The sequence below is a fragment of the Ambystoma mexicanum genome, chromosome 12 (assembly GCF_040938575.1).
Source record: "Ambystoma mexicanum isolate Mex_15411 chromosome 12, UKY_AmexF1_1, whole genome shotgun sequence".
NCBI classification, from domain to species: domain Eukaryota; kingdom Metazoa; phylum Chordata; class Amphibia; order Caudata; family Ambystomatidae; genus Ambystoma; species Ambystoma mexicanum.
The window spans coordinates 616,840,930-617,129,287 of record NC_090936.1 but is presented as its reverse complement, the minus strand read 5'-3'; the positions used below and the strand labels follow the sequence as shown (position 1 = coordinate 617,129,287).

The 288,358-nt window shown below is 46.0% G+C and overlaps 1 protein-coding gene and 1 long non-coding RNA gene across 3 annotated transcripts; one reads left to right on the top strand and one right to left on the bottom strand.

The window, feature by feature from the left end:
* The first annotated feature begins 68,774 nt into the window (after positions 1-68,774).
* LOC138513907 (arylsulfatase A-like) lies at positions 68,775-253,009 on the top strand. 2 transcript variants are annotated; one of them, XM_069629049.1, is made up of 8 exons: positions 68,775-69,216; positions 105,523-105,763; positions 106,993-107,211; positions 107,299-107,468; positions 112,334-112,458; positions 155,813-155,940; positions 162,558-162,660; positions 248,114-253,009. In XM_069629049.1, the coding sequence occupies exons 1-8, from the start codon at positions 69,131-69,133 to the stop codon at positions 248,413-248,415; spliced, it is 1,374 nt and encodes a 457-aa protein (XP_069485150.1). In that variant the 5' UTR covers positions 68,775-69,130; the 3' UTR covers positions 248,416-253,009. The 2 variants fall into 2 exon arrangements, with proteins under 2 accessions (XP_069485150.1, XP_069485149.1); XM_069629048.1 differs by having other exon boundaries at positions 68,776-69,705.
* Positions 183,077-183,558, bottom strand: LOC138513033 (uncharacterized). The gene is made up of 3 exons (XR_011281661.1): positions 183,456-183,558; positions 183,270-183,347; positions 183,077-183,164 (listed from the first exon to the last, which is right to left on the bottom strand). It is a non-coding gene; the product is annotated as an uncharacterized lncRNA (long non-coding RNA).
* Positions 253,010-288,358: the final 35,349 nt, after the last annotated feature.

Here is a 288,358-nt window from a genome sequence, read left to right as displayed (position 1 = left end):
CCCCAAGGAATGCAGGAGCACCTATCCTAAAGGCAGCTGCTTATCAGTAGATGGACTGTGCCTAAGAGGCAGCTGATATGATCCTCTCTAGCGGGACGCCGGAGCCAGAGTTCTCTCCATCCCCAGGAGTTTCCTTTTAGGGTATGTTTACCCGCCCGTAGGGCACCCGAAGACCATGTACGGTCCAACGGGACTGTCATAACGAGGGTAACCTCGCTGGACCTGTTCTATGTTTGGGGAGTTTGCAGTTAAAGGGGGGGGAGAGAAACGGGGCGTTAGCACCAATGTTGGGATCTTTGACCGAGAGACACCGAGACCACAGGAAAACTCCACATTTGACATTACTGGCAGAACCTCGTACGAGGCTGGGAATGAGCGACGGACGGCACAACACCCATGGCTGACAGAATAAAGGTTATGATGTGGAACATCAGAGGCATGAACAGCTTTGTTAAACAACGGCGAATATACGCATGCCTGCGTAGATGTAAGGTCGGAATTGCTATGCTTCAGGAGACACCTCACAGCGAAAAAACTGGAAGCGTTGGACAAGACATGGCGAGGGACCCTGATTGGATCCTCCTACTCCTCCTACTCTAGAGAGGTCCTGATCTGGATTGACCCAACCATCTCCTTCACGGTAGTGAGCATCAAGACAGATGATGAGGGCAGGATGGCACTTGTGTATGGTACTATTGAAGGGAGGGAGCTATGCTTGGTTAGCACCTATGCACCTAACAATAACGCCACTGTTTTCTTCCACTCTCTATATTCTCGATTTAGCCCTCATGGAGACAGCATTATGATTTGGGGGGGGAGACCACAAGTGCACCCTAGACCCCCTCAAAGACAGGTCAGACACCAAGCATTGCCGCCCATCCCCCCAGCCAAAATATTGTCTAAATTAGTACGTCAGCTGTTACTCTGCGACCTGTGGAGGGAACAGAACCCTGATCAACGCGAATACTCCTTCTCCCCGCCACACAATGTCCACACTAGGTTGGATTACATCTTTGTTAGTCAGGGGCAACAAGCCATGTTTAGTGACGCACACTTTTTGCCTAGAGTGCTGTCAGACCACTCCCCCATGTTGGCCACCTGGGAAGTATACCCGCCTAGACCCCCGGTACCTACGTGGAGACTTAGGGCTGATGCCCTGCTTGATACAGACTTTCGCGAACATATAAGGGACAGTACTGAAGAATATTGGCAGAACAACCTAAACAGCGTAGAACATATCAGCACAGCATGGGAGGTGTACAAGGTAGTTATGAGAGGAGAGATGATTGCTGCGGTGGGGGGTGCCCAAAAATCCATCATAACTTCCTTAGAGGGTGCGGAAAAAGAGCTAGAAGAGCTTGAGAGCAGAGCTGACTCGGCCCCAGAACATATACAAAAAATAACCAAACTGCGACAATCCTGTCTATCACACTGGGAATCCTTGGGGAAATGGAGTTATGCTAAGCACATTGAAAGAACCCACGCTCTGGGTGATAAACCCAGCAGGCTTTTAGCTTGGCTCTATAAGAGGGAAACCCCCAGGAGACCCATTTGCCACATACTTAAACCTGATGGCACCACCGCACATACCCAAGCAGAGATCAACTCGGTCTTCTCCGAGTTCTATCGTGGCCTCTATTCCAAGACCCCGTCCTCCACGGACACCGAGACTGAAGATGTCCTGGACATCATAGAGCTACCCAAATTAGATGCAGTTGGCCAAAGCCCTAGACGACCCAATTACCCCTCACGAAGTAAAGGCAATAATTAGATCCTTACCATCTGGTAAAGAGCTGGGCACGGATGGCCTACGCGGGGAATTCTATAAGTCATATGAGGAAACCCTTGCCCCACTGCTAGCAAATGTATTCAACAAGGCTTATGAGCATGGTACCCTTCCAGACTCCATGAGAGAAGCCAAAATAATTCCCTCACTGAAGCCTGGGAAGGATGGGGCGGACTGTGGGTCATATAGGCCACTTTCCATGTTAAACGTAGATAGCAAGATATTAACTGCCCTCCTTGCAAATAGATTGCGCAGAGTAATCCCACTGCTGATCCACCAAGATCAGACCGGCTATGTGCCGGGGCGCTCCATCACTGAGAACCTGCGCAGGTTACATCACGTCATATACAGCACGGAGCGAGGGCCTCAGAAATATGCAGTCGTGTCACTAGACGCCACCAAGGCCTTTGATTCGGTGAGATGTGAATGGTTATATGCCACCATGGTCAAGATGGGGATTGGACCCGCCTTCCTAAAATGGACCCAACTGATCTATACAAACCCCACCGCTAGGGTGCGCACTAACAAAACATATTCTGATAAGTGGTATCTCCATAGAGGCGCCCGGCAGGGATGCCCACTGTCCCCAATGTTATATATTATCACCACAGAGCCCGTAGCCACATATCTCCGACAGGAATACGGAGAACGGGGCATTGAAATAGACAGGGTGACTCACCTCGTTTCCATGTATGCAGATGACACGCTGCTGCACCTGAACAATACCGAACACCTTTTGACCTAGATTTTAGAGACTTTAGATGGCTTCCATAGACATACAGGGATCCTGATTAACAAAGACAAGTCTTGCCTCTACCCCCTAGCTGCATTGTACAGTGATGAACACGGATCCCTACCCCCCTTAGAACTTAAATGGCAGGCAATATCCTTTGGATACTTGGGTATCACCATACACCGAAATCCTAGCACTAAACACATTCTCAACACGGTCAGGGCCAAAGACTCCCTTGTTAAATCTATGGAATTTTGGGGTAAGCTTCCTCTCTCAGTGGCTGGGCAAGCGGGTTTCCTCAAAATGGTAGCACACCCCGATTACTGCACTACTTTACCAACTTCCCCTTTAACACCCCCCCCCCCCTCATTCTTCAGAGACTTAAACAAACTCTGTAGGGGATTCCTATGGCAGGGAGATAGGCATAGGGTGGCACTAGAAATTCTCCAAAGACCCTACGAGAGGGGTGGATTGAAAGTCCCTAACTGGCAAGTCAGCTGAGACATGTGATGCAATGGATGGCCGATGAGACCACCACAGACACCTGACTTCTCCAACCAGCCTTGCCCCGACTGTTACTCTGAGACTTACTATGGGTCGAGAAGGGGGCTCTGCGACACTTCCCATTCCCGGTTAAGCTTGGGACCCAGCTCTGGAAGCGGGCCTGCAGAACGGTGGGGTCGACAGATCCATTCTCTCCACAGATTCCCATCGTGGCAATTATGGCAAATCTTTCATGGGGCCAAATAGAAACACGTACGCAGTGAGAACCCTGCGGTGTGGCAGTACTGTGAGACCTTACTCAGGAACAGGAGCTTATGTCATTCACTAAACTCAGCGAGGCCACAGGCCTACCCACGGGCCCGTTTCTCCTCCACAGAGCAGTAATACAGGCCATAAAGATTAGATGGCCGAAGGCTGCCGACCAGGTCATAAAGAACGAGATCATTGAGACAATGCTAGAAACTGCTGAGGGAGGCCACGAAACCTCCCGACTATACAAAGCCGTGATGCTAGGTACGACCAGGAACAAACTCATCTGAAAGGGGAGGTGGGAGATTGAACTAGGCCTTGAATTCGAAGACAAAGCATGGGAGGAGATAACCCATTATCACAAGAAAATGTCCAGAAATGCCCGCCTACAACTCATCCAGCTATATATCACCAACAGGGCTTACCTAATGCCAGAAGCCATATCAAGGTTCAAGGGCGCTGCGATCCAGACTTGCCCCAAATGCAACAGCTGAAGGTGGGAATGACCCACATGTTTTGGGGCTGTCCGGTGATTCGAGGGTTTTGGGCCCAGTTGAAGGAAAGGGTGGCAAACGCGGAGATTGAAGTGGAAGTTCACAAACCAGCTGCCTGCATATTGTGGAGATACAAGCGAAGCAGCAAGAACAAGCCCCTAAAGAAACTTAAAGACTTGATATACATAACGGTGAAAAGACGCATAGCCATGGGATGGAAAAGCGCCAGAGGCCTGAGCGAGGCCCTTTGGTGGGGAGACCTCAAAAGATGGATAGCCGCTGAGACTGCATGGGAAACAGCAATTCAGGTGCAGAGACTGGACTCCAGTGAGAAACTACTCCGTTAGGTAGCGTTAACTGTACCTTTGCTCCACCCAGCAGCGCCAGACAACGCCTCGGACAGTACAGATAGTCCCGGCCCAGCACATGGTCCAAAGAGGACTGAGGATTCAACTGTGGTCTCGGAGGGAGGGGGGGGATGTTCTTTGGAAGTAAGCATATTGCAATGATAAACCGATGATTATTTGTTATACTTTGTTAAAAAACCAATAAAGAATATTTTTATATTATAACGCCGCCGTCACAGAGCCAAGGCCGGGATGCTCAACATGAAATGGGCACCTCAAAAACGGGTGCCAAAAACACGTGGCCTACAGAGATTGCGACCCCTGGCACAGGGTTCCTTACACAGATGGCAGAGAAAGCACTGGCAAGCACTACCACAGCACAGTACAGTAAGTGCTTACAAAATGTCTTTAAAACAACAGGTTTAAACCACATAGAATTAATAACAGTAAAATAGATAGAAATGTTTTTAAAGTAGGCTCATGAGCAAGGCTACAAGAGGGACTGGGCAAAAAGACACCTAGTAGCAATATCATATTACTCCAAACTCCGAGGGGACACAGACCCCACCCAGAGCGCCCTTATGGCGTACGCCATGAAGGGCAGGGGAAAAGTAGAGGGACCTCAGGTAGACACCCGCCGCCCGCTTGATTTTGGCAAATTAATAAAAATAACAAGCCATTTAGGAAATCTATGCTACCACCCAAATGAGGGCTTATTATTCAAAACGGCATTTTTTCTGGCATACTTCGGGGCATTTCGTATCGGAGAACTCATAGCTTCCACCAACAAAGCCAGTAATGGTTTAGGGATTATGGAAACCAGAGTTAGATGGGACAGTGCCACCATTGACAAACACCAGTCCAAAACAGGGGCCAAAAGAACCATAATCATTTGCTGCATCGATGATGCAACAAACTGCCCAGTGTGCATCACCAACCTGTACTATGCACAAAGGCCCAAGGTAGGGGGGAGGTTCCTAATTCACAGGAATGCCTCGGCATTAAGCCGCTATCAGTTTAAATGGGTGCTGACCAAAGCCATCAGCAAAGCAGGCTGGGATCCCAAACAGTTCGGCACCCACTCGTTCAGAATTGGGGTCGCAACCTCAGCATGGCAAGGGGGACTTGGCCACCAGAAAGTAAAAAACATAGGGGGATGGAAGTCACATTGTTAAAAAAGATACATCAGACCAACATCAGACCAACATTAATATAGTTTATCACGCCTCCCCCCCGTTTTTGGAATGCCCCCCTCCGATCAGCATGCATAGTCAGCCACTCATTTGTTTTTAGGACAGGGCGATGGGCGGAAGAAACCAAGGAGAGCCCACCATTCAGGAACACCATTGCATCCTGGTGGGATTACAGAGGCCTCCTTTGGCCCAACATCCACGACAAACTAGTGGACCTGGTTGCATACAGGGACCCACCAGAATTCCCGATTATACATCTAGGTGGCAGCGATTTGGTGTCAACAGGAAGACGAAGCTTAGTCAAAGAAATGTGCGCCTCATTAGCAGGCATCTACCACAACTGGAGAGATACTGAAATCTATTTTTCAGCCATCCTGCCCAGAAGAAGATGGCAAGGGACCTCCTGTTACAAACCTGTAGACATCTCCAGGAGGAAACTCAACAGAGGGATAGAAAAAGTATGCATAACCAGAGGCCTGGGTTTCATAAAACACCCGGCTATTACAGTAGGAGATCCCGACCTTGTTCTCAAAGATGGCACACATCTATCAGGACCCGGCATGGAACATTTCTTCAGGGAAATCTCCAACACCTTAGCCCCTAGGGGCTGCAAATAACCACTTTTGGGGGAACACGCCAGCCATCAACCTGCCCTTGTGTGGCGGCACGGGCCAGAGGGTTTTACCTCTGGACCCGGTGCCATAAAATATGATATTGGATGGATATGTGATTATTGTTATTGTTTTCATAACCATATCTGCAAAATAAAACCCTACGGCCTTTTATTGCCAACACTTGTAACCTGTGTGGTCTAACTCTTCTTGCTACAGGGAGGGTGGGCGGACACAGAAGTTGCATGCATATGGGTCCAGCAGTTACTGACCAACAAGAGAAGGTCCGGTGGGTGAAAGGGCAGCCGGTATATAATCTGGGTACCTGTCACGGGTAGTGGAACACACGACACGAAACTTCAAAACAAATATCCTCTGAAAAAGCATGTCACAAAGTGCTTCTCTATCCCTCCTTTCACATGGTTCTCCCTCCCCTTCCTACCTTCCTGGTACCCGAAATATACCAGAGTGGAACACGGTCTGGGACAGTGGAGGCACACGAGAGAGTGGGCTACTCGTCCTCATAGGCCATGGAATATAAAACAACTGCGCACTTTGCCGGAGCGCACAACCTCAGGGGCTTCACTGAGCGGAGACACTTACACAGCAGATTACACTCCTTAACAAGAGAGTAATGCTGGGGCCCGCAACACTGGCCGGAATTGCCAGAGGACTCGCTCCCTGAGTGGAAAATAACCCTGAAACAAGACGGGTTGGCCTGTAAGAACCAGAATGGCCCTCAGAAGCTGAAAGGTTCCCCTCTCTCTCCTTCACAGACGCAATCCCCCACCTCTCTCTTCTCTCCCGTCCACAGCTCGCCTTACCCTCTCGCCGAAATTTCCACTCCTCCTCCTGATGGGGGAGCTCACTGGCCTACTGAAGCAAAATCACCTCACCAACACACCTGCTCCTCCCGTCCATGGCGGGGTCAAACCATTCCCCACCATGCAGAGGCCACAGCACCCCAGATGGTGGCATAGAAGAAGAGCATGAGAGACATAGAAAGGGGACAGCTTTCTCTGAAGGTGTTGACATAAAACGGAATACACGACGGACAACCCATTCTTTTTTCTTGTAATTGTTAGTAAATACCTATAAATCAATAAACTTTATAATTATTCTCTACCAACAATCTCTGACAGGCCATTACAATAGGAGGGCACTTGCCTAACCCCCAGCAGTATGCAGAGTTACACATGATGATTGTTTTGACACGTTTATGGGAATGGGCAAGTTTACTACAATGTATGCATTTTCCTATGTGTGTCTATATTATTTATTTTTTTTCAGTCCTGTGTTTGCTTTTTATTTTTACTTTTAAAAATTAGTATATTCCCCATTGAGCTTTTATGATAAGTCGGATTTATGAATGAAAATGACATTGGAGTTGGAGTTGAAGAAACACCTTAAAGTAATATGACCCTTCTAAAGTCTGTAACGTAGTGCATGATATGTATCCCACTTGATTAGATGTCAATACTTAAAACGTTTAATAGGTAACTTGAGAATGTGTCTATATGTCCCTTTCTCATCTTCAGATGCCAGTCTAATAATGAAATACATTGTGACTTGCTAAGATCCAAGACTGTGAATATTAGATTTGCAACAAGGGCATAATCAGGGGAGGTTTACATACATGCCAGCCCTCCTTACTTTGGAGGGTGTTGCCTGTTTTTTTGATAGGTCATTACTCTATCCCCCCTAAAATGTCCTTCACCCCAATGCAAGTTAATGGGCAAACTAAATTCTCACAATTTCCATGTAAACACGTACCCGTTAGGAGATCTAAAATGTTGGCATATATGGGTCTATGGCAGAAGACTAAGGTAGAGAAGTATTACACCCTTCTATCCTCTTACCAGTCACTTAACAGTGGACCATATTAATATAGCCTGCCCAGGTGTTATAAACACTCTTTGTTTTCATTTTGTAGGTTAGTGTGCCTACTTCCCCATTGTGCCTGCATGCTACCAGAAGAAGTTGAAAGTGTACCAGCCAGAAACAAAACATGCCAGGCTCGAATACAACAGAGACACGTGACAGGACCATTAAACAACATATAAGTCTAAAGGAATAAGCATCTTGTGGTATTCTAAGAGTCAGATCTGTTAGATGCCTCTGGCAGAGATATTATTTTGAAATAAAAATAATTAAGTTTGGAATGGAAATAGGCAGGGGAGACGTGTGTGTGTGTGTTTTAACACAGTGAAAATCATTCTTTGATTAATTTCTTTTAACTTTTTTCCAATGTCCAAATTCATTTTTTGTGTTACATTTTCATATTTTCTTTTTTTAGAGCATTTATCTTTATTCCGGGGCTAAGAGTACTTCTTGCAAGACCTGAGGATATCAAACATGTTATGCTAAGGTTGTGAGGGAGTTGTGAAAGAATATTTGGATAACGGAGTGGAGTGGGCCAATCAGGAACATTCTGTGTTATATTCTGTCTGCTACATCCACATTATGAGGAATTAAATATTTGTATCCTTCACAGAAACATACATTGAAGAACCTTTATCATCTTTGGCAATCCTTAGTGAAGGTAGGGCACTTGGGGCAAGCCTCACAAAATGGGATGAGATAATGAAAATCAAAAACAGATTAATTAGAACAGAATTGCATGGTACATTGATGTCTGGATATTTGAGTAGGAAAATATTAACACAAGGTATGGTTGTCAAATGCCAAGAATATTGCTAGATTGCAAGGAATTAATTGACAAATTGAGCCACATTTTAAATAAGTGTGGCAGAGACTGGTTTGCCCTTATCATTAAAACTGCTAGTGAAGTTGCTATAACATTGGGAGAAGATATGGAGAAATTGGAAGGCAGTTTAATGTGTCTGAATACATATAAAAAATACACTCAAGAAATTCAGGATTTTAAGGACTTTAGATGTGCAGAATGGGTGACAAAGCTCAGAAAAGATATCAACAATTCTGAGCATTAAGGGCAATGTCAAGACAGACAGCATTTTTGGATACAAGGTAGAGGGGGTGACCAGAACTGGGGAGATCAGAGATTTAAATCAACATACATTGGAGTGTAATGGTGATTACTATTTCAATCCATCCATTAGATCCAACAGAAGAAACAGTTTTGAATGTAGGTCCAAGGTTTGTTTTGGCCAGCCATCATAAGCCTTTTAAGTTCTATGTAGAATCCAATGCATTAATGAGGAAAATCAGATGACATGCATATTTTGGAGAAAGAAAATCAAATATAGGGGAAGAGACAATGTGACAGGCATTTGAATGCCATCTACTTTTGAACACCTACATCGACTGTGTTTAGTTTAGTTTAGTTTATTATTTATGTATAGTGCTGCCTGGCCCTGGGGCATCCAGGTGCTTGGCATGGTTACAGCGTAGCCAATATATTACAAGAATGGTCAGTAGGTAAACAATACAGGTAGTCTAGACATTATAAAACCGTTACAGCTGATGTACATAATATGACATAATTTACAAGAATTGGGATTGTACAGGTTGTGCAGGTAGTAGGTACATTTGTGAAGTAATAATTGGCGTTTTAGGCTTCTTTGGCCAGTAGCCAAGTTTTGGCACTGTGTCTGAATCGGTCAAAGTATGGTTCGGATCTAAGATCGACTGGTAGTGAGTTCCAGAGTTTAGCGGCAAGCACAGGGAAGCTTGAATCTCCTGCATTTTGGAGTTTGAATCTGCGGATATTTAGGCAATGTGTTTGGGCTGATCTAGTTGGGCGAGATGGGGTGTGGTGTGTGACGTTGTCTGAGAGGTATCTAGGTGCTTGGTTGGATAAACATTTGTGAGTGAGAGAGAGTGTTTTGTATTTGATTCTCTGAGGTATGGATAGCCATTAACAGGATCGTCTGGTGTCAGAGATGTGTTCGTGTTTGGGTATGTTCAACGCTGCTCTTAGTGCGTTATTTTGGATAACTTGCAGCTTGTTGATATTCTTTTGGCTGGTGCCCAAGTAGAAGGTGTTGCAATAGTCGACTTATGAGAGAACTAGTGCTCTGGCTAAGGTGGTGCAGTTGGAGGATGAGAGGAAAGGTCTGCTGGCATTGATGATCTTACATGTGTAAGCAGAGGCGTTAGAGATGGCGTTGGTTTGTCTTGTCAGTGTAAGGGAGGAGTCAAGGTAAATCCCAAGAGTTTTGATGCTGTTGGAGACGGAAATGTTGTTGCCGTCAATGGTGAATGTCTGGTAAATTTTGGCGAGTTTATTGAGTCTGGATTGGGAGACTAGGAGAAGAAGCTCGGTCTTGTCATCGTTGAGGCAGAGGCCGTGTTTGGCCATCCATTCTTGGATAATGGAATAAATGTTGTTGAGTACTGTGTTATCGGTGGAATAGTCGCCTGTTAGTGGGATGAGTATTTGAGTGTCATCTGCGTAGTTCGTGTAGATAACACCCAAGTGGGTCCAGTATGTCGAAGAGGGTTTTGTAAACACATTGTATAGTGTGTGGGAAACGCAGGAACCCTGAGGGACGCCGCATGTGAGAGGGGTCGGTTTGGCAGAGGCTGTGGGAGCAAAGACCCTCATGGATCTGTTGTTCAGGAAGGACTGAATCCAGGCATTAGCCTTGTCAGAGAATTTAGCTGCTGAGATTAGATGTTTGCAGAGGATGTCATGATTAACCAAGTCAAAGGCGGCCGACAAGTTAAGGAGGAGAACAAGGGCTAGTTTGCCGTTGTCTTTGATGTTGTCCATTTGTGTCTTGAGGTCTATCAAGGCTGTCTTGGTGCCATGTTTGGGGCGGAAGCCTGATTGTCTTAGTCCTAGTAAGTTATTTTTCTCAAGGTGGTTCTGAATCTGCAGGTGGGCAGCTTTGTCAAGGATTTTTGGGAGGAAGGGCACAGTCGTAATAGGTCTGTAATTCGTGGGAACACTAGGGTCTACGGAGGGTTTCTTGAGTAGGGGTAAAACCCAGGAATCCTTTAGGTTGTTTGGTACTATGCTGGATGTGAAATATGAGTTTATAAGGGATGTGATGAAAGGAGCAAGATGTCTGGCCGCGTCTTTGATGACTTGCGCCGGGCAGAAGTCACCTTGGCATTTGGAGGGTTTCGGAGAGTTAATTATGTCTTCAACCTCTTTGGTAGTGATAGTGGAGAAATAGAATAGGTTGTTGACGTCCATTCGTGAGGTGTGGGTGGAACGGATAGGAATGTCTGTGAAGGAGAGACTTTCTTTCTTGGACTCAATTTTGGCTTGTAACATAGCAATTTTGCCAAGGAGTGCTTCTTGTATGTTGGTACACCAAGAGATGTCTTTGGTACATGTGTCTGGGATGGGTGAATGGGGACTCGAGGTCTCTCAGGATATTGAAGAGCTCTTTGGTGTTGGATTTGGCATTGCAGATTCTCTTTGTACGTGTTTTTTTTTTGTTTGGATGATTGCTGACTTGTACGTATTGGAGGATAGTGTGTACGATGTTTTATTGTTAGTGGAGGGAGATTGTTTACATGCTAATTCAGCTTGTCTTTTGTTTTTGCAGAGAGTTTTTAGTTCAGGAGTGAACCAGGAGTTGAGATGCGTGTGTGGTTTGGCTTTCTGTAGTTCGAGTCGTGCTACAGTATTTATGGCCTTGAGAATGGTGGTGTTATAGAGTTCTACTAATTCAGTGGGGCTGGTAATGGTGGGTGAGAAGTCGATGATAGGTTGGAGTAGAGGGAGGAGTTTCTCAACTGTGATATTTTTGCTGTTTCTTGGGAGTGTGGGTGGAGTGTTGGGAAGGGGAGCAGGTGTTTGGGTGTCTTTATTGATGGAGAAAGTGATGAGGTGGTGGTCATTCCAGGCGCATGGTGTGTTGAAGAGGATGGTGGTATTGCAGTTGAGGTCAGCTATCCAGTCGAGGATGCAGCCTTTGTTATGTGTGGGTTGAGAGATGTGGTGGGTGAGTCCTAATTCTGAGATAGTGTTAGCGATGGTGCTTGCTTTGTCATCTTTCTCGTCATTGAGCCTGAGGTTGAAGTCACCTAGAATAAGTAATCGTGAATTGGGTTTGGTGTTGTTAGAGAGCAGGAGAGCTATATCGCCGTTGAATGAGGATATGGGGCCTGGCAGTCTATGGATAAGATGGGTGGTGATTGTGCTTGTGTTGGTTGTGGATAGTTTGATGGTAAGTAATTCCGCAAATGGGAGTGATTGGTTTTGTATGCGTCTTATGTTGAGGGAGCTTCTTGCAATAATGGCTACACCGCCACCTTTGGCTGTTTGTCTGTCTGTGCGGTAGATGTTGTAGTCATTAGGTATGGCTAGCGCTAAGGCGGGGCCTGATGCTGCATGGAGCCAGGTCTCTGTAATAGCTATGAAGTCTAGATCAAAACAAAGTTGGAAAACAAAGTCCTAAAACATCAGGAAATGGAGTAAAAACAAGCCAACAAATGGTTTCCCAACTGCAGCAAAGCAGAAAGAAAAGCTTTAGAGGAACACAAGGCTAACACTCAGATTCCAATAAGAAGAAATGCTGACAAGTTGTGTGCCATAGTTATTATGGATAGGCCCAAATATAATCGATGGATATTTAATATTACTGGGTGACAGGAACAGCTTTGAACCTATTCAGCGATATCCTGCACCTTGTTTAAAGAAGGCATATAGGGAAAGAATAGGGCATGCCACAGATGAGGGTCGGACTGGTAAAATGGAGAGTGAATCCCTTACACCAAACAAACCATGCAGTCTGTTTTGTTTTAAATTCAGCAAAGAATCATAAAAGCCGGGAATATCGCTCTGGTAGGCATTTTAATATTACTAAATACGTCTGTCATAGAACTCCTAACTAAATATGCACATTTCTCATCTATCTTTTTAAAAGGTATGCACCCATTATGAGTTCTCATGTGGAATATAGCTCAGACATGATCAGAGCAGTGGCACCGACATAATACAGGAACACTGCTCAACATTATGGACATTGAATCCTTATAAATGAAATTCCACAAGCTCAGACACTTGCAATGTTAGCTAATGTCCTCCATGAAAATCCCCCATCCGATGCTTTCAATGAACCCATCTATTTGTGCACTCATATGACCTTACGATATTTTTATTTAAATTTTATGGGCAGCTATTTCATCAAATTGGGGGAATGGCCAGGAGCTCCCTAAGGCAAATGTATATGTGGAAGCCATTGTATTGTAGAGGTCATGTATATATTGCCTTTTACCAGTATTATAGTCACAATGCGCTAGCGGTGGGAGCGCCCTTGGGGACTGAAGTCCAAAATTTGGGAAATCACAGAGTAGGAATAGAATGCGTGTGCGCATTTGGCCACGATAAGGCTTAGGATGGCTGGCCAGGCTCCGGTAAATGCAACGCACGAGTTCAGGCATGTGAATGGGTGATGAAAGAGGGCAGCCGAAAGCGTGAGTGCAAGAGACTCGTTATGTGTTCAGCTGGCCCGAATTTGTCATAGGTCTTTGCTGCATACTGATGGCAAAGGTGCTGAGGCGTAGTCTGGTGTAAGTAGGCAGAGCAATTATGTGACCAGCGAGGCAGGATTTTTCATTGTCGTTGCTTTATTCTAATGTGCAATGGTTGCCATGCCTGAGGCCACTTCCACTGGAGTGATGCAGGGGAGTTGCTAGGTCTGGAAAAGACCCGGGGCTAAGCTGATGTCGGAACTGTTGGAACTGGGGCTAGCTAGTCTTTTGGCTGTAGCTCCTGAGATTCTACCCGGGGCTACAACCAAAAGATCAGGGGCTATAGCCCCCTCAGCCCCCCCCTAGCAACGCCCCTGGAGTGATGCATTTATACTTACCTAGAAACTCTGATGGATATTTGTTGTGGATGCACCCATTTGATCAGTTAGTTTCATCCTCTGTCGATTCCCAGTGTGATTCATTTCTACCCCCAAAATCTATCTGGGTGTGATACAATCCTACCTCCAACAATCTATTTATGTGTAATACCTTTGATGTCCCCAAAAATCTAAGTGCAATACATTTCAGGATCACATGCTTGCAATCTGGTGTTGGAGCGAAGTGCTTGTCGGGCAAAGGAGCACCTGCTCGAGTTTATTGAGCGCTCCGGTGCACACACTATTTTCAAATATTGCTCTCGCGGTGGACCAGCAAACCAATGGAGTGCTGGGAGGGAGGGGAAGTCGGAAACAGGAAGCAAAACAAACGTGGGTTACAGCACACAAAAACAAACGAAAAACGGGCCAAACAGAACGAAATTCAGGATCATCAGCTTGCAATCTGGCCCCACTAGAGCCTAGTGGGGCAGATGAGCTGCTGCTTGAGTTTATTAAGCGCTCCGGTACGCACATTATTTTCAAATATTGGTCACGTGATGGGATCGGAGGAGGGAAACAGGAAGCAAAACGAACGGGAAAAACAGCACATGAAAAACGACAAAGGGCCGTTGAGAAACATACATTTAAAATAATGCCACCAATCGGAACAGACAGCATTCTTTAACATGGAAAAGATGCATTGATTCCCAGTTTGTGATTTGGGGAGCCAATGAGGGAACAAAAATATTTATTTAATAGGTTCATTTATTGTATGCTTTTATGAAGCAATGTATTACTGTTTTTATGGATATTTTCTTTTATCCGAAAAAAATATATAATTGGTTTATTGAAAAAAAACTATAAAATTCACTATTTGGAAGGATCAATTACATCGCCATTTAAAATTCATGCCTGTAATGAGTAAAGAGGATGGCATCACAATATTAAATGCCGATGACACCCCAAGGGTAAAGCCTTTTAACAAACCAACAGGTGCGATATTTCTGCTAAGCTACACACCATTTCTCCCTAGGTCCCTTAGAATCAATTTGCCAAATGGACAGTATCTCAGACTGTATAGTACCAGTACCAATAAAGCTAATTTTGAGAAAGAAGCTAAGAGTTTAAGTATGAAAATGAAATCGAATGGCTATCCTAGTAAAGTGGTAAAATTAGGGAAACAGAGAATCAGCAACAACCACAAGTAAGCCGTCTCGGAAAAAAGAACACAATGAAAAAAGAGAATAGTGTCTGTTGATACATCTTTTATATTTTGAATTAAAATACAGTACTTCAATGTGTGGCACCATTATTATAAGTAATATCAAACTGTGAGAGCATATACGGTTGCTCGCAATGTGATCATGTGACTGGGTGGCCCTCTGGAAATCATTGGGCAACACCCATTAGTACATGTGTTGCATGAAGAAACACCAAGAAGCCAAATTCTGCAGCCCTTAGTCTGCCCAAGGCATGGACACAGAAAGAGTCTATCAATTGCAATGGTATCATTGTAAATTACCGAATTTGGTATCCATGTAATCAGCTATGCACTCTGCTGGTTATAGGTTATAGTATCGACTCAAAAAGGTTGAATGACAAAAGGGTCGAGTCAATTTGACCGAAAAAAAGGATCGACTTTTTTTCTTTGGGCCCTCTCCCCCCCCAAACCACCGTTTTTGGTGTAAAAACACCTTTTTTAAGCTAAACTAGAGCACAAAAAAAAAAAGATACATTTTTAAAAAAATGTCGATCCTTTTGTTTTCGGTCGAATGCACTCTCACCTTTGGCATTCGATCCTTTTGTTTTCGAAGCTTTAACTGGCCACCCACTCTGCTGACTGGTGAGATGACATGAAATATAAAAGTAAATTTGCCCTGTTTGCTAGCAGATAGGTGTCAGCTTAATATTAAGAATGTTCCTTTCAATACATGTTCACTCGAAAAGATATCGGGCTCCATCACGAGGTCGGCGGTATTCCGGCTGTAATTGCGCCGGGATACCGCCAATACAAATAGCATTACCACTACTTGGTCCAGCACTATTAGCACCGGATCACAAGTAGCGGCAAGGTGCTAAATCCCCATTCCCCATTGGGTTCATTGGCCGAAACCAGGCTGAAAGGGGAGATTTTTACCTCCAGCAAAAAGCAGGAGGTAAAACTCCAACTTTCAGCCAATACAGCAGTTATAGCGTTACCTCTGCATTTAAGGGCTACTGCCCAACTTGTGATGAGGCCCATTGGCTTCTTTTAAAATGCATGGATAACTATGAAGCCCCATTTAAAAATACATCTTTTCCATTCTTCCTTTGATGCATAAGTATTGGATATGCCTATATTTTTTTTACAAAGATAGATCAGCAGAAAACAACTGTGTTCAATGATGACCCACGTTTTATGCGATGAGATCACAGAAAAGTTTCATGTGGCCCATATTACATGTGGACTCTGAGCCTAATGACCAAATCATGTTGACCGGATGCAATACCTGTTATCAAGGGACTATGAAATTACATTTTCTAAGGAGGTGAGGTAAATATAGCACTTGCATACAGGTTTTCAAAATACTTCAGTACGTTATCACCATTTTTTAAAAGAGCAGTCCAATCTGTTTATTTAGCTCCTTCAGTTTACTGCAAAATACTTCCAAAAACAGATATCTCACCTTAGTCTGGCAATACGCGGATGTGGGCCTTCATTTTAAATAGCTATTATTTAATTTCTGTCATCCTGCAATGACTTTGTGCAGTTTTTCTAATTTAAATCATGATTGTATGTTTTATTATTTAACATTTCAAATGGTGTTTCTGCATTCATTTTGCCATATCTCTAAATTGGTCTCAGCCACAACAATGCATTTGTAAGATCGCTGTTTTGTTCTCCCCTGTTCCCCTCCCTTGCCTTGTCGCGCTCTGAAACACTTGTGTACGAGCGCGATAGAAATACAATCATTTGATACACCTTAGGCAATGTATGTCTACTTGTCGGTATTTATTTTGTTTGTTTTGAATTGTGTCCTTGTTAGGGAAAAGGGGGTTTGACATTATTTTGTCCTCCTCTGGGTGTATGAGTTGTCTGAGCGTGTATTGGGAGGTTGCTAGCAGGCCTAGAATTGTATTATTTTCAGGGCTGGAGGTGTGTTTGGGGGGTCATTATACAATTCTATTTGGCAGGATGACATGTGTGTCTGCTGTTGTGTTAAGGGGATTTGATGAGTCCACTCTTCCCCAACGGTACAGGTATACCGAGAATACAAACATTGGAGGCATTTGTGTGAGAATGAGAATGAGAGAATGAGAGAGGGAGAGGGAGAAGTGTGTGTGTGTGTGTGTTCGTTGGAACGTCCAAGGCTAGATAATTGTGTGTGCTGCAAGCACTCTGAGGCATATATGACAATGGATGTGAAAGGCGATATTCGCATGGTAGAACGTTTCATTCTGTTTATTTGTACAATGTTATTGTGCTTTAAATACCAAAGTAGCTTTTTGAATTTTGCGTGTGTGATTTTTCTGTAAGTTCTTTTACAAGAGTAAAGTATTTGTTTTGAACACTCACATTCGCAATCACATTTAGTTACTTGCTTTACTATTTCTGTGGTGTGTGAGTCAGGAAGTTGTCTCTAAAGATTACCAGTAATCGAATCGCCTGTGTGGTTTTTTTTAATGTCAAATTTGGTTAATAAGTATAATGTTTTGCTGTATTTTTAATACACTGTGAAGCTGTGATGTGTGTTATTTGAAATGGCACGTTAGGTAATGTGTGTGGGATGTGTTGCTGTGTTGTTTAATACACTGCAAATAAAACATGTAATTAAAAATTGCATATATGAAAATTAAATCTAGCTACACAATAATGTGTTAGGCTGGCGGGGTGAGTGAGTGCTGGGAGGGATGAGTTTGAGGATTTTCTGTGTTTTGGCCTTTTGTGTTTTGGTGTATTCTCCAATGAAGTTCGGGGAAGGGTTTGGGTGCAGTGTGAAAGGGTGCTGGGGTAGATAGCAGGATTCCCGGTCATCTGGTATAGAATTTTGGAAAGTTTCTGGCTGTACCTCTCTGTACAGTATGGTGTAGTTTTCTTTATTTTTGAACTGCAGTTTAAAATCCAGTCTGGCTGTGCAAACCTGTGTTGATGTTTGTCTTTTGAAATTGCAAGAAGGACATGTGATGCGTCGGTATATTTTTTTAATACGCTGCACATATGTGGCCTATGTCTTTTAAAGTTGCACATTAGCAAATCCAGTTTTGTAATGAGATGATGGGCCTCAGTACGAGTGTGACGGTCCGGAAACAAGGGTGGCGGTAAGCTTACCGGCACCTTTGATTCCGGACCGCCACACTACAAGTCTGCCTGCCGGGGCTGCCGTGCCCGGTAGTGCTGACCCTGCTGGGTGCAATGGGCCCAGTAGGCAGAGTTGCCATGGAAGCACTGGCACCTTTAGCAAGGGTGCCGTTGCTTCCAAGTCCCCATGGGACTCCACAGGAACTTACCGAATCCCCAGCCTGACTTCCCGCTCCACCGCGACTTGTAATGGGAATGAAGGGGAAATGGCAGCAGAAAGGATAGAGAAGGGAGAACAATTTTTATTTAGTGTTTTATTGAATTTTTATAGCACTTGACTCCTAAGTGCTGAACAGAATAAACAAAAATACAATAAAATAAGCATGTCAAAAAAACAACTAATAGATCAGTGAGAGAGAAGATGAGTTTTAAGGCAGGTCTTAAACAAGGAAAAAGAGGATATGGAACGTAAATAGAGGGGGAGAGAGTTCCAAATGTGGGCGCAAGTAAAGCAAAGGAACAGTAATGGGATGGTTTACATGTGGAATGGGGACAGCTAAGAGAATTGGTAATGGAGCAAAAGAGCTGGAGAATAGAAGGAGATAATAGATAAGAGCAAGACCATAGAGGCACTTGAAAAGAATACAAAAGGACATTGAAGAGCAAACGACTTTCAAAGGAGAGCCCAGAAGCTTTGAGAGAAAGAGGGGAAAAGAAATGGGGCGCAAATTAGACAGTAAGAAGAGCACGCTTTTTCAAAATAGGGAGAATAAAGGCCTGCTAGAATCGGAAGGGAAGAGGAAAGTGAGGTGTTTAAGAGGGTAGTGACATAGGAAAGAAGTGTCAAATAAACCGGCAGGATTACAGAGGAAGGAAGAGGATCGTCAGGGGAGGAGGTAAAATGAGCCCTACCCATGACAGAGGAATTATCTGCATCAGTGAGGGGTTGAAATATATACCCCAGAGAGTAAGAAGAAATATAACAGCTTTAAGGAGAAGAGGGAGCAGAAGAGATGGGGAATAGAAGAACGAAGAAGGGAGATTTTAGAAGGAACGAAGAAGGGAGATTTTAGAAGTAAAGTAGTTGGCAAAGTCAGATGCAGAGAGGAGAGAAGATGATGCAGGATCAGGAGGAGCAGGGAAAAGACTAAGGTTTAAATTCTGGAAAAGGTGAGAGGCAAGTGAGCTAATGAAAGAACGGACATATTGTTGCTTAGCGGAGAGGAGGAGAAAGTCATAGGTAGAGTGGAGAGGGGAAAGAAGGGACAAGTCAGTTGCTGCCTCAGACTTATGCCAATGCTGCTCAGCCTGTCACAGCAGGCGACGAGTGGAATGAAGTGCATGTGACATCCAAGGCTGAGAAGACCTATGGTATGTGAAAAATGAGGAGAAGGGCAAAGAAAAGAGGGAAAATGAAGGTAAAGGGAAGGGAGCAATTCATTCTATGACAAAACTGGAGGCGAGCATTGTGCATTATGCTTCATCTTCATTTATTTCTACTCTTCAGCAGTTCAACAAAACATATATAAAACCATGAAAAGTGTAGAACAGAACTTTTCTCTTTTCAAAACTACAATATCCATGAGTCTCTGTAGTCCATGCCCTTTCCACCAGTCACAACCCACTTCCTGTGCCTGGGCTCCTCCTCTTCTTTTACTGCTCTTCAAGCAGATAAGTACCATTTCTTCCCTCTCCGCATGTCAAGGTTAGAATGACTGGGTTTGAGTGGAAGATTAAGATTATGCCTAGCACAGTATGTGTGTGAAAGAGAAGATTTGTTTATGTAGCATATAAAAAAAAAATTAAAACAAAATAATAATTTCTGTAATAATTTATCCAGAGTGTTATAGGCGCGTAGTCTAGAAACATGGATGTGTGCTCTTGCAAGATTAAGTGTTTTATCATAGCTACGCGTCGGAGTAGATTCTGTGAAGTTTTCGTGAGGCAGAGATTTTGTTCGCGAGGCTGACGGCCCGTGTCGTAAGACCGGCACTCCAGGGGTTTAGTCGGCCTCGCGAAGACACACAGCGCCGGCTGCGCTGGCATCCGCGAGCCGGCCCCCACCCTTGGGAGGCGGAGCCAGCACCCGCGCAGCTCAGAGCGTGGCCGGAGAGCTCGCGAGCTGGCAGCCCCCACCCGCGGGTGGGCGGAGCTACCGCGAGCCATGTGTAGGCTCTACGCTCTGAAGCGTTAGCTCCCACCTGCGGGTGGGAGGAGTTAGGCGCGTTACTCGCGCATCAGGACGCGGCATTTGTGCGACGTGAGAGTTTTCCTTACACACTAGCAGCAGAGCGCTTGGAAGAGTGAATAGCTTACATTGGCTTGATCAAGGCCCTGATACCAGCGATCATACAATCGTGAGCGCCGTTGCTCCAGGAGAGCATATTAGGAGACTGCAGGTCCACGTGGAGAGAGCTGCTGAGCTAAGACACTGCAGATCCCCTATACTGTTACTCAACAGAAGATTGGCGCCTTAGAGACAAAGGCTTACTAGAGCCTCAGAGCTAAGGACATCGGTGCAGCCACTGAAAGAAAAAAAAAAATAAATAAAAAAAAAAAAGAGAACAGAGTTAAGAAGTAAAAAGGACTTTTACTGACTCTGATTTATCAATCAGGAGCAGTGGGCGTGCTAAGAGACCCGTCTCAGGCATATTAGGCACACAGCACTTCAGAAAATGTCAGAGTTCCAGTGGAGCGAGGAGGAGCAGTCGCAGGACCTCGCTGCCAGCTTTAAGCAAGTGCAGGGGAGCCCTCTGGTTGATGCAGTGGCAGAGGGCGTCAGGCCCCTACATGAGAGGCCGGAGACACTGGAGGTTCTGTTTTCGCAGCCTAGTAGCAGCACCAAGGACTGGAAGCGCACGCCCGCAGACCCCTTAAAATGGGAACTCAAGGGGAGTAAAACAGCCCTCAAGAGGAAAGCCTCGGACGACCCCCAGGGTGCTTTGGAAGGGGCAGCGAATAGGGCCCCAGAGGTGCCTAACGCGTTTGCTAAGCTGAAGGAAGCTTATATGCAACGGCAGGCGGTGCAGAACCTCATGACCCACTCTCCAGGGGATGAAAATACAGGAGATGACCCCGGCTCGGAAGATGAGCAGGCTAACGATCAAAATTTGCAGGAAGACGAAGAGGTCGAGGAAGACGAGTGGGCGAAACCCAGTGGGGGCAAGAGCGCACGGAAGGAGAAGCACCTTCTGGAACCTCAGGATGATATATGTTTGACCCGGAGAGCATCCGGAACACGAGGTCCACCGAATGGCAGCCAAGCCCCCCCCCCCCGTGTGGCACAGTATATGACAGCAAGACTACGAGGTGAGACAACGACTCCGAGCAGAATGCCCGCGTCCAGATCTCCCGGGGAAAGTAGCGGAAGCCCCAGAGCTCAATCCGAAGATGCTGACCTTCGTGTCAAAAACCAATAAAGACCCCCGTAAGGGTATTGATAGGTCCTGGAAAAGTTGCCAGGAAAAGGTTTTAGATTCGGCAGGCCCTCTCGCGAAAATCATGGACCTCGCAAAGAGAGAGCTAGGGACACAGGAGAAGAAGTGGACCCCGAAGCTCTCGCGGGATGGGCCCAGAGAGCAGTAGGTCTCCTTGGGAACGCCAATTGCGCCATCGCTTCGGAGAGGAGGAAGGGCCTTTTGCTCAAGATAGATTCAAAACTTATGGAAAGAAAAAATATGTATACCAACATTTTTTCTTGATTTTGTAATAAATAGATATCTTTTATTCAAACATATTGTTATGTTTGTTGAATTGCCCCCTATGATAACACGTGTTTCGGCGAAACCATCGCCTTTTTCAAATCAGGGCTAATGTTCGAGAGGTGTTAGTATACCAAATGAGATACCATTCCAGCACAGAGATGAGACTTTCTGGGGTTCGTACTAGACACAAAGAAAGCGACTCTGGCGCTGACAGCCCGAAAGCTCAAAGATATAAAGAGGGAGATCAGGTTATGTTTAGAGAAACAACAAATATCCCTCAGGACATTAGCGAGGATAGTTGGGCTGTTAGCAGCATCTATTCAAGCCATATTCCCAGGGCCCCTGCACTACCGGGCTTTACAGAGGTTGAAGATAAAACATCTATAACAGAGTCTGAAGTATCACCAACAGGTGCCTCTAGATCAGGACTCCATTACAGAACTAGAGTGGTGGTTAAAGAATATGGAAGCTTGGAATGGGCGAGCCATATTCGGAGACAAGCCGGATCTGATAATAGAATCCGATGCCAGCCGGAAGGGCTGGGGAGCCAGATGTGGGATCCTACAGACCGGAGGCAAGTGGAGCGAAGAGGAGCTCCGTCTCCACATAAACTGTCTAGAGCTCCTGGCAGGATCATTCGCGATCAAAGCCTTCACAAGAGGAACGGTGAAATCTTGTGTACTGCTGAAGATGGACAACATATCAGCAGTAAGGTACATAAACCACCTAGACGGTAAAAGGTCCAAGATGCTAGCAGAGCTAGCGAAGGACTTCTGGCACTTTTGCCTACGGACAGAAATGTCAGTGACTGCAGAGTACCTACCAGGCTCGCTGAATGTGGTAGCAGACTGGAACTCTCGTTACCTGACAGACTCCAGCGATTGGAAGCTGGATCCAGCAGTGTTTCAGAAGCTGGACAGGAGATGGGGACCATTACATATGGATCTCTTCGCCTCTCGGCTCAACACATAGACAAGCCTCCATTTCAGCTGGAGGCTGACCCGGGAGCGCAAGGAATGGATGCTTTCCTGCAGGAACGGGAAGGAGGCCCGCATTACGCTTTCCCTCCCTTCGCGAGGTTGAGCAGAGCGCTAGCGAAGTGTCGGAGGGAGAAAGCGAAACTCTTATTAGTAGCACCTTTGTGGAAGTCACAAGTGTGGTTTCCAACACTAATGGAGCTAGTAGTGGACGTTCCCAGAGTCCTCCCCGAAGGAGAGCGACTGCTCACAGACCCAGTTGGGTCGTGTCATCCTCTGAGAGTGAGAGGGACACTCCCGCTAGTCGCGTGCAGGATATCAGGAGACGCTGGGCACTGCCAGGAATTTCGGCGCAGGCTGCTCAGCTTATCGCGGAGTCCTGGGCTCCATCCACTAGGAGGAGCTACGCTGGTGCAAGAACAGAAGTGTTCATCCCGTTTCAGCACCTGTAGTGGAAATACTGAATTTCCTGGCGCACTTATTGCAGAACAGGAAAGCTTTCCGGACAATAGGAGTATACAGATCAGCCATATCAGCAGGGCATATGCAAATAGAAGGGGTACCGGCAGGGGAGCATTCCGCGGTAGAGAGGAGAGGAGAGGAGAGGAGCGAGATTCAGAGTGCCGCCAGGGCCCAAATATAGTACAACATGAGACGTGACAACGGTATTGCGATTATTATCAGATTGGCCATCAGATAAATACCTTTCTCTTAAACAGCTATCAGGTAAACTAGCTATGTTATTATGTCTGATTTCATGCAAACGAGTGTCAGATGTTAGAGCGCTAGAAATTAACAGATGGACCTTCGGTCCGGAGGGAGTCACATTCTCCATAGCCAGGAGGACCAAGATAGGCACCTCCACAGTGTATTATCCGTATTTTCCGAACAATTCAAAATGGTGCGTTGCACGGTGTATTAGAGAGAATAGAGCAGTAAATACTACTCAGTTATTAATAGCGCGCAGGAAACCTTACCACGCAGTGGCATCTGCTACCATAGCTATATGGGTCAAAGAGGTCATGCAGGCAGCAGGTGTGAATGTGGACATGTATGGAGCTCATTCAGTGAGAGGAGCAATGGCATCGTCAGCCGCAAGAGCGGGAGTGCCTTTGAGTGAAATAATGCTAGCAGCAGACTGGTCAAGCGATCATACTTTTAAAGATTTTTACTTTAAGCCAGCAGAGGGTTTGGCTGGTGCGGTGCTGGGGAAGCTTTCAACAAGCATAATGCTCGCCTCCAGTTTTGTCATAGAATGAAGATTAACTCTGCTAGCTGCGCAGGGAGTATTAATTTTATTAAAGACTAAGGAGGCGAGCATTCGATTCCCACCCGAGTACTGTAATGTATATAAATGTTGATGCATTATATGAGTGAGGACATTATATACACACCACCCTAAGATCTCTTATTATGTTTTCATAGGGGAAGATCAGAAGAATAGCTGAAGGCAGTGTCGTAGCTGAAGGTATCAAGAGTCCGGGAGAGCATCGGCAGTTGAGTTTAAAGTTCAGAAGACACTCTGCACCGTTGGCGAGGATCAGTTAAAGAACATGAGTGACTGTCAGAGCGAGTAAAAGCAGAGGAGGAGCCCAAGCACAGGAAATGGGATGTGACTGGTGGAAAGGGCATGGACTACAGAGACTCATGGATATTGTAGTTTTGAAAAGAGAAAAGTTCTGTTCTACACTTTTCATGGTTTTATATATGTTTTGTTGAACTGCTGAAGAGTAGAAATAAATGAAGATGAAGCATAATGCATAATGCTCGCCTCCTTAGTCTTTAGTAGAATTAATACTCCCTGCGCAGCTAGCAGGGGTAATCTTCATTGGTGGTGTTGGGTGTGATTTTGGTGCTACTGGCAATCCTGTTGCTGATGTTGCTCCTTCTGCTCCTACTGCATCTGTCTGGCTCCTCTCCCCAACTGAAGAGGTGTTGTGGAGAATGGAGGTAACAATTACTTGTATAATCAGCGCCATGCACAAGCTATCCATTTGCTTCATTTCACATTTCGCGTTCGCTGACTGTAATCAGACAAAGTAAGGTGCACACAAGAGAATTGACTGCTTCACTTCACCTGAGATGAAGCATGCGCACGCAAGACAAATGTATGCTTCACTTCACCCGAATCAGCGAGTGGCTGAAGCACAAGCCTACGAAAGAGAAATGCGCACTTTGCTTCACCCAAAACACATCGTAGTTTACGTTGCATTTGTACAAAGGAGAAGTGGAGGCTTTGATTCCCTCCATGTGAATCATGGTATAATGCGCATGTGCACAAAAGAGCAATACATCTTCACTTCACCTGAAGTCAAGCCTGTGTAAGACTTTGGTTCATGCGTAAGAATAAGAAAGGTGCTCTTTGCTTCAGCCAAAGCAAAGCATTGTATGAAGTGCGTAGGTAAAAAATAAGAAATTTGTGCATGCACTTATGCAGTAAAATGTATCGTGCTGCATTTCGTCCCTGCAAGTGTAATCAAGGATGTCATTTGCCTCCCCTCTGCTACCCCTAGACCTGTGCTTGCTACCCCTGGGCCTCTGAACAAAGAGGCAGTGCAAAGGACAGATATCTGTGTTGCACCGGAAAAAGGTGGTTGTAAATGCAGCTACACGTGTCACAGCTTTTTTCACCTGGAATCTTTATATTAGCTGAAGAAATAACAGGGATGCAGGAAAATCCATGAAGCTGCCGTCACTAACAGGTTGGCAGTCCATTAGTGAAGAATGCCTGAACGGTTGGGTTCAGAGGCTGGACTGTCTGTGCAGCTCATACTCAGTACAGGAAGGTTATGGGGGGGTAGGTCTAGCTAGTTGGAAATGGGCAAGAGCAGCCTTTAGTACTCAGTGACAGCACACCATGAATGCAAATCTCATCAGTAATAAAATCGGTCATTTCTAGGGATGATATTGTAGAGAAGGTCCCAGATATGGTCTGCACTCCAGCCAACCATTTTGAGGTACCAGAACACACTCGCCAAAATATGTGACATATGAGGAACAAATAAACCAACAGATAGCGGCACTAGGACTCTGCCCAGTGCCCATCAGACGAGCAATACCTGTTGAAGTGCATATAACCAGACAACCATGGGCAGCTCGGTACCCGCTCAGACAACCGTACCAGCAGCTGACACAAATGAAGACTACCTACAGACTGTCCCCGAAGAGACCCAAAGAGCCTTAATGGGAGGTGAATGGTAACGACATAAGAGCCCGGACAGACGTACAGATAAACATAAACGACAATCGAAAGATGACACACAAGGACGAAATGTAAAGAATAATGATGTAATGGACTTGTAAGAAGAAACAATGTTGATATATAAAGAAACGTAACCATGAAGTAAGATGAAAATATGCAACTAACAAATACCTGTAAATAGGCTTGGAACGCAAGAAGCTAAGGAAACAATACTGCTTGCAATGCTTAGTAGAAGGATAGAGCGGCAAGAACCAACTATATATCTACCTCAAACGCACATTATACAAGTGCGACTCCATTTTACAAAAGCAGAATCAAGCCGAGGCTGCAAGGGACCAACCAGGCCGAGATTCATATTCCAGCTAAAGCCAGAAGGAAGGTGCGGAATCGAAACTGAGCACAAAGCAGCTCATGCCTGAGAATTCGAGGTCAAATCCAAGAAGGGAGGAGAGCGGCAACCTCGAAGAAACGAAACTTAAGAGCCTAGCAGCCAGCCCGTGAAGGTCGAGATAAGGAGGCCCCAGGCAGGTGGCAAGGCGAAGGAAGAATCAAATACACGAAGAGAAGGAAAAATGAAGCAGATTCACAGTGAATAGACACGTGACCAGCCAAGTGCGAAGAGGTACCAATGTCTGATGTCACCCAAAACCCTAGGACGCCATAACTTTTCCTGATAAGAAACTACAGTTTCGAGGCCATCCTCAGCCAACTGATTGACACATAGCCCTAAAGTACTGATTGATGGAAGGGAGGCAGGGTGAATCTTGGGGCACACCGCATCTGGGTGTCCATTCTGCATGCTTCTAATTAAAGTGGAGATTTATGCCTAGGGGTGTAAACCACCCAATCACAATGGACCAAATAATCTAGGGTCCTATAGCTAGTAGAACCAATAAGACGTCGTACTTGTAGTGACGTCTATCACGAGTGATGTAGAGGGATGGGCGTAGACGCCCACCCAATAAGTGTTATCCAATCCTCACACTCTGTTACCATATACAGATATAGCACCTATACTTAAGTTACCTTTCCCGACCAATAGAATTGCATGACAAACTTTGAGTGTTACACGTCAATAATGACGAGTTTTGCCTATAAGAATTGCTGTCTGAATGAAGCGAGACAGACAATCGCATCACTGTTGATTTCCATTTGTTTCCCCGTTTTTTGTACTTGTTATTAAACAAGGTGCCTCTAGATCAGGACTTGTTATTAAAACGGACTTCCCTTTGCCAAACCATTGACTTGTCCTTATTGATTGGTGTTGGAGTAGGAGAATCCTGCACCCTATCCTCCCGATCCCATGGGCCCGTCAGAGATCGCTCTGCCCTCCTGTACACTTGGTAGCAGAGGACAGTTTTGACCATAAATTTTCATTATTGATAATACACCTATTGACCGTCGACACGAAGTAACTCTAGGTCTTCGGCAATATCACGAGACCTTCGCCATTCGGCTGAGTAGACTCAGAAGCTTCCCGTGGACAATGATAGTGTAAGTCCATCAAGAAAAAACTGCACTGGGTCTGAAGGAACCTGCGTTACAAAGCATAACCCTTCTCATTCCTACAGGCAGCCGATCGGACGAAAAGACTGAAGGAGGCGGTAAAGGAGGCAGTGATCCCAAAGGTTCAGAGAGGAACGATGCGACCGGTGAGTGAAACAAAAATTGATGCTTTGGCAAATGTCCTTCGGCATTAGAACAAGTAAGGGAAAGGTAACGGAGGGAGGTGGAGAAAAACAAAATAGTCAGAAGTAGAGAAGAATATATATATATATATATATATATATATATATATAAAAAGGGGTAATGACTCTAGAATAACTGAATATACAAAGAGTATACCGGGGTAAACCCCTGAGATAAAGGGAGAGTATACCGGGGTAGACACCGAGAGAGAGGATACTGGGGCGGAAACATGAGAAGAGAGGATACGCCTTGTTCCTGCGCTTTAATATAGCGGTCAGAAGAAACGTGAACTCAGTCCCACATAGTAGGGAAAAATTAGGCTACTACGACGATTAAAGACGTCGTAAAAGGAGTTTGTTTAAACTCTATGTCGGGGTATTGATTAGAAGGCAGAGATATCTGTGTGCAGCTGGTGTCTGCCTAGTCTGTTTAACATTTGTCATACATGTCTTATTTATGTGTCATATGTACGGAAATTTGCCTCCTTGATGTTTGAAATTGATTAGGGGTTTTAAGCGATTCTATAGTTGAGAGGGAATCGCACCTGAATTGATGTTCTTGAGTAGATTGGTGATATAACATTTTGGCGGGAAAAGATTGGATTGGAGCTTGCGGTATTTTGTGCTCACTCATATTGTGAGGAGTGGTAAAATTGCATGAAAATATTGTTAGAAACAGAATTCAAGCATGGAAGGTATTACTCCACTAGCTCACTTAACATGCACCCAAGCTTAAGAAATACAGAACAGAGTGGGTTAAGGGTACCGCCCACAAGATGTTTATGCCGTGGCCACAGAACGGGTCCTTATCTAAAGCCGTTTTACAACATATGACGACTTATTTGCATGCCACAGATACAGGCAAAAAACTAGAGAAACGCCTCGCTGTTCTAGAACTTTGGAAAATGTTCGAACAGTCGAAAGGGGAAGAGCCACCTACAGACTGGATATTAAATTTATGCACGGAGGGGGGTGAGACGCCTACCGCGCCACCAGCCCCGCCTGAAATACAAACCGAGGGAAGTAAGTCAGAGGGACTCTACCCATTAAGAGAGCTCAGGGCAGCTACAGGGTGTAGCAACCCCGCATATGAGTCACCTACGTACAGTAGTGATGAAATTAAGGGAAAGGATCAGGACAAAAATCTTGCCTCTACAGTCCCAAGAGACAAGGAGAGACGAGATGATGAGAGGAAGGATCAGACACAGACAAGTGCACCTCTCAATAAAGAGAGAGAGGGGACAAAACGGAAAGGAAGTGAAGACAGAACTGATGGGATAGCATTCGCGAAAGACAAATGGATGGGAGGACAGATATTGTTGAAACTCGATGGAAAAGGAAGTGATGATGTGAGACCAAGAGAGAAGTCTGATGAGACACAGAGAAAGGAGAAGGAGAAGGATAAAGAAATAAGGGACGAGAGAATAAAAAGGAAGGATAGACTGAGGCGAGAACAGCTATATTGCGAAGAGCAAGGAAAGCAGCTCAGTAGCAAACAGAGTGCAGCCTATGATCAGTACAAGCAGAACCTGCAAAGGTTGGAAGAAGAGCAAAGAGCACGTGAAAAAAGAGTAAAGAGATGAGAAGATGAGGAAGTTGAACGTAGAAATGAAAGGAGAAGAGAAGAAGATAAGGTCAGAGAAGAGGCCAGGAAGCGTAAGGAATTCGATGAGGATACTGAACGTAAGCGTAGACAGAGAGCACACGATCTCGAATATTTGGAGCGGGAAGTTAAAAAACCCAATCCTGTTGTAGAATTGGAAGACTTGGAAGAATGTTTCCCTGCGTACGATTCAGTACCAAGCACGAGTGGGGCAAATATTGAAGATGACTTCCATACCAGAAGCATCGGGGGAACAATCAATAAAATATATGATGAAATAGGGTTGGAACCAATCTCCCAAAGGGAAAGGGAAGACGAGCGCTTGGAAAGCACTCAGCTATATGACAATGAGGATGTCACCCGAAGTAGTGGGAGCAGGAGACTGTCCCTGGGCAGCCTAGAAATTAGTAAGAGTGATAATGACGTGAGGAGTTGCGCAAATTGGGAACAATCAATGTCTGACTCCGGAGAGGGGACTGAGCGCGAAGCAAATGAAGAAGGGAGACGGCACGAACAGCAGCTCCCAAGGGGCAAAGAGGTGTTAGGCAGAATCCTGTGCAGTTCCCTTGCGGAACACTGCAAAAAGATTAAGACTACAGGAGTAAGCAGTAAACCCAATTGATAGCAGTCTGTACCACCCAGATTTACCTGGTAGTTGTGGCTGAGCAGTCAGACCTCTCTCAAGAAGAGTAGGGCAGTATACAGAGGATACACAATAGGGCTAAAAACACAGTAGAGCAAGCAAACACTGACCAGAGCTTGTTATCAAAAGAATATAATTATTTATTTAACACACACTTAGAATATACACTACCACTATCAAAAGCAAGTTCAAACGCAATCAGAAAAGTATACACACCTCCCTTAAGAATTATTAGACAAGTCTAAGTCAAAACACCACTTTTTTTTCAAAACAGATGTGAGCGTGTAACTTAGATGGCACTCCAATAATTAAGTAGAAGGGAGAGAAAAGGGCAGGTCATGAAAATAAAACAGTTCCCAACACTTTTATAAGACCAAAACAAGTTAATGAAGACAGAGTCTACTGTAGAGCCAAAGTTCATAGGCCAGGCCCACTTTAAAAGGAGCAAGGTGAAATGTGCCCAAGATCACACAGTTGAGAAATGCATTCAAGTCTTTGTAGAAATGTTCAAAAGAGGTTGGGTTGATTCAGAAGGTAAAGTTAGAAGGTCTGGGGGCTAACCCAGTTGGAAATCCAAGGATTTAAGGGTCACCTTTAGCAAACCGTAGAAAGGGAGGCCAGGTGGAACACGGTACCTTTAAAGTTGAGGAAGCTCCAGCCGTGGCAGTTGTTGCTGGCACCGCGTGCAGTTTGTGGTTTCGACCAGGGGAAGAGAGGATCTCATCGAGGAGGAAACTTGGAGTCGTTGCACCGCCCAGGGAAGAAACCAGCCGCGGAGTTCGTCGGTTAAAAGGTGCGTTCTTGGTATTCGCGGTCACAGCGGTGAAGATGGGTATCCAGCCGCCGGGGTGCTTGGCACGGGCGACCAAGAGACATCCTGGAAGGCAAAATGGCGAACTGGTTGATCCCACCAGCTCAGAGGAAGAAGACTCTTCCAGCAGATGATCTTCTCTTGTCGTTGGGAAAGTGGTGAGGTCATTGCAGCAGGGCTCCACCGGTGGTGTCGTTGTTGCGGATGGCTCAGCTTCTCCCCTCTTCGGATTTCTAAGGTGAGTGGTGACTTCTGAAGTTCCAGTCCCAAAAGCCCTGCTTTTATGCAGAACCCCCCCCCCCATTCAACAGCCTAGCTGTCACTCATACATGCCAAGTGGTGAGCCGGGCGGCTCACCACTGGGCCAATCAGAACAGAGTGTGACTTGAGTTGCTAAGGCAATGCAGTCCAGGGTGCCAATTCCCCCACCCACACATCCTGTGGAACCCACCAGTTGGAGGGCTTCTGTGGAGAATCCCGCCAAAAAGTGGAACAAAGGGCCCAACCTTGGTTGGAGTTACAGAGACAGACACGAACGCCATTTTAGAAAAGAGTTCTGGCAAAAAGACCCAACCGGTGATTTTATATTAAATAAATAAACCAGCGGTATCTTTAACATTGCACCAAAAAGTGGTGCGTTTAAAATAAATGGGAAAATCCCATCGGAAATATTCCAGTGGAATATTTTGCGTGGTAACCACTACCACCAGCCAGAAACTCGACAAGGGGGCACGGGACAGTGCCCCCTTGAAAACAGACCCAGGCGGCAATCTAATTAACCCCTTCCAGTACTTCCACAATATGATGGTTTGTACTGGTTTGGTTCACAATTTTGGACTAGTAAAGCCAATGGTGACTTTACATGCCCTGGGAGACAGTCAGTCCCAGGGTATGGAGTCTATGTTTGGGGGTCACTATGACACCCCTGTGTTACTGCACTGAGGGTGCTGTGTAACACATACACTAAAACAGATGATACCCTATGGAGTAAAAGACCCCACAATAAGTCAAAGACATACCTCAAATCATGCCTAAGAGGGGGAGAAAAAGAGTCCCACTCTTAGCAGGAGACAAAAACAAACCCCAAAAAGCCAGCAAAGCTGTTGGGGGACTCACTAGGTTTGGGAAATTAGCCTTATAAGAGAATTCTCCCTAACACTGGGTACGATGGTCAGATGCTACCGAGTCCGCACCAAGGACATCAGAGTCTACCGCACAGTCTGACCGACACGAAGGAACATCCCAGGGTCAGATGGTGGTGTCAGCATCCGCCTATGCAGACAGGCTGACGACATTGCCAGGCAGACGTCGATACAGGAATATTACCCCAGCGATAGACAGGAGAGGTATGGGGAAAGAGAAGGAAGATTGTGCATTTCAATTTCCGCTGCTAGAAAAGGGGGGAGTAAGACCACAATATATACCATTGCCACACATGGATCGAGCAAACTTGAAAAACAACCTTCCAATGCTGACATCGGGAGCCGGGAAATGGATACATGAGTTAGAAAAAATGACAGGGGGTGTCACATTATCTATAGGGGACATCAAAGGTCTCCTGATTGCCATACTCGGTGGGAGAGCAGATGATGTATGGGCACAGGCTGGGTACCAGAGTGTTACCATAATTAAACCTGCCAACGATGGAGCGCCATTTAATAATTGCAGAGCAGCAGTATGGAAAGTGCTACGAGTGCTTTACCCATACACTTCCATTATGGGAGCTATGACTCGAAAAATGAAGGAGTCAGAAGATCCGTTGATTTATATCCAGAATTTCCAAGATGCTTGGGTGCTCGAAACGCATGAATCTTGGACGAAATCTATACCTGTATTCTACTACATATTGGGCCAAGGGGTGCCAGAACCAGTGCAGAAGCAACTCAAGAAATTGGTAGGAGTTGAGGCCAAACCTTGGGCTGAAATACAGCTGACTATCGCACACTACTGTAGATTGGTGCAAGAAAAGAATCGAAAAAAGGTGGCAACCGTAAGGGTGAATAAGCGAAGCTGGTGCAAAAGAAATTATCCAAGTTTGTTCTCGAAGGAGCCATGCTGACAATCCCAGCTGAAACGAACATACAACAGGTGGCTAACCCGCAACAGAACAACCAGGGTAACGCAGGATTGCACCTGAGGGGAAGGGGATTTAGAGGAGGAGGATGGCAGATTAATCAGGGAGGTTATCAGAGAAAACAAGGAGGCTTTCAAAACATGCAGTTGGGCAATGCAGATATGTCAAATGGACAAATAGCCTGACCACCTCCAGTGTGTTGGCTGTGTGGAATGACAGGGCATTTGGCGCGCTCATGCAGAAGCCAAGGCGCGTTGCAAAATGGTCAAGGAATGGGAGCAGGCACAGTGAATCTGCCTGCTAACTCCAAACAGGGCGGTGGACAGAATCACACAGTGCAGCAGCAAGCACCAGGCATGCAGCAGGGTGCGCAGAAGGGGGGGGGGTCAACCCCCGAGCATGGGGAACTTGCCACAAGGGCAATTCCAACAGGCACCACAGCAAATATCTTAGGGCACAAACTCTGGAAGGGGAGGCAACCCTGGGAATGGAGAAACTCCACATGTGTACAGTGGACCAAACTTATATATGAACTAGGACAGCTCACTGGGAACCCAGACGTGCTCTATCCCATCAGTGACACCAGACCCTAACAGGGAACCAAGGGTGAATGTCGTCATAGGGGGAAAATAATATTCCTTCCTTGTTGACACGGGTACAACGCGCTCATGCATACGGGAGGGCAAGTTTACCTTGTCCGGCGAGGCCATAGATACTCTGAGTTTTACAGGAGCTCACAGTCGAGTTCCCTTTACAGACGCACTCCCAGTCTCCAAAGGAGAGTGCAAAATGAATGTACCTTTATTGTATTCGCGTCAGACCCCAGTAAACATTTTGGGTCGAGACTTAATGACACAATTGAACATGACAATCTCGTTCACGGAGGAGGGCATAGTATGCTCCACTCCAGGAATGCATTATTCAATGGTATGCGAAATGATCAGAGCATACTCAGGACGCATAGCCATGAGAGCCCTACCATTAGAACCAGACGTCACCACATATGGTATGCGTGTGCTTATGGCGGGATTGCCAGTCCTTGCAGATAGGACCATGAGAACCCCTGACGAGTATCTATTCAGACCAAGAATACCTCTGTATGAAGAAGAGGGACAAGTATTTCCCTTGAAGGTACAAACTGCAGCAGTGCGAGGGAAAGTAGCATTGGTCGAAGGGTACGAATATGAAGGCAGACAATGGTGTGCGATTATCGCCATTGAAGAAGGATAGAGTGACTGACGTCACTGATGATGATCTGTTTGAAGAACAACCTGACTCAGAAGAGAAGAGGGTGGAAGTGAGTCTCATATTTTGGATAAAAATGATTAAAAGAGAAGTGCCTCAGAGAATGATGTTGGCACCGATAGGTCCAGAATACTTTGATGATGACATGGCCCAGGTGCCTGTCTCAGTATGGACTACAGGACCTTATGACGTAGGCCTCCTGAAGGGGGTGGGAGAAGTGAAAATTAAACTGAAACCAGGAGCAATTTTACCAAGAGCGCGACAATATCCCCATGTCCAGAGAGGCGGATGAAGGGATTGTGAAGACAATTTCCGCCATGATGGATCAGGGAATCCTAGTGACGTCAAAATCACCCTGTAATACGGTGATTTACCCCATCAAGAAATCAAAGGGAGGGTCTTGGAGTTTAATACAAGATTTAAGAACATTAAACGATATTGTTGAAGCTGAGTTCCCTCTAGTCCCTAATCCATCTACAATTTTGTGTAATATACCTGTCGAAGCAAAATACTTCACGATGATTGACTTGAAAAATGCCTTTTTCTCAATCCTGTTGCACCGTGATTCACAAGATCTGACGTCATTCACATTCAGACAAATGCGTCTGAAAAGCACAGGGTTGCCACACGGGTACTGTGAGTCCCCGTCCATCTTTAATAGAGTGCTTCAGATGGACCTGAGCAATATTGCAGTAGAAAGTGTTGTCTTGCAGTATGTGGATGACATTCTGATCTGTAGCACCACAGAAGAGCAATGCAGGCGAGATTCTGTGCAGCTACTGAATATAATGGCTGAGAAAGGCTAAAAGGTTGACAAGGAAAAACTGCAATATTGTCAATAGGAGGTGCTGTACTTGCCTATGCAAGTTAATTTCACATGAGGGTAAGAAAGGTAACCCCAGAAAGGGCTGAAGCTATCGTGAACACGGCGAAGTAACTCATGGTAAAGCAAATGCAGAGCTTTCTGGGCCTGTGCAATTATGTTAGAGCATGGGTCTTTGATTTCAGCTCGTATACCAAGCCCTTGTTCCAAGCCCAGGCAACAAAGGAAAAGATTGAATGTGCTGAGACAATGGAAAAAGGATTTACAGAACTCAAGAGAGCAATTTGTACAGCTCCAGTTCTCGGGATTCCTAATTATGCAGAGGAATTCTACCTGTTCTCGCACACGAATGGCAGCGTTATGACAGCAGTGCTTGCCCAAAGAACCTCGTTGGGGTACAAGCCCCTGGCGTATTACAGTGGGAATCTGGACCCAGTAATGAGAGGCCACTTCCCATGCAAATAAAGTTTAGCTACCGCAGCCTTCACCATAGAGAAAGCGACAACCATTTTGATGGGATATTCCATGACATTATACGTCGAGCACTCATTTGCCATCTTAGAGAAACCAAAGGGTACGTTGACATCTCAAAGAGCCTCTGCCTATAAGGTGATCATATCTAATCCATCGATCAAAATAGTTCAATGTAAAACAGTAAGCCCAGCTACGTTCATAGCTGAGCCAGTCACTGAAGGAGAGCCGATACATGACTGTGCAAACTATGAAGAGTTCAATGATGAAATCCCCAGGGTGAAAGAAAATGCCCTGGCGGGAGGGGAGATTGTTTTCATTGATGGTTCTTCGAGAATCGACCAAGAAGACGGACAAAGATATACAGGCGGTGCCGTAATGAAACACATAGCAAACGGAGAATTTCAAGTACTTGTCCGTGCACGAATACCATCTCATTATTCAGCACAGGCTGCAGAATTACTGCCACTGATACTCGCCATTGAGAATCACGCAGACCAGGAAGTAACGGTGTACAGTGACTCCGCCTATGTGACATCCAGAGTGCACGCAGGCCTAGCGCGCTGGAAAAGGAGGGGCTACCTCCAAGCGGACGGCACGCCAGTGCAACATGCAGCCTTATTGGGCAGGCTGATTAAGGCACTACAGCTCCCAGTGGGCATAGCGGTCGTGAAATGCGCCGCCCTCACCAAAGGGACAGATTTCGTGTCATGCGGAAACCATGCAGCAGACACGGAAGCCAAGCGTATGGCATCCAAGAGTGAAACGATAATGGAAGTAGAAGTGGCGTGCACCCATGAACGAATGATGATAGTACAAGCCACACCAGAAGACTATAGTAATGCGGGGCAGACCCAACTGATGGAGATCCAAGGGGAGGCCCCTCAGGACGAAAAGAACCTATGGAAACGTCGAGGGTGTTCTTTAAACCCATCTGACGGATTGTGGCGGCAAGACAGTGGCGGCAAGACAGCACTGGTAAACCAGTAATGCCTGTAGCCCTACTAAAAATAGCATTGGAACAGTTGCATTACCCATTTCACATGTCAAAAGAGAATCTAGCAGCAACGCTCGCAGAAGACTGGTTTATACCGAATTTAGCTGAGCATGTTGCATTCTTTATGGTGAACTGCTTAATCTGCCAGCAATTCGCCACTGGGAACACATTAAAAGTAGTGAGAGGAGTCATCCCCCGGCCAAATGGGCCTTTTTAGCACTTACGCAGACTATGTCGACATGATTCAAGTGTGTAACGGGTACAGGTACTTAATTGTAGTGATATGTCCATTCTCCAGATGGATAGAAGCAGGTCCCGGTACACACCCAGACTCAATCTGTGCAGCCAAATTCCTGGTGAGGGAAGTGTTCCCTATGTCACAGGTTTCCTTTTTTCTCATCCGTTTATGCTGCCTTGCGGGATCCTTCGCCAGGGTTTTCTTCCGTGCTGTTCGGGTCTTATATAAGCCCGCTCGGCCGTCGTCGGATTCCAGGATTCGTTCAGCTTCTTTGTCAGGGATCAAGGAAACTCCAGAAGACCAGGAAGGAAGGCCACACACGGGGGTGGTCTGCGCGTAACGCGGAAGGATACAGGTACAAAGGAAAGGGAAGGAGGAGTGGGTCCAGGAATTCGAGCAGCAACTCAGTTCCAGGAGCATGACGCGACGCACGTCTAGCCTCAGCTAACGATAGCGTTGAGACGCGCGGAGCCGCAGGGGCGTGGTTAATTTATGGAACGTGCTGCATGGACGTAAAGGTCGATAGACCGCGTTCTGTGAATACGGCCATGTTGGGTGTACTACAGCGAGTAACCCCCCAACGTGCTAGGGACCAGGAGGACCAAAAGGGGCGTGATCGATGGATCATGACAGCATGTCCCCTTCTAAAACTCATTCCACCGGGTTTGCCTGGATGTATTAGATGGAACTTTCTGAGTAATCTGGCAGAGTTTAGGTTTGAGACTGGTTCCCAGGTACGTTCACTGGGTGGATAGCCCTTCCATTCCACCAGGTATTGAAGTTGTCCTCGTCTATATCTGGAGTCACATATTTGAGACACTTCATATTCTAGCTGGTCATTGACAACCACAGGACTGGGTCTAAGATTAGTCCGGGTGGTTTGGATGTAAGGCTTCAATAGAGATTTGTGAAAAACTGGATGGATTCTCTTCCAGGAGTCTGGTAGTTTAAGTCGAAAGGCCACAGGGTTAATGACTTCTTTTATAGGAAAAGGCCCATAATATCGAGGAGCCAACTTATTCGGTCTGAGATGTCGGGGCAGTAGCTTCGGGGATAGCCATACTTTATCCCCAATGGTGTAAGAAGGCCCTGATCTTCTCCTGGAATCTGTATAGTGCTTAGTTTGGACCTGTGCTCTTTCTAGATGTTCGTTGGCTTCTCTCTGTACATTGATGAGTGATTCAATCCAGGAATCGACTGTTGGAACTGGTGTAGGGTGCGGAAGGACTGAAGGTAATACCGCAGGGTGGAATCCATGGCTGCAAAAAAAAGGGGCTGGTTTTAACAGCCGAATGGTCCGAATTGTTGTAGGTGAATTCGGCCACTGGTATCAGAAGCGACCAATCTCCTGCACCTTAGTAGAGAAACAACGAAGGTATTGTTCAAGGGTTTGATTCACTCGTTCTGCGACTCCATTGGTTTGGGGATGATATCCTGAGGAGAGGGCTTGTTGGATTCCTAGTATCCTGCAGAGGTATTTCCAAAATTGAGAGATATACTGTGGTCCTCTGTCCGATATAATCTTGGAAGGAAGTCCATGCAGTCGGAAGATGTGTTCCAGGAAGATTCCAGCAAGTTCTGACGAGGATGGTAACTTATACAGAGGTGTAAAATGGGCCATATGAGTGAACAAGTCAATGGTGACCATGATAGTGGTGTACCCTCTGGATGGCGGTAATTCTACAATAAAGTCTGTAGCGATGACTTCCCATGGTCTTGTTGGTGGTGTAGGCTGTAATAAGAGTCCTGCTTGTTTCTGGTTGTCATGTTTGTTTTGATTACAGACAGAAGAAGATTGAACGTACAGTTGAACGTCAGCCTTCATTCTGGACCACCAGAATTGTCTTTGTATTAGACGGAGGGTGTTGGAAATGGCACGATGACCGGAGTGAAGGGTATCATAGAAGAGGTTTTTTATCTTTTGTTGTAGTTTCTGTGTGGGAATGACCAGGTTATTTTTAAACAGATACCCGTCCTGGGTTCTCAGATCCCATTGTGTCCTTTTCGAAAGATCCTTCCAGAGTTCCGAAGTCTGAGTTTGCATACGAATGTCTTCCAGGAGATTGTTTGCTTGAGCTGCAAATATTGTATGGGGAAACATCTTGGGATAAGCCCGATCTCCGGAGGTTCGTAGTGTGGACATCGAGAGAGGGCGTTAGCTATTAGATTTTGTGTTCCGGGAACGTGGTGAATCTGGAACTGGTATTGGGCAAAGAAGAAGGCCCACCGAGCTTGACGGCTGTTCCTACATTCCAAGGCCTGCAGTACTTGTAGGTTTCGATGGTCCGTGCGGACCTGGACAGGATGTTTTCGCTCCGAGGAGTATATGATGCCACTTGGTGAAGGCTTGACGGATGGCCAGCAGTTCCTTTCCCAAGAATGAGTAATGGGTTTCACTGGGAGTTAACGTCCGAGAAAGGTAAGCGATGATGTGTTCCATCCTGTCCCCGAACAGCGGTTTGAGGACGGTTCCAATAGCGTAGCTGGAGGCATCTGTCTCCACTATGAATGGTCGGTTGACACCAGGTTGAGCCAGGATAGGAGCTTGTGTAAACTCAGTCTTCAACCGTTGGAAGGCTTCCTCTTGAGCTGTGGTCCAAAGGAAGGGAACGTCTTCCTTTAACAGGGCTACGATCGGTTTGACTATCTCGGAAAAGGAAGTTATGAATTTCCTGTAGAAATTAGCTAAGCCCAGGAAAGACTGGATTTGTTTCACAGAGGTGGGGCTTGGCCAGGATAATATAGCCTTAACCTTGGATTGATCCATTCCGATGCCTTCTGGACTAAGGACAAATCCTAGGTAATGTATAGTAGAAGCATGGAAGATGCATTTCTCGGGCTTTGCAGGAGCTTGTTTTCGCGTAGTCGTTGTAACACTGCCTTTACATGTTCTTCGTGCTTGGAAATGTCCTTCGAGAATATTAGGATATCGTCCAGATAGTCAATCACGAAAAGGAATAGCATGTCTGAGAACACCCTATCCGTGAAGCGTTGGAAGACCGCCGGGGCATTAGCAAGTCCAAAGGGCATGAAAAAGTATTCATAATGACCAAAGGGTGTTCTAAAGGCCGTTTTCCACTGGTCTCCTGCCCTAATGCGAATCAGATGGTAGGCACCCCTGAGATCCAACTTGGTGAAAACAACTGCGCCCCTTACTGCCTCAGAATGTCCGAGATCAAGGGTAACGGATAGCGATCCTTAAGGGTGCATTGATTTAAACCTCGATAGTCCAGACACGGTCTGAGTTCTTTGGTGTCTTTCTTGGGAGCAAAAAACAGTGAGGCCCCTGCTGGGGATTTAGAGGGTCGTATGGTTCCATTTGCAAGATTAGTATCCAGGTATTCTCGAAGGGCTTTCTTTTCAGGTTCGGATAAGATTCCAAAGGGAATTACAGCGGAAGGGTCTGTTTCTATAGCATAGTCTTCTGGTCTATGGGGAGGTAACGCCTGGACAATGGCAGAGGAGAAGACATCAGAATATTCCTGGTATATCTCCGGAACCCAAATAATGTTTGAGACAGAGCTTGTCCCTTGGTGATTCGTAGGAGGTCCTTCTGATGGTGTCGGAGCAAGGTCTGACAATAAACAGTGGGACATACAAAATTCTGAGCCCAGGAACAAGGAACCCGCTGCCCAATTGATGTATGGATTGTATTTTTGAAGCCAGGGCATTCCCAAAACCATTGGGTAGTGGGCCGACTTGATGATGTCAAATTTTATCATTTCTCGATGGTGGTTTATGGCAAGTTCGGCGTCCTTGGTCTGAAGGGTTATGGGTCCTGAAGAAAGGGGTCTTCCATCAATAGCTTCTACAGGTTGCATGATAGTCCGAGATTCACAAGGAATATGGTGTTTGAGAACCCATTCTTGGTCTATGAAAATCCCCATAGCTCCACAGTCCACCAGTGCTAGGATGGGATGAGTTTCCTTCTTGGATGGTGATAAGGCCTGTAAAATCGCCAAAGAATTTTGTCCAGGAGAGTTCAAGGATGGAATTGATGTGGAGCAGGCATCTCTCACCCGAACCTGTGCTCCATTTAGGATCGGGAGCTGGCGTTTCCCGAGCGCCGTGGGGGGGGCTATTGGGCACTCTCTCACTAAATGTTTGTCTGATGCACAATACATACACAACCCGGTATGGATCCTACGCATTCTTTCTTGGGAGGATATGGTTCCACGGAATGCCCCTAGCTGCATAGGTTCAGGCTCGTTACTTGAAGTGGAAATACCTTCGGGGTTCGAGAGTATCCCAATGGGGTTCTTCTGGAGTGGCGACTTGCTTTTCTTTTTCTCTGCCTTTCTCTCCTGAATGTGAAAGTCAATCTGCAGGGCAAGATCCATCAGGGCCTGATAAGAACTTGGGCGCGCCACTCTGGCTAGTTCATCCTTGATGTCTTCGTTTAGCCCTCTTCGAAATAGGGTAAAACAAGCTTCAGAGGACCAATCCGCTTCTTTAGACAGCTGTTTGAAGCATGTGACATACGTAAGCCTATCCTGGGTCGAGTAGACGTTCCTGGGCACTGTAGACCTGCTCTGGGCGGTCAAACATGGTCTTAAGGGCCTGTATGAAGCCATCGTAATCATCCAGGAGAGAATCCCCAGAGTTAACCGGTGGGGTGGCCCAGATCAAGGCATTGCCGGAAAGATGCGAAATAATAAAGCCCACCTTAGCCCTGGGCGTAGAAAAATAAGGCTTGAAAGTAAAGTGGACCAAACATGAGTCAAGGAATCCACGAAGGCTCTTTACGGAACCATCATATTTATCAACAACGCCGCCCAGTATTACACTCTCGTTCGTAGCGGATTCACGGGACAACGCCAATTGCTGTAAGGCGGCGTTCTCTGCCTTTAAATTTTGCACTTCGGTCATCAGCTCTTGCATGCCACGCATAAGGTCCTGGATGGCCGCTTCCAGGTCTGTGTCGAATTCAATCAGGTGGCGTCTCAATCTGTCACAGGTTTCCTTTTTTCTCAACTGTTTATGCTGCCTTGTGGGATCCTTCGCCAGGGTTTTCTTCCGTGCTGTTTGGGTCTTGTATAAGCCCGCTCGGCCATCGTTGGATTCCAAGATTCGTTCAGCTTCCTCACCCGGGATCAAGGAAACTCCAGGAAGACCAGGAAGGAAGGCCGCACACGGGGGCGGTCTGCGCGGAACGCGGACAGATACAGGTACAAAGGAAAGGGAAGGAGAAGAAGCGGGTCCGGGAATTCGAGCAGCAACTCAGTTCCAGGAGCACGACGCGACGCACGTCTAGCCTCAGCTAATGATAGCATTGAGACGCACGGAGCCGCAGGGTGTGGTTAATTTATGGAATGTGCTGCATGGACGTAAAGGTCAATAGACCGTGTTCTGCGAATACGGCCATGTTGGGTGTACTACAGTGAGTAACCCCCGACGTGCCAGGGACCAGGAGGACCAAAAGGGGCATGCTCGATGGATCATGACACCCTAGATGGGGGTTTGTGAGGTGATGAGGTCAGACAACGGGGCTCATTTTGTTAATGCAGTTTTTGAGCAGATCAGCTTGCTGCTTGGTATAAAGCACAAGTTCTCGTCGGCGTATCATCCGGAAGGTAATGGTATCTGTGAGAGGCTCAACGGCTTGTTAAAGGAAAGGATAGCCAAGTTGAAGCTTACTCTGAAGAGGGGACGGTTGCACTGCCTTTCACTGGCATTGTATGCTCTTCAGAACCAACCAGGCTTCGACCATCATCTTACGCCGCACGAGATAGTCACAGGAAGGAGAATGAACACCCCCTTTACCCCGGAGACAGAGCTAGATGTGATGCCCAGGCAACCTGAGAGGTCCTAGGATCCGAAATGAAAGAGTACTTGAACTACATGACATCCAGCCTTACTGTAACTTCAGACCAACTGCAGCGATGACGAAAAGGGTGGAGCGCAGCACAAAACACAGCAGGAGATGCTGAAACAGATGCAGTTCAAAGTCTACGTACGCCACTCATCTTCCCTGGTGACACTGTGTTGGTAAAAAACCACACGAGGAAAAGGTGGGACGAGCCAAGATTCAATGGCCCTTTCATCGTAGAGGACTGCATTCCGACAGCTGTTAAACTGCAGAGCAGGAGAGCATGGATTTTTCTAAATGACATTAAGCCCTATATCGGAGAAAGCCCTCAAGCTGCACACCACCGTGAAGAAATTACAGGCAACGGGGAAGAGCCTCAGCACATGCAGACGAGATCCATGACAAGGAAGAAGGATGCATGAGCAGCAAAGCCAAGACAAAGAACAAGGTTGGAAGTTGTGGCTTGAACTAAACATTTCCTCTAAGCAAAAAAGGGGATAAGGACAATAACAGACACTGTGTGCATCCCAGTTGCAGGGTGAAGAAGAAAATTGCGCATTTAAGCCACAACACAGTTGTTGATACAAACTTTTGAACCAAGCCTCACTTAAGCATTGTTGAACAACAAAACTCAAACAGACTGTGATCAAGGACTTTTGCCCAAAGGAGCTAACACAGTATCCTGAAGCAACCAACACTAAGACTTTGTTTTGCAGAACTTATGGTATCCCCCAGCAGAAATTTCACAAGGGATGTGCAGTCCTGTTTTCAATTAGTACTAGAGACAGAGTAGGGAGAGTCACCGGTGTCACAGACTTTATTCAAGATCCTGCCAACAAGAAAGTAATCTGGCAACTGCTGACTGTCATCTCGGAAGCCTTCGCTCTGGTGCCAGAATACAGTGATAAGGACACAAATGCTTCCACCACAAGCGATAGTAGATGAACTCACAAATACGCTTTTCTTTTGTATCATAGAGGAGTGCCCAGCACTCGTCGGGAGGACCACTGACACTCTTACGTACATTAGAGATCCAAGAAATACTGAACATTTGCACCAGCTGTGAGCTAAGCTCAGCTACCTGGTCGCAATCCACGCAGCAGGAAAGTGTAGAGACCGTTCACGTCAAAAGAAAGGCCTGTGATCCAGAACCCAAAGCAGGACAAATATCCCTGTCTCCCGATGACAGCCGACTGGCGCACAACGTCCTGTTTCGTCTAGTCACTGACTTCCAGAAATGGTGGGGAGACCTGCCAAGGTTGACATCATCACCTTCATCAGAAATCCAGCTAATGTTGCGCATATGGGAACGCTCCTACATGGCATTATGCTCCAAGTGGAACTGTTCAACTTGCAAAGAGAGTATCTGAGAAGATTCCAGTGAAACCTTCCGCCGAGGGACAGATCGAGGAAGCCAAGGCAGCTCTTCACCTTTCCACCGAGGGACAGATCCAGAAGACAGAGACAAAGCTCTTCATCTTTCCGCCATGGGACAGCTCGTGGGAGTAGAGACGAGAACTTCACCATTTTATTTGATTTTATTTTTTAACTTTGATTGATTGCTATTTTTTCCATTTCCTCGCATTTAACAGGTTCCAGCATGTTCTCAGGACTGAAGCAAATTTGGGGGGTGGACTGGGAACTGACCTATTTTGAATATGCACAATGACCGTGCCTCACCAAAGGTGTTAGTCTAACCTTTTTCCATAGTCTAGCAAGGGAACTTTATCCCATAACCAGAGACAATCACCACCTGCAAGAGGAGGGGGGGGGACACTTGCGAAGCACAAGACATTTTATGATACAAACTTTCTGCGAAACAATAATGGAGTAAGTGAAAAAAAATTGAACCTTAATAGTTGCTATGATTGAAATGGGGGCCCAAAACAGTAACCTGGTCCTCCCACAAACAGAGGGGCGTCCCCGCTTTCCTGGAAGGAAATGCTGCCAATTGTCATACCGAACGATTATGTGTATATGTATAGTGATTATCATTGTCTTTCTGTCATTAACAATCAGAACTGCATTCTTTATTGGTGCATGAAGCGTTCCAATTTCAGTGCACCCACCAGATAATGTATGCATGAGTCCCACGAAAGAACCCAGCCCCTATATAGTTATTCCAGTTACAAGAAAATCTGATGGTAAGGTAAACAAACTAAAATTGAATGTAATTAGTAGTGATGCATATACACTTGAGGTAACAAATGAAGAAAAAATCTGGAGACAGGGTCAGCGCGGAATGAATGAAAACGTAGCACTGACCACTACACGCCCACACACACTGAATGCACACAAACCAGGGCAAGTGTCGATGGCTACAGAACCTCGAACGAAGGCAACAAAAAGTACGAGACTGCCTACCGAACAAACAGTCCCAGAAAATCATAAAAGTGATCAAAAAGAATCCAGTGAAAGACCAACTAAAGCAGACATGGCAAAAGCCCTCAAGAAGACAGAAGCGGCTACAGGAGAATTCACTGCAAAGACACAAAAGTTGATAGAACATTTATTCCCATTTATAGCCAGAGCGAAGAAACTACATGAGGAACTGAAAATTAGAACCACAGAGACTTTAGTGACAAGCACACCAGTTCCAACACAAGGAACAAGCACCAGGCCCACGATGCACCCTTACATTGGGCCGAGGACAGACGAATGGTGGATAAAGACACTCATCGAAAGAATACAAGAGGAGAGGAAGAGAATCGCAACATCTCCTCCTATCACATTGATGCAGATAATGAAAACCGCTTCACCGACCAGAATGCCCGAGAGACCCCCAGCAAGGAAAAGTCACACAGACGCATTTAGAGATATAGTTATAGCTATTGATCATATAGCTATGATATTACCGTACAGCATGGGAAAATCCAAAATCTTTGTGGCAGTAGAAATTGATGTCCCTACAGCACACCGCCTTTCACACGTAGCAATGTGCAACACCAGAGGACAATTTATGTGGAGAGACGCCTCATTAATATGGGCGACTGAAACAGAGTATCCCGATGAAAACTGTTACGTCCAGGACATCAATACAAGAAACAGAGTGCATACTAAGAATCATGTGATCAGGTATGAGAAGCCTGAAGTTAAAGGAGCAGGAACAAGATGGGAAATAAACCTGAGGCTGCACGTCCAAGGCAAGACTCCAGAAGAGGCTTACATTTTGAAGAACAGAGACCAAATGCAGATTTGGGGGACAGTGGTTTCCCCAAATGGATGGGAAGGAGTGGTGATCTGCCGAGCTTGGATGGTCCTTGGAGCCTGCAAAGAAGCGATAGAAAACTCACAACAACTGTGCAAACCTCTATGGTTGAAGTTGGTAAAGTTACTAACCTGGGTCAAAGACAGAGGAGGACCCTTGCAGATAGTGCCACTGGAAAGCCCAAAATTGTACTTCAGGAACAACGGCACAAGGAAGATGGGAGAGAATCAGAACTGCGGACGAATCTTCGAGGCCCCAGGAATGAGGCACGGAATCGCAGTGATTATGGATCATTATTGGGTGTGTGGATCCAGAGCATACATCAGACTGCCAAGAGACTGGGGAGGCATATGCACAATAGTGAACGTCAACATTCCTGCACTAGTGATCCGGAAAAGTGACCTGAATATTAACAGTTTCCAAAAAGCAGATGCTCACCTGAGGAAGAGGAGATCGGTGGAACTGGTAACCCGAATGAAGAGAGAGAATTACTTTTCTGCCAAATCAGAAGAAGAATTTCATGCAATCCTGTATGAACACAGGCTCTTTAGCCTCACTTCATCAGTATTCACAACAATCTTCATGCCAAGAATCCAAGTTGGAGTAAATACCAAATGGTTATAGATAACCAGATGGGAGTTAATGCAGACCATCAACACAACCAAAGAGGGATTCAACACTATTAAAGAAGAACTAAGAGCAATCCAATTGATGACCCTCCAGAACAGATATGTACTTGACATGATCACAGCAATGGATGGAGGTGTTTGCGCAAAAATCGGAGAATGATGTTGCACATTTATAGCCTGGCATGATGAAGAAAATGGAACCCTAACAGAAGCCATAAGTATGCTGACAAACCTACAGAACCAGATGATTGATGAAACTGACGAAGTGGATGATGACAGCTGGTTTGGAACTATATTCTCATGGGTCCCAAAATGGATGGCAGATATATTCAAGTTTCTGGGAGCCCTGCTATTGATGATACTACTAGGATTTTGTGGTATCAAGACAATCATCACACAATGTCAGAAAACTGCGAAGAAAGCCATTGGGATGAAGATCATGATCAACGTCAAACCAGGATGGAAGCTGAGAGACCTGACAGATGAAGAAATAAGAGACTTTGTGAAGGCCAGTGAATTTGTGCCAGAAGGAACAAAGTTTGTGTATCCCAGGAAACGAAGAAAGTATGAAGGAAAATCGATCTATTGCAGCCCATATGGACAATGTCAGCTGATGGCCTGGAACAAAGACGAACATGTAAAAACAGCAGGAAGTCTGAAAGGAGTGATAAAGATATGGACTCCACAGAAACACACATTCACACCATCATGTACGAACCTAGAAGACGATGAACAAGATATAGAAGAACCAAGTAAGATGAATCCAAAGGAGGAAGCAGAAGTGGTCGATGAACCGACCAGAGGGGGGGAGTGTAGAGGAGGTCCCAGATATGGCCTGCATTCCAGCCAACCATTTTGAGGTACTAGGAACATACTCGTCAAGAAATGTGACATATGAGGAACAAATAAAACAGAGAGCAGCACTAGGACTCTGCCCAGTGCCCATCAGAAGAGTAATACCTGTTGAAGTGCCTATAACCAGACAACCATGGGCAGCTCGGTACCTGCTGAGACAACCGTACCAGCAGCTGACACAAAATGAAGAGTACCTACAGACTGTCCCCGAAGAGACCCAAAGAGCCTTAATGGAAGGTGAATGGTGATGGCATAAGAGCCTGGACAGACATACAGATAAACATAAACGACAATCGAAAGATGACACACAAGGACAAAATGTAAAGAATAATGATGTAACGGACTTTAAGAAGAAACAATGTTGATATATAAAGAAACGTAAGCATGAAGTGAGATGAAAATATGCAACTAACAAATGCCTGTAAATAGGCTTGGAACGCAACAAGCTAAGGAAACGATACTGCTTGCAATGCTTAGTAGAAGGATAGAGCGGCAAGCGCCAACTATATATCTACCTCAAACGCACATTATACAAGTGTGACTCCATTTTACAAAAGCAGACTCAAGCCCAGACTGTAAGGGGCAAACCAGGCCGAGATTTATATTCCAGCTAAAGCCAGAAGGAAGGAGCGGAATCGAAACTGGGCACAAAGCAGCTCATGCCTGAGAATTCGAGGTCAAATCCGGGAAGGGAGGAGAGCGGCAACTTTGAAGAAATGAAACTTAAGAGCATAGCAGCCAGCCCGTGAAGGTCGAGATAAGGAGGCCCCAGGCAGGTGGCAAGGCGAAGGAAGAATCAAATACATGAAAAGAAGGAAAAATGAAGCATATTCACAATGAACGGACACGTGACCAGCCAATCGCAAAGAGGTACCAACGTCTGATGTCACCCAGAACCCGAGGACGCCATAACTTTTCCTGATAAGAAGCTACAGATTCAAGGCCACCCTTAGCCAACTAATTGACTCATAGCCCTAAAGTACTGATTGATGGAAGGGAGGCAGGGTGAATCTTGGGGCACACCGCATCTGGGTGTCCATTCTGCATGCTTCTAATTAAATTGGAGATTTATGCCTAGGGGTGTAACCCACCTAATCACAATGGACCAAATAATCTAGGGTCCTATAGCTAGTAGAACCAATAAGACGTTGTACTTGTAGTGACGTCTATCATGAGTCATGTAGAGGGATGGGCGTAGACGCCCACCCAATAAGAGTTATCCAATCCTCACACTCTGTTGCCATATACAGATATAGCACCTATACTTAAGTTACCTTTCCCGACCAATAGAATTGCATGACAAACTTTGAGTGTTACATGTCAATGACAACGAGTTTTGCCTATAAGAATTGCTGTCTGAATGAAGAAGGAAGTTGAAGCGAGACAGGCGATCGCATCAGTGTTCCTTTCCATTTGTTTCCCCGTTTTTTGTACTTGTCATTAAACGGACTTCCCTTTGCCAAACCATTGACTTGTCCTTATTGATTGGTGTTGGAGTAAGAGAATCCTGCACCCCATCCTCCTCAAGGTGCAGCTATCTCGTCTTAAAAGTACTTGAGGGCGAGCTCTAATCCCATGGGCCCGTCAGAGTTCGCTCTGCCCTCCTGTACAATATCATGGACCTACTGCTGCTGTTGACATTTTAAAATTAAAAAAAAACTGCAATTACTCTGACCTGCAACACTTCTTTCCCCTGTATCTCCCATCTAACAAAAAAACGATGAGTTGCTTACCAGATAAGCAAAACAGAAAGGTGATGGCTGGAAGATTTCAAATAATTCATAACCGCTGGCACAGCTATGGGCAACCCACCAGACCATCATTTTTCTGGTTGGACTTGTGTTGGTCAGTTGCTGTTTCCAGTCTGTGACCAGACACTTAGCAGGCACTGGATGTCTGTGCTTTGGGGTTTAGGCCTCTTAGAGATTCTCTGTCCGTTTACAGTTTAGCCTGAGTGATGTACAATAGTCCAAGGTTTTGTGTTGGACGTCTGCCTACATGCACAGTCATTTGGTAATGTGGGCCTATACACACTGATATTAACGCTGTATATTGTGATCCATTCTTTTATGAATGTATATGATATTATAGTGATATCGTAACCATATTTTTCTTATAGTACTGAGGAACAATGCTATGTGATGCTGCTTCCTGTTTTGTCAAGGGGTGAAAGGTTGTGTGCCATTACTTCCTGTGATGGCACTTGAGGGTGGGGTCAAATATCACTACCTGCGATGTCATCAGCGGTCAAGGGTTGGGTGATGTCACTTCCGCTACCCCTGGCATTTTGGTGAAATGACGTCCCTGAGTGTAATGATGGAGCACAGCAAAATGTTGCTGATTTCGCACTTTAACGCCACAGGGTGAAATGTAGCAGAGTCACACACCACTATATGTGACTGTTATGAAAGTACTCTGACTGCTTCACAAAGTCTCAATTCCTCAAAAGGACTACGTGCCACAAAATGTCCATTGTATCACTAAGAATATATTCCTCCATTAGACTGCCTGTCCAAAATACACTGCCTTATGCAGTTCAGAGCCTTCATCAAAAGGGCCACCTATCCTTGAATGAATCCTGTGTCACTCAGTACAGGTTCCAAGCCTAGAAGAACTTCATATAGCAAAATAAACATGTTACCCAACTAAATGGCACTCACATGTATCAGACTTGTTAAGGAGAAAATGCAAAGCCTAGCCTTTTGTCCTTTTGACATCCAAAATTGCGACACTGGCTGTGCGTGCACACTCACACATATAATTCCTCACATTTCCCTCCAAATCTCAGGTGTATGCACTAAATGTGCCTAAAGAGCTTTACCTAGTATCCCCGATGTGCTTTGAAATTCTCCCTATTATTCTCTAAAATATTTTGTGTTAATCTCCCAAATATGGTAGCCAAATCTTCTCTACATATCTCCCTGGTGGTTCTTTTAATTATTCTTAGTGAATGCAAATATGTGGGTACAGCCCTGTGCCAGATTTTTGAGTGAAAAATCTTGATGGTTTGCTGCAGAAAGCATATGTGGGAAAAGAGTGGAGTATCTGTATTGATTGCAGGCGCGTCATGATAATGTGCATAGGTAGCTACACGAATACACTCCTCATTTCATTCAAAAACCTATTCATAGACACACTAGAAGGAAACCTCATCATCTTGGCCTCCTCACCCGACCCCTCTGCGAAAAGTCAATGACCTTCTCAGTGTACTCAACCACACCTGTGTACCACTGAAATTGTACCTCAATAGGCATAAGCCCTCCCCACCTTGGAACACACAATAAAACATTGACAACAAGCACACAGTCTGCATACAAGAATATTTCTGGAAGAAATCCCACAAACCAGAATACCTCCTAACACTATCAACCCACATTATTCCTCATCACCCGAGCCAAAATAAGCTATTACACAACAGCCATCATGAAAGTTAGCAAAGTGATCTTCCAAGCCAGAAAGCGCTCAACAACCCACTCCTGGCCCTACAATTCTGAAATCTACAAACAAATGCAATGGCTTAAACAATTTCCTCACAGAGAAGATAGACAAGATAAGGAAACATGACTCCAAACACACCATAGGCATTTTGCCTATAACAGCCCGAAACATACCAAGATGGTCCGAATTCATGACAGTTACTCTGGAAGAACTGATGAACACAGTTTCAGCCCTCAAACTCACCACCAACAAAGATGACATCTTCCCCTCCTCCATTGTGACGGTCATAACAGAAGAAACATTCACACTCCTCCTCAACATCAACACTGCATGCTTCATGCAAAGAACCTTCCCAGATGCACTGAAAACAGGACAGATCCTCCTGCTCCTGCAGAAAGCCAAACTCAACATGGATGACCTGGACAACTATCGCCCCATCTTGCGTCTACTCTCATTATCCAGTAGCATAAAAGGAACATCCAAATCAACCCACTACAGGACTAACAATCCAGATTCGGAACAAAGCTGCAGCAGAGAGACCGCCACCATTTAATTTATCAGAGATGCTCCCCACTTTTGGGACAACAGGGACTTGCGCCTGCTAATCCCACTTAACCTTCCTGCCACTTTCCATGTTGTTCTGCCTCAGACATGACACTCTGCGCATTGCAGACCCAGACCATTATTTTGTGAATCATCAGCTCACCATCTCTCTTGAACGGGCCAGCACCATAGCATTTTCATGGCCATCACAGACAAAGCAACGTTATGAGCCTTGTGTTTCACCCGACAGTGCGGTGAGCAACATATCATATGTGGCATTTTCAATTAGCAGTCCCACGCTCACCTTGAGCCTTGCCACTATTGCGATTTCGCGATTGCACAGCATGTTTTCCTTGTATTGCAGCTCAGAATCATAGACCTTCCCAGAATCTTCCATCAACCAAGAGAAATCGCCCCAATGATGGAAAGTGTTCTGAAATGCATCAGCGACGTGGGCCTTTATACTCTTCATTAGAGCAAAAGAAGATTAAAAGGAAGATTTGTTTTATCTTAAATATTTGTTTTCTGGAAATTCATTGTTTTACACTCAAAATGTAGATCAATTATGAGATAGCATACATTTCGGATCGTAGTATATTCTGGCCCATTTGGCATCACCAGGTCTGGTGACTGTTTCACCAGATAAACCTTTTTTTACCATGAAGCCCTCCTCAACATTCTCTCCTCCCGCATGGGCTTTGACAAAACACAATGGTTTGACTCCTACTTCACCCAAAGACACCAACTTTTCCAGATGTACCCCAATTAATCGCAACACCACAAAACGTCACCCTGTCCCCTGTCGCCTTCAACCTCTACACTTCACCTCTGGGGGTATTCCTCATCAAAATAGACATCAAAATACACAACTATATGCAGATAACACGTATCTTTACTGAAAGAGCAATTGAATCAATTACATTCTTGGACTCAAGCACTGTCTGTACCTTATCCAGGAATGGTATAAGGTTCCTACCTGAGGCTCAGCCTGACAAATATGAAATGTGTTTACCTAGGAAACCCCACTAAACAAGCCCAGATTAAGAATTGACAGAAATAAATTAAGATTGGCGGATTCACATCTCAACAGTTCACCCAGTGCAACATATTCTGGCTTTACCAGCCACTGTGACCTTAGTCAAAACACATCATCAAGAAAACCCAAACAACATTGGTTACAGTCTTAGCTTCTCCACAAATCAGGCACTTAATTCTTGCCCCAATTTTCAAAACAGTCTATTAAGGCCAAGCATGTGTCTTTTTCCACATACATGTTGGCTATACTCTACTTGCTGGAATCCCAGATGCCACTGTGGTCCCTTTGAAAACTGTCCAGCATACTACAGCACACTCCATCACAGGTCTAGAAAAACTGGATCACGTCACTCGATCCACAAACAGCATCACTGGCTACCCTTCAAAGGATTCATCATGTTCAAGATTGCCTGCATCACCATCAATGCAATATCACAACCAAACACCAATCTACATGACCAAAAAATACACCAGAGGCCAAAACACCACCAGAAGCCAATATATTACTAGACTTGAAATACCTCCACGAGGGAAAAGAAATAGGAAACATTATTTTCCTAATGTTCACCTTGTCTCTGGAACAAGTTATCAATGCATATCATACTGGCCCCCTCTACCCTAGACTTCAGGAAGGAACTAAAAACCGTATCCTTTAAAGAACATCTCACCAACTATTGATTGTTCCACTCAAAACCTACGTCCCCCCCTCCAGACCATTAGATGCCCCCCTTATCTTTTCCAGCAACCTCTGCAACATCTGCACCCTACGTGTTACCTCAAAGGTATACCCCTTATGGACACTGATTGTTGCTTATGAGCTGGGATTGTGCTTTATAAATCCCATGGATACATAGATTAATGGGAATGGAGAAAAGCACAAGTGAAATAAATGGATGTGAATTAAAAGTATGGAGACTCCCACCATTAGGCTGTACCTGTGCCTGAAGGCGTTCTGCCTAACTCAGTACAGAGACCCTTCCACAGCACTGTATGTCCCAAATCTATGCATTGATTGCTATATATTTAATTTCTGTTTACTCCGAGATGTTCTCTTCAGATGTTGCCTTTTCAATCCACCAAAGGTTCCCAATCAATATTACTGACATTTTCAGGAAATTGTCCTGCCATTTTGCAAATGCCCTACAAGTATCCCTAATGTTCTTTCCAATTTTTGCTACTACTCCCTGTAAATACCCCTGGTGTCTTATGAAAATCTCTCGGATGATGATTTTTTAAAAGTGATCTGTTTTAGTGATGCATTTACAGCACACTTTTAAAATAAATTGGGTACAAAAAGCAATACAATTTTCAATTGCTTCTGTAAGGGAACGAATAATAAACTCCAATAGACACCAGGCTACCAAACAAACAGTACATGGGGGGGGTTCATTTTTTTCTTAAACAATTTTTATTAATTTTCCACAACAAACTATAAACATTCAACAAACCAGCAATATACATTATGAGTCTTCAACATCTGATACTTAACGTTTAGGCTCTGCTGTTTACTTTTAACCCCCCCTCCCCCAACTCAAGCCCACCCCACCTCGCTCTCTGCCATTGCTTCATTTTGAGGTATTCCTGCATCCTCTGCCTCAGCAGGGTCATTCTCGCGAAGGCTATTCTGGGTGGGTTCATATAATGTTGCTATCAGTTGTCTCCATGCCATCAGAGATCCTACTTCCTCCTCCCCTCCCCCGTTACTCGCCTCTTGCCATACTGCTGTTTAGGCTTCTGTCCATTTCTGTAGGTCCCTCCACCATGCCTCTACACTGGGTCTGTGGTTTGCTTTCCATCCCATGGCAATTCTTCGTTTGGCTGGTATGCATACCAAGTCCTTCATTTTACTTATATGTCTCGATTGGCGTGGTCTAGGGAACCCCCCTATCATGCATACCCATACAGATTCCATATTTATCTTTATCCCTTTCTCCGTTAGCCGATGAGCTATCTCTTCCCAGAACTTCCCAATTTCTGGGCATGCTCAAAACGTATGTGTCATTCCGGCATTAACTTCTCTGCATCTAGGGCATGTTTGCCGTTCAGCATTCTCAAATCTAGCTATCCTTTGGGGGGTCAAGTATGCCATATGGGTTACATACAGCTGTATCTGCTGCAGTCTCATGTTTCTGGACGCCTTTTTGTGGTACCCTTGGGCTCTTTCCCATTGACCGTCATTCATAGGTTCCCCAGCTTTTTCTTCTCAGTCTAGTCTTAATTGGATCACTTCTTCCCCAATCTTGGATATTAAGAGCTCATAGATTCTGGAGATCTCATGTCTCCCATCTGCCATATCTTGCATCATTTCTATGGCTTCATCAGGTTGTTCTTCTAGCGTTATTTCTAGCCATGTCTTTTTAATCCGCCTTACCATTCTAGTGTAAGTGATGTATTGTCCCACTTGTAACCCAGTTTCCTCCACCAGCATCTCAAATTCTTTTATCTTCCCCTCTTGCCATATGTCTCCCAATGTTGCTATCCTGCGGGGATCGGCGGGGGTCATTCTTTTAACACCTTTCAAGCTGGTTGTTTTTATAGAAAAGTCAACAATATTCCTGCATTTCCCTTTGACACACATTTTTATCCTGTATCCTGTCAGTGGCATACATGGTACCCAGCATTGTCACTGAAAGAACACATTTTGACGTTGGTTGCAACCAATATATATCAGTGTGCCACTGCAAGAACCCATTTTCTTCCTGGGGTGCCCAGAATATCCCAGCATGTCCCTGTTAGAACACAGTCATGCAGGCTGTGCCCAATACATGCTAGAATGTCAATGTAATTAAAAGTAATGCTGGCTGTGCCCAATGTATGTCAGTATGCCACTTTAAGGAAACATTCCTGCTGGATGTGTCTAAAATATGCAGTATGCCTCTGTAAGAACATGTTAAAGCTGTACGTGTCCAGGATTTGCCAGCATTCCCCTGCAATAACCGATATGTATTCTGATTGTGCCCAATGCATGTCAGCATGCCACCTTGTGGACACATTCCTGTTGGCTGTGTCTAAAATATGCAGCATGCCTCTGTAAGAATACATTAAAGCTGGATGTGCCCAACAAATGCTAGAGTTACCCTGCATGAACAGATATGCAAGCTGATTGTTCACAATGTATGCAGCATGCCACTTTAAGATCACATGTTCATGTTGAATGTGCCCTCAATATAAAGAAGCTGATTAAAAACCAGGTTTTGCTTTTCTTTTTAACCACAAGGAATCGTGTCTTACTTAGCAAATTGTGAACGATATAAACACTATACTTACATGAACATACATTAAGGAAGGTTCTCTAGTCATTAGACTAGATAAAGGGAGTGCAGCCCTCACTGTTGGCTTACTTACCTAGGTCTCGTTGTTACATATATGCAAGTGCCCAGTGCAGAGGCACTTTTTTGAGAGGGTCTGCACCCCATACATCCTCGACTTTATCATTACTTGAAAAATAGAATGGGAGATAGTGTACTTAAGCAGTGCCAGCTCACCCTTTCACTTGCCCACAATAAATGCCAACATTCCCAAGGAAATACATTGTCATGTTGCCTCACTCACCTGCCCACCCACAATATGTATGCCAGCATTGCCTTGTGATAATCATGCATTCCTCCTCCACATATTCTCACACAGACACCTTCACTGAAACATGCACACACATGTGCACACATGCACTCACATATACTAGCACACCTGCTCTCTTACTTTCACATGCTTTGATGTACATTTGATGTTTCACCTTCTAAACAGTCACTCATTCATTTTACAAACAAACAATCTCCACTCCTCTGATTGCACCTTTCCCTCCGTCATTCATCACCAAATGGACATTCAAGCCCAACTCCATGGCCTTCTACTCTGGACAAGTTACAACCTCCTACCAAACTCTCTCTCTACTAGTCCATCAAACTTGCCTATGTGAAATTAAACAAGAGTCAAAGGGTTGGGAAGGTGACTTGCACTCTTAATCACCCCCGCGGATTGTTGAAAGTCCACTGGAATAAAAGACTTGTTGTGTATCACTTTGGTTTTTCAATATTAGAGTTGGTTTTATTTTTCATTGGTTTGTGATCAGGCTGATCAGAAACCAAAGAAAAATAAAACAAACTCTAATCACTGAGGGGGGGCGTGGCTTGGACGGCCATGTAAAGGGTCGCACTCTGGAGGAGCTCCGTTGATCCTGTCTTGATCCTGGTGGAAAGGTGCGTCCACGGGGGCCGGCCGACGCTGGAAATCGATGCCCAGGAGTGGGAATGCCACCACCACACCCGCTGAAAGTTTGGGATGTCTGGGAGGCCCGGAAACCGAAATAAATGCGATCGACCGGGATGAGCCCTGCGTAGGCGGACAAGACAAAATGGCGGCGACACTTTAAGAACTTCGAAGGCCGAGAAGACATCGTCGCGATCACGGGCGCAGGACCTATGGGTACCAGTACACGACGAGCACCGCCTGAGACGCACGGTGGTCCGGCGAGCTGGAGGGCCGATCAGATGCAGCTGTGACGACGAGACCGTGGGCCCGAGAGCTGGTGTGTTTTGGGAGAGTTGGGTGCCCCATGGTATGGTGAGCCAGGCTCCGCGCCCGCACTGAGTGGCGTGATCCCCCTTCGGCGCCTGGCGGGACGGGCCCCTGCCCGAGTCATACAACAGTATGACCACGAGAGGGGTGAGACCCAAGGCCAAACAGCCCACGATGGAGGCTTACGCCAAATCCCCCTCTGGGGCGGAAGGAGGCAAGAACAAAGAGACCCCCGTGGCGGTCGCAGAGTCGCCGGGCACAATACAGGAGGTGCTGGAGGCGATTGCAGACTTAAAAGTGACATGGGAGACCAAGTTGGGCCTTGCCATGAAAGAACTGCAGGAAGGCCTAGACCTCAAGATCGGTGCCGTCCAGGAGGAGGTAAACCTGCTAAGACAGGATGTGAGGGCGATCTCGGAGCGCACGGGGACCACTGAGAAGGAGATGGCCACGAACACGGCAGACTGCGCTGCCCATAAGAGGGAGCTCCACGCCCTTGTGCAGCGGGTGGGCAACCTGGAGGACAGAGCGGAGCAGGCGAGGGATGCGCCAGACGCAACAATATTCGTATTGTGGGCCTACCTGAAGGAACGGAAGGATCAGACCCCACGGAATTTGTGGAATCCATGCTTCTGCAGGAGATCGCCGGCGGGGTGCTGACCCAGGGGTTTGCAGTCGAGAGGGCGCATAGGGACCTAACCAGGAGGCCGCCTCCTGGGGTCCCCCCGAGGCCGGTGATCGCAAAAATTCTGAACTACCGAGATCGCGAAAAGATTCTTGAATTCTTTCGAAAAGGGGGAACGATTGACAGGATCGGCCAGGATCACGGCCTACCCCGACTACACATTACAAGTACAGCGGAGTCGGATGAACTTCGGGTCGGTCAAAAGGATACTGAGAGAAGCTGGCCATCGCTATATGCTGCTCTACCCGGCCAAACTGAAAGTTTTTTACAGAAACAGATCCCTGTTCTTCGAAACACCGACTGAAGCAATGGACTGGCTGGACACGCTGGGCAGTCCTCAGGAACCGGGCATCCAGACGGAGACTACGGAAGATAAGTAGCTTACGGCTGTGTCGCCTAGAGCAATAGGGCCGAGTCATTGGGACTTGAATATAGTCATTTATACGGCACGTGGTGCGTGTGATGTGGTTTTGACTGGCTGGCCCATTGGGCGTGCCTACCTTTGGTTACATGATTAGGAGCTCCGGGAGGCTTCCTCTGACCCCAGTAGTAGCATATCTAGTTAGTTAGGTCGCTGTTAGATCAGCGACGCCCTGCGGGGTCCTACTCCTGGTATAAGGGATAAGACCAGACGCGGGTGGGCCTGGGGTCCAGGGATGGAGCTGGGCTTTGGTTGTGGTGGGAGGGGTTGTTTGCTGTGGTGTGTAGTTGGGAAACAGGGAAGGGGGTTGGGGATTAAGGAGGGGAGAGCCGGCGGAGTGTTGGACATAGGGAGCATTGTAAGGAGGGAGGGGTTGAGTACAGACCGAACTGATGGCATTGGATAATCTTCGCATAGCTACCTGGAATGTCCGAGGCCTCAATAGCTACCTCAAGCGGAACAAGGTAATGCTATACCTGAAAAGGATGCGGATAGATATAGCCCTGCTACAAGAGACCCACCTCACTAGGGAGAAATTGGAGGTGGTCAAGAGAAAGTGGAAGGGCAAGGTGGTGGGCGCCACGTACTCTGCGTACGCTAGGGGGGTTATCACCTGGGTGGCACCGCACGTGCCGTTCCGGGTGCTTGACTCGATAGTGGACCCGGAGGGCAGAATGGTGGCGGTGACAGGGCTCCTGGAAAACAGGGAAGTGCACATCCTCAATCTGTATGCCCCCAATCATGACACACTAGCCTACTTTAGATCCCTCTATGGTAAACTTGGCCCCCTGGTAGGGAGTGCGATGGTGTGGGGGGGGGGGACTTCAACTGTGTCTTGGATCCCAGAATTGACCGGTCCGCTGATACAAAAGGCAAAATGTCACCGGCGGCCAAGGCGCTCGGGACATTGCTGGGAGACCTGGGACTGGTAGATGTGTGGAGGAAACTCCACCCCACAGATAGACAGTATTCGCACTATGCGGCACCATATGACTCATACACGAGATTGGATTACGTGTTTGGGACTGCCAAGATAGCGGGAGAAATAGTGGGGGCAGAATACAAAGCCCGAGTATTATCAGACCATTCGCCCCTGGTGGTAGAGTGGCGGCACCAACCCCCTAGGCCTCGGGTGCCTACATGGAGGCTTCGGTCGGAGGCACTGCAGGATGAGGGATTCCGGGAGGACTTGAGGGTTGCCATCGGGGAATACTTTGAGATAAACACGGGTAGCGTGCGCTCTGTGGGAACCCTGTGGGAGGCCTTTAAGGTAGTGGTGCGTGGAGAGGCTATCTCTAAGTCCAAAGGGCTTCAGGGGGGTATCGAGAGGGAGCTCCAGGACACCGAAAGGGAACTGGAGGGCCTAGCTCGTCTCGAAAACACCACTCATGAGGACAAGACTAAGGCGAGGGACCTTCAGGTGGCGTGCAGTGCTCTATGGGATCGATTATGCAGATTGAACCATAAGAAATATACCGAGAGGATGCACGCTGGGGGCGACAAGCCAGGCAGACTGTTGGCTTGGCTGTACAAGAGCGAGACCCCCCGGGTGGTTATTCATGAGATCTGTGGTGAGGACAGTCGTCTTCGCAACACCCATGACGGTGTGAACGAGGAATTCCTCAGGTTCTACAAACGTTTGTATGAAGACACTGGGGAAGACAGGAGTCAGGACATCCTGAACACACTAGAAGATATTGGTCTGCCCACCCTAGACGACCTGGAGCGGGAAGAATTGGACGCCCCTATCACTTCAGACGAGCTGGAGGTGGTGATTCGGGGCCTCCCCACATGTAAAGCGCCTGGATCGGACGGATTGCCTAGTGAGTTTTACAAGGTATACGTGCAGGAGCTGCTCCAGCCACTGCTGGCCATGTTTAACGAGGCATACGAGCAGGGAGAACTTCCGTTGTCCCTCCGTGAGGCCATGATTGTCCCATTACTGAAACCAGGTAAGCCGGCTGCTGAGTGTGGATCTTATAGACCTCTGTCCATGCTTAAACAGGACAGCAAAATACTCACAGCGGTGCTGGCCAATAGGTTGAAGGTGATCGGCAAGCTGATCCACCCGGACCAAACGGGATATGTCCCAGGCAGGAATATCACTGACAACCATAGGAGGCTGCAACATGTTATCGACCATACTAAGGAAGACATGGGCGAGATGGTGATAGTGTCGCTGGATGCGGTCAAGGCCTTCGATTCAGTGAGATGGCCTTGGCTAAAAGCGGCCCTGCAGGGATACGGCATGGGTCCTGGGTATATCAGATGGGTCCAGTTGTTATATAGCAGCCCGGTGGCGAGGGTCAAGACAGGAGCCACAGTCTCGGATGCCTGGCAACTGAGCAGGGGGACCAGGCAGGGATGCCCTTGGTCACCCATGTTATATATACTCGCGCTGGAGCCGCTGGCGATATGCCTGCGGCAACAATACGAAGAGGTGGGCATTAGCACTACCAGCGGCAGTCACTTAATATCCCTGTATGCGGATGACATGTTGCTTTACTTGCGTTATCCGGAGGAGAACCTGCAGTATGTACTGGAGGTACTGGATCATTACGCTGTCCTCTCGGGCATATCAGTGAACCCCAAGAAGTCTGGCTTGTTCCCTCTGGGCGGGTACAGGGATGTTCCGCTGGAGAGGCTGCCTGCGTTGTCAATACCATGGCGGACCGACACGTTCGGGTACTTGGGGGTAAATATCTACCACCAGATTGAGGCGGTACACAAGCACAACACAGGGAGAGCCATAGAGGGGGTCAGGAACAGCATGGCATTCTGGTCTAGATTGCCCCTGTCCATGATGGGGAGGGCGGCCTTGCTTAAAATGGTGGTCCTTCTCAGACTCTTGCACTTCTTCGTGAACGTCCCGTATTTGATCCCCAAGAGCCTATTTGTGCGACTTCATAGTATGTGTAGGGGCTTCGTGTGGGGTAACTCCAGGAATAGGGTGGCCCTGTGGAAGCTCCAGAACCCGTGCGAGCAGGGGGGTATAGGCCTGCCCAACTTCGAACTATATTATCTGGCGGGGCAGCTGTTGTATGTGGCCAGGTGGTTGTCTGATGAAGATTCGGCAGACTCTAGGTTGCTGCGAGAGGACATGGCCCCATACTTCCTAAAAGAGGTGGTGTGGCTACAACGGAACAAACTGACGGGAAGAGGGCGGCTTTTGAGGTTGGGATGGGAGGTCTGGCACAGAACGTGGAAATTGATGGGGGTTTCGGAACCGCTCTCACAGCAGGCCCCGTTGGTGGCACTGTGCGGAAACGACCCCCAACTGTTTCAGTCTGTCCGTAGATATTGGGAGCCGGTGGGCCTGGCCACGCTCGGGGACATATGGCAGGAAGGGGAGGCATTGGATTTCCAAAAGTTGCAGGATGAGACGGGGGTGCACAGAGGCCAATATATCACCTATGCCAGGCTTGTGAAACGAGTAAGAGAGAGATGGCCGGAGACGGCACTGGCAGATGACCCCGATGCCTCCCTTGAAACTATGTATGATGTCTCAGAGGGCGGGCATGAAATATCACGGATAAACGAACTCCTTAGAGCGAAGGCTGGGAAAGAGTTGCTCCAACTGAGGCATGAATGGGAGGAGGAGATGGGAGGACTTATGACAGAGGGTCAGTGGAAGTGGGTCCTGAGGTATCATTAAAAGGTGTCCCGAAATGCACGGCTCCAACAACTCCAGCTGTACATCACTCACAGGGCCTACTTGACTCCCCAGAAGATCGCAAAATTTGGAGGCTCGATCATTCAAAAAAGCCCCAGGTGTGGAGAGGTGGATGCAGGGTTGCTACATATGTTTTGGGCCTGCCCGGAAGTGTGCAGATTTTGGGAGGAGGTTAAGATGAAGCTCGCAGGTGGGGGAGTGGTGTTGGACGTGGGATCGGCTTGGTCGTGTATGCTTGGGATCTTCCCCAGGCCCAGACACTCTAGGCACTTGAGCAAGATGAGGGACCTGGCCTATGTTCTGGCCAAACGCAGGATTGCCATGAACTGGAAAGCGGCCAGCAGGCTGAGAGTGGAACTATGGTGGGCGGACCTCGTGAGGTGGGCGGAGGCGGAATCCGTGGTGTGGTTTGAAGCGGTCACTAGAGGGGGCGAGAAGGAGATAGGGCCCTTGCTGGCCTGGCGACAATTGGTGGCCTCTATGACCAACCCACAACAGGGTTTGGATGCATCTGAGAATTCGGATGATGGGCATACGGACAATGCTCCACCCGACGGTGCCCCGACTGATGATACAAGGGAGCCGGCTCTGGCTTGATGGGGGGTGGGGGGAGTTTTTTGTATTTTCGTATTTTCTGTGTTTTTGTTATGTAACATGCGTATTGTGTTGTGTGCGGTTTGGTTTTTTGGAAAATATAAAATCAATAAAAATATTTATAAAAAAAAAAACTCTAATCACTGAAAACGCACCTATTACGGCAGACTGTGGGTGTTCTGCAAGTAAAACAAGAAAGTGTTGTGTGAAAAAAAGCCTACCTATCATTAAAAAAGGAAAATCAGCATTTTAATTCACAAGTGTCAGAGGAAATTCAAGGGTCCCTTTCACATGAATAACAGGAGTTTTAATACATTGGGCCTCATTCCGGGTTTGGAGCCAACCATGGAGTAATTAGCTCCATAGTTGCCTCCGAAACCGTCCCAAATCCGGCATGCTGAATGGAGTAATTACCGGTCCATTCCAGGGTTGGAGGGACCGGTAATTCCCCATTCACCTTTTGCCCTTACCCATTCCCATTTCTGCCCCATAGGGCTCAATGGGAATGGGGAAGGAGGTAATTACGGCACCGTAAATTACAGTACCGTAATTACCTCTGAGGTACCTTTGCGGGTCCCGTACTTAACTCCTGCTAAAAGCAGGAGGTAAGGAAGGACCCACAAAGGGAACTCAGAATACGGAGGTAAGAGATTAGCGGCATCGGCACCCTTACCGGTAATCCCTTACCTCCAACCTCTTAATGACCCCCATTGACATCAAAACGGCTTTGCATGTTTGTTTGCAGATTAAAGCAAGACATGAGAAAAAATGTTTCCCTGCTAAAATATAGATGACAGGGAAAAGACATAGGGCCTCATTACAAGGAGAGCGGTAAGGGGTTAACGGCACCGGTAAAGGTGCCGGAGCCCTTAACCCCTTACTACCCTATTACGAGGTCCACTAGCGGGACCCGCTCAGGACGCCTGGTTTTACCAGACGTCCTTAGCAGGACCCGCGAGCAGCCCAGCATGCTAACAACGGGCCCGTCATTAACGGGCCCATTGTTAGCATGCTCCCCATTCCCATTGAGCCCTATGGGGGCTGGAATGGGGATGGACCGGGTCCGGGTTTCCTGAATGGGGAATACTGGGCCCTCCAATGTCAGAATGGCCCAGTATTTCCCCATTCAGGGAACCCAGACCCAAGTTTGGGGGTAGCCATGCCCTCCTCCAAACTCGTAATGATACCCATAGTGTGTGTTGACAAGATTAATGTACATTATGCTACACGTGCAAAACACTGGCAAACATTTGAAAAGAAAAGCTCACTTTGTTTCCATGAAAGATATCTGTAGGTCTCAGACAGACCCATTTTCTTGTTGTGGGGCAAATGTCACAAAGGACTCCACCACTGAAAGCCGGGCTTGCATCTCAGCTGTTTACAACTGCAATACATTGTGTCCATTAAGGGTGTTGAAAACAAACTTCCCCCAGACTAAGAGTCTATGAAATCTCATTTCTGTTAAGGGCAGATGACCTAGCCAGTGCATGACTGGAATGTAGGGGGGAGAAGTGAAAGCAGAAGCTGCAATCAAGGCTGAACTCGGGGAAAAATAATACAGGAAATAGAAGCTTTCTAGATCGAAATGATGGTCCCCTTCAGATTAGAGGGCAGTATGCCAGATGTCTGCAGTGGGGGGGGGATCTCTGTGTGGGCAGTGCATTCCAGGTATTTGCAATCTGCAGCCTACACTTCATACAACAAAGAGACTAATATTTTTTTTAAAAAAACTCTGATCACAGCATGGGCCAGAGTGGCAAATGGCCTGGATACCAGAGAGCTACAATTTGAAAAACAGATTTGCTATTAGTTTAAAAGGACTATTATCATTAAGGCATTTTTCTCAGCAATCATAAGCCATACTGCCTTCATTTTCATGTCATTTTTTAGATAATTTCCAGGGGATTTTGTTGAAATAAAATTCATTCTCATGTGACTTAGAGAATTGTAATGATCAGCTTAAAGGTGTTCCTGGCTGCTCTGAACATGTTCCAAATTTGAGAGTTGGCGAACTGGTGGAGGGTAAAATTAGGAATCTGGGGAAAATTGCATGTTCTAATGATTATGCTTTTTGTAAAAATGGGGTAAATTGCCAAACAGCTGCGCAAAATGGTGCAGACCCAGCTGTTGTTTTTATTAAATGCCCCATGATTAGCTAAAGCAGAATATTTATATATTATGGCAGTTACTAGTAAATCACAACGTTTTTGACACATATCTAGATTTTGTCAAAAGATGAAATGAAAACAAAAAGGGGATTCCAAATGGGAATTGCCATATGCCGGCTCCAGCCTCCTAAACCAATCCTTAGAAAGAGGCTGGACTTGTGAAGGCACACCTCTGCATGCTCACGCCAGAAAGAATACAACCCACTCTGGACAAAGGCGGAAGACACTGCTTGCATCAAGTTCTATTCATGCACAAAAGAAGTGCATCAGCAAAGAACTCTGCTGCCGCTGAATGTTCTGCCAAAACCCGCATGAGCAGAACCTTATGAAGGTACAAGTCATCATCAGTGATGCCATAACATACAGTGAAAACCCACGTGGCTGGGTGGTAGGATAAGCAATTAGTTACTTCAAAAATAATGCTACTCTAGCACTGTAAGGATGCACCTGGCAGATACAGACCTGGGCCCAGGGGGAGAGCTGAGGTCATCCTAACTCACATACTTCACTCATTCCCAGATGCGCCATCAACCTCCCATGGTCTTCCACCCTCATTTTAGGCTATATTTTCATCCCTCCCCGGAACCTTGCAGTACTAATCACGTGACCCAAATGTGAAGGCAAGATAGCCTTGCTTTCTGATCTTTTTGATCACTATGGAGTCTTACAGCTTTATGATCGGGGGTCTGGGTCTGGCTGGCTCCATGATATGTGGGGGTCTTGGGATAAAAGCATAGGAGACTGTAGTATTGATGCAGAGGGGGTGTTGGGGCTGAGGGGCTATGCTATCTGCATCGTGGGATGGTAACTGCCAAGAGGTGCTCTGCCCCCTTCTCATGGCTTTGCAAAGCACATTCCTCTCACTCGTGGTGTAGATTATGTCTGTGCCAATAATACAAGACTAATACTAAAATGTTTGGTGCTTTTGCAGTGCTTGGGGCTACGTTCCAAAATGGCTGCGAATAACTAAGATGGCGTTTACACTTGTCTCTACTATGTAGGTCCTAATGCATGCACTCCGAAATTGTGCACTCTCATGCTCTCTCGAAGTGTGGTTTGTTTGTTTCTCATTTGGAATCATCTAGGGAGTGGGACGTCCCTCTCTCCTTCCCAACACTTGGCAGGAGAGAAAAGGGTAACTGTCCAATCCTGGCTGTGAGAACTCTTGCAGGGTAGTGCCCAAAATTGAAATCTTGATGGTGTCATCACTGGTATATAAAGTGGATGCACTATGACTGAAGGACAAAGCTGCTGAAATGTACCATCTAACAGCTGCAAGGAAACAGTAAAAGGAGATTTGGCTGTAATTGCATCTGGGCGGAGTCTATTGTTGGGAAGGCCTAAAAGCTGATTGGAACCTATGGGGAAGAGCTGGGGATCATCCTTGAGAGTGGAGTGACCAGATCTCTGCCCTGTCCTCCCAGAGGGTCCTGCAATGCAGCTGGCTTTCTTTGATTTTAAACTGAGATTTTAAATGTAAATGAAGTTGACCACTTTGAAAACAAAAGGTGGGGGAATCTACTGCACTTAAATCCTTTGCCTTTATAGTGGGTGAGGGGGACACACAACTGTGTAGATCCTTCACCGATTTAGCAAAAAATAACAATTTAATTCATTCACCTTGGCAGAACACCACGGATGAGTTTTGTTAAAATACAAAATCAACAAAGCTCATTTCCAGTGTGCACTCAAAACTATAGACTAATTTAATTGGGTAATCCTCTGCTACCAGCTTCCCCAACACAGGCCTTTTTTACGTGGAAGAGGGCTGAAAATGAAAAATTCTTAAAATCATCCCGATTTTTACTGTCCAACTCCCTAACACAGGCCTTAAAAGTTGATGGGGGCTGAAAAATCAAAATTTCTTAAATCATCCCGATTGTTACTGTCCAACTTCCACAACACAGACCTTTAAGTGAGGGGGTATGAAAACAAACAGCTAAATCACTGTGTGTTTATTTTAAAGCAAAAGTGTGAGTGAAATCATAATTGCATTCTGCATTTGTACCAATCTATAAACCAAACTGCTAGCCTTTTAAGCCGCAGTCAAATCAAAATTGTACAGCACTATAGATGTAAATGGATTGTGTTCATTGACCAGTTTGATTATTACTTGAAGTGTAATATGTTTAAAACAAAGAATTGTGATTTGTGTTTTTCCCAAACAATTTCTTTGATTTATTTCTGTAACAAGAAGTCTAATTGTGAGCCACAAAGAAGGTGGCTACTGTAGTGTGATCTCCATTGGTTATCATTCAAAGAAATACACATATTTCCTATACCCCGGCCTGGATCTTGGTTCACTAGGTGCATGGGGGGGTGGGGGAGTTTGTGCGACTACAAGAGACTTCAGTATGGCCAGTGCTAAAAAACTTAAGCGAGTATTGCAGGGCTCCTTGGTTGGGGGTGCGAAGGAACTCCCCAGGTTAAGGGTGGTCTCAATAATGCGACAAAGGATCTCTACTACTGGCCAGGCCTACTGCTCCTAATGTGTATATCTGACACCTGAGAAAATGACTCAATGGGTTGGCTTTAGTTGCCGCTCTATTCTGAAAGGTATGACAGTAGACATAATGGTTTAAGCAAAGGTGAACAAAATTCCAGTTCTCCAGCCCATACAACTCTTTCAGGCTCAACTGTTAACTGCTGATAGCAAAGTAAAGTGCTATACAAGCAACCAACATAACATAACATAACATAACATACCAAGATAGATATGATTGTGTAGGGTTTCCGCAGCAGGACATCTGAAAGCATTTTTTCCCCACTGGACAGATACAAAATGGCATGACATCAAGGGACTGGCTGTCTAATGGTGCCAAGAGTCAGACAGACTCTGCACTATTCAAGACGACTTCACATTACAGTACATGAGGCCACAAAAAACAGAATGGTGTCTTGGTACTTGGACAATAGGTCCAACTACTACCTAACTGGTGCTCATTGTATAGAGACTAGAAGGAAGAAACCTGAAAAAATGTCTGGGATGTAAACGTATGAACAGACTTACACTCACACACTCTAGGTGGGTCATATTACAGTACACACCAAACCCTGGCCTCTGTGTTACGAGCTGATCTCTGCTGCAGGAGCTCAAACCACTGAGCCATGGCTTATTTCTGTAAATAAATGCATAGGCCAACAAACATGCCTTAAATACAGGAGAGTTCCTTTTGCAGGGTCCATTGCATTTTCTTATATTTTAAATAAGATTGGGAGCTCAGAGCTTGCATTATACCTAAGCAAACTGGGTTTTGTGTCAGCCAAAACAACCTGAATCATGCTGTACAATCAAGGTTGTTGTATGGACATATGCATGTTTTTTTCTTAACAGTTTGCATACTACCCAACCAATAAAAAAGAGCTGGAGGGGCAAGATTCAAAGAACGTGTACAAACAAGAAGTCCCTTTGGGCTGAGTTTTCCGGGGATCCTGGCTGGCTCAGCCTCCAACACGATTGATATTCCCCAGCAGTATGTGGGAATCTGACAGGTGTTCGGGAGTGGCTCATCTAATGTATTCGAGTTAAAAACCTGGTCACTGGTCATGGGGTGGTGAGGCCCTGGACCTGCACCAGAAAAAGGCAGGCGTGATTGGGTGTGGGACTCACAGGCTATTTCATTCTGTCTATAGCAGGGGGACAAGTAGAGTAACACTTTGGTGAGGGGGATAACTATGTTCGGCGAGTGACTAACTTCAGAGATTGTGGGGGTTGGGCAAGAGTACGTTTGTGGGAGTGTTCCTTGGCAAGGCATTTTTGAGGGACCTAGCGTCAAGTTAGAAGCAAATTGTATAATTCTATGCACATCAGGCCATTGACACTGCCACTAAACGTGACAGGATTGGAGCACTTACCAGAATGCTAATGCTGTGGTTGGGATGGATCAAAATATTTGCTCAGGATAACCCACTTTAGTGAAGCTGTGATGCTAGGATTTGAACCCAGCAATGTTTGCAACTTATCACATACCTTAACAGCTCTAGTTAGTACAAATATTTGTATGGGCTTTGAAGAACCACACTAATACAGTATTATAGAGTAGAGTTTACTTGCAAAGTACACAAATCAACCAACACTATCTTACAATATGTAAAGCCTAATATTATGTCTTTATGAGATCTGACCGTCCCTGCCGCTACCTCGTGCGAGTGTGAAAGTGGACATTTGATGGTGTGACTGTGTATGAATGATGGAAGAGTTATTTTGTTGTGTTTCTTTGGTAATGAATTTCAATTGCCTATAGGATATGATGTATTTTAGAATAATCAGTGTATGGAATAAATATATTTTTTGATAATTAGTACACGAGTTAAGTGGTTATCCAGCCTCACTATCACGGTTCAATTGTTCTGATTCATATAAGCCTAATATTAAGCCAATAGAGTATCTTTGTAGTTGCTTTTGCTGCACCCTGAAAAGTGGACTACAAGTCCCATAATGCAAAGCTACTTTTCTTCTTAAACTAGTAACCCTCATGGACATAAACAAACAACTTTAAAAAAAGTACCTTTATTTTGTTAGACACTTTCTTTCTGAGGGCATTCTTGACCAAATGTGGTGCTTAGAGAATGTAACTTCTATACACATTTTAGTTAGGCTCTTCTCTTGAAGCTTCAATTTTAAAAGCAGCCATATTTCTTCGCTTCACATCTGAAATACGCAAACTCCCTCCTGAAGCCTATGAGACAGTCCCCGTGTATAGCTGGATTGATTTGGCCAATACAACGACGCTGGATTTACAAAAACGAAACCAGTCGTAGTGCTTCTACAGTACCCGAGAGCACTCATTAGAGCAGGCAGGAAGTACCTTCGAGGAAGTCTTCCGTAGCTGCAGCCCGAGGGGCTGACTGCAGACACCCCAGAGACAGCCACAATCACACCACACTTTCCTGTTATCCAGCATTAATAATGCCCACCTCATACGCGCCGGTGGTGCAGACGGTTTTCGAGGAAGTGGTAAAAATGACAGCAGTTCCTTTATTTATCTTAAATGCGTAGAAGGAACTAGCAGGGTGGGGGCACACACACACTGGAATTGCGGAGACTTGGGGCGCAGAGAGCAGGGGAATTCCAAGGAATAGAAGCAGGACAAGAGAGCAAAACAAAACAGGATTAACGGGTGCGGACAGCGGTGCCTATAACGAACTACAGGATATGGGGAGGGATTACGAGAGAGAGAGAGAGAGACAGAGAAGCGGTGGACATCTACCTGAACAGAGAGACGCACACAAGACCGAGAGGTGAGGGGGAGGGGTATCCTTCACGGAGCGGCCCACGGGAGATGGGAAAATGAAAGAGAAAGCGGGGTTGAGCAGGGAGAAAGAATGCGAACGGGAGAGCGAGAGGATCAAGTCACCGGGTGGAGAGGGCACCCCTTTAGCTGCTCACACTTACTAAGGCTATTGATCCAGTAGGGGGCAGTGTGGGTGACTCCGCGTGGTGCAGCATCTGCGTGGTACAGTACAGAGAGCAAGAGAGAACAGGGGGGCAAGACACTCAGCAATGACTTTCCTGCCAGCCACTTTGGGGCTCCTTCTGGCTCCCTTAGCGCTTTGCGTGCGCAGCGGACCCCCGAACATCCTGCTAATCTTCGCAGATGATTTGGGGTACGGGGACCTGGGGTGCTACGGCCACCCAACATCACTGACGCCGACCTTGGACAAGCTGGCCAGAGGAGGCCTCCGCTTCACAGACTTCTATTCCAGCTGCCCCGCGTGCAGCCCCTCCAGGTAAGCGCCACCAGCCAAGGAGGCAGGTTCCCATGGCCAAGTCCAGGCAGTGCATTGGGCCCAGAATCCGCCCTTAAACCCAATCACGTGTTGCCAATTAGTTACACCGTCTATTAATACTGTTTAATTGTTGTAGTGAACCCAGGTGTTTATGTTTTAAATACGATGGTGATTATTGCATCTAGGAACCCGGATCCACGACTCGCCCTACCGAAGAGCATGTTTTGTTCAATTATTTGCCCAGGACAATAATGTCATAATCGAGCAATGACCCATGTCATCGATACGCCATGGGGTACTCAATCAAGGGAGAGCCTGAGAGGGGTGTAAGGAGGAAGGAAAGCAAAGAAACGAACAGCTACCGTCAGAACAAAAGGGACATTACTTCACATCTAAGCACATGACAACATGAGGCATGCACCTGCCAATAGTGTGTGTTACTTGCGTTCCTTTGGTCGTGCCCTCATTTTTTTCTCTTGTTATAGGCCGCTAAGGTTTTAAGCGCCATGACTCTTTTTTAAGGTGAACAATGTGCGCTATAAAGGGCTGCTTACTACACCATACCATTCCACTTAGATGAACACGCCACATGCCAGGCTCAGCTTAGTTGTCATGTATGGAAATACTAGATTCTCTATTTTTCATTTAATTCTGGAAATCACACACAATTAAGTTTCATGCTAATGTAATCATCCCCACAAATGATTTCCTATTATTTTAATTTTAGGACATTTTCCTTTGCCTATTATTGCTATTTTTGTTGTTTAGAATATTAGTCCTATACACAATCTCCAGAGGTGCTCAGAAATCTTTAGAATCAAGTGATTAGTGTACGGTACAGTAATCCTGGACTACCTAGAAACTCCCAGCAAGCACCCAATCTTAAAACCTGACACACAGATTCGGGTCAGGTGCTGGTAGTCTAAGGGAATTGGTTTGCTGCAATAGAACGCCATCATTGACTTGAATTTGGAGATTGACCCACTGTGATGCCTTTGTAACTGCCAATGTTCTTGGAGGAACTGGTGAAGGTTCTTGTACTCCCTCACTCTGTCAGATATCACTCCCCCGAAGGTGACCATCGTTGACATAAAGATTTACCCTCTGTTACAAAGTGGGCAGGAGAGAATAGCCTTGCACGACCCAACAAAGGAGTCAGTCAACAAAATGTCTGCCAGCCAAAGTATTGATCAGAATGTATTCCCCTATATCCTGGCACAATCCGAACTTGTGTCTCTAAGTTATGACCTGGTGCAAAGTATGATCCCATTGCAAAGGGTATGTTTCTCCTTCGAGCAGAATGGGCAGTTATTAGCACAGTTCTGTTGCTGTGCCAATAAGCATCCGCCACGCCCTGCCTGCTTCTGGTAGTTGCCCGGGTGTAGAATGACCAGATGCTGTTCTTCAGCCCAGCCCGCTTTCTCCACAATCCTCCCTAACTCCAGTTACTCAATGTTGGCTACTGCCGGTTGCCCCTCATCTGTCCTCCGTGCACTGTGAATGAGCGCATGAAGAAGCATGGTGCACGTTGCTGTCCTCCTCTGAAGTCTTTCCATCAATGCCGTTTTGTGAGTCGGTGTCCTGTGTTGCTTCATTCGACTACCTAGCAATACATGGACGTCACTCAGTCAGGTGGCAGCATTGATCCACAGGATACGCTCTGTGATCAGTAACGGTACAATCCCAGCTGGATATAAAGAGCACGGGCGTCCTGTTCATTATTTCGTATTACTTTTTATTTGTAAATGTTACTGTTACTTTCGTGAAAGCGAGCCACCAGTGGGAGAGCCCTCTAGTAAGAACCTGTAAGAACTTGTAGACCGTCAATAACGTGTCTGCTGAGCTGCAGCTTTCCCGCACACCTATCCATGGTGCCACTGCTTGCAGCCACCAGTGCCCTATTTTCTGTACTGCTTACCAAAGAGCACATTGCAATACCCTCTGTGAAGATCACCTTGGTGACATTTAAAATAGAAGGTGCGATTCCACCGTGCAAGGTGCACAATTGTGTTGATTCAATGTGCTGCCCTGCCATTTCCAGGTGGCTAATCGTTGAGTCCATATAAGGGGAGGAAGGGGTTTCTGGGAGGGTTTAACCCAAAATATTGGGGACAAAAGACTGAATGCACAATTTGTGTGCACCTTGCGGACATGTGTGTCGATCATTACCAGGCAGGACGGCGTGTGGAAACTTAGGAGGCATCTCCCTTTGGTTGGACTTCTTATCACATGGAGGATTTGGGTAGTGGACAGCCCTTTGTGCATGAGCCGTCGTCCAAAATGCCCTATGGACTGGAGGGGAAGGTCTGCTCCCCACTGGAACATTTTGGAGACAGTCTGGGTCAGTCTTGGTCTGTCGGGTATCTGGAGAAATTCCTTTTTGCCTATGATATTGACGGTGGCTCCCAAATCGACTAGGAACCAGAGTTGCTTGCCACAGATATTGACGGGAATCCTGGATGTTTCTCTTGCTTCTTTGTCATCCTGGATGAGGTTGACGTAGTCATATTGGTCGTAGTATTCTCCTTCATATGTGTGTCCTTGTGAGGCAGTGGCATACGGGTGAGCCCGTGTTTGCGGTGGTCTGTCATATTCATCTCTCAGGGGAGTATTGTGGTCGTATATTTCAAAGTCGTGTGGGTCGTTTTCAGGATAGTGGTCTTCAATTGCCCTCACATATCACCTGGGTCCTGGCTGGTATGGGCGCATCTGGTATGCTGGAGTTTGGGGGGTCCGGCTGAATGTCCTGTATTGTGGTGGAGGCGGTGGTCTCGGAGAGGGGAAGGGCCTGCCTTCCCTGCAGACTGCCTGAAGTGTCCTTTGCTGCCGCAGTTGCTGCATCTTTGTGAGAGGGCGGGCATGTTCCTGAGTGGGGCAACACCATCCTGCAGCAGTAGCACTGCCGCTGCATCCTGAGAGTTGACTGGTAACCTCCAGTGGTGCCCCTGTCACTGGTTCTGTTGCTAGTTGGCTATATTGCTGTGATCAATTCACACTTGTCTGCTTTGGTGGGGGTGCCCCCTGACATTTGGGTGGCTAGCGCATCTACCCTCTCAAAGATGTGGGCCATTTCACTGACCTCGTCGATGGAGAGTGGCTTCTTGAGAAGATGCTTTTTTAGTGTCTGGGATAGGCAGCCCTCAATTACCCGTAGCCTGATGGCTTCTTCAAGTGAGAATGCATGGAACTGGCAGTGTGCACCCTTGATTCATAGCCGGGTGATGAACTCGTCAACCGTCTCATCCCCCTGACAAGCCTTTTGTTGAGGGTGACTATGAGCGGTCAAAATGTGTTTGCTCTGCAGGTGGAATGGTTTTAATGAGTGTCTTCACCTTGCTGCCGGCGATGTTGAGGAACATATTGTGCAGATTTGGTGACTTTTCTTCCCCTGCGGCTTTGATGAAATTGTGGAAATCGTCCATCCATTCCACCCATCGTGGGCCCTTATCCAATTGCGGGGCCATTGAGAACAGAGGTAGCATGCGCCATGCTGTGGCAGTGGATTTATGGGTTGGTCTGGCATGGCAGGAGGCAGAACCGCAGGAGGCGGAGGTATGGGAGCGCCATTCGCGCTCATGGTGGGGACTGCGTGGGGTGATGTTGCACAGCGATGTCTCTTACAGTTTCGTTGAGTTCATGCACTGTGTGTGGTGTACACTGTCCGTGGTGATGGACTGTCCCTTTGGGTGGGGCATGAGGACTGTGGTCAGTGGCCTTGCACTGGGTATGTGAGTATCTCTGTGCCTCTGGGGGAGGCAGGAATCCTTTTGGTGTTTTGCCACTGTTATGCTTCTTATCAGTGTTTTCTGTCCCCCACTTTATTTTTTTGTTTTGTTTCAGTCTTTGCTGTTACGTATGGGTGTGCCCCCAGCTGCTTCTGTGGTGTGAGGCAGCGAGGATTCTCACTGGGCAGCCTCTGAACGGCTAGCCCAGCGGGTGCACCTACCTGTTGGGTGCTCTGGTGGACGTGCTCCAGCACGTGTAGGGCAGGGAGTCGCTGGCGGACTACTGCACTGTGGGGAAACTGGAGGTTTCCCTTTTCGATCCACTCGCCGTCACGAGGAGCTGGAGGGCAGTGTTGGCAGGGAGGAGGAGGAGGAGGAGGAGGCCTGGGATTAGGCACGTCACTGTTGTCAGGATCACCGTCTCTGTCAGAGTCTCGAGCGGGAGCAGGCAGGAGCGGATTGCAGCCACGGGGCGCAGCGCGGTGGGATCACCGGCTCACAGGAAGCACGAGGACCCGGTGCACGAGAGGACTAGCCTCGTCTCCAGTTGTTGCGCCGGAGTGGCTTCACTACAAGAAAGGACACCGGGGTCGTTATACGTCTCACTTTATTCACCTTCCATTACATACTAACTATCTGCTTTCACTTTCTCCCCCTTCACTCCTCCCCTCCCCTCGTTATCTCCGGCAATGGCTACTGACTCTGTCTTAAAGCGCCAGTGCCTTGTAACTGTACAAAAGATTGAATCCTATGATATCGAAAAAGGGGAGCAGGGTTTGTGGGGGTGTCCCCCGCTCCTCTACTCCTCTAGTTTGGTATTATGCGCCGTGGGGGTGGCGTGGGTGTCCCCCGCATACATTAGATGCCCAGCGGGGGACAAACAACCAAAATCGGAAAAGCTTGAATTACAAAATGCGAACAAGTGGGCTTCCCAATTTTGTAATTCGACTTTTTGTGCTCGTTTATTTAATGTAGATCCGTCTGGGATACAATATAATGAGAGAAATACATCACTGCAAAGATACCCACCCCCGAGAAAACACGCACTAACCAATCATGCATGACATGGTGTCCTACCTAATTAATATAACTTAATTTGAGGGTATCTGTAATGTTCTTTATCACTGATGCTTTCGGTTAGTTTTAGCATTCAGAAACATTCAGACAGTGCATTAGTAGCCTTGGGGAACTAGATTTGGCAGTAAAAGGTCAACATGAGCCTAAATAAAAAAATGTAGCAAGTTCAGTTCCTCCTTGAAGCCCTCCCAAAAGTTACCCATGAGTATCTGTGGGAAGCAAAACCTCTGGCTCTTTGTCCCATCAATATTTGGACTTTGGAGAAGCTCATTCAGACTTGGGCCTCATTACAAGTCCAGCGCTGTGGTAAAGAATGGCACTAATTCAGTGGTAACATAATGCTGCCGCATTACCTCACTGCAGTACTACAAGTTTTGAGGTGAGGCGGAGGAATAAATCTGCTGACTTAGTGACAAAAACCAGCCAAATCAATGGAATTACCACCGTTGGTAATTCCACTGAAATCCCCATGCAATCCTATAAATGGAGACTAATATGGCCATACCACCACTTGTAATCCGGCAGTAATTCCGCCAGACCAAGTAGCAGTAATAGTAACCGAATATGGCCAAACTCATAATGAGTGCCATATAAAAACTCAAACATCACTTTTGGTCACTATCGACTGAGCGGCCAATCCTCTTTTCCTCACCCAATCGACCCAAATATTCATTGTGCATTTCAGTCATCCAGCATGTCTTAAGTGAGGGCCATTGTACGTCTTGACAGTTTACATTTGAAAATAAAAATAAATGGCAGAACACTGCCAGATAGGTTTACAACCCTGTTCACAAGCGTGCTGCATTTTTTCAAAGTCGAATGTTTGATCCTTTACACTATTAATGCTCTGATTAAGTAGTGCGTGCACGGGTATTTAAGCTTGAACACAGCAGGACATGCCACTATGAGTTGGACACCATTTTGGGAATGTGAATTTCTACCTGCACTGGAGGATAGTAGATATGTAGCATATTGGGTATGGCTAAACCTAGAATATGACAGCGCTGTTTGTATCTAGTGCCACATGGGGGAATTGAGGTTAGTTTTCTTTTTGGTGTATTGACGATTGGGTGCTGAGGATGTAAATAAATGTGTGGGAGGTGGTCCCGTGAGAAGCAGGATATTGCATTGTGGCAAAGGGCACATTGCATTTTGGGAGATTTCGGTTGTAGATGAAAAGTACTGGATGCCTTGTTGTGGCCCCCAGCTGCGCCCACATACTGGTTGCATACTCACTGGGGCATGGATTCGCTCCATTACCCTCCTAAAGAGGATTTGCAAATGTTACCAGAGAGGACTTTATCAAACTCAAAAAGTGCCTTTTTGATCATATAAAAGCCCAAGTAGGTAGTGAATGTATAGAATGGTGATGTTGATAGGATAACCTTGAAACCACCCTTGAAACCAGCTAACCTATAATGGATCTGCCTGTCTCTTCCCGCATGCTTGTACACACTACGGACTCTCTGTAACTAAGCAATTGTATCTAACTGGGGACGCTCGCCTGTAACCCCGAAGCAAGCCTACTTTCATCTTCTTACAGCGCCTCATTGCCCATGGGTTGTAGTGCGCTATACAAATCCAAAAATAAATAAATAATGTCATGTAGTACTTCCTGTTAATTTAAAGTGCCAATGTTGTAAATATTATATTTTTATGTACTTTTTGTAACCTGCAACTATATCATGTGCAAATGTAACTGGAATAATGCGCCCAGAAACCTGAGGGTTTGGCGCCCTATACAAATAAACAATGCAATACAATACAATATCACAAGGCCTGCTTGGCTGCACGAGACACCTCCAATAGCAACCATATTGAGTATGATTTAATCAATGGCTCTGTCTAACAATAACCCTTGCCTAACTTAAAATAGAAATGGTAAAATCTGAAATTGGACATTTTGTACAATTTCTATGGTCTTCAATTCTCTCAAGGCCACTCTGTGCATCACCCGTTCCAGATAAAGTCAATTTATTTCGAGCTATTAGTCTGATTAAAGAAGGATTAATACATTGGGATTTAGGGAAGACCACGGTCTCTACCTGAATTTCTGCATGCATTAATTGCCGCTAACACACATCGGAACCACTGGGTCTTTGCAGAATTATGAGTTTGCATTTTGGGAATGGCATTCATTTCTTACACTTGAGCACAGTCGATAGATGCTGTGGCATGCTGGGTAAGCTAGGCGCATGGCAGTGCAGTTTTCATCAATGGTACACTGCGGCATGAGTGGAGAGGCCTAGCGTGGGTTCTACTTGGCATGTTGTAGATGGGGAAAATTAGATAAACATGTTAGAGGTTGATTGCTAAGATGTAGCATAGCATATCATATCAGAGCAAAGGGCACTTTGTGTGTCAGCCGAGATTACAAATGTAGATATGTATTGTATGCCTCACCTTACGAACCAGAGAAGACTTTATCACACTCCAAAAGGGCTTCTTTGGTCATCCAAAAGCCCCGGGGGGCTTGTTAGGCTATCTCAAGGACTGATGGGTGCATGGGACTTCTCCAGTAGCAGCCACTTAATATGTGGCTCTGTCAACCAATAGACCCTGCCTGGTTGATAAAGCGCCGTGGTACACCCTGACGTGGATTGAAATGGGTTAGGTAAAGTAGCATATTGTGTCATTACTTCACCATTCATAGTAATATAAGGTAGGGTTGGAATGACCCTCCTGTACGTTCAGTTAGAAAGTAGTTGATAAGGCAGCTAAGATGACCGATTTGTCACCCTGCAACATATGTTCTTCACCTATGTGCAGGGATACGCTTACCCAACCTTTAGCATAAGCGAAAACACGTTTTTGAAATGTTAGGGAGCTTTTTCAATGTTTTCTTCCACCTGTTTGATGTGGCTAAAATTGTGCAGATTGTTTTAAAGCTGTTCAAACTCAAAATCAGGTGCTACCATGTGCAGTATACACAAGGAATGCTGTATGAAGTAAATACGTGCAGCTCCATAACATGGCGGACAATTTGAAATGCTACCCATTCTTACCATTACCCTCAGACGCTTGATGAGGACATAAGAGTACGGTATATGTGAAGAGCTTGGAACTGCTAAATGGCCTATAATGGCAAACATCTTTAGGTTGCTGACACCAGACCTCAAAGACAATTTGAGTTTGAGGGGATCAACAACAGCACACCCAGGTATTGATGTTCTCCCTGCAACACTGAAGCTCTGACTCCCTTAACATATCTGGTGTGCAAAGGGTATAAAGCCGGAAGACGTCAGTCTTTCACCAAACCCTGCAGTGTCACAAAGTTGATAAAATGTGTAATATATTATCTTTATAATTTATTTCAAATTTGTGTACCCGTTGAAAACATATTGGGCCTCATTACGATATTGGCGGTAGCCATGTTGGCGGCATGACAGCCGCCAAAATCGGGTCCGGGTTCCCAGAATGGGGAATTACCGGGACATTCCGAGTTCGGAGGGCCCGATAATTCCTCCTCCCAGGAACCCGGGCCCGGACCTTCCCCATTTCAGGCCCTATAGGGCTCAATGGGGATGGGGGAGGGAGCAAACAACGGGCCGATTACGAGCGGCCCGTTGTTTGCTCCCTCTTTCCCTCGCGGGACCCGGTAAGCATGCCTGGTTTGACCAGACATTACTTACCGGGTCCCGCGAGGGGAGCTTGTAATTAGACGGAACGGGTTGAATGGGTCCGTCTCCTTTAGCGTGTCCCATTAACCCGTTCCGGCTCACTTGTAATGAGGCCCATTGATTTGTTCAAATGTCCTATCAAATTCAAAAGTTTGTTTAGTACTCTCCCTCAATAGGTTTTGATGCTCCATTGGATCATCATCAGAAGGACAATCAACTACAAAAAGAAACAAGGCAGGAAAACAAAAATCCTCAATGGGCACACCAGCTCGATGAGCGGCTTGAGAAATTGTTAAAGAAACATGTAGGGGTTTCAAGCATTTTATTGGACACGTTGGCCCTCATTGGGAGTTTGCCGGAATCCCACAGTTAAACCCAGTGGGATACCGGCAAACTGCACTTACCGTCTCTACTGCCCGAAATCCTGGTATCACTGGGATATTACAGTTGGCAGAGAACCGGTAAGGTCCCATCCCATGGAGTTCCAGAGGACTCCATGGGATGGGATTGCCGGAATCGCCATCACCGGTAGTACCGGTGCCAGTGATTCCGGCCTTTATTTGCCAGCAGGGGCCAGATCTACCGACAGGTCAGGGCTGCTGGTAGATCACAGCCCCCACCAGCAAACTTGTATTTTGCTGGTCTGGAATAAATGCTGGTGCAGGAATTACCAGTTGTTTTTCTGGCATTTATTCCAGACCAGCAAAACTTTAATGAGCTCCTTTGTCTAGGATGGGATCTACGACAAAATTAAATTTCTACCCAACACTGCTGAGTGGTTTGGAAAGAGTTTCAAGCACTTTAGTTGTCATCTCGGCCCATAATGTTGATTATTTAACTTTCCAGCAATGCAGACATATAAAATGAATGGTAGACCCTCTGACTACAAGTGTAGCCCATGTCCCTTGCCTTTACTGCATGGCAGGACCTTCACATAATGTTTTAAAATAGAATGTATAGCTATCCCTACGTTTCTGACCAAGGGATTGGCTTTTCACAACTAGATCAATACACTTCTTTTTAGTCTACTAAACTGACTTGTCTTTGCATGTGTTTCTTGGATCATAATCACTCTGCTATTTTCCCTTTAAAATGAATCTGAATATTTCCTCCCTTGCCTGGAAGCCTGAGGCCATTGGTATTTTGTGAGAGTGTTTGGAGGCTATCTGACCCTGCCATTTTCAGTGTCTGAAACATAAATGGTACTCCACCACCATGCACCTACCCTGTTCCATCTCTACCCAAACCCATCACCTCTCTTCTGAAGTACATCTGATGAGAGGACAATTCCTGTGACACTGAAAAAGAGAAAAACACACAACAGTCTCCCCACATGGGAAGCAACATCAAAGTGAGTTGAAAGGCACCCAGGCAGCATAGGCACCGGAAGAATGCCTCATTACATGCTTAAAAGATGTACTTAGACAAAACATGAGCCTTACTAATAGGACGACAAGTCAAAAGCAGATCCCAACCCTGTTTGGAGATGGATGCACAATCTAAGAGTCAATAAGCATACACATGAACAGTACAGCAACGTTGAGAGGGTTTATCCCACGTACAGCTCCATGAATATCTGGTCATCAGCTGGAATAGGTAATCTTGAATACCGCCTGGACTTATCTGAATGACCCAAACCTTTTCATGTTGGCATTTTCATAGCATCCAGGTTATTAGGGGCCGGACAGTGGCAGAGACTTTCCAGATCTATAAAAGGATTTGCAGATGCCTTAGAGGCAGGTGCTCGTTGTAGATGGTTCTTGTAGGGGCTGTTTCAATTAATCGCACGTCCTACAAGCATGATCTGAACTCTAAAAAAGTTTTCTGGATTGCCACTGTTTCCATAGAAACGTGTCAGTGGATACATGTTTTTAAAACTCCAACCACCATCTTTGGGGTCTTTCTAATGGCCTTCCTAATCTGAAGTTGGTGAGTGGGTGATTAGGGCGCAGCAGTATCCAATAGATGAGTTGTCAGTTTCGTGTGAGCGGGCCGTGGCTTGGATGGGATCCTTTAGACCTAAGTGACTAGGGCACATCTGACCTTTAAGTGGTATGGCGATGGTCCAGGACCCAACAGCTTCTAGTAGCCTTCAACCCAAAAGAGCTGGGCAGTGTACTGAGTGGGCCAGGCAGTCTTGTAGCAATGAAAAACTTTGAAAAGAGCTGGCCATCCCCCAAAATACAACCCCACATGCCTTGTCACCGGAGCTGAACATGCTCAGTGTTCGTATCTTATTATGCAGCAGGTGCACTGCAAGGAGTCTCAGAAGATGCCCTGGACCTTTCCCAATCTTCCATTAGCAAAGCAGTATGGGGCAGTCAAAGTCATGGGAAGTCAAGAGAGGCGCTACCCACTCTCCCCACATGAGATCCACGCTGTCAAGGACACCTTCTATGACAATTCCAAGATCTGCATGCTCATCCATGATGTTGAGATCACACATGCCGATCAAAAAGCATGTCACCAGGGCATTCACCTACTGCACCAGGAAAGGCTACACCAGCCCCAATATAGAGCTGAGTAAGGCTCATTGACTACTCAAAATGATTTCCAGAATCATAGCTTAACACATGAATCTTGAAAGCAATTAAAATGTCAAGGCACAGATGACATTATTAAAACATGTCCTGCGTCCAATTAGGTAAGCCAATCTACAAATGTGGGTAGAGTTCACCAACCTCTGTCACCAGGTACCTACCTACTCCATTTTGGGGATGCGAATCACTACCGACACTATACCAAGGGCATAACAAAACAAACAAACAAATATTACTCTCAATGGTCAAATTTTACCAGCCAATGGCTAGTGGCGAGTGCAAATTTTGCATGCTGAAATATATATATATATATATATATATATACACATATATATATATATATATATATATATATATATATATATCACACACGGCCCGCGGTACCGGGCGTGTAGTTATGGTTAAGTTGCTAAATCCATAGGAAGAGCAGTTTTTCGGTGGCTTATAAACTCCCTCCGCCTGGAGGAATCCTCACCAAACTTTGCAAATAAAAGTATATGGCCGGGAGTTCATTTTCTTGCCAAGTTGGGTGAGGTTTCGTGCATGGGAGGGCAAAGTTATAGGGGGACGGTGCCCCATTTTTTTTTTGTTCCATAGACTGAATGGGGGAAAAACTTTGCGCACAGCTACAGGCTGAACAGTTGGACGGATGTTCACCAAATCTGCGGCAGGAGCGGGGGTTTGGGTCAGAAAGCGTGCTTTTGTGTGTTTGGTGGACTTCAGACCAACACTTTTGTTGAAAAGAACGGAAATGCACGTCCCAAAAAATTAGGACCCATTTCCCTGTTCGCTCCGTGGACCGAAGTCTCATTGGCCTGCGGTATGCCGTGCTGTCGGCGAACATTGGACACGACCGGTGGTTGGCTAGAGGGAAACGTGCTGTGCATCAAAGGTTTTTGGGAAACACGGCCATGGTGTATCGAAGGACAGTGCGGCGCCGAAAGGGACTGACAAACATACTTTACGTCATGTGGTGGTGGGAAGAAGGGAAGGAGAGGGTGGGGGAATGAAAAGTGGTTCATGTGAACTATGTCAGTAGGTGGAAGTAGACGGTTGTGTGTCTGCAGTATCCGTGCTTATTGCGCCAATTCACGGCTGCCTCCACAGGCAACTACATTGTGTGGGAACTGCAGGCAGTCTGCGTGACAGCACAGTAGCTGGTGAGGTGTCCTGTTTCTGTGGTCACTGATGGCACAGCAATGTATACAATGTTGGTTCCATGGGTGTGGGGATTGGTAGCACATCATACAGTGTTTTACTGCATGCCTGGTCCTCATGGACCCGTCATGTAGTGTGTCCACTGGGTGCAGTGGTGAAGTACTGGGTGCTTAGAAGTGGTAGGGTTGCACGGTACATACCTGGCCATTTGTTCACCTGCATGACTCTGTTATGTTCTGCTGGGTGTGGGCAAGACCTACACTGGTGGGTGCATGGCGAAAGGCTGTAGGCCAGGCACAGAAGAGCCGAGGCCTTTACCATAGCCACAGCACCATAATGCAGGCATGCAGTTTAAAGTATGCATGTCTCTGAGGGAGGTGACGTTTAAAGAATGGTAGGGCAGAAAATTGTAAACGTGGTTGAAGAGCACAAGTAAACTGATATGCATACAGTACCATATGCTGTACATTATTGCACATATTGCACAGTAAGGAACCACATGTCATTTGCCTTTGGTATGGGTTGCCCTTTATACCACCCATCATATGGTATATTTGTGGATTGCGGCACACAGCAAATGTTCCCATTCCTGGCGCCAATATGTTCTGCGGGGTCTGGGCAACGCGTACACTTTTGGGTACATGACCCAAGGCCGTAGGCCGTTGGCCATGCACCCAAGAGAGTAGGCCTTGGGCACACCCAGCACCACATAAAGCCGCAATACAGGGTTAACTCTGCATCTCTCTGAGGATGGTGACCTTTGAAGAGTGGTTGTTGAGAACATTTTACACTTGGTGGAGAAAGCAAAGGGGGGTAATATGCATTCATTAGCACATGGTATAGGTCAGTGAACACGTTGTACATTAGGGACCAATTTCTTAATATTTCCGTTTGCTATGGGTTGCCCTGTACAGGACACTTGCTTGAAGAAATGTCTTAACACATTGCACCTTGAGAAGAACTCGTCAGCATCACTAACTACACGTATACTGTGAGTGTGTAACGGGACGTCTGGAGTGCTGTACGGAAATGATAGTGTTCATTGCAGTGGTCTTGCATATGATTGCTACATGCTTGTGTGCCTATTTCATACTACCTAATGAGGGAGTGTTGCAAATGTAATAGGGGAAACGGAAGAAGGACTGTCTGCTTTTCTGTGGTGCGGCCCTCGCTTTAGCTGGGAAGAAGCACATGGTACATTCTGCCCTTCTGAGCATGTTGGCCTTGCTAATGGAACTGTGGGGATTATGCAATCAGGTGTGGAGGGTGTGGTTCACAGGAAGGGCGGTAACATTTTCACCCAAAACCCAATGCAGTGCCGTTGGCAGAGATGGTGAGACACAGAATGCTAATCATGGTTGATACCTTTGTGCAAGATCTACACATGTATGTCGTGGAAAGAGGCTTTGCTGCTAACTTTCAGTTGGAAGGAGTGGAGGCTTTTTGGTGCACAGCCTATGAGTGGGGTTTCGGGTGAATGGGTCTCCTTTGCACATGTGTGGCCTCTGTCGGTACTGTTGATGTGTTGGTTGTGCATTTTGGAGCACTACATTTGGGGTACATGTTGTGCTCGCGTTTGCTCGCTCGCCTAAAGAAGTTGATGACATCAGTAATGCAGATGTTTCCAACTGCCAAGGTGATTTTCTCATCGATAACACCAAGAGGAGCATGGGACCATGCCCGTGTAATTGGTTCACAGCCAGAGGTCAGGAGGTGTTGGATAAATCGAAGCATGTGTGACTTTGTGTGCAGTGCTGGGGTGTTCTGCACTGCCTATGAAAACATTAATAACCAGCAAGATTTCCTGTGGTTACAAGGAAATGGCATTTTTTTACCTCCATTGGCAATGTTGTTTTGTTTGCCACTCTGCATGAAGCGTTGCAGAGAATCCTGTAGAAATGTCAGAGAAGCGTTGACCTTCAGTCGATAGAAATGTCAGGGGGAGAAGCAAACAGACAGTCAGCGAAAGAGAGAAAACACAAAAAAAAGTATGCACGCATGCACGTACATAATAAAAACATGAAAAAATGTATTTTCAGAGACAGTACTAAAGACACAATCCCCAACCCTGTTTAACATCCAACCCCTCCATCCCTTACCCCTCCTGTTCCTAGCACGGTAACTCTGCAGGTTCCGTGGTACTTTGAGGATTAGACATGCCACATATGGCTCTTTTCAGGATGGCAGCTATGGTATTGGCACTGTGGAGGCTAAGGCATTGCGCAATACGGTTGCTGGTTGTGGTGTGCACACAAACACTGTGGCAGAAGATATGTTTGTACTGAGAATGTAGGAGGCTATGGTGAAAGTGTGCAAGGGAAGTGGCAGGCATCCTGTTTGTATGCATGCACTGCACGCATTTGCTTAACATTGCTAATATACATTCCGTGCTGCTTTTGCTGGAGCACTTTTTCAACATTTGTAGTACATGCATTACAATGGAAAGACCATTCTGTGAAGTCTACAAGGTATGTGGCAGGCATCCTGTTGTGTTGAATGCAGTGTGTGTATCATATTATATGCTGTGACATGGTATGCTGTGGCATTTGTACCGTGCCTACACACAAGTGAGTGAAGGCGCGGCGAGGAAAGGGAGACGGAACAGACGCCACACAGAGACATTGATCCCACTAGGCCAGGTGACACTGAGAGTGTGCAAGTGAATGGGAAGGGGGAGGGCAAAGTGGAGTACATGGGAACAACAAAAAATAGCAATAAGTGCCACTACGGCGGGTGCTAGCAAGTGCAAGGATAAGTGTAGACATCAAGTGGTGGTTGGACTGTTAGGGTTACAGAAAATAGTCCCCAAGTGCGGGGGTTGGCAGAAAGCACTATCTGGAGGGAGGTGACCTGGGGCACAGATTAGAGGGTGGGTAGGAAACTGGTGCACAATCAGTTTTAGGCAGGAAGTGAGCAGGGGAGAGGAGGGGAAAAAGAAGATGCAAATGGAAAGGTTTTGAGGTGCTTCCAGACCCTAAAATAGTTCTCCGCAAGTTCCAGGAAGGCAGAGAGCCTGTTCCAGAGGGAGGCCCCAGCAGAAGAAAGACATCTACCTTCAACTGCTTGCGTGCAGAAGCAACTGACCCTGAGGGAGTAGGAGGCGGATGAGGCAAGAGCTCGAGCAAGCAGATATTTAGGAAGTGAGAGTGGAATGTATTGAGGTCCCAGGGACCAGAAGGCCTTTTGCAATATGCACAGGATTTTCATTTTATTCTTCGCAGCCACTGGGAGCTATTACAGACAATTTAGTCCAGTAGAGATACAATCCCTGGCCTTCAAATGCATGAGTTCTTGAGGGCGGAGAGTAGAAGCTGGCAGATTTAAAAAAGAGTCTGTGGCAATAGTGCAGCGTACAAAGAACCACAGCCGTGCATACACTGATCTTTTGGGAACTGCCTAGTGGTGGCTTTGGTGCCATATTTTTATGATTTATGCAGGAGATGGGTTAGTGGCAACATAATTCGTAGCATTGTCAGAAGGAAAGAAGAGAGTTTCTATTTCGCTAATACACTGTATGACAGGGCTAAATGAAAATGTTGCAAGCAGATACCATAGAAGTGCCACTTCATGGTAGGAGATGGGGGGAAAAACCACTATGCTTTTTAGAAACATAATGGACACTTAGTGGCAGATATCATGCGCAGAAGCACTTATAACAGAGTTGTGAACATACTACCAAAAAAATCTCCCTACCTTTATTTTGTGGTGGTGGGTGCTCATGTGGATGAATGTGCATGCACAAATCCTGCAATGTTTCACTGAACTTTCCACTGGACATGCTTTCCAATAACAGCACACTTGCAGGCTGAATTTATAACGGTACATATGACGTCTTGTGGAGAACTGACAGTGTTAGATGCTGACATCTTGGATGGCATTGGTGGATACGTGTGTGACTGCTTAACAATACCCAATTAGGGTGTGGTGGGAAGCGGACAGTGGAAAGGGCAGAAGGACTCTTCGTGCTTTACTGGGGCATGGGGAAGCGCACGTGTCACATTCTGTGCTTCTTACCATGCTGGCCAATGGAAATGGCACTGTGGGGATTATCCAATCAGGTACTGAGGGTGTGGGTCACAGGAAGGGGCGGTAATACTGGTATTCATTACTGTGCGTAGTGACGCTGGCGGACATGGAGAAACGCATTGTGTTCACTTTGGGTGATGCCATTGTGATAGATCTGCACAAGTATGCCCAGGAAAGACACTTTCATGTCAATTTCGGTTTGGAAGCAGTGGATGCATTGTGGTGTACTATTGATGATCTATCGATGACCTTAGCCGATATGCATGCACTTTGCAGTGACCTGGCCAGTTCCGCTACTGTGCATGTTGTCGTCATGCACTATGGCGGCTTGCATTTGGGTTACGTGTCTTGTTTACATTTGCTCCGTCGACTCAAGAGGCCGATGAATGCAGTGAAGAGGCTTTTTCCCACTGGCGGTGTGGTTTTCTCCACCATACCACCAAGAAGAGTATGGACCACTTATATTGTCTGTTGTACCCAACCAGAGGCTGGAAGGTGTCTGAATAACAGAAGCATGTCTGAATTTCTGTGCGCTCGTGGCATGTTTTTCTGTAACAATTACATCATTAGTTCTGCAAATGAGGATGTCTTCCAATCGAATGGCATTTCGTTGTCGTCCATTGGTAATGGTGTTTTGTTTGCTCATCTCCAAGATGCACTCAGAAGGTTCCTGTAAGAATCTGAGGACGAAAAGAAAACTCACAACTCGATGAAACTGAAAATGAGCCCTTTGTGTGGAAGCAGATAATAAAAAAAAAAATTTAAAAAACACAACCGCTCTTTTCAGAGCCAACCCTACTGTCACAAGCCCTTACCATAGTTGATATTTTTCCCCCCACGCACGCACGCAGCACGAAAGCTGCATCCGGGGATTTTCAGAACGGTCGGCATGGAAATGGGACTGTGGAGGCTGAGGAATTGCGCAACAACGTTTCTGGGTGTGGTGTGTATGTAGGGGACTGTTACATGGAGAGGACACATGCCACAATCTGCGCTTCTCACCATGCTGGCCAATGGAAATGCGACTCTGGAAATTGTCCAATCAGGGTGTGTGTCACAGGAAAGGGTGGCCATAGTTTGTTTCATTACTCTGTTTAGTGAGGCTGTTAGAGATGGCGAGACGCACAATTTTCATAGAGGGTGATCGCTTTGTGCTAGATCTGCTCCAGCTGTGGGAAGAGGCTTTAATGGCAATTTGAATTTGGAGGAAGTGGAGGCTTTTTGTTGCGGTGTCGATGTGCATAGTTTCGGACACTTGCTTGCAGAATGTCGACGAGTGGCCACATGCGCTAGTGTACAGGTTGTGGTCGTACACTATGGAGCCTTGCTTTTGGGTTCTATGGCTTGTTCACGTGTGTACCCTCAACTCAAAAAGATGATGAAAGCAGTGAAGAGCATTTTTCCCACTGCAAAGGCGCTTTTCTGATGTATACCACAAGTCCAATATATAACTATTCCAATGAATGTTGTCGTCAGTCAGAAGGCGTCTTATCAACAGAAGCCTGTGTAACTTCTTGCATGCTGCTGGGATGTACTCCTGTGAGAATGACAACATTGGTTATCTATATGTGCACCTTCTTAATGGAAATGGCATTTATTTGTCGCCCAGTGGCAATTACATTTTGTTTTCCAATCTACAGGCAGCTCTGAAGACGCTATTGTAAGAACGTGAGGCGAAGTACAACAAACAAAAAAACCTGAAAGAAAAAATTGTTTCTATGGAAGCAGCTTTAAAAAAAAAACATACAAAACAGCTTTTTTAAGAGCCACCACTGCAAACAAAATCCCCTACTCTGGATGACCTTCTTCCCCCCCAATCCGGCGCGCACAGCAAGATAAGTCCACGGACATCGCCATAGAGGCAAGGTTGCATGTGCCACATCCGGCCCTTATGCAGATGGCGGCCATAGCCATGTCCCTGTGCACGCTACGGCATTGCTGAATAACATTTCTGGGTGTGGTTTTTACACACAAACTGTGATACACTGTGTATTGTCGTTACAAATGCAGAAGTTGCGGTTATGGCTGTGTACTTCACGAGCCACAGTGTACGGTTTTTGGTGGAGTTTGGAATATATTGATTGAAAGTGAATGGAACACACTGTGCGTTGGTTGCTCATTTTGGATTCTACTATGTGGATTTGAACTGGTATGGAGTACCTGCAATGCAGTGACTGCTTTTGGTTTGTGTTTGTGAGACTTTGGTGACGCGTGATCACGCCGCCATTATTGTTCTTTGTGGAAGGAAAAGTGCACAATATGTTACCAGAGTTCCCATACTGTTTGCTATGAAGGAGGCACTTGCGTAGGTCATGTGCATGTTCCCAATCTAATGCATAATTATTTATCACATTACGCAGACACAGATGTGGCTGCGTTACTTTTCATTTCGTCTGGGAATGGAGAAAGCACGGTACATTGTGAAGACGTCTATTTGTGCCTTTCCAACTCTGAAAGCAGCTTTTTTCATTGAACTTTTTTCCTCTTTCAGTTGCTTTCCATTTATTTTGATCTTGTAACGCATGACACAGAAGGAAAGGAAAGCAAGGCCCATACGGAAGGGGCACCACCTACACGGATAGCATAGGGGAAGTGCACAAAGAGAGGGAAATGTTGGGTGGTTCTCACTTAATTAGCCGTCAGTCATTGTCATGCTCCCGGACCGACCTTTCCCAAGCACTTCCAAGTACTTTCCCTTTGTAGAGTCGCGCATCGCAATACATGCGCAATACAATGCCCTTTACCAGATAAGGGTCTGCAGCGCATCCTATGGTGTGCAAGGATGTTTTAAGGATCCGCTGCTATACACGACCTGTTGGTGATCGGAGCAGCTGAGCAGATTGCTGTACATGAAATTATCCTAGTGCACTGTTGGAAGGGCAGTACCTTGCCCATAGGTGCCTTGTGCTTCGATTTCAGTTCTCGTCACATGCAGTACAGACACTTCCTGATATGCCATTAGCCCTAGCACTAGTATTCACGAACATGAATACATTCTGAAATAAAAGAATGCTTACAACAAGATGAAATGCAACTTCTTTACGTGGAGCCGGAAGAGAAGTATTCAGTGAGACCCATGCAGCTACACTACTTTTCTTACCACCACTAATATTCTTTGCACTCCGAAGAATGTGCTGTTTGTTTACTTCTCTTTACCTACACTTGTATGTGAGTGAACAAGGCGCACCAGCTTTGCCATTTTGCAGACTCACTGCTGACTGTTACACCTGTAATTAAATGTTTAGTCCAACTTTATGACCCGCCCGGTGACCCCTTGACACTTTCCGTCACAGTGCTCACTGCAGAGACGGTGTGTCTGTTTCATGGGTCATGGAAAGGCAAGCAGCACATAAATCAAATTAATGCAACATTTAACCCGCCCACCGTACATTGTAGGTTGCTATTCCTTGTTTTCCAGTGAGACTCAAAGAGCCAGGTGTGCTGCAGCCTTGCATTGATAGGTCTGCACAGCAACCCATGTGGTCCCCATGACTGCTTGAAATGCCGTAGCCTACCGTGTGAATCCATAGGAACGGCGACAGGGGCGGTGTTACCAGTACACAGAGGATGCCCTAGGCATGTGAATAGCTGTGCAACAGACAGACGTGCGCTCCCACAACTACTGAAACGTGCATTGGAAGATGCGGTCAGTACTGGAGTCCTACGGAAAGTTGCATTGTGATTGCACATACGCCAGCCAGGTGCGGTCTCCATAGGAAACCTCCATATTACTCCCCTGCAGCCATCTGATACAGTATTACACGCAACAGACTCACCATGCATTGTCAACAGAAAAAGAAAAACCACTCACACGCTCCCCAACATTTAACATGTACACCTTCAATTTCTAAAATACACAGACACAATTAGCAAAGGGAAGGGGTAGCACAATTGGAAACATACACAGGGGAATTTGCCATTTCAACGAGTTTGTCATGAGTGCAGCCAAGGATTCCATGCACAAATGTTGTTCACGACACGTTATGGTTCAGTTGCTCTAAAACAAACATTTCCCCTTCACAGAAAACACTATGCTAAAGCAACATTCTGGTTACAGTGCCCTACTAAAGACCTATCAGATTCACTAACAAAAAACACTGCTAACTGGGCATTATGGTTCCATTGCGCTACTCAAAACATATCCCCTTCACTGAAAAAAAACTATGCTACAGGAACTTTCTGGATCCACTGCCCTACTAAAATTCTAAAAACCTATGAAATAAACCAACAAAAGACATTGTTAAATGGACGTTTTGGTTAAGTTGCACTACTAAAAACCTACCACCTTCACTTCAAAATTATACTGAAGGAACCTTCTAGTTCCACTGCCCTACTAAAAACCTATGAAATAAACCAACAAAAAACATTGTTAAAGAGAAGTTATGGTCAAAACCTTTGAATTTCAATGGAAAAACTTTGTTACAGGAACGTTATGGTTACAGGTAAAATCGCAAAACCCCCCAAAAAAATATTAAAAATATATGTAGACAGGTGACTTACAAAGGTAACATTAACCTAAGGGGCAAGTGCTTCAAAGTTAAGAGAAGTACTACTTAAATAAATACAATTACGTTATCAACCATCCAGGGTGGCACAGTCAGATAGCACAGTGAGCTAAGTGCTTGGCCTTGATATCTGTGCGCAGCCTGCTGTGGCAGGTTTGATTCCCGACAGGGTCAACTCAGCCTTTCATCCTTCTGAAGTCGATACATTGAGTACCACAATAATGACTTCTGTTTTTTCAGCGCTCTGAGACCTATGAGTGTGTGTGGCGCTATATAAGAAATACATTAAATTGTTACATTTCAGGAGGGACATGTAAGCGAGGATGGCCACTGAAGACATGGTTCATGAGACTATAAAACAAGCCTACAAGAAGAGAAATAGTGGGCCACCTATTATTTCCACTCGTGGCCCAGTATTGTGAGAATGACCTCGAGCTTTTAGTCCCTTGGCTAATATAAATGAAATGGTGGCATGGGCAAGACCGCTTGTTGTAACCGCTGTGGAATCCTTTGCTACAGATGGAGGTCCCCATAGGATTAGATTGGCATGTAGGAACCCGTAACTCAGCCCCCTGGTGTCTGCGCCACATGCAATAAGCTCTTCTCATCTTGCTACACAGACAGACTTTCCCTCTGTACAGACAAGATGTGGGACACGACCAGCGTGTTGGTAGCTATGGTCTGCCTTGTCTGGGTGAGCGTTTCCCTGATTTCCCAATGGGACCTTTCTGCTTCTCCCATGTCCCACTGTTACCCATCTCTTGAACACTGCCTGTCGCACAAGTTCTGTAGGCAAAAGGTCCCCACCTCACTCAACATCCATCTCCCGCCCTCTACAAGAACATTACCCCTCATGGCATCACCATCATTGCCTCTCGCCTTAGGTGCTATGTCATCAAAAGATGGGGCTCCTTGCCTTTGCTGGTCCGCAATGGTGCTTGGCCTATCAGTAGAGGACTGCAACACTTCACTATCGAGGAGTTCTTTCGGTGAGACATCAGTGGCATTGTAGCACTTCCTGGACAGCATGTACCCTTCCTGTAAGATGCATGTCAGAGGCAACATGTAAGGTGATGGTTGGAAAGACTATGGGCACTTCTCAGGACATGTCCCTCAGTGCCAGTACCTGTTGATTTATTAGGCGAATTCCCGGATACATGCACCACGCTGACCACACTGTATTGTGAAATGACACATAATGGCATAGATGTGCAAGGATGGATTTGGCTCAGCATTGCATGTAGTCAGGGGGCAAAAAACTAAAGTTGCAAGCTACTAGGCAGCCATAAAAAGTTACTTGCCATCGCAATTCTATACATACACACAGCACACCATTTCTTACTCGCCAAGATATAAATATCACCAGCCAATGGCTCGTTGGCTCGTGAGGAGTGCACATTTTGTGTCCTGCATGTGGTGCATAGCAAACTATGTGCCTGATTACACCCCGTTCACCCTTTCCTCTGTACAATCCACCCTCACCCTGGTTCTTTTACAGTGACATACATTTCCCCATTCAGGGCTTCAAAAAAGTGTGTGATGAAACTTACCCTTTTCATCCCTTCCTTCTTGTGCCACTCATGAGGCCTGTTCATTGGTGAGTCCAATGATGACAATGTCTTTCCATTCCTTTCTTTCGCATGATGTCTGTTACGCCACCTGTAGTGAACATGTGTTTGCTCCTCACCTCCATGCAATGCTTGATGGCTAGGCGCATCTAGCAGTATTTCGTTTTGAGTTGTGCAAGACCCCTGGGAGCCACGGTCTGTGTGGAAAAGTGCAGAGGCTGTTTTACCTCATACCTTTCTATAGGTGCTGGTTTCTCTTGTCTGAGGTAAAGCAACGCACCGTGAGATTGTACTTCTCTGCCCTGTATTTACATTTCCGCTTTGCGGAAGTCTGCCATTTGCTGGCCCCTCTGCACGTTGGGGCCCTAACTGTGCTGCTATGCCTCTACGGGTATTTCTCTGGGGTTTGGTATCTGTGCTGGTGTTTTTGGACAGTCATGGACATGGCATGCTCTGCAATAGCTGCTGGTTTACTCCGAGTGCCTGTCGGTCCGGTTGGCAGCATGTCTTAAGCAGTGTTGCAGGCGTTTACAGAGGGGTCCTCTGTGGATGTCAAGTCCACACAGAGCCTCCATGGCTCAGCTTCCGCAGAGAGGGTAGTCGCATGGTTTCCAGTTCTTTGTGCCCCAGAAATCTGATGAAAATATTACCTTACTTTACAATGATCTGGAATATCATAAAATTGGCTAGGAGTCATCAACAAGGCTGTTTGATGTCTCGCCTTGCTTCATGATATATGGTTCAAGGTGGACAGTGTCTACTCTGCCCAGTGTCATTTTATTTGCTCTGGGCAAGTTCTTTCAGTGTGGGATGCTTCATTTCAGTAGTCTGTGCAATCATGTCTTTGGTAGCTCAGTGTTATCAGTCTGATCATATGTCTCTCAAAGAGGGGGTTCTTTTTATGGAAAAGACCATTGGGAGCACCGCAATGTTCCTCTTTCTGCAGATGGTAGAAAGCTGTGTGCCATGCAATGAATGTAACTGCAGTTTTGCTTGTGTTGCAGAGCTCAGCTCTGCAGAATTTGTGCCCCGATTTGTTCTGATGAGTATAGTGCATATTGTATGGCATGTTGCATGCAAGCAATCATTTACACGATTCCACACCGGACAGTGCTCTCCCTAAACAGTGTGTGCCTTATCGGCAGTTGCCACTTCACTTTATCTCCTCAAGATGGCAGCAGCACTTTTGTTCACTTAAGCATTATTTTTGGTGTAGGCGCTTTGGTGGCGTAAGCCACCTAATAGCTGAACCATTGGTACTGTAAATGTAAAAGAAAAGGAGAAAGGGCAGTTCGGAGCACTGTATGTCGTTGGCCTGGTAACTTGCTGATGCTTGGCTATGAAATGGCGGAAGCACCAGCTGGGCCTTCACCCTTTCGCCCACATCTGCTGGCCTGCTGCTGTTGCTGGGAAACTGAACAGGCTGCCAAAGTAGGAGCAAAATGACTTCACCAAAGTAGATGCACGTTAGATTTTCATTTGTATGCACCAATACTTTTTGTTAGATGAACTCCTGTCGGACTATGTTTAAAGTCCAAATGAGTGATCTCTGGTCTGCTTTGCGTAGACATTGGGTTCGGCCACACGGTGGAGGAGCAGGCTGATGGGAGTTACCAGGGAGGGAGATGTGATAACAGGGTTAGGTATTCTGGCAGCTGAAAGGAGTGGTGATTGGGCACAGAGCCCCCACCTGCCGAGGGTCTGTGCAACTCTGCCAGCTCTGTAAAGGGTGTTGGGTGCTGCCTGCTGTTGTCTTTTGGCATGTGCTCCATATTAACTGCCCCCAGCAGCACGTCCCCTTTCCCTGCCTGCTGGATGTTAGTTCTTGCGCGGGCCTATATTAAATTACACAGAGAGACGGACGTACTTCTTACTTCTTTTATTCTCTAACTCTTACTGACTTGTTCTTGTGCCTTCCTTCTCCTCCCCTCACCTTCCCTCCCCAGGTCCGTCCCCCCAGTCCTCTGTTCGTTCCCCATAAGGGGACCATGTCCCTTTTAGCTTGTAACACTGGATTCCACCTTCCACTCCCTCCCGCTATGCCTTGGGGCCGGTAGCTCTTCTGCTAACCCTCCCCGAAAGCCCTCACCCCCCCACCCCCCGCTGCTGTGCCGAGATTGCACCATGGACTGCGGGTATCGCATTAGGGGGTGAGTGCAGGGCGTATCAAAGGCGCGAGTAATGATACAATGTTGCCATCGAGCGCAAGTTGACTGTTTCTAACTCCGAAATGCGGAGTCTCCCAGTTATGGGTGGGTGGGGTGTCAGGGGGGAGAGGGTTAAGGGGGCTGAGGTGCCGCGTCCCTGTACAGTGTCACAAAGGCGACACCAACATAAATTAGAATGGTGCAATTTGGGTACAAGGGCACACTCATAGGCTTGCACAGTGATTTAAAATAAGCGGGCAGCGGCCACCCCTTCGTTTCATCGCTTTCTCACCAGCCCCCTCCCCATTCGTAGTGGTGTCTTGGGATTACTTTCGCGTTTTAACTGGTAGTTGAAGTACTTTGAGGTTGCCCGTCACTGCACCCAACATCCCGCTTTGTGAATCTTCATTGGTCCTTATTCCTGATCCAGTTGATTCCCAAAAATGTATCTGCTACACATGTGGCTTGCTTTAGAAAGGAGTTTTTCTGTTTTGAGTCGGCCGGCCAGCTGAATGGGTGGTGCAGGGGTGTGGATGGGGGCAGTTAGGTTTCAGAAAGTTGGCCCATCAAAGCGCCCCTTTTTCTGCAGAGCTGTGAGAGCAGCAGGCATCCTTACCAGGACAACACCGGGCGGAGGATTACGCCCTGTCTGCAGCAGAGATGGGACAATGGCCCACAGGTGGGTGGCACAGGCCCATTGTGCGTGTGCGTCTGTCTGCACCATGGCGCAGAGAGGGTCCTTGTCCCGTTCCAGGGACATTACGCTAGAAACGGCAGTATTGCACTGGGGATAGCAAGAACATACCAGGCCCCATATGACTGGAAAAGGCCCATGTACATGCAAGGAGCTTAGCAGCAGTGTTTTCTGAGAAGGCTCATTTCTGCTTAGAATAGTGCACACACCGTTCTCTCTCTGTATTTTCGCAGCCAAAATAAAGCCATAAACAACCTACTACCCACTTAACATGACACCCCTGCTAGTGCTATACCAACCTTAACAACCCACAGACTCCACTCCCAAGATACTGTCCTTAACAACAGGGGCACGGCTAATATACCTAGCTTTCGGCTGAACACATGCTGTTGAAATACCAACGTGAACAGTTTGTCAAATGCTAAAGTAATCCTCTTGAATGAGCGCTGGTCATTGGGCCGGCTCAGGCCGGATCCGCGAACGGCACCAGATGTGGAGATAGATCTCGGTATCCGGCCAGAGTCAGCCGCCCCCAGCCCATGCTCTGCGCTGGAATGCTTAAAAAAAAAAAAAAGAAAAAAAAAAAAAAAGCTAGCGCGACGGCAAGGAGTAGGGGGGTGGAGCAGCACATTGCCGCCATGAGCGCTTTCTGGCTCTGCCCCCCTACGTGTACACAGCAGGACAGCACGGTATCGGGAAGAAGTAAACAAAATCACGGTCCCTCAAACGTAACCAAAAAAAGAAAATACATGAAAAACTCCCCTGTTTTGTACTCCGTAAAGAACGCAGACCTCCATTTCTCACATCCTGTGTCCGCAGTACACGGTTGCTCTTATTATTTTTCGCTGCATTGCCTTTTACCGCCGGCTTTGGCACTGGTGTGGAATGCACAATGCTCACTACATGTACAACTGAAAGGAATATACAATGAATAATCTCGCAGTGGCTTGATTCGGATGCTGGATGCAAAGGCTATTTCTGTCACACTGCTTTGCATTTTTCAGGTTCTAAGCTAACATTTTGAGTCGTGTGCCAAATCTTAGAAGAGAACAAAAGAAGTGACTGGTAGAAAACAAAACTAATCACAACTCTTCCTGTTCTTTGCGTCGCTGGCTGACACAGTAAGCTTTGCTAGGTCTCTGCAACTGTTTTTAAATATTGAGGTCTGTTTTTGTTTTGTCTACTTAGATTTTTTTTTGTTGGGTACTTAAGACTCCATTCAGAGATCTGTCCTTCCTCACAGACAGAGGGTCCTGGCCATGGCTGATGAACAACTCTTCATCAGAACAGTTATAAACCAAATAAATGGCCCGATTCACAGAAGCGTTTTATAATGAAAATCCCTGTGGGACACCCTCTGTGAATTAGGCCCAAAGATTAATTTGATCGGAGGTCAACTGCCAGCTCTGCCCCCTCAAAATCCCACCCCGGCCCTGTGGGATCCCTCAGCAATTTCTTTCCATTTCCACCACTGTCTTGAACAGTATACCGATTGCTAATAGACATCTAGTGCTGAGCCAACCGTTAAAAAAAAAAACTGTAATGTACGATATTCCAAAGTATAAATCCTAAATTCCTTTGTATTTCCCTTGCATCGTACCCCGCTGCAGTGCGCAATTTATCAGAGAGGCCATCCACTAGTAGTTCAGTAGCCAAGGGAGTGGGGGATGGCACCCCTTTTGCTGTCAACAGAGCCGAGCGCCCTCTGCCCTCACTACAGTCTCGTGCTGGACTGCTATGATTTATCATAATGTCGCTGTCGGTTTGTGCCTCCTCCGCCTGAATGTTAACACCCCAGTGCCAATACCCCATACATAGTGCAATTGTTCATCTTAATCCCCGCAGCTGCAGGACAACGATTGTGGCACGGTCTCGTGGCGTTTAGAGAGGATGGCGCTTTATGCAGAGGGCCTGCTTGGTATATCCGCTAGCCTCGCCAATTCACCATACCACCCTGCCAGCGATATCTAGCCTTTGCGGTATGTCGCCTCCATTGCCACTGTTGTTGCATGGCACCCCTGTGAGGGGGCATGGTATCTCCCAGTGTGTCTGGTGTGGTCACATGGTTCCCCATGTGACCAAGTTAATAAAATACACGAGCTGCTTCCGGCTTGTCAGTCAGACCATCTACGACTCCGGTGTGTGTTTGTGTTCTCACCATGCTGGTGCCATACCGCATGTGCTGGGCCCAATGACGGGGCCCAGCTTGAGGACGGCGCCCCTGCAGGGCAACGCCGTTCTAGGGTGATCCCTCAGCCATGTGATCATGGCTGCTGTGGCGACCCTGTCCTGGGTGCCCCCAGAGCCGGGGCCACTGTGCGCCGGGTGGCCCCGGCCACGTGTGTAGCTCGGTGATCCGGAGCGGGTGGGGTGACACCCACCCATGAGTCTGGTGTGATCCCCGCACGACTGATGCCCGTCTGGTGATCCCGACATGAGTATGGGGGCTGCCCGGTGATCCGGAGCAGCCCCCCAACAACTGTGATCAATGCTGAGATCTCGTTGCCAGACAGTGTGTTAACATACTGTACTTGAAAGTGACATTTCGACATATTGCTCTATTTGGTCACCCAAAATGGCGATTGCAGCAACAAATATAATCACTATTGTTCCCTCAAAAAATCCCTGCATTTGCAGGTGATGTGGGAATATCAACGACCGTGAGCGAGGTACAAAAACATGCATCATTGCCAAAGTGCTGGTGGGACACCGTCTAGGTCCCTTGCCTGGGAACCTCCAGGAGTTGTGGGTTCAGTACGTTGTTTCATGCAAGTATAAATACTACTGTACATATGTGTGAAGTATTTGTATGTATTTATTGTCATTTTAAGTAGTTATTGAATTCACTTAACTCTGTTATGTTGTGTTATTTGGCATTTATATAGCGCTCTATATATCATTGGTTTGACCTCAAAGCGCTGGTGGGTTGAATGCCCTCGTGGACCGTAGTCCAGATCAGTTGAAGTAGAAGGGTGTCGAAGGGTGCTTGGGTGCACCAGTTAGTGTGCAGGTGATGTAATTGCTTGATGTTAGCTGAATTCTAGCGTTAGATGTGGTGGTATCGATTCAATGTGTGCAGTCAGGCGGGTTGACTGCAAGGCTGGGTTCTGGCTGCGTTAGGCGGTGGGACTCTTATGTGTGCTGCTAGGTCGGTTTTTCATGGGGTATAGCTGCGTTTTATTAGAATTATGAGTTGTTCATGGGTTAGTGTGCGTATGAGAGCATCTAGGCTGAATTTATCGAGGGGTATAGCTGTACTCTATTGAGTTATAGTGTAGAGTAGAGAGTAAGCGTAGTGATATGATATGATGGTTCATCCATAAAGCGCTTAAGCATATTGCTCTTCGAAAGCGCGCAATGACAAGGGAGGCAACGTGGGATGACGCAGAGACACTCCCACAGGCCATGAGCAGCGCGAATGTGAAGAATAGCTACTGCACTCGTTCTAGACACACCCAGACTGTGCAAGTGGTGAGGTACAGCCAGGAGGCATTCCAGGGAGCGGTACATGAGGGCCGGAAGGGCTGGGTACACAGTGACCACACGGGGGACTGGGGTAGGGGCAAACAGCAAGCATGCACGGGCCAGAGAGTCATTACAGGACCAGAGGGGCTGGGGTATACAGCAACATCAAGGGGAACCGGAGGGGGCTGGGCACACAGTCTCTACGTGGGACACGAGAGGGGCATGGGTGTACTGCAATATCTTAGGGGACCAGGTGAGAAGCTGCAGGCGCATAGCGTTACCGCGGGGAAGCAAGGGGCTGTGCACACATCAGCGTCAAATTGGACCAGCGGATTGCCGTAGTGCCGAGATGGTCTGGGCAACAGTGAAACGTGGGGATCTAGGGGGTAGTGTGTACACAGTGACTTCGAGGGGAATGAGGGGCTGGGTAACAGTGACATCACGGGGACCAGGGGCAGGGTATGCATCGACAGCACAGGGGCTGGAGTGGTAGGGCACAATAGGGACATTACCGGGACTAGCGGACTGGGTATACAGCGACAGGGGCCAGAGGGGTATGGGCAGGGGGCCAGAGGGGCAGGTGTACGCAGCGACAACACGGAAGCTGGAGGGAGCAGGGGCACTAGAATGCTGGGCATACAGCGACAGGACGGGGTGCCAGAGGGATACATAGCAACTAGAGGGATGGGCTTATAGCGAAGGACGGAGGGCCAGAGGCATACATAGCAATGTCATGGGGAAAAAGAAGACGGGGGTACAATCGACACACAAGCACAGTGGGGCAGGGGGCGACTTCACAGGGACTAGAGGGGAGGGCAATACAGAGGGATTCATAGAGACATCATGGGAACAGGAGGGCAGGGGTACACAGCGACACACAAGCACAAAGGGAGACACAGTGACAGAGGGCTGGGCTTACAGTGTCAGGATGGGGCAGAGGGATACATAGTGACATCATGGGGAACAAGAAGGCAGGGTACACAGCGACACACGGGAACAATGGGGCACACAGCAACATCACAGGGACTAGAGGGGAGGGCAATACGGAGCGATACATAGTGACAACACGGGAACAGGACGGCTTGGGTACACAGACACATAGGGCACAAAGGGGCACACAGAGACAGAGGGCTGGCTTACATCGGCAGGACGGGGTGGACTAGAGGTCGTGCGTGCATGGTCGTCCGTACACACCTGTACCAAACACTATAAATCGCGACATCATGGGGAACAGTTAGGCCCTTTGTTCCTTCATTATTGCAGAGTGAGTCTGTGTGAAGCATTATGGAGTTTTTCACAGGGGCTCCGGTTCACATTGTTCTGTTCACAATGTACACTGGTGCACACAGGCAAACCATTCTCAGGCACTTAAGTGTTCTTGTGCACGTTCTAGCCAGAGGTCGTGTGGTTTACAAGTTGGTAAGGGGACAGTTACAAAATGACGGTGGTTATTTAGACACATGCACTTTATGAAGTAATGGAAGAAATGCTGCGATGTGCTGGGATGTTAGCTGGGCACTGGCTTGATTTATTATTCTACTCTGTGTGCTTGCTGTTTGATCAGTTTCTGTTATTGCGTATCATGTATACCAGGGGTCTGCAACCTTTGGCCCTCCAGATGTTTCAACTACAACTCCCATCAGCCCTAGCCATCATACACAATGGATAGAGATCATGGAATTCATAGTTCAAAACACCTGGCGAGCCACAGGCTGAAGACCCCTGATCTATACTGTATCATTTTTGTCTAATAATTATTGGATGTATAATCTTGATGAAATGCATATAATGCATGGAGACTTCCCTGTTGTGGAGTTTATACTTTGTGCAATAAAAAAAAATAAACCGGTGTCTAGGTGCCTGAAAGTGTATCCCCTTTCCACAGTGCACACAGGTGCATCGTTCCTAGGAACATATTGTAAACCCTGTTAGGGAGAATTCTTTGTTAAGGCTAATTTCCCAAACCTAGGGAGTCTCCCAGCAGCTTTGCTGGATTTTTGGGGTTTATTTTTTTCTCCTGATAAGAGTGAGACTCTTTTTCTCCCACTCTTAGGCATGATTTGAGTATGTCCTTTGACTTTGTAATGTTTTTTATGGGCTATGGGGTCTTTTACTCTATAGGGCTTCATGTGTTTTTGGTATGTGTCTTACACAGCACCCTCAGTGCAGTAACACAGGGGTGTCATAGTTACCCCCGAACATAGGCTCCATACCCTGGGACTGACTACTGTCTCCCAGGGCATGTAAAGTCACCATTGGCTTTATTAGTCTCAAATTGTGAACAGAACCAGTACAAACCATCATATTGTGGAAGTACTGGTAGGGGTAATCCGATTACCCCTGGGTCTGTTTTCCAGTGGGCACTGTCCAGTCCCCCCCCCCCCCCCCTTGTCGAATTTCTGGCTGGTGGCAGTGGATACCACGCGAAATATTCCACGGGAATATTTCCTATGGGATTTTCCCATTCATTTTAAACGCACCACTTTTTGGTGCAATGTTAAAGATACCGCCGGGTTATTTATTTAATATTTATTCCCCGGTTGGGTCTTTTTGCCAGGACTCGGTTTTAAAATGGCGTTTGTGTTCGCCTCTGAAACCCTAACCCAAGTCGAGCCCTTTGTTCCACTTTTGGCGGGCTTCTGCACAGAAGCCTCCAAAAGTGGTGCCACTCTGTCTGGGTCTACATGATGTGTGGGAGGGGGGAATAGGCACCCTGGACTGAGTTGCCTTGGCAACTCAAGTCGCACTCTTGTGTCATTGGCCCAGTGGTGAGCCGCCCGGCTCACCACTTAGCATGTTTGATTGACAGCTAGGCTGATGAATGGGGGTTTTCTGCATAAAAGCAGGGCTTTGGGGACTGGAACTTCAGAAGTCGCCACAGGACCTAAATAATCCAAAGAGGGGAGAAGCTGAGCCATCTACAACGACAACACCACAGGTGGAGCCCTGCTGTACGAAACTCACCACTTTCCCGACGACAGAGAAGATCTTCTTCCAGGAGAGTCTTCTTCCCTTTGAGCTGGTGGGACCAACCAGTTGGCCTTTTTCGTCTTCCTGGATCGTCTTGTGGTCAAATCGCCCGTGCCAAGCACCCCGGCGGCCGGATAGCCATGCTTCACAACTACTGTGAATAAAATGGTAGTACCTTTTAACTGGGAAACACTGCGGCTGGTTTCTTCCCTGGCAGTGCAACTACCTCCAGCTTTCCTCCATGTCGAGATCTTCTCTTCCCCTGGACGAAGCCCCGACTTGCATCTGCTGCCAGGAACAACTGCCCCCGCTGGAGCTTTCTCACCATTTCAGGTACTGTGTGCCGCCTGGTCTCCCTTGCAACAGACTGTCCAAGGTGTTCCGTAAATCCTTGACTCTCTATCCTGGGGTGACCTCGGACCTGTTAACATTACCTTTCTAACTTGATCCAACCTCTTTTTGACTTAGCTGCAAAGACTTTGAGTGCATTTCCACTGTGTGATCTTGGGCACATTCCACCTTGCTCTCTCCAAGAGTGGGCCTGGCCTTTTGCTCTACAGTAGACCCTGCCTTTCTTGACTTGCTGTGGTTTCTTAAAAGTGTTGGTACTGTGTGATTTTCCTATTCTGCCTTTCTCTCCCTTTTCTAACAAATTATTGGAGTGCCATCTATGGTTACGTGCTCACCTCTGTTTTGCTAAATAAGTGGTGTCTTAACCTAGACTTGTCAAATAACTAATTAGGGAGGTGTATATACTTCTAGTGACTGTGTTTGAACTTGCTTGACATATTAGTGCCAGTGTATTTTTACAAGTGTGTTTTTAAATAAATAATTAAATACATTTATACCAAAGCTCTGGTCAGTGTCTGCTTGTGCTACTGTATTTTTAGCCCTATTGTGTATACCCTATATACTGTCTGACTGCTCAGCCACAGCTACCAGGTAAATCTGGGTGGTGCAGACTGCTACCAATTGGGTTTACTGCTAACACCTGTAGTCTTAAACTTTTTTCAGTGGTCCCTAAGGGAACTGCACAGGTTTCTGCCCAACAAGCCCTCACGTGCCACTGCATTTGTGAATTAAAGATTAGAATCATTCCCAGGTGAGAAGCTGGCAGCCAAGAATGCTGGGTTCTTCGTCTTTTATTTCTTAAAGATTATGTAAGCCATTTACCAATTGCATTTAGACAGGGATTTGTTTACTCTGCTGATTATTCGTTAATAATTGACCTGATTAAGGGGTATTTGAAATGCACTTTCCCAAGATAAAACTCAACATCAGTGATGCTCTTTATGAATGACTATTTTAGTCTGGTTAATTAATTGGTTCAGCCCATTTAAAGTTATCATCAATGAACCGCAAATGTACAGGCGAAAGTTAAGGGCATACTTGGATAGGGTTGTCCAACTCCAGGCTTCGAGGGCCAGATCCATGTCGGGTTTTCAGGATACCCCTCATGAACATTAATGAGGTAAATTTGCATACAATGATTCTAATTGTATGGACATTTTTCCTCATGAATATTGATGAGGGATATCCTAAAAACCCACCAAGAGCCCGGCCCTCGAGGCCTGGTGTTGGACAACCCTGGAGAGGAACTGGTGTAGTCAGAGAAGGTCATCAGTGATCTACATTCAAATAATGTCCCGGTTCCATCCTGCCTAGATGACCACTACTCGCATGGGACTTGCACTGCATTAGTGGAGGAATTCTTATATTACTCTTCATTTTGGGCAACTAATGATCTTTGATCATCCGACAACAGTGGCCAGTTGAGTGTGGATGGACTAAATATTTGTTTTTCACAGACTTATCCAGCAGGTGTTGGCTTTATTTTATGGTTCTCTGAACTCCTGTAATGTTCTCAAGTATACACTGTCTTCCTAAATAGTGTTTATTGTTGTTGCGCAACTCTGCCACAGCACTTTACCTAAATAGACGATTAAGGCGATGGCAGCAACAGAAACAAGTTGCACATAGTGGGAGATGTGGACGTGAATGCCGTGTATTGCAGTGCACTCGTTTTCTAGTGTTTGCACACTCTATTCAAGGGCTGTGCTCCAGTCCAGGAGTGAAAGTCTGGATGCATTAGTCCAATCAGAACCCTCTTGTGGTTAGTTGCTCTGCTGATTAACAATAGAGTGAGCACATTTTTTTGTTTATTTATTTTACATATACATTACTTATTTATAATACACGTGAGATTGGAAAGGGGACCCATCCATTGACGTGCTTAAAAAAAACCCACAGAACTAGATGTATGGAACTGGCTGTGTCGGACTCTGCACTGTGCTTCTGTATCGCAGTGCTGAGGCACAGCCAGACTCTTTGCAAAGCAAAGGGAAACACAGTGAACCTCAAAGATTTGCACAATGCCCACATAATGAATATTCATGAAACATGTTTTGACTCTTTCCTTCATTGTGCTTACCAGCTGAACCAGAGATGGCAGCCATTATATGGACCCGTGTCTCCACGTTCAACTTTGCAATGCACTCGCATTTCGAACCCTGTCCTGAAAAGGAGCTACTGTCACAATACTACAGTGATTGGCTCATTGTGAAGTAGGCAATCTAAGAGCAGAAATTGTTTTTTGGGCGTGCAATGCGAGGCACTTTGTGCACAGCTGCCTTTATAAATACAAGTAAATTCATATATCTGGCCCCAGCTTTTAATTGTTCTGATGCAAATGAAGTCAAAACGGGCACACTTATGCTGACACATTTTACTCAGATCACCAACAGATATTTCTAGAAATTCAAGGAGGCAGGACATTTTTATGAACTTTACTTTTAAGTGAAAAAGCTACACCGCGGGACACAACTTGTACACACATGCATCACGAATTGCATATACAGTTAGGCAACAGAAGATGTATGCAGCAATGAACTGCTGTGATTCATGCACACAATGGGCCTCATTACACGGTAGGCGGTAAACCATGGCGCTATTAGCGCCATGGTTCATGCCGGTAAATTACCGGTACCGCCTTGGAGGAAAGGGGAATTATCGCCCTATTCCAAGGTTGGGAAGGCAGTAATTCCTCCTTCCTCCATTGCCCGTCCCCATTCCCATTTTTGCCCCATAGGACATAATGGGAATGGGGAAGGCGCTAATTACGGTACCGCAAATTGGCTCCCTGGTCCCTTTGCGGGTTGGATTTTTAACGCCTGCAAAAAGCAGGCGTTAAATTCCCCAAACCGCAAAGGGACCTCGTAGTAAGGCGGTAAGGATTTACCGGTACTGAGAAAATACCGGTACCGGTAAACCCTTACCGCCTACCGTGTAATGAGGCCCAATGTTCGCAGAGCAATGATAAGAGCATGTTGGGCGAGCTGTTCATCACACCATGCAGTCCTTTTCATCGGCCAAGCAGGCGTTCTAATTCAGTAAGGAGGGGAAGAACTAGTAGGTGCCAGCGCCCATGGGAGGGATCATTACTACATTAAGGATGGCACCGAGGAGAATATAATGCTGCCAAATGGCCAAAAGCATATAAGCGATGAAACCACTGTGTATATTACCATTCCTTCGGTGTTTGCCAGCAAGTGAAAAGCATAGTCCAAAAACAGATGGGGTGCTTGTGATGTATGTGTGTGGCGTGACTGATGTTCGTATTTTATGCTCTTGGTTTTGTTTAATAACAAGGTATGGGCTCGGTAGTTTACGATAGCCATAAAACAAGCAATTTTGTGAGTATGGCCAGGACAAGTTCACGTTACTCCCTTAATGAGATGATGACTAGATTAATTGTAATTCCTATTGTTTCTGAGTCTGTTTATGTTCTGTTTAATGTTGTACTATGCAAATGATAAATAACGATTTTTTAAAAAAAAAATAGAAACGTATCAACTTGATAATGGAACCGACAGTAAAACAAACACATGCTACTAACTACTAACCTCCCCCTGCTCCTCTCTCCTTTCCCGCATACCTCCCATGTACCACACGCACCCAAATGGGCTAGCCTTGCTACACACAAAATACCCAAGGCGCACATCCAACAAACTACCACAAATAACAAACAACCCAGACTGTGTACGCCGCCCCTCCGGAAACAATAACCCCAGCGTACACAGTCAAATCATACTGCTCAGGAAGCTGACCCGCACAGACGCCAGTTTCTCCTGGTTCTGCAAGCACTAACGGAAGAGCACAACCTCGATCCTATCCCTCTTCCCCCACTAATCGACCCCACCCACTTTCTTACAGAGCCACGCGAGCACCTGGAGACCCTGCAAGTGGTTTCGGCGCATAGTATAAATCAACATAGCATAGCATAACATAATGACAAACATGAAATATGTTGTTCTTTCTTTCAGGGCAGCCCTATTAACCGGCCGGTATCAGATGCGCTCTGGGGTCTACCCCAGTGTGTTTGACCCTGGCTCCATCGGCGGTCTGCCACTTACTGAGATTACTATTGCCGAGCTGCTGAAGACCCGTGGCTATGTGACTGCAATGGTGGGGAAATGGCACCTTGGCCTCGGTGCCAATGGAACATTCCTTCCCATACATCAGGGCTTTGATGAGTTCCTTGGAGTTCCTTACTCCCATGATCAGGTAAGGCCGAGGGAGTTCATGTGTGAAGGGGATGGGTGGAGTGGGATGGACTAATAGCACCGGGGGCTGGGGGGTCATGTTGTTTTGGCATATAGTGGGCAAATAATGTGATTTTCCAACCTGCGACTATTGAAAAGTCCTGTGTTGGAAGCTCGTGCCTGAGTAAGTCGGTCTGGCATGTCTTGCTGCCGAGCAAGCGCTAGACGTGTGGGGTGGGGTACATTGCCAAATTCACAGGGAAGATGCCTCATGCAAAGCGAGAAACTAGGAGCAATGCTACTCACTACAAGGAGGCAAGACCTTGAATGAAATTGAGGCAGGTGTGACAGAACTAGGATCTTAGAAGCATTGATGGGAGGTCTCTTTTAAGGACACACATCGGAATCATTAAGGGTCATTTCTGATGGAAGTAGCATTAAAGTAGAGGATATTGACTGCTGAATATAGATAACCAGGACTGTATACTAGTGGCACTGGCTCTTGGGGTTAAGACAGAGATGGGAAAACAAAGAGATCAGAAGTGAGACATGAGCAGAGCAAGGAAAAAAGTAATTTGTGAGCATCCTTTAAATCATGGATCAGCAATAGTTAATTCCTTTGGTTAAGGTAACAATTGTTAGGATATCATTCATTTTATAAGAAAGATGGGCATTATGATCCTGAACTCGACCAATGGCTGCCCAAGTCCTTCCATGCACACTTGCAGAATCCAGGGAATCTCTATGATGTGAGAGCAGTCCGCATACCGACTCCTGCATGCCTCCTCGCTGCACATCACAGCGGCCTCTGAGGAATCTTGCACCATTGTGTGAATCTAGAACACACTATCAGGAAAGCTTAGCCTGAAAAACTATTCTAAAATAGACGTGCAAGTTTCTGAATGTGTTCTTTTCTTGGCCCTTGCTCAATCTGCATTGTTCTCTTTGCACAATGCTTTGAATTCACCAAAATGCCTGGGGCCTCATGAAAGAGCATACTCTACCCCAGAAGAAAATACGTGCAAATCAACTACCAATGTATTCAATTCGCCGTGTGTATCACAACGAATACTTGTAATAATTCCTGCTAAAAGAAAACAAAACAAATGCGAAGATGTTGCAAGATGGCTGAACATTTTGCCATCCTGCTGGTGCTACCAAGAATTAAAGAAAGACCCTTCACTGTGCAGAGCTCACTATTTCTATTTCCCTGGCCTATCTTTTAATCTCATTGTTTGTTATTATTCCAAGGGGCCTTGCCAGAATCTCACCTGCTTCCCACCAGATACAAAGTGTTTTGGTACTTGTGACCAGGACGTGGTCCTTCTCCCAGTATTCCTGAACGGGGAGATCATCGAGCAGCCGGTGGACTTCCCAGGGCTGGTGCCACGCTACAATGCCTTTTCCAAGAACTTCATAGCGAATGCAGTCAAGCAGAAGCAACCTTTCTTCCTCTACTACGCTTCACATGTAGGTGTGACATTGAGCCATGGCCTAGCTTTTTCTGTTGTATGTTGCGCTAGTTAACCATATGTTCTGAACTGCATCCCTTTCCAGCACACACACTACCCACAGTTTGCAAGCAAGGAGTACACTGGAAAGTCCCTGCGAGGCCCCTTCGGAGATGCCCTGATGGAATTTGATGGCTCTATTGGTGGAATAATGGCCACCATCCAGGACCTTGGAGTTGCAAATGACACACTTGTTTTCTTCACTTCTGATAATGGGTGAGTCTTATGGGCGATGAACAGAAGAACGTGTCTCATTTTCATCCCTAAATGTATTGCTGAATAATGGCCTTGCAGGTCGTATGATTGTTACACACTAGACACATGCAGATTCGGCAGAAGAGTAGTCAATGACGTAACATTAGGATACAAATCCTCATTGAAATGCCAGCAAGCACATGGAATAGCTTCAATTAAATCGGTTGGAGAGATTAAAATCTATCAAAAGATATACAATAATAATATCATGAGAGCATTGTGAAAGCGGAGGAAAGCTAGAGTCTTTGGAGAAAGACCAGACAGGTGCAAATGATCAGCCTTCATGACAAGAGGATAGCAGCCCTTGAACACCAGCACACATGGAGAGGATTCTGCAGGCACGTGGGACTTGCAAGGGGAAGATGGCTCCTGTTTTTAAGTCTAAGAGGGAGATGCTGAATTTAATTAAGCCATTTTCTGGTGACTATGCCTTTTGTGTCTGGCTAGGTGAGGATCGGGCGTTGCTGGTTTAGTGAAACTATGAGAGAGAAATAATATTTGCTGGATTGCAAATATCTAGACAAGACAAGGGTGATATCCAGTATTACCTTTGGGAAGGTCCAGACATGTGTGCAAGCAGGAGGCCAATGATGGGTCAGAAGGCCGGTTCCATGAAGATCACCAAGAGAGGGGAGGATGCATTGACCCAGTGGACCCTAGAACTATAAGGCTGCATAGCTTTGAGGGAAACCATCCACTTGTACATGATATACACAAAATGGGCGTGTAAACAGAAAAGAAACTAACACACTTTCCCTGGGGAAGGAAGGACAGTAAGAGGCAGATTGCTAATCAAAAAAGCCCAGAAAAGGCACTTTTTCAATTTCCAGCTATTCTCAGAGCTGGCCTGTGGGGCTGGACAGCAGTGTAAAATATGCACGGGCCAGCCCCCTTACATGAATTAGTGTCTGGAGCTTCCTCCCAACACCAATGTATTATAGGGTCCCGATGACGACGTGGAATCTGGGAGTACATTTCACAGTGGCAAGCCCAAAAAATGGGCTGCCACTGTGAAATGCTAAAAAAGTAAGATTAAACATGTCTATCCCTGTATCAGGGATAGAAATGCAAGTAAAACAGGAGCAGCTCATACCACACTTTCACGCTTGCAAAATGCACGACAGCGTATGAAATTACCCTGTCTTGGAATGTTTTTTTCTATACACCTGTTCCAAACAGGCATAGGGGACCTTTTTGAATAAGTGAAGCACTTTAAAATGTGTCGAAATGCCCCATATAGTAAAAAGGGGACATGAGGGCATTTGATTGCGCATCTCTATGATGCCCCATTCAAACAGAGCATCTTTTGGGTGCAAATGGCGAGATGCTCAGGCATAGCTCATCAATTGCACCCCAAAACGTTTGTCCCTAACTGTACGGAAACTAAAACAGGGCCACTCACATGGCCTCAAAAGAGGTTGGTGAGACCCAACACATATAGGGAGCATGCCCATGGGTAGGGCACCGAGGGGTCTTTAAGACCGAAGACTAAGCCTGGAATCGATTCGTTTGCCCCACATGTACCAGAGACCTGGAGACTTATTGCGCAATATAGCCAGTCTGCCAATTGATGGGTACGGCTGGGCAATAGAAGTCTCCGGTGGTATCTCTCCCCTTACATAGAATGAGTTTTGGTATTGCCAACCCTGTGAACCTCGCCAGGGTGGTGGCAGGGTACATCACCAGTTATGCAGAGGCTCCAAGTGAGTTGGTGAGTTCCCATTGCACATTTTGTGTCGGGTGGTGTCAGGAGAGCAGATTCCTGATCTATGCTAGCACTTTGCATTGCATCAGATCATTACCTGAGTGTTATTAACAACAATCACTGGACAACAGCAGATACATATAAGGGAGGGGGAGGTGCACTTTGAAAAGCGTGGATTGGGCCTCTGGCCAGAAGCAACTATAGTTAAAGGAGAAGCATCGACTGTACCGTATTTTGGCATGGGGAGAAAAAGCTAGCAGTATGCCCGGATTGTAGCAGTATGCCGGGATTGTAGCAGTATGCCGGGATTGTAGCAGTATGCCGGGATTGCCCCCTTGAGATCCTGTATCTCCGGAGCATACGTCACCCCTGCAGCTCATTTGGGCAGGGAAACACAGCGAAAGGAATCAACCGAATGCACCACACACCCGATCAGGCTGCTAAGATAGCTCAGTGAGTAAAGCCTTTGCCTCCGAGATCTGTGAATAGCCTTCAGTCGCAGGTTTGAAACCCAGTAGCACCCATTTAGCTCTTGATCATTCCTAGATGGAGAGCGGGAGTGCCAACATTTTGGGAGAGGAACCCACACAATCCCAACTCCAAAACGTGGCTGTCATTCCATATTTTAGGAAGTCATGCTTAACATTTTGTGAGTAAACCAACTCCATGACAAAACTAGTAAAATTGTTTGTCAAAAAAGAGAGGTAGATTCGCCTTCATGTTCTTATGTCTCAGAGCAAAACGACAAAGTGCGAGCTGGATTTCTAAAAGTCCCAATGAATCCCCACCCTTCCTCACCTCACTCTACCCGCCACCCTTATGCACCCATCTCTACTCTGAATGCACTCTTCCCCATCACACTCCAAACATCCACTATACCCCACTTCTCCCTATATGTCACCCCTCTCTACACACTCTCCCTCTCCCCTCAATCTCTCTCTACCACACCACCCAGCCTAACCACACCCACCCTCTCTATCCCACCCCACTCCATTCTATCCCTAACATCCCTACCTCACAGGTGCCCACCTATCCTATGCCCACCCTACCTGTCCTCCTCCATCCCCCATACCGCACCACTTCCCACGCACACCCGCTCACCTGAGCGATTTCCCCCACCTTTCCCCCAATCTACACATCCTACATCAGCCCTCCCTACCCCCGCTCACCCTGGCTCACCCATTGCTACCATTCCCACTCTTACCTACTGCCTTCCAAATGAGCTCACCCCTTCTTTCTTCCACCCTAGCTTACCTCTATCCCCACGCCCTAGCTCACCTGTGAAGTCACCGTGTTTAATGTACAAGTTCCAAACATGTCTGCAAATTAGTGTTTGATGGCACACATTAATAATGCATTCTACCAGAGCGGCAGCCATATATATGCAAATCAGTCTGACAACCGCCCTAAAGAAGCAGCCCAGCTCAACGGGCGAGCCCACTTATATGGGAGCATCATAACGTGAAAATAATGTGTCGGGTGCAGCTCAGAGGGGGGTCGCCTAGTAGTTTAAAATACTTGATGGATGCAACTCAGATGAGGGTATCTCCCAAACGGTTTACGAAGTACAATTGCACGAATTCCTATGCATCGCTAGGGGACAGCTGGGTGGGGGTGGGGCGTTGGCCCCGGATGTTTTGGTTGTAGTCTTTGATAGGAGCTCAGGGGCTACAACCAAACGGCTAGCTAGCCCCGAGTCCTGACAGTCCTGACATTAGCATAGCCCCAGATCTTTTCCAGACCTGAATTGCCCTGATGATTCCCTTTATGACGATTGCCCAATTGTATGGCCGCCCCCCGGGACACGCAGCTGCCCAGCAGCATCTGACCATGCGTTTAGGCAATGTGGCCGACTGGCAATAGAGCTGGCCATGAACCCTGCAGACTTGGGTTTTCAGGCGGACTTTGCACTTAACCAAGGAAATCCTGTGTTTCTTGTCAGTCCAGTTTGTCTTCCTGTGCTTCACATTGTAAATATTTGACTTATAATCAGTTTTGTGTAACTAAGTCTACTGTTGCCGTGGCATGTTTCACGCCACTCCCTGTCGCCTCCTGGTTTCTGTAAACCCTACACACTCTTTTTCTCAGAGAAGCTCGTGCTGGTGAAGCCTTGTTCCAGTAAATGCTCAGTGTCAATCACTCCAGTGCTTTTAGGGATGGGTCTGAAATTATTGCACATCTAAAATATCTGAGAAGTGACCCTGGCAATTCTCCGTCCAATACTTTATCCACCTGCCTCGTTTTTATCCAGTTTATCTTCAGTCCTTTCCTGTAGTGTACTGGCTTCCTTCTACCTATCGTCAATTCATTGCACTGCACTCCTGCAACCCCCATTCCCCTCTACTCCCAATCTCCTCTAATTCCCTCCTCTTCACATTGGAGATAATGGGCCTCATTACAACTTTGCAGGTCTAGAGAAAATGCTGATATTCCGGCACCAGCATTTCTTCGGGACCGGCAAAGCACAAGTCTGCCGGTGGAGGCCACAGATCTCCCGGCAGGCCTGACCTACCGATAGATCAGGCCCCTTCAGGCAGATAGTTGCCTGAATCACTGGCACCGGTAATACCAATGTCTTTCTTTCCCCTGCCCTTGGATTGACTCCTCCATCCCGCTTCTTCTTTTAGCTTCTTTTACTCTATGCCCTAACATTTCCTCATACTTCTTGAGCCTTCACTCTTATCTCCATCTCCATTAACTTCAGTGATTCGCCCCCTCGGCTCTGTCATTCACTGTCTCTTACAGGATCAGTTCTGGCAGTAATTCTGCGGGATACATTATATGCAATGAGAGGGGTGGCATCTAACAAGACAAGCTCTCACCTTGTTCGGCCTGATTCATACCTTCAACCTTCTGATGTCGGTATATTGAGTACCATTAAATTGGGTGATAATAACACTTGTTATTACAGTGCTTAGAAGAAGGAGAAATCTGGCACGACAAACATGAAATAGCAAGCTGAAAACTATAAGGGATCCATTTCAAGCATCATTTGAGGATATTGGTTCATAGATGCCTTTTTTTCATAGTCACATCAGTTAGTCAAATAATAGGCAAGGTATTAGTGCATAAAAATGTGTGCATTGTTGTCACTCCCTCTTTCTCTGTTTCTTCCATCCAGGCCAGAGACCATGCGCAAGTCCCGTGGGGGCAACTCAGGACTTTTGAAATGTGGGAAAGCCACGACCTATGAGGGTGGTGTGAGAGAGCCCGCCATAGCCTACTGGCCGGGTCGAATCAAACCTGGTATGTACATCATTGCTAATGCATATATCTGCTCTGAATGGTGTTGATATGCTGGCAAATGTGCTCGTGGAATGCTTCTGAGTTCACACTCTGAGAGGGCTTACTCAGTCTTTCATCATTCTGATGCTAAATAAGTCACATTAATATTTCACTATTTATATGATATGACATTTATAACACGCCTATACACAAGTGTTTCAAGGCGCGATGAGACAAGGGAGGGGGAACAGAGGGAAGACAGAGACAACGATCTTACTAGGCCAGGTGAAATTGAGATTGCACAAGTTCAGGGGAAGGGGGAAGGGGAAAGTGCGGGGAACAAGGGGGAGGGACAGTGCAGTACATGGGATCGACAGTAAGAAAAATAAATAGAATAAATAAAGCAATAAGTAAAAAGTGCGGCCAGCTGTGCAAAGTGCAAGGGTAAGTACAGACATCAGGTGTCAAGTGCTGATAGGGGACTGTAGGGATACAGAATACAGTACCCAAGTGCGGAGGTCTCCAGGGAGGCAGTGCAGGGGTGCAACTGGCGGGGGAGGGGACCTGGGCCTGAGACCAAGAGGTGGCCAGGAGACCAATGCAGATTCAGTTTCAGCCAGGAGTTCAGCAGGGGAGAGGAGAAGAGAAAGCAGAAGCAAAAAGCAAGGTTTTAAGGTGCTTCCAGAACCGGAGATGATTCTCCTCCAGTTTCAGGGAGGATGGAAGGCTGTTCCAGAGGGAGGCCCCAGCCGAAGAAAGAGATCTACCACCAACTTGTTGCTTGGAGAAGCGACTGACCCTAAGGGAGTTGGAGGCAGATGAGCGAAGAGCTTGAGAAGGAAGATATTTAGGAAGAGAGAGTTGGAGGTATTGAGCACCCAGGCCCCAGAAGGTCTTGTGGACAATGCAGAGGGTCTTGAACTTAATCCTCGCAGCCACAGGAAGCCAGTGCAGAGATTTCAGTCCTGGAGGGATACGATCCCTGGGCTTGAGGCCAAGGACAAGTCTTGCGGTACTGTTCTAGATGAGTTGCAGAGGGCGGAGAGTAGAAGCAGGCAGATCTAGAAAGAGGCTGTTGCAGTAATCCAGCCTAGAGAGAACCATAGCTCTGGAGACAGTGAGCTTCTGGAGGAAGGAGAGGAAACGAAGAATACCTCTGAGGAGGTGCAGCTCGTAGTGCGACTTGAGGAGAGAAGGAGAGTGTGGAGTCGAAGATGACCCCGAGGTTTTTAGCCTCAAAGGTGGGAGCAGGAAGAGGGCCAAGAGAGGCCGGCCAGAGAGTGACAGGAATGTAATGGTTTTGTGTCTGTTGTTTAGTTTCTTGCAATTGTAATTTTCAGTCCTTGGCTCCTATGTTTTCTCTTTTATTTTCTTCCTTTTCTCCTCTTCATCCACCTTATTCTTTTTCTTATTTATAATATTTAGAATTGGTTTGTGTTGAATTGGTTACTATGTTTTGACTTTGATTGAATATGGGTGAGTTTAATTGTATTTGTATTGTGAAAATAAAAACTTAACATCCAAAAAATGAAAGGAGGGAGTAGGTGTGCCGATGAGGAGAATCTCAGTCTTACTGGCATTAAGGCAGAGATCATTGGCGGCACACCACTCCTGAATAGCAGACAGACAGTCGGAGATGAGAGAAGGAGAAGAAGTGGCGGAAGGGAGCCTGAAAATGAATTGTGTCATCCGCATAACACTGAAAGTCGGGGCAGAGAGCGGCAATGTGGTCGGCAAGAAGTGCCAGGTATTGGTTGAACAGCCAGGGAGAGAGGTTAGACCTGTGGGGAACACCACAGGTAGAGCTAGAGATAGAGGAGAGGAAGGAATGTTGACAACTCAGTGCACCCCACACTCTTGAGGCTGGCTGTACCTAATTCACAAGTGAAAGGTGGAGCAGACGCACTGGAATTCATGCCAGTGAACTGCACTGTACATGATCTCTGCACCTGGTAGTCATTGCTAGATGGGGTTGCCAGGGGGGGTGTTAGACCCAGGAATTTTAGTAGTAGCCCCTGATAGAAGCTCAGGGGCTACAACCAAAAGGCTAGCTAGCCCCGAGTCCCGACAATACAGGCATTAGTGTAGCCCTGGATCTTTTCCAGACCTAGCAACACCCGTGGCTGGGACTTTTCTGAGCTCATGGTACCACCTTGAGCAACAGTAATGGCTGTATCCAGTGCCTTGAGACTACAGTCTGTTTCTCTTCCCAGAAGTCAAGATAGTCTTCTAGTCACTGGTTGGCCTTGACATTTGTAATATTTTTTTAAATATCAGGCCATATTTCCCAAACAAATGCCTATTTCCCAAGCAAATATTGGGTACATTGAAATACATATTTATAGGCAGCAATGGCATAACTTAGATTCAAACACAGAAACTGATCTCCGCACAGTTCTCCCCACACACATTCTATCTGGACTGGATTGTGACCACTTGATACTGCCTGGCACAGAGTAAGTCAGCTGTTAGCAATGAATGCTATTGAGCATGCCAATGCATGATGTGTTTTAATTGCACTCCATCATAACCACATTACTCCACCCTAATCTGTAACCACCCATCTCGTTGTGGCCGTTTCACCCTGTATTTTTCACAGCATTTTTTAATGGAGGCGGGCTAACGGAAAATATATTATTGGTCTTTAGAGGCGAGTAGATTGGGGTGTGGGAGGAGGTTATGGCAGGGATGTCATTTGGGACTTGACAGGGGTTGCAGCTGTGACCCCTGAGGTCTCGCATGCTACCCCTGTGGTCTCCCTTGCAATCCCTAAAAAAAGAATTGGCGCTTTGTTTCTGGAGTGGCTGGCTTTCTTGTTCAGGCAAATAAAATTAAAAAAAAACAGGGGGTTCCACAAGTGTAACACTTAGAGCAGTGATGCTAAATAGGAATAACTTTCTGGAATTCTATGTAATAATTGCTAGACTCATGAAAGGTTTATTTCAGGCACACTTCAGGGGTGAGTCACTGATTTAGTCTTTAAACACCTCAACTCAGCCCTTCATCATTCTGAGGTTGATAAAAGGATACTGTGATGCTCGAAATGCATTGGAGGGACAGGGCCTCCGTATCCTTGTGCTTTACTGCTTTTTATCGTGTGTTCTGTCGTGTTTTCCACGCAGGAGTTCATGTGGGACTCCTGGCGGTGCAGCTCTCTTTTGGTTTGGTGAACGGACCCGTGGGATACCCGTATGGCACCCATCGGTGGGGGGTACAACCCTGTGCCCCTAGTGTATGTTTTTGGGCACCTGTGGGTGGCCCGCAGGGTATGGGCTGGTGGCTGCTCCATGCTGAATTTGACAGGTGTGCGGAGAATCCTCCATTTTGGGATACCCCGGCCCTGCCATTGGACTCAGTTGATTCCTGATGGAAAACAAAATGGCCCCTGTGGCCTCTTGCTTTCTATTACCTATTACCTTGTTTCCCAAAGTCCTGGGAAGCCCTGACTCTGTCCCTTCCCCCTTGACTGGCTGTTGGGTGGAAGTGCCATATATGGTGTTGTTGTGAAGGCCCGGCCAGACTAGCTGGAGCCTTCCCAGTGATGTATGTTGTGGGTACCTCCTGTGGGTGGGACCTGGGTGAATGGAGTGTGTGACCAATATGCACTTCTTGTTGTGGTTGTCTGGTTTCTGGCATGAGAGACAAAGATTGAGACAGCCCTGCCCGAAACTGGCCTGTGTGTAGTGTTGAATGGCTGGGTACTTGTCCCAATCCACATTCCTTGTTGTGAGTGTCTGAGAGGGAGGAGGATGGCCTGAATGCACTGCGTGTCTGATTGGCTGACTGACTGCATGAATGCCCTTCTGGATGATTGGCTACTGAGTGTGACCTAGCAGTGTGGATGAGAGACAGAATAGTATATCTGGGGACCTCTCACCACTGGAAATTGTTAAGAAGCTGAAGTCCACTACGACGAGTAACTGGAGTAACTGAAGCCTGACCTTGAAGCCCCGCTGGACGAGAAGAAGTGCTGTTGCTCTCCTTCACAATCTGAAAGCTGCTGTGTCTCCAAGGACTGACCCAGAGAGGACCTGGTAAGGCGCCCTCTTCCCGAGCTACGAGGGACCATCGTGCACCAGCTGATCTTTGCCTAAGCTCCCTTGGAGACAGACCTACGACAGGCTGCCGACCCGAGATGGGGACTGCCGCGGAATCCCAAAGGGAAGCACCCGGACTGTTGTCTGCCACTTCACCACCGTAGTTCAACCTGTTCTCCGTCGGACGTTCGACGACCCGTGACTCCTGCCTTAAAGGGAGGGCACTCAAGAAGGGCCGTCTATTCCCCGACACCGAACGCCGAGTTCCTCGACGCCTCTCGACGATCCCTGGCTCCTGCTTTAAAGGGAGTCACTCAAGAAGGATCAGTCGATGCATCTTCGGAGATCTCTACTCCACCAGGTACATTGGGGGGGGTAAAACCTTAATAGGAGGAAATAAGACTATTGAACAATATATGGACTGGGCTTGTGCTATATATCTTTATTTACAGGTTGCCCAGGTGTGGGGATCTCCACACAGAATTGTGCCTAAGGGTAGGGGTCAGAAATCTGCCTATTGTTTCTACCATCTTGCGTTCCTTCCTATCTCTATTGCTGGTTTCCTCGTTACTGATCTATGTGACATTTTAACCATACAGTTGATGCACTTTAATGAGATTTGATAACATTGGTGGTACCACTTTAGAATTGTATATATTCATCATTGTGGATTTCCGAGTACAAAGAGCGTTATTGTGATTGTGTACATACCTTTGAATATTAATTATATAAAGACTGTGTTTTCAGTAATACAGTGTGTGGACATTCCTTTGTGGGGGTTCAGGGACTACACTGTACTTAAGACCCAGCCTGCATCACCTCCCGAAAAGCTACGCCTTGATTGCTTGTCCATTGCTACCAATTGAGAATCTTGGCTGGGGTCCTCTGTGCCTCTCCTCTACCATAGAGAGAGCGGAAGTACAGGCACCCCCCCACCAGTATCTTTACACTGGTGGCAGCGGTGGGATGCTTATGGTTTTAAGAATCAGTGTATAACCGTGCCACTTACAAAATATCTGCACTTTATTAAATTAAGGTTTGGTTGTGTACAAAATAACTGCATTACAAGCAATGGAGTCTATTGCAAATGGTAAATTGACTCGGATGAGCTTAGAGGCTCTCCAGAGTGCTTGTGAAGCCAGGGAGGTAGACTTTGTGGATAAGTCTAGGGCGGAGCTGATAGCTGCCCTGGCGGACTAGCAGACCAATGGTGAAACTCTTGATGAGGGGGGGAATGCAACCAAGGAGGACTCTGCCCCTGGGGTTTCTACTGAATCTGTTTCTGGGAATGCCACCATACCTGCTGCCTCTGTTCCGAACCCCAGCACTGTGCTTCAGCGGAAAGCCCTGAAGATTGAACTTTTAAAATTGGAGCTACAACGGGAACAGTTAGCCTTTCAATACAAAAAGTTGGCAACCGAAGCTGAGTTGAAGAAAGAGGAGTTGTCACAGCAAGTGATACTCAAAGATAGGGACACTGAGCACCAAAGAATCCAGCTAGAGAAAGTTAGAGTGGAGACTTCAGCTAAACCAGTTGAGAGTGGCAGGTCCCCAGCCACCAAATTTATGAAGGATTTGGTTGGTGTGTTTGTGGAGGGTTCTGACATCCTCCAATGGATTGAAGCGTTTGAAATGGTTTGTGCAATTCATGATGTTGACAAAGAGATTGGGCTAAGTGTTTGCTAAGCAGAGTGCCTCAGACTGGGTATGACTGTATTCTGGAACTGAGTGTGGAAGACAGGGGTCAGTATGAGTGTATGAAATCTGCTTTGATTGCCAAGTTTGGCATGATACCTACCCAATACCTTAAAAGGTTCAGGGATTTTAAGAAAAGAGAGAATGTGTCTTGGGTTGACTGGGTGAGTGCTGCGCACATGAATATGATGGGGTGGATTGATGGTTACAAGGTGAAAACCTTTGTTGAATTGTCCCACCTGTTGTTTTTTGAGCATTTTTCTGAAGCCTGTTCACCGGAGCTGCGTCAGTATGTTGCTGACCAGAACATTTTGGATCCCTTTAAGCTGGCTAGGCTGGCTGACAAGTGGGTCTCCCACCGGGTGTCCCCTAAGGACTCCAGTGGGAAGGACAAGGACAAAGAAAAGGGGGCCTCTCAGAAAGCTGAGGAGTCCCAAAAGCAGTCACAGTCGAATAAACCTAAACCCTCCTCTCCTAAGACCCAAAAATCTAGTGGGGATAAGTCATCTGTGGGTGGGAATAAGAGTAGTGGTCCACCTGCTGCAAAGCAGGCTCCCAGTGGTTCCAGTACCGTACCCCGCACGCCCGGCACTTGTTGGGACTGTGGGGCTCTGGATCACAAGAGGGGTGACTCCAAGTGTAAAGGTAAGGCACTTGGAGTACAGGCTGTCAGCCTGACCTACCCTTACCTCGTGTCTGAGGTGGAGGCCACTGTCCTCCCCTCCTCTACAGGGATCACATTTGATGCTCCTGTAGAGATTTCCTTAGTGTCCCTTGGGGCCTGGGACCAGTACGCGGAAGTACTGGCGACTATCCCGCAGAACACCCGTAGATTTTTGAGAAGTGTCCTCCTGAATGGCCAGCCTTCTACTGGTTTGAGAGACACTGGGGTAAGCATGACAGTGGTGGACAGGACCCTGCTCAAGCCAGAGGACTATGTAGGTGCTCCTCTGAGAACCACCAGGTTAACTGGTGGGCCTCCCAAATTATCGCCTGTAGCCCGGGTCATGCTCGTAATTGGAGACAAGACAGCAAAGCTTCCTGTCCTGGTTCAGGACAATGTTCCTGCTAACATTCTGTTAGGAAATGATCTAGTAGAGTTGGGATTGATCGCGGATGGTCTTCCCATGACTGCTGCTGCGGTCACTAGGTCACAGGTGACCCCGGGTCTGGCTGTGAGTCAGGTACCCGAGCCGAAGGCGCAGCCTAAGGCAAGACGAAGGAAGAACAAGAAGGCCACCTCTATGGAGGGAGCTCCTTCTCTTCCTGCTGTTCCTACAGCACCCATTGGGATCCATGCTCCGGACGGTCTGGGTCCAGTGGTACACCCCGTCTCAACTCCTGTGGGAGAAGAGCCAGAAGACTCTCCTGTGGGAGAGGTTCTCAGCGCGGAGGATCATCCCGATCTTCAATGCTTGTTAGCTGAAGGGGGACCCTCCCGGGCAGACTTCTGTAAAGGACAGAGAGAGTGTCACTCTCTCGAGGGTCTGAGGAAACAGGCCCTGTCCCAGGCACAAGGAGAAGTGCCTAGGACATTCCGGATAGATTGGGAGGGTGAGCTCCTTGTTAGTGAGCCCACTAAGCCTGAACCTGATGCCCTCAAGAGGTTGTTGGTACCCAGGGTTTACAGGCCCTTCCTACTGCAGTTGGCGCCTCATTTCTACTGGCCTCGGATGGGAGTAGAATTGGAGTCCCACTGCACCACCTGCCCAACTTGTCAGTTGTCTGGCAAGACTGGAGGCGGTGTCATTGCCCCACTGCAGCCATTGCCAGTGGTTGGCACACCATTTGAGAGGGTGGGCATCGACATCGTCGGTCCCCTGGACCCTCCCACGTCAGGTGGACATCGGTTCATCCTGGTTTTGGTAGATCATGCCACCAGGTACCCTGAGGCTATACCCCTTCGGACTGTAACCGCCAAGGTGGTTGCCAGGGCTCTCCTGGGCATTTTCACCCGTGTTGGATTCCCCAGGGAGGTTGTCTCTGACAGAGGATCCAACTTCATGTCTAGTTACATGAAGACCATGTGGAAGGAGTGCGGAGTAACCTATATGTTCTCCACCTCTTACCACCCCCAGACCAAAGGTCTGGTTGAGAGATTTTAATAAAACTCTCAAGGGCATGATAGGTGCTTTGGAAGAGCCCCTACGGAGGAAATGGGATCTCCTCCTACCATGCCTGCTGTTTGCTTACAGAGAGGTACCTCAAGAGGGTGTTGGTTTCAGCCCCTTTGAGTTACTCTTTGGACATCCCGTGAGGGGGCCCCTTGCCTTGATCAGAGAAGGTTTGGAAGCCACCCCTCCAGGTCCTGCCAAGCAAGTGGGGGACTATGTGTTAGTCCTCAGATGGAGGATGACACAAATAATGGGTCAGGCAACAGCGAATCTCAAGGCCAGCCAGGAATTGAACAAATACTGGCATGACCTTAAAGCATCGCAAGTGGATTGGACTCCGGGACAGGAAGTCATCGTGATGGAGCCTGCCAAGCCTCAAGCATTGGCCGATAAATGGTCTGGACCCTTCAGGATATTCTCCAAGATGGGCGAGGTCAATTATCTGGTTGACATGGGAATCCCAGGGCTAGCCCCTCAGGTTTCTATGTTAATAGGCTCAAGCCTTTCCACAGGCGAGCCGAATTCTCATGTCTCTTGCTGGCTTCAGAGCAAGAAGAGGATGAGAGTGAGCCCCTGCCTGATTTGCTGCATAGCAACCCTCAGGATGGCTCAGTGGAGGGAGTGCATCTCTCTCCAGATTTGACAACAGAGCAGCAGAGGGCCTGCAGGACTTTGCTCCAGCAGTATGCCTCTCTGTTTTCGCTGACGCCAGGCCTTACACCGTGGTGTAAGCACGAGATTGACACTGGTGACAGCGTTCCTGTCAAGAGCAGGAGCTACCGAATGTCAGATATGGTTAAGAACCACATCCAGGCTGAGGTCGCCAAGATGTTGGATCTCGGTGTTATTGAAACCTCAACCAGTCCCTGGTCCAGTCCTGTGGTCCCCAGGCAGGTACCAAGGATTGGAGGTTATGTGTGGACTACCGAGGAGTCCATGCCGTCACCAAAACTGACGCGCGCCCACTGCCCCGGGCTGATGAGCTCGTGGACACTATAGGTGCTGCCAAATTTGTGAGCACCTTTGACCTCACCTCAGGCTATTGGCAAATAGCTCTGACAGACCATGCCAAGGAAAAGACGGCGTTCTCGACACCAGAGGGACTCTACCATTTTAGGGTCATGCCTTTTGGGTTGAAGAATGCCCCTGCCACCTTCCAGAGATTGGTCAATCGTGCTCTCAGTGGGCTGGAAGCCTTTTGTGTGGCTTATTTAGACGACATCGCCGTCTACAGTTCCACTTGGGAAGAGCACTTGACACATCTGGTTAAGGTGTTGCAGGCCTTGAAAAGGGCTAACCTCACTATCAAGGCCACCAAGTGCCAGATAGCTCAGGGGAAAGTCACGTCTCCTGGTCATGAGTTAGGAGGGGGTCAAATCCAACCTCTCCCCATTAAGGTACAGGATGTACAGGACTGGGAGACTCCCACTACTCAAACCCAGGTGAGAGCCTTTTTGGGCCTCACTGGGTATTATTGCAATTTCATGGCGGACTATGGAACCATAGCTGCACCACTGACAGCTCTGAATTCACCCAAACAGCCTAGGAAGGTTAATTGGACTGAAGACTGTCAGAGGGCCTTTGATGGCTTGAAAGAAAGTCTGTGTAGGGCACCTGTGTTGTGTGCGCCTGACACAGCTGACCCTTTATCGTCCAGACGGATGCCTGCGACACAGGAATTGGAGCAGTCTTGTCCCAGTTAGATGACAAAAGGAGAGAACATCCTATCATATTCATCAGTAGACAACTCAAGGGTAGAGAACGTAGGTGGGCTACTGTTGAAAAGGAATGTTTTAGTATAGTTTGGAGCCTTAGGCGTTTTAGGCCCTACCTACGGGGTCTACCTTCAAGGTCCAAACAGATCATAAACCCCTGAAGTGGCTTATGCAGATGAAGGGTGAGAACCCGAAACTGCTCAGGTGGTCCATTAGCCTGCAAGGGCTAGACTTCACCATAGAGCACAGACCAAGGAAGAGTCACGATAATGCAGATGGCCTTTCCAGAAGGCATGTTGACCGTCTGGATGAGGGTGTCTATCCCGTGGGAAATTAGGCACCCTCCACCTCAGTCTGGGGGGCGACTGTGATGCTGGAAATGCATCAGAGGGACAGGGCCTCCGTATCCTTGTCCTTTACTGCTTTTTATCGTGTGTTCTGTCGTGTTTTCCACGCAGGAGTTCATGTGGGACTCCTGGCGGTGCAGGTCTCTCTTTTGGTTTGGTGAATGGACCCGTGGGTGGCCCGCAGAGCAGGGTATTTGACAGGTGCACGGAGTATCATCCATTTTGGGATACCCCGACCCTGCCATTGGAATCAGTTGATTCCTGATGGAAAACAAAATTACCCTGTGGCCTCCTGCTTTCTATTACCTATTACCTTGTTTTGCCAAAGTCGTGGGAAGCCCTGACTCTGTCCCCCCTTGTCCCCTGACTGGCTGTTGGGTGGAAGTGCCATATATGGTGTTGTTGTGAAGGCCCGGCCAGACTAGCTGGAGCCTTCCCAGTGATGTATGTTGTGGGTACCTCCTGTGGGTGGGACCTGGGTGAACGGAGTGTGTGACCAATATTTTTTTTTTTATTATTTTTTTTTTATTTTATTGTAAGACTGCAGTTCAATAATAATATCAAACTTTTGTTACATGGCGCAAACTCAAGCGGTTAGTTAAGAGTATTCTCTCCCGAGCTAGATCTTTATGTATTATCAATCGATCCTCTCACATGAATCGAGTCTTGGATCGCTTCTTCAAGTTTGGTCTGTGCGCAGTATCGCATCTAAGAAGTTGATTATATTGCAGGTAAGCTTAATATTTCTCCCAGCCAAGATTGTATCCCACCATTCATCCGCATCATATAGGATGGGTTTATAAGAGAGCAAGTGTAGCTCTCTGGGAATGATAAGCTGAGGGCAAGCTGTTATTAAGTGTTTTAGTGTTTCCACTTCTCCTAAGTTGCAAAATCTGCATTTGTTTGAAGAAATGGTTTTGGATCGACGTTGCCATAATGATTCTCTAGTATTCAGGGCATTCAATCTGAGTTTCAGGAATTGGGTCCTGTGGTGGCGTGAGGGGCAAGTTGTGAGATATTTCGGTAAGGAGTGTAGTTTCAGCATACTCGTCGAGTCTGATAAAGTGGATTTAAGCATTGCTCGGTGTTCGTATGATGTTATCCAATCCCAGGCCTCAAGTTATTTTTTTGCGTGCTGTGGACGATCAATCAACTCGTTGGTAGATATATTGGCGGCATCCATGATGGTTTTTATTTTGGACTTCCATGTTTGGAGTAAGCTCGACTGTGAGTTTTCTTTTTCATTTACGAAAATTTCATATGCTGGGATTTGTGATCCTAGCATCATTTTCCTCAGCAGCGATAGGGATTGCCATAGTACTGTCATATAAATTGAGTTCTGGGTCAGTTCATATCTCAGAGCCGCCATTGAGATATATTTGGGAAGTCCTAATGCTCGTCTCCAAAACCTCCCTTCAAGTTTCTGCCACAGGGAGTGGTCAAGATTCCACCCAGTCGCTCCACCAAAAGTTATGGTGGGGATGAACTTCTGGAGATAGAATGAAATTAAAGGCGTTATTGAAAATTTTCCAAAGTCTTTATTGATTTTCGCTCCTTGTAGACCTAATTTCGTTGCTTTTTCCAACAGGTCAAATGACCATGCAGCTTCGCAGCGAGAGTTGTTAACCATGATGCCCAGGTATCGGATTGCAGTTACGCTGCTTAGAATTTCTTTTCCAATAGCCCATTTAAAATGTTGGTCTTTTCTTGATGCGCTTTTTCTAATACACATGATCTTCGTTTTTCCTGTATTTAGTTGTAAGTCGTTAGCTATTAGATATTCGTTTAAGGAGATCAATAGGTGTTGCAGTCCAGTTTGCGTTTGATCAATTAGCACGATATCATCGGCATATACAAGGTATTTGATCGGAGTTCCATTTATCTTTGGAGGGAAACAGTGCGCAGAATCCAGCCAATTCGGTAAATCCGAAATGAATAGTTTGAATAATTCAGCAGCAAGTGAACATCCTTGCTTTACGCCTTTATACGTTGGGATTGGCTCCGTCAGTTCTCCTTGTGAATTCACTTTCACTTGTATTGTGGTGTTAGTATGCAGAGCTATAAGGGGCTCCAAAATTGACATTGGACAGTTCCACGCCCGTAATTTAGACCAGAGTTTGTCTCGATTTATTGTATCGAATGCTTGTCTAAGATCGACAAATGCGAAAAAGATTTTATTCTTTGCTTTTAGGGCTTCTAATTTTAGAATAGTTAGTAGAGTTAGGTTTGCATCAACACCTACTTGTTCGACAAATCCTGTTTGTCGGCAGTCTGTTTGATTTTTCTTGGCCGCCCATGCTGTCAGCTTTTGTCGGAGAAATGATCCAAATATTTTTCCCATCGTGTCCAGCAAGGCAATTGGCCGATAGTTAGAAGGATCGTCTCGACTACCCTTCTTATAGATTGGTACCACTATAGCTTTGGACCATGAAGCAGGTATTTGTCTTGACGTTGAAATTTGAAAAAACAGATTTTCCATAAATTTGGCCCAATGATGCTTGTGTTTTTTTAACGTGATATTCGAGATTTGGTCTGGCCCGGCTGCTCTTGAATTCTTGAGTTTTTGAATTGCCAGTACTAAGTCTTCTTGGGACGGAGTTATATCCCAAGCTCCAGAGGAAATGAACGAAGGGGCTTGTGGGTCTTGGCGCCGCTGTTCATATGCCTTTGTAAAGTATTCGACCCAATTCGCGCTCGAAATTTCGTTTGAGATGTTTGGGATTGTTTTTGAAATTCCTCTATTTAGTAGAGCCCATATTTCACGCGTGTTTTTGGTGATTATTAACTTGAGCATTGTTTCAGCTTGGTCTTGTTCAATTTTCATCGAGTGAGATTTGAGCCAGTTTCTGTATGCCCGACGTCGATCTTTTATGTCTTTTTGTATGGTTTTTTGATCATGTTGGGATTTTCTTATCAGGCGTAAGTCTTTCCTCAGTTCTTTTTTTGCTGCAGCGATTTCATTGCTGAATAGATGTTTTGGGCTATGGCCATATATTCTTGAATTTACATATTTTGGCAAGAATGCCGCGAGCAAAGGAACGTATTCGACATCCTTTGAGTTAGCAAGATTTAATGCTAGTTTCAGGATTTGCGGGCCATTGGTTTTAAGCCTATTTCCAGCAGCATTTATTGATAGCGGTATGTCGTACGTCTCAGGCTGCGGATGGATTTCGTGATCTAGTGATAGGCATAGCATGTCATGATCACTTTCGGCCTTCTGAACGACCTTTAGTGACACGACCCTCTCGAACAAATTTCTAGAGGTCCAGATATAGTCTAAGGTATTTCTGCATTGTAGTCGCTTCCAGGTTGTCTTGCAGGGTTGGTCGCCTTTAGTATTGCCATTTACCATCTGACAATTACGTGATGCAAGGGCTCGAGACCAGGATTGGCCTCGTTCAGAGACCTCAGACTCCGGGATCTGCTTGTTTTCCATTGTCTGGGGATTGAATCGAAACCAACTGCAGTTCAGATCGCCACAAACAATCACTGCTAAGTTGGTATACTTAATGAAGGCGTCATCCATTAAAGTTGTTACCTTATCGATGAAATCGAAGGTGTGGATCATTGCTGGATTCCAGTAACAATTAATTACAAGTAGGTGGCTGTGGGTCTTGAGGTTCGTCATGTCAATTCGGATAATCGTGCACTGCACAAATGGATTCGGGTTGACTACAACAATGGGGGTCATCCAGTTGTAAATTTTCACCATGGTTAGTAAACCTGAATAGGGACGACCTTTGAGGTTTTTTTTGGCCGGATTTAGGAAGATGCTGTATCCATCTCGGGTGGGCACTTCACGAAGCCATGTTTCTTGGAGGCAGATTATGAAGACATCATCGCAAGGTTCTGTGAAATTGTCGAACAGATGCATGAAGCCACGGGTGTTCCAGGACATCAAGGTAAGGTTCTTCCTAGTCACTCCTTGTTAATGGTGTTGGTCGGTTCTTCTGTTAGCTGCGGGTCTGCATCCATCTCTTCCGACTGAGTGGTCCAAGTCGTATCGTGATTTTTGTGGGTATACTAAGGATTTCCGTAAGGACGTCCGGCAAATCGTGCCTTCGGAATTATTTGTATTTATCTTCCTGGTCATAATTCTTTTTTGGTTTGACAAATCAGGTTCTAAGGTGATATCCAAGCCGAAGACGAGAAGCTCTTCGACTGCTTGTAATAAAATGTTTTTCACAGCACGTGAGGTTATATGTAGCAGCACTTGGTCTGTGGATTTTTCTGTTGCATACTCTACGATTTTTATATCGTCGGTCGTAATTGTCCGAAGTTGAGGGACAGAGGCGAATAATTTTAGAACATTTGATCTGTTTAAATTTAAATCGTGTTCATCTGCGTGTATGTTCTGCAGTCGTAGTTTCCATGAAGTTGTTTCAAATTCTGAGATAGTATCGCCATGTGCTCTAGAGCGAAGATGGACTTCAGTTTTCCTCTGATTCAGAGTTAGCTTAGGATTTAGTTTTGAGTTGACAGGTGAGAGTGAGACCTTTGCAATGGTTGTGTTTTTGTTTGTTGAAGCTTCGCCAGAGCGTCGTTTGAGGAGATTTTCGTTCAGCGGGATTGACTTTTCTGCAAGTTTATCAAACACGTTCATTGGGGTTGCTTCAAGGGAAGACGCATTGTGTGTTTCGCTTCCAATTGAGTATGTGGATAGATTACATAGGTCAGCAGAGTCTACTTCCGCCGAGCTAGACAGATTTTGGATGTCAGAGTCTATGCGTCGGCGTTTTGCCGATTGTTTAGACATACCATTATTCTGGCCTTTCGGTTGGGGAGACCTTTGAGTTTGTAATAAGCTTGCTTTTGATTGTTCCAATGTTCTTTCAAACAGACCAGTTTTCTTTGGAGTAGTTAGGATTCTTATAAATTTTTTAACTTTCTGACGAGTGTTTTTTTGTGGCAATGCATTGTGGCAGGTGTCGGAAAGTTTCTTTTGGACAATGTTAGGGCCCTTCTTGGTCTTTTTAGATATTGCAAAAGTTTTGGCTGGGCCACTAAATATATTAAAAGTGGTCGGTTGCATACTTGTTTGACCTAGAGCTTCCGCAGATTTCTCCGACAAGAGGAGAGCATCCTTTTCTAAAGGAGCAGCAGTTGCTATGTGTCTTAAAGAGTCGCAGGGGATCTCAGAATCAGATTGGATCACATGGATAGGAGCTGGAACGCTAGTATCATGGTTTGCAGAGGACCGGACATTGAATGCTGCAAGAGATGTCTCATTTGGCGCTTGCTCGTTTCTGGTTGGAGCTGCTGAATTACTTTTTATGATTGATGGCGCCGCATATTTTTGAGTATTAGGATTAGCATTTTTCCTCATCCATTTTACAGCATCTAGCAGCCCTTCTGTTAGTGTATCGTTTTGACAGTGGTGTCTTGCGGCCAAATCGCCTAAACGTTCTTGCCATCTAATTGCCTGGTCAGCGTTTTTTTCAATTTGTTTTTGCAGAAAATCTGTGAAGAGATCAATTTTGTCTATTTTCTGAACCAGAGTCAGCATTATTGCTCCTTGATCAGATATTTGAGTTTGTAGAGCTTCGTAAAGTTTAGTAAAGGGTGCCAATGCGACTGCAGATGCCGCGAGAACATTGTTATGAATTTGCGTGATAACTTCGGTTGAGACATTTGCCTGGAAAAAATTAGCAGATATTAGGTCTTGTTCATTTGAAGATGGGATTGAGCAGTCCAAATGAAACTTGGACTTGATAGGCGACAGGGTTCGTGGTAGGTTGGACGGCGGAAAATCACCATGAGAGGACTTGTTTAAAGAAAACGGGGAGCTTGCTTGGGCCAATTGGTGGTCTTGAGCTTTTGGGACATTTTGAAGATTTGATTTTAGCTCTGCTATTCTTTGTAAGCGTCTAGCCCTTGCGAAAGAACTGGAATCCAGATCGGATTTCTTATTTAGAGCTGATATCTCGGGCAATTTTGAGGAGTGACAGCGCAGGGCTCTTGTAGGTGCTGATTCCTCTGGTGCTTGACACGCATAGCTGCTGCGGTTGCCATTGTCCGAGCGCTCAGGTGTGTAATTTGGGATGGGATTGTTGGCACACTCTGTTACTGGGCGTCCTCTTAGGCGCATGGAAGGACCGTGAATTTTTTCGATGGTTCCTTCGCTTTGAGGGCCTACATGATTGTATTCTGGTGGCCGTTCCGCGGTCATTGCTGCCAGGACAGACGGAAGAGTAGAGGATTTATGACAGGACGTAGGTCCTAAAAGATGTAGGTTTGGTAATACATTTTTTTGAGGATCCTTTGAAGTTGATTTCAGCTGTGGAGATGGTACTATTTGTGCACAGTTAAAAGCACACTCCAATTCCTCATCATTTGGCAGATTTAACAGTTCGTCGTCGCTTATCATCAGGGAAGAGGCAACGTGGTTAATATGGCACAAAGATTGGACTGGTGGTCTAGGTTGGGGAGCCTGATCATCAGGCACTGAAGGGCCCAGGTGGGTCGTGATATCATGTGTTATGTCCAGAGAAGCAGCTGCCGTGGTAGCTCTCAACAGGAGGTCCGTTGGCGCAGCAGCAAGCGAGCTGGCATTCTGCGCTGCTGGAACTTCTTCAGTATTATTGCATAATTTGAAAGTCAGGGGAGGATTGACAGAGATAGAGAGAGGGACTGTGATCGCTTGAAGTTCAGGGGCGTCGTCATTGGAGGTGTCTAGCAAATCCCGGCTCAAAAGTGGTACAGATCCCCCAAGATTTTCCTGGTGATTTTGATCTACAAGTGAGTGTGTAACCAAAGCTGTCGCTGACGTTGTAGGCGGTATGTAATCATTAGAACTGAGGCGGAAAATTGTAGGTGCTTCGATTGGATGTTCATGGCTCAGGGCTTCAGAACATAAATTAGGATGATGATGGACGAGAGGCTGCTCTGAGTGGTCAGAGTGATCATTTGATAGGGGTATCGGTAAGGCTGTAGGTAAGGTGAGCGATGCGAGCAAAGCTCGTGCAGCAGGTTTGCTTACCTTTGTTCCGGGTGCTGCTTTCATCGCAGTCCAAGGGTTGAGCATTCGTCGGTGTTGAAGCGTTTTCTTCCGAGTCTGGGGCCCTTCTGGCGTTAACGTCATCGATGCTAGGATTGCGTAGCAATAGCTCGAGGGCTCCCGGTTGCGAACTAATGCAAGCTGGATTCGTCGCCGAAAACCACGCCAGCAAGACCTTTTTATCGGTGAGCGGAGTGGAAGCAAAGAAGTAAATTAAGACGAGAGCACAATATTTCGTTCAGCAGACAGCCGTCCACGCCGAACAGCCTAACAGCACCTGCCCTTCTGCCACCAGGGCTTACGCCGCAAGGGTGGTTCTGCCGGCTGTAAATGGAGTTGGTAAGGTCACGTGAGAGATCACGTGGTCGTCCGTAGCTCCGCCTCCTCCAGGAAGCGAAGAGCGGTCCGATGCGGGTTCGCTCACAAGAAGCGTTCGGGATGCAGCAGGTAAGTAACCAGTAGTCCTTCTCAGGGAAGCACTCGCACCGCTCGGCCGATTCTGCCGGCTGTAAATGGAGTTGGTAAGGTCACGTGAGAGATCACGTGGTCGTCCGTAGCTCCGCCTCCTCCAGGAAGCGAAGAGCGGTCCGATGCGGGTTCGCTCACAAGAAGCGTTCGGGATGCAGCAGGTAAGTAACCAGTAGTCCTTCTCAGGGAAGCACTCGCACCGCTCGGCCGATTCTGCCGGCTGTAAATGGAGTTGGTAAGGTCACGTGAGAGATCACGTGGTCGTCCGTAGCTCCGCCTACTCCAGGAAGCGAAGAGCGGTCCGATGCGGGTTCGCTCACAAGAAGCGTTCGGGATGCAGCAGGTAAGTAACCAGTAGTCCTCAGGGAAGCACTCGCACCGCTCGGCCGATTCTGCCGGCTGTAAATGGAGTTGGTAAGGTCACGTGAGAGATCACGTGGTCGTCCGTAGCTCCGCCTCCTCCAGGAAGCGAAGAGCGGTCCGATGCGGGTTCGCTCACAAGAAGCGTTCGGGATGCAGCAGGTAAGTAACCAGTAGTCCTTCTCAGGGAAGCACTCGCCAATATGCACTTCTTGTTGTGGTTGTCTGGTTTCTGGCATGAGAGACAAAGACTGAGACAGCCCTGCCCGCAACTGGCCTGAATGCAGTGTGTAGTGTTGGATGGCTGGGTACTTGTCCCAATCCACATTCCTTGTTGTGAGTGTCTGAGAGGGAGGAGGATGGCCTGAATACACTGCGTGTCTGATTGGCTGACTGACTGCATGAATGCCCTTCTGGATGATTGGCTGCTGAGTGTGACCTAGCACTGTGGATGAGAGACAGAATAGTATATCTGGGGACCTCTCACCACTGGAAATTGTTCAGAAGCTGAAGTCCACTACGACAAGTAACTGGAGTAACTGAAGCTTGACCTTGAAGCCCCGCTGGACGAGAAGAAGTGCTGTTGCTCTCCTTCACAGTCTGAAAGCTGCTGTGTCTCCAAGGACCGATCCAGAGAGGACCTGGTAAGGCGCCCTCTTCCCGAGCTTACCATCGTGCACCAGCTGATCTTTGCCAAAGCTCCCTGGTAGACAGACGTACGACAGGCTGCCGACCCGAGACGGGGACTGCCGCGGAATCCCAAAGGGAAGCATCCGGACTGTTGTCCGCCACTGTCGACGACCGCCATCGCTGACCGGAGCCGCCATTCCCCCATTTGCCTAAGAACTTCCTTTGATCATCGGACGCTCTCGTCTGCATCGTCGCCTGCTTTATCCCGCTGGAGAAGGCCCGACCGTCGACGCGCCGAGGAGCATCCGCCGGTGGGTTTCCCGCCACCTAAAGACCACAGAGATACCGACGACTCAATGCCCTTGCTGGGCCACAGTTCTTCATCCTCTCTTTGGGTTCCAGAACTATCGTCACCGAGGTGCCCCGCACGCCTCTTCCTTGCAGGACGCCAACGCTCCGCCGTCGACGAGCACCGCTAGGAATGAAGCTGCCACTTCACCGCCGTAGTTCAACCTGTTCACCATCGGACGTTCGATGACCCGTGACTCCTGCCTTAAAGGGAGGGCACTCAAGAAGGGCCGTCGATTCCCCGACACTGTGCGCCGAGTTCCTTGACGCCTCGACGATCCATGGCTCCTGCTTTAAAGGGAGTCACTCAAGAAGGATCGGTCGACGCATCTTCGGAGAATTCTACTCCACCAGGTACATTGGGGGGTAAAACCTTAATAGGAGGAAATAAGACTATTGAACAATATATGGACTGGGCTTGTGCTATATATCTTTATTTACAGGTTGCCCAGGTGGAGGTATCTCCACACAGAACTGTGCCTAAGGGTATGGGTCAGAAATCTGCCTATTGATTCAACCATCTTGCGTTCCTTCCTATCTCTATTGCTGGTTTCCTCGTTATTGATCTGTTTGACATTTTAACCGTACAGTTGATGTACTTTAATGAGATTTGATCTGTTTGACATTTTAACCGTACAGTTGATGTACTTTAATGAGATTTGATAACATTGGTGGTACCACTTTAGAATTGTATATATTTATCATTGTGGATTTCCGAGTACAAAGTGCGTTATTGTGATCGTTTACATACCTTTGAATATTAATTATATAAAGACTGTGTTTTCAGTGTAGTCCCCGAACCCCCACAAAGGAGTGTGTGGACATTCCTTTGTGGGGGTTCGGGGACTACACTGTACTTAAGAACCAGTCTGCATCACCTACCGAAAAGCTAGGCCTTGATTGCTCGTCCACTGCTACCAATTGAGAATCTTGGCTGGGGTCCTCTGTGCCTCTCCTCTACCATATAGAGAGCGGAAGTACAGGCACCCCCCACCAGTATCTTCACAGATACCAACACAAGTTGGGTGATATTATGTTTATTTGTTCTATATAAAGCACTTAAGCATAAGTGCTATATAAAACACAACATTATCATTTTGCACTTCTGCTTGCATTCACAGTAATTTGGTAATATGGGCCTATACACACTCATATTAACGATACATATGGTGATCCATTCTTATATGAAATGTATATCACATTATAGTGATATAGTAACCATATTTTCATAGTGTACAGAGGAACAATGCTATGTGATGCCACTTTCTGTTTTGTCAAGGGGTGACAGGTTGCGTTCCATCGCTTCCCGTGTCACATCCTGTGATGTCATCAGAGGTCAAGGGTTGTGTGATGTCACACCCGCTTCACCTGGCAGTTTGGTGAAATGACATCCCTGGGTTATGGGGGGGCTTGCCAGCATATTCAAATAACGCAAACAATGCAGTAAAATGGCCACGTGGTGTAATGTCCCAGATCCGCATAAATATCTTGCAATGGTTCCGAAATAAAACTTGCAACATCTTCCAAATAGCTGACTTTAAAAATCTATCCTCCACCAACCACTGCTACATTTTCTGGCTATATGCTCTAAAAAACAGACTGACCTTTCTCAAAACAACCCAGCGTGGGGGAGCACAATAAATATCCGGTGCTCTGAGTGCTAGCGTTACCGTACTTGCCAAACAGGTTATCTTTCAACTTTCGTTGAGTCACCCAGTGGTAGCTGTCTTGAGCAATCCAGTCTAGCTCTTAGGAGGGCAGCAAGAGAAGCAAGAATGCAGGATAACACAGTATTACTCTGAATAAAGGATTGTTCACAAACAGAAGGGCTCTCAACATGTTGTCGTTCAAATTCTTATTCCAGCTGGAGCTGAAGATGGCAATGCCATCTTTGTCTTGCCAACACAGGGAGGCAAGACAAAGGTTTTGCTGGCCATTTAGGAAACCTCACTTACATTTTTATTAACAGTCAGAGAGCCAGTTGTCTTGTCCCCAAAGGTCCTGTGCTTTACATGATCCATCATGTAGAACCCCTGGCTGGACTACAACCAGTTAGGCATGCCTTTTTGAACAAAGCATAATATGATCAGTTTCTGCATAGCCTTCATGTTATCCAATGCCTTTCGGATGAGTTAGATGATCTTTTTACAGACGCTTCGCACATCATTTTATTCATTTTAATTTTATTGGATATTTGTAAGGTGCCTATACAACAAATGGTGTTCAAGATGCCACCATACAAAAAGGGGGGGGGGCAAGGAAGAAAGATAGCAATAATAGCAATAATGGACCTACTAGGCCTTGTGACATGCAAGTACAGTAACCAGAATTGCAGGGGTTGTGGGGAGTGCCGTTCTGGGCAAAATGCAAAGTGTTAGGGCGGGAAGGGAAGTTCAGGGTAAAGAGGAGAAAGTGCAAGTGAAAAGGGGAGGTGGAGGAGGGGTGTGGAGAGGGCCACACTGGCCAAGCAGGTGCTAAGGGGATGCCAGAAGGGTAAGTGCTAGGGATTGCAAGGTGTGCAGGGGTGAGCGTCCACATGCTAAGTGTGAGAGGTGGGATAGACTGGACGGAGGCGGGGCGTATGCCCTGTAGAACCCAAAGCGAACCAGGCAGTCACTGCAGCAGCTGGGGTGTTAGCAGGAGAGGGGAAAAGGGAGATGGAAGGAAGAAGAGAAAAGGAGTGTCTTGAGGAGCTTCTAGAACTTATGGAGATCCAGCTCGAGCCCGAAAGGGGCAGGGAGACTATTCCAGAAGGAGGCTCCTGCGGAGAAGGGAGATGTACCCCCACTCTCTTCTTAGAGAAGCGTTCAATCTGCAAAGAGTTGGTACTAGATGACTGAAAGGCCAAAGCAGGGAGGTATTTGTGGAGAGAGAGTTGGATGTAGCAGGGTCCCAGGCTCACAAAGGTCTTGTGGATGATGCAGAGTATCTTGAACTTGATCCTAGCAGCCACGGGACCCAGTGGATAGAATTTCGGACTGGAGAGATGCAGTCTTTGGGCTTGAGGCCAAGGATATGTTTCACAGTCCTATTCTGGATTAGTTGAAGGGGGCGAAGGGAGGATAAAGGAAAATTGAGAAACTGGCTGTTGTAGTAGTCCAGCCTAGAAAGGACCAGAGCTCTGGAGACATTGAGTTTCTGGGGAAGGTGAGGAAAGGGAGAATTCCTCTGAGGAGGTGCAGTTGGTAGTGTGAATTCTTAGAAACATCGGAGATGTGAGGAGAAAAGGAGAGAGAGAGAGGCGTCAAAGATGACACCATGGTTTTTTGCCTCACAAGAGGGGGAGGGGATCCATATAGGGTAGCCAGAGGGAAGTAGGGAGCTAGGCTCTTACTGGCATGAAGGCAGAGATCATTGGCAACACACCATTTCTTTAACATTAGTCAGGTAGTCATGGACGAGAGAGGAGGAAGAGGACGCAGTATAGCGAAAATTGATGGAGAGCCGCCTGTTGTCTGCGTAACACTGGAAGTAAGGAGAGGAGGAGATCAGGTGGGCTAGAGGCTAGATGGTGAAGAGCCATGGCAATAAGGATAGAGCCTTGAGGGATGCTGCAGGTGGAGAGTGTGATAGGGGAGAGAAAAGGGTCCAGTTGAGGGTGGGAAGGCCGGTTAGAGAGGAATGAGGTCAACCAGCCCAGTGCCAGGCCCGTGATGCCAAAGGTGTCACAGAGCCGATTTGTCCAGGTGGCATGATTAACCGTGTCAAAGGCAGAGGAAAGATCCAGAAGGATAGGAACAGATGGAGAGTTGCAAACGAGATTTCAGAGCAAGTCTTCACCGATGTTCAGTAGACCAGTTTCCGTGCCTCTGTCTGCTCGGAAGCCAGACTGGTGGTTGTGCGGACGACCAAGAGATTCAGTGTTGGATCAGTTGGGAGATGACCAGCTTCTCAATGAGTTTGCCCAGGAAGTGGGTAATAATTTATTTTTATTTAACAATTGTTTTGCATATACAACATAAATCGCCCAACATTAAAACATTTCCAATGAGCCATTGTTAAAACTGCTTGTGTTCAACCGGAAACATTGTTCCTACATTAAGCACTTTCAATTAATTCAGTATAAAAATTGGCATTTCATGTGTTAATGTCTAATATTGTCATGATTTCGACACACTTCCAATAAAATCTAACAATATGAAAGATTACATTTTTATCTCATCTTTTATAAAATTCAGACCAAATCTTAGGTAATTCGTCAAAGTTAAACTTATTTTTATAGGCTTTCAGATGTTGCCACCGTATATCTGTTAAACTTTCATGTGCTAGTGACAAATGTTCCATGGATTCAATATGATTACCACCACATAGTCTGCATAGCCGTCTGTAGGAAGTGGGTAATGGAGATAGGGCAGTACTTAATAATGCTGGTTGGACAGGGTCATTGAGAATTAATGGTGGAGGTGATGCAGTCCATGAACTGGAATGGGGACCGAAAATAATGACCTTGAACTTAGTGGGATTTAGTTTCAATGTATTTTAACTGTTGGTTGTATTTCATTTAGTTGTTCCTTTTTATATGTAATGCACAGTACATTCTTTTGCCAAATAATTATGTTTCTTAGAGTCATATGTTTCCTTTCATATTAAATTATACCAATTTATTTTACATTGCATTGTTGCTGTTGTGATCCACCAGATATAGAGGTTGGTTGCGGTTGATCTCTAGACTGACTGTCTCCTTACTGAAGAAAGATCCATAGGGTAGGGGCAGCCATCAAAATAATGATACTTATTAGATAGAGATCCATGGAAGTTCAATATCCATTGTCATAGAGGTGCTCGTGGTACAGAGATCCATAGACCATTCATTTCCTCAGGGATAAAGATCCATTGGATGTAGCACCCATAGGAAATTGATAGTGGATAGATACTCATACAATTAGCAAACCCGTGCATCCATTGGGACATAGATATGAAGGAAGCAGAAAGCGACACATTTAAACACCGAGGACTTTTACTGATGTTGATAATCCTGATTAATTCAATTGCATTTTGTTTTTTCTTAAAAGGAAGGTTCTTGCCTTATCCTGTTTGCAACGGGCTTAGGAACAGATTGCTTGTGATTTGGAAGGTGAGGGCTAGTGTTTTACTTTGTGTATTTTTTGGACGTTCACACTTTTCAAAGCTAATTCCAAAACTCATAGGAGGAAGCCTCTTTGGCCCCTTGGAATTGGTAATAGTCCTCAGAGTTGGCATTAGTCCTGCCTCTACTTCTGCCTGGTGTCACTCCAAAGGAGATTGTGACAATCTCTGTGGGTGTGCAAGGTCATGGGTGTAATTAATTAATTAACCTTCCATTACGTGCCTAATACCAGAAACAACCCCCTAAGCACAGTCTGTCATTTGAACCTATATTGCTCCGAGTGGTCTTGCTTCTAAGACGAACGCGTTGCCCCTGAGCTTTCCTCCCGGTGTAAGCTTATTTATTTTCTTCTGACCCTTTGGGGAAAATGGGGGGGGCGGGAGGAAGATGTGCATTTCTGGTTTGTGGTGATGTGTGCGTGTGTGTGTATGTGTGTGTCTGTGGTGGTGCGTGTGCGTGTGTTAGGTCAGGGGTGTGAGTGCTGTCTTTAGTGGAATGTATGGCATGTTATATGCTCGGGGTTTTTCCCTGTGTCAGTTGCGGTTAGCCTGGGTAGTGGGCCCTGGTGGGTTGCCCCTATGTTTCCCCCTTTCTGTATTTGTGCACTTTCATTAATAAAATAGGTTTACCTGAAACTTACGCTCTTGGCATCCGTCTTCCTTTGGATTTACTTGACTAGATTACATTATTTGGCGACCCTCTCAGTGTATACTGGACCTTTCAGAGCTGTGGTAGGTGGAGCAGTACGCTTTGGGAGCCCCCTTATCCCCAAACGATGGTCCACCACCCAGGGCTTATGGAGCGAGTATGTTGCTCAGTGGGGCCACTGTACATGCTGTCATGCACCCATGTGATCTGCGTTTTGCCACACGGGTATGGAGCGGTCAGGAGGGGTGTAGCTACTGGTACTGTTCCCACCCGGTGCAGGTGGTGAAGGCCTTTGGCAGATTGTAGATTGTATTTAGTGACTGTGAGGAACTACCACAGGAACAAACGGAGGGGCCCCAGAATGGCAGTGGTGGACAATCCTAACAGGAAGTCCTGTGGGGTGGGGCAGGAGAAGGTCCTCCATGTGAGAGTGAATTGAGCTGAGAGGTGCCATGGTCCACGGTGCTGCGGGCGAAGGGTCGGTCAACAAACCATTGTGGCCAGAGTTGCTTTCTCACCACTCCTTGACATCATGGACTTCTAAGGTAGACGCATTATATAACGCTGCAGACAGCGTGAGTGTCCATGGTGTGATCGTATTACATAGTGTAAAGAGAAGCACGGTTGGAGGCGATGCCTACCTCATTTATGGGACAAGAGCACTGTGTTCTGGTGGGGGTGCTGGCCCCGTGCAGACCAAATGATGTGAGCGGCACTAGTACGGATCTCGAACGGTGCTCTTAACAACAAGAAGAGCAGGCTTAAGCCGATTTAGCCCATTTGCTCGCAGGCCCATTTGTTCTCCTTTTTTAACACATTCCCTTGCAAATATAGATGGGGCGTTGGGTTTAGGTATTTAATTATGGTGGGCGATATGGGTGGGTTGCGGGGGGTCTCCCCCTGGATTTCTGTGAGGAAATGTGATACAAAAAAAGGTTTGTGCACAAATAGGCCTCTTCTCCAGCAAATGTCTTAGAACCTGCAAAAGCATATCAAACACAGAGCCCCAACCAGCTTTCCGATCCAAATTATTTGTATACAAAACTATGTTCCTGTATTGAACGCTGAAGGAGGTGGAATAAACAATGTGGGTATAATAATATTGCTTATGAAATAATATCAAGCTTGTTTGCTGGCTGTCTGTATATATTTAAAGAATTGTGATATTTTTTTTTTTAAGGATTGTGATATTAACCCAAACTTGATCTTGATGATGCAAATTTGAAATTATGAATGTGAACTATGAATGATGAATTATGAATTGTGCTCTTTAATGAATTGTATTATCTTAAGAAGTTATTACTGAATTTGCGTAAAAGTTTAATAACTATATACACTAATAAATAAAAAAGAAAATGTGGGTATCACTTTGGAGAGATGCCCTCCTCAGTCATCCAAGAGATGCGCAGACTGCTGCGTAAACCTTAACTGCACTGTGAATTAATGCTTCCTAGTGGCTATGTGGGAAAGAGGCCTTGTCTACAGAGGCCTAGGCAAAGGTAGGGCCTGAGCAGGCAAGGACAACCCAAAGTCACTCAGCAGCTGAGCATTTCTATATGTCAATCCTGCTGATCACTCAGCACTTGTAATTTATAATCTTCAAATCTATGAGGGCAGGAATCTGTCTATGCGTGATTGAAGGAATACATGGTGTGCATGTACACAAATGGAATGGAGTTGGACATTTGTGAGAAGGAGGATTTCCAATCAGCTGCGGATTTATTTTCAATCCTTCATCGAGATGTTATTTAGGATAGAATTTAGCTTTATCGGTTTAATATCAGGCCGGTATCCAGAGGTTTATTTTTGGGGGGTCTTGATCAGTGGTAAAACAAGAAAAGAGAAAAGGGAGATATAAGTTGAGATCACTGTTAAATACTTTGCCATATAGTGAGATAAAACACCTAATACATTTGTTGGTTTCCTATGAATATTAATAATACTTTTCCTCTAAGAATATTTGCAAACATAATGGCCAAATGGTTTCTTTTAAACCACATTTCATAAAATAGAGAGGATTTAAGAACAAGCAAACTAGCTGGATTTTCTCTCCGGCTTCTCAGCGCATGCCAGGAGCCAGGAAGCTCTCAGTGTTTCCTGGTTTCTGTTTGTGGGGAGAGCGGGAGCTCGAGGCCTATAGAGTAACTAAGGAGGCAGTGTCCTGTTGAGTCTGGAGGGAAACCGGTAATGGAAAAAAAACATGCTACAATGGGGGTGGTAGCCTAGATCCTTTCAAACTGTGGTATGGAATGTTGTACTCTCATTAAGGGCAAAGCTAACATGATTAGTATTCTTATACTGGGGAGGATAGAGTAGGTTTCCTTATTGTGACATGCCTTTTTATTTACTGGTGTCAAGGTCAAAGAAAACATTATGAGTGTTCTTACATTGCAGGCATGGGTGCCGCCCGTAAGGCAATTTTTTATTACTGTGATTTTGCATTTATTTTTTACTGGTGTGAGTGGGCAAATACAACATGATGAGCGATCTAATATAATGAGGTGGTATTTATATAGTGCTTTCACCTAAGCGCTTTACATATAACATATTTACACCTAATATCACCCAACCGTAGTTGGTACTCATTTATAAACCTCTGAAGGATGAAAGGCTGAGGTGGCCTTGCTGGGTTTAGAACCTGCAAGTTGCAGATCAGAGCAGCAAGCTCTCAACCGATGGGAAATCTTACCGGCAGTGTATGGCACATTTATGCAGCCAGCAACACCATATTTTCTTACTGTGGCATGTCCTTTTTATGCTGGCATTAAGGCAACGCCAACAGAAGTATGTTTGTTTGTGGGACTACTGGAATATATTGGCAGAGCCAGCATGAACATATTTTGTTATAGTATTATTAATTGTACTATGGGAAAATCAAGCATTAGTGTATTCTTATGTAGGAATACTGGCATATAGAGGTGCACCAGCATGGGCATATATGGGCACAATCATTATGCAGAATGTGTGCGCACTGGCAAAGGACTGGCAAATAGTGGGCAAAGGAATTATGAAAATGCATTGGAAAATGGTCCGGTCCTTTGTTGGTGGCTTGGCATCTAATCGATTTTGTCATGCCTTACTCTACACAACCTATTGTAAACTGTGTGACTCTCTACCTAATTTGTCACAAAAAGTGTACTGCAAAATCCACCATTTTTACCCATTATTTATAAAATGTTCCCGGGAAGGAGAAACCCACTTGGTTGGTTCGGGCTCCCTCTCGATGCTCGGTCGCTTCTGCGCTTTGGTCCAGGGGCAGAACAAACCCTTTAGCCCTCGGCATGCTCCCCTTGTGGAGGGTCCAACTACATTAGCTTTAGGCCCCACTTGTTGTACCATCCCGGCTACGCCACTGGCCATCTGTGGGGCAGCAAAAGCAGAAGACTGCCCCACTCTCACAGGTGTCATTCAAGAGTTGCACCCTGGCTGCGTATTCCTTTTATGAGAAATCACATCACCTCAAACTGGTGAAGATTCATTTTTATTATTAACTGCACTATGTTGGGTAACTTAATTTTAGGCGATGAAGTTTTTTGCAGTAGTGCTGGGAACATTTTGGGGAGTTGTCAGTTTAGGTTAGCATTTACGGGTTGTTGTAGTTTTATCACACGGGGCAAACATATCCTCTCGGGCTTGTGCACAGTGTTCCGTGTTATTGTCTACGTTATTGCAGCATGATAAAGCCATTAGCACTAAATGTGGTAGGAGCATTCCAAAAAGTATTCTTACTAATAATACGAGTAGGTGTACGATCATCGTACCCCGTTGGCATCAGTATTATTGTTGTTGTGTGCAGGTGGTGCGTTTATTATACATTATGATAAAAGGCGGTGTATGAATTAGTTTGCCTGTGGCACTTGTGTGGTTGCCTCATGATGTTTTGGTTTGAACGCGGCGCTGGGTTGGTTGCAGCATGTCGTTGTGCTTATTACAGTTTATTTCCGGTTAACATGCAGTGCTGGTGTGGATGTGGCCTGCAGTTGTGCTTATTAAAGTGTGTTTCCCGATATCATGCGTTACCGGTGTGGTAGCCACGTGTGCTTTGTTGTGTATATTCTCATTTTTTTGTGGGTGTGTTTTTAACATTCCTTTTCTTGGTGTTGAAGCTTGCACTGATTGCTTACACTCTCTCACTCCCGTGGTTATTGATGTTCTTAAGGTTGTACGTTGGGCATGAGTTAGGTTTCCGTTTGTGCACTTCACTGCCCCTCCTTCTTCCTCAAAGTGCATTAGTGGTCTGAGTGGTAGTGTACGTATGTGCCTGGAACTCTATATGGTGGTTTGGCAGTTGTGACGGGGCAGTAGAGAGTAGTAGTCTCTGCTGTGGCTGAATGGGGACTTCCCTTTCGTACCTCTTTGTATGGGGCTGCAGTGGGTGTCCCTCCATGATGGGTGTGTGTGTGTCTGTGTCTGTGTCTTATTTTCTTTCTCTCGGGTAGATTTGTGTCGATCTGGTCCCTGTCTGTGTGTGTATTAGGTCATGTGTGGCTGATGCCTGTATTGGAATGTATGAAATATTATGCGCTGAGTGTTGCCCCAGTGTCAGTTGGAGCTACCCTCGGGGGTGGCGCGAGTGGGTTTGCACTATCTCTTCCCTCTTTGTACTTGGGACTCACAGGCTCGGCATCCTTCTTTCTGTGGACTATGGCTGTAAACACCTTTCCATCTTCTAGATTCGGCTGTGGGAATAGTATTTGATGTTGCCTTCTAGAAAAATGTATGGCACATTTTGAAAGGGTGCCGAGTGCTCCAGTGAGAATGTTACAGAAGGTTCACAAATAAGAACATGCCCTGGATGGCCTCACTGCGCTGGCAGGCAGCGCTAGCGGGATTTAGGGCTCACTGAACGAAAATCCCAGACTTGCTAGAAGTGGAAAAAGTTGCTTTAATGTGACAGGCCACCGCTTAGAAATACACGCTAACCTGGCTCCCTGCCCTTACATACTACAGATAAAAAACAATCACCAAAACAATTAATTAATTAAACCATTAAACAATTCATCACTTCCTGCCCCTTACTCCCTCCGCTCCCCCTCAATTCCCCTCAACCTTCATTCAAGCTTTATCCCCCCCATCTTCTCCCCAAGGCCACACCCCTCCTTATTCAATACCTATTCCCCCTCTTTGTAAGCCTGTTTGTGCAAACAGCGCCACCATCCTCCTTTACCACGCTACTACCCCTTTGTTCTTCCCCGACCATCATCCAAATGGCCATGTCACCGGCAGAAGAAACACCCTCTCCTCGGGTGTTCTTTCTGCCCCACACCCCCAATTCCTTCTGCCTCCACACTTTTATGATAGCTTCAACCGCCAATCTAACACCCATGAAATAGTACTAGTTCCCCATATGTGACAAATAAACTCAATCCTCCCTAAGCAAATCCTCCCTAAGCAAATCAAAAGCCTCTGATTTTTTTCTCCAGGTTGTGCGAGCATCTGCACCCCCCAGGACCTGCAGAACTTTAACATCTCCCTGTTAATCTTCTGTCTCGTCCGTTCCACAGCCCCCTCCTTCACAGCTCCCTCCATACCCTCCTTGGCATCAACTCAGTCCAAACCACAACAACCCCTGGCCAAATCCCCCTCAACCAATGTCCCTCTTCATGTTTTTTAACAGTGCAACACATGTCCCCTTAACCTGATTGTTCTCCCCCGCATGTAACACCAGAGCCGCCAGCACCCCATGAAGCTCTCTCATACCCACCAGCATATGCAACAGTTGGTCCCACCAAAGCCCCCCACCGTAGACCATCTCAACAAAGCCAAATCATACTACACCCTAACTTGGTACCATAAACTCTTTTTGCCACATCTTTCCCGTTTCAGTATGGAATGTCCGCATATTCATATTTGAGGCAATTCACCACTCATCCGAGCCTAATCTGAAAAAGAAAAGACAAAGAGCCTCCCCTCTGATGATCCCCCCACCACCCCAGCCCTTTGTTTCCTAAGAGTTCCTTTTACTAAGATCTCTGATGTATCCTTTATACTTTGCCAATCTCCAGCACCCCAGGCTCTCCAGCTTCTCTTCAGACAAGCCCAGCCTGCTCCCTTTTGACGCTGCCCCCCTTCCTGAACGAATGAGTCCCAAAATCCTCTACTTTCTCACCCACCGCCAACAGAGCCCTCCTCATCACCCCAAAACCTGAACAGCCATCACCCCTTCCTGTTTTGATGCTGAAAAACAAAACCCTCCCTTCCCCTACATCTCTCCCGCCATAGTACTCCCTCTCTCACCGGACACAACTCCCTACTACTCCTATTCAAATGTACCCAAAAATCCCTGACCAACTAATCTGTCTTTGATTTACACATTTTGACAACTACAATGTCCACTGACAGACAGACATCCCTCAATATCAGACCTCCATCCCTTCACCCCCCAGTACCAACTCTGACACCCGAAATGCCCCAAAAACAACCACATAAATACGCCGAAAACATGTCTCTTTCCCATGGCGACCAGCATATGCCCTCAAGAACCTGGGACAACCTCCTTAACAGGACCGCTGACAATGGCCTCCTACCGTCCTTCCCCTTCCTCTTTATCCCATGCTCATCCTTCCAACATCCTACGTGCTGTTCCCACCCCCCCCCACTAGGATGAAGGCCCCAGAACCACTTCCCATAAATAGCAATGCCACCAGCTTTCCCACTATCATTGCCCTAGACCAACCCCTACCCACAAAGCTCAATATAAAGTCGATCACATCCTCCCTCCTTCTCTCCTCTGCTTCCTCCATCCTCTTGCGACTACACGTCCCCCCCCTCAGAAACTCCAACCATGCTCTCCTGTATGCAGCCTGAGATGCTGGGGCTAGTGAACTCTCTACTTAATGCAAGGATCTCAATCTTCTAGCCACCAGAGCTCCACATAGGCACACCATTGAATTCCTCCAGAGATCTCAGCCAACCCCTACAATCCTCTCTGGCAGCCCCTGAAGCCCTCACCCTGTGATGTGAGTGCCTCGCCCCCACCATAGAATGGGCAACATTTCTACAAAAAGTGCGATCCAGAGCCATAACCGAACACACAAAATTGAGATGCCCTAACTGTCTCTGCATGTCCACCAGCGTCATTTTATGCGCCGCTATCGCCCTCTGCAGCAACTGTACCAGCTTGCTCACCTTGTTATCCAGCAAGCGTGAGGTCATAGCCACAGAATCCAGCTCAATACCCAGAAAATTAAGAACCACCCCCAACCCCTCAGTCTTATCCTCCACCAATGGCACTCCCAACTCGAGCAGCAACAACTGAAAAACCTCCAGCATCCACTGGCACACCTGTTCACCCACCCCACCGATGTACAAGAAATCATCCAAATAGTGCAAAACTCCCCCAAAACCAGAACTGTAATTGAAAACCCACTGCATGAAGGAGCTAAAATTCTCAAACAAAACACATGACACATGTAATGCTTTGTCCATGTACATTTGACCCTCAAACTGCATCCTCGGCAATCAAAAATCCTCTGTATACACTGGCAACAACCAAAAAGCCGCCTTGATGTCACACTTGGCCATAAAAGCAACACACCCTTTCTTCCTCATCAAACCCACCGCCTGGTCCACACTTGCATAGGACACCCCACAATCCTCGGAGGCAATTAAATCATTCACAGACATGCCCTCTGGCCATGATAAGTGGTGAATCAACCTGAACTCACTGGCTACATTTTTAGATACCACCCCTAAGGGGGACACCACCAGATCACCAAACAAATCCAGAAATGGCCCAACCAACCTTCCTTCAGCCACCTCCTTTTGCAGCTTCACCCTTACCACCTCCGATTCTCTTGTGCCGAGTTGAGATTTTCTGCCCACTGCCGCATCCTCAGCCCCTGGGACCCTAACTTAAAGCCGTCTCAGAAACCCACACCCAAAATCCAGTCACCTTCCCTATCCAGGTAAAACAGCCATTCCTCCAGCACATCCACCTTAACTGGAGTATAGGCCTTACCCCACAACCCCTCGCCCTGCCCCCTCCGTCCCTCTCCTGTTGCAAAACATTGTGTAACGGGATGCAGTCCTGTGCATCTGCTGCACTCATGTCTGAATTTGCACACCCGCCTAGAGCAACCCTCTTTGTTAAAGGCCCAGCATGGCGCTGACATCTGTCCCCTGCCTCCATCAAGGGGGGGCGGGACCAGGAGAGGGCCGATAAGGCACGAGTAAACCGCTCGCTGTATGAAGTGTTGGGGCTGGGCACATGGGCGCCATCCACTGCAACCACAAGTTCATATCAATTTCCCACCACACCACCTTCTTGTCCTCACGCATCCTTGCCCTCAACTCCTCGTCGTACCTCACTCAAGCAAAACCTCCAAAACTTGTAAAAGCTTTCCTAATCACATCCATATATTTCAACAAAGCTACACATCCCCGGGTACTTCTCACAGTAAACACTAGCGTATATTATAAACTCTGACTTCCAATTGTCGATCAAAACCCGTACCCACAGCATTGCTGCCAGCTCCCGCTCATCTTCCACCGCCCCTCCTTTAGCTCTCACTTCCCTATGTAAAAGCTTGAACATGTCTGCAAACTCTACGGCCCACATTTTCTCCTTTGTAGCCACCTTCAAATGCACACTCAACTGCTTTGTAATACCCATATAGGGTAGCTTCTTAGCCTTTCCTGTGCTCTCTCCCGTACATTCAGTAGGCGCCTCCACCACCCTCTGCACCACAGGATCCGAGACCTTATCTCTATGTACATTCACCAAGGCTACACCTCTCCCTTCTGCCTTCACCAAGGCCCCACCTCTTGCACCCCTGTCTTCCCTCCATGCCAAAGTTGCCCCGATGCCCCCTTTTTTGTGCCCCCAACCTGACCCATGCCGCAGACCATTCCCGGCCCTGCTCACCTCTTGCCGCCCTGTCCTCTCCCAGCTGTGTCATCCTGGCCTTCACGCTGCTACTCCTCATTTCTTTACTCAACAGGCTCCTATTGCTAGAACAAAAACATCAGCAGAGTCTCCAGCCCATCTTCCCTGCATTCTCCCCATACTCCCCTTTCCCCCAGGCCTGCCCTCTCCTTCAAACCTCTCACCACTTCGTCCCCTTTCTCTTCCAACCCACTCCCCTTGGCTCCTTTCCTCCCACACCAACCAATACTCCTCACCCACTTCATCTTCCCCAGCCATATACCAGTCATGTTGTGTATGCCCTCTCGGCCGGACAGATCCTCCTGGGGGCAACACAGGGTGTCCACCCTGATGCTCCTGTGTCGTCTTTTGAGCAGGGCCACACCAGGCTCTTCCTGCTCCTCTTCTGTTCATGGGTGAGGCATTCACTCCTTCGCCCTCCTTTCAGTCGTGCTAGGGGCCATACTGCATCCTCTAGGCTGCCCACTTCTTCTCCACTTTCCATTACTCCCTTTCTGGGCAAACTCCTGGAAAAGTTGGCCATCTCTCAGCTTAACCTTCATTCCAATTCTGTTGACTGTCTCCATGACCACCAGTCTGGCTTCAGAGCTGCCAGAAGCACGGAAACAGCTCTCCTGAACATCCGAGAAGATCTTCTCTCCAACCTTGACTCTAACATTCCCTCTGTTCTCATCCTCCTCGATCGCTCTTCTGCCTTCGACACTGTCAACCTTACCATCCTGCTCAACTGTCTCCATGAAAGCCTGGGTATCACTGATCAGGCTCTGGCCTCGCTGACCTCTTTCCTCTCAGATCGATCCTCCCAGGTCCAACTTGGGTCCTTCCTTTCATCAATCTTCCTCTCTACCTGCGGTGTTCCCCAGGGGTCTAACCTCTCGCCCTGGCTTTTCAACCAATACCTGGCAACTCTCACCCACTGCATAGCCACTTTCTGCTCAAATTTCCAGTGCTACGCAGACGACACTCAACTCATTTTCAGGCTGCCCTCTGCCACCTCCTCTCCCTCTCTCCCTCTCTCATCTCTGATTGCCTAACTGCCATTCAAGATTGGTGTGCCGCCAATGATCTTTGAATGCCAGCAAGAGGGAGATCCTCCTCATCCACACACCTTCACCATCCTTTCCCCTCACTCTCTGGCCGGCCTCCCGTGGCCCTCCTTCTACCCCTACCTGCAAGGCTAAGAACCTCAGGGTCATCTTTGACTCCACCCTTTTCTTCTCCGCCCACATCTCTGAGGTCTCTAAAAAGTCAAATTTCCTACTGCACCTCCTCAGAGGTACTCTGCCTTTCCTCTCCTTTCCCCAGAAGCTCATGGTATCCCAAGCTCTGGTTCTCTCTAGGTTGGACTATTGTAACAGCCTCTTTCTAAATCTACCTGCCTCTACTCTCTGCCCTCTGCAATTAATCCAGAACAGGTCTGCGAGACTTGTCCTTGGCCTCAAGCCCTGGGATCGTATCTCTCCAGCCCTGAAATCTCTCCATTGGCTCCCATTGAATGCAAGGATTCAATTCAAAACCCTCTGCATTGTCCACAAAGCTTTCTGGGGCCTGGGTCCAAAATACCTTCAGCTATTCCTCCGCAAATACCTCCCCTCTCGAGCTCTTCGCTCCTCTACCTCCAACTCCCTCAGGGTCAGTCGTTTTTCAAAGAAACGAGCTGGGGTAGATCTCTGTCTTCGGCTGGGGCCTCGCTCTGGAACAGCCTCCCTGCCTCTCTAAAACTTGAGGAGAACCATCTCCGGTTCCGGAAGCACCTCAAGACCTTCCTCTTTTCTTCTGCCTTTGTTTCCCCTCTCCCCTGTTAATCTGTTCTCTCTTGGCACCGTGCACCTGGCCACCCTCTGTCCTCCGGGCCCAGGTACCTGCTGACCCTGCCACCCTCCCGCACTGGGTCCGAACCACCCCTTGCACTGGGGTCTGTATCTGTACCCATACAGCCCCCGTCTTTTCTTCCTGCACTTATCAGACCTACCCTGTCTGCTGCCTTAAACCTAGCACTTGCAAATTGCTGGCTGCACTACTACTGTTTGTTGCCTTTATTATTTATTTATTGTTATTTATCTGTTTCTCCTCTGCTTCGCACTTTCCCCTCCCCCTCTCCCATGCACTTGCGCGTTCTCAATTTCACTGGGCCTAGTAAGATCGCTGTTTTGTTCTGCCCTGTTCCCCTCCCTTGCGTTGTCGTGCTCTGAAACACTTGTGTATGAGCGCAATAGAAATAAAATATCAATATCAATTCTCACCAGAGGGACCCCTCTGAAGTCTTCTCCTTCCACCTCCTCCATTTTCATGCAGGGAGGTCGTTCCATACCTTTCCCTGTCAACGCCATCTACCGGGGAGTGTGTCCTCCTCCTCTCCCTTGCACTCTTCTGCAAGCATTTCCTTCCTTGTCCCCTCTTTACTACGCCCCCACTCAATCCACCCTCTCCCTACCATCCTCAACAACACGTCCCACACCCTCTTCTGCCCTAAACCCCCTTTTCTCTCGTTCGCACCCCCACCACACCCGCTGCTCCAGGCCGACATCTTGACCCTCCATCTGCTCCCCTGATCCTCCCCACCCCTCCTAGGCATATCCACCCTGCCCCTCCCACCCCCTTTATCACAAGCCTCCCCCCGCCCCCCTGCCGACGAGGTTCAAACCATCACCACTGCAAGAGCCCCATCCGAAGCTGCTCTGCACTGTGACCTCCCAACGCCGGGCCCCTACTCCCCCTGTAACTTTCTGCACTGCCCCTTCTAGCTGGGCTTTAGACACCCTGCTGATAACCCTCCCCACCCCAAGCTGCTGACCCTCTCTGCTCCCTGGAGGATGTAATATCCTATATAAATATATATATATATATTTTTATTCACTTTTTAATTTTTTATATATCGTTGCTCCGCGCCCCCGTTTAGCTGCCCACCAGGCACGCTACCTGCCCCCAACCCACAGATGGACCTATACCACCACAACAGGTGTTGCATAGTTAATACGCGGAACTGCGCATGCGTGGGCCACAACGAGGCTCGTGCATGCGCGTTGTCAATAAACTGGGTCCTGGCCGGCAGTTCGCGCCGGAGACCACAGCAGCAACACGTCTCCGGCGTGTCTCTCTGTGTGAGTGCTGGATGCGTGTGTGTGTGCCTGCGTGTGGGGCCTGACATCACCCCACAATATCACACTGGCGACGAGGACGGCGCGGGAGCTGTCCTCCGCTCCGGTAGCGTCCAGGGAGGAGAACGCTGCTCTGTGTCGGCACGGGCCCACACGTGTGGCAGGCGGCCATTTTGGATTGTGCGTGGAACGCAGTGGTTGCGGCCCGTGGGGGTGCTCGTGCGCCACCTGCGATTTGCGCAAAAAAACCCATCAATTTTTGGACCCTCCACAGCCTATGCAGCCGCAAGGTTGTGGCATTTTGAAAAAAAATTTAAAAAAAGAGGAGAGAAGAGTAGCACTGAAGAAAAGATTGCGCCAAGGGTGATCCGGGGCCCTATCTTCAAAGCAGTTCAACGCATACCTGTGAGTACCACGCAGAAAAATGGGGGAGGAAGAAGAACAGGATGGCGCTCCTGTCCCCATCCCTCGCAGGGTGAACAGCACACTAGCCCCCATGCCCGAATTTGATACCACGGGCCCACCTTCCAAGTTGGGGCCTAAATGGCTCCTATGGGTGAAGAGGTTGGAGATGTTCTTCACGGCCTCGGGGATCACGGAGGACGAAGAAAGAATAGCAATCATGGTGTAGTCGGCAGGGGCCGAGGTTCACAAGATATGACTCTCTGAACATTCCGGTTGCGACATATGCTGCAGTGAAGCAGGCGCTCCGAGATCACTTTCTGCCAATGGCGAATGTAGACTTTGATAGGTTCGTCATGAGTGCGGAAAGACAACGAGAGGAAGAGTCATTGTATCAATTTTGTGCACGACTCAGAGTTCTGGCAAGCTCCTGTAGATGGGGGAAATGAAGAGGAGATGGTTTGGAACCAGTTGTTGCAGGGCTGCAGCTCCGGTAAACTGAGGAGGCAGGTATTGAGGGAACCTGGTTTGACCCTACAACAGATCCTGGACACGGGGAGGGCCTATGAGCTGGCTGATGCGAGGGGTGCGAAAATGGATGCAGTCACGCATGCGAGAAAGGAAGGCGAGGCTTTTGCAATTGGCCGCACTACCCCAGGAAAGTCAAGGTGGACATCAAGAGGAGGTGATAGCCCCGGGGGGCATAGAAATGCTCCCTCATGCCAATATTGTGGGTACGACCTGCCACACATGGGTGACTGTCCAGCCAAATCGAGAACCTGTGGCCGGTGTAACACACCAGGACATTATGCGAGGTTGTGTAGAGCAACAGCACCTGTCGCAGTATTGAGAGGGCCCCGAAAGGGTTGCCAGAGGCAGCACTCGGAGAGTGAGGGGTGTATCGTCCATTGAACAAGGTATGCAGGACCTAAACATCGCCGAGGAGGAGGAGGAGGAGGAGGAGGAAGATGAAATCTTCTTCATCTCAAGTATAGCTGAAGGCCCCGGCAGAAGACAACCCAAGTGCACAGTTAACATTGGGGAAACACCCACACCGGTCTTGATAGACACTGGAGCGTCCGTCTGTGTGCTGGCGACGGAACACTACAACGCACTCCCTGGTCCACCAAGCCTAGCCGAGTCCACAGCACGTATATACGCTTTCGGAGGACACACACCGCTCCCCATCCAAGGAGTATTCGTGGCCCCAGTCACTCACGGACAAAATCGAATAAGGGCGAGGTTCTTTGTCACAGATGTGAGCCCGCATTCCCTTCTGAGTTGTGCTGCGGCTGAGGCATTGGACATTGTTCACTTCTCGTTTGCGGTCTACCACACTGACTTGGAAAATTTGTTGAGTCGTTTCGAGACGATATTCCGAGGGGTAGGGAAACTAAAGGCTGACCCAATACGCCTCCACATCGATGGGTCTGTGAGACCAAAGGCTCTCAAACACCGCCGCGTCCCTTTCCATCTGAGGACACAGGTGGAACGCGAGCTGCAATCCCTGATAAACAAGGACATCATTGAGAAGGTAGAGGGCCCCACCCCGTGGGTCTCCCCGATCGTGGTAGCCCCAAAGCCCAAACAGCCGGGTGCGGTACGCATTTGCATGGACATGAGGCTTCCCAACCTAGCGATCAAAAGAGAGCGCCACATAACACCCACCCTGGACGACATCATTGGGGAGCTTCAAGGGGCGAAAGTGTTCTCAAAACTGGATTTGAGATCTGGGTACCATCAGTTGGAGCTCCACCCCGAGTCAAGATACATTACAACGTTTACGACTCACGAGGGGTTATACCAATATAAAAGACTCAGTTTTGGTATTTCTTCCGCGGCAGAGGTCTTCCAGAATACCATCAGGGGAGCCCTGTCTGGACTCAAGGGAGTCATAAACATGTCGGATGACATTCTGGTCTTTGCCCGTTCCGAGGCTGAACACCTAAAGCGCCTGGAAAGCACACTGGTGAGGCTGCGCGACCTAGGGTTGACACTGCACAAAGAGAAGTGTGAGTTCCTGAGAGACAGGCTGGAATTTTTCGGGTTCGTCTTCCATGCGGCTGGCATATCACCTGATCCCGAAAAAGTGAAAGACATCCGGGAAGCGACCTCGCCAACCTCACCATCTGAAATCAGAAGCTTCCTGGGTATGGTGACGTATTGTGGTCGCTTCATCCGCGATCTAGCCTCCCTGTCGGAACCCCTGAGAACGCTCACCAGAAACGACATCGCCTGGAACTGGGGGGGATAAAGAACAGAGGGCTTTCGACACCATCAAAAATGCCCTATCGGAACAGGAAACGATGGCATACTTTAATCCGGATCGGGAGTCTGAAATTGTGGTCGATGCCAGCCCCGTAGGACTGGGGGCTGTCCTCATGCAGGCCAACAATCAAGGAACAATGAGGCCCATCGCTTATGCCAGCAAAGCGCTAACAGAGACGGAGAGACGATACTCTCAGATCGAACGGGAAGCTCTGGCCATCCTATGGGGTTGCAGGCATTTCCGGATATACATTTTGGGTAAACCGGTCGTGGTGATAACAGACCACAAGCCTCTCATCCCGATTTTGTCCGGAACTTCATCCAAACCACCGCCGAGAATAGAGAGATGGATGCTGTCGTTAATGGAGTAGGAGGTCAAACTGCTGTATCGACCAGGCCCTGACAACCCGGCAGACTACCTGTCCCGCATCCAGGTGCGGGGAGGCCAAAGGACACAGTGGAAGTAGCAGAGGGTATTGAAGCAATACATCTCGCGGTCGAATCGGCGCTGCCCGTTGCCCTATCCCGCCAGGAGATCGCGGAAGACTCCAACATGGACGAGACGTTCACAAAGATCAAGCTTGCAATGGCAAATGGAGAATGGCGAGAGGTCCTCCAGGACAACTCCCGAAGGAACGCAGGGGCTCAGAAAGACCTGCAGGCCCTCTGGAAGGCGCGCCATGAGCTCTCGGTAGCCGAGGATGGCCTCCTGCTAAGGGGTCACCAGATTGTCATCCCGAGAACACTAGTTTACAAGGTTCTGCAGCTCGCACACAATGGGCACCAAGGGATGGCCAAGATGAAAGCAAGACTGAGACTCAAGGTCTGGTTCCCTCACCTGGAAAGTAGAGTGGAGGAGTTTGTGAGAAGGTGCATATCCTGCCAAGCCGCACACCCGGTGGAGAGGGCCCCGCCAATCCAAACCATGGAGAGAAGTGACCAGCCTTGGGGGACGGTCCATGCCGATTTTGGATCCACCGGCTGAGGGCTCCATTTTCTAGTGGTGACAGACCAGTGGTGCCGCCATCCGGAGGTTGAACTGGTGGAATCGACGGCAAGTGACCACACCATCATGGCGCTGGAGAAGATGTTCGCCACGCATGGATTTCCGGTGGAGGTATGCTCAGACAATGGGGCACCGTTTCGGGGGCAACGTTTTGCTCAATATTGTGAGGAGAGGGGAATACGCCATAGGAAAATCACACCTCTCTGGCCAAGGGCAAATGGGGAGGAAGAGCGCTTCATGCGAACGCTTAACAAAGTGTTCCGCATATCAGCAGATGGAGGCGCAGACCTCCAACGCAACTTAGTTGACTTCTTTCGAGAGTATTGCTCGACCCCCCCCCCCATCAATCAACCGGGGTCGCCCCAGCCGAAGCACTCTTCAAGCGTGTACCAAGAGGGCTCCTGCCGGAAACGGAAGGCGTCCAGCCGGGGGAGATTGAAAATGGTCCCGTGCGAACGGAGAGGGCGGCGTGGAACGAAAATGAGACGATCAGGAGGAAGCTCTCGGAGAGGCCGATTGCGGTGGGGGATACCGTGCTGGTGCGAAACAGGAGAGCAGAAGGGAAGTTATCGTTAACCTACGAAACACAGCCCCTGGGGGTGACACATGTAAATGGCGCGATGGTCACAGCTGCCAATGCACGTGGAACTGTCACCAGGAACATCTCGTTTTTCAAGCGCGTGGTGCCTGCCGGCACGGATGAAGTCGACACTCCGGCACCTGAGCCAAGCGATGGACCGCCACTGAGACACGATGGACTGGTTGAGACTCAATGGACACAAGAGGTGCCTCAGGCCGAGGCACACAGGTACCCGAGCCGGGAGGGGCGCAAGCCGCCGCAGAGGTTCCAAGACTTTATTATGGACCCTGCTTCGTAATCGTGGTCGTGCTGGAACGTTTATGTTTGAAGAACAAGTTGTTAAGTTACACTGTTAATTAATGTTCATTGTTTGGGGAAAAAGGAGGGATGTTGCGTAGTTAATACGCAGTACTGCGCATGCGCGGGCCACAACGAGGCTCACGCATGCGCGTTGTCAATAAAGACGGTCCCGGCCGGCAGTTCGCGCCGGAGACCACAGCAGCAACACGTCTCCGGCGTGTCTCTCTGTGCGAGTGCTGGATGCGTGTGTGTTTTCCTGCGTGTGGGGCCTGACATCGCCCCACAATATCACAGCAGGGACCCAACACGGGGCTTGCTAACATAATATGTCAATCCCACTTCCTTTCCTTTCCCTCCACTCTTTATTAATATTTCTTTTGTTTATCTCACCCCTGCCACGGCCCCTGCAGCTCTCCCGTTTGTGCTCCTGCTGCGAAGCACACTGATAGGCCGCGCACCACACTGCCCCATGTCGGCTGCTATGAGCACCGCACTACCAGCCCTCCCCTTTGGTCCAGCAGCGCAGACTCCCTGGCCCCCACACCCCTGCCCAAGGCATTCTGCCCACCAACTGCGGCCCTTCTTAAACCCCTGTGCACAGGGACGGGGTGAAGCGTTGCCCTGCCCGGCTTGGGACCCGAGCAAACGTGCTCAAAGACACAGCCTTCTTCATCGTCCACAGGTGGAGACACGCAGCCAGGCAGAGGCACAGCTCCCGGTGGAAACCGGGCTCACCCAACAGGAAACGAGGGTGATGGAGATTTATGTACAAATCCACCTGCTATATATTAAAATTGCTTCCTTCTTTATTTTTTAAAACATTTTTTCAACAAAAAGACATACACGCTCCGCACCCCAGAAAACTGCCTACTGACCTCACCCCACAGCGTCCCCAACCCGACTAACAACACCAGGCCCAGCATGACTGGGAAGGATCAGGCACAGCGACAAGACGCGTGAAACGCCACCAACTGTAGTTTGCTCCCAAACCTTCCCTGCCCCTTTTAAACCCCCAGGAAAGGGGCAAACTATCCCCAGGCCAGCTCACTGGACTGTGCAGCTCCCAAAAACACCCTGGGTGGAAACGTTTGCGCACACCCCCTGTGCCCCCCTATTGAATAAATGTGATTGATTTATAAAGCTATTTATGGCATGAGACGATCAATTATGGCACAATGACCGTAGTGTTTTTTTTCCCTACTGATCAAGATCACAAATAACCTGTTTAATGAACGTTCACAGATTTAAAAGAGCAAATTCAGGAGGAGGAAGATCTTTTGTGGTTTAAGCCACAAAAAGATTAAACGCACTCATAGCAAATCTACACACAGAGATAGCTTTTGATATTCAGGAAAAAAATAAAAGAGCTGGCTTTTTAACGAAAGCTACATTTCCTTCAGCTATCACTGTTTTGTCCTTCATTCTACAGTGGGAAGATGCCACTCGGTGAACATTGTGTTCTATAAAAATAAAGTACATATACATATACCAGTACAAAGAAATAAAAAGGGGAACAGGGATCAATAAAGATAGAGGTCTGTAGAGGTACAGGTCTGATAGACAGAGATTCACAGGGAAAAGCAAGTACAAAGTTTCTTGAATCAAGCTCCAAACCCCTCAGTTAATAAACCTGCACTATTACTGGCTAATGGCACCAGGAAGGATATCCACCTGCCTAATAAGTAAAACATAATTACCACTTGGGAGAAGGCTGAAAACGCAAACAAAGGTCTACCCATCCAGATGGAAATGTTTTAATTCTTTTTATTTTATTTGTGTCTATAATGCACTTAGCACAATATTATTGCAAAGTGCAATGGGTGGGCAATAGGTGATAGAAATCTACAATCATGGCACAGTAGAGAGTAGTGTGCAATCAATTTTGAGAACAGATAAGGAAATAAGTGAAACTTCTTTTACCAATATGTAGGCACATTAAGATGTACCGGGGACAAAGAGCTGTAGGACCTTGCCACACATGTTCAGTTGTACGGATGATATCTGCGGGAAAAATATGTCATTCACGGAATACAATGTAAGAATCTTATGGGATATCTAGTCCAGTCCACAAATAACCCCGAGCCACTCCATTTTGATGCGAATGCTTCTTTGAACAAAATTGATTTTAGTATTTCTTTAATCTGTTGTAGTGGGGTCAGTTCTCAGGGAACAAACACAAAGGTTTTCCCATGTTTCTAAGTTTAGGGCGCATCAAGGTGTTCTAACCCGACAACCTGATGTATTAGACATTCAGCCAGCAATCTGTTAACCGTTCCAAGTTGCTTAAAATGTGGTTAATGGCAGTGTTTTTTATACTATATACCTTAAATGTATGCTACTTGCACTGACTTTCTCTGCCAGGTTTAAAGTCTCCCTCATTTTCCGTAAGGATTGACCCATGAGCTTGCCAGCACTTTGGACATCTTACCAACGCTTTGCGCTTTGGCTGGCGTGCCGCTCCCCAATGTGACCTTGGATGGATATGACATGAGTGAGCAGCTTTTCAAGGGTGGAAAGGTAAGTGTTTTATCCATAGTGTTGGCCCCGTGCATACAGATGATTGGCTGAGAGTGGTGTGAACTTAAAACCATCTAATGTGTGATGTAGTCACAACTGCACAGGACAAGAGTTAGGACATATAAGTATGAGGTACCTTCCTATGGGGCCATCAGCACAGATTTCTGCCCAGTTGGCAGTTTAATCACAGCAAAGGTTGCCAAAATGCTGAGTTAGCCAAGTGTAGATGTGGGGGATATTTATAGGGTCACAATTAATGCATGGAGTTTGTTGTCCTCCCAATGAAAAGCACCACACCAACATACCAGTTTCTATAATTCAATCTAGTCCTGTCTATGAACCATATCATACCTTGAAGATCCCTCACCATTTAGTAATAGATAAACTAAGAATCGGGCTGGTGTGTACAAAGAATATATATGTATTAATGTATAGGAAAACTTAATATTTGCACAGATCACAAGACACGCCACTTCACTCCGTTGCCCAACTGCTTTTCTCTCCTAACAATTGAAAAAACACCAGGTGCTTTAGAATCACACATAGCACATACCCTTTAACCCCACAAGTACTGTTTCCCTTCTTTGGTTATTTCTACCCTGGTTACATAGAAACACAGGTCTATAGAATATTTCAGATACCTTTGTCACTCACAAAATACTCTTAATGTACTGAATCGTGCAGAACCCTGGACATGACGCAACAATTTAACTTCACAATATACTTTGCACGGGATTTACTTTAAATAACATGCACCACTTTTCTGTTGGTAAAAAGAAATGTCTTGTGCAGCGCTCTTTTGTTTTAATCTTCATGCGCACTTGGAAATGCTTGCAATGTAATAGCACAACAGACTTTTTTAAAAGGAAAACACTTTATATAATATATATGGAACCCTTTTTCCTCCCAGGCGATGCAATGAAGAATCTCTCTTCTATCAGGGGTCACTTTCTCATTCTCTGTAGAGAGTTTGCGTTTAACTCCTTAAGTGCTAAGGACGAGGATGCTCGTCCTTTTTGCATAGACTTGATTAAAGCTTTAAATCAGTGATGTCACTCTGTTCAACTTTGGGAAGACACTTTTCCTATGCCACAAACCAAGATATTAAGTTTACTACGGAAACCCCTCTGCTTGAAGGCAGCGTCTGTGGAATAGGGAGCAGTTGGGAATTTCATTTTTCTAAGCCCCTCTTCCTTTAGGGAATTTTGGGGCTGGCAAAAAGAAATAGGAGTACCTAATTACATTAATTAAATGATTACTTGGTAAGAAAATGCTAAGGATCTACTTGGCCTGCCCCCCACCCTCTAATCAATAATGGTAAGATGTTAAATCAAACAGATCCTCAAAAAACATGGCTTGGTTTGAAAGGTTAATTCTATAGAATATCTCTGGGTTTTGTGCTCAGGAAAGTCATCACGGCTCCTGAATCATTTCATGGGCCGCATAGGGACTTGGTTAGATGGCTTCTCCAGGTTCAGCACATCCCTTTATTTGCCTCTCCAAATTCCCACCAATTTTTTGTCTTCCTCCTGGTCTAATCCACCTCCCGGTTAAAGTTGGTTCTCCAGCAATTTTTCAGTAGTCCCAATCAGATCATATCAAACAGCTCCCCCTTTTTCCCATTTTACCCCCTTTTCCCATTGTGCTTCTCCTTATACATCTTTAACCGCTCCCCAAATTATCTAAATTATTAAGTGCCAGCTGATACGCTCTGGATCTGGATTTGACATTTACTGTCCTCCCCTTTTCTCGGATTATTCCCTTTTAATTACAAGGCTCCATCCCTTGAGAGTTATGACTCCACCCCTTTTGAAATTACATTTCCACCACTTCAATTATGATCTTTAAAACTACAACATGGCAAATGTTTTTAATTTACGAAGATGCGTTCCAAATGATATGTTTCTGAAATGTTCTAATCATGCCACACTTTGTGAAATGCGTCTTATTGCAGCACAATATTGCACGTTAGAATCACAGGTTTGCACACATTTCCGTGGTCTCTTTCTATTTTAGCAAATGAATCCGCATTTTCAAGCTTTTTCAGTTTAAATGAACTTCTCGCCTTTTCTCTGCCAGTTCCCAGTGTGCTTGCCAATTGCCAGAAAGTAATTCTGTACTTTTAGGCCCAACGTGGCCAGGGGGAGAGGATTTGTCACTTGGGACTGTATTTAAACCCCACAAATCCCACCCCGTCTTTTGTTCTCATGGTGGGCAGGGGAGAATGAAGTTTTTCTCACAAGTCAAATTCTTTAATGGAGCACGCCTCACTCTCTTTTCTTCCTCTGGGAGTGGGTAATCTGGTCTCCACCTCCTAATTTTGAATTCTAGGTGTACAGAAATGACCCCTCCTTTTTATTTTCCTTGGTTCCTATTCAGGGTGCCAGGTGTGCTCCCAGGAGTCCGCCTCTTCCAGTCTCCAGGATCGAAGTAATAGGTTAATTTTCTAAATAGAGGAGTAAAATGAACTGTTAAGCATTTTTGTTTGATCCTTATTTCCCAGATAACTGTTTAGAACAACATTAATTGTAAGAATATTGAGGAGATAATGGATCCTTTTGGGGCTCCTCAGATGAGAGGGTGGCATTAGGATCTGTTGGTCTTCATCTGCTTTCTATAGGGTATGAGGGCAACCAGTCCAGGACGACAACATAGAACCACATGCAGGAGGCAAAGATGTTGAGAATGGCTTTAAGGCCTATATGTTGAGGCATTGTGAATGTCTATGATGGCAGCAGTTTTGTTGCTTTGTCTTGGATTTGGTAACAAGAAATCAACAGTTGCCCATTTACCCACAACCTGTTAGCCCTCCCACACTTCGAACTCGCAACATTACAGAATTCACAGTATGTGGATGTGGAGGGGGCCACATAACGTCTTGGTTAGGTGGAGGATGTAGTTTGGGAGTTCCCCATAGGCAGGTTGCAATGGTAGAATTCAGTTCATGGCGAGCAGGGTTGATTCCAGGGTCTCCCCTAGCAGTCTTACCATTCCGTTGTTGTGAAGGCAGGTCGGGCGGGCCCTCTAGTGCTGTGCCGGAGCATCAGTGTGCAGCGGTGAGGACCATGAGAGGTCCACCAGGGATTCAGGATGTGTCACAGTGACAGGACGCCCTGCTGCCACAGACCACGGGGGCAGCCCAGCGGGGGAAGCAGGCGTATGGTGTCCACGGCTTCTCATCCCCCCCTTTCGGTCGGATAGTAAGGTGGGACCCACAGCGTGCCCCGGACAGCTGGGACTGTTGTTAGGGGCGCCCCGCTATGGCTGTGCGTGAGTGAGGTTATCACCACAGATGGCAGTCAGCAAATCCGCCGCTCTCCACCAGGGTTCAGTGAGGATTGCGACCCGGGCTTAGGAGGGGCTGGGTCCAGCACTGAATATCCACTGCTGGAGTGTACGGATCGCCGGGACGTCAGACAAGGTGGACAGAGGGCTCCCATGGCGGATCTCAGCCCTGTATTTGGTGAAGCCAGCAGAAGCCGCATCGGTCAGTTCTGTAAGGAGCAGGAGCCTGGAGGTCTTCACACAGTTCTTGGTATGACAGCATCGGGGGCCCGCCAGCTATATGGATCCGGTGCTTCAGGCGAGGACCCAGAAATCGCCCAGTCGCCCCGCTCGCTGTCAGGAGGGACAACCTCCCATCTGTGTTCTGATAGATCCAGAAAATGTGGGAGGGCTTTGGGACACCAGGGGAGGAGACCACTCATCATCTTACTTCGACAGGGGGGCTTGGTCTGGTTTGGGGACATAGAAATCTCACTGCATGACAAGTACCCTTAATCTCCATACTTTGACACATATGAAGGTATTCCAACCAATACAAATCCTGTGACATTAATGGGGAAATTAATTGATTTGCTTAGAAAAATACACTAAGGATTTATACAGGCAAATGGGGATTCTTCAATGGGGCAATGACTGAGATACAGGCAAATGGGGATATTGAATGGGGGAATTATCTAATGCATTGCTACAAGAATACTGGGCCTACACACTCTATGGTTTCTGTGGTTTAGTTTACTTACAGGAGAGGTCTGTACTGGACATCAGGGAGCGTCAGAGCACCACTGCTGGGACAGCTAGTGGGGGCAGTCAGTGGGGGCAGTCAAGGATTTCATCTTTCCTCCAAGGGGTCCCAAGTCAGCTAATATGTCTCCCTGCTCCTCTGCAAGATTAGGCCTCACTGCTAGTGCTGGGATGTTCCTCCAGATTTCCGGCAGCAGCTCACCTCAGTTCTGGTGACTTTGGCCAGGCCGCGGCGGGACAGCCTACTAGTCCGCTCCACTCGTCCACAGTTCCGGGGGTATTTTTTATTTTTTTTTATTTTATTGTATATTGGTTCCGTGGGTATTTCGCTTCTTAGCTTTTATTTTTTCCGCTCAGGCGGTGCCCCACATTTTCCTATTCAAACCTGCGGGTTGTGGGGTGAAAACGGGTCCATTAAAAGGAGGATTTTCTACAGGATATTAATGACTCTGCTGGAGGCTCTCAGGCAGTGGCCATCTTGATTAGCCACACAACAGCGCCCGGTGCTTTGTCATAGATGAAAGCCAGACTAGTAATTCCTGCATATTTTGCATTGTGTGATTCACTCATGAAGCTGCATCACAACAGTCTTCAGAATGATTCTCTCACCAAAAGGTAGATGAGTGATTAGGTGGTAGTATACAAGCTCATTAGTCTCAAAGATGTGTTTCTTCGCAAAGGGGAGCTGGTCATCAGTGTTTCAGGGAAAATGCCTTGACAGAAATCTTGAAATTTTTTAAGAGTGGAGTCACTGTTTTCCTGGAGATTGTTTTTCTTGAAAGAGTCTATGGAGATGTCAAGACAATGACCTGGGTGGCCTTCCAGTCTGACGTGATCAGGATTAGGTATTCTAATGTAATGAACTTGGACCATCTTAGTGTCCTGCTTGGAGCTTTTTCTGCCATGAATTTGTTTAGGTGTTCTCTGACTGTCTATCTTATCACTCAAGAACCTGCTAATAGTGTTGTACTTTTCAGTGGGATGAGGTATAGTATGTTCTGGTTGTTGTTGATGCACTGTTTAAAGGCACTGAAGATATTGATTTTCTTATTTGTTGGATCTGCTATAGTTGAGGTTTAATGATCTGTATTTGCTGTGGTAGGGAATTAACTGCGAGTTTGACCTCATATTTTAATTTACACATGTGAACACATCTTCTCAAAACCTACGTCTCAGAGCCTTTTTAACCAATTAATATTAATATTAACCAATATTTAACATGTGTATCTTTAACCATTTCTTTAATGGCAATTTGTAAATGAACCTTTGTTTTCTAGACTGATCAGAACAGCTAAGAATCAATGGAATGAAAAGAGCAGGTGGAATTGATTGATTGTGTGTCGCTAACTCTTGATTTGGTCAGTTGACGACCATGGTTAAATTGAAGGTGCTCCCTCAGTTTCCATTTTTATAATCCATGAGTTCTATACTGGATGCCAGTCTCTGCACTCAAACAATGAATCTTCAATCCCAATCTCACTTACAAAATATATATTTAAAATTCTGTACTATACCCCAAATGCACATTCTAACATATACTCCTCTACTAAGCACTGCTGACAGATAGGGGCTTTTTGGCGAAAACCGAACATGCATTCATATTTTGTTTCTATTTGTATATTCAAACGCACTGAAAGAAAGTTTTATACATTAGATTGAAAACCTACCCAACATATGGCTTGGTCCATAATCTCTACTAAAAAGGTATACCTGCTTATTAGTGAACAAGCCTAGTTTGTCACCAAAGATTAAATGCTTTCTGGTAGTGTTATATCGGCCACTTGTTGAAATAAATCTCAAAAAGACCCCCATGAACAATGATTTAGTAAAGTTCATCATCTGTTTGATGAAGAAGCTAACATGCATACATGTTGGATTCATAATGCTTATACACCAAAGTTGTCATTTGTAACAAAATTCTTATGTGCCATTTCTACCTGTTAAGACAAACTGACTACACCTTTGAGATATTTACTACCGTAACTATTCACCTCTTCTGTAGTGTTTCTTTTTGAATGTGGAGGAACTATGTGTGATCATCTCTAGAGGCCAGGGACCACCTCCTCATTATATGATGTGTAGTGGAGTAATTATTCTGTTTCTTTGGAAGTGGAATATATGACTGTATTTCTTAAATATGATAAGTTAAAAATGTGTGCCACATATGTGTTTCTAGTACACAAAGTGCACAGTGTCTGAATGAGAGGGTTTGTAATGTTAGCATTGCACTAATCTTTACAGGGTGTATTTATGTTTAAACTAATGTTTATCCATGCTCTAATCCAGGTATTTTTTCACTGCTATTACTTTTCATTGTGTGTGTGTACTTTATCTTTTTAGATGTATAAGAATGGAAATCATTTTTTAAATGAACAACCCGTATCCTACTGTATGCTCATAAACACTGCTGAAACATATAAAATAGAAAAAATAAAATGAATATGACAGGAAGGAGTGGAATCATTTCACACAATCCACTAATGCTTCTTCTAGTTGCCAGAAAATAGTGTTATGGTGTACGCATTTTAGTAATTTTAACTGTGATCTGATGATTATGACAGGAATACAAACGATTTATATTTTATTTTCAGAGTAAGAGAAACACAATGTTCTACTATCCAGTCTCTCCAGATGAAGTCTTGGGAGCTTATGCTGTCCGGTATGGGAAGTACAAGGCTCACTTCTTTACAAAAGGTAAGTCAATTTCTGTTCTGTAAGTTTATTGTATTGTACCATTTTGTTTTATAGACTTCATTGTATTAATTTATGATCTTTGTTAAATATTGGCCAAGTCATGTATAGTGCTAGCAAATCATTTAATCAAAGCCATTACATTTTTTTACTTGAAATATTGTGTTGGTGTTTTGTAAATTCTACACCTCGTCTCTTCAAAGTGCATGGGTGCAGACACAAGGGGACAGAGGACTGTTCAAGACCTCCAAATTATCATGAAAATGTTGTGTTTGAATGTTAGTTGTATTTCACAGAGGTATATGGGGATTAGGTGCAGTGCTGGAAAGGCACCAACTATTGGTGTAGGAGGGTCTTCAACATTATTGGTTTATGGGGTGGCCTAGTCTGGTAAATTGAATGCATCTTAGTCTAAATTTTGTTTGACATTCTTTGTCGTTCTTTGTTCACATTGTCTGTGGCTTGTGTCAAGGGAAATGTACAGATTTAGTGGCTGTGATGGGCCTAGCTGGTTATTGACTACAAAGTGGCCGTGAGTCAGGGCATACAACTGGTTGGAATGATGGGTCCAAACTAGTATGAATCCAAGAAGTAGGAGTGGGACAGGACTGACATGAGGCAAGAAATGAGTACGTGGGACAGGGCTGATACCATGCCTAGATAAAGGATAACGGAGCAGGACTGACATGTTCTAAGAGGAAACATGTGGGGCATTACAGAACCACTATTTGACCATGAGAAAGTGGTAAACAGAAGAGGGTGTGGTCACAAATGCTTAAATTCTGTGTCAAGCACTGATTGCCACTCTTTCTCACTGAAGAGAAACCAACTTAAAAGTATTTGTCATCGCTTTTTCATCACTGAGAAGGGATATTAAATAAATGGTATATAATAACAATCCTACAAATAATTTGTACCAGGGGATCTCCATCAAAAGTAATCCCAAGGAAGATAAAGTAATCCAAGAAAGGAGCGTATACCATGCAAGAAGTAATGCAGATTTATTGGACCCAAAACATTTGTGAGACACGGTTTAGACAGCCCAGTGGAACTGAACTGAATGAAATAAGCTCTCGAAAACCGCTCACTGTGGCTGGGCCTTTTATGCACAAATTACAGAATTAAAATACAAAGTTTTAGTTACATTTTTGAACAGGTCACAAGAGCTGATTGGTGGAACTACGTCAGACCCCTATATCAAGTTATGCCTTAGTCGACACATATTGGGCAAAACATTTCTCCACTGACTGGCTCTCTTTCTATCATGCACCCTACAACCCACACCCCATAGCTCTGACCCCTAGCTCACTTCTCACTGCATGCTGCCAAGTGTACTTTGAAAAACTGTACTGAAACGTGGCTGGATTTTATTTAGCTGTATTTTATTTCTATTTCTCTGCCAACTCTTCTTGGACACCTAGATGCCTAGTGTAAAAACAGCAGATGTCCACAAACCTGTGGAACTCTCCTATCGCCTGTACACCGAATTGTAACTGTATACACAAACAATATTTCAATGATTAATAAAACATATTCAATAATGTAGTATCTGAATCAATTTGTCTTTAAAAAGATGATTTTACTTCAATTGTATAAACTTATTCAAATTTCAATTTGTTTTCCACTAAATCAAAATGTCATATTTAATAAATCGTAATTCATTCGTAATTGTACATCGGGTTAAGTTTTCAATGGCTAAATCTCAACCTCTTTCAAACACTCATAATGTATTTCAGTCTGAATTAACCATATGTAAACAATTTGGTGTCCGGACATTTCGTCGAATGTCATTTCGTCGAAAGACATTTGGTCGACGTAATTTCGTCGAAAACCAAATGGTCGAATTTTTTTTTTATTATATATATTTTTAGGTTGTAGTTTAGGGAAAAAAAGAGTTTTTTTAGAAAAAAAAGGGGGTGGGGGGACTCCCCCCCCCCAAAAAAAAAAATAGTGAAAATAAAAAAATTCGACCAAATGGTTTCGACCAAATGTCCTGTCGACGATTTTTTTTCGACGAAATGTCTGGCAACCAACAATTTCACATAATGGATTCTCATCAATTTTCACATATGGTAAAGTAAACAATCATGTATTCATATGTAGGCTAGTTAGTCCTTATGTGTTGCACTCAATGCGTTTCGGGGTGATGAATCCCCCTTCTTCAGGAGTTGTTTACCCACTTCTCTGTGTCTTTTAACATATCTAGGATTAATCATTAATAATCACATTTTAGTCTTGCAATACATTTATATTAATATTCTGTCATGATGCCTAGATCAATAGTCAATAATCACCTGTATGTGGTGTCCATCGAGTGATGCTTCCTTCCATAAATACAGTATTCCAAAATTATTTGTCCATCTGATTCTTATGCTTTAAGATGTAGATCTCCCTAGAAAACTATATGTAAAAAGCTAATCATCTTTGTGTCTATCTCATGTTAGTGAGCTCAATTGGAGTCCATGCCAACAAATGGTGATCAATTGTTCCAGACTCTATATAGAAGTTATCCTCCTCATATGCTGTATCTTTAGGTAAAGATGGAATATAATGGCTTAAGAGCTCATCCTTATCTTGAGTGTTTTCACAATACGTTTAAAAATGAAATCATTTCATACCATGATGAGGTATTCTTACCCCATAGTTTGTAGGTGGAGCTTATGTGATTCGTGTGTGGTTCACCTGAATTCTAGCATATCCATATGCATGGGTGATTTTCAGTTAAATCTCTGCTTGTAAATGGAGAGCAGTGTGTAGTAAACCCATATCTTATCAAATTCAATCAATATAATTCCCTAGTAATTCTAGTCTATACTGTTTCAAACTAGTTTTTACATGGAGTAGTATTGTGTCCTCCACGCTGGGAGAAACCACGACTATACAAAATCAGCGTCATTTATTGATGTACATCATCCCAATGTGGCGTGGTGACATCATGCTGTTTATATGCGTCATATTGTAGTTTCGGCCGTGCCGCGGGACTGAGAAGATAACAACTTATAGTCACTATCTTATGTCCCATATCGCTTTATCCAGTTCAATTGGAGTGTTCAAGATCAACATCAAAATTAAATATTTCATGTTGTTGGGAAGGAAAATCCGAAATCCTAACCTATTGATGCTTATGACTCATATTATGATTGAAAATCTCGTTTCTTTAAAACGGTTAGGATGGGTCTCTGTATTCTAGGTGTCTAGCCCTCACTATAAATCTTGAGTGGTCCTGTGTAAATTATGTCCCTTATCTCTTTTTACTGAATTCAATCGAAGCATTCAGTATTCAGTATGAATATCAAATTTAAATATCAAATTTCAATATCTCCTGGTGTCAGTATGGAGAATATGAGTCCCTACCATGTTGATCCTTAAGACGCATATAATTCTTGCGGTGCCTATAGATCTTATTTTTTATATAAAAGAGGACACAGTTAAGAGGCTTACGATTGGGCTCTGTAATTTAGGCATCTAGCCTTCATTCTTAGATTTAAGAGGTCCCGTGTTAGATGGATCATCTTAATATTTGGTGAAAATCGAGTGGTTTTCAATGATGAAAACCTCTCTAAGTAAATGTTAACTGCGTAATGTACCATGCATTCTTATCATTGTTCTGATTATATTATTTTTGTTATTCCATATTCCAAGTGTGATTATTTTGTTTAATCCATAATCCCAAGTGTGATGTACAGTAGTAATCCCACGTGTGATGTACAGTAGTACATCCAGATGTTTATCTTCTCAGAATCATGCTCACATTCTTATGCTCTATGGAGACTATAGATGATAGTCACTAGTTCTGGACAACATACAGTTTAAGGATTTATAAGACTCGGAAGTGTACAATAAATTCAACACAGTTCAAACAAATCCAATCAAAAACAATGAATATGTACAGTTGTGACATATGTTGACTCGTATGAAGGACCCTAGGCTGTATTCCTCGTTCATCCCATTGGGTGTCAAACTATTCAATTTCTCACCTGGCAATTATTTTTTTTACTATTTCCAATATCACAACTTTTAATTAAGCAATGTTATGTTTGTGCTGAGTGAAATGTCATGCTACTGGGGACCTCACATTGTTTGTCCTGATATTGCTCTTGTGTTCGTTCCAACATTCTTTTGCCTTCCTGCTGGTTTGTTCAACAAAGAAAATAACGCAAGGGCTACTCAACCCATAAATGAACGACTTGTTATCACATGTAGCATAGTCATGTAGCTTAATTTTGTTTCCATTGTTAGGATGTCTTACAAAGCCTCCTGTCATAATGTTATTACAATTACAACAATTTAAGCAAGCAAATGTGGCTGTTTCATTCTTCTTAAGCGTCTGTTGTTTGTCAATCTGTGGTCTCTGTGCCTTGACTAACTGGTCCTTAAAATTACGGCTCCTTTTATATGAAATAATGGGGGGTTTTGGAAATAGTTTCTTCAGTTGTGGGTCCAGTTTGATGATATGCCAGTTCTTCTTTATTATTCCCGTTATAAGGTGACTCTGTGCCGAGTATCTCAATGAATATAAGAATGGAATTTCCTTAGATTTCTTTCTGGAAATAAAAAGTTCCTTTCTGTCCAGTTTTTCTACTTTCTCTTTGGCTTTTTCTATGATATCTTCTGGATATATTCTTGTTCTATATTTCTCAGAAATCAACAGATTTTCTTCGCTCAATGTGTCAGTTGATGATATTACTCTCTTGAATCGTAAAATTGGCTGTAAAGTAAGCTTTTTTCTCAAAGGTTTCGGATGGTGGCTCAAGTAATGTAAGGAAGTATTAACATCTGTCCATTTATGGTAGATATTGGTGATGATACCTTTGGGTCCAATCTCCAATTCAACATCTAAGAAATGTAATTTTGGAGTCCCCACCTCCATCGTACAATTGACTTGTTCATGTACAGATTTAATGCATTCCAGGAATCTGTCCAGTTCTGGTCGAGTTCCTCTCCAGACGACAAAACTGTTATTAGATGTGTCTTCCATCTGGGTTCTGTTAGAATCCGATTGCTCTCTAGGTGAAACATGAAGAGATTCGTGTAAAGTGGGGCTATCGAGGAGCCCATGCATATTCCTGCAGCTTGTAGAAAAAACTGTGTTTTGTTTCTGAAATAGTTGTTCACTAATATAATTTAGCTCAATCCCAAAACACAAATGTTGTTAGCTTCTCAATTGTTCTTTAACAGTACACACTCAAGTGCCTCTCATCCATCTTGATGTGGAATCGATGTATACAGACTCTGTACATCAAACGAAACCAAAAGATCATTTTCATTGACAACTGTTAATGTATTCAAATGGTTTAGAAAGTCTGTGGTATCTTTCAGGTGAGTACATGTTTCCAGTACCAGTGGTTGAAGTGCTTTATTGACATATATTGCCTGGGGATGAAAGATACTGTCGGTACCTGCAACTATGTGTCTTAACTGTGGTGGTCTCAAATTTTTATGAATTTTTGTTAACCCATAGGAAATAGGTGTGATTGGATGATCATTCGTCAAATATTGCTTAGTTTTCTTTGATATCCAACCCCTTTCTGTTGCTTTGTTAAGAGTACTTTTTACAATTTCAGCGACCTGGTCAATCTTAATATAACTACTCTCGTCTTCCAGTAGTTTGTTGATCTTATTGTCATAATATATGGTGTTCATTATGACAATGCCCCTCCTCCCCCCTTTTCGGATGGTTTCAGGGTTAGGCTTCGATCATCCGCTAAGTCTTTGATAATCTCATTTTGTCTTCTCCTGATGTTATAGCTTTTGGACTTTGAAAAATGTACTTTCTTCAAATCCTTTATCATTTGTTCCTCTAACATCTTAATCACTATATTGTTTATTTGAGGGTCAAAATTACTTTCAGGTTTGATTTACAGGTGTTTATATTCATCCCCTTGTGCCTCTAGTTCGACTTGTGAATCAAAAAAAGACCTTGAGTCTCAATTTTCTCTTAAAGTAAATTTGAATTTTGGGTTGGTATGAATGACAGACCCATATTCAACGTGTCCAATTGATCTTTAGATAGATGTTTAGTAGAGATGTTAACCTCTGGTTGTTCTGCTTGTTTCTCGACCTTAGTTTTCTTGTTGCTTTGTCTCGTCTTTTTTCTAAAAAAGGTGCAGTTTGTTCATTAGTTGTGGAAGCCTTCTGTGATGCATGTAGTACTGGGGGTCTAGGTTGAAGGTTTCCTGTATTTGTTCCTTTTTCCCAACTTGTGGGTGCTTCACTACTTGGGTCACTTGTTTCTTGCCCTGGTGTCTTTGGATTAGATGGAGGTCATCTGTTAGGTGTTGGTCTTGTTTGAGCGTAATCCTCTTGTCATGTACAAGTTTGTGGACATCTGTTTTTACATTTGTTAGTACAACCCAGTGTCAGGGTTGGTTTTCTCCCTGGCACCCCACTAACTATCTTACTTTCTGACTATAAAGGTGTGTTCTAGGCTTAGTAGGACATAAACATAGCTGCCTAGCTCAGTGGCCTCGAAAGTATCTCCTGGAGTGACTTTGATGGGACTGTGTTCTCATGGAAAGCATCAGTCTTGCAACATTTCTGTGAACTGTTTCTGCTGAATAATGAAGAAATTACCATTGCTGTCACAAAAGCTTGCTCCCCTTTATTATGCCCTGTCTGCAAAAATGCTTCCCTACAGTGGGCCTACTAAACATGGCTTCTCTAATGTTCACATATTGCTCAGAAGCCCCCTACCCCTATACCCTCAAAGAGCCCTTACAACTCCACCCCTATACCGCGCTGCACCAGCTACTCCATCACAAACCAAATTACTTGCCCTACATTCCATAACCACGTGGAACTTCTACTGCTGCACCAGCTCCTGTCTTACCAAACTAAATCTATGCTACCTGCGCTGCGCTCAGTGACATCACCACTTCTGCTGCCATTCACCATGTGACCTTTACGTCACCACGTTACTTGCGTAAATGATACCAGCACCACCTTTCTGTATTGAACCTGGACCCTTACAACAAATGAATCCATAAAAATATAAATCTACACTATTTGTGTCACTAGCAGAGGCAACACATACATTCTATTAGTCTAAATACAGAGTGCAATGCTGAAAAAGGTATTGATTATTTACCATGAGAACATTACTTTAAAACACAAGTACCATGGAATACAACTGCACTTTCACAAGTGAATATGACTGCTTTGTAAGAAGATTTAAATGGTTTAGGCTCAATTAATCTTTCTAGCCAGCCATCCAGATTGAATTAGTGTGCCAATGTTTAAATGTTGCTTCTGATACACATAAGGAGGAAGCAGACAAATCTAGAAACAATTATATGCCCCTGTTTGTTCTGCTAGACCAATGTACCATTATTAGGAGTACACAGGGAGCATATATGATCTGGAGGCTGCCGGGGCTCAAGTCATACATGCCTGAGCAGATATACTCCCGTTATTAAATATATACATTGTCACTTGTAACATACTTTGTAACTGGGCGATAGAATGTCTGCGCCAAAGGCCTTTCAAGCAGAATCCTTTTTCTATGAGGCATGTAAACACTGTACATATTTCGAAATGTACTTCATAGGAGGTACCATTGTTGCTACAATACTGCATATGCTTTCTTAAATAAATTATATTTCCGTACAAAGGACAATGAAAAAAAGGTAATTTGTAACCATATGCCAAAACCAATCGGCAGAAAGAGAATAACCAGGCAATTTCAATTAATTTACAATTAGAAAAAATACAGCCATCAAGACATACAGTCGACTGATTTGTGTTTGCCATTTTTGACAAGAGCGCTTCGATCAGAAATGCTTTACGAGAATGAAAATGCTGTATAACAAAGAGTGGACCGATCCCTCTGCTGGGTACTTTACAAAAGATCAAAGTGATAACTGAGCAGATAATTAGCTAGGGGATGTAGGGTGGGGTTATGTTAAGACTGGGGACTGGGGACAGCACAGACTCACAACAGAGTGTTGTATAATTTTGCCTCTCCTGGACGAATCCTTACCAAATTTAGCAGAACTACTATATGGCCCCCGCCGATTGATTCTGTGTAGTTTGGTGAGGTTTCGTCCAGGGGGGCAAAGCTATAGGTTGTCCCAAAATGTGTGGTTTTCCTCATTGATGTAATGGAAATAAAGGTTTGCTCACACCTACAGCCCAAACGGCTGGACAGATTTTCATGAAATTTGCAGCAGGAGTGGCGGCTTGGTCCTGAAAGCGTGCCTTTGTACATTTTGTGTAAATCCATCCAGTAGTTATTTAGAAAACGCCCAAAACGTAGGTAAAAAATGGTGATATCTGGTTCGGTCCACAGACTCACTTCCGTATTCGGTCTGTGGGCACTCCCCTTGACTCATCAAGGTGTGATGTGATGTCCTCAGACATCGGGCGCACCCTCTGATTGGATGGTAAAAAGTGTGAGGTGCGTCATATTTTTGTAAACCCCCAGCATGTTGGATCCTCAGACAGTGGCCGGTGTCCGCGACAGCAAGCTAGGGGAAAAGTCTGGGAAATACATTTTGGGTTATTTGATGGCCGAAAGAGGGTCTGGTATGGGTGGGTTAGTGGAATGAAGATGAGATGGGGCTGTTTTGTAGGTGAAAAAGGTGGGTGCAGGAGCCGCCCGCTCTGCAGACACTGTGGTAGTCTGTGGACAGCGCTGTGAACGAGCAGCTTGGAAAGGACATTTGAGGTTATTAGATGGCTGAAAGAGGGTATAGAAGGGGTAAGGGAGTGCAATAAAGATGATATTGAGCTGTTTTTGTAGGTGAAAATAGGGTTTGCAGGTGCCGCTAAGTCCGCAGTCAATTTCGGTGTCCGCGGACGATAATTCAATAGCATTACCTCCTGTGTGAAGGCGATGTCTGCCCCATCAATGTCTGTAATTTTTTTATGCACTCCGGCCCAGTAGGGGTAATGGCGGGGCAGTTCCACATTATGTGGCCCATTGTTCCCAGGGTTTTGCAACCTCTTCAGCATATTGCAGTGGGGCCAATTCTCATCTTGAAGAGCTTGGCCGGGGCGTAATAAAGTTGCTGTAGGATTTTACATTGGATTTCTCTGTTCTTGAGATTCAGGGAGACTAACGGTAGGGTTGTGAAATTTACTATGATGTCTGGAATGCCAATTTAGACCCATAGGTCTTCGGTCCATGCCCTCACTAATGTGTGGGTTCTGCCCAGGTTGCTGGGGATTGCCATCAGGAAAAAAGGGGCAGAGGGGCAGGAAGACATTTAGATGATGTTCCATCTCTTTCTCGCATGGCGCCGGAGCTGGTGGCCTGTATAGTGCAATATAGGAGCTATTCTCCCTGGTCTAGTCCCAAGATTGTGTGTGCCACTTGGAATTGCAGTAGTATCCCCTCCTCCCTAATTTCCATCACCCGAATGTTCGCTCAGTCCTTATCTTGTTTGCGGGGTGCTTTCTGAGTTAGCCCGTATGAAAGTATTGTCCTTATACTCAACCATACTGGTTCTTTCTGGGTTGGTACCCCCTCTGTAGTACAGAGTTTGTGCCATTGGTTGATCGTTGGTCCTATAATGGGGTGCCGTTTGATGTTCGCCGGGAGTTTATTTGGGGTATGGCCATCATTTCAATAGGGAAAACCGGGGTCAGCAGGGCCAACTCCATGGCCCTCTAGCTGGTGTCATAGGTCACATCTAGCCAACGTTTCATCCAGCATATCTGGGCAGCCTGATGGTGGGCTCTCAGTGAAGGCACTGCTACGACACCATTTGTCTTGCCCGTCTGTAGTACAGGGAGGCGTATTCACGCCTTCTTCCCTTTCCATATAAATTTAGCCATAGCTTGTCCAGTTCTTTAAACATTTTGGGTGTCGGGCTGGTTGGTATCATCATGCCTATGTATGTCAGTTTGGGGAATGAGATATTTTTTAGCGCGTTTATCCTCACTGTCAGGGAGAGGGCTAGTGCATCCCATCTACCACGATCTAAGCTGATGTTCTTCATAGTTTTGTAGGTTGTCTAACGAGGCGCTTATGTTTTTTCCTAAGTATTTCATATGATGCGTTTGGAGTGTGAATGGAGCTACCCCACTGGGATCCCAAGGGATGTCTTGTCGTAAGGGCATGACTTTGGATTTGCGCCAATGAATTTTATATCCTGCCATCGGGCTGGCCTCCTGTAGTATCGTCCGAATATGCGGACGGGATGAGGGGCCTTTGCTTAAGTAGAGCAGCATGCTGTTGGCGTAAAGGGAGACTTGGTGCTCCTCCCCGCCCTGGTGTAAGCCCGTCCAGCCTGAGTCAGTACAGAGTTTAATCGCTATTGACTCTATGGACAAGGCATAGAGCAGGGGCGAAACTGGGCACCCCTGCCATGTGCCTGATTGTAGCTCGAATACAGGGGAGGCTATGCCATTGGTGACTACAGAAGCAGTCGAGCCTGTGTACAGCAATTTAATCAGTTGGATGAGGCGTGGGGGGAAGCCGAAACCGGCGTAGGACCCGAAAGATAAATTCCCATTGCACCTTGTTGAATGCCTTTTCTGCGTTAACTGATAATATTATATCCTCTGGGTCTCTATCTCCGGCGATAATATGCAGTAGCCTGTGGATATTGTCACTTGAGTGTCTGTTAGGGATAAAGCCCATTTGATCTTTATGAATTATGAATGGGAGACTCTTTCCAATATGCGGTGCCAGGCATTTCCCCAGTATTTTGGCATCTGCGTTTATCAAAGAGTTCGGCGTGTACTAGCCGCATAGTTTGGGGTCCCTCCCGCCCTTGTGGAAGACTGATATTTGCTGCGAGCATTGATTGCGGGAGTCGACCCTGTGTTACCGCCTCATTGAATACCTCCTCAAGTCTGGGACTTAGCTCGTCTCCCATACTTTTATATAGATCTACGGGGATTCCGTCTGGGCCGGATGCTTTACTGGGAGAGAGCGCAGTTATGGCACTTGCGATCTCGGTGGCCGTGATATGAGCATCTAATGCACCGCTTTGGTTGGCTGGGATCGTTGGTATTACTATGGAGTCCAAAAATTATTCCATGTCCTGAGCTGTGCAAGCGTCTGATGATGTATATAGATCTCGATAGAAATGTGCAAATTGGGCGTTGATGCGATCATCTCTGACCTTTAGGTTGCCTACAGCATCCCTGATAGAAGTGGCCATTTGTGCGGCTTGTCTCTGCTTTAGGGCTAGCGCCATCATCCGCAACGGCCTGTCACTCTCGAGATAATATGTTTCTGGCTAGCTGGTAAATGATTTCTGGGCCCTATCTGTTGGTATTTGTCTGATCTTTGCTCTCAGCTTGTGTAGTTCCAGCCCTACTTGCTTGTTTCAGGACTCTTTATGGTGTTTTTCTACGATTTTAAGTTCTTCTGTCAGCTGGGTTCCAGCCTCCCCCCAGGTTTTCGCTTGTATGCCCAGTCCAAGATACATTGTCCCTGCAAGAAGGCTTTGAAGGTGTCCCAGCACGCATTTTCTGTGGAACTCGGCCCCAGGTTGAGTTCCCAAAACCTATCGATGTCATCCATTAGCCGCTCTGTGAGATCGGGATATTGTAAGATGTGTAAATTTAGGTGCCATGTGGGGGGCCTGCACCCTGTGTCGGGGAGGATGATGCGCAGTGATACCGGAGTGTGATCCGAGAGGGTGGTCGGCAAGATTGTGCAGTCAGTGGCTAGGTGGTGTGTGTTTGCCAGAACTAGCCAGTAATCCAGCCAGGAGTAGCTATCCTGCCGGTGAGAATAGAACATAAAGTGTTGGAGCTGCCCGTGGGTGCTTCTCCAGATATCTATTAGACGGTTTGGATGGTTGCCCATTTCCTTAGACTAGTGGGGTTTCCCAGGGATGTGCCCTGTCGGTGGAGGATTGGGTCAAGGGCTATTTTGAGATCTCCCTCTATTATGGTGATATTGCCCATATATTGGGCGCATGCTGAAAATGTATGTGTAAGGAAGGATGGGGTGTCATTTGTGGGGGGCATACACGTTTAGCAGTGTAATATGGTGTTGGTGGATTTGACCCTGAACGAGTATATATGTATCCTCCTTACCCACGCAAGTGTGCCTAATCTGGAAAGGGACCTGTCTGTTAATGAGGATACAATCTCCCTGATTCCTGGGATGTGGGGAGAGTGCTGCTGTACCTACCCACCCATGTTTCAGCTTCTCCAACTCTGCTTTCCCCAAATGGGTTTCCTGGAGGAATATTATATCTCCTTGAAGGTCTCTCATGTTGTTTAGCATTCTCCTTTGTTTGATAGGGTGTCCCTGCCCTTGGATGTTGAGTGTCACTAAGGTGATTTGGGCCATTGTATGCTTGTTTGGGCTGGACTGATGCACTGCCTTTTCGGGACATATGGTAGTGATACTGTGACTGTGTCAGTGGAGGTTGAGCACAACCTTTGTTCATTCCCCTGAGCGTTCAACCTGCAGGAGAGATCCCGCAACAGTTTCCATCACAGGCTCAAACATGAGCCTAACCTAAACCTTGAACATAAACCAAAACATAAACATTGGGTTGGCGTGCCAATTGGCCTATGCCCAATACCTGGCCATTCTGCCCATATATGGGGGTTGTGGGTACCAGTCCGTGGGTTGGCACCCTTCTCCACATATCGTACCCCATGTGTGGCACGTTTCACAGCCATATACTCCAGTCGAGGTGCCTCGGGTGGCATGGAGTTTGCTGCTGTGGAGTCCGGTCTTCTTGTAAGATTTGAATGTATGGAGGCGTGTTTCTTTGGGTCGGGGCTTCAGTCATCAGTTTGCCGGGTGTATCTTTCAGTTAGGAGCACAGAGGAATATTCATTCAATGTGGATTGGTGGTGCTGTGCGGCCTCTGGGCTTACTCTGCTATTTCCTGTGGTTGGGATCGCATCCCATCGGGCCTTCTGTTTTGTTTACTTTGTGCCACTTCCCATTCATTTGTTGGCTCTCTTGGCTTGTCGAAGGGAGATGGTCCGCTTGCTGGGCCTCCCTTGGCATCTTTTCAAAGTCCGATGTGACCATGTCGCGTTGCTGAAGAAAGCGCCATGCCATTTGTGTGTCATCAAATGAATGCCACTGTTTGTCTAGCTGTGTACACCACATTTCTGGGAATTTCAGGTAGTGTCTGTGGTGTGAGGATTTGAGTGCCTCGAAAAAATTGGGTTGAAGCTCTTGTATCGCCTGGAGACTTCCATTGAATAGTCATTGTAGATGCTTATTTCTGCTTCTACGACTCGGATTGGGCACGCAGACGTCTATGCTGGAAATTGAGGAGGCGCATGGTTATGATCCTAGGGCGCTCGTTTGGTGATGGCTTCAGGATTGGTACTTTGTGCACCATCTCGATCGTGAGGTCTCGTACGTTGTCCATGCGCAGGATGTCTCGGAAGAAATCATACACATATGCCTCTAGGTCCATTCCCTCAGTGTTCTCAGGAAGGCCGACATCCATTAGGTTGTTTCACCGGGACCTGTTCTCCTGATCATCAATCTTTTCCCCCAGTCTTTGTACTTCACGGATGGCCCTGTCGAAGTCTGTCGCCATGGTTGTTTGATTCTCTTCAATTGCGCTAATTCGCTGTTAGTTGTCTGGTACTCTCTCCGCTTGGGCAGTGAGGCGGGTCTGAATGTCTTGTAGGTCCTGTTTTTTATCCAGCACTGTTGAATTTGTTTCCTGGGTCCTCTGGCCTTTTATCCTCATTTCAGCCAGTAGAGTCTGGAGCTGCATTTGGACGTCCATCTCTATTTTGTTCTGATTGGATCTTCTTGGTAGGCTGTGTTGTGTGGCTCTGAGGTTGTCCTCCAGAGCAGGGACTTGGTCACTCTGTTGGATGCCCCTGCAGCCATTCTTTCTGTGCAGGTCTTGGTGTGCTCTTCCCGATGGTGGAGGTTCTTCCCGCTTGATCTTTGCTATGGTGTCTCCTTCTTTGTGCTAGGTTGTAGCGGATCTCTTATCGGCCAGTGCGGGCCTTCTTCAGGGGTTGCCATGTGCTTGGGTCCCCAGTGGCTAATAAAGCTGGCCCCTTCAAATCGGGGTGGTTGCACTCTGTTTGAGAGTTGTGCTCTCTTGTAGGGTGTGTTGGCGCCTGGGAATGCGTGCACTTTCCGTGAGCTATGGGTCTTGTTGGAGCACTCAGTCCTTAGGACTCTGTTCCTGCCAATGCCTTGCCTAGCGGTGGTCGCTGGGCCATCCAGGGTAGGAGGGGAATCCTATGTGCTGTCACCGGGGTACAGCACCTTTATGGGTGTGAGGCATCACTGGGTGCTTTTAAGTGCTGCTTGTGCCGGGGTCTCACCGGCTCTCCTTGTTCAGCCCGCCCTTCTGGTGCCTTTTTGTGTTATGCTATTTGGCCTCTGGTGGGGTGGTGTGAGGTCTAGATTAGTCCGAACAAAGTGTCTGTGGACAAGGCTTCAGCGGCACCCAGATGGCGGTTGCGTTGTATTGCTGCTGCCCCGCCGGGTCGCTGCTCACCCCCCTGTGATTTTTTCACTTGTTAAGGTGTGTTTATGTTGAGCCAACCGATCCAGGGGTGTCTGTATTGGTGGCAAGATTCCGGCAGGGGCCTAGGTGCAGTTCCACCTAGAGGGTTCTCTCCATGCGCGATGCTGACCCTCTTTTCTGGGCTTCACCGGGGTGAGGTACGGGTCCCACCCACAGCGGTTGAGCTTCCCTGTCGGGGGTTCTGTGCATGGGCGTTTTCCGCTCGTGCTTTGCTGAGCTCCATGTTGGGTGACACTGTGTCCCTCCTTGGCTGATGTTGTCTAGCCGGCACGGCTGCTCCCTCTGTGCTCTTCACTTCGCTGCCGGCATTTCATCCTTGGGCCGGTGCCAGCTGGGGTGCGGCTGACCCTCTCTCCTACGCTTACACCTGGGCTAGCGTCTTTGTCTGATGCTGCGGTGGGGAGGCCACCGGTTGCCTCTGGCACACTGTTTTTCTGGCTTTGGCTGGTGGTTCCCCACCACTGTTATGGGCGAGTTGTCTGGTGCTGGTGCCTTTATGTGGGGATCTCTCCTCCCGCCCGAGGTGTCTGCGGTTTTGGTGGGCTTCATTCTCTGTGAGGACTCCGATTCAGGCCACCTGCTTATTCTTTAGGTTCCTCTGTGTGGTTCAATACTTGCGTTCTATCTCCTCGACCTTGACCATTGCAGGCTGCATATACCTCCATACACAGGCGGTTAACTCATTTTGGAAGGATTTAATTCAATGCTCTTTGCCATTGCTGGCAGGAGCTCTGTCAGCCAGCCGCCATCTTGCTCAGGCTCTTTAGCACCCCCTGTGGTTGTATTATTTGATTGAGAAGGAGTTGGTCATTGTTTCTTTAGTGGTATTATTGGGAGATCTGTTGTAGATTCTGTTTGCATTACTTTTCCTTTTAAAGGTTTTATTTGTTGAGGTACAGGGTACATATCTAGATGAGGGTGTACAGTGCACATAGCCTGTTATATTCTAGGATGCAAGGAATGTCAGTGTTGACTTTGTTTGCATCAAAGTTAACTAGGAATAGAGCATTGAGTGTATGTAGACATGAATGTGCTACATAACTCATACCTGCCTTAAAGACTGTGCTGCCAATATCAATCAAAGGGTTAGACATTGCAATTTGTGTATAGCTGCAGCATATGCAAGAGATAGAGAACATTGTTCTCTGCATACGTACATGTCTTTGTAAAGAAGGAAATGTGCTATTGTACAGGCAATTTTTTAACTTCTGCAGGTTTGTCAAGGTGGATGTTGACAAACCGAATATTGTTGTCATGTGGACATGTTTGGAAGCCAACAACTGTACCAATTGCTTCATTAATTAAACCTTGTTTGTATTTTGTATTTGTATTTTATTGAATTTATATAGCCCTTTAATCCAAAGTGCTTTACACGAGAACACGCATAATACATCAAGCATAATATGATAATTGAATCATAACTTGAAAACAGTGTAAAGAACAATTTACGATATTGCAGAGGTGAAGAGGGAGTAGGGAGGGACAGAGGTGAGTGAGGGAAAGGGAGATGTTAGTGGAGGTAAGAGCAGGAGTAAGAGGGAATGTATGATTGTGAGAGGAAGAGGAGAGAAAAAAGTAGGACTAGAAGAGAGCAGGGAGTGGGGGGAGGAGGTAGGGAGGTATAGGGAGAGTAGTGGTAGGAGGTGAGGAATGAAGAGGAGGGAGAAGAGCAAGAGGAAACGAAAGGGGTTAGGGAGATGAGTGGAAAAGATAAGATTTGAGAGAAGAGCGAACGGAAGGAAGGGGAAGAGCGGATGTGAAGGGGGAGGAGGTTCCAGTGGAAGGGAGCAAGGAGTTGGACAGATCGGAAGCAGGAGGGGGCGCAGGGAGGGGGAGGAGGAGAGAGTAGGAAGAGATTAGCAGAGCAGAGAGAGCGAGAAGGGGTATAGAAAGTGAGAAGGGAGGAGAGGTGGGGGGGCAAGACCATTGAGGGATTTGAAAACAAGAGAGAGGAACTTGAATTTCAGCTGGGAGTGAAAAGAGAGCCAGCCTAAGGATGTGAGAGAAGAGGAGATAGAATCAAGAGGTGAGAGAAGGCAAAGGGAGTGGATGGCTGAGTGGTAGATGGATTTGAGTGGGGTGAGATGATAGGGGAGACCAAAGAGAAGGGAGGAACAGTAGAAGAGTCTGGAGAAGATGAGGGAGGTAATTAAAAGTTTAGTAGCGTGAAAGGTATAGAGGGGTCACATTTTACGTATGTTGTAGAGGTGAAAGCGACAGGACGTGGTGAGATAGAGAAAGGAGAGAGTCAATGTGGAAACCAAGATTACGGGCATTTGGGGAGAAGGAGAGCTGGGAGGGGGGAAAGAGAATGATGGTGGGAGGGGAGGGGTGGAGGAAGAGTATTGGCAGGGAAGAAGAGGAGTTCAGTTTTTTCAGCGTTGAGTAAGGAAGTGAGAGGACTTCCAGGATTTGATAGCGGGAAGGCAGGAAGATAGTTTATCATGATTGTCAGGAGAGAAAGAGGAGAAGGAGAGGAAAAGCTGAGTATCATTAGCATAGAAATGGTGCGAGATACCAAAGGAGGAGATTTAAGGAGCTAAGAAGGAGGTGTAGAGGGAGAAAAGAAAGGGGACAAGGACAGAACCTTGGGGAACTCTGTGATTAAGAGGATATGTGGGAGAGGAGGAGCCACCCCAGGAGACAGAAAAAGAGCGGTTAGAGAGATAAGAGGAGAGCCAGTTAAGAACAGAGTCCTTGAAGCCAAATGAGGAGAGGGAATTGTGAAGAAGATGATGGTCGACAGTATCAAAAGCTGCGGAAAGATCAAGGAGAATCAGAATGGAGGAGTGTTTTGAGTAACGTGCAGAGAGGAGAGAGTTAAGAACAGAGGTGAGTGCAGTTTCAGTGGAGTGCAGAGGGCGGAAGCCAGATTGGGAATCGGGAAGGAGGGAATGGTTGGAGATGAAGGAATAAAGTTGAGAATGGACAATGCGTTCAAGAAGTTTGGAGAGGGAGGGTAGGAGAGAGATGGGGCGATAGTTGGAAGCAAGATGGGGGTTAGCAAAGGGTTTTTTGAGAATAGGGATGATAGTCGCGTGCTTGAATGGGGTAGGAAAAGTGGAAGTTGAGAGGCAAATGTTGAAGAAGGAGGTAAGATAAGGTGTAAGGAGGGGGTAGATTTACGGGATGAGGGAAATCATGGTTACGTTTTAGAATTACTCTGCTGTTTAGACACAAAGTTAATATTTTCTCCAATCCAGCTGTGTTGGAGATAGATTTTTCTAAGGTATTTAGTTGTGCTGTTCCTAGTTGACACATAGGGAATGTCATGCCATGCGCTTCTAGTTTGTCTGTGGAGCTGATATGCAGTATGGGTTGCATTTGTTTTTTAACATTTTCTCATTGAAGTGACTACAGCTTAAAAGGGGTGACAGTAACGACATACATTTTAGATTTTGGTGAGTTAATTTTTCCATGACATCAGGAGGAAATGTGTTTTGTGCATATGGGTCATGGATTAGTCTAGCATTTAAAATGGATTTTGCACCTTTGGTAAGTAGACAAGTTGTAAAGCTTTTTAAAATGTTAGCATAGTTGAGGTCTGTAGAGTGACGCATGTTTTGAGTTAGTTCTCTGTATTAAAAATGTTTCCACAGATTTACATTTCCAATGCTGCCAAGTGTGTTGTGGCATTGTACGTGTCCTAATGTTTTGAAATAGGTTGACCTTTTACTGGTGTTAACTGTAAAAATGAAAACAATTAAATGTTTCCTCCAAACAGTTGTTCGTAGTCGGTTTTTAAGACTTCTTGCATTCTGAGATGAATTAAGGCCAACATGAGGGTGGAAACCATGCTTGCCTCATCTAATTAGGAGCACTTTCATTTGTTTCAGAATTCTCCATACTTCAGTGGCAGCCGCTGCTGATAATTTGTAGAATTCTAATTTATTTTGGTGTTCCACTAGATGGAGGAGTAGTCAGTGTAATGTTACTCCTCCTATGTTGTAGGCAGCTAAACCTGTTGGGGCTCTTACAACAGCCGAAAGGTAGTTGTTTCTTAAGGTTTGTAGAAATGTGCTTATTATTTTAATTAAGAATGTTTCACCACAACCAGCTTCACCAATTACAAACAAGAGCAGAGGTTTATAACTTTTTACAACTACATGTTTTAGTTTCATGTTTAAAACCCTGTTCAATTTCTTAGTGGCTTCTAGATAAATTATGAGTTCATTATTTATCTGTGATTTGAGTATGGACAAGTGTTCTTCAAATTGTTTATATACTGACACAAAGGGGCTCATTACAATATTAGAGGTAGCCATGCCACTATTTGCGGCATGGCTACCCCCATTCGGGGTACTGGGTCCGGGTTCCTGGAATGGGGAAATACCGGGCCATTCCGACCTTGAAGGGCCCGGTATTTCCCCATTCCGGGAACCCATCCCCATTCCAGCCCCCATAGGGCTCAATGGGAATGGGGAGCATGCTAACAACAGGCCCATTAATGATGGGCCTGTTAGCATGCTGATCAGCTCGCGGGACCCGCTAAGGACGCCTGGTAAAACCAGGAGTCCTTAGCAGGTTCCCACGAACAGACTCGTAATGGGGCGGTAAAGGGTTGACGGCTCCGGCACCTTTACCGTCGCTGTTAACCCCTTACCGCCAAGGTCTTAATGACCTCCATGGTATTATTGGTGGGTATAATATTACCTGATACCGAATGCAGTTTCAAATGAGTCATAGGGCCGGATCATGGGTTGGGCACAAACTGTTAATCCCCATTCCCAATTGAGTCCATTGGACCCAATGGGGAATATTCGGTGCAATTACTGCATGGTTATAGCGTCAGCGGTAATTGCACCATAAATGGGAATTATTTGGGCGAATATACTCCAGCTCAGAGCTGGGGGTAAATTAGCCAGACTCGTGATATGGCCAGCCCTTAAATGTGGCGGTAATACATTTACCACAGCATTTACAGGCTACTGCCCGAACTCGCGATGAGGCGCATAGTCACCTAAAAATTCTTCATCTTTTCTCTGAGGTTTAAAAACATGTAGTAGGGCCATGTAATACAGTTCTCTATGGTGTTGAGATTTAAACGATTACTTTATATGATTAATTAGGCCCAATTTGGTAGGTTTTACTAGGCTTCCTTCACAAGTAAATAATGAATATTTGCCAGATGTCTCATCTGGTGTGACATTGTTTTTGTAGGAGTAGTTTTGGGCTATGGCGCTCAAGCACATGTTTTCCAAAGCAATACTTTTGTTTCGGTGGTATGTATCAATTACATTGTTTTTTTAAAATGTCTTGGCTGTTGGGACTATTGGTGCCTATTGTTTCTATCTCTTGGTCAGATTTTAGTACTCTTTTTCGGGATGAAGCTGGGCCATTTTGTAGCCAGACAATTTGTTCCAATTGGCCATATACGGCTGTACCTGTTAAACGGTCTGCAGCTTTGTAGCACCTGCATTCTCTATAGGAGAGCATTTTTATACCAAAGCTGTACCGTTTTTGTGACGGTGTTCTGTCAGATGATATGTCAGTTATACCAATGGGTACTCCCAAATTTTTTGTTATCGGGGGGGGTCTAGTCTGTGAACAGGGAGATTCTTGAGAGACAAGGAAACACGACAGACTGACTACCCCTCTCTCTTAGGTCTTTCGACAACACAGATGTAGGTGTTAAAGTACTGTCACATCAATATAGTGAATACTTTTTGCAAAAAAACATTAATGCAAGGAAAAAATGTTTTTCTTCCACAGACCGTTAATTTATAAAGGTATAAATCATTTTAATAATTGGTTAAAAACCACATATAAATTGTGCATGTGTGGGCTTTTTCATACATCACTCATACCTTTCATGACTATTCATTCATACTGTGACATAAGGGTTTAACAATTTAAATTTTGTTTTGGCATATTAGTTGTTAATAATATACATGACATCAGAAAAAACATTTTGTTTTTCTATAGGTCGACATATGTTTCGGCCCCTTATACTAGTACCGCCGTTGTCTACGGTAGTCTAAAGAATTGTTAATGGGCCATCTTCAGGACAATAATAATTTTTAGAAGCTTCACGTCTTCACCTCTTTTTCTTTTCCATATGAAAAGCCCAATCTAAAAACACAAATAATACTAGTATTACTTTGTTGAACGGTCTGTACTCATTTAGTTGTTTTTAAGGTAATGGCCAAATTACTTTGCCAAGAACGAGGCACCTACCTGTGGTCGAAATGTTTTATTCTGGACCACGGAGCTTAAGTTGTAGGGTATCTTCTATTTTACCCCTTGTCAGGAGCCCTATTAAAAGGGAACATTTATAGGGAGAATTACTACCCTGCTTGTGTACTTGAGTCAACACGTGAGAAGAAGAAAATTTTCATTTTCAAAATTCGGAAAGCAATTTACAATGAGCTTCTAGATGTAGGTGAATCTTCAGTATTCTCTACTACTGGACCACTTGATGGATTGTAAACGCATGGAGGCTGTTTTACGTGGGTGGCATCAAAAGTAGTATCTAGAGGACAAGGGCGCGATTAGAGACCAACCAGTAGTAATCCTCTTACAATTATTGTTAAAGACAATATTGTTATAACAATGCTTTTGCACACTATGATTTTAAAAAACTGCTAATTCAGTATTATTTATAGTAGTTAGACCTCAGGTGTCGGCTTGATGTGGTTGGAAGTTAAGAGTTTCATCTGTCAGTAGCTTAACAGATTTTTCCTTTACGGGCTACAGATCTAAAAGTAGCCATTTCTGACGGAAGCCGCGTATATGCGGTCATGTGAGCTTATATGTCTCACTGCAAAGTAAGTTAGTGATGGTTTCTAATGACGTAGCGGCATGCATAGTGGCATACTTAATACGAGCTAGTAGTTGCTCTTATGTTAGTTTCTCTGCTTTTACTGTTCCACTGACCTTATTGTGGTTGTCACAGTGATTTGAAGGGCAATTGCCCTTAACGTGTCTTGCCTTGGTTGTTGTACAATTTCTGTTTGGGAGGATATGTCATCCAAGAGGTCTTTTATCTCGGTTTTCTCAGCTTTGGTGTCAGATATCTTGTAACTGCAGTGGAATTGTCTACAATGTATTGTATGTCTATGTTTGCATTGTAATCATTGATGTACTTGGATGCTTCGTCCTTTTTAATGTTGTATGTGTTGTTAGGGGATTTGCCTTTCACAATGTGTATAACCAAAGACATCAAGCTATTTACGTGTCCTTTTTTGCAAACTGGTCTAGGGAAGCCAAAGCGACATTTGGTATAGTATTTACCTTTGTTTTTATATATGCATCGGCAGTATTTGCCACACTTATTTTTTTGAAAGCGTACGATTTGTGTACATAGGTCACTATCTGTGGTTTCTGAAGGGATTTCGCAGGTAATGTATTTTTCAATAAACAATAAAACAGTGGCGTCACTGTCATGGCCAAATTCAGGAGCATCTTTTATCCACAAAAACATGTGGATGTGTGGTGCTTCTCTGGATTGATATTCTTTTCTCCAAAAGAAGTGTTGTAGTTCTCTGAGCATAGGGCTATTTTTATTGCAGTTAAAGTGCAGCATAGTAGTAAAGCGATGGTGAATGTACCTTAATACATGGACAATGCCAAGAGAACAGAGTTCTCCTGGTGTTTTTATATCTATTCCCTCTTTATTTTGGTTTGCAGTACGTAAGAAGTCATGCAAGTCATGCAATATGCGTACTCTGCACAACTTAAATTAACAAACCATGTGGGTGGGCCTAGGTTCTTTAGCAAACAACATACAAGAACGTGACATTGGAACCAGTATTCTTTTTTACCACACGTTTGCCAAGAGATTTGTGATACTTGACTGCAAAACCTCATCTTTTTCTTTTATGTTTTTAAGCAGAAGAAATGTTTAAAACATTAGAGCCTGTTTTTAATGTGTGTGCACCTCCATAAAATAGAGATGCTAGTTCACTTTCGAACAGGAGGCGAAAAATGTATTTTACATTTTGTCTGAATATGGGGTCTTCAGAATACATTTGTAAAGAGCGATATTCTGATGCACTAATTTTTGTGGACCTTTCATAATATCTTCCTCCTTTGCCTGTAGGAAAGAAAAGAGGAGAAGAATGTGCTTCTACACTTTCTTCCTAAATGCTTATTGGGGATCCTTTTGCTTGATGTATTTTATATTTTTCTAATGCATCTTCAATGTTGTCTTTGGAGTGGAGTGGGTGAATCTTATACTGGTCTAAAATGTTGGCTGCAGTAACAGGATCTACACATTCAAATTGGCAAGTTGCTGGTGAATCTTGAACTATTTGGGTGGTTTCTCTTAACAGTTCCTCAATGTTCATATTTTTGTAGTATTCATCGTTTTCTTTTAGATATTGTAGGGCTTGTCTAACTTTAAGTCGACTAGTTACCACATTATTTTGTCTTTTCTTGGTGCACCATTAACTAGTACAATCAAAGATTGATCTAATGGTAGTTGTACTCCTAGAGTTTCTACATTTTCTTTCAGATCTAATGGCAAATACACTGCTTTGCCATGGAGTCCCTTTAGTAACTTGAATGGAGATAATGTGGCTGGTTTTGGTTGAAGGCATATTATAGGTTGAAATGTGTGTGCTGTTTATTAGTGATGGCAAGTGATGGCATTTGGTTATTGTCATGCTTTGTGTTGCAGTACGTGAAAACTATTCAGGGGTCAGTTATTTTATATTTAGCTTCTTGTGTTAGATATAAAATTAATTGGAACCATTGGGATTCCTCATTGTCCTCTATTTTGTAGGCTATGTCTACTATTTTTGTGATTTTTTTTTTTTTCATAAAAAGTTCTGCGACAACAGACACCTACTTGGTCTGGTATTTCAGCAGATGTGTTTTGACATGTAGCTATTTCTTTTTTGTATGTGTTTCTTTGGAGGTTTGCATTTGTGATGTTTTTGGTATTGTTTTCTGAAGTTACTTCCGTTCCAAAGTATTTACTTTGGATGTGATCTATTTCTTGAAGCATTTCTTCGACTGTTCCGTGTAGGAGAATGTTATTTAAATGTTATAGTTGTAAAGCAGGACTTTTACCATAATATGGTCTATACACAAGATTCCCTATAGCGGAATGGTGTGTTGCTAACATTTGAATGTGGTGGAAGGTGATTTTGCAACTAGTTTCTAAAATACAGGCTAATACATGTCCTCGAAGTCCAATGCGGCTCTGCACTGGACAAGAGTCCATTGTTTATAAAGTTGTCATTTAACTTTTGTCTGTTAGTTTCACATAGTGATTCAAGAATTGTTGTAAAGATTTAAAGAATTGTTGATGTACGTTACAAATTGGGCTGCATGTCCATTTGTACACTGAGCGGTTTGCTTGGTTGAAAGGAATATTTGTTTGAAAGTTTGTTGGGGACGTTTTTTCTATAAGGTTTTCTTTTGCCATATTGGTGTCTCCTATCATTTCATGCCCTCAACCATTACGGTCTATGGTAATTGTTTTTGTTATTCTTGTTTATAAGCCTCTTCATTGAAATGTGGTTCTATGTGGCTTGTGTGAATCCATCTACCTTCATGGAAGTTTGAAAAGGTATCTATATTGACATTGCGCATGTTTAGACATACTTTCTGTAATGGATTGATTAATTTAGTTAGTGGTTTTATTCTGTTTAAAATTAATATAATCAATGTTTTCTTTAGTAGAAAACAGCTGTCAATTAGAGCTTTGAGGATTATTCTCCTGTGGTCGTTTTTAAGGGTAGATTGTGACTTTTAAGCTGTTTTTATAAGATTGTGAAGGACTCTATGATGGAACATTTTTTGTAACATTGATTTCTGTGATTTCTTTACCTTGACTATTTTAACACTGGTAGATACAGCTTTAGGTTCATTAGTAGGTCTGCTTTGCAGTGGGTGTTGAAATAGTGGTGTTTAGATGGGAATATAAAGAGTGTGAATGGTGCAATATAATGAGTTGGAGTGAAAGAAATGTTGGTTTGAAAAGAGTAGTCTGGGGTAATATATAATGGAACTGTACTATTGCAATTATATACATATACAATGTACATTAATTTACTTACTCTATAGGATATGAAGGGTATTCCTTTTTCGGTACTTGTCTCTGGCAATGTGCTTCTTTCCTGTAATTGTAAAAAGAAAGTTAGTGGGGATATGTGGTGATGGTGATGTACTTTTATTAAGGAAGGTTGTTATTTATGAAGTTAGGAGGAGTTGTTGGGAATAGGAGTTAATGAAATTGCTGGACGTTTAAACATTTTTGTTTTAGGAGCATTTACATGAAAGTTAAGAAATGCATATCTGCATTTATAGAAGCTCTGTGTGTAATTGTTTGTAAAAGAGGAAAGGAAAACACAAAGAATACATGTACCACTTTTTCTATAGAGGTGGGCAGATGTGCATGTACATATATTTCTTACTTTCTCAATTATTCTATTCTAACAACTATTCCATTCTGTACTTGTATAACTCAAAATGTTTTTTTTCTTTTTCTTAGTCTTATTATTATTAGATAGAAGTTTGCCACTTTTGTGTCCTATCAGACCCTAATCTAGAAAACGAACTCTAGACTCTGAAAGTTTGGACACAAAAGTGGCACACTTCTACCTAATAGGAATAAGAAAAAACAATTTGAGTTATAGAAGTTCAGAATGGAATAATTGTTAGAATGGGATAATTGAGAAAGAAAGAAATAGATTTATTTGCCCATTTGAACACCACTATAGAACAAGTGGTACATTTATTCTTATTGTTTCACTTTCCCTTTACTGTTTAGTCTGTCTTTTTTACCTACTTTGAAAAAACTACAGTAGCCCTAACTGAACATACACCAAGCATGAGTCCACCCACACTATGTGGACTACTCACATTGACTCCCTTTGTGTTAAGCTTAGATTCTATGAATTTTGTTTTCCTTCATCTTTGAGAAAGGGTTATACATTGTTATAATTTCATGTGTGTTAAACCCATAGGTATGTGATTATTAATAAATATAGTTTTGAATTACCACAGATGTGCTTTGGAGAGTTATGCCAGTTGCAAGATCAGGATATTAGTTATTGATACCCGCCTATACAGAATTAAAATAATAGTCATTTTTGTATCTTTCTTTGTTTTGTCATTTGATGTAAATGTCAAAGTTTTGAAAACTTCAAGTCCAGTCCTGTTTTTTTCTTCGCATTCTGGGACTTGTAGTTTGAGTTTTGTAATTGGAGAAGTGGAATTGGAAGTCACAGAATGCAAAGGAAAAAATGAAGACTTAATAAGCACCTACAGATTGCAATGGGTGATGCTGGAATGTATGCATATGCTGCCAGCACATTAAAGTGGCATACACTAAGTGCCATTTAAAAATGGTCTACAAATCTGTTATCTGCTTTTCCTTTCTTTTATGAAAGTGACACAGTGCTGCTGTAAATGCGCATATGCATTTTTTTTTTACTTTCATGAAATCGCTCTTAAAAAGAAACATTTTGAAATGCAGAGCATTGTAATTATGCGCTGCTTCATGTGAACAGGTGCTCAATGCTGCAATGCATGGCATTTTCTAGAGTGGTTAAAAAATAGAATATGCTTATTGAGAAGCTTATTACATAGTAGGTAGCAGGAACTCTCTCTAAATCTAAGCATACCTGTACTATGTCTTGTTAGATGCAGAGCTTGTTGAATCTGGGAATATAAATGTTGGACACTTTCAAAGTAGTTTTTGATGCAGATGACTTTCATTAACAGGAGATATGAACTCTGAGTTCAAGTGTACATTTGAAATGAAGTGTTGAACTGAGATGACAGGTGTAGGTGTAGAGTTTTTGGATGTGATTGGTGAATGGATGTGTGACTCTTTGAAAGCAGCCAAAAAGGGTGTGCTGAGAACATGAACATGAACATGGACAGGGTAGAAGGGTTGCCCCTGTGCTTCAAGGTCTGTGGACATTGTGTTTGTCCGTGGATGGCATTTGCCACATTTTGGTCTTTTGAGGATGCCAGCCATGGAAAAGGGACTGCAGGGATTAGCCAATGATGTGTTTTGTTCGTGGTTTACTGGAAGACAGGGTAGCAGATGTTTAGTTTATTCTGTGCAGTTGAAGATGGATGTGTCTAAAGTTATTAAGAAGCAGAGTGTGTGGACTTTGGAAGATTCTTCAATTCAGTCATTAAAGGTGAATGCTGAAAATTATGGCATCTTCGGAAGTATTGGGTTGGCAGAAGTGGAAGCTTTGTGGCATGCAGTTTGTCGGCAAGCTTGTTCTCACTCTGTGAGAGTATGGCTCACTTTAAATGTCCAGACATTGTAACTGTGCATTGTGAAGGGGATAGTTTGGGGTATGTGACTCCAATGTATTTGCAGTTTTTTGACCGATTTCTTGAAAAGGCTAATGGAACTGTTTCCTGCTGCAAAGGTTCTTTTTTCTGCAACCATGGAGATGTCCAAACCTTTTCAGTTCAGAAATGGAAGAATTGAGGCCACTTGTCAATAAAGCTGTATCTGATTTTGTATATGCTGCAGGAATGTCATCTTGTGAGAATGACAATATAAGTTCTGATGGTGTGAATTTCTTTCATGAAGATGGAGTTCATTTTACAGATATTGGAAATGTGATTTTTCTTTACAATATTAGGAATGCATTGCAAAAGTTCCTGTAAGAAAATTCTAAGGGAAGATGTACAATGTAGTGCTACTGTACATAAAAGCAAAAAACAGTTACAAAAAAAAAGGTGTTTGGTAACAACCCTTCCCAAAAGAATGTTCTTTTCATAGCCATCACTAAAGAATAAGTAAGTGAAATGTAATTTAAAGTCCCCCCCCACTTTGAGTGGTTGTGATGTCCATGGTCAACACGATAGTCCACGGACAGCGCATGCACAACTGGGTCTTTTAAGGATGCCTGGCATGGAAAGGGGGCTGTCAGTTTAAACCAATCAGGATTACTGGGTGTGGTGTACAAGAAAAGAAGGTAGCAGGAGTTTTGTTTGCAGGGATTTTAAAAATGGCTATGGCTATGTCTTTGAGGAGGCAGAGTGTATGGATTTTGGGGGGACTCTTGGATCCATTGGCTGAAGGTATATTGGGCGACAATCTTGGATTCCATAATTTTGAAGTGGCAGGGGATGGAGTGCGAGGGATGAAGTGGGTGGACTTGCTCCTGTTTTGTGAAAATATGATTCATTTAAAGCATTCAGACATCATTGTTCTTCATTGTGGAGGGAACAGTTTGGGGTACGTTACTGGAATTTCATTGCCGTTTTCAATGAAGGAGACATTTGGAAATTTAATGGAAATGTTTCCCAATTCCTCCAAAAAATGTTCTCATATTGCTCAGAGACATATTTGGATGCGTTCAAATTTATTTTGTCTGCAAATGGAAAAAGCAGGGCTGACCGTGAATAAAGCTGTGTGTGCTTTTCTGCGAGATGTTGGCATAACATATTTTCATAATGAGAACATTACATTTGATTTTGTCAAAATTTGTCGGAGAAATTGAGTGCATCTAACTGATGTGGGCAGCCAGAGTTTTCTGGAAAATGTTCAGGATGCATTGAAGCAGTTTTTGTCAAAACATAATAATTAAGGTGTGTAGTTTAGTATATAAAACAAAATAATCAAATAAATATTTACAATTCAAAAAGACAAAAAAGTTATTTTAAGAGCCAACATTTTATTTGTGAAAAACAATTGAAATGATTGTCATGCTTCCACCCCACGCCTGGAATTTTTCAGGTTTCATGGACTACAGCGCCATCTGTGCTGTCCGCGGACTATGCAGGCTGCAAAGGCACTTGTGACTTTTTTTTATCACTTCTATTTTTTAACTGGGAAAGGTGGCTCCTAAAGGAACCAATTATTTTGTGGTTTGATTTTGTGTGTGTGTTTTTATGGAGGGGAAGGGACTGGAGGGAAGAGGCACCAACCACACAGGTGAAGGGGCAGGTGGACAGAGGAAGATGTTGCGTCAGCCTTAATCAAGGTAAGTGCCAGTATTTCTCGTGCTCTTTGACCACGGCCTTGAAAGCACTCCAAAACTTCCCCATACAGATCGGTGCTTCACAGTACAAACATAGCACTGTGACCCTCAAAAGGTAAGGGTAAACAACATTATGTATGGCCTATGAGGCCACCACTGGGATCCTCTGCCCAAAACAGTATTTTTTGTGGTAACAGGAGTAGATGAAGAAAATGAGGGTAGAGGGTGACAACCTACTTTTCCCTGAGAAAGGTAACGCCTTCCTCAGAGCACCTGGGTGGTTGCACTTGGTGTGGTGCCACATGGAGGGGGTGCCATAGCAATACAGCCCTGGTTTTCCACCCACAACTGAGTGCACTCAGTGCATCTAACCTTGGCTGCAGCCTTCAGCAAATTTCCAATGGTGGTGAAAAATCACCACACCCATGAGTCTAGGTACTGGAGATCAGGACTTCTTCTGCCTCATCTTCATCTTCCTTTGATCCGTACTATCTGTATCACTGCGCCTGCTCCCCTGTCCAGGCCCTCCAGATGGTGATGGTGATGGTGGGTGGGGAGGAGGAATGGACATGGCAAATGCCATTAACGCAGGATTGCTGGTAATTTCCACAGTGGGTGTGTCCTGGTTCTCTCTTCTGGAAAGTCAGATTGTGAATGAGGTAAAGTAATGGGTGGGTCCCTTCAGAGGAACCGTCTGCAGACGGCCGTGCTGCCTGCAGACTAGCAAGTCACAATAGGCCTGGCAAAGTTGTTCAAAATTGCAAGATCAACCAAGAATGGGTCTGGGAGCTGTGGAAGGGTAATGCTTCAGTTGAAACAGCATAGATTGGCATAAAATGCACTTTTAAACTGCTTGAAGAGCACGGACGCCATTTGTGAACAGGCTGTCATGCGCACGGGTGCGGTCACATGACGATGTCCAGGGACATCCTCTGCCCTGATGGCTGTCCATGGGCACCCTTTGGGCAGGAAACAAAGAGTGCCTGTGCATGGGTGTCCATAGAACAGGCGTGGTGTCCGCAGACTAATTAAAAGTGCCTCATGTGAAACCGGACATGTCTGGACATATCGCCCGTCCAGTGACACCTCCATTTTGAGTGCAGACACCCGAACAGTCATAGTGTCTGCAAACTCATAATTGGGATTTGAAAGAAATATTACACAACAATATACCACACATTTATAGTACAAACATGTGTTTATTCATGAAAGGGATGGGGTACCGGAATGGGAAACGTAAATGGGAGAATTAGGAATCTCTGTACAATAATGTTATGGGGAGAAAGTGTTTGATTTAAATTTTGGGAATTTGATGGGGGTGATTGCTGGGGACAAGGGGGACAGGTACAAGACCGACAGTGATAGGGAACATTATTAATGACATGATTTTTGACATATTATATATTACACCAAACGCTTATTCTTCAACAATCTCTCACCAGTAAGATTGTATATTATAATGTCATCTATGATGTCATGGGTGTTAGTTTTCGTAGTGCACGGTGGTGGCGTGAGTTATGGTTGCTTAGCTTACCATAACTGGCAAATTTCCATGGTTTTTTGGTTTTAAGACAAAGATGTGCCATTGCAGCCAAAGACAATTGGCCAAAGACAATTAAGACATCAAGAGATCAAGAGGAGTGGGTGGGCTAAAGGTAGGAAAGGAGGAGTCTCAATATAATTAGTGAAAAGGAAGTAGGAGAACCGAAAGTAGGAGCTGATAATTACAAGAGAGGAGGTGCAGAGTGGTAAGAGTAGTGGGTTACAGACTAAATGTTCAGAGACTCCCACTGGGAGGTGGGTGTGATCTTAAGTGTTTGTATTCTGGCAGGTGGAGCATGGATAGTAAGAAAGGTAAGACTCCATTGAGGCAAGTACAGATTCTTTATGGAGAGGTAAGAGAGAGATTGGAGAAGAGAGGGTTGATTAACAGTGTCATACTGATGTAAGATCGAAAATTATGTAAATGGGGAAGGGTTTGGTGTGATAGACCGAGATATGAACATTGAAGACGTGGGTCAGAGCTGTTTCTGTGGATTGACAGCCCTAGCACCCACTTTGAAAGGGAATCACAGTGATTGTTTACTTCAAGGTAGTTAGTGATATGGTTAAAAGTCATTTGTCAAAGGACTTGGAGTAGTGGGGTGTAAGGAGACAGGATAATAGTTGGCCAAGTTCTTAGGTTTGGGGGAGGAGGCCTTGTGAATTTGGGTAGTTCTATGGCTATTTCAAAGCTATTATGGAAGATCCCACGATTAAGAGAAATATTAAAGAGGTAGGGGAGATGGGATCAGCTGATGAGTACCAGGGTCTTGTGTGTTTGGTGAGCAAAATGGCCCTTGGAGCGAGAGATGGGCTGGTGGAGGAGACGAGAGGACAAAGTGGAGGCAAGAGAGGGCCTTACAAGGTTGGGGAAAGAGGAATCTATGGAATCTCAGATCCTAGAGTTTTAGGTTGAGAAATAGAGGGTGAAGTTGTTAACAGACTGAGAGGTGTTAAATCAAGGATTAACGTCCAGCATGGCTTGAAGGGTAATGGGGAATTTGCTGGGGTGGGATCAGAGTGATGGTGGCTAGCGTGCATCAGAAGATCTCCAGAGCAAGAGAAGCTCCAAATACAGGTGGCGTGGATGAAGGCGGACTAAAGGAAGCAGTTTTCCAAAAAGCGAGAAGCCACCAAAGCAGAAGTCCTGCGAGGGACATGGAGGCGTATGTCTTACCTGGTGAGTTCACAGGTTTGTAATGACCCCGGATCTCCTCTTGCGTGGCTCAGACAGGCGCTTGTCGAGTGAACAATGCTCACATAGAAGTGACAGAAGAGCAGAACTGAATTTTGAATACTGAACTATTGAACAACAGCAGACTTAGCACTCATGTAGAAGTGAAAGTGATTCCCAAGGTGATTTTCAAATCTCTAAAGCAACATTTTGTAACCAAGGCAAATTACTGTAATGTTAAAAGTGTGAGTCTGTGGAAAACCCAGCAGACCAAGTGCACAATATTGTGAAAAGTTGAAACCTATAAGCATTGCACAAGCCAGTAGAGACTATTAATAAAAGCTAAAACCTACAAGCATTGTCCAAGCCAAGAGAAGCTGAAATCTAGGCAAGCACCATTTAATCAAATTTGCCAACAGTAGAAAGGGTCTAATGAAAGGTCCACAAGCTGGGATACGTATTACCCATACACTGTCCAATATTTGGGGAAAGCTGATATAAACTCACATTGGCAAAGCCAAGGGAGAAGCAGAAAGAAATCCTATACTTGGCAGTCATTGTTTACTGGTGCGGTGTGGAAACAAGAGTGTCAAAAGGCTGACCTTCTGGAGGAAGAGATATCCAGAGGAAGTGGAGCATCATTGGTAAAATAATTTTAAAGAGCACCAATGTGAATCTTCTTTTCCCTGAAGAGTTGTTGCAAATACTGAAGCTACAATGTGTTGAATACTGTGTGAAGTTGTTGTCAACCTCTTGTCAGTTGACCTAAAGCACAATAGCACTATATACCCGGATGACAAACCATTGGAGAAGTAGGCCTGGCATGGGAGTAAACCAGGTAAAAGTTGAAGAAGTGTAACAGAGTGGTTCTGATAGAGACAATTTATGTTACTGTGGCGCTAAAAGAAAAGCTGAAGAAAGGTGCTGCAAAAGAACTATATATATTTCTTTGGAATGTATTTGTTGTGACAAAAATTATCCTCACCAAGACACTTATTGCAGTTATTTATGAACTGAGAACTTGTTCAAGGAGGAGGAGAAGCCTCGCACTTTTTGTGTTGGAACTTTCCGCTTACACGTTGAAGTGGCATTAGAGGGAGTTGGAACTTTTGTGGAAATCCAGGATTTCCTTGTGTTCTTTTCTAGAGCTGTGGCACAGAAACTCATTTAAATCTGTGGAAGAGGAATTAACCCAGGTTGTGAAGAGAGCCTGTGATTACAATTCAAGTTTTTGTTATTTTGAACTTCTATGCATTTCCTTATTCATTTGTTGTATTGTATTGTATTTGGTTATTTATATATGGCTCGTTCCCCACTTGAGTGGCCTCAATGTGCTTTTTCCTCGGTTGAGCACCCTTGCTGACCATAGTCGGTGTGGTTGGAAATTTTAGGGAGTTTAGCCTATGAGATGCATGTGTGCATGTTTGCCATTCTAGGACTTGGGTGGCTGGCAAGGCTCGACTAAGCAGCCCAAGCAAAGTCAGACACATGGGTGGGTACTGTTGAGGGTTAGACATAGATTGCCATTGTTGAGAGAGTCTATGTGAAGCCAGCTATAAAGGTTTCCTTTCAGGCGGTGGTCGCTGTATGCTAGTGGCAGAGGTGTTGATGTACGTCAGGTGTTTCAGTCTGGATGGCTATGTGTGCACTAGACCAGATGTGCTTGGCCATAGCTGTATTCTATCGTGCATGGATGCTTGGCCGTGCCTGCGGCCTGTGTCGACACTAGTGGTGTGAAGATATACATACCGTAGGCTGTGATATTTCTCGGCGGGGGCAACATATGTCCAGGTCAAGAATTGAGAGTCCTATACCAATGGGCCTAGCTTTCATACTGTAGCACGTATCTGCATATATTAAACAGAGATGATGGCTACACCTAGATTTGTGGATCCTGTATAGTGGGAGAATGGCCTATGTTTCACAGTGTAGTAGGTTTAGGTATTTGGTAAACAAAGGCGGAGGCTACGCCTAGATCTGAGAATCCTTTACAGTGGGAGAGAAGCCTAGGTATCACAATGCAGTAGGTTTAATCTTACAGAAAACAAAGGTGGAGGCTACACCTATATTTGGGAATCCTGTATAGTGTGCAGCGAGCCTGTGTCCCAAAATGCAGTAGGTCTCATAATATAATAGGCAAGAGAGGAGGCTACACCTAGATTTGAGAATGCTGCATGGTTGGTAGGTCGAGGGCACCTAGGCTTCACAGTGCCGTAGCTTTCAGCCTATAGTACGGTAGGTTTCCTTAATGTAACAGATTGATGGTTTGTTTTAACTAGATTTGGGAATACCTTAGTAGTAGGAGATTGCTAGTGTTGAAAGCATCCCCGAGTGAGCGATGCAGGTTAAGAGTGGGAGTGAATTACTTACTGATGGGCTTGTGCTACCCTGTGTTGCTTATTTCATTGTTAGTCACCTCTCATGTGGGCTGGGGGCGGGGGCACAGTGAGAAAGTTGTGAGTGTTGTAAGTGTGCCACAGCGAAAGCTGCTGGTTTACCTAGAGTGCTTGTACGGTGGGAGTGTTGTTGTAGGTGGGTTGATGGTGGATCAGGTGTGCCACAGAGAAAGCTACTGGCTTAACTGGAGCAGCAGTCAGCTGGGAATGTTGCTGAGCAATATGTGGTGGTGTGTCAGTAGAAACCGCTGTGAAAGCTTCCTGCTCCTGACATGTGATTGATGCAGGGGCGTTTATTAGTGGTGTATTCACGGGGAGCAGGGGATTAGGAGAGTATTGGGAAGAGCCAGGTTTTGAGGGCCTTCCTGAATTTCAGGTGGTTTTCTGTGTTGTGAATGTGTAATGGAAGGGAATTCCAGATGATTGGCACTTGGACGCAGATGGAGGAACCCCCAATTCCAATGGAGCTATAGGGTGGGATCACTAGGTGAAATGCAGTGAAAGATCGGAGGTTCCTGGAAGCTTGGTAGGGGACAATTTTGTCTCGGAGGAATTCAGGGCCGGTGTTGTGGACTGCATAATGGGTGGTACACATGGCTTTGAATGTGATGCGTCGAGCAATAGGGAGCCAGTGGAGGATTCTCAGGGTAGGGCTAATATGTTCTCTGGCGGGCAGATTAATGAGTAGGTGTGCTGCCGTGTTTTGGATTCTTTGGAGTTTCCTTAGTTGGGATGCTGGGGCTGCTAGGTAGAGGCAGTTTGTGTAGTCTAGGCGGGAAAGGATGAGGGAGTTGATGGCCGAGAAACGATGGAGATATGTGAGGTAGGGGAAAATCCGCCTGTGGATACATAGGTGGAAGAAACAGGTTTTGGATACGCTAGTGGTGTGTTTGGAGATGGATAAATCTGAGTCAAATTTGCATCCAAGGTTTTTAACCACATTAGAGGGTGCAGGTACTTGTCGTAGTGAATTGAGCCACAGGATTGGTTGGGGGATGAGTGATGTTTTCCCGCAGACTAGGATTTCAGTTTTCACAGGGTTAAGGATGAGGTGGTTGGTCGTCATTCAGTGATAGATGTCAGAGAGGCATGATGATAGGTCCAGGCTGGCAGAGCCTTCGGAGTTTGGGATTTTGAGGACGATCTCGGTATCGTCTGCATAGTTGTTGCAGGTAAGGTTGTACGAGCAAATGATTGCGGGAATGGATTGTGTGTAGAAATTGCAAATTAGCGGTGACATGGACGCTCCTTGGGGGACACCTTTACAAACTGGGCGTGATATGGATGTGAACTGGTCGAGATGCATGATTAGAGATAAAGGAGGAGATCCACAAGAGGGCTGTGCTTGTGATTCCTAGTGTTTGTAGTCTGGCTAATAGAATCGGGTGATCGATGGTATCGAAGGCTGTGGAAAGATCTAACAGGATGCAACCCGCACAGCCATCTGCATCGGCTGTTCTTTTTAGGTCATCCCAGAATGAGACTAGGGAGGATTCTGTTCCCCTTAATGGTCTGAAATCTGATTGCTCTGGGTCTAGGAAGTTATTGGCAAAATGGCCAAGCTGTGTGTAAGCCGCGCGGTCAATCAGTTTTGCGATGAAACGCCTGTTGGAGATAGATCAGTAGTTTTGGGGGAGGAGTGGGTGAAGTGTCTGTTTTTTGAGAATGGGTTTGGTGTAGGATGTTTTTAGGGCTTTTGGGAATGATCCTGATATGAGTGAGTGATTACGGTTTGTATGTGTGACGTTACCCGTAGAGGTGGAGGTTAGTATTTTTTTGAGCATTGAGGGTGGGACCGGGTCTTCCGGGGAGCCTGATGGGCAGCTGACTGCTAACAGCAAGAGGAATTCTTGGTGTGTGATGGGGGAGAAAGAGTCAAAAGAAGATTGTGATCGTGGGAGTCTTTGGGTGGGGGGGTTGCGGACGAGTTGGTGGTGGTGATCGGATTTTTAGTTTGGGGATGATGGTGTTGAGTCTTTCTTTGGCGGCATTGTAGAAGTGGAGCAAGACGGTGTCACATAAGGCTTGAGAGCTTGGAATGTACAGGCGAGAGCATGAGGGGGTTTCAATTCTCCTATGATTTTCTGTAGTTCCTTAATTGGGTTGCGAGAATTTTGGATTTGGTTACCATAGAAAAATTTCTTGCTTTTTCTGATTTCCGATCTGTAAAATCTGGTTGTCCTTGCTAGGGCAGTTTTGTTTTGGGCTGAAGGGTCGGCTCTCCAGGCCCATTCCAGATGGTGTGCGAGAGTTTTGAGAGGTTTAAGTTTGGGGGTGAATCACCTCGGCATTGGTCAAGATCTCTGCGTGGTATGTTTTGACAGGGTGAGGGGTTTGAGGGCATTGGTAAGCCAGAGGTCGAATTAGTCTATTGCTGGGGGTCCTTCTGCGAGGGAGAGTGAGTTGAGGGAGTTGCGACGAGAGAATTCAAGATATGGGGTGATTAACACTTTGTTCCATAGTGGGAAAGTGGAGGGGGCTGTTGGTGGTGGACGTGTGGTGTGTTGGCCGCTGACCACAGTGTTGAGTGGTATGGTGAAACAGAGTGCTGAGTGATCCATCCATGATAGGGGTTGTGGGGGCTGGGTAGATATGTTTGCGGTGCTGAATATTACATCAAGGGTGTGGCCTCTCGTGTGGGTGGAAGCGGAGGTGTGGTGTTTCAGATTGAGTGGATCTAGACTGTCTGTGAGTGCTCTAGTCATAGGGTTTAATGGGGAGTCGAACCATATATTGAAATCTCCTAGGAAGGTTAGGGTTGGATGTAGGATGAGGTTGGTGGCCAGGGCTTTACAAAATGTGTCTGTGAAGTTTTTGTTATAGCTGGGGTGTCTGTAGATGAGTAGGAAGCTGTGTAAGGCGGATGGCACAAGTTGAGGGATTCATATTCTGCGGTGCTGTTGAATGTGTCCTTGGTTATTAACTTGAAATGGTCTTTGTGTAATATTGCAAGCCCTCCTCCCCTTCGTGATCTGTTCCGGATGGTGAGAATGTAACAAGGTGGGAAGGTCTTATGCGCAAGGGGTTCATAGTCATCCGAGAACCAGGTCTCCGTAATGAATAGAATGTCTGGGTTTTCTTCTGTGATGAGGTCATAGGTGTGGAGTTTGTTTTTGAAAACTGATCTGGCGTTGATGAAGGTGCAAGATATTTAGTGGGATGCCTTTGTGGGTAGAGGGTGTGTGGGTAAGGGGGGGGGGGCGGGGTCTGATGAGGGGACTGGGAGTGGGGGGTGGATGAGTAGGGAGGAGGTGGAGTATGGGGATGAGTGAATGGTTGGGATGGGGGACAGGGGATTGGCAATAGGGCGATGGTGTGTGGTGATGAGGGAACAGTTGGATTGGCGGGGCAGGGGATGGGGGAAAAGAGCTAGGACTAGGTTGGGCACAGACAGGGAGGTTTCGCTCCTATATTGCAGTGGCAGTGGTTGCGAACTGTATCGGAGAATGGTTGACGCTGGGGGGGCATTTGGTGTCTGCGGTCTCGCCCTTTCCTTGCATTATTAGCAGTCATAGGTGTATGGGAGAGTGGGTGGTTCTCTGGTGGATGGGGTATTAACTAGGGCTTCCCTTGCTGCGTGAAGGGTGGGGGGGAAGTGTGAGTGCAGGGTGGTGTGTAGTTGGTTGGGGGCATGTGCACGGGAGGTGTCGGGGGTCGGTTGCTGGTGCGGTTGGAATGTGAAAGGCATGTTAGGTGTCTTACTGCGTTCTCTAGTGTGTTCCGTGGGTGGATGCTCTCTAATCCGTCTTTCCATCTTGCAGCTCTTATTTGTGCTGAGTAGGATCTACGGGTGGGGAGAGTGTAACAATTTGAGCAGGGTAGGTGTGGTGAGGACGGGGGAAAAGGCGGGTGAATGATGCAGGTTAAAGGTGTGCTGCGGGAGGGTAGTGGGCTGAGTGATGGTGGGGTATGAAAGACTGCAGTGGGTCTCGTTTGGGCTGGTGGTGCCCCAGCGAGCTGCATTGTTGTAGCCTGTGAGTGGCATGGCGCCTACTTGACTGTGTTGCACAACTAAACACTGCTAGATTTGAGTACAAGACTAAACACTGCTAGATTTGAGAGTCCTGTATAGTGGGAGAGAGGCCTACACCTAACAATGCAATTTGAGTACAAGACTAAACACTGCTAGATTTGAGAGTGTTGTATAGTGGGAGAGAGGCCTACACCTAACGATGCGATTTGAGTACAAGACTAAACACAGCTAGATTTTAGAGTCCTGTATAGTGGAAGACTGGCCTATACCAACAATGCAGTTTGATTACACGGCTAAACACAGCTAGATTTGTGTACAAGACTAAACACCGCTAGATTTGAGAGTCCTGTATAGTGGGAGAGAGGCCTACACCTAACACTGCGATTTGAGTACAAGACTAAACACAGCTAGATTTGAGAGACTTGCATAGTGGAAGAGAGGCCTATACCAACAATGCAATTTGTGTACAAGGCTAAACACAGCTAGATTTGAGTACAAGACTAATCACAGTGAGATTTGAGCACAAGGCTAAACACCGTGAGATTTGGGTACAAGACGACACACAGCTAGATTTGAGAGTCCTGTATAGTGGGAGAGAGGCCTAGACCTAACAATGCAATTTGAGTACAAGACTAAACACAGCTAGATTTGAGAGTCCTGTATAGCGGGAGAGAGCCCTATACCAACAATGCAAATTCCGTACAAGGCTAAACATAGCTAGATTTGAGCACAAGAGTAAACACAGCTAGATTTGAGAGTCCTGTATAATGGGAGAGAGACCTACACCAACAATGCAATTTGTGTACAAGGCTAAACACAGCTAGGCTTGAGTACAAGACTAAACACAGTGAGATGTGGGTACAAGGCTAAACACAGCTAGATTTGAGAGTCCTGTATAGTGGGAGAGAGGCCTATACCAACAATGCAAATTGAGTACAAGGCTAAACACAGCTAGATTTGAGAGTCCTGTATAGCGGGAGAGAGAGCCCTATACCAACAATGCAAATTCTGTACAAGGATAAACATAGATAGATTTGAGTACAAGAGTAAACACAGCTATTGTACAGCTGTAGGTAAGTTTGCTAAGAGGCTGGGTTTAGAGGGTTGAGTAACTGCTCTACTCCCCACCCAGGCCACTCCTACTGTACTAGTCGTTGCTGGTTGACGGCTGGACACTGGCTTCCCCTGCTGACACCTGCAGACACTTTCTGGAGCTGCCTCTATACTTATATATATACTTATACTTATATATGTATACATATGTATAAGTGTGAGGGACAGATATCCCTTGTTAGGGTGTTTCGTTAAGTTCATTTTAGGCAGGGAAATCCTCGGGTGGGGATAAAATGGCATTTGTTGAAAAAATGTTACAACGTGGTCTGTCATATTTTTGACCCCTCACAGAGTGTATTAAAAGATAATGTGAAACTGTGATGGAGGAAGGGGGGCGAAAATGTTGGTCATAAATGCAACCTCCTGTTCAGGAGGAGAGGAAGTTACTGACGGGCCCATAGGTCAGTGCTCACCCTCCAGAACCTGTAAAACAAGATAGCTGCACCTTGTGAGGACAGGGGGTGCAGGATTCACATACTCCAGCACAACTCAATAATGAGGACTCAGTAAGTCGGCAAAGGGAAGTCCGTTTATTGACAAGTACATCAAACAGAGAAACAAATGGAAATCGGCAGCATTGCGATCACCTGTCTCGCTCCGACTTTCTTGAACTTCAGTTGAACAGCAACTTTTATAAATAAAACTTGTCATCATTGACGTCTAACTTTACAAAAATCATCATGCAATATAATTGGTTAGGAAAGGTAACTTAAGTATAGGTGCTATATCTGTATATGGTAACAGAGCATGCGGATTGGATAACTCTTATCGGGTGGGCGTCTACGTCCAACCCTCTACATCACTCGTGATAGACATCACTACAAGTAGGATGTCTCATTGGTTCTACTGGCTATAGGACCCTAGATTACTTGGTCCATTGTGATTGGGCGGGTTACACCCCTAGACATAATTATGTCTGTAGTATTTCTAATGTACCAACGACTGCTACCATTCCTGTATCTGTAACTAAGCTCTTACAAGTAACAGCGCCTCAATGCCCTTGGGCTGTTTGCGCGCTATATAAATTTAAATAAATAAATAACCCCCCATTTTAATTAGCAGCATGCAGAATTGAAACCCAGGTGCCTGGTGTCCCAAGTTTCTCCCTGCCTCCCTTCCATCAATCAGTATCTTAGGGCTATGTGTCAATTAGTTGGCTGGGTATGGCCTCGGAACTGTAGTCTCTTATCAGGAGAAGTTATGGCATCCTCGGGTTCTGGATGACATCAGGCGGTGGTACTTCTTCGTGTCTGTTCACCATGAATCTGCTTCAGTTTCCAGATTTTATTGTATTTAATTCTGCTTCGGCTCTGCCACCTACCTGGGCCTCTCATATCTTGAGCTTCACGGGGGAGCTGGTATGCTCCAAAGCCTGATTCTTGCGAATTGACGCTCTCCTCCCCTCCTCTGCTGCTCTCTGTTGAGTTTCGATTCCGCTCTTCCTCTCTGTTCTGGCTGGGTTGTGAAACTTGGCCTGTAAGGCCTCGGGCAGCCTGCACACACTTCTGCTTTACAAAATTGAGTCGCACTTGTATAATGTACTCCTTGAGGTATACATATAGTTGGCGCATGCCGCTTCCATTATTCTACTAAGCATAGCAAGCATTATCGTTTTCTTTGCTTCTTGCGTTCCAAGCCTATTTACACACGTTTGACTAGTCGGTTACTTCCATTCTGTCTTGTAACACGTTTCCCTACATTTTAGCATCATCTCTCTCCTGTATCCATTAGATCTGTTTTCATAACTGCTCGTGCTGGCGCGTTATCTTCGTTAGCCGTCTTGTTCATTTTGCGAGTCTGTTCAGGCCCTTGTCATTTCTACTGGCCTTCCATTAAGGCTCTTGGGGTCCTTCATGGACCGCATGAAGGTACTCCTCATTCCGTGTCAGCGGCTGGTATGGTTGTCTGATAGGGTACCGTGCTGCCCAGGGTTGTCTGGTTATGGGCACTTCAACAAGCACGGATCTTCTAATGTACACTGGGCAGAGTCCCAGTGCAGCTCTCTGTTGGTTCATTTGTTGTTCATATGTCACGCATCTTGGCGAGTACCTTCCTGACAGATCAAAATGAGAGGCAGGGGTGCAGGTCATGTCTGGAACCTACTCTACACTCCCCACTCTGGTCGGTTCATCGACCACTTCTGCTTCAATTTTTGTCTTCATTTCTCTTGATTCTTCAGTGGTTTGTTCATCGTCTTCTGGGTTGGTACAGGATGGCGTGAACATATGCGTCTTCGGAGTCCATATTTTTATCACACCTTTCAAACTCCCTGCTGTTTTGACATGTTCGTCCTTGTTCCAGGTCATTAGCTGGCATTGTCCATTTGGACTGCAGTAAATCCATTTTCCTTCATACCTTCTTCGTTTCTTAGGAGATGCAAACTTGGTTTCTTCTGGCGCAAACTCACTGGCTTTTACAAAATCCTTTATCTCTTCGTCAGTTAGGTCTCTGGGCTTCCAGCCTGGCTCGACATCGACCATGATTTTCATTCCAATGGCTTTCTTTGCAGTTTTCTGGCACTGGGTGATGATTATTTTGATCACACAGAATCCCAATAATATCATTACTACCAAGGCTCCCAGAAGCTTGAATATATCAGCCATCCATTGTGGGACCCATGAGAACAGGTTCCCAAACCAGCTGTCATCGTCCACTTCATCCGTTTCACCAATCATTTGATTCTTTAGATCTGTCAACATGCTTATGGCCTCTGTGAGGGTTCCATTTTCTTCATCATGTGATGGTATTGTGCAACATAATTCTCCGATTTTTGCACCAACACCTCCATCCATTGCAGTGATCATGTCAAGCACATATCTGTTTTGGAGGGTCATCAGTCTGATTGCTCTCAGTTCTTCCTTGATCGCGTTGAATCCTTTTACAGTGGTGTTGATGGTCTGCAGTAATTTCCATCTGGTTATCTGCAACCATTTAGTATTTGCTCCAACTTGGATGTGTGGCAGGAGTATTGTTGTGAATACTGATGAGGTGAGGCTAAACAGCCTGTGTTCGTATGGGATTGCATAAAATGCTTCTTCTGATTTGGCAGAAAAGTAGTTCTCTCTCTTCATTTTGGGATACCAGCTCTGCAGATCTCCTTTTCCTCAGGTGAGCATCTGCTTTCGGGAAACTGTCAATACTCGGGTCACTTTTTGGGATCACTAGCGCAGGAACGTGGACCTTTACTATCGTGCATATGCCTCCCCAGTTCTTCGGTAGTCTTATATATGCTTTGGATCCACACACTCAGTAATGGTCCATAATCACTGCGGTTCCATGTACCATACCTGGGGTGTCAAAGACTCATCCACAGTTCTGATTCTCTCCCATCTTCCCCGTACCATTGGTTCTGAAGCAAAACCTTGGGTTTTCCAGTGGTACTATCTGCAGGGGTCCCCCTCTGTCCTCGACCCATGTGAGTAGTTTTGCGAGTTTTGGCCATAATGGCTTGCATCCGTTCCGTACTATGTTGATGGTAGGTTCGTATTGACCAATGACCATCCAGGCTCTGCAGATCACCACTCCCTTCTCCCATCCATCTGGTAAAAGCACTGTCCCCCAAATCTGCATTTGGCCTCTGTTCTTCCAACTTCGAGCCTCCTCTGGAGTTTTTCCTTGAACGTTTAGCTTCTGATTCACTTCCCATCTAATTCCAGCTCCCTTTACTCCAGGGTTCTCGTATCTGATTACATGATTCTTAGTGTGGGCTCTGTTTCTTGTCTTTATGTCCTGAACATAATCACCCTTGTCATGGTCAGTTGCTTCTGTTGCCCATTTCAGGGAGGCATCACTGCCCATGAACTGGCCTCTGGTCTTGCACATTGCTACGTGTGACATACAGTGTGCTGTCTGCACATCAATTTCTAGAGCCACAAAGATCTTGGCTTTTCCCATACTGTAGGGCAGGAGTGCACAGACAAAGCATTCTCCTTCTGATTTCCTACGTCCTACTTCCTTCATGTGCTGGTACTATATGTTGTTTCCAAGATGGGCTGTGCTGTCCAGGTAGTCGTTAAGTTCATTGGTATCTTCGTGAGGGCTTCTCATGATTCTCAGTGTTCTTCTGTAGTTTGCTATGACTATGTCTCTAAATGCATCTGTGCTGCTTTTCCACTTCGGGTATCTAGGTGGAGCAGGCTGCCTCAACTGCACCGCTGTGGTGGGGGAAGGTTTTGTGCTTCCTTTCCTTCCCTCTTGTAGTCTGTCGTCAGTTTCCCCTGACCACCATTTGTTTGCCAATTTCCCAACGCGAGGCTGTGTTGTAGGCTTGCGGCTTGTTTCTTGCTTTAGGGCAGGTGTGCCTGCTGTCATAGATTTTATAGACCTGTTCCTCAGCTCCTCATGCAGTTTTTTTGCTTGGGCTATGAATGGGAACAAATAATTTATTAGCATTTGTGTCTTCTTTGTGAATTCCTTCGTGGCCATTTCTGTTCTCTTGAGGGATTTTGCTATTCCCTCCGTCTTTGGTATTTCACTTGGCTTTTCCTGGTCATTTCCACTGTTTTCTGGAACCGATTGTTCCGGAGGCAGTCTCTCCTTCTCTGCTGCCTTCGTGAGAGGCCTTGTAGCCATTGACACTTGCCCTTGTTTGTGCGCATTCTGTGTGTGTGTGCGTGCCGTTGTCAGTGCTACATTATCATTCATTTTGTGCTGACCCTGTCTTATGCTTTTCTCCCCATTCATTACCTTGTGTATACATATCACTGCTAATTACATTCAATTTCAAATCATTTGCTTTATCATTAGCTTTTCCTGGAACTGGAATCACTATATAGGGTCTGGGTGCTTTTGTGGGACCCTGACGCTCATTACCCTGTGGTTGCACTGATAGTGGGACACTTCGTTCGCCAATAAAGAAAGCAGTTCTGATTGTTAATAATAGAAAAACAACAATAATCACTATACATATGCACATTATCATTCAGAACGACAGTTTGCAGCATTTTTTTCCAGGGATGTGGCGGCGCCCTTCTGCTGGGGGTAGAACTATGTTACTGTTCTGGGCCCCCATTTCGATCGAGTCCATAGTCAATTACTTGTTCTCTTCTTGCTCTGAGCTCACAGTTCATAAGTTTATTATTTACTAAAGTCCCGAGGGCCTTTAAGTGTCCCCCCTCTTGCGGGTGATGATGATAATCTCTGGGTATGCAGCACGGTTCTGTTCGCTAGACTATGGAAAAAGGTTAGGCTATCAGTTCTGGTACATCATATTTATTCATGCGTATCTATAGTAGGTGAGGTCCCAGTGGACGCCTCGAATTTGCCTTGGTCCTGAGGACATGCTGGTGACAGTTCAATCCGGAAGAATAAAACGATGGGACTGCTAAAAATCACACAAAAATAGAATGCTGAAGAATAATAATAAAAAATATTAAAAAAATAAAAGTGAACGTGTGACATAAATAGGAAAAATGAGCTAAACTCACACAAATAAAGTTGTAAAAATAGGACAAACATTTAAAAAAGTGAACGTATCAAAAAATAGAAAAACAAGCTAAAAATCACAAAATAAGGTGTTGTAAAAATAAAAACAAAGGTGAACATATGACAAAATAGAAAAATGAGAGGGATGAAGAAAAAGAAAAATAAGATGGTGAAGTTCTTGTGTCCTCTCCTTTCGTTCAGTCTCTTGGTGACAAGTTAAAGAACAGTGTCTCTTTCCTCTATCTGCTTCACGGCGGAAGGATGACGAAAAATTCTACATTGGATCTCCTCCTTCTAAGGCTCTCCTCAGCAGTGGATGTCCATAATTGCTTCTTAGTTGTGCTATGATAGCTCTCTGGAGCCTGTTTAATTGTGCATTTTTTACTGGGTCTCTGAGGAATGTGGATACGTCAACATTTTTGGGTCTACCCACTAGTTCTGGAAAGTTCTCAATGAGGTGGAAGAAGACTTGATATGCATATCTGCTGTCTTCTGGTGACAACGACATTCGCTCTTATTTTCTAGTCTCTAGATCACAGGCCTTTCTTGTGACGTGAGCAGTTTTTGCACTTTCCTGCTGCGTGGAATGCGACCATGTAATTCAGTTTGTACCACACTTGGTTTAGGAATTCGTTGTTTCTTAGTTCTCTGATGAAGGTTAGGGTATCTGTGGTTCTCCCAACAGCTCCTGGGCACTCCTCTATGATTAGGAAAAATAAGGTGTATGTCAGTTCATCGATGATCACTTGAGGTGGTAGCATTTGTCCTTATTCCCAGTACTCTGGCACTTTGGCAAAAGCCTCTGCGAGGACAGTCAGTAGTTGCCGTATTATGTTGACTGGATTTTGGATAAAATCTGGGATACTGGTGTCTCTCCCTATGAGTGATGGATATGGCTCTAATACTAATCGAAAACAGGAAAGCACATCTTTTGTAATATTTCTACTGGGTGAGACCATGAGTTTTGTGACAAAGTCTTGGTACTGGTTGCTTCAGGATATCGCTTTTTGGTTCTCAGGAATGTCTTATTTTCCACTTATCAGAGTCTTAGGGCCTTTTCAATGCTTAATGTGGCTTTAAATGTTCATATGAGTAGCATTACTGCGGCTTTGGGTACACGATTCTCTTCTTTACCCTGCACCTTTGGCTGCACAGAGTGTTCGCTTTATTGCTTTTGTCCTTTCAGTGCTTAGAGGAGAAGTTCAGTGCACGCCAAGATTTTCACAAGGAGCTCTTTCGTCTTGTCTTTTCTGCTCATGCGTCCTTCTTCCTCGTCATGGATCTTGTCTGCACGTGCTGAGGTTCTTCCCCGTTGTCTGTAGATTCTTCGCAGCTGGAGGGCTCTGCCCTATGTAGGGTTTAATGTTTAGGAAGATCCAGGCTCTTCTGCCCTTGAGCTTGACAGCTGACGGGGTGCAGTCCTCTACGATGAAGGGGCCATTGAATCTTGGCTCGTCCACCTTTTTCTTGTGTGGTTTCTCACCAATACTGCATCACCAGGGAAGACGAAGGGCGCACAAAGGATTTGAGCTGCGCCTGCATCAGCACTTCCTGTTGTGTTTTGTGCTGTGCTGTCCCCCTTTCACCGTCACTGTAGCTGGTCTGTAATGACAGAGGCACTGGATGTCATACAGTTAAGATAGTCTTTCATCTCTGCTCCCAGAACCTCCCTAGTTGGCTGGGCATCACATCTAGCTCTATCTCGGGGGGGTAAGAGGGGTCCTCATCCTTCTGCCTGTAACTATCTCGTGCGTTGTGAGATGATGGTCGGAGCCGGGTTGGTTCCGAAGAGCATACAGTGCCAGTGGTAGACAGTGCAGCCATCCCTTCTTTAGTGTGAGCTTCAATTTGGCTATCCTTTCCTTCAACAGGCTGTTGAGCCACTCACAAATGCCATTTCCCTCTGGATGATACGCTGATGAGAACTTGTGCTTTATACCAAGCAACACGCTGATCTGCTCGAAAACTGTGTTGACAAAGTGAGCCCCGTTGTCTGATCTCATTACCTCGCACACCCCCCATCTAGGGAACACTTCCCTCACCAGGAACTTGGCAGTATAGGTAGGGGTGTGTGCAGGGACCTGCTTCTATCCATCTAGAGAATGGACACACCACCACAATTAAATACCTGTACCCATTGCACACTTGAATCATATCGACATAACCGATGTGTAAGTGCTGAAACGGTCCATTTGGTCTGGGAATGATTCCTCTCACTACTTTTAATGTGTGCCCAGCGGTGAACTGCTGGCAGATAATGCAGTTCACCATGAAAAATGCAACATGCTCTGCTAAATTCGGTGTGAACCAGTCTTCTGCGAGCGTTGCAGCTAGGTTTTCTTTTGTCATGTGAAGGGGGTAGTGAAGTTGTTCTAACGCTACCTTTAGGAGGGCGACAGGCATTACTGGTTTACCAGTACTTTCTTGCCTCCACAATCAGTCAGAGGGGTTTAAAGAACACCCTTGACGCTTCCACAGATTTTTCTCCTCCTGAGGTGCCTCCCCCTGGAGCTCCATTAGCTGAGTCTGCCCCATATTGCTATAGGCTTCTGGTGTGGCTCGCGCTACCATCATCCTCTCATTGGTACGTGCCACCTCCACGTCCATGATTGTTTCAGTTTTGGATGCCATGCGCTTGGCTTCCGTGTCCGCTTCATGATTTCCACGTGACACGAAATCTGTGCCCTTGGTATGAGCTGCGCATTTCACGACTGCTGTGCCCACTGGGAGCTGTAGTGCTTTTATCGGCCTGTTCAATAAGGCTGCATGTTGCACTGGCGTGCCGTCTGCTCGGAGGTAGCCCCTCCTTTTCCAACATGCTAGTCCTGCATGTACTGTAAACGTCACATAGGCTGAGTCACTGTACACAGTTACTTCCTGGTCTGCATGATTCTCAATGGCGACTATCAGTGCCAGCAGTTCTGCAGCTTGCGCAAAATAGTGGGATGGTATTCGTGCACTAACGAGTACTCAAAACTCCCCATTCGCCAGTCACCGCAGCCACGCCTGTATACCTTTGTCCATCTTCTTGGTCTATTCTCAAAGACCCGTCAATGAAGACGATCTCTACACTCGCCAGGGCATTTTCCTTTACCCTGGGGATCTCATCATAGAATTCCTCATAGTTTGCACAGTCATGTATAGGTTCTCCCTCTGTGACTGGCTCAACTATGAACATAGCAGGATTTACAGTTTTACATCACACTTGATCGATGGATTAGAGATAATCACCTCATAGGCGGATGCTCTTTGAGATGTCAGTGTGCCCTTTGGCTTCTCTAGTATGGCGAACAGTGAGTGCTCAACATACAATGTCATGGAGCTCCCCATCACAATGGATGATGCCTTTTCGATAACGAATGCGGCAGCAGCTAGGTTTTGTTCGCATGGGAAGTGGCCCTTCATGACCGGGTCCAGACTCCCGCTGTAATATGCTAGGGGCTTGTACCCCAGCGAGGTTCGCTGCACGAGCACTGCCGTCATGAAATTACCATCGGTATGTGAGAACAGGTAGAACTCCACTGCATAATTAGGAATCCCGAGAACTGGGGCCTTACAAGTTGACCCCTTGAGTTCTGTAAACCCCTTTTCCATTGCCTCAGTCCACTCGATATCTTTCCTTGTCGCCTGAGCCTTTTTTAGGGCCTGAAGCAAGGGCTTTGTGTATGAGCTGTAGTCGAAGACCCATGCTCTGACGTAATTGCACAGGCCTAAGAAGCTTTGCATTTGTTTTATCGTGCGCGGCTTGGCTGTGTTCATGATAGCTTCAACCCTCTCTGGGGTTCCCTTCTTCCCCTCATGTGAAATCAGTGGCCCTATGTACAATACTTCTGGCTGACAGTACTGCAACTTCTCCTTATCAACTTTGTATCCCTGGGTTCCCTTCTTCCCCTCATGTGAAATCAGTGGCCCTATGTACAATACTTCTGGCTGACAGTACTGCAACTTCTCCTTATCAACTTTGTATCCCTTCTCAGCCAGTATAGTTAGTAGCTGGACAGAGTCTTGCCTGCATTTCTCTTCAGTGGTGCTGCAGATTAGAATATCATCCACATACTGCAAAACAACACTGTCCACCGCGATATTGCTTAGGTCCATTTGCAGGACTCTGTTGAAAATAGACAGGGACTCGCAGTACCCCTGTGGCAACCTCATGCTTTTCAGGCGCATCTGTCTGAAAGTGAATGACGTCAGGTCTTGTGAGTCTCGGTGCAACGGAATCGAGAAAAATGCATTTTTCAAATCGATCACCGTGAAATATTTTGCCTCAGTGGGTATATTGCATAAAATTGTAGAGGGGTTCAGGACTAGAGGGAACTCGGCTTCAATAATATCGTTTAATGCCCTTAAATCTTGGATTAGACACCAAGACCCTCCCTTTGATTTCTTGACTGGGTAAATCACTGTGTTGCAAGGTGATTCTGACGTCACTAGGATGTCCTGCTCCATCATGGCGGAGATTGTCTTTGCGATCCCTTCATCTGCCTCTCTGGATATGGAATATTGTTGCGCTTGTGGTAGAATTGCTCCTGGTTTCAGTTTAATCTTCACTTCACCTGCCCCCTTCAGGAGGCCTACGTCATAGGGCCCTGTAGTCCATACTGCGGCAGGCACTTGGGCCATGTCGTTATCAAAGTATTCTGGATGTATCGGTGCCAACATCATTCTCTGTGGCACCTCCCGTCTGATCATTTTGACCCAAAATATGAGACTCACTTTCTCTCTTGTCTCTTCTAGGTCAGGGTGTTCTTCGAACAGATCGTCATCGGTAACGTCAGTCACTCGATACCCTTCTTCAATGGCGATGATCGCACACCATTGTCTGCCCTCATCGTCATATCCGTCGACCAGTACCACTTTCCCTCGCACTGCGGCAGATTGCATCATTAAGGTAAATACTTGTCCCTCCTCTTCGTGCATGGGTATTCTTGGACTGAATAGAAACTCATCAGGGGTTCTCATAGTTTTGTCCACGAGGCCTGGTAATCCCGCCATAAGCACCCACACGCCATATGCAAAAACTTCTGGTTCCAACTGTACAGCCCTCATTGCTACACGTCCTGAGTATGCTCTGATCATTTTGCACACGTTTGAATAGTGCATTCCTGGGGTGGAACACACTATACCATTCTCGGTAAATGAGATGGTCATGTTCAATTTAGTCATCCGGTCCCGACCCAGAATATTTACTGGAGTCTGACGTGAATATAATAGGGGTACATTCATTTCGCGCTCTCCCACTGAGACTGGGAGTGCGTCTCTAAAGGGAACTCTACTATGAGCTCCAGTGAAACTCTGAGTATCTATAGCCTTGCCGGACAAGGAAAACTTGCCTTCTCGTATGCACAAACGCATTGCACCCGTGTAAACTAGGAAGGAATATTCTTTACCCCCTATGGTGACATTTACCCTGGGTTCCCTGTTAGGGTCTGGTGTCACTGATAGGATAGAACACATCAGAGTCCCTCATGAGCTGTCCTATTTCATATATAGGTTTGGCCCACTGTATACTTGTGAGTTCTCTCCATTTCCAGGGTTAACTCCCCCTCCGGAGTTAATACCCTGTGCCATTTGTGGCGGTGCCTGTTGGGGCTGTCCGTGTCAAAATTCCCCATGTTCGGTGGTTGAACTACTTGCTGTGCACCTTGCAGCAAGCATGACGCCTGCTGCTGCACGGTGTAATTTTGTGCACCGCCCTGTTGCGGGATGGCAGGTTGATTCATCATGCCTGCCCCCATCCCTTGGCTATTTTGCCACATGCCATTCTGGAAGCCCCATTGAACATTCTGAAAACCTCCTTGGTTACCTCGAAACCCTCCCTGATTATCCTCTTCCTCCAAAACCCCTTCCCCTCGGGTAAAATCCTGTGTTACCTTGATTATTCTGCAATGGGTTAGTCGCTTGTTGTGCGCTTGGCTCGGTCGGGCTGGTGAGCATGGCTCCCTCGAGAGCATACTTCGAGAGTTTCTTTTGCACTAGCTTTGCCTCCTCTCCCTTACGAGTTGCCTCCTTTTTCCGATTCTTTTCTTACAACAATCTACAATAGTGTGCAATTGTCAACTGTATTTCGGCCCATGGTTTAGCTTCTATTCCTACCAATTTCTTGAGCTGTTTTTGCACTGGTTCTGGTAACCCTTGGCACAATATATGGTAGAATACAGGCGTGGACTTCATCCAAGACTCATGCGTTTCGAGCACCCATGCGTCTTGAAAATTTTGGATATAAATCAACGGATCCTCTGACTTTCATTTTTCAAGTCATTATAGCTCCCATATCAGACGTGTCTGGAAATAGCGTACGCAGCGCTTTCCATACTGCTGTTCTACAGTTATTAAACGGTGCTCTATCATGGGAGGTATCGGTTAAGGTTACCCTAGGGTAGCCTGCCCGCTTCCATACATCATCTGCTCTTTCACCAAGTATAGAAATTAGGAGGCCATTAATGTCCCCTATGGCTAAGGTAACTCCCCCCTTCATTTTCTCTAATTCGTGTATCCACTTCCCAGCTCCCGATGTCAACATTGGAAGCTTATTTTTCAGGTTCTCTCAGTCCATATGTGGCCATGGAATATATTGTGGTCTTGCTCCCCCTTTTTCTAGCAGTGGGAACTGGAACGCACAGTCTTCCTTCTCTTTTCTCACCGCTCTCCTGTCTACTGTCGGGGCAGTATTCCCATCTTGCCGTCTACCCGGCAGTGCCCTTAATCTGCCTGTATAAATAGATGCTGGCTCCCCCCTCTGTCCGTGGGGAGTTCCCTCATATTGACCTTGCACTGTGGCAGGCTTCGATGTACTGGGCTCAGATTTGCTAGCATTAGACCATCGTACCCCCTGGCCCTTCAGGAGCCGCTTCTCGCACTGTCTCCCTTCCTCTTGTGCCACGTCCTCCGTTTCCCCACCGGAGTCGGTTTCTGAATGATCCCAGTTCACACAACTCTGTGCATCCTCTTCGTTCTGCCTGATCTCCAGCCTGTCAAGGGACATTCCCCTGCTCCCACTACTTTGGGTGACATCCTCAGTGTCATATAGCTGAGTGCTCTCTAAGCACTCAACTTCCCTTCCCCCTTGGTAAATTAGTTCCAGCCCCATCTCGTCATACGTTTTATCAATCGTTTCCCCGATGCTTCTGGTGTCGAAGTCATCTTCAATATTTGTCCCGCTTGTACCTGGTACCGTATCGCTTGCAGGAAAGAATTCTTCTATGTCTTCCCATTCTACTGTAGGATTGGGTTTAATCACTTCCCGCTCCAAATATTCAAGATCTCATGCCCTCTGTCTGTGCTTGCGCTCTATGTCCACATCTATTTCCTTTTGTTTCTTCACTTCTTCTCTAGCCTTATCTACTTCCCTCATCCGTTCATTCCTGCGTTCCTTTGCCCTTCTAATCTCCTCATCTTCCCGCTTTTTAACCTTCCTTTCGTGCCCTCTCCTTTCTTCCTCTAACTTTAGCATGTTCTGCCTGTACTTTTCATAAGCTGCATATTGTGCGCGACTGAGCGGTATTCCTTGCTCTTCGTGATATAATTGTTCTCACCTTAGCCTATCTTTACTTCTTGTCCTTTCATCCCTTACTTCCTTCTCCTTTTCCTTCTCCCTTCGTTGCGCTTCATCAGTCCTTTCTCTCGGCCTTACCTCATCGCTTCCCTTGCCATCTAATTTCAATAGCATCTGCCCTCCCATCCATTCGTCTTTTGCGAATGCTAACTCATCACTTCCTTTCTGTTTCTTTCCCTCTCTCTCTTTCTCGAGAGATGCACTAGTCTGTGCCTGATCCTTTTTTCCACCATCGCGTCTCATCTTGTCCCTCGGGACTGCAGAGGCAAGATTATTCTCCTGCTCCCTCTCCTTGACCTCATCACTGCTGCACATAGGGGACTCACATGCAGGGTTTCTATATCCCGCAGCCGGCTTGAGTTCTCTTAGTGGGTAAAGCCTCTCTGTTTTACTCCCTTCAATGACTGGCTCAGGCGGGGCTGGTGGCGCGGTAGGCGTCTCACCCCCCTCTGTACATACATTTAGTATCCAGTCTGTGGGTGGTTCTTCCACCTTTGTTTCTTCAAACATTTTCCACAGCTCAAGAACAGCAAGAAGTTTCTCTAGTTTCTTGCCTGTATATGTGGCGTGTAGGAAGGTGGTCATGTGCTGTAAAACAGCCTTAGAAAGTGACCTGTTCTGGGGCCAAGGCATAAACATTATTGGCGGTACCCTTAACCCACTCCTGGCTGTATTTCTTCAGTTTTATTGCATGCTTGGGCAGTTGCTTGCATAAATGTGTAAGTGGGGTAACCTCCTCCATTCTTAATTTCATCACCAACAGTATTAATACAGTTCTTTAATCTTCCACTAGTATGAGCGAGCACCAAATGCGCAAGCTCCAATCCAATTTTTTCCCGCCAAATTTTGTACCAACAATTTACTCAAAACCCATCAATTCAAAGGCAATTCCCTCTTAGTTACGAAACTGCGTAAAGCCAAAATACATTTCGATCAATCATCAATACAGTTATTTCACATTTGACATAAACAGGACATATATGACAGACATTTGACAGACTAGACTGACACCAGCTGGTCATACATATACCTGCCTTCTAATTAATACCCCGTCATAGGATGTGAACGAACCCCTTTTGTGCCGTCTTTAATCATCACCGTAGCCTAAATTGTCCCCCCCACTGTGGGCTCTGGGTTCACGTTCCTTCTGACCACTCTTTAAAGCGCAGGAACAAGGCGAATCCTTACGTTTTGTCTCAGGTGCCCCCCTGGTATTCCTTACGTTTTATCTCAGGTGCCCCCCCTGGTAATCCTTATGTTTTGTCTCGGGTGTCCCCCCGGTATTCTTCTTTATTTCTTATACTCGAGTCACTAACCCCCTAGATATATACAGTCTTCTCTACTGCTAACTACTTTATTTATTTTTCTCCGCCACCCTCCGTTACCTTTCCCTGACTTACTCTAATGCCTACACAACATTTGCCAAAGTAACGGGTTTGTTGTTTCACTCACCAATCGCATCTTTTCCTCTCTGGAACTTTGGGATCACCGCCCCTTCCTCTTCCTGCTTTTAAGGTTTTGGTCTGATCCGCTGCCCGTGGGAATGAGAAGGGTTATGCTTGGAAAGGCGGGTTCCTTCAGACCCACTGCAGATTTTTGGATTATTACTCTATCATTGTTAACGGGGAGCTTCTCAGTCTACTCAGCCGGAATGACGAAATGACTCGTGATTTTACCGAAGGCCTAGAGTTACTTCGTGCCGTCGGTCTAAAGGTGTCTTATAACTATCAATCGATAATCAATAATTGATGGCCGAAACCATCCTCACGCTACCAAGTGTTCAGGAGGAGCGGAAGTTACTGACGGGCCCATAGGTCAGTGCTCACCCTCCAGAACTTGTAAGACAAGATAGCTGCACCTTGTGAGGACAGGGGGTGCAGGATTCACATACTCCAGCACAACTCAATAATGAGGACTCAGTAAATTGGCAAAGGGAAGTCTGTTTAATGACAAGTAAATCAAACAGAGAAACAAATGGAAATCAGCAGCATTGTGATCACCTGTCTCATTCCGACTTCCTCAAACTTCAGCTGAACAGCAACTTTTATGCATAAAATGAGTCATCATTGACGTCTAACTTTGCAAAAATCATCATGCAATATAATTCGTTAGGAAAGGTAACTTAAGTATAGGTGCAATATCTGTATATGGTAACAGAGCATGCAGATTGGATAACTCTTATAGGGTGGGCGTCTACGTCCAACCCTCTACATCACTCGTGGTAGACGTCACTACAAGTACGACGTCTCATTGGTTCTACTGGCTATAGGACCCTAGATTAATTGGTTCGTTGTGATTGGGCGGGTTACACCCCTGGACAAAAATTCCCCATTTTAATTAGTAGCATGCAGAATGGAAAGCCAGGTGCCTGGTGTCCCAAGTTTCACCCTGCCTCCCCTCCATCAATCAGTATCTTAGGGCTATGTGTCAATTGGTTGGCTGGGTATGGCCTCTGAACTGTAGTTTCTTATCAGGAGAAGTTATGGCATCCTCGGGTTCTGGATGACATCAGGCGGTGGTACTTCTTCGCGCCTGGCTGGTCACGTGTCTGTTCAATATGAATCTGCTTCAGTTTCAAGCTTTTATTGTATTTAATTCTGCTTCGGCTCTGCCACCTGCCTGGGCCTCTCTTATCTTGACCTTCTCGGGCGAGCTGGTACGCTCCAAAGCCTGATTCTTGCGAGTTGACGCTCTGCTCCCCTCCTCTGGGTGACCTTGATATCCCGAGCATGAGCCGCTCTCTGTTGAGTTTCGATTCCGCTCTTCCTCTCTGTTCTGGCTGGGTTGTGAAACTTGGCCTGGAAGGCCTCGGGCAGCCTGGGCACACTTCTGCTTTACAAAATGGAGTTGCACTTGTATAATGTACTCCTTGAGGTATATATATAGTTGGCGCATGCCGCTTCTATTATTCTACTAAGCATAGCAAGCAATATAGTTTTCTTTGCTTCTTGCTTTCCAAGTCTATTTGCACACGTTTGACTAGTCGGTTACTTCCATTCTGTCTTGTAATACGTTTCCCTACGTTTTAGCATCATCTCTCTCCTGTGTCCATTACATCTGTTTTCATAACTGCTCGTGCTGGCGCGTTATCTTCGTTAGCCGTCTTGTTCATTTTGCGAGTCTGTTCAGGCCCTTGTCATTTCTACTGGCCTTCCATTAAGGCTCTTGGGGTCTCTTCATGGACCGCATGAAGGTACTCCTCATTCCGTGTCAGAGGTTGGTATGGTTGTCTGATAGGGTACCGTGCTGCCCAGGGTTGTCTGGTTATGGGCACTTCAACAGGCACAGATCTTCTAATGTACACTGGGCAGAGTCCCAGTGCGGCTCTCTGTTGGTTCATTTGCTCTTCATACGTCATGCACCTTGGCAAGTACCTTGATGACAGATCGAAATGAGAGGCAGGGGTGCAGGTCATGTCTGGAACCTCCTCTACACTCCACTGCCAGGCTTCTCAGATCGCGAAGCGTAGGGCAGCAAGTGTGTCTGGATCCGGGAGGGTGATCCACATCATATTGATGGTCAGGAAAGCAACCTGGGATTAAGAATTTAAATGATCAATGGGAAAGGAAATCTTGTTATTGATGGAGAGGAGAGGGGAAAGGAGGGATAGAATGTGGAGGTACGAGGTTAAGATTAGGTGGAAGTAAGAAACCGGATCAGGAGGCCTTTTTTAGTTGATACATAGCACAGTGATGGAATAGGATAGGGAAGGGAGCTAGAGAGGTGGTAGTGAAGTGTAGCTAGGGGCCGGGGCCATGAGCGGGAGAATGAGAGTATGTAAGCACATGTTTAATGCAAGGGTCAAAGGGGACTGGTGCGCAAAGCACATAAGATGGGTAAACACAGAGCATAACAACTGAAACACCTACCTGATCTCAATGTAGGTGACCAGTTAGGGTGTCATGCTAATCTTTATTCATAATTTTTTACGTGCTGTGTAATAATAAATCAATAGCATCACAAATCATTACATGGTATGCTAATATAGTCAGAATATTGGTACTAAATGCCAGAAGACGGGAAAGAGAAGGCGGAGCCACACGGAATGTTGTAGTAAAGAGGCTTGTAGAAAGTCTGTGTGAACACCTAAACAGTACAAATGAGAGCAAAAACCCATTGGAGATCACCCAAGTGTCAGAATAAAAGTCTACATATGTTACCCAAAATCACATCATACTTGTCATCCAGCCTAAACTAGGCCTTCTCAAGCTTTGTAATATCATCTGCTGACCTGCTCATAAGAACTCTGTGGGCCATGCAGAGTCATCCCTGTGTCCTAACAGATCTAATACACTCATAGGGCAGGTACATATGAAATGATCAGGCCAATCAGAATGCAGTGCGTTTCCACTGTAACAGGCAGGCAGGAGAAAACTTAGTAGCTGTGGGGCAGGAGGGAAGAAGAGAATGACAGGAATGGGATATTATGGTATAATTCCTTTTGTACGGACGTCTGCAATCTCCAGATGTGGTGCACTACAACACCCATCAGCCTTAGCAAGCATAATCAGTTATGTGGGATCATAGGAATCGAGTTCCAAAACATCTGAAGAGCCACAGGCTGCAGACACACGATCTACTAGCAGGTACAAAAATACACGAATTATTGAACTTTACACACTTTTTTCTCGTCCCCAAGTCAAGTGATGAAAATGTTCAAGCAGTATTTCTAGTATCATCCGTCACATGTTACAAAATGACATGCATGACAGAAGTGAAATATAGGGTAATGCATATGGCAATCGGCAATCCAGGTATCACATGGGAATATGCTCATATCATGCCATGTAAGGGAGGGTATTGCCAGGGCATATCGGTATTTGTATCTAAACTCACCATGAGTCTGGTCCAAAGTGCTACAGGGAGGAGGCAATAAGACTTGAAGAGACAACTGGAGCGGGAAGAAGGAAAGGATGAGATTGTAAGAAATATATAGTGTTGGCAATGAATAGAAACAAGACCTGACTGCGAATAGAAAGTCATGGATCGTAGTGAGAAAATGTCTGGAAAAGAGAGGCCCCAGTGAAGCAGTTCCCTCCCTCCAACCGCCACAGTGTCTGCAGACTGAACAGCCCCATCCCTTTCTGTCTCCTTAATGTATGCCTGCATCTAGAAATCTCTGAGTGGTTTGGAGAGGACGGTGGAGTTCTGGGGATACTGCCATGTGCCCCATTTTCATCACGAAAGGAACCGAAGGCTTCTGAGAATACCAATGTAGTCGCTATCCCAAGAGTATAGCTCAGAGGCAACGTGCTCGCCTTGGAAGCAAGACAACACGGAGCAACACAGGTTCGATCCCCAGGTCCGTGGTTAGAAACCTCTGTGTAATAAGCACATTATAAATAACCTATCATACCATATCATGTCCCTGGGGCTCTAAGAGACTGCGCAAGGCAACTGTCTAGCCAACAGAAGCCAGGTCCAAGCTTCCGTGCCTCAGGCCTGTCCACAAGCAGATTTGGTGGCTGCTGTGCTGAAGCTGTCTTTGTCTTTGGGCAGTGAGGCCTAGGCTAGACGAGAGATCCTGTTGAGTTTTTCATCCTGTAGGTAGAGAATGCGAGAACACTGCCTGTTTCGTTTTATGATGAATCTCAGTCTGTGTGAGGGCAGGACAGGAAAGTGAGACAATTACTGAGCTTGGCACGCACAACTGGAGGGGAATGAACATTTTAGTGGCAGAGTACGCAGAGATGAGGGGGTGCACCATACAGAGTGAACAAGAGACATAAATCATGCAAGCACATCATACCTTTCCTATCCCCACTCCTACCCCCCTTCCATCTCCCCTTCTGCAAGGAACCTCCTCTGTTTAGCAGGTGAGCTACCTTTTGCTTTCCTTATAATGAGCCTGCGCCTTAATCCATGAATCCCTAGGGAAGATAACGGTACAGCGACCCAGGGATGGATTGAAGAGAGGCAGATGGATGTTTCCTGTTCCCAACATCCTAGGAAGATTGGATAATGAACAGGAAAGCTTTGGTGCATGTCTTTCATGAAATATAGCTATCCGGGTAATAGGCTGCCCCGCATGCATTTGCATGCCTTTGGACAAGGCAGGGACAAGTGGTGAGGTTCTCTGGTCTGAGCTCAGATGAAAGTGAAGACTGCGCTGACATAAGCAAGGGTGCACAGGTGGGATGCTACCTGTCCCAGGGATACATAACCCTGGAAGCTCCGTATTAATGCTTGGGGATTTGAGTATGGCGTCAGTGTCTGTAACAGGATCCATTTCTCATGTTCGCTAACATGTCCTCCAGACACATGAGAAACATCTATGTTGCCTGCCTTTGCTTCTTCTTTGCAGCTTTGCAAACCTGCGGCTGCAGGGTTTGCTTCAAGGAACCTGAATGAGGGACTGTGCTGTTAGCTGATGCAGCACCTAAGGGCATTTGGCTCAATCGCATATTCCTGTTTAACATCGGATTAGTCTCTGTTTGTGCAAGGGTAGAGAGGAGTTGACATTTAGGGTTTGGCACTGACTGGTATGGTCATTACTCAGACAATACTCCCACGCACACTTCTTCCAATAACAGAAACGAAGAGCTTGTTGGCCTTTGTAGCCTCTTTGCAAACCGGATAGAACGGGTCGCGTGTGTCGTGACCCACATTAGCTGAAAATACAATGGAGCCCTCCGCTTCACAAGCAAGATATTTCGAGAAGAGCCGAGTTTGCAACTCTTTTCCTAGGTTGGTTGTGATTCTATTGAGCCTAGTCCAAGAGGTTGTTGCTGCAGATGTGTGTCCAGTCGGGGAGGAGGGGACTAGGGAGAAAATTGGGTTCCAGCTTCTGTATATGTCCTGAACCATTGCCAAATATCCCTGTTGCACTCTAAATGGTGCATTTTTCATTTGATTTGAGCTATTTCGGAGTTGCGGTTGTGTGAAGAATTTTCTGAGGTTCCGGTCAAGGCTGCCCGCCAGATAAGGGCTCATTTGACACTTTGCAACCTTGCTCCGGAAGCGCTCAGGCAGATTTAAAGGAAGCCATAGTTATGCAGACGAGACTGCACCAAAACATGTGTGAGGTCAAGGACTGCCTGGAAGAGCAAGATGACCTTTCTGTGGATAGAGAGGGATGTTTTATGGCCTCCCATTTAAAGGTCCAGGTGACTGCAGTCAGACCATAGTGAGCCACAGGGGCTACAGTTTGCACAGTCTGTTACTAAGTGATCTAAATATGACCTTTATTAGTGTTAGGCATCCTATATATATATATATATATATATATATATATATATATATAATTCTCTCATGATGTCTGTTCATAGGAAACTGATCTGCTGCACAGCCATCTTTAGGCTAAGACCAGGCTAAATTAATGAAAACTTCCTCTCCTGATGGCCTTGAAACTTAGTGGGCTTTCTGAAGTTGTAGCCATATTCTATGCTCACGTTCAAATCTAAGGCTGCTTAAATCCTTGTATATGGGTTGTTAGGGAGAATTCTCAAAAATGTGCCAATTCCCTTCACCTTAGAGACCCCCAGAAACTTTGCTGGATTTTGAGGACTTGATTTTTTAACCTGGAGAGAGTGTGAGCCTTTTTCCCACACTTTCATGTATTTTTGTGTGCATTTTAACTCTGTGTGTCTTTTTGGTTATGGAGTCTAACAAACTCCATAGGCATCATCTTTTTCATTTGTGTCACACAGCACCTTCAGTGCAGTGACAGGGAAGTCTTTTAGATTTGTTTTGAAAATGGCGCTGAGCCATCGTTGTTAAAATGGTGCCCGGTCTTCTTTTTTTGCCAGGTCTTTGTTTATTCACCTTTTTTCAGGCTTCAGGAGTGAAACCTGCCACTGGCTCCAGGGTGTCTGGGGTAGGCAGGAAGTGAGGGAGGTGCCCGAAACTCCCTGTGCTTATTCTTCTAAGAGATCTGAATACACTCTGTGACGATTGGCTGGCTGATTGTCTGGCAAGAACAGCCACCCTGCTGGGTGAGTGGCAGTTAGGCTGCAATGAATGGGAGAGAACTGAATAAAAGGTCAGTCTCTTGGCTTGGAAGGCAGAGTCGACCACTGTACTGGGGGGACCAAAGAAGAGCTTGAAGAAGACGGCTGCTGCAACTCGTTGACCATTGGTTTGCCCAGTGAAGCCGTATGCAGGCCCGAATCACCAAGTTTGAATCGAAAGAGAAGCCCTGTAAGGACGACTTCTCCATTTGAGTTGGTGGGACCAATCAACTCCCAAGTAAGCCACCTGGACACCCATCTCAGAGATGGTTAAATGTCCTCAGAGTTGCTGCAGGAAACCGCAAGAGCTGAAACTCAAAACAGCCACTGAAAGTAAAGTTTGCCAGTTGCCAGCTTTGACGGTGCCAATACAGTGCAGGAGTACCCCAACGTCCTCCCTCTTGTCCCCACGACTGAGGCCCCGGAAAAGTGAGATCTGCAGAGCTGCACAGGAACAGAAGTCTTCAGCTGCATCTTTTTCTTCTTTACTAAGGTACTGTACAACTAGCCTAAGAGAATTTACCTCTTACTGTGGAAGTGATTGTAACTTCTGCAACTCACAAGTCTAATCAGCTTCTGGCCCTACATTTGATTCTTCTTTTTACCAATGACTCCTAAGAACTAGGGCAAAGACTTTTCCATTTACTTACTGAAGTGCTGCATCCTATACAAAGACTTTTGCCTGTTGACTTTGGCTTAGCCTATTGAATTGAATGACTCTTCTAAGTGCTATCTGAAAGTATTTGCCCTGCATACGAATATTTGTAAGTTCTTGTGTTCTAATAACCTTTGGCTTTTACTTACTTTTTAAAGGGTATTCTGAATGTCAACAGTAAGGTATTAATGTCCCCAGCACCCTTGTTACTGAAGTCACCTGTGAGTGTAGGTTGTGTCTGTGGGCCATCCCAAAAGGGCCTTGTCTGATTCAGAAACTCAAAGTGTACAGTATTGAAGTATATTTGTGTGTTACTATTCTATTGCTCCCTTCTGAAGAAGGCTTTATAACTGACTGATAAATACATTATTAATTGTTTATGCAAGAAACCTTGAGTGTAAGAGTTTGTTTGAATACCTGTAACTGTGAATCTTTGTGTAACTCCACTACTGCTCACATTTCCCCTCTTGAGATAAGCCTGGCTGCTCAACACGCTACCAAAACTGTGTAGTACAAGCTTATACCAAAGGTTGGATTGCCTATACCTGTAGTCATAGTTGTTTGTAGTGTTCCCAGAGGGTACTGCATACAAACTTTGCCTAACATGTGTCAATGTTACAAACATGTTTTATGGTGAGTGTTCACCAAGCCCAATGTGCATTATGTACTTAGTGATTCAAGAATGCAACCCTTTCAACACAGACATATTTGTCACAAATATGCTTTTATGTTCATTCATACATCCCTAAAATATTTTTTTTTAATTTTATAAAAAGCTCTCTGGAACCATTGCTTGTGCTGTTGTTTCCCTTCCCCATTCTCAAAGGTGTATTTTAAAAAAGTACAAAAGGAATGTGATGGCGATAGCGCCACCTATGTGCCAAAGCATTCCTAACACTAGAGAGAGGCATGTGTGATCAAAGGCAGATATCTGTTTGACATGGTAACTGAAAATGCTCAGGCACGAATATGCTGAATCAGAAAATGTTATTTTTTGTGCCCATGGGTCATTTAAACAATGAGTGTTTCTTTTTACAATGATTCTTCCAATCAGGAGTCTCATTGGAAAGCACATCCTTCCTTTGCCTGCCCACCCCTCATTTGTCTATCAACTCCCTCCCATTTTTGCGGGGAATTACGGGGTTATGTGGATTGTGATTGTTTGGACTACTTTGGGGTACTCTGCATGGCTGTGTAGTGGGACATGATATAAAAGCCTTTTCCTGGCATTTGGGTCAGAGGTTTCGTCACTTGCGATGCCTTCATATAAGGGATAGAGGGCCTAGCATCTGTGTCCTGCCTCACAGTGCCCTGTGCTACTTTCTGATGGGGGTGGGCGGCTCAGCCCAATCAGTTTGCAGGCAGCTTCTCTGAGGCAAGTGCTTTGCATCATATCACATTCACTGCTGCCAGCTAACTCTGGCTGATTGACAGCCAATCAGGGAGTAAGGTGCCAATATGCCCCTTGCTTGCACAGATAAATAAGGGTTTCAAATGTCCCCCAAAATTTGCCACCTTACCTTGACACCAGAAACTGCTGCATCTTCTCGCTCTGACGGATCCTGCCCCTGCTACCACCTGCCTGTGGCGTTGCCCCGTGAGGGTCTGCGCACGCGGCGGCGTGACGTTGCACGTCGCCGCGTGCGGCTTAAATAAACGGGGCGTTCCCGGCCGCAACAGAGCGACCGGGGAGCCCGAACTACACAGACGTGTGCTGAGTGAGATCTGTGGGTTGAGGGGCTCACGGGCACGCACGGGGGTGCTGACAGACCCCCAACAGTGGCGACGAAGGTATTGGATGCCCAGGCCCGGCGGTGAGAGCCATCCCGGAATTTTTCTTCCTGTGTCGGAACATCCGCGGATGTTTCGTCTCACGCCGTGGCCGCGGACCATACACGCGGCTGGCGGCCATTTTGCACACGTGGTTGCGGAACTTCCAGGAGCTCCGGTTTGGAGTCGGAAGGTGATCCGAGCCAAATTTTTGGAAATGCTGAGTGTGGGCAGCCTAACCTGCAGACCCATGCCTGGGTTTTGACGTTTTGACCTGTTTTGGGTCCCCTACGTCGTGTGATAGCTCGGAGAAGGACTGAGGTGGCTGGGCCTTCTCAGCCCACTCCAATATTTCGAGCTCAATTTTTGGGACATCCACATCAAGGAGGTCTGCGGCGGCCTTCGTCTGTCGCATCTTCTTCAACCCCTTCATCATCACGAGGGTGGTGGCAGTAAGGGGTCTGGTGGGCCCACGTGGCACGGTCTGCTGACAAGTCTTGGTGTGGGGAGGGGACTGAGTTGCGGCCCTCAGAACTGGAAGGAGGGTGCCTGTGCGCTCGGTCCTATGAGTGACATCGGCGCCCTGGAGGGTGCGTCTGCCACAACCTCGGAGGACTCACAGGACGAAGGCTTGGCAGATCTATTTCGGCAAACTCCCCAGCAGCCACCTGCAACATCTGGACTGCCGAGTCCCGCGGTAGGTGCCACCGCTCCCCCGAATCAGCCAGGACCTGGGGTTTTGCAGGGCGCTCAGCCAACTCCTCCGGCCATGGCCCAAGCCAGGGCGCAAGCAGCCCTGCAGCCCATTCCAGAATTTGACACCACGGGTCCCCCGTCCAGCCTGGACCCCCGGTGGAGAAGATGGATTGGACGCCTGGACATGTACTTCAGGGCCGCCCAAGTGACGGACAATGACAGTAAGATAGCCACTATGTTATACTCAGCGGGAGCCTCTGTCCAGGAGATATTTGAATCATTGACTCTAGTGGATAACTCCTACGACCAGGCCAAAGCCGCTCTCCTCGCACACTTCCTTCCCCTTGCCAACGTGGACTACGAGAGATTTGTTATGCTGTCGGCCAGGCAGAAGGACGATGAGACTCTTGACACCTTCTATGGTCGCCTGCGCCGCCTCTCCCAAGGGTGTGCGTGGGGAGATGCTGAGGACATGATGCGGACCATGCTAATCCAGGCTTGTTCATCTGGCAAGTTGAGGCGACAGGTCCTGTGAGAGCCCGGCTTCACTCTACCCCGCATTCTTGAGCTGGGGCGATGTCATGAGGTAGCCGAGGCCCGAGCCAACAAAATGGAAGCCGGATCCCGCACCGGCCTGAAGAGGTGTGCACCGTCTGGCGGGGCGGTAGAGGGGTGCGAAGGCCCAGTGGAACAGCCAGAGACAGAGCGGGAAAGCCTGTGGAGTCCTGCCAGAAGTGCGGCTATGACCTCCCCCACTCATCTGAATGCATGGCAATAGGGAAGATCTGTGGCCGATGTGGGGTACCCGACCATTTCTCGAGGGTATGTAGGGCGGCCCTACCCGTACTGACTCCGAGAGGACAACCCCGGCTTTGGGCTCCTCGCCAGAATCGGCCGCCCAATGTGGCTCAAGTAGACCACGCGGAAGAAGATGCTCCGGCAGAGGACGCTGAGGAGGAGGACGAGGAGAACATCTTCTTTGTCTCCAGCATGGAAGTCCTCAAGGGGAAGAGCAGGAGACAGCCGAGATGCGTGGTGGAAGTGAACTGCTCGCCTGTCCCGGTGCTGGTCGACACTGGGGCATCAGTCAACGTAATGGCGAGGGGACACTATGCCGCGCTCAAACCACCACCGAGTCTGGCGATGCCGAGGGCCCGCATCTTTGCGTTTGATGGGCGGGAGCCCTTGCCACTGGACGGCGCATTCGTTGCAAAGGTAGAGCATGACGGGTCCATGATCAAGGCCCGTTTCTACGTGACTCCAGTGAGCAGCAACACCCTCTTGAGTTGTGCGGCGGCAGAGGCTCTTGGCATCGTGAGTTTCGCGTACTCAGTTTACTTAGAAGACATAAACGACCTGTTGGATAAGTACGCTGCCATCTTTAAGGGCATTGGAAGAATGAATGGCGACCCAGTGAGGCTTCACATTGATGAGTCGGTGCAGCCGGTGGCTTTGAAGCACAGAAGGGTCCCTTTCCACCTGAGGGACCACGTTGACAAGGAACTAGACAACCTGGTGAACCTGGACATAATCGTGGTTGCGAGGAAACCGAAACAGCCAGACTCTGTCCGGATCTGTGTGGACATGAGGTTGCCCAACAAGGCCATCAGGAGGGAGCGGCACCTGACCCCGACCATTGACGACATAATTGCAGAAGTTCAAGGGGCAAGGTTCTTCTCCAAATTGGACCTACGAGCAGGATACCATCAAGTTGTCCTCCACCCAGAGTCCCGCTACATCACGACCTTCACCACTCACAGGGGACTCTATCGGTACAAGCGGCTGAGCTTCGGAGTATCGTCAGCAGCCGAAGTGTTTCAGAACATAATTCGAGGCGCGCTCGCAGATCTGGAGGGTGTCCTCAACATTAGTGACGATATTCTGGTCTTCGCTAAGGCTGAGCTGGACCATCTGAAACGCCTTGCCAGGACCCTCGAGAGGCTGCAGTCGCTGGGACTCACCCTCCACAAGGACAAGTGCGAGTTCCTGCGCCCGACCATTGAGTTCTTTGGGTTCGTGTTTAAGGAGGGCGGTGTGTCGCCGGACCCGAGGAAAGTCCGTGACATCAAGACGGCACAACCGCCTGAATCGGCATCGGACGTGCGAAGCTTCCTGGGTATGGTGACATACTGCGGGCACTTCATCCAGAACCTGGCCTCGAGGTCGGAGCCGCTCAGGGCCCTGACGAAGAAGGAAACAGCTTGGCAGTGAGGTCCGTTGGAGCAGGCGGCGTTTGAGGACATTAAGGGTGCCCTGACGGCAGAGGACACCATGGCTTTCTTCGACCCGGCTCTCGAGTCGGAAATTGTTGTGGACGCAAGCCCATTCGGTCTGGGAGCAGTGCTTACTCAGGTGGGCCGAGATGGAAGGATCAGACCAGTGGCCTACGCTAGCAAAGCCCTCTCAGAAACAGAACAGAGGTATTCCCAAATAGAACGTGAAGCCCTGGCTGTCCTTTGGGGCTGTAGGCATTTTCGTCTGTATGTGCTGGGAAGACCTGTAACGGTGGTGACTGACCATAAGCCGCTGCTCCCGATCATGGCTGGATCATCATCGAAGCCTCCGGCCAGAATCGAGAGGTGGATGCTTGCTCTTTTGGAATATGGAGTCACCCTGATATACCGGCCGGGTGCCAACAACGCGGCTGACTACCTGTCCCGACACACGGGAGGGCGTGGAGATCCAGTGCAGGACATCTGTGCCGAAGAGGCCGATGATCACATCTGAATGGTGGTAGAGGGTGCCACCCCCAACGCGATGCCGCTACCAGAACTGGAGGCAGCTGCGGCCGACGACGAGTGCTTCCGAATATTGAAGAGCTCGATGCGGTCGGGATCCTGGAAGTCCGTGCTGGAGATGGTGGCGGGGCGCACTCAAGAGGCCAAAGTGACCCTAGAACAGCTCTGGAAAGTGAAGGACGAGTTGTCCTTCTCGGAGTCAGGCCTTCTGCTGCGGGGCGATCGCCTGGTGGTGCCTGGTTCCAAAATCAATGAGGTCATCAATCTGGCACACCAGGGGCACCAGGGAGCCGCCAAGACAAAGGCGAGGCTGAGGCTGAAGGTGTGGTTCCCCGAGCTAGAGCGGAAGGTGGACGACTTCGTGGCGGCCTGCGTGTGGTGCCAGGCGGCCTCCCTGGTGCAGCGTGAACCTGAAATCGAGATGATGCCACGAGGGACCCAGCCGTGGGAGATCGTACATGCGGACTTTGGGTCCACGGCAGTGGGCACCCACTTCCTGGCCATAGTGGACGAGTACTCCCGGTACCCCGAAGTAGAGTTCGTTGAGTCAGTGGCGTTTGAGCACGTGGTGGGAGCAGTGGAGAAGATCTTTGCCACCCATGGTTTTCCGGTGACTCTGTGCTCGGACAATGGGTCCCCGTTCCAGAGTGCACGGTTCTCGGAGTTCCTGGAGAGCTGCGGAGTGATACACAGGAAGGTCTCCCCGTTGTGGCCCCGTGCAAACGGGGACGCGGAACGGCTGATGAGAACACTGAATAAAACATTCCGGATAGCCCAAGGGCAGGGCCAGCCCCTCCAGTGGGCATTGTATCAATTCCTGAGGGTATACCGCACCACCCCACACGCCTCGACTGGGGTTGCCCCAGCTGAGGTCCTATTCCGACGATGCCCCCGAGGCCTCCTGCCGGAGGTACAAGAAAAGGAGCCCTGCGTGATAGACGATCAACGGGTGGAGGCTGAGCGACAGACACGGACAAATCAGGAGAATCTGCAGCAGGGCCTCCGTCCGCAGCGGCTAGAGCCGGGTGACGAGGTACTGATCCGGAATCGACATCCTCATGGCAAGCTCTCGCTCCCGTATGAACCGGAGCCACTGGACGTGGTAGCCGTAAAAGGGTCAATGGTGACGGCCTCGGATGGGAAATCGGCCGTCACTCGAAATGTGAGTTTCTTCAAGAAGCTGGGTGACTCTCGAGCGGAGCTCCCGCCGGACCCCGATGAGGTGGACCTCCCGGATGAAGACACACCCCGGGGGGAAATCCCGGTGTCGCCACATCGAGGGACTGGGACGATGGGGAGTCCTGCGGTGGAGGTAGGCGGGAGGTACCCCCAGAGGGCTGGGCGAGGGAAACCTGCCTACCTCGGTGACTATGTACTAGGACCGGTTGAGTGCCTCCCGGAGTGAGGGGACCCGGGTGGCTGATATTAAAGGGGCATGGGCTCTGAGTTTTAGTTGTTGTTTTGTGTGCGGTGTAACATTTAGAAATGTGTGGTATTGTTGTTCCTCCCGGAAAAGGAGGAGTGTGGCATTGCCCCGTGAGGGTCTGCGCACGCGGCGGCGTGACGTTGCACGCCGCCACGTGCGGCTTAAATAAACGGGGCGTTCCCGGCCGCAACAGAGCGACCGGGGAGCCCGAACTACACAGACGTGTGCCGAGTGAGATCTGTGGGTTGAGGGGCTCACGGGCACGCACGGGGGTGCTGACAGACCCCCAACACTGCCTATGCCACTGCCGGGATCCGGACTTGTACCCCAGCCAGTTTCTGTCTGCCTGCCTGTTGCCTATTGCATCCTAAAGGTAAGAAAAAAAACACTTAAGCTGACTCTGCTTGCTTTTGCGCCCGGTGCCACTGTTGTGGGAAAACCAGTGCCACGTGGGCTCTGTTCAAGCTGATAGAACAGAATCTTCACTGGCCTTGTTTCCTCACAGCAGCAGGGGCTTGTACTCAGCCTGCTTGAGTGCCTTGCAAGGCACGCTGGGCTCTGTTTAAACTGATAGAACAGAGCCCTCATGGGCCTGGTTTCTCCCACAGCAGCAGAGGCTTGAATGCAGACCCTGCACATGTGCCTTTCCAAGGTGTACTGGTGCCATCCCTGCAGTAATACAAATGTGGGCCGTGAGAGCTCTGTTCAAGCTGATATAGCAGAGCCCTCACAGGCCTTGTTTCTCCCACAGTAGTAGAGGTTGTTTGGCAGTGCTTGTGTAATTTTGAAAGCCGTGCAGGTGGTGCCCTTGCTGTAGGATAAATGAGGACTGTGGGGGCTCTGTACATGTTGATAGAACACAGCTGTCATGGGCCTCGTTAGTCATTTCACCCTTAACAGTAGGGGCTTCAATACAGAGCCGTGCTTGTATGTTGTGAAGGCCGTTGGGACCCTCTCTCTGAGCACTGTCACCCTCTCTCTCCCTGTGCTGTCACTGACTTTGTGTGCTGTCACTCTTTCTCTCTCTCTCACTCTCTGTGCTGTCACTCTCTCATGCACTGTCACTCCCTCCTTCTTTGCGCTGTCACCCTTTCTCCCTCTCTCTGTGCACTGGCACTCTCTCTGTGTGATGTTGTTCTCTCACTCTCTGTGTGCTGTGACTCCGTGTGCTGTCACATTCTGACTCGTTCTCTGTGTGCTGTCACTCTCTGCATCTCTCTTTCCATGTTGTCATTCTCTGCTTCTCGCTCTATGCGCTGTCACTCTCTCTCTCTCAGTGCAGTGTCATTCGCTTTGTCTCTCTTCTGTCACTCTCACTCTGTGCACTGACACTCTCTCTTTCTCAGTGTGCTGTCAGTCTACCACTCTCTGTGTGCTGTCACTCTCTGCCCCTCTCCCTGTCACTCTCTGTCCCTCTCCCTGTCACTCACTCTCTGCCTCTCTTTGTGCTGTCACTCTCTGCCTCTCTTTGTGCTGTCACTCTCTGCCTCTCTCTCTGTGCTGTCACTTTCTGCCTTTCTATGTGCTGTCCCTCTCTCCCTCTATGTGCTGTCATTTTCTCTCTCTCTGCACTGTCACTCTTTCTTTCAGCTGTCTCCCTCTCTCTATGCACTGTCACTCCCTGCCACTCTCTCTGTGTGCTGTCATTATCTGCCAGTCTTTCTGTGCACTGTCACTTTCTGCCTCTCTGTATGTTCTGTCACTCGCTGCCCCTCTCCATCTATGTGCTGTCACTCTCTGCCTATCCCCCTCTCTGCTGTCACTCTCTTTGCCCTTTCTCCTCGCTTTCTGGCACCCTTGCAGATTTCCCTTTGTGCGCCATCAGTTCAACTCCTTGCACAATGGTGCCTATTTATGCAAAATGAAAAGAACAGCAGTAAACACCCAAACTATTGGCTTTGCCAGTGCTTGTTTTTGATGAGCTGATTATGCACCCTTCCATCACCCACACCACCCTTGCAAAATATCTGTTCATTTCCTCTGGTTGCATAGCTGTCATCAGTATCCGGTGCACCAAAATGAGAATGAAACAAATGCACCGATTGGTGCATTTCCGAGCCTTACCTGCCGGTATTCCCACTGGTGTTCTGTTAGGTTATGGGTTTGGGGTTAGAAATAACCACTCGGGAGCCTTGTTTATTATAGGTAGATTTAGTAGGTTCACAGAAACACAGGTAAGTACATTAGGTATAATATAGGATAAGTACATCGGATAGAAGCATCCACCGGTCCCCCTGTGCCAAGCTTAAGTTTCCAACTGGCAATATAGGAACACAGGCACTCACGTCAAAACATTCCAACCAGAACACTCCATACCAAACATTCCAGACTCAGGCACACATGCATACAGGGAATGGCCACATAGTGAGGATAGGTAAAACACAACACATCTCCCCCCTTACATAAAGGGAATGGCCACATAGTGAGGATAGGTAAAACACAACACATCTCCCCCCTTACATAACCATGCAATCAAGGGAAGAAACAGAAGGAACAGCATTACTAACAAATATATATAAAAAACTATCTTTCTGAATACCCATCCAGCAAACTGCTCCTAGCATAAAGCTATCCCCTACCAAATCCTTTGGAAGCTAAAAATAGCTAAACCACTCCCTACAATCACCAGAACCATAACGGGCCTTTATTATGGACTCAACTTCCAGGGAACCAGCCCGCAATTTAATACACAACCATTTCCACCAACCACACAACAAAAACCCTACATCATCATTCACTTACCACAGGTTGTGCTACCACAACCTACAGGGATTACCCCTTTGTCTGCCTAAAGCATATTTTAATTCTACTAGCGAAACAAATGCTCACATCACTGGGCACCATACCTAAGCTAATTAATGCTCACCAAATGAGCATCCCATGCTCACCATAGAGCAACTAAAACACGCAATAATATCACCACCACTCCACCACTCCACCACTCCAGGCACCATGCCTGAGCTAATTAATGCTCACCAAATGAGCATCCCATGCTCACCATAGAGCAACTAAAACACTCAATAATATCACCACCACTCCACCACTCCAGGCACATGCCTGAGCTAATTAATGCTCACCAAATGAGCATCCCATGCTCACCATAGAGCAACTAAAACACGCAATAATATCACCACCACACCACCACTCCAGGCACATGTCTGAGCTAATTAATGCTCACCAAATGAGCATCCCATGCTCACCATAGAGCAACTAAAACACGCAATAATATCACCACCACTCCAGCACTCCAGGCACATGCCTGAGCTACCAAATGCTCACCATTGAGCATCCCATTGCTCACCATAGAGCAACCAAAACTTGCACTAGTAACCTCCACTCCACCACTCCAGGCACCTAACCTGAGCTACCAAATGCTCACCCATTGAGCATCCCATTGCTCACCATAGAGCAACCAAAACTTGCACTAGTAACCTCCACTCCACCACTCCAGGCACCATGCCTGAGCAACTAAATGCTCACCATTGAGCATCCCATGCTCACCATAGAACATACTACCACATTCGTAAAACTCTTTGCTCCAAAACACCGCCAAATGCATCCCGCAACACTTTGCGCACTCATGGGCAATATGAATTAACATTTAGCATTGCACTTATACATTGCTTGCTACATAACAGTTGGAACCTCACACACATTCCCCAAACAATACATTTAGAATCATTTGGCATAAAATATGGTAATCAAATGATAATCCTACACTTGAGTCCAATATTTAACACTTGCAACCTCTTTCAAGGTCTTTCACCTGTGGGAAAAATGTGTTACATTAATGTAAGACATAGCATGACTGAACATTTCCCAGGAATGCAGTAGACCCAAATATAACAAAACATTTCTAAACATTTTTTTTTTTTTAGCACTCTCACACATGCCATCAGAGCATATGTCGAAAAATAAATGCCTGTGGGGAAATGGTCACGTTACTGCAACTTAAACATTACTGAACATTTCTTCTAAAAGCAGTAGGACCAATCAATATTCACAACTTGCCATAAACACATTGGCACCATGAAACGCCCAAAAATCACATTTTGTCAACACAAAACACCACTTAACTTGGCACCAAACCAGTAAATGGCTCCAACATAATAACTTGCCCACCATGGAGCCATCATATGCCAAATAACAAAGCTCTGCCTAGACTAGACTGGGAACAAACTTCCACTACATGGAATAAAACTGTGGCCACTTTGCAATCACCATGTTTCCAGACACACACACACACACACACACATCCCTGTGACAGCACCACACTCATATGTTACAGCAGAACTGAGATCACCACTTGACGGTCAAACATAAGTGACCCACCACAAAAACATTGTTATTCATTGAAATGTCACATTATGCACTACAACTTTTCCAATATTAGCGCACTTCCCAAAAAACATTTTTTTTAGCATGTATTGACCTCTGGTTTCCTATAAAAATTGCACAGCTAATAACATGTTACTCTCAGTCAATTTAAATACTCGACCACTCAGAAGGTCAATGTCAGGTGAGACTGGATGTAATTACTATCCCGCCGTACAAATCGCTTTCCATATCCATTAAAAGAAAACGTTAGTACAGTACCTGATGTCCACGAAACAGCAATGACACAATATGTACTAAGCAAAACAAAACAAACTGATCCGATTCAGCAGCCTGTTCAGTTGATGCACTTGAATAATATCCATTCCATACGATGCCACAAACGAGTACTCTGATCCCGATGTCATTTCCACACCATAATAGTACAACCTGCGCCGTCCGACGTATTGCCATTGTTGCCGTACTCTTCCCTGATGAATAGTTCTTAGCACGCAGATGAAATGAAGCCTCAGACCCGGAAATAACACACGCTTCGAGCACGTCGAAAGGTGCGCTTTTCAAAACTTCCATCCGCCTTCTATGATGAGACGTTCTCCATTGCAGAGTCCCAAAACGTTGGCACGAACATTCTGTGCCAGCAATCATCACTGATACCTTCAGCCACCCCGTGACGTCACCACTTTAACGATGAGCAGAGCCACAAACGGAGCTCTCTGGGCCAACCGTCACCTCGTCATGGCTGCACTCCATACCAGACCACACAGACTGCCCTCTCACACGGCGCTTCAAGAGAGAAATGCCAGTACGGTAAGACACTTAAACAAATTCCAAAGTGTTTCGTGTCACTCCAACCGCCTATTCCGCTGCTCTTCTGCAATGCTGGGCACTTTTATTCATGAACTCTCCCCCGGCCCTTTTACGCGCTGTAACTACTGGCTACTGCACACCTCTTGGCCATTTCCATAATGATACAGCCGCGCAGCGCAGCCCCCCTATGAAAGTTCTGGGCCTGCCTTAAATAATGCAGGTGTGGGGCGCGCTTACCTAGGGGCCGGGGGGGCCCGGTGGATGCCTCCGTTGTTCCTGCTTCTTCCTGGTGGGCAACTTCCTTGTCCCCTTTGTCTCCTGGTACCAGTCTTTATTTGTACAACCTGCGTCCTTGCTCCTTTTATGTTCCTGCTCCCTTCAGTTTCCAAGATCCTCGTCGCCAATGTTAGGTTGTGGGTTTGGGGTTAGAAATAACCACTCAGGAGCCTTGTTTAGTATAGGTAGATTTAGTAGGTTCACAGAAACACAGGTAAGTACATTAGGTATAATATAGGATAAGTACATCGGATAGAAGCATCCACCGGTCCCCCTGTGCCAAGCTTAAGTTTCCAACTGGCAATATAGGAACACAGGCACTCACATCAAAACATTCCAACCAGAACACTCCATACCAAACATTCCAGACTCAGGCACACATACATACAGGGAATGGCCACATAGTGAGGATAGGTAAAACACAACACGTTCCTGCGTCTCCCCCTCGCCGGTCCCCAGCATTCCTTTCCGTTCCTGACCAACTCACTCATGCCTTAGTCCCTTCTCCCTGTCCCATGGCAGGTATTTGTTATGTTTACTTTTTTTTCATTTGTTTTAATGGACGCCATGGAAAGGGAGAATAGACTATGTAGTCCGTTCTCCCATGTTCCATGGATGCCATTTCCTTTGTTTACCATGGCCGCCACAGAAAAGGAGAATGGACTACGTTTCCCAGTCCACAGCAGGCATTTCTTTTCATTTTATTTTCAGTAGCGAAACGCGAAGTGTCTCGCAACCTAAAAAAGACATCATTAGTACCCCAAGGGGTACTAATGGCACTATAACCCGCGGAGGGGGGGCAATACCATTCAAGAAAGCCCCAGTGGCTCTGCTAAAGCCCTCACTTCACTCAGGCTTCTAACTGTGGCCCTGGGGCATTACTCGACCGGTAATGCCCCCCTTCCTCGGGTTATATTGCCTAAGTAACCAATGATGAAGCTTGAGCATACAAACAATTTACAACGTAACTCTCATCTACATAGCAAGAGACACAGAGTGAGACAGAGAGATAGAGTAGCAGAGAGAGAAAAGAGTGCAGAAAGAGAAATCTAGATCAGCCTAAGATACGGCAGGCACAGTTAGGATTTTATAATATGCCAATTCCCCATTGTAGTGGTTTCAAAGCCCTGAGGCTTGTTTGCAAGTTGGTGTAATTTAATTGTGAAGAACAGCATTCACTTTCAAGTCCTTTGTTGACTGTTATTTCTTTTGTTGAGTATCTGGCGGGGGGGGATGGGGCGGTGGCCTCCCAGCCAACGAGGAGGCTCAGAACGTGGTCTTTATCACATGATATAGACCCTGTTCCGAGTCTCCTCAGAGCGGGAGGCTCCCATGTTCCCACACCGGGAATCACGTAAGTGCGCTCCCCTGCGCCTCCCTCTGCCGATCCTCCACCCCATTTCCCTTGTGTTTCCTTCTTCCTCACCAGTACCGGGTGCATCTTCAGCTCCCAAATTGTCATGGAAATTGAGAAGGAGCTACCAGTAGTTCCCTTCTCCCCGATCCATGGCAGCCATCTTTTTCTGTCGTTTTTTCTCGAGTTGACAAATGGTTAACACGCTGTTTCTCAACTCGAGAACAATAATGATTAGTACCCTGTACAGCGTGCCTGGGTACTAATAGTGATATAACCCTCGGAGGGGGCATTACCAGTGAGTAATGGCCGGGGCTCATGTTAAAGCCCTTGTGACTGCTATCCCTCCTCCTTGGGTTATAGTGCTTAATTAACCACAAGTGAGCTATTTATGTAATGTTTCTCAAAATTTCTGTGTGAATTTGATATATATAAGCAAATCTTGAAATTTCAAAATCTTAAGTAATGCAGAATGCTTTAAAAAATTATTTATTTGGCGTGCCAAAGATTTGCAGGCTAACACCTTTCACCCCTTGACAAAACAGGAAGTAGCATCACATAGCATTGTTCCTAAGTACAGTTTTGGCATTGGTGGAGTTATTAGTGGCGGGACTCCCTTTCTCCTGCGCACCTCCTCTTTTCTTGTTTCTGAATCAGACCAGCAGCCTGGATCCTGGTTTGTCAGGGAACCAACTCCGGGGTTCCCATTTATTTAGAAGATTTGTGGGGATGACAAACTATGGATCAGTTGGGCGCTGGTAGGGTATGATGGTCCAGTGGTCGCTGTTGAGCGAATTAATCAAATATATGGTCCAGTCCAGTCAAGTCTTTGTCATTAATTTGGTTGTTTATTTTTGGTTAGTTAGCACCAAAGAAAACATCATTGTAGAAATGAATGACAATTTTTGACATGGTAAATCGCTACACAGCCGACGCGCGTTTCAACCTAAGTCTTTTTCAACGCCAATTGAGTTAGGGGGTGGGCTTCGAGATGCTGTAGGCTGGTCCTCCCAGATAAGGGCGCCAGGGGGGCTGGATAGCGGTTCGTTGGCCGGGTCCGGCGAGTTCGTTGCGTGCAAGCGTTCTCGGAAAGCCGTGCAGCGCAACCAAAACAACCAAATTAATGACAAAGACCTGACTGGACCATATATTTGATTAATTTGCTCACAGCGACCACTGGACCATCATACCCTACCAGCGCCTAACTGATCCATAGTTTGCCATCCCCACAATTGTTCCTAAGTACACTATGAAAAATATGGTAGACGATATCACTATAATGTGATCTACATTTCATATAATAATGGATCGCCATATGGATCATTAAGATCAGTGTATATAGGCGGTTCCTAGTGATAGCCTCAATATCCAAAGCATCGAATGCAAAAGCCTCGAAAAAAAAATGCATTGAAAAAATGCATTTTTTTTTTCCATTTATTTTAATGGGGGGTCCCCCCCCAACCCCTGTTTATTTACCCCTTAAAACCCTTTTTATTTAAAAAAAAACTTTTACCTACAAAAAATGCATTTTTTTGATGCATTTTTTTTCGAGGCTTTTGCATTTGATGCTTTGATTTCGAGGGAATCACTGGATACCATACAGGCACATATTACCAAATTACTGTGAATGCAACAGACGTCCATGGCCAAATGATAATGATGTGTTATTATATAGCACTTACGCTTAAGCACTTTATATAGAAAAAATATACCTACAATATCACCCAATCTGTGTTGGTACTCATTTATCAACCACCTCAGAAGGATGAAAATTTGTGGTGTTTAAGAACAGACTAAATCAATGACTCACCCCCTGAAGAGTGTCTGAAATAAACCTTTGAGTCTAGCAATTATTGTATAGAAATCCAGAAAGACACGTTATTTGGCATTCCTATTCTTTCTTGATATGGTATGGCATTTATAACGTGCCTATACACAAGTGTTTCAATGTGCGATGAGGCAAGGTAGGGGAACAGAGGGAAGACCGAGACAACGATCTTACTAGGCCAGGAGACATTGAGATTGTGCAAGTGTGAGGGAGGGGGGAAGGGGAAAGGTGCAAGGGGAAAGAGGGAGGGGCAGTGCAGTGCATAGGATAAACAGCAAATAAATAAAACAATAAATAAGAAGTGCGGCCAGCTGGTGGCAAGTGCGAGGGTAAGTGCAGGGGGCTGTAGGGATACAGAAAACAGCCCCCCGAGTGCAAGAGTTGCCAGGGGGGCAGCGCAGGTGTGCAACTTGTGGGAAGGGGACCTGAGCCCGAGAACAGAGGGTAGCCAGGTGACCAGTGCAGTTACAGATTTAGCCAGGAGTTCAGCAGGGGAGAGGAGGAGAGAAAGCAGAAGCAAAGAGGACCGTCTTGAGGTGCTTCCGGAACCAGAGATGGTTCTCCTCAAGTTTCAGAGAGGCAGGGAGGCTGTTCCAGAGGCAGACCCCAGCCGAAGAAAGAGATCTGCCACCAACTCGTTGCTTGGAGAAGCGACTGACCCTGAGGGAGTTGGAGGCGGATGAGCAAAGGGCTCGAGAAGGAAGATGTTTAGAAAGAAAGACTTGAAGGTATTGAGGCCCCAGACCCCAGAAGGCCTTGTGGACAATGCAGACGGTTTTGAACTTAATTCTCGCAGCCACTGGGAGCCAGTGCAGAGATTTCAGTTCTGGAGAGATACAATCCCTGGGCTTGAGGCCAAGGACAAGTCTTGCAGTCCTGTTTTGAGTTGCAGAGGGCGGAGAGTAGAGGCAGGCAGATTTAGAAAGAGGCTGTTGCAGTAGTCCAGCCTAGAGTGTACCAGAGCTCTGGAGACAGTGAGCTTCTGGGGGGAGGAGAGGAAAGGAAGAATACCTCTGAGGAGGTGCAGCTGGTAGTGTGACTTCTTAGAGACATCAGAGATGTGAGGAGAGAAGGAGAGTGTGGAGTCGAAGTTTACCCCGAGGATTTTAGCCTCACAGGTGGGAACAGGAAGAGGGCCAAGAGAGACCGGCCAGAGAGTGACAGGAAAGGAGGGAGCAGGTGTGGCGAAGAGGGGAATCTCAGTCTTACTGGCATTAAGGCAGAGCTCATTGGCGGCACACCACTCCTGGATAGCAGAAAGACAGTCAGAGAGGAAAGAAGGAGAAGAGGTGGCTGAAGGGAGCCTGAAAATGAGCCGAGCGTCATCCGCATAGCACTGAAAGTTGGGGCAGAAAGTGGCAAAGTGGTGGGCAAGAAGTGCCGGGTATTGGTCGAACACCCAGAGAGAGAGGTTAGACCCCTGGGGAACACCACAGGTAGAGATAGGAATAGAGGAGAGGAAGGACCCAAGTTGAACCTTGGAGGGTCGATCGGAGAGGAAAGAAGTCAGCCAATCCAGGGCCTCATCGGTGATACCCAGGTTATCATGGAGACAGTTGAGCAGGATGGCATGGCTGACCTTGTCAAAGGCAGAAGATAGATCAAGTAAGATGAGGCCACAGGGCGTGTTGGAATCGAGGTTGGAGAGAAGGTCTTCACGGATGTTCAGGAGAGCAGTTTCCGTGCTTCTGGCAGCTCTGAAGCCAGACTGATGGTCATGGAGACAACCAACCGATTCAGTGTGAAGATTAAGCTGGGAGATGGGCAGCTTTTCCAGGAGTTTGCCAAGAAAAGGAGTGATGGAGATTGGGGGATAGTTAGCCGGGCAGGACGGGTCGGCAGAGGGTTTCTTAAGAAGAGGGTGCACAAGGGAGTGCTTCAGGGGGGAAGGGAAGACTCCAGTGGCGAAGGAGTGGTTGCAGAAGTCAGCCAGAGCAGGAGCCAGGGTGTCAATGTGGTCCTTGGTTTTGGACCAACAGGGGTGAACCTGTTTTGATGAGACGTTCATATATTGAACTTGCCTAGAAACCTCATCTGGGGAGAACAGGGGAAAGGCAGAGAAGGAGGGATGAGAGGTGGCCAAGGAAAGGCCAGAGGAAGAGCAGGGAGAAGAGGGAGGAGGGGGAGAGAAATAGAGAGTGGACAGGGTGTCCTGAATTTTAGAGATGATGTGAGAAGACAAAGCTGTGCAGAGTGTCTGGAAGGGGTCATGAGAGGTAGAGACTGCAGCAGGATTGGCCAGCTCCTTGCAGATTTTAAAGAGTTCGGCTGAGTTGTTAGATGCCGCAGAGACGCAGGCTGTGATGTGGGCTCTCTTCTTGGTGCAGGCAGAGAGCCGGTATTGCCTCTGGAGCTGGCGGCAGGCCAGTTTGTCAGAGGATGTACTGCAAGCACGCCATTTCCTCTCTGCCACCCCGCACTTGCATTTAAATTAACAAAACAAGAGCCCAGACAATAGTGGAACAGTTTGCTAGATGAATGCTTTGCTAAAAAGGCAAAACCAAAGGCAGCACTACTTACACAATATAGTTTAACACCAGAGACAACACACCTAGGTCTGAGAGTCCTATATAAGGGGAAAAGGTCTAGGTTTCACATGCAATATTACATACTTACACAATGCAATTTTAAATACCGGAGAAAAAAACACACCTATGTCTGAGAGTCCTGTATAAGGGGAAAAGGGCCTGAGTTTCACAATGCAATTTTAAATCCTGTAGGTAAACACACCTATGTCTGAGAGTCCTGTAAAAGGTGGAAAAGGCCTAGGTTTCACAATGCAATTTTAAATACTTACACAATGCAATTTTAAATTCCGGAGAAAAACACACATAAGTCTGAGAGTCTGCTATGTGGCAGGGTAGGGTGCAGGCTCTAGTCCTAATCCAGGCCACTCCTACCTTGCTTGGTCACTGCTGGTTGACGGCTGGCCACTGGCTTCCCCTGCTGACACCTGCAGACACCAGCTGGAGCCGCCTATGTAGGAGCCGCCCTTAGCCGCAGGGGCTGCACAGACAGAGAGGTGCCCTGGGAGGTCTGTTTAAGAACAGTGATCAGGCCAGTGGTCAGTGGAGGGAGGGCTGGGAGGCGGGAGGAGGGAGGAGGGAGGGGAAGGAACGAAAACCCCTTCTTTGGGTTCACTGCTGAAAGGACTTGTGGAACCACTGTTCTTTTTAAAAAAAGCATTTTTAAGAGACCTGAATAAGAAAGCCAGCCACTCCAGAAGCAAAGAGCCACATGGCCTTGGTCACAGTCCAGGAGCTTCCATTTAAAAAACAATTTTTAAAAACAAATATTTTTTTAGGGGTATCAAGAGGGACCTCGGGGGTCGCAGTTGCAACCCCTGGTGACCCTTAAATGACATCCCTGCTAGGATCCCACCGTCAAAGAAGGGTGCCTATTTGTATCAGGCACAGCTAGAAGGGTGCATATATGTATGAGAAAGGAATACGCTTTGACGTTGCTCAACAGAACATCTCTAAATGTGCCGTTCTATTGTGTGGATAAAAGCAGCGTAGATACACAGGCATGCTATGTTTATGTCTCATCAGTATTGTTCGGTGCATTATTTTTTTCCCTTCACCAAATGCTATTGCATCCATGATAGTCAGCTGGCAAGCTGCGTGGCACCAATTTAACAATTCAGTATTGTTATTAAGCTACTTCACTTTTACAGCTGTTTTTCCCTGATTTAACAATGTTACCAGTTGTGTGACGTTGCTTGAAATGGATCAAAGCAATACAACAAAGGACAAAGTATTCTGCATGGTACACTATATTTAACAATATAATAAAAGGCCACATGTATGTTTGTCCCTGTATGTTTGACTGCTTCACCTGTTGTCACTGCTAGAGGGAGCTGTTTCCTTAGGATAGATAGATAGTGGTCCTACTGTGTTAATGAAAGCCTGCACTTTGGCCCATGTGCACAGTCTCTTACATTAGTTTCATATAAAAGATAGAACATGGCACACATCTAGATGCAGTAGGTCTGAGAAGCTTTCAAAAGTACGTCAGAAGTCCTGATGCACTTTCGGAACACGTCCCTGACTTCTGCCACACACAGGTATGGCGCAAGTTGCTCATTTCACATGATATCTACTGAAACATGCAGCATACCTTGACATCTCACCTCGTGCTGTGATCGGTTTTCTCTGCACAATACTAGCCTTCCCATTCATAGAGCGACAGTAGAACGGGGGTCGCCTAAAGCACATGCTGCACCCCAGTCTGACGTGTTTCCATTGCTAATCACCAAGGTAATAAGAGGCATAAGAAGAGTTTAATGTTTCTTGTTGATTGGATATGTTATTGCGGCAGAATGGCTTCTGCGAGCTGAATTCGCTTGAGTTTATTTTTTAATTATATGACCAAATTGAAGGTAATTCTTGGAAAGGTGTAATCGGGGAAGTGATCGTTGTCAAAGAAACTCACTTTCCACATATGTTCTGTTGTTAAAAAGTGGTGTCGGTGTTTACACCCAGGCTGACGTCTGTGCCATGCCTAGAGTAACTAAATCACAGGCATCCATCATGGATATATGTAAACGTATGCCATGTGCAGTCCGTAGATATACCAGCAGCTACAGGGTGAAATGGCAACGTTACTGAAACAACTTTGCATGCGGCCTGATATGCAGTAGCTTTTTTTTGTGAGCCCATTGCATTAGAAGATTGTTTTGTATTATACAGATTTCTATTGGCACCAGTGAACTCATCACTCCAAAGAGTTCAGGTCAGAGAAAGTACAATATTAATTAGGAAGACTATTAGTCACCAAACACTTCTTGACAGCAATGAGGTTGTATTTCAAATAATATAGTCCTGTGTTAAAACAACATTGCTATTTACAATGTTCTATCATATCTGATTCAAATGTACTACCAACATACATTTTTGGACATGGGGTGGAATAATCTGTTTGCAAGACGCGCGCGTACCACTAAGCAAGGTTTAAATAGTAACATCGCCTGCATCTATTTCAGGGAATGCTACCATTTTGGGAAAGGAACTGAGGTAGCTGGAGCCGACATTTCTAAGTGTTGAACACCCCTGGAGCGGCTTGGCAGATTCTATATTGGCCATAGCCTTCTGGGCAGCAGGCGGCTGACAGGAGACCTCTTCTTGATGTCAGGTGCATAAAACCTGACAGTTCGTCAGCGGTGATCAGCTCATGTGAGGTGGAATTTGGCGAGGTCTTCCTTGAGAGTCTCCTCTGAGAAGTTCTTGAATGATCTGAACATCTGCTTTCTGGGTTTCTGAGGGTTTGCTTGACTGGTGTGGTGTGATTAATTTCAAAGGGGATTGCCAGATGGTGTGGCCAGTCGAGCAGGATTGAAGAGTTGGGCTGCATGGTGGGCAGGGTGGTGATGATGATGAGGTCGAGTATATTACCTTTCCTGCAAGTTGGGTCTTTGATGTGCTGCATGAGGTTCAGAGTGTCAGTAGGCAGTGGAGATATTCCTTCATTGACTTGGCTGCTGGGTTGCCAGGAACATAGTTTTGAGCATTGAAATGTATTTACTAGGTATATGGGCATTAGGCAGAAATGTTAGCGTTGTAAAGTTAGAGAACATTTTGAGATTGTGATGTCATCATATCAGAAAGTGCTGTAATTCGACAAAGAGTACCTTAATAAAGCTTGTATACTCAGTAAATTACCTTTAATGGTGAAAATGTGGGCAAGTTAATGTCGGCACACTACTGCATTATACAGACATGGTAGAAAGACTTCTGTTCTTTGAGGGGAACATAAGTCTTTCTACTATGTGTATGCTTAGTGTAATCCAGTGTATATTGTTACATGGGCAAATGCTGGCATGTTGTGCAAAGGTACCTTTCCACCTATGGCAAAGACAGCCAAGCTACAATGTGGCCCAGATCAGGGGCAAAGCGTTCACAGGTATACTCTTTTTTTGGGGAAACTACAGACATGATGGGACAAAGTCATCACTGATGTGTCCTTAAAAGGGCTAATGGGAGGAATGTGGGTCAAAGTCATCACAGGTGCATCTTTTACTGATAAAAAAAAAGCTGACATGTTGTGGCAAAACCATTGCAGACATGCCGGTTCAGGGTTGAAAACTGGCATGTTGGGTCAAAGCCATTAGAGGTGTGTAATTAAAAGGGAAAATGCTGGTATTTTAGGGCAACACCATCACATGTGTGTCCTTATGGGGGAACATTGTGTCATTTTGGTGAAATGCCATGACAGGTGTGTCCTTACTGGGGTAAATGCTGCCCTAATTTGGTCAAAGCCATCAAAGGTGTGTCCTTTAAGGGTCAGGTACTGTCATTTTGCGGCAAAGTCATCACATGTATGTCCTTACAATGGCAAACTATGGTAACGTGTGCAAAGACATCACGGGTGTGTACTTAAAGGGGCAAATGCTGGAAGTATCTGGGCAAGCCATCACCAATGTGCATTATAGTCGCAAATGTTGTCAATATTTGGGCAAATCCATCGCAGTTGTATTCTTATATGGGCAAATACTGGAAATATTCAAAGCCTTCATAAGTGTGTTCCTAGAGCTGCAATACTGGCATTACGTTTTTCAGTCTATACTGAATATCTACAAAACATTCTAACAGCAAGATATCTATTTTCTGCTCTGTTTCTGTTTTATGGTTCAGCATGCATACTGCATGTCTAATCCTGTCCAGTGTGACCTGTTATTATTTTCCCTCGTTTTTTCACTCTGACGTATCCTCTGATGGATGATATTGTGCCCTATTACTGACCTGCAACTATTAATTACTAGAAATTTAACACATACAAATATTTATTATGAAATTATTTAGCGCATATGTTAGAATAGATTTCCGAACTCTGCTCTGGTGAACAGATGTTCAGGACGCCACCCTTGTTTAGTGAAACAGGGAACACTTTTGCAAGGTTAGCCAGGACAATTCAAGGTTGCTTGGAGAGCTGTCAAGGCTAAGTCTCAGGAGTAGTGGGGTGATCTGAGGTCTTGGATGAGCACACACAGTAGGACGACAAGAATTACTCTTAGACAGTAGTATATCAACAATGTACCATTTATTAGGCCCAGAACAAACAGGTGAATACTAAAGAACACAATAATACTACTATTGAAACACATACTAGGTAAAATATACATACAGTCACTTCGATCAATGTGATAAAGTGCAGATTCCCTCCAGAACCTGTAAGGAGGGAAAGCAAAAGAACTTTATCACAGTGCCCAACTCCAGAAATGGATATTCAGAACTTAAGAAGTCCAGCCCTAAGAAGATTGGAGCCTTGTGCTCAATGTTATATTCATGCGTAAAAGCACTCGTCGATGTGCAAAGTTAGAAGAGGACACTGGAGTGTGAAGAATTTGGTTCCAAGAGTCAGAGGCTGGTCTGCTATGGAGAACAAAGCTATCCTCAATTTTCGGAAGAATATAGAAAGCAAAAAAGCCATCCAAATCGAGGCAAGGACCACAAGGGATCCTTTTTCCGTAAAAACGATACAGAGGAACTAGGGGCCACCGGTAAGTGGTATGATTACTCACCGCCCTTAGCTCACTCCAGGTTCAAACTTGACAGGTTTGATGGTTACCTGGACTATGGCATCCCCTCCTTGGTTACGCTTCAAAGTACAGAGGCGCTGCAGGTGCAGATACAGGTCCGATTTACATCTGGAGCTGGATCCGTCGTCGTGAATGGAGGACAAAGAAAGCACTGATGCAGCTGGTCTCAGGACACTTGAAGAACGGCAGTAAAGTCACCAGCAGTGATCGCCACTGTTGCACAGTGACGCAGGAGCACCCAAGATTCGCAGACCAATGCACATTTCTCTCTTGTGGCCCAAAGCAGTAGGGACAACAACGAGATATGGCAAGAAGATGCTTTGCAGTGGGAACTAGGGCTCTCCCAAATGTCAAGCCAACATGCAGTGTAGCAACGCTCCAGCACTGGTGCCAAGGTACAAGCTGGTCAGTCCACTGGAGGGCCCAGGGACACTTCTGAAAAGGCTTGTTTGCAGGGCACCAAGTAGGCGTTGAGAGTGATTGGTCCCACAACTGAAAAGGGTTAATGCACCTTTACAGGTCTTTGGAGATCAAGTGCAAAGCACGTTTCTACCGGGACTACAGTGGGCTCAGGGTGCCAAATGTTCTCTCAGTGGTTCCGGACAGTCCTTGGATTTGCTTTGCTTCTCACGATACTTGTCTCAGTGTAGAGATCTATTTGGACCTCCAGGGTGATCTGCGGGTCGGCACTCAGAGCCCCTCCTCCTATCCCAAAGTCCAGTGAGTGCTTGCACCCAGCTTGCCAATGAGGAGATCTGCTTCACTCATGCATGCCAGCAGTGGTCCAATCAGGGACCACTGTGGCGCTCATGCTCACGTGCATACCAGACATCCTGGCACCAGTAGTGTGGATTGGGACCAGACAGTCCCAGCCCATTTGCTGGGTACCCACACACATGCCAGGCATTAGGCCAACAAAAGCACCGGCTTTCGTGGGAGAATGCATGCCCAAATGAGGACTCCACGGGTCACAAAGAGCAAGGGGAAGGCCAACGCACAAAATGGCCAAAGGAAAAGACAAAAGACCTTGTGGCACGGCCATGACCGACACTAGCCACAGTCATGAGCCACACGCGGTAAGCGCAGTATGGCTCTGTAAAAGTTAATAAGAATACATGAAAAAGCTTCTGCTGCCACCAATCTACTCCTAGGTAATAATAATAATAATAATAATAATAATAATTTAGCATTTATATAGCGCTACGATCCCTCAGGCATCTGAGTGCTACTTATTATTACCCACGGTGTGTGGTGCTTATTTATCGACCTCAGAAGGATGAAAGGCTGAGTTTGGCCCTGCCAGGATTCAAACCTGCATCAGCAGGCTCTGCACAGATGTCAAAGCGAGCGCTCTACTTTCTGTGCTATCGGACTGGTTTTGTCCAGTTACCAAAAAATCCTTAAGGGATGTCTAGGGCACAAAAACTCAGTGCACGGTACTGTAATGTACTTTGCTCACTAAAATACAGTTGCCAAAAGTGGCAACAAAGTCATGAGGCTAAGAGAAACGATGTTTCCCAGTCCTGACTGTCAGAAGAACAAGTCAGTTTCTCCAGAATGATGAGCAAAAGCCCAGTGGAGCACAGCTCAAGGCTGTGCTTCACTGGCAGAAAGTCAGGACAGGAGGCTGAAACAAAAGCAAAAAGTTGGCCAGTCCACAAATATAAAGGTAAAATAGCAGTAAGTGAAACTTTACCTAACAGCATAATTGTGACATTGCCACTTTGTCGTAGCCTGACAACTTCTAGTCTGCTTACTTATATGTTTTCTAACTAGTTGCACACTTGGCTTAGACCTTGGTACTTTCTGATGTTTCACTTTGCTAGTAGATAGCCTTTCACATAGCCTTCAAGCAATTCTGGCTGTGAGATTACATTGTTATGGGCCGCTGAGCACTGTTGCATTGCCCCTAGGCTGTTCCCTTCTGTGCCTCTGGCCTCCACGAATGCAAAGTGTTACTGGCCAGTAACTGCTCCTCTGTTTGTAACTAGGTCTTGAGCTAGTCCTAACTGATTACAGGAACCCGTAAATGAAATATCTGATGCTGGTAGAGAGTAAAGAGAATAAGCAATAGGAGTTTGTTGACAGGGATAAGAAATACAAGTGACTATAAGTATAGTCGACCTCAAACATTTTGTAGTTTTAACAGACGATGGACAGGGTCAAACCAGATAACCTTTTGCAGGAAAATGGAGGTGGATTCGAAGTCGCCAGTCAAGTACATGAAGTGAGCTGGAGAGACTGAAGTGACAATCGATGTGGATTTACTGCTAAAAGAGGTGTAGTTCAGGAGCTTTGCTAGCACCATTGTATAGAGTATATAGACTGAGGACACTACTGAAGAACTTTCATGTGCAAATAAATAAATGCCATTACAGTACAGCCATTGACTAGTTCATGCATGTTTTTATGCACATTACCTGCTTGTCCTTTAATAAAGTTTTTGCTTTGCTATCTTACTTTGGTGAAATAAGTGATTGCCAACGACTGGTGATAGCATTGATTTGCAGTATTTGATTGTGATTAGCAAACTCTTTGTTTATTGTTCCTTCTCGTTTTGGTTTAGGGGCCATGAACAGCGAAGGCCCACCAGACCAGGACTGCTATCGAACGGCCAATCTCACCGCCCATGACCCCCCACTCCTCTACGACTTGGATGCAGACCCCTCTGAGAACTACAACCTGCTGGTTGGCAGCCAGAGGCATGACTATGTTCACCTCTTGAAAGAGATCTGGCTGGAGAAGGCACGCTTCGAGGCGCAGATGGACTTCGCTGAGAGTCAGTACAACAAGGGGCGGGACCCCAAGCTGGAGCCCTGCTGTAACTCCGACTGCTCGCCCAAGCCCTCCTGCTGCCGGTGCCTGTGATTGCTGTACAGGAAAGATGCCATGCTGAAGGCCTCCTGCTGTCAATGTGTGTGATTACCACCAGGCCAAATATTTGCTTCCCTGCTGCACCATCCAGTTCTCATCCAACCCATCCTATTGTTGCCGTGTGTGATGTGTGTGATGTGTGTGTGATCCCCACCCGGTTGTATTTTAGGTTGGAGCCTTGCTGCAGTCATTGCTTGGAGTCACCACCTTCATTCTGTTGTTGTTTGTGACCACCAGACCTAGGGAGATGTCTTCCTCTAACAATGACTGCACAATGCAGGCATCCTTCTGTTGCTGCGATCACCACTTAAGCAGCTGCGCAGTCGTCCTGGGACAGCATTTGTCCTACAAAAATTAGCAACCAATGCTTCAAAGCAAGTGTACACTGTTTTTACTTAATTAGGGCTAGGATGCCTCTTTAGTTAAGTCAGGGATTACTGCATATAGTACCATGTCGATGGCTGCCACACTGTGTGTGGCAGGACAATGGATCATGTCCCTGGAACCATGGAATATAAATCTTCAAGTCCGTATTTGGACCAGGCACGACTAATTATATGCAGCCGTTGGAGTGCTGTGTCTTGCAGATATAATTGAATCTCAGCCTCTTGCCTTCAGAATCAGAATATGGCTCAACCACTTGACTTGACTGTATTTCTACTTTTCGAATCGTTGTTGAATACAAGATCCTGTGGTTTAGATATAGGCTCCCAAGACTGGGTTTTAGGGGTTCATTATAAGATTCCAGGTCTGGAAAAAATGGCCGTAATTCCAGCACCGTCATTTTTTACAAACCGGAGAAACACATGTTTGCTGGTGCGGGCAGTGATCTACTGGCAGGCCTGACCAGCCAGGAGTACAGGCCCCTACCAGCAAATAAATGCCGCAATCACTGGCACTGGTACTAACAGTGCCAATAATTTCTGGCAATCACTATCGAACTCCATGGAATGGGAACTTGGCGGCATCTATGTCACCGGCAATATCCCAGTAATACCGGGATATCGTGCAGCGGGGACGATATGGCAGTTTTGCTGGAATCCCACCGGAATTACCAGCAGGATACCAGCAAAACTGTAATGGGGCAATCTCACTTTTTGGATACACTTGCAACTGCTCCACATGCTCTTGTTACATGCCTGTTTTGAGCTATCAGATGCAAGCGGTTTAGGGTAGAGTATGTAGATTAGTATGAAAAATGAAAACATGAGTTCCAACGACTAAGCTCAGGTTTGGTCAACTTCGGGTGCCCCTATGCCAGTGAAAACTGAACAGGAAGCTCCCCTTCCAGTTACTCTAAGTAAAAGCCCCTGAGGCTTAGGGCCTGATTACAAGTCTGGTGGTATTTCCTCAGAAATATCACCAAACGGTATTACTGTTACGGCATGTGTTAAGCATGCAGTGACTTGTAGGGTCCGCATGATTCTGCATCATGCAGACCCTTAGGTTTTTCCCCATTTTGGACTCTGAAGGAACTCAATGACTCAGTGGTGAAATTCTATAATACCAATGCTTTTATGAGGAGTTACGTAGGTAGATCGCCATGTTTAAAGCGTGACAAATCACCTCATAAGCGACGTCATGCCACTACAGTCTTAATATCAGTGCCACCCCAAGACAGCAATGAAGCAATTATTTAGGGAAGAGGAAGGTTTTCCAACTAGGCCTAACTTCAAGATGATCCTCAGAAGAACTCCGACGTGAGGCCAGCATGGCAAAGGAGTCTCCGCCCCATCGATTATATTTAAACTCCGGGATAACCAGTAATCACTGACACCAAAGCAAGAGAAAATGAAGATTTTCCAAAAGGAAACTCATAATTTGGCAGTACTGTAAAACACCCAGTATTCAGACACACTACATATTTTACCTCTAACGCAATATTCGTAAACAGGCCCTTACTCGCCTTTAAGACAGAGTCCTTAAGCGTCTACTTTTAAACATGGAAGATGGGGACTATGCAACCTTGTATGACTCCGTCAAAATGGCGAGTGGCTGAAAAACCTGCTATATCATTTAAAACGTCCCGGTAGCATGACTTGGAAAGCTATAACCGTGAAGCTATTACAACAAGAAACCGGTATTTTAATATAACTTTGGTGCTCAAGTCATGCAATATGGCCATGGGCTTGCACTACTTAACACGAGAATGCAGAAGGTTTATTGCTTGCGAAAGACAGATTTTACTGAGAACGCTGCACTGCTGGCTCGTTTTTCCCTTCTGTCCCTAAATGGTGGGCGGTGGGCTGAAATCACGATCACCGGGCAAGACACCCCTCAAAACATCGCCCCATTTCTTATGCTGATACCTATCAAGAATATGAAATCCGTCTAACTTTCAGAGAGCCCTGAAAAAGGGCCAGGGGCAGCGTGAAACAATTGCCTGCAATATCTAATTGCAAATAAATGTGTACTGTGCAAGCACTGAAGGGTGGAAGAGTTTCCTGTCCATGCTACCTCTCCAGCATTAGTCTGATGCTGAAGCCCACGCAGGAACTTTAGTTTCTAACAGCCAAAAATAAAATGGGCAATAAACCCTCTCAAAAGAAGGTGTGTCTTCCTCCTCTCAAGTATCTGTCCAAACACTTATGGGCTGCATGGAGTCCACGATTATTCTGGATTCAGTGAATAGCCGTCTGGTGATCAAGCTCATACATTTGATAGACATGAGGGGGTTACTCTTAAGGGGCTTATAAACAGCAGTCATGTCTCCCCCTTTAAAACGATCAGCGGGCCGGGCAAAACCACAATATTGTGTAAATGTGGAGCGCATCTGAGATTGGCCCACTCCAAAGTGCGTGAAACTTCTCTACTAAGCCCCTTCCCCCACAGTACTTCTGCTGAGCTCTGCTGAGTTTCATCCTGACCTGGATGCCCTGCTGCAGTTCTGTAAAGCCTCAGGTGATCTGTAAAGCCTCAGGTGATCTCCCACACACTCCAATGACATTAAATGACAACCTCCACCCAGAACAGCCTGGATGGGCCAGAAAATAGCGGACTCTCAATGATAACAGAGAGCTAGCTCTGAAATGCGCCCTATAAAATAGTTCAGTATTGTTACTCCCATGTGGCGCATTAATACCGTGAGACACCCATCCACTTGGTGAGAAACAGTTAAAGCCTTCCTTGTGGTCTTTGATAACTTTGCTTAGCTATTTGGTATCATGCAGGCATTGCTACAATGAGCAGCTGAGCACCGTACCACATCATTTAGTGCATCTGGGTCACCTTGCCCATGAGTGCTTAGAATGGAGCAGTAGGATTGCAATTTTTGCTTTTGTTGATTAGGAATCATCACTCTTCTTCGACCAGAAACAGAACCAGGCTGGCATACAAAATCAAAGACCATCCTGTGACAAGGTGCACAGAAATATAAGCTACCGGCCAGTTGCTGAGGAGGGGGTTGAAATAATCTAGGATTCACTTGTGTCCCTAATGCTTTGATGAGGGTGGGAAATGTAATTGGAACAATATCAAACAACACACTCTGCATTTTTTTAACCTATTGCATTATAATACATATATGTACAATTTGGAAAACAGGGAATTAAGGAGCTTTGCCCAAAACCATACAATTACGGTTGACTTCTGAAGGCTTCATCAGAATGCAGCTCTCCAAATGTTACGTTTAACAACTCAAGAACTAGACCACATCGAGTACTATGCATTCAGTGCTGTGTTCAGCCCTTTCTGAGAACAAGGACAGGGCAAGCTTTGGCAGGGCCATTGTGTCATCTAAACTCAATTATTGTAACATTCTGTTATCAGCCCCCTAAAGACATTACTAATAATGCCACGCAATGAAGATCGTGATTCTTAGCATCAGTGCCCTCTTTCCTCCCCACAACTTCCTGGCACAGGTCATCAATGTTACTGTACCAGCAATGCTTCGTTCCGGCGCCCCTGATACTACTGCCAGTACTTTCTAACTGGACTGCTGTCATTGTTGGACTGACCATGTCCTGCATACATTACCACAAGCATGTTCTTCAGACAGTACCAGACAGGAGTATGCAGAGGCCTTCAAACCAAAACAATATGTAAACTTCTAAAAGCTCAAAACGATGATTAAGGAGGATTGGGCACACTACTCTTGCCTCAGGGTGGATTCCATGGCTGCTCTAGAGCAGTTGGTGTCGTTCAAGGCCGCCTGCTCTGTAAAAAGAAAGTAGTTACCATTCAACCAGAAACCCCACGTAGGCCACCAGTTTTACAGCTTAGAATGTGTGCATGTGTGTGACCAGCATCACAGTCTATCACCACCTCTGTCATCTCTCCTGTCAGCAGGGCTCAAGTCGAGGGTAGATGCGGGTGGATGGAGTGTCCCCACTTTTTAAGAGGGAACCTTGTTATGGTAATTTCTGGTGATGCCACATTACTTGTGCCTTAATGATGTCACAACCTAGCAAATATTATTCAGAGTTAAAAGTGATCTTTTATTTTTAACATTGATTTTCTGTTTTACTTCTCAACCTGTTTGAAAATTGAATTTTTCTTTGGGATGAAATAATGAAGAGTGAATATATTTTGTGATAATATGATAATATGAAAGAATTTTGTAAATTCAAATAAACCTGAATTGATTCATTGTCCGGATGTTAATTAGTTGCTACAACATTTAGTGCCACAATGGACAGAATTACATTTCACTTTAATATGGGGTTCGTTAATAAAGACGTGTGAAATAATGTAGGAATATCTCATTCGATTTAAACTAATCATCTGAAAAAGGGCTACGTTTCTGACCACTTCAGTGAAAACTGAAAATGTGAGAGTACAAACACAGCGATTGTAAGCAAGCATTGACAAGTCCAATAGTGTTTACGTTTGCAGTTGTCTTTTGCATTTAACATTTATAAGTAAGAATGCAGTAACTGTTTGGTCTCTATTAACCTGAAAATTCCAAACAAGTCATCAAGTTTATGTTTGCAAACACATGCAACTAGTTATAGACATATTAGCACCTGGCAGGGTGGAGGTCGATCTCCTAACCAATCAGGCAGCTTGCAATGGGGTCTTTCCCTCATGTCTCCTTGGAAGCGGGAGGCCGCCATATTCCTCACAAGGATGAAGGTAAGGGCACCCCTGTGCATCCACTCCCAATTTCACATCCCTCACCCACCCCCGCGCTTGCCCCAAGTACCTGGGGTACCCATGCCCCTCATTGGCGCCAGGAATCGGTATTCCAAGCGCATCCCCATTGTGGAAATGGCTGTCATGGAAAGGGAGAAGGGACTATGCATTGTTCCCTACTCCCTAGTCCATAGCAGCCATATTGGTTTTTAGTTTTTTTCAAGTTAAGAAACGGCAAACACGCTGTATCTCAGCTTGAAAAACAAATGATTAGCATTCCGAAATATTATGCAGGATGCTAATAGCAATAAACCCCTCTGGGTGGGGGACGTTACCAGTATACGCAATACCCGGTCTATCCTTAAAGCCCTTGCTCCACTCAGGCTTGTAACTGGCGTGGGCATTATCTGGCCCAGTAAATCCCCCGCCGCCAGGATTTAGTGCTTAAGTAGAAAGGAAATCTCTTCGCTGCTGTGTACCAACGTCTTTTTGCTATGGCTAGTACTAATGTTATGTGTCAGTGAACACTAACTTTCAAACATCTGTAGAACTCTGAAAGTCAGCATGGTATGTTCAGGGGCGAGCCAGGGTTGCGGGGCAGGGATGAGCTATGGTGGGAAGCTGCTAGGTTTGAGGTGCAAGGTGAGCTATGGTGGGCGGGAGAAGGGGTGGGATAGGGTAGAAGAAGTAGGCAGGGGTAAGCATGGTATGCATGTGTGATTTAAGGAGGATGAACGGATGGAGAGAGGTCGGATGAAGTAGGTGGAGGAAAGTGAGAGATGTGGTCTTCGTCCAGAGGGGTTAGGTTCAGTGAGGGGTGAGTTTCGATTGGTGATAGGAATGGATGAGGTTGGAGATTGAGTGAATGGAGAGATGGGTCATGATGTCTCGCGCCTTGAAACACGTGTGTATAGGCGCGTTACAAATGCCATATCATATCATATCTTATCCTGATAGAATTAAGTGAGGAGGGGTGTGTTGGGAATAGGGTGGGACCAGAGAGAATGGGGTTCCATGGAGGTCTGTGGGTGGATTAGAGTGATAGAGATAGAGAGATAAAGTGAGGAGTGGGAGTGGTAGAGAGAGCGGGTAGAGTGTATGGGGTAGACAGAGGGGGTAGGGTGGGTAGGCGACATAGAGATAGGGGGTAGGGTGAGTGGGTGGTGTGGAGAGAGACCAAAGGGAGGGTGGGTGATTGGATAGAGAAACAGTGAAGGTGGCTTGGTGTTGTAGAGAGCATAGGTCGAGTGAGTGGGCTGGAGAGAGGGGGTAGGGTGAGTGGTGGGTGGGGTAGACAGAGGGTATAAGATAGGTCGTCTAGAGAGTAGGAGTAGGGTAGGATAGTGTAGAGAAGAGGGATATAGAGAGGCAGGTCAACATTGTTTAGTTATGTATATGGTCGTTAATAAACGCGTTGCAAGATTATAGGTTTTTGTGCTGTGCTCTCTCTCACTCTAGACTGCCAATGACAGATATGCAACCATGCCATGGGTGCATATGTGTATGAGCCAGTGAATCAGGAACGAGAGCACAGCACATAAGCCTCTGTTCTTGCAGAGTTTATTAGCATGTGAACACCATCGATTGGAGAGGCCAACTTCTTACCTGAGATCGAAGCAGGCGGCTCAGCTCAGTTCCTTGTCCTCGGCCACAAGTGACTGACCCTGCCTTTAGGCTGCTCCACTGCTCACGGGCCAGGCCCTAACTGCACATCAACAAATTACATCCCAAGACACAACCAGCCACTGTACATTTAATTTTCAAAGAACTACTTATTGAAAGTGGCCCAAAATAGCTCCCAATTTCCCTTGAACTGATGTCGAAAGTAGCCCAAAACAGCCCACTACGCACACACCCATAATTTCCCCCTCAAATGTTTTCTGGTAACCCAATTTTGTGGGAAAGAGCCCAATCTAGCAACCCTGCAAATCACTGTGTGGCTGGGAAATGCAAAGCCCGATGCTGACTGGCTTTTCACCAAGCTCTTATTTGGAGGCAGACATTAAGGAACTGATCATTGGGCAGTACGGCGGTGGAGTTTGGTAAAATACACTTTAGTACTTAGATGATTTCATGCCGTGATGAGGCCAGTTGTTATGCCAACCAGATATCTCACATTCAGAACACCATTTTCCTCTGTTACTGTAAAAAAAGGTTTGACATTTATGTGATACAAGTGCACAAATAATTGCCAAAACCAGCTAAAATTGGCTAGGTTGATCAACAGCACTATCAATAGATGAGTTTGTGAAAGAAGATTGAATTAATCTGACAGGCAGTGAGAAGTCTCATTCAATTATGTAGGTAAAATGAACTTAATTAAAATCTACAGTGTGATAACTCTTTGGAAGGAATTTAGTAACACACAGGTAAGTATCTGAAAGAGAAGTTGATGACGGAATTTAAGGAACACATGGTAGAGGCAATTAGCTCCATTAAGGGGAGGAAATCAATTAAAATATGGATTTACTTTGTCATTAGCGACTTGCCTTCGATTTAGTGAATGTGTATTCATAGTTATTCTCACACTTAACCACACACATTTGATATCTCAATTCAGCATATTTATAATGTCTACAGACACCAGAAGTTACTCAAAATCGCACAACACTTCCACTTTTCGTTGACTACATTAAACAACTGTAGCAACATGTGTGCAGCTTATCAATGCACCTGATACTGACATTTGCTTTGTCAGGTCTTTAAAACACTTGACTTTTTCTGCTTGATCCACTTTAGAAAATTGGTTATCCCAGAGCAACCTCTCTTCAAACAGCCATTCAGGTCCCAATTTATCACTTGCATTGGAATGTTTTAATGTGTTTTATATTTTTTATTAATTACATTTTTTGCAAAATTATTGTTAGTCAAGATTGTCTATAAGGACAGCAGCACTGTAAATCCACACTGCAACACGTAAGATACATTTTTTATAGATATTTCTGTTTAAGTGAACAAAGGGTAGTGCGCTGAGCCAGTGCTAACACTGTATACTAAAACGTTCATTCTAAATGGAACAGACACAGACAAACATTGACAATTTGAGCTTTTGTGTAGGCATAGGAAAGACACTTGCAAGCCTCTGCCATAGTGTTATTAACTGACTGTTGATGGGAGCATGTGCAAAATGGCGTCAGTACCTGGGCATCTAGTAGCACTTCATGGCAAATGCCTGATACTTATACACAACCCAAAATTGTTGGCTTTGCCAATGCTTCTTTTTAACAAGACTTCAGTGAAGGACATGAGCTTATGGCCCTTTGGAACGTGCATATGGTAATATATGGGATTACACCAGAGTAATTCCGAGTTCAAATAACCAAACCAATTTAGGAAGATGGCAAAGTACTGTTTTATTTACAATTATCTAAAATGGGGAACATCAACAGACATACGCTCAGTCCGTCAATGATCTCCACACAAAATATGGTTCTTATACACAAAATGTGTCAGAGTGATGTCATACCCATGTAGCAATAGTGAACAACCTATCAAGGGTCGGGATTGGTTAAGGGAAACATCTAAGTATACATTTCTACAGGAGCTAGGATTTTTATTGGCTGCCCGTTATCAGGTGCACAACCTATGCCTACCTCTAAAAACATGTAATTTTAGAAACATTAGATACATAGTTTCTCATTGGTTTTCTAACTATACGGTCCTTCGTTATATGGACTAATATAATTGGTTAGCACGCTTGTGCCATGTGTGGAACATTAGGTTCATTTAGCAGCACGTAAGTCGGACCCAGGTCCCTATGAGATAGGACATGAAACTACCTCACCACCCAATTAGCCCCACATCTCTCATTACCCATGCCTTCTACCATGAAATTGTCTTTGTACTTGGCCTTGCGGAGTATGCTTGTTTTGAGATTTCCATCCTTGGCTCACGTGACAGGAGACCACGATTTGGACCATTTTGCAGCTTTTAAATGCTCTAAATGAATAAAAGCTTGACATCTTTTGTGTTCTTTCTTACACCTTAACGTGAGAAGGTTCATCCTCTGTAGACTCGTTCTTCTTCAGAGTAGATAACTGACCTCGATTTCTAGAATCTTGACTTCAGACTAGGCAGCCTATCCACGCAGCTCCATGAAGCTGCTATTCTTGCTGCGACACAGTTTTCCACTCTCCCGCTTCATGGTTTCTGGCTTACTTAATTCATGATACCAATGTGCAGATTCTATACAATGGCCCCTTTGCCTGTATTCTATTCATTACTCATAGCTAGCTTCTATGATGACTTAATCTACCTTGCGTTTCAGCGTCTATACATTTATTGAACGGTTGTTTTCTACAGCACTTTGTGCACCTGTAATCTCTTTTACACTTGAGAGTTCACTCGATCCTTACTCCGTCATTTGTGTTCAGGACCTATACATCATCTTCAGCCAGTATCTCGAGACATTGTGCACACATTTTATGATGTCACTAGCTCCTCTTCTTTGCTCTTTCTCATATTCCTTCAGGGAGTTCCTCCTGCAGGTTGTTGTCACTTCAGGGGTACATTAGATAAGGTTCTCTTAATGGGTATCTTCTTCCAAACACTTGCTGCAGTATTGGCACGTCGGCTCCTGTCAAGCACGGCACAATCTCAATTCTCCAATATAGGGGCGGTAGGGCAGTGGGATCTTCTGCAGATGGATGTATACAGCTGCCCCTCTACAGACATGCATAGTGCTTATAATTTGAGTGGCGGAGGCAGACCTGTTTAAGACATTTTTATTACACCAGTAGCAGATTTACGGCCCCATTTAAGTAATTAACTCAAAGACAGCTCTGAAAAAACACTGGCAGGCACTTCAATATAATTCCCTGCACTGTAAGGGAAAGCTTTAAAAAAACTACAAGCAGTGTTTCTTCATGAGGGAATCCTAAACCTGGTCAGTTAGGATCTGTATTCTGATCTCTGCAGAGATGATTGTGCACACTTTTCCTGCATCAGGAAAAAGAATACAGTTGTTGGAATATAGCCGAATAACTGCTGACAGGTTTGCCAGATACACTTCATGTAGCAGTGAAAGGCCTGGGTGCCAGATTCCTGCACCATTCCCTCCACGTCTTCCTTCCTCGTCCCAGTACCTATCTTGAGGTGTCCCGCCTCCCTCAGGAACCCCTTTTCTATTTCTTATTTACCCCTGACCACATGTGTCCCACCCCTCCCCTGGGGATAGAACTCCCATGTCACCTGCCTGACCTCAGTTTTTACTATTTCTGCCACTGACAGAGTCTCATCCTGCCAGCCTCCCAGGTCAGTCTTGTAGTCCCTCTCCAGGTTGTTGCTTCTGGAATCTCTGCAAAGCGAGGGACCCCTGTTGAGGGGTGTTCAGACGGATTTCTGAACTCTGTCCTGGTGGCGCAGAAGTTCAGAAGGCCAACCTAATTACTTGGAACAGGGTAACCTCTGGACGAGCCAGACCAATCAAGGTAGCGATCGCGGCGGTCAAGACTAGGTCTCAAGAGGGGTGACGGTGACTGAAAGCCCGCAATGAGCACACAAAGCAAGATCACTTACAAACTACTCCAAACAGTTGTTATATTAAAAATAAATACACCTTTATTTCAAGGCCTTTAAAACAATGACCGTAGCGAGAAAATCACAATATAACGATAGTAAACCAACACATACCATATCAACACAATATATATACAAATACGACAGTCTCAAGCGTTAGATGCACGAAATGGGTAGTCCACCTAAAAGGGAAGGAAGACAGGCAGTGCGAAATAATGCTTATACCCAGTTCGCCTTCAGAGGCACCTAACTAGATGGAAGTCCGAGCCCTGCGAAGAGTGGAGCCTTGTGCTCAAAAGTACCTGCACGCGCTGGGGCCAACGGGCAAAAGGAGAAGCTCTTCGAGGGAAATCAGGCAGTTCAGTTTAGTGCACAAAAGAAGAAGAACAAGTTCTGCGACTCAAGCGCAGCCTCCACAGTGGGCAGAAGCAGAGCGCGAGTACGGAAAAGGGTGCTGTTTGACACAGCGGGGAAAAGCAATGGGCTCCTGCAGGAGGGCGACCAGATCCTAGCTATGCTACTCACCGGTCCCCGATGCAAACAGACCCAGGCTTCTCCGCATCCGTTTCAGTAGCTGGTAGGTTCAGAAGAGCAGGGAACGCCTCGTCGTCGTGTTGAGTAAAAAGACGTCCCAATCGAAGAAACCCGCACAGTTTGTTACCACAGCAGGGCAACGGGGCGGCCGTGTGTATCTGAGCCAAATGTACACTACTCACTTCAGACCTGGGAACGCCAAGTGTACGAAGCGTGTGAGAGTGACAAGGACTCGAAATACTACACAACCTGGCGGTGGTTACAGAGCAAGACTCCCGTGTAAGCTGGTCAGTCAGCTGGATGGCCCAGAGACGCTTCCGAAGGCTTACTGGCAGGAGATGGTGAAGATGCCGAGAATAGCTGTTCCCGCTATTCCAAGGGTCGAAGTACCAGTACAGGCCTTCTGGTTCGATCAAAGGTGAAAAGGGTTTCACAAGGCGACAGCAGTGCAGAGGAGAAGTCCTTCAGCGGGTCACCAGCGATTCCTCGGTCCAGCCTCTTGGTTGCAGGATACCTGGCTCCTGTATTCCTTCGTTCGTGAGAACTCAGGAGATCGACATGGTAGTGGTGTTTCCAGCCCCCTCTTATCCACGGTTCCCTTTGCGCCAAAACGGAGGGGACCCAATGGGAGATCCGCTCATTAACACTCACACCATTCGTGGACCAATCACGGACCACAGTGGTCCCAGGCATTCACACCACCCTAGACTCTCTGGCACCCAGGATGTGTATTGGGACCAGACATCCCAGCCCACATCCTGGAGGCACACACAAGACATGTAGAAGCCTGCGAAAGCATCCGTGTTTCGCCGGAAAGTACATGCCCAAATAAGGAAGGCCCGGGGTCGGCTCGACCTGGGGAAGGTGAAGGGAGCAAGACGGTCAGCGGACAGGACAAAGGAGCCTTGTGGTCTGGCCATTTTGGGAGCCAGGCCACCATTTTGGGTTAAGCACGGAAAACGCGCTTAGAACGCCAAAAGGAGCTCAAAACACAAGAAACGATCGCTGCCACCATTCCCGTCCCTGAATCACTTGCACCGATCAGATACAATCCTAAACGAGTATCTAGGGCCTGTAGAAGGCTAGAGACCCAAGATAGCTGTAACTTAGTTTACAGTGCCCTCTTGTGTCATGTTGCACGAAAGCCGCAACATGATAAAAGAAACTACAGGAAACAGCGTTCCCCGGTACTGACTGTCTTAAGGGCATGTCAGTTTCCCCGTAAGAAAGGAGCGAAAGCCCAGAGGAGTGCGGCAGAAGGCTGCACTTCTCTGGCAAAGTCAAGAACAAGGTGAAAAACAACAGCAAAAAGTTTAGGGGTTGCCACATGGAAGGAAAATTACCTACAATTACGAAATCTTTCCTAACACTCGCCCCTCCCAGACTATGGACAGGGGGAACTAATCCACCCCTGGATGAGTCTCTTGTTTAGGTCGGTTAAACATTCTGGACAACCCATCAGCATTGCTATGTTGGACACCTGGCCTATGCTCAATAGTGAAGTCGAAGCCTTGTAGACTTATGGACCACCTAAGCAACTTTGGATTCTCCCCCTTCATGTTCATTAGCCACTTAAAGGGCTTATGGTCAGTTTGCACAGTGAAGTGGGTCCCATAGAGGTAGGGCCTCAGCTTCCTTAGGGCCCACACAACAGAGAAACATTCTTTCTCTACCGTGGACCATCTGAGCTCTCTGTCCTTAAGCTGGCGGCTAATAAAACCAATAGGGTGTTCCTTACCCTTCTCATCTACTTGTGATAGTACAGCTCGTATCCCAGTGTCAGAGGCGTCCGTCTGCACGATAAAAGGTCTTTGATAATCAGGAGCCCTGAGGACAGGGGCCTGGCACAAGGAGTCTTTTAAGCCATTGAAGGCCTTCTCACACTCGTCGGTCCAAGTTACCTTCTTGGGTTTCTTCGGAGTTGTGAGGGCAGTCAGAGGGGCAGCTATGGTGCCATAGTCTGACACAAAATTGCGGTAATACCCTGTGAGCCCTAAGAAGGCTCTCACTTGGGTTTGCATAGTGGGGGTAGGCCAGTCTTGTACTGCTTGTACTTTACTGGGAAGAGGCTGTATCCTCCCTCCACCCACTTCATTTCCAAGGTAAACCACTGAGCCTTGTCCAATCTGGCATTTACTAGCCTTTATGGTCAGGTGTGCTTTCTGAAGAGCCTGGAGCACAATCCCGAGGTGTTTCACATGGTCTTCCCAGGTGGCACTGAAAACTGCTATATCGTCCAGATATGCAAGACAGAATTCGTCCAACCCATTCAACACATGATTCACAAGCCTCTGGAAAGTGGCAGGTGCATTCTTCAACCCGAACGGCATTACCCGGAATTGGTAAAGGCCGTCTGGAGTAGAAAATGCTGTCTTCTCCTTGGCATGTTCTGCTAAAGCTATTTGCCAATAGCCAGCAGTGAGGTCAAACGTGCTGAGGTACTTGGAGGCACCCAAAGTATCCACCAGCTCATCTGTTCGAGGCAAGGGGTGTGCATCTGTCTTGGTGACAGCATTCAGAGCCCTGTAATCCATGCAGAACCTCAATTCAGAAGTGCCTGCCTTTGGAACCAAAACCACAGGGCTGGACCAAGGACTACTAGAGGGTTCAATCACCCCAAGGTCTAACATCTTGTTGACCTCGGTCTTAATATAAGACCGTACTTTGTCTGACATCCTGTATCCCCTACGTTTGGTAGGTACACTGTCTCCAGTGTCAATGTTATGTTTGCACCAAGGTGTAAAACCAGGCGACTGTGAAAACAGGGGGGAAAACTGCCTAAGCAAACTTTTCACCTCAGCCTGCTGATCAGAAGTCAGGTGAGGGGCCACTCGGACACCCTCAAAGGAGCTATCTGAAGGACCGCTTTGGAACAGGTCGGGGAGAGGTTCAGACTCCTCTTCCTCAACATCTGAAGCCAGTAGCAGTGCTGCGATTTCGACTCTTGGGACGAAAGCCTTCAGCCTATTCACGTGAAACACTTTTGGAGCCTGTCCAGGCCTTCCAAGGTCCACTAAATAGTTAACCTTACCCAGGGGCTCCACCACTGTGTAAGGGCCTGACCATTTGTCCTGTAAAGCTCGAGGCCTTATGGGATTCATGATCAGGACTTGCTGACCAGGTGTAAAGTTGATGAGGGAAGCTTTATGGTCGTACCAATGTTTCACCAGCGCTTGTCCTGCCTTCAATTTATCACTAGCCAAGCCCATCAGAAGTACCATCCGTTTTCTGAGCCCTAGCACATAATCAACTACGTTGGTAGTAACAGGTGGAGTGGGCATCTCCCATCCCTCTTTGACGATGGCTAAGGGTCCCCGTACGGGATGACCGAACAGAAGTTCGAAGGGGCTGAAGCCAACACCCTCCTGTGGTACCTCTCGGTAGGCAAACAGTAAGCATGGTAAAAGAAGATCCCATTTTCTTCTCTGAGGTTCCTCCAGAGCCCCAATCATGCTCTTTAACGTTCTGTTGAAACGTTCCACCAGACCATTGGTCGGGGGGTGGTATGCAGAAGAGAACTTGTAGGTGACCCCACATTCTTTCCACATAGCCTGCATATACTTCAACATAAAGTTGCTGCCACGATCCGACACAACCTCTTTAGGGAAGCCAACCCTAGTAAATATGCCAAGTAAAGCTTTTGCAACTGACTTGGCAGTTACAGTTTTCAATGGGATGGCCTCAGGATATCTGGTTGCATGGTCGACCAGCACCAGGATAAACCTATTGCCCGAGGATGTTTGCGGGTCAAGGGGACCAACGATGTCGATCCCTACCCTTTCAAATGGTACCCCCACAACTGGGAGCGGTACCAACGGAGCTTGGATTGTCGCGCCAACCTTACCAGACAACTGGCAGGAGGCACAACTCCTGCAGTGACTTTCTACTTGCACCCCCATCTTGGGCCAGTAGAAGTGCATGGATAACCTTTGCTTGGTCCTCTTCATACCAAGGTGACCAGCAAGGGGAACTTCATGTGCCAACTGCAGGAGGAAGGGCCTAACAGCAAGGGGAACCACCAACCTCCTATGGTCTCCTTCTGTAGACTCTGTGGGCTCACTATACAGGAGTCCACCTTCCCAATAAATCCTATGCGTCCCAGGAGGTTCACCCTCAAGCTGGGAGCAGGCCTGTCTCCTTAGGCCTTCCAGAGATGGGCACTCACGTTGGCATTTACTGAATTCGTCCCTATCAGGACCTCCTTCAACTAACAAGTCTTTTAGTTCAGGATGATCGTTGGGGTCAAATACTTCAGGCATCGCCACCTCCTCGTCAGGCCCGGGCGATTGACCAACTTCCTCCACCGCAGTGGTAGGCGAGCTCGGGGGAATATTCTCTTTCCCTCGTCTTGACTTGTCGACTCCTTTCGCCTTGGGTTTCCCCTTCGGCTGGGGCAGCGTATTGGTCTTGGCCAATGCTGCCCGTGCTTGAGACCGTGTGTAGGGTCTTTCGGCAGTGTCTCCTACGAGCCCTAAAGCTCTGAGATCATTACCTAACAAGACCTTTCCCGGGACGTTTCTCTGAATGCTCACTGGAATCCTGACTGCTGTACCATTTTAAAGTAAGATTTACAGGTATTACTGGGAACATACGGAGTGGGCCGTCAGCCAACTTAGTGGGCATCAGAGTAGCTCTGGCAACTTCCTCTGAGTCTACCAAGGTAGAATCCACTACAGTGCGACTGCACCCACTATCCCTAAGAGCTGGAGTATCTACTCCATTGATCAGCACACTGTCTTTAAAGTAGTGCTTGGTATTATCCGGAATCCTAGCATAAGCCTCTGCGACTTTAGGCTCCCAGGAACCCAGGGAAACTAAAACTACCTCAGCCTCTATCCCGCTGGGAAATGAGTCTGAGGAGAAGGATGCTCCTGTAATCTCTTCTTCCGCGTAGGAGGAGAAGGCCAGATTAGCGGAGTGGACCCCCAAAGGTCTAACCTTACACCGGGGATCCCCCTTCATGTGGTCAGTTGCTCCACAAGCAAAACAAGATCCATTGGGTCTGTTTACATAGGGAGGCTTATGGTGATGTGGTCGTTTCAGTCTTGCTCTTACTCAATTTTTCTGTGATGCTGTTGTGGTCCAAGGGAGGAACCCTAACGGACTCACAGCAGTGAGTGTGAGTCCTTTCGGTCTAGTGGTTTGTCTCCACAATATCCAATAAAATAAGATAAACCGTGCGGGCTCTTAAAATATAGGTGGCTTTCTCGTGGTGGAGTTCAATTAGAGTGGTCTGTATCTCTTTAGCTAGTAGTGCTGGGGTCCAAGGTAGGGTCCGTTGTCAAAGCAGGCAGGCAGATGGTCGCTCAGCGTTTTCTCTTTGGGTCGTGGTGTTGAGATCTAAGTTAGTGTCTGTTGCCTCAGCATGCAGGCGAGGGCTTGCTCAAGAAGGCGAAGGGGTTAAATAATCTCCGGGTGGAGCCCGATCGTCCGGAAGGTTGCTGGCGGGGAGCGTGTGTCGTTGCAGGTAAGGTTGTTTGTCGCACTGAGTCCGGGATCCTAAGTTCGGACAGCTGAATGTGCGACAGACACGGGATCGCTGTGAGTCTATAAACTGTACTCGTTTGATGTTGATACGCAGGAACAGCAGTCTGACAGGGGCTTGCACTGGAGGGTGGAGAAGTGGGCTATGTTTGTTTGCTGTGGGGACACTGTCGCAGCAGACTGATATGGGCTCGCGCTGAAAGGCGAAGAAGTGAGGTAGACACAGAGCGAAAGTCAGACACCAAGACGCTTGGTCGCTGTAGATACGCCTCGCTAAGGGTAGAATTCGCTGACGCGCTCAATCTGGTGTGCGCAGGCAGTTGGACAATACGTAAGGTGATTTGAAAGAACGAACTCACGGTTTTAAGTACATCTGTTGTTATGTGCTTTGGCCCCGAGCCAAGTCCTGAGGGCGCGGTGAGTTCAGCTTACGGTTTTCCAGCAGTGTGTCGTGAAGCGGGAATCCAGGAGTATCTCTTCCGAGTAAGCTAACTTGCTTAGGTTGGATTTAACAAGGTTCAAGAGGGCCGCGGAGCCCGCAGAGCCCACAGAGCCCAAAGACCACAAGACTCTGCAGCAGACTCCGCGGCCGCTCCGCGGCTTGCTGGGTATTTTATCCTTGGTAGTGTTAGCAGTAGAAAGAGGACAAAAAAAAAAAAAAAACTCAAATCCTCAGGCAGGTACTGGAACGAAGCTGTAGAGTCTTCCACTGACACAGACCACAAGACTCTGCAGCAGACTCCGGGAGACTAGGGAGGCTTATTGTAACCAAAGTTCTGTTTCGGAGGCTGACCTCCACTACCCTGTGAGTTCTCGTGTCTTACCCTTATTTTTCTTTTTGTGGCCCTTATGAGAAGAAGATTTATCAGATTCTCCACCCTCCATATCTTTGGACTTTTTCCCTTCCTCCTGCTTACCAGGATGAGTTTTGTCCTTATGGGACACTCAATGTGACACCCATAAGTCTGCTGCAATGGCCAGCTTCTTAGGATCTATCTCCTTCGAATCGGCCAAATGCTGCTTAAGCTCCGGGGAAGAAGATGCAAAAATGTGTTCCAGAATGACAAGATTTATCATGCCTTCGAAGGTAGAAACCTTATAACCTTCGACCCAGCCAGTTAAGTTTTTGAAGGATTCAGTGACATAAGATACCCAAGTACCACCTTCCTTTTTCTTATACTCTCTGAAACGTTTCAAATATTGGGCCGGAGTCTTCCCAAACTTTAAAATGAGAGTTTGCTTTAACATTGCGAAATCAGCTCGCTCAGCCTTCGACATTTCCATAATGGCACTACAGCCAGAATGGAGCAGTCTGCTGAGTAACCAGGCAATCTTATCAGCATTGTCAACTTGTTGAACTTCGCATGCATACTCAAACGCATTCAGCCAGTCCATAATATCATTCCTTTCTTCATACACACTGAGCAGATCTTTCGGAAACCGTGGATGAGAGGAGGCCCCAGACCCATGTCCAGGACCCTTGGACCCATCTGCAACCTGAAGCTTGGCCAGTTCCAACTGGTGATCCCTGTCTTTTTGTTTTTCTGCCTGTTCGATTTTTAGTTTGGCTATGCTGAATTCAAGCTCCTGCTGCCTAAACCCAGCTCTTGCTTCTTGAATTCAAGCATAGCCTCCCCATCAGCACTGGCAGAGGAAACATTAGACATCTCGTCCTCCCTGTCCTCGTGGTCGCGATGGATCAGTGCAGCGGCAGAACCGTCGGTTCTACCAGTGAGAGCAGCCCCACCTCCTTCCGCACTGTCCTCAGAAGTTATAGCGTCAAGCTGCGCTTCTTGCCACGCCACGATTCTTTGGATCATTTCCAATTTCGTGCCTTGAGAGGGAAACAACTCTCTCCGCACACATCTTTTTCAATGTTTCTGATTTGGAAGCATTTAAAGTTAACAAGGTATTTGTTTCCATACTGTTAGATAGGACTATGGCCTTTTTAAAGTTATACTACAACAATTCACTACGTGTCCTGGTTGGAATAACCTGAAATGCCTTAGTTCGTGCGCAACACTGGATACCTTCAGTCATATCCCACCGCTGTACACCAATTTGTTAAGACGGATTTCTGAACTCTGTCCTGGTGGCGCAGAAGTTCAGAAGGCCAACCTAATTACTTGGAACAGGGTAACCTCTGGACGAGCCAGACCAATCAAGGTAGCGATCACAGCGGTCAAGACTAGGTCTCAAGAGGGGTGAGGGTGACTGAAAGCCCGCAATGAGCACACAAAGCAAGATCACTTACAAACTGCTCCAAACAGTTGTTATATTAAAAATATATACACCTTTATTTCAAGGCCTTTAAAACAATGACCGTAGCGAGAAAATCACAATATAACGATAGTAAACCAACACATACCATATCAACACAATATATATACAAATACGACAGTCTCAAGTGTTAGATGCACGAAATGGGTAGTGTAACGCTCACCTGGTTCCCACGGAGGCGCGGCGTCGAAGGCGCAGAACTCTGAAGATGGACAGGAAGGGCCCCTCTATTCTGGCTTCCCTGGCTCGTTGGATACCCTCCTGTGCGTGAAAAGGGAGTATTACCAACTGTGGAACAATGCTCAAGCCTCCCACTCCCTTCCAACCCTCCACGATACCTCCTCCACGATTCCCCGTGAAGCCTCACCTTAGGGTTTGGAAGGATGAGCTCTCCATCCTGCTTCTGATGCAGGGGCGCGTTGAAACCCAGTTACTTCACTGGATTGAGGATTGATGGGAGTTCAGGTAAGCTTGACTGTTCAGGTAAGGCGCTGTAAAAGTTCTGTTCAAAAGTTCAAGCTTAATAATAATGTTCGTTGTCTAATTGCAGCAAGCGCTAATGCTTATGTCTTTTTCCCCTTAGGGGCCGGGGTTCGGAGTGACGGAGATATGGCGCCGACCCGAAGTGAAACAGTTCTGGATGAGCGCTCAGGTAATGTCTTTGCATTCGCTCATTCAATGTCTTTGTCTTTTTTCCCCATAGGGGCCGGGGTCCGGAGATGCCAGGAAGCGGCAGGACCCGAAATGCAGTGGGAATAATCCAACAGGTAAGACTTAAAAGGAAACTGAGCTTTCCTTATTCCTTTTCTCCCTCTCACCTTTGTTCTTGTCTTTTTTCCTCTAGGCGCCGGGGCGTAGCTGAATCCGGAAGATCGCTGCTGAAGATGGAAGCGCCTTGCAAAGGTGAGTAAAATGCAGCGCTGCAGCGATCGAAACAAAATGCCTTTAAAATGATGTCTTCCTTTTCAGGGCCATTGGAGAAATGACTCCGGGATGCAGATTTAGCAGGTAAGGGCTTTTCTTCTCCTATTCTCTTCCTTTCTCCCCTTGCAGGTGTTCCAGGGTGCTGGCAGGCGTGGCTGAAGTCAGGATGCAGGAGCTGACACGGTGAGCGTCCAGCTGCTAGGTGCAGAACAACGCGAAGCATGTGTGGCTGTTTGGGTGGGGTTTAAATAGCCTTGGAAGAAGTTCCTGGTATGTATCCTTCCACCAATCAGGTATGTATCCTTCCCCGACCACACCCGGGTGGTGAAGTAGTCCTACAGGTAAAGTAGTCCCATTCGGGCCTCAAGAGGGCCTGGATGAAGCAGCAAGGTCTGCATCAGGTAAGTGTGCACCCAAGCACTTAAACACATATCCTCTTCTATGAGCCTGGCGCCTAAGGCGCCAGGACTGGGGTCCGCTATGAGCCTGGCGCCAGGACTGAGTCCAAAGGGCCCCGACTTGGGCCCGCTGAGACTTCCCTGGGGAAAATGATGTCTGCCTCTGGGGTTGCTGGGCCCGGCCTGGCTCCTTGGAGGTAGGCATCATGACAGGTAGTCCACCTAAAAGGGAAGGAAGACAGGCAGTGCGAAATAATGCTTAGACCCAGTTCGCCTTCAGAGGCACCTAACTAGATGGAAGTCTGAGCCCTGCGAAGAGTGGAGCCTTGTGCTCAAAAGTACCTGCACGCGCTGGGGCCAACGGGCAAAAGGAGAAGCTCTTCGAGGGAAATCAGGCTGTTCAGTTTAGTGCACAAAAGAAGAACAACAAGTTCCGCGACTCAAGCGCAGCCTCCACAGTGGGCAGAAGCAGAGCGCGAGTACGGAAAAGGGTGCTGTTTGACACAGCGGGGAAAAGCAATGGGCTCCTGCAGGAGGGCGACCAGATCCTAGCTATGCTACTCACCGGTCCCCGATGCAAGCAGACCCAGGCTTCTCCGCGTCCGTTTCAGTAGCTGGCAGGTTCAGAAGAGCAGGGAACGCCTCGTCGTCGTGTTGAGTAAAAAGACGTCCCAATCGAAGAAACCCGCACAGTTTGTTACCACAGCAGGGCAACGGAGCGGCCGTGTGTATCTGAGCCAAATGTACACTACTCACTTCAGACCTGGGAAAGCCTTCCGAAGGCTTACTGGCAGGAGATGGTGAAGATGCCGAGAATAGCTGTTCCCGCTATTCCAAGGGTCGAAGTACCAGTACAGGCCTTCTGGTTCGATCAAAGGAGAAAAGGGTTTCACAAGGCGACAGCAGTGCAGAGGAGAAGTCCTTCAGCGGGTCACCAGCGATTCCTCGGTCCAGCCTCTTGGTTGCAGGATACTTGGCTGCTGTATTCCTTTGTTCGTGAGAACTCAGGAGATCGACATGGTAGTGGTGTTTCCAGCCCCCTCTTATCCACGGTTCCCTTCGCGCCAAAACGGAGGGGACCCAATGGGAGATCCGCTCATTAACACTCACACCATTCGTGGACCAATCGCGGGCCACGGTGGTCCCAGGCATTCACACCACCCTAGACTCTCTGGCACCCAGGATGTGTATTGGGACCAGACATCCCAGCCCACATCCTGGAGGCACACACAAGACATGTAGAAGCCCGCGAAAGCATCCGTGTTTCGCGGGAAAGTACATGCCCAAATAAGGAAGGCCCCGGGTCGGCTCGACCTGGGGAAGGTGAAGGGAGCAAGACGGTCAGCGGACAGGACAAAGGAGCCTCGTGGTCTGGCCATTTTGGGAGCCAGGCCACCATTTTGGGTTAAGCGCGGAAAACGCGCTTAGAACGCCAAAAGGAGCTCAAAACACAAGAAACGATCGCTGCCACCATTCCCGTCCCTGAATCACTTGCACCGATCAGATACAATCCTAAACGAGTATCTAGGGCCTGTAGAAGGCTAGAGACCCAAGAGAGCTGTAACTTAGCTTACAGTGCCCTCTTGTGCCATGTTGCACGAAAGCCGCAACATGATAAAAGAAACTACGGGAAACAGAGTTCCCCGGTACTGACTGTCTTAAGGGCATGTCAGTTTCCCCGTAAGAAAGGAGCGAAAGCCCAGAGGAGTGCGGCAGAAGGCTGCACTTCTCTGGAAAAGTCAAGAACAAGGTGAAAAACAACAGCAAAAAGTTTAGGGGTTGCCACATGGAAGGAAAATTACCTACAATTACGAAATCTTTCCTAACAAGGGGATCTTTGGGCCACATCCATGCTGAGCTCTCGGCACAGCACTCTGACACTGGAAATGATGTTGTGGAAGGTGGACCAACATAGCTGCATTCTGTACTGCTGACAGAGCCTGTAAAGTGGCTGTGCCCCTCCAGGATGCTTGGGCCTGGTTACACCAGGACATGGGTAAGGAGCTGGGGGGAGCTGAGGCAAGGTTTTCTTTCTTAAGTAGGCAAGTCATCCACTATGCTCATCATATTGGCGGTTTGGGATGCCAAAGCATTGACTGGCACATCGGGTTGGTTGCCTTGGTTACTGGAGCTGGGCTGTTGGTGGGCTCAGGCTTCAACATTTATTGTAAGTTGTTTCTAGGTGCTCTGTGCAGTCCTCTGTACCTTAAGCATGGGGAAGCACACAGAGAAAAGAAAACACGTGGAGCCTACCTCCTCCAGTTCCTCGTCTACAGAAATAGCTAGGAAGAAGGTGTCTGGGTTTTCTGAAAAGAGGATGATGCAGATTATCAAGAGAGCTATTCAGGAAGAGAATGGGAAGGCGCATAAGAAGCATAGCTCCTCCCCTCTCTCTCCAGAATCTACCTCCTCTTCTTCCTTAAAGTCTTCATTGTCAGAATCAATTGGCTCCAGAGAATGTGAAGGAAGGGGAAAATATCTGGACGAGGACGCATGACCTCAGTTCTCATCCAGGTGGCTCATTATATGGGATTCGCTCAACCAGACTCCCCTCCCCCCCACCTACAAACTCCACCACCAGGATTCTTCCTCCCCACTTAAAGAAGGCTTTGAAGATAGGCCTACCCCTGTCAACAGAGTTGAAGGAGGAGATACTATTTGAATGTAGGGAACCTGTCAGGGTCACAGCCCCCCTAAGTGGTATCCATTACAGGGGGGAGAGAATCTTTTGCCTCAGTTTTTGCCTCAGACTATTCAAATTGACACTATTCTTCCAAATCTGATGGGTCGTTCCTCCATGGCTCCAGATGAAGCAATGAAAGATAGAAAGTCTTATGTGGCTGTAAGGAAAACGTATGGTGGTGTACACCTTTCTATCAGAGCTATGACATATTCATTGTACAGTTCTGAGATGGCGCTGGGAGGTTTGCAGTCATTTCAAAAGCAATACAAGAGTGGTCAGATCCTGCACCTATTCTACAATTTGATAAGACTCAAGTCAAATTATTTGCCGATTTGGCTTATGATGGGGTCCAAGCCTCTGCTATGGCCATGGTTTCTATTGTTGCTGGCAGGCATCATCTGCATATTAAGGAGTGGCATATGGACTCTCACCAGAAGTCAGGGGAGAAAGTCCACAAGGTATTCCGGGTGGACAAACATGCTGACAAGCGGACGAGGAAACTGGATTTGAAACCTCAGCCACAGTCCTCCTCTAGGGGCAAGCTTAATGTTTACAGTTCTGCAACATGCAAACAGAGTGGAGACAGAACTAGATGGGTTCCAAGAAATAGGGATCTGGCTTCTCCACAGAAGCAGCAGACGTCCTGGCACCAGGCCAGTTGGTTGTCGCCTGCAGTGATTATGGTGTTTGTGGATCCACAAGACCATGGATTGCTGTGCAAATGGAACAGTTAGATGGGGCTACTGTATCAAGTTCAAGGACATCCCAGCCCTTTTAGCTGTGATCCGGACTTCCCTACACAGACATAGGGCTGACAGATCTGTGATGCATCTGGCCATTCAGGATCTTCTCTGGAAAAAGAGCCATACAGTTGGTTCCTGGAAAGGAATCATGGGAAGGAATCTACTTGATTGTTTTTCCAGTGCCCAAGCAGCAGGGAAAGTTCCAGCCGTTTATAGATCTGAAAATCCTGAACCTCTCCATCATAACTCATCACCTCAAGGAGGAATATCTCCAGATGGTGATTCCACTGATTCAGCCTCCTTGCACCTACAGGATGCATATAGCCATGTCCTAATATGGAAGAGTCATCAGCAGTTCCTGAGGTTCTCGGTAACTGGGAGACACTAACAGTTAGTTCAGAGCCCTCCGATTCAGGCTGAAGACTGCTCCAAGATAAGTTTAGAAAGATCTTGGGGCCAGTAGTGGCATATCTTCACCTTCAAGGTGTCCAGGTATTCCCCTACCTGGCCGACTGATGAAGAAAGGCATCTTTCCGAGAAATGTTATGCCGCCATGTCCAGCTGACTTGCAGAACCTGGAGGAGATGGGGTTTCTGATAAGTTTGGGCAAACTCCATTTAGCCCAGTCTTAGAATTTTCTGTTTATTGGTGCATGATTCTGGACACTGCAGAACAGTTGGGTTTTTGGACAAAAAGGAATCTATTGTCTCTCAGGGTTGTCCACATATGGGGATGGGACAACACAATAGTGGGCAGGCTCAACAGGGTCTTTCTATCAGGGGAATGGCAGCGTTAGGAGGAAGCCTTCGTCTCCATGTGCAACAAGTCCGGGACTCCTTGGCTGGATCAGTTCACCTCGCCCCAGAACATGAAGACCATCAGGTTCTGTTCCCAGTTTCCTTGTCCAGGGGTATGGGGGATCGATGCGATGATTCTCTCCTGGCCGAATGGCCTCCTATATGCCTTTCCTCCTCTCCTCCTGATCCCGAGAATATTGATGAAATTCAGGGAGGCCAAGTTGGTAGTCCTTCTGGTAGATCCATTTTGGCCATGCAAAGGTTGTTTCCTCTTCTTTTAGAGTTAGCGGTCTCCCCAGTTTTTCTCCTGCCAAGACTTCCGGGTCCGGTCTCTCAAGCTCAGGGCCTAGTAAAGTCTTGGGGAGGTCTGGAAGTTTAACGACAGAGGCTTCAGGGGAGGAGACTGTAGCAGAGTCTAACCAGAGGGATGAACGTCCTCCACCTTAAAATATGTTTCCAGACACGGGAGGGTATTTCAGTTTTGGTGCCTGAGGCGTGAGTTTCTTGCTATCAGCTGCCAAGCTTGGAGGTGCTCCAGTTCCTTCAGGATGGTTTTGATCTGGGTTTGTCTATTTCCATCTTTAGGACTCAGTGGACAGCCATTAGACCTTTTCGAGGCTTGTCAGGATTTTCTCCGGCAGATTCTTCCCTAGTGTCCAGGCAGTTGAAGAGTTTCCCATTGGATAGACCAGTAATGGCTTCAACGTTGCCCCGCCACATTGAATGAAGATGGGGAGCAAGCCAGGGTTGAGATGGTTTACGAGAGGGAGAAAATGAAGAAGCAGGATAGAGAATATCAAGAGACGAGAAAAGAGAAGAAGAAATAATAGAGGCGGCATCATACACAGAAAGAGCAGCAAATACAGAATGAGATAGAACATCAGATATACAAGAAGAAACAAAGAGAGAAGTATTAAAAACACGAGGATCACAAGGCAGATAAGTAGGTGACTCAGAAAAGGCTGGTTTAGTTGCGAGAGGTGGAGGACAAATTGATAGAAAAAGGGGCTGGTGATCTGATGAATGAATAGGTGGAGCAGAGACAGATGACACAAAAATAAGATCCAAACTAGAACTAGAAACGTGAGACGGGTGAGTTGAAAGAGCAGAGTGATGATAGGAATGAAGAATAGAAAGGAATGGAAGTGAGGAATGAGTAGAAGAGAGATGAAGATCAAAGTCGCCTATAAGTAAAAATGGAGTAGAACACAGTAGAACTACAGAAAGCAAAGTATCAATATCATCACAAAACGTCACAGCAGAACCAGGAGGTCGATAAACATATAACAAAGTCAGAGAATACGGTTTAGAATAGCTAGTTAGAGAATATTCAAATGAGGAAGAAGTAGGAAGAGATGAAGAAAGATATCACAAAGGATGAGTGATAAAGAATATCAGTACCACCCACATGAGGCACAGGACGAGGAGTGTGAAGAAAAGCACTGGCAGAGGTAGAAAGAGAAGCAGGAATAGGTATAACAGAAGATGAAAGCCACATTTCAGTAATAGACAAGAAATGAAGATTCAAATGTATTATAGAGTGAACAATCATTCCAGCGGGAGGATTGATAGGAGGAGGGTAAGAGACGTAAGGAGTATAAATATGATTGGTTAAGTTTTGCGAGGAAAAGCAAGGAGTTGGTTGGTGGATGCAAAGTACAAAGAGAAGGAATAAGAACAGCCATGTCAGCCATAGCCACAGAAAGGCTGATGTCAGATTGAAGGAGTAATGATATAGCCTGCACTGAGTCTTAAACCAGCAAATTAATAGGCTGAGTGTGCAGTGTTTGGAGATTCCCGGATCCCAAATTATCAAAGCAGATGGAGAGGTCTTAACTGCCACATTGAACCTAAGAAAAAAAGAACAAAATAAAAAAGAGGAAAGTAGACAGTTTAATAGTGGCAGCCAACTGTGAACAGCTGCAGACAGCAGTGTCTCAACATTGCTAGACTTCGCCTGGGCTCTGCCCAGGATGTGATGTTAAGTAGGCAGAGGCTGGTGGGTGGGCCTGAGGGGGCGTGGCCAAGCACAGTGTATGGAGCTGATGAAACAAGCAGCCCAGCTGACATCCAGCAGCCAGGTAGAGCAAACGAGTGAGTGAGAGGGACCTGCAGCTGGTAACTTCATCTGTCTTCATAAACCCGGCACAGCAGCAGATGTACTACGCAGACAGGGGAAACTTCCAAACACAGTGCAGCTGGGAACGAGGCACTCAGCTGCCAACAGCAGTGTCCCACCTTTGCCAAGCTTCCCCTGAGCTTTGCCCAGGACTTGATGTTAAGTAGGCTGAGGCCAGTGGGTGGGCCTTAGGGGACGTGACTTTATGTCTAAATTAGATAACTCACAGAGGTATTTATCTAGTCTCATGCTTTTAGATGCAACACACTTATAATGAACAGAATGTAGAATTTAGTAACTTCAGGAACATGTATCATGTATCATTTGTTTGAATGTATATATTCCACAAGGAAATGGATACCACATTGAAGGCTGTTTTGCCTAAAGAATGTTTCTGTTCCTCCTTACAACCTCATTAGAAGAATACTGATTTTACAAGTTGTGCAAAACAGGGACAAAAATTACTAAGCCCTGGGAAACAAACAAGCAATTATGTGGCTACGAATCAGTCAGTCTGAGACCAGAGCATCATAATAGTTTGTATCTCTGGTGTTTAACTCACTGAAACGAAGAAAAAAAATATACCCACGATTATGGTTTTTATGATGACGTTTTCAAGGCTGGCAAAAAACAACCCATTCCTTCTGATAGCAGACATCTCCCCATTCCTCAAGTGCCTTTTAAGAACCAGTGACCATTGTATAAAGTGACTTGAAAGGTCAAGTCCGATTTTGCCAGATACAGCTTAGCCCATTATAAGCAGCTACCTGCAAAACAAAAGGATCAGAATTGCTAAACCATAACCCCATACATTAAATGGATGGAAGAGGTCATGGATCTCCAAACAAATTGATAAAGAATCCAGATTTCTATTGGTATGTAGCTTCAGAACTGGAGGTGTGGAGGGTGGATAGGAACTCGTACAGTTAAATGGTTTCATAATTGAATGAAAAAGATGCACGTCCATTCCAATGAGGTGGTTTTAGAATATTAGAAAACATGGCGTATGAAAATCCACTATAACATCTGTTCTTATACTCACATAGGAACATGAAGGTATTCTCAGAGAGTAGCATGATTTAAATATATCATTTTAATTTACATTAAACATCATCTCAAGTTATACGATGAGCAAAATCCATATCTGTCATTTGACATGCGAAAAAACTAGACAAATAGCATTTAATAACCCATACTGAACAACATATGAATATACAGTTTGCCCCCTTTTAAGAGAATGCAACACAGATTTCCACAAAACCAACATATTTGATACCATTTTGAATCTGGATGATGTCAGGAGAGTGGTAGGGGTAGTTTTAAGTATTATTGAACCTCACATTTGGGAACTGCCCCTGCCAGCCTTTGACATTAAGGGGATGTTTCAATAGTTTTGTCATCACTAGGATAGTAATATATCAGAAGGGTTAACCATTGGGAATTAGCTCTGAGCCCAAACCTCTTTAACTTGTTTTTTGGGACTATTTAAGTTGAACCCCCTTGGGAAAAGAGGAGAGTCAACTAAAAACAGGGAGCTAACTGAATTAATTACAGAGGGCATAGCTGTGGGGGTTGGCACATTGGATTGAATCCAAGGCCTTATCCACAGGGACTGATTTTAGAAAGGATCCCAGGGCACAACAGAGTTGTGTATAATTGAAAGAAATCCCATAGCTCATTTATATTTATATGCATATTTGGAGGACCCTTATTACATGTATATCACTGGGAACCAGAATATAGTACAATGTGTGTTCTTCGTTGAACTTGAATAAATAAAATAGTGTAAAAGTTGAGGTGAATCTGAGTCTGCGCTCTGTGATATCCAGTAGCTATGGATCATACAGATTGAATGTGGTACTTAGAGATCTGATGTAGTGTACTAGCATAACCAATAAAGCAAATGAGTCATATTTCCTTAACAAGCCAATCAAATTGGGAGTGCTGATGTTAAAAGCATAACAGAGTGAGTTTGTTTTTTAACAGTCCAACATTTTAGAAAATACACAGAAGAATTATTGAGTTAGCGAATAGGAAGACATTGTCATTTAATACACTGTACTTAGATTATTTTGTATTATGAAGCAGCCCAGAAAGAAAGATGTAGACCTTATGTTAACACTGCTACTGAATAATTAAAGTAGATTCTATGTTCATTTGCTAAGTCATAGGCACCTGGATTTAGCCATTTCTCATGAATCGTTATTATTTTTAATCTACTACGGTTTGTATATCCAAATTCACATTATTAATCTTATGATCATTGCCTTTTTCCAAATAGAATGTATATATTTTTTTTAATTAATGATTAGTTTGCAAGCAAACTTTAGATTATTTCATTTCAGTTAAAACAAAGAGAGAAAGAGAGAAATTTCATTTTTCAATTTCCATATCATCTTTTCATAAAATACATTTTTTTTATTGAATTCATATAACAATGTAATTATTTCCTCTTATATTCTTCGTTATGTTCATTCACAATCAATCTTGTGTCTATCTCATTTTTCCCCAAATGTAATGAGTTCCAGAATTGTACGACTCTCATAGTCCATCTATTGTCTTGACCTAACATGAAATAAGTCCACCTTTCTTGCTCATTCAAGTTTCTTTTATCTCTTGGAAGCATTTGAGTGAATAATTGACGCTTAGCTGTTAATGCTTTAGATTCCATTATTAAATGATATATTGTTTCTTCTAGTTTCTTTTGCTCACAAAATCTACATACATTCATTTGTTTCTCAATCTGGTGAGTATGGGCTAGGTGTTCTCTTGTTGGTAATATGTTTAACCTTAAAAAAGTATCTCTAGTCAACTTGTTTGGGAATTTATTCAGATATGATGGTACTTCTTTTAAGGTTCTGATATCTTGGTCTACTTGGATGTTCAATTTATATTCACCCTTCATTTGTTGTGTGAGAATCCAATCATCTCTTTTGATTTTCAGTTTCACCTTTTGGGGTCTATTTATTAACATTTCTTCATTTATATCGAAAGTTTGTAGAAGGTGATTACAGTATTTTTTCCACATATTCATTAAAGTCGCATTAATTGCAAGGGGTTTTTCTTGTAGAATGATCACTGCTGGTGTGTTTCCTTTAGTTAACGTTTTCCTGTATAAATCAAGGGTTCTCCACATCACTATAGGGGCTAAAGATTGTAAGCCCAACTCAAATCTAATTCTGGGCATTGGATATGATTTAGGAAGGCTAAGAATCTTCCTCCAGAATATACCGTTGCTTCTTGTCCAATTCACCATTGGTGTATTTATCATGGCCTCACTCCCATATGTTAATATAGCTACTGCTTTTTGCTTGTAGTATGTCCATACATGGATAATTGAACATTTGCCATATTTCCTGTGTATGACTAGACCCTGCCGTGCTAAGGATTCAGCTTTAGTTATTTATATTTCACTCCATTGGTGTTTCTGTCAACTGGTTTACCCAGATTCCTAAATATTTTACAGATTTCACATCTTGTATCCTTTCGCCCTTTATATATATCCTTAAAGATCTTTTCGCAGGACTGGGTCTGGTTGTCAGTGCCATCGTTTCAGTTTTTTCAATGCTTATTTTTAAGTTGTTCTCTCTATATTGAAGGAAAGCATTCATTCTCTGCTGCAATCCTTTTTGTGTCTTATCAAATAGCACGACATCATCTGCAAACAAAATGTATGGTATATTGGTCGCATTCAATATGGGGGGGATTGCCCACCTTGGTTACATCAGATATTTTAAGTCAGAGATGTACAGAGCTGCGGCCGATAATGGGCATCCTTGTTTTAAGACATTTTCTGTAGGTATTACTTCTGATAGAGTACCGTCCCATGTTAATCGTATCTTGATGGAAGTTTGCGTACACAGCGCTTTGATTCGTTCAAATATATTGCTCGGGCACTTCCAATCTTCTAGCTTCTTCCATAATTTGTCTCTTTTAACAGAACCAAAAGCTAGCTTTAAATCCACAAAGGTGGCAAAAAGTGAGATGTTATTTTTCATTGCTTCTTGTTTTAGACAATTTAATAAAAATATATTTAGGTTTGTTGCTATATTTTTTGTGAAGCCCGTTTGTCTTTTGTCAAAAAGCTCTTTGTTTTTTGCCCAGGTATTTAACTGTTTTTTCCAAGAAACCCGCAAACATTTTACCCAAAGGGTCCAGAAGAGCTAATGGACGGTAATTAGCAGGCTTGTCTCTGGGTCCTTTTTTACATATGGAAAGATTATGGCTAATCTCCAAGTATTAGGTATTCTTTATGTTTTTCCTATGATATTAAAGAATTCGTGGCAGATACTAGCCCATATTTCTGGATTTTTTTCAGGGTCTCGTTACACATGCCATCAGGCCCGGGGGCTCTGGATGGATTTCAATTTTTAATATGATGAGTTAATTCACCAATGTTCCACTTTCTTTGCCAGCTCTGGTGAGAACGGTTGGGCAACGCTTCAGTTGTAATTTCTGTATTCCCGTATAATTCAACTAAATGTTTTTTCCAATTTTCATGTGATACACGGCCAATTTGGATTATTAACCTGTCTTCTGGTCAAATAGCACAGCGAGTAGAGCGCTCGCTTTGGTATCTGTGCAGAGCCTGCTGACGCAGGTGCGAATCCCGGCAAGGCCAAACTCAGCCTTTCATCCTTCCGAGGTCGATAAATGAGCACCACACACCTGGGTAATAATAAGCAGCGCTCAGATGCCTGAGGGTTTGTAGCGCTGTATAAATGCTAAATTATTATTATTATTAATTAATGAAGGCCATAATTCTCTTGTATTTCTTTGCTTCATAGTTTTTCGAATTTCTTCTGCGTCATTTTTATTCAACATCGCTTGTTGTGAGCAAATCCAGTTTCTGTAGTTAGTTCTAATTTTGCGAAGTTCATCATTGCTTTGGGTAAACAAAAGCTTTTTTGCTTGAGCCATTTTTTCCTGACAATTCTTCAACTGTACAATCATCTCGCCATATTGATGTTTGTGATTCTTTTTTGCAAATTTGAGTTCTTCATCTTCCTTTTAAAAGGAATTAATAAGCCTAAATAATTCACTTTGTTTTCAGTTTTTACATTTGGATCTTCAAAGCTCTTTCTTATGCATTGTGCATTTTTTTCATTCAACCTTAATCTGGTCCCTGCTTCATCTGCTATTGTCACATGCAATTTCCTATTTTCCAGTTGTTCGGTTGCTTGAGACCATCTCATGATTACTTTTTTATGGTCACTATGTTGAGTTTCTATGACTTCAAAATCTTCGATTCTGGGTATTATTGTATGGGAGACATGTATATAATCCAAAAGGGAGTTAGTATTTTTTCCTATTCTCGTCATTTTTGAATTTATCAGTCTGAACAATCATCCACCAGTGAATTATAATGATATGATATGATATGGCATTTATAACACACCTATACACAAGTGTTTCAAGGTGCAAAAATAAGGGGGTGTCGCTTGTTTGAAATAAATTATGTTAATTCAGTTAAAGTGTTCGTCCTATTAGTTGATAAGAAATACATTACCGACTGCATTAATCATTTACATATTATGGTGTGGTTGGATTGTCAACAGTTTCAGGTGTAAATCTCTGACATTGTGAGTGGGCATCAATGGTAAATTCCATCTTTCTATAGTTTAAATGAAATAAATTGTTATTGCAAACCAGAGTGTTTCTTGCTCCATTGTTTGGGAGCGACATTTGTGTGCATTAACACATAAGATTAGGGCTTGAGAACCTAAATTAAAGTTGATAATTGTGCACATCTTATTTGGGTGGGTTGTTAAATTGCCCTGAATCATGTGTTGCCCTATTAATTAAACCTGAAGATTGTCCATTAACCTTCTATTGGACATACCGCTCTTCCTGATCTATAAGTTTCAAGAGATTAATGCAAGGTCTTCTCTTAGGCTATCGCAGGATTTGTCTTCATCTGTCTGCATATGTGCTGGCTTGTGTGGTGCACATTTAGGAGCATTTGGATTGGGTAAAAGTACCCAGCCCTCGGGAGTAGGGGGATTATTGAGCTGGGATCTTTATGGATGCTCATCTTGTTGAGTCACCAACCTGCTGACGGGTATGGGGACTCCCCTGGTTTCCCTGGATGGGCCTCCAGTGGGACACCCCAACCCAATCTTCTTCCCCTGCACTCCCCCTGTCCCCTGAAAGACTCACTCCTTGCTGGGGGCTCCTGTCTGTGCAGGCTCTGCAACTGCAGTGCAATGAGCCTGCTTTCTGTATTTTCTATGTTCTGCCCTTGACACACTACATAATGGTTTGTAACTGTCACGTGTTACAGTATGGGTTGATTTTGCCACCCCTTACACATCATATTCAACTGAGATTGAAGTTTGCGCTACCATTCCTTAGGCTTTGCCTTCAGGGTTTGTTGGGTAAGCACTATGGGCCTCATTACATGCCTGGTGGTATCCCACTGGTAAATCCAACGGGATACCACCAGACGGTAATACAGTTACAATTACTGGCAGATTACAGATGCCAGTAAGGGCATGTAAATCCCCATTCCAAGGAGTCCCAGAGGACTTCATGGGTGGTTTGCCGGTATTATCTGCACCAGTTGTATTATGGGCACCGGCTGGAGGTAAAGCAGGACACCCCATCGGCAAACGAGTGGTTTGCCAGTCCAGAAACATGCTGGCAAATGGAACTATGGCACGTTAATTCTTGACTGGCAAACTTGTAATGAGGCTCTATCTTTGAGAGGTCCAAGTAGTCCACTGGCAACTCTCCTTTATTTTGTTTGCAGTTGTTGGTCTTGCCCCAATTGGTCCTCTGGGGGCATACCTCAAAGGTTGATGCCAGAAGACTGTTTTGTTCTTGTCCCAATTAATTCCCTCCTCCCGGTTCTGGTGTCCTTAGGACTAATGGGTGAGTCTCTGCCTGATATCGGGGGATATTATCACCCCCATGAGTTGATTCATTTTAGCCAGCCCAGGCAGGATTATAACATTGCACTACCGTCTAGATATCCTCGACATATCCTTGTGGTTCCTCTCTAACATTCAGTAATTCTTTGATCAGATTTCTTAGGTCTCCAGGACCCAGGGCTTTAAGTGGGGTAAGAAATCGAGGGGGGGGGGGCCCTCATTTGGGGGCGTGGCTTGTGGGAGGGGCGTGGCCTAAAAAGTACGCAAATCGTAGGGTATACACACAAATATATATAAATGTTATATATTTGTGTGCGTACCTTACTATGGTTTGTGTACTATGCAAGCCATCTTTTCTAAACATAGAAATATGTAACATATTTCTACGTTTATAAAAGATGGCTTGCAAAGTACACAAACCATAGTAAGGTACGCACACAAATATATAACATTTATATATGTTTGTGTGCATACCCTACGGTTTGCCTAGTTTTCAGGCCATCTTTTTTAAACATTTCAGGTTTATAAAAGATGGCTTTGAAAGTACACAGTTCAAGCCGTCTTTTATAAAGCTTTGACTACGGACAAAATTGTCCGTCGGCAAAGCTTTATAAAAGATGGCTTGAAAAGTGTACTTTCAAAGCCATCTTTTATAAACCTCGAAATATGTCGAGAAATCCCCAGGTTCGCCGAGGGTTAAAGATGCCTCGGCGACCTGGGGAAACAAAGGGACAGTAACTGCCTCCGGTGACCTCTCGCGCGAGGGGTCCCCAGATGCAGTTACTATGACTGACGGAAGTGGCAGCCAGTCACAGCGTCGCTGTGGCTGGCTGCCATTTCTGTCAGCTTGCCTGACTTCATTGCAGGCGCATCTCCCGTCACAGCTGCGGCCACAACAGGATAATGCATCCCGCCAATGTTGCGGTAGGACGGGGGCCCCGGCAGGGCCCTGTCTCAGTCCCACTTTTTGGAGACTGCCAGGGCCCGGCCCCGGCACACCCCGGCCCACTTTAAGCACTGCCAGGACCCCACATAACATGTACTATCGCTAAGTCATTTTCCTCTGCATCCCTGGCAGTCATCCTCAGCCCGGCACTTGTTTCATAGGTGCTTTAAATATAATGGAATCCTTCCTATAGTTCATATGTCATTTTTGTCAGTTTGGTGGCAAGAAGAGACATCATGGGTATCTGTGCAAGTTTAGGGGTAACCAACTCCCCAGGCATCAGTGTATGACAGTCGTAAGTATCTGGAAAGGACCGTCAGAGGATTGGTCTTTGGGGCTGTTGCTTGTTTGCTGGTGTGTGGTAGTGGCAGTCCCCACAGAAGGTCCAGTATTCACGCCTTCCACACAAGCCCCTTGGGCCACATGCGCATATACGTTGGTTAACAAGTTTATAATGTTCTCTGCAGCCTCCTCATGCTAGTTATCATTTAGTAATTAAGGATGGAGAAGAATGGACGCTGACCCAGTTTCTTCCTTGATCTATCCTCTAATTTTAAGGTTTTTAATTTCGTCCTATAGGATTATCATTGGAATCTTTTAGCTCCCCTAATTTTCGGGGGCATTTATCTTTTGGATGCCTCATCATATAAGGTAGCATAAGCCCCACATTCGTTTGGACCAATCCTTCCCGTATTTGGTCCTACTGCACACTTTAATTTGGCTAGCCTTTCCAAGTGGAAGTTGCTCGTACCACTATGTCAGGTTGTGCAAGGCTATGAAATACTCACACGTGGTGGCACTGTTATATTTAGTATACATAAAACATGAAGGTTTTGCTTTGTGTGGTGAAGAGACCTGCTTAGACTGCCCTGCATACATGTCTGACCCTGATTTTGGCTTCTATCAAACAATCTAACAATCGCTCCAGTTACATATGGTCCAGATTCTCATATAGCAGCACAAATGAAAGGAGCGCAGAGAATGCGCTTGTTTCAATTGTGCTACTTTCAGAAATGCTCAGTACACCTTATTCTCAAAGGTGACCTGAGTGATTCAGCAGGGCCTGGACATTGGTGCAACGATGCACCACTGTCCAGCCCTCTTGCATACATTCACACTAATGTATGACAGACTCCCAGACACCATGCGGTTGCTGGGAGTTGCTGAACCGTCCCCAGACCTCCTGCCATTATAGGACACATGTCAGGTGACTAGTTCGAAACCTATCAGGAATCTTCCAGAATATTAATGCTAGGCCTTCCTGTGGGTGTCTTTCTACAACTTTGTTAGAATACCCTGGGCGTTCCTGTTCTTTGTAACCCCTTCCATGTGACCCTGCATTAGTATACGGTTGATGTACTCTATTCCAATTTAATACACTTTTTAAAAAAATATTTCTTGCTTTTTGTTTTTGTTTCATACAATAAGAAAGGGTTGTATGACTGCACGACTTATTTTTAATTAAACACATTTATAATACGGTTAATTGGAATTTTTATATTTTACCATGTCAACATAGTCTTGTTCTGTATTACAATTTTCTTTGCATCCAGCATTTTCTCTCCATATGTTGTTCACTTAAGAGCTCATTTTAAATGAATTTGGTTGCGTGGAGCCATTATGTATGGATATACACGCAGGTGGCTATCCGCTGCCAAATTTTGGTTATTTACATGGTGGAGTGCAAATGTGCATGGCAAAAGACAGCGTGTAGGCTACCTTTTAACCGGCACATGTGCAGTACGCTGTGCAAATGAGTATACACTGCCTACCATTTTTGCATTGCAGACAGCATTTACAATTACAAATAAAGGCATTGTTTAATTGTAATTGTAAACACTGCGTGCCATGCGAGGATTGCAGGCAGCATTTATAATGGATCCCTATGGAGTCTGCCTGCTTATGTTGGTACATAAAACCAACAGGCTCCATATGGATCCCCAGCGGTTGCACTGTCATGAAAATGCATGCCACTTGGTGACACATTTTAAATATATGTTCAATTACTAGTACCTACTAAAAAAGAGTGAACAAGGAATCTAGAGGTTGCACAGAGTGATTTAGCCCATATCTCAACGAAGATATCGCTGAGATATGGTCTTGTTGCTTTCAATATGTAGGCCACCACACAGTCTACACGTTCTATCTGGCCAAGGATTATCGTTCCATGCTCCAATTACCTCGCGAGCAAAAGTAGTGTTGAATGTAAGATTGATATATTCCTAAACAGAATTATTTCCTAAATATGCCTCATTGCAGGCTGGAGATCGTAGTCCGGTGGTTATGCAGTGTAAAAATAAATGTCCTTTCTTTTTAGTGGATAAATGAACAATAGATTGCTCTCTGTTGTAATCATATGCCAGTTGCTGCTCGGCATATGCTGGTCCCACAAAAAATAAATAGTAATCATGTACGTAGATTTATTAACATTCATCAATAATCTGCAGGATTTTATGGCATGCATAGTGATGCTTTGTATAGTATTTATAGGAGCCTGGCTATACTTCCAGCAATGATTCCACCATCTGGAAATTAATATACTGTTTACACCACAGGTACCAAATTCTAGGTAAATGCATTCAATTGGACTATTTTTTGGGAGGAGTAGAAGAGATTACAAACTAGTGTGCTCAAGCAGCTCTAGTTCATTTGTTCAAGTTTAATCACCCACATTTCTTCTCCATATGTGAGAATGGCATGATCTTAGAGATCTATCTGCAACTCTTTCTGACCAAATACTCTCCCTTTAGACTCATGCGTTCGTCTGGCACCAACTCCTTGCATGTGAAGTGGTTTGCTAAACAGAGAGCAGGTGGTCGATTGCTGTCTGCAGTGAGATTCACTCTTTGGAACAGCCTCCCCCTCCCTTTTCGTCTTGAGCAGGGCCTCCTTAAGTTCTGGAAAAGTCCCAAGACCATCCTCTTTACCCCTTTCTTTACTTCCTCTATCCCCTGCTATTCGCACAGTAGCTTGACTGGTGTGCAGGGCCCTTATGCATCCTTTGGGCCCTGACCTCCCACATCTTATCATTGCAGCTGCTGTCCATGCTCTGCACTTACTTCGGCCCACCCTCCACCACTTGAGGTTGCACTTAACTTTCTACATAGCAATTCACGTGCTGCTTTCCATGAGCACCACATCACCTATCCAATACCCCTCTCCCCTCTGCACTTGCATGTTCTGGATAATCACAACGCATAGTAAATCAGTCTTCCCCTCACCATTGTCTCTTCTTAATTTGTGTATTATTTAACATTGTTGTAATTACATTGTTTATCATCCCATGTCCCCTCCATGTTGCTCTGTGGGCGCTTTGAAACAGTATTTGCTTCCTGTATAAGTGCGTAACATGTGAACAATAAATAAATATATAGTTTTAAGATGGCCTTGATAGACTATCCTTTTTTTCTATAGGCAAATGCCCTTATTGCCCAATAGGCTGGGTAACTTTAAGCCGCATGGTTTCTAACTGTCTATGCCATGTCAGCTTACTATCTACCGATATTCCCAAGTATTTATATATCAGTACCTTGTCTACCTTTTCTTTGTTGATATACCAGTGTAATTCATTTTTTCTGGTTTACACCCGTATGGCTAAATATCATTATTTTGGTCTTACGTATATACATTTTTAGGCAATTTTCCTCTGAAAATATACTCAATGAGAGATTTCTGGAGGCCATAGGGGTGCTATCCATAATTGCAATGTCGTCTGCATAGCACAACCATTGCAATTTATGGCCTCTTAATCTAGGGGGAGTGGTAGAAGGCTCAGTTCGGGTGATTCCTAAGTCTGCTAAATATAAGTTAAATAGTGTGGGAGCCAAGATACATCCTCGCAAAAGCCCAGTATTGGTTAAAATCCAATCATTTCCTGCACAATTTCTATCCATTCTTACTCGGACTCTTGTTGCAGAACGCAATGCAATAACTATGCTCCACAAAGTATTCCAAGTTTTTAATTTGACCCAGAGTGCCCTCTATTTACTGTATTGAATGCAGTAATAAGATCTGTAAATGCTGCATATGTGGTTTGCCTACAAATATAACAGGCCTGCTCAACTACAGTAACACGTGCCAGGGCATAGTGCCACAGTGAAAACCTGTTTGATTGTCAGGAATTATGTTATTTTGCTCAATCCATGAGTTTAACTCCAACAATAGTACCCATGTAAAATGTTTTGCAGGAGCATCCAACATTGCTAGCAAGCTATAGTTGCTAAGGTCTGTATTAACCCCTTTTTTGTAAACGGTACTATAATGCTCTGACTCCATGACTTAGGGAGTTTATTGGTTCTGCCAATGGTGCCAACTAATCTGTGTAGTATGTCAGCCCATTTAAAGGGAGATTTACTTAATTAAAGAATTACACAGACCACCCAGTCCAGGAGCCCTAAAGTGTTTGACTGGGATGATAATATTTAGAATGTCCAGCTGGCTGCATGGGAAAGTCCAGGATTCTCCTATGGTGGCTCGGGTTCCTATATTCTCTGTTAGCTTGCCTAAGGTCTTAGTGATATGGAGTTCCCAATATACCTTGGAAACACTGCTCATTAGTTAGAATGTCCAGTGATCCCATACATGATCTGCTGCAAGGCTTTGTCATTATTGGCTTCTATGGACAGTACAAAGCTGTGCCCCTTTTCCCGGTCAATGGTCCTCAAGTGCATTCTGAGCCATTTCTGGTATGCAGCGCGTATTAATTGTACTGCTTTAACCATTTCCTCTTGATTCATGTGTCTGTGATAGGGAACGTAATTTACTTCTTAGCATTGTTTTCCTATTACTTATTTCCCTATCATATGGGCAATTATGTATTTTCTGCTGCATTCCGTTAACACAGATACCAGAAGAAGCCACAGTTTGAGTGATATGCAAGGCAATCTCTTGTATATATTTCTCAGAGTATTCTGTAAAGACCTGATCTCCTTCGACAGAATGATCATCAAAAACACCAATAATATTTATATCCGAGGCTCCAGTGTAGGTTAAATTCAAATAAGGGTGAGCGTGCTCCATATTTTCCAGAGTCCATCTAATGCGATTCGCACCCATATTTAGACTAACATGGCCACCTTCCTGCTGCTTGTAACAAGCTCTTCCATCATCATTACCTTGGCGATTGGAAAATGATCGCTTTCATGTCTAGGTAATATGCCAATTTCAATCATTGAAGCTCTAAAACTTCTGTACACATATATGTAGTCTAGAATACAGGCACTATTGCTAGTCACACTAATGTATTGTCTTGGAAAATCCCCTGGACAGTAACGGTTGAGCATTGTAAAACCTGGAGGAACGTTAATCTAGCCCATCTTAGTGCCTTTTTATTGCACCGAGTAAGATCATAGTAGGACCTTAGTGGTTCTGTCCCATATTCAGCATTAGGTATCTTCATGTTAAAATCTCCACAAACGGCAGCCTTGGAGAAGACAGGAAAGTGCTCCTCAGGGGCCCTTAAATGGATCCACTGATTTCTGTCCGAAAGAGTGTCAGCTGTCCACTGGGGGGAGGCTATGTCAGATTATGCTCCAATTTCTATTGAAGTACTGCAGGGGGCATGTTTA

What these genes read in the sequence shown, in the direction of transcription:
- LOC138513907 (XM_069629048.1), top strand. Translation starts at nt 69,479, where the DNA reads ATGACTTTCCTGCCAGCCACTTTGGGGCTCCTTCTGGCTCCCTTAGCG. An exon ending in TTCCTTACTCCCATGATCAG is followed by an intron (nt 105,764 to 106,992) that starts GTAAGGCCGAGG and finishes TATTATTCCAAG; the next exon opens with GGGCCTTGCCAGAATCTCAC. An exon ending in GCCGGGTCGAATCAAACCTG is followed by an intron (nt 112,459 to 155,812) that starts GTATGTACATCA and finishes ATTTTCCGTAAG; the next exon opens with GATTGACCCATGAGCTTGCC.